A 209554-nucleotide genomic window follows, 5' to 3' on the forward strand; every position below is an offset into this window, starting at 1 on the left:
ATCGTATGATGATTCGGGAACGTCTTCACAAAACTCGACTGATAAGTACATCGAACGATTGAACGCTCCGATTTCCTTTAGATTTTTAGGGTTTTTCTTATCGATGCTAAAATCTATTATTTTTATTTACATACAATATAAATACCAACGCGCACCGTCAAGTCGCCCCCTCAAAAATTGAGCATCCCTTTCGCTATATATTTATATGTTTATGAAAAAGATTCAGAGTGATAACACATTTTTATGCAAATTCCACTGTTTTTTTTAAGAGGCAGAGTTAAATTAACGTCGATACACATCGTGTCGAGAATTTCTGTTTCATTTTCTTTTTTTTCGCGAACCAATGGAAATTTTTTTTTTCTTAGATTTATATTCAATCGGACAGTTCTTTTTAAAAATCGATTGTAATTAAGAGCAGGTGACACGTGATGTAAAATTTTCTAGACATTTTCAATTCTTCGAAGCAACGATTTTTAACAGTTTCCAATTTTTTTCAAAAGAAAAATTTTTTCTAAAATTTAAAAAAAAAGAAAAAATAACGTAAGAATTTAACAAAAGCTTTTGTGTGTTATATTTTGTCGTTGGTGAAGTTCATTATAAACGATCTGATAGAAAAAATATTTTTCTATTCGAATTTTTCGCGAATAAGCTTTTTTTCATATTTTTTTATCGAAGATTCAAAAAATAAAAATTTATTGGAACAAATTTAATTTTCGCGTAACAAATATTCTTTTCTTTCAATCCTTTCGCAAAACTGTTTTTTAACAATATTTTTTCATCGACGATTCAAGTAATTAAAATTCATTCTAAAAATTTGTTTACTGCGTAACAAATATTTTTTTTCAATTGTTTCGAAAAATTTTATTTTACAATATTTTTTCATCGACGATTCAAGAAGTAAAAATTTTTAACAAAGTATTCTGTGTAACAAATATTTTTTTTTCATTCGTTTCAAAAAGCTTTTGTTTAACAATATTTCTTCATCGACGATTCAAAAAATAAAAATTTATTAATTTAAATAATTTGTAGGCCAGTTTTTTTTGAAAAACTGGCCTACAAATTATTTAAATTAATATATTAAGAATCCACAAAAAAAATTTCATCTAATTATAAAAATTTATTGTAGCATTTTGATTTTTCCGTAATTGTTTTTCTTTTAATCGTTTCGAGAAACTTTTATTTGACAATATTTTTTCGTCGAGGATTAAAAAAATAAAAATTTGTTTACTGCGTAACAAATATTTTTTTCAATCGTTACAAAAAATTTTGTTTGATAATATATTTTCATCGACGATTCAAGAAGTAAAAATTTGTAACAGAGAATTCTGCGTAACGAATATTTTTTTGTTTAAATCGTTCGATTACAAACGTTATGAACTTCACCCACGTGACATTTGTTTTTACAAAAAATGTTTGACATTTTTTTCCTTTTTCAAAATTCTTATTTATTATTATTTAATTAGTTAGTTACTGTAAAATTTTACCATTTTGGTTAGTTTAAAAATTAGATCAAGAATTTTCGTCACAATTTTTTCGAAAAATTCTTTTTATTCAGATTTTACAGTTTGAAACAAATTTCTACAAACTTTGGTTGTTGCTCCGAATTCTTCGACTTTTCTAATATATTTTTCGCAACTGAAAATTCGTTTCGTCGTCGAATCAACGAAGTTTTACTTGCAGTATTAAAGATTAAAAATTTGAAAACGAGTTGAAATTTTCTTCCTAATGTAAAAAAAGTCGTAAATGATTTTTGATACATGAATCATTTTTTTACTTGTTCCACTGGCTCGGAATACGAAAAAATGATGATCGACAAGTTCTGAACGTTCAAGTAAATAAACATTTCTATAAATTAATTGTTATAAAAATTAGAAACGAATTTTATAATTGATTTCTTTTTTATACGTGTTTAATTAATTTCTTTTTGAATTATTGACAATAAAAAAATTAGAAGGAGAAATTTTCGTTCAATTGAACGTTCAGAACTTTAGGATCAAAAAAAAATTGTTCGTTACATATATGTACACATACAAAAATACTAATAAGAAACAGTGTATGGTCAAGGCTCCTTCAGACAATTAATTTTCTGCAGAAGTTTTTCCAATAGACAAAAGTTTGGCAGTATATTGTCTCTAACGAGTGCTTTCGTAATTCTCTTTCACACACCAATAATTAAGACACAAACATCGTCGCACCAAATTCGGTGTCTCTTTAAATGTTTTTCAGCAAAGTTTACAATATTCCATTTCTTTTTTTTTTTACATATACCATATTAAATTGGAAGAGATTCAGTATTCTCTATAGCCATCATATTTTAATTATTAATTTAATCTGTTTAACAAAAGAATTGTGCACATGGAGTATAGAATAAGTTTCACGATGGAATCCGTTTACTATCACTTTTATATTTTTACTTTACTTTTTTATTTTTTATTGTAGAAAAAGCATTCCAGTGGAAGGAAATGTTCATTTGTGTTTTGTCTTTACCGATGCACTTAATTTTATCAGAAATTCTAGTCATTATAATATGTTTTACAATACTAGGACTTAAAATTTATTAAACATTGTATTTCCCTACTAAAAATGAGTCTGGATAAAAAAATTGAGGCTGATTCCTCAAGATACGTGTTTATCCACTACAATCTTTGTTCAAAAATTAATGTCGAGAAAATTGAAAATGAAAAACACTAAAATATATGATTTAAAAAAAGAAAATAAAAATAAGAGAAAAATAAAGGTAAAATTAAGTAAAATAAAATAACAAGTAAAAAAATCTTAACAAATAATTACTTTAGGAATAATTTTCAATTTCAAATAAAAAATCGTGTTCGGTAAACTATCTCAAGTTCTCTTTGAAGCCTCATGAAAATACTCCTGACACGTGAGCCAATATTACAAAATTTTTTTCCAAAATATAAAATTGAATCTCGCAACTTTTTTATAAACGAAAACGTGTACTTTTTCTCTTCTCTCTAAATTTTTATTTGTAAAAATGTTTACTAATTCTTTTTGCTTTTGAATTTAGTTTACTAATAAATCATATTTTCTACTAATTTATTTATTAATAATAAATTTTACTAATAAATAGTATTTTCTACTATTTTTTTGTAAAATTAATTTACCAGTAAATTATATTAGTAAACAGTAATTAATAAATATTTTAATTTATTAGTTACATTTACCAATTAAAAAGCAAAAAGTCAGTCACTAATTAAAAATGAACATTTTGTACAAAAATCAAATTTAGAGCAAAGAATTAATTTTTCAAAAACTTAACAAAATTAGAGATTAGAAATTTTTTTCTAAAAGAATTTTTATTCATTTCTACTTTTTCGTCTATAAAAAGATTGCGAACTTCAGATTCATTCAACATACGCATTTAAAGTTTTAACAATAAAGAGCAATCATCACAAGATAAAAACCTATAAACTACTATAGTAGAAATCAATCGACTTTCGTAATTGAGACTTTTTGGGGGCTGAAACAAAGTGTATAAGAAGAGAAAGCATTTGGCAAAAAGGTGTGTGATTGATGAAACAAAAATAAAAAAAAGAGGTCATGTTCATGTGTGCAGAAAAAGGGAAAACAAACAGTCGCTTAGCGGTAATCTCTTTTCTTTGGCACTTTTAATTTTTAATCATCGTATAGAATGAATTATCGCAGCGAGAGACTTGCATGATAATTTTTTGACATATCATCAAAAAGGTCTCATTACCCGCGAGTCAATTGATTGTCTAATTTCATATACTAATACTCAACATATTTTTTTTTCTTTTTCGCAACAACGTTTCCGCAGCATTCAAAAATTCTACACTTAATCTTTACTTCGTACAAATATCAATAATAAATCTTATAAATGTGGTATGTTTAGTCTCAGTGGCACTACATCACCCGATAGCTCTCTCTCTATTTTTTACTCTCTTGTTATATTATTTAAACATGGAAGAAAATTTTCCGATCATCGATACTACCGGACTAACATTTAGTTTCTAAAGTGGCCTTTCGTGCCTTCTCCGAGAGACTGTTGTCTGATTTTCTTTTAATATCTAGGTAACTTGACGATTCTTCCGTGACGAAAATCTGAGGTATAACTTCTTCCAAGGACAGGATTTCAGTGACTGTTGGAGAATAGCTGAGAGTTGTGCCCTCGCTGGTTGGCGATGTGACACAACTGTCGCCGACACTTCTGCTGCGCGAATTGGAGCGGGTTTTTTCAAACTGATGAATATTCAGAGATAAGCTGGCTTGAATTGACATTTTATCCATGGGCAATGAGTTTGGTTGAACATTGACGTGAGAAGGACTTCTCGAGTGGGGCAAATGCAAAGGACTCTCCGAGTTTGATACACTCTCGTTGGAGAGTATCTTTGAGCTCGCTGCCAATCTACTGGCGCAGGGAGAGTATTTTGAGAGATTTATGGTTATCTTGTCGGATTCTATTGTCAGTGATGATCGGCTGAGTTTCTTATGGGGACTGCATGTCTTCTTGACTTTCAACGATTTCACAGACTTACTTTTCTCCTCTTCCTGACTTTTTAAAATATGATCTTTCGTATTTTTACTGAACCAGAGATATTTCCTTGATTTTGATAAATTGTTACAGTTGTTGGTTTGTAGATCAAATTCATTGGCGACGTAACGCATTATCCCTTCCTTACTAGCAGCCTCCTCAAGAACCTGGAATTGTAATGAATATGAGTTGTAAGAGATGTTTTAATGCGTTTATACCGTGAAACTTTCGAGTCAGAATCAATATTTACATCGTTTGAAGCTTCTGAACTTGATGAATTCGCAGACTTTTCTTTATTTCTTTCAGTTGAATTTTGAGCTGGAAATTTTGTATTCTCACGTTGTTGTTTCTTACGACGATTTAATTTACGATGGGAAATTGTCTTTAAAGGCGCTTTGTTGTCATTCTTTCGAATATCATCAGAATTCAATTTCTCCCATTTTGTATCCAAACAATCTGACTTGGCATTGAAAGTTGCTTTGAGATCTTTTAATTCCGATTCTTTTTGATGACGGAAGCGAAAATCCTTTTTAACTGCTTTAACAGTCTCTCGTTTCTCTCGTTTCGGTTTCTCTTGTTTATCAGGAAAAAATATTACCTCGTCATTTGAAATTGGTGAGGGGTCACCGCCATCACAGGGGAGAATTGCGATCTCCCCTGCGGAGGGTGATTGCTATACGAGCTTTTCCGTAGGCGAGCTGGTCGAGATAGAGCTGATGGTATTTGAGTTATTTGAAAGAGATTGTACCTGACTATTGACGTGCGTGAGACCAACTCCCTGCCCTCCCTGACTCTGGGAGAGGCTGAGTCGACGTCAGTTCACCAATTCCACACTCACAAATTGTTTCAAACGCTCCAAATACTGATTGTACAATTCAACGTCATTATGTCCAGCACCCTGCAAAATTCAATCAATTATTAATTATTTATTCACTAGTATTTTTTCCTATTTGGGAATTTAATAATTTAATTTTGCCTCTCTTTTTTCGAATTCTCGTAAACACTTCATCAAGAAATCAAAAATTAAAAATTTGTAAAATAGTTTTTTCCGCGCAACAAATATTTTTTCCTTCAATCGAATAAACATTGTGAACTGAATATTAGTATACTTATTTTGAAGTTCTGAATATTTAATTAATTTTTAAAGATACCAAAATACGTTCACGTATTTTGGTATCTTTAAAAATTAATTAAATATTCAAAACTTCAAAATAAGTATACTAATAAAAATTCTCCACCACAAATTACTATCAATTAATTTTCATAAAGAACGCCACGATACAGCAATCATGAAAAGTGATACCAGTTCATTATTAAAACACGCTTTGAATATTTTTTCTCCAAGAGACCACTGACCGGAAGAGAGAAGAAATAAAATTTAATTATCTTCTCTCTAAAACAAAAAGTAAACCAAATATTCTATTATTAAAATTAGCAAAAACATTGCAAAAAGAAAATAATTTCTGCGAAATGCTCAAAATCGAAGGTCTACTCTCTCTCTCTATACAAAAATAAAATCTTTTTTCAATTTAAAAAAGCATGAGGTTCCATTTGGTTACGCAAGAGAAAGCAACAAGTGTTGCATTGTTTTCATTGTATTCCCACTGAAATTATAATTGAGATTTTAATAAAAAGAATTTTCCTTATGAAAGCAAATTTACTGAATAAAAAAAAATTACGAAACTGCTGAAATATATTTTTAAACAACTTGTATAATTTTGACAACTTGTAATTTTTAATTCAATGGGAAATATTATAATTATGTGAAAAAATATTGTTGAATATTGTTGCAAATGTGGAACATATTGAATTGCATTTATTAGAAATCAATGTTTAAACAAAGCCCTTCTTGTATTCTTAGATTGAAACAGTTGTATGTTGGCCTAATAATACACTACCCTAGATATATTGTTTCAAGATAATAAAACAAACTATTTTTAATTAACTTTTCTCACCTATTCTTACACTTCATTTTATTATTAAATCTGTGTAATTAAATTTCTTTGTCAATATTAAACAAACAAATATTTAGAAAGAATTTAAGTCAAAGTTACTCCAATGGCTCCGATGTCAATTTCGTATTTTAAATAATTCATAATTTATAAAAAATTTCATGAATTTTAATTTAAGGAGTTTAAAAGAATTCTAAATTCATTTTTATCGAAGGGTAAAGAATTTTCAATTTAGTTTTTGATATTTTAAACAAAAGTTTCACTGGAATACAAATTACAAGGAAAGAAAAATAAAAAAGACAAAATGTTTCTTAAATTTTAGGTTTTTGTAAAATTACAAACCAAAACTGTGAATCTATAGAAAATTTTTTTTACAGTGTATTATTTGACAGAAAGTTGAACATTTTTATTCAATTGCAACTTTTAATTGTTCAAATTACAAGAAAAGAAAAATAAAAAAGAAAGAATTAATGTTTCTTAAATTTTAGGTTATTTTACCGAAATTGTTGTTATTGACAGAAAATTGAAAATTTTTATCATTTTTATTCAAATGCAACTTTTAATTGTTTAAAATTACAAAGATAAGAAAAATAAAAAAAGAAACAATAAATATTTCTTCAATTTTAGGTTACTTTACTGAAAGTGTTGTTATTTTGACAGAAAGTTGAAGATTTTTATTCAAATTCAACTTTTAATTGTTTAAAATTACAAGAAAAGAAAAATAAAACAAGAAATAATAAATGTTTCTTAAATTTCAGGTTATGTTGCTGAAAATTGACAGAAAGTTGTAAATTTTTATTCAAATGCAACTTTTAATTATTCAAAACGTTCAAAATTACAAGAAATTAAAAATAAAATAAAGAAACAATTAAATGTTTCCTAAATTTTAGGTTATGTTACCGAAAGTGACAGTGTTTCTCTAATTTGACAGAAAATTTGAATTCAAATACAATTTTTGTTTAAAACGTTTAAAATGTTGAAAATTCTTTACGCCTCCACTGAAAAGAAATTAAATTTTATCTTCTTCATAAAAAAAAATACGAAAATAAGACTTTTTTCCGTTTTTGGGCAGTTCCTCAAAAAATAAACAAACATTATTGCAATTACCTCAACCCACAGGGGTTCCACGGCTCTCGGACACCTTTCGTATATTTCCTGACCATGGCTGAAATTTATCACTTCATCTTGAGTTCCATGAATAACAAGAACAGGTGATGTCACCTTCGGCACTTTGTCTATACTGTAATTATAAAGCAGCACATCATTAGCATTATTTTCAATTGTTTTTATTCATAAGAGACAAATTTTTCAAGGTAAAGGTCAATGAAACAGAAAATTTAATCAAAAAGAAAATTTTATATTTAAGTTTATATAATAATAATAATAATATTGATGATGAAAAAGATATAAGCTTTCTGAAGAGTGACGTTTATCTTAAATTTGATTAAAAAAGCTTATTTCCTAAGGCAATTTAAAGGTTTCTTTAGCACCGAAACATAGGCGTAGAAACGAATAAGATCTTCGTTTTTTTTATTATTTTATTTTAAAAAATCAAATAGCTTCTTAATTTCTTATTAATAAGATTCACCCCTTATTGATTTTACTTTTACATTATTAATTAAACTTGAGTACTACAACCTTCTATTTTAATTTGACCTGTAATAATTGAAAATATTGCACGAGTATTGATTTATATAATGTCAGTGAGCTTGCATTTTAAAATGAAAATTGAATAGTCTATTTTAATTAAGAATTATATTTTAAAGTCCAAGACAATAGAATAAGTTAATTATGAACATTAATGTCTTTTGCTCTAACGGGTTTCTCTTAGGCAACTGACTCTTCTATATAGAAACTATAATTTTTTTTTTAACGGATGTTTAAATACTTAAAGAAAAAACTTTCTTGTCAACTATTAATTTGAGAAATTTTCATTTCATAAAATATGTGCTGTTTATATTGCACTTTTATAACTGTCCACATGAATTACAGTGTGGAGCAACTGTTGACATACTTTGCTTTTAAATTGTACATGTAGAACAGATAAGACATTCCGTACACTTGAAGAGAAAATTTTTAGAATACTTCCACAAACAATTTACCAAACAGTTTAAATTTTAAAACAATAGAAATCAAAAAAATTTCTTCATTCACAAATAAATTTTGGGATTTATTTTAGGAATTCTGGACATTTAAGAAAATTCTTTCGATGGATTAATAATTAAAATTTAGAACATTGAATAAAATCTGAATGCTTGAAACGCTTAAGAAACTTAATCTCAGTGAGACAATATTCGTGGAATTAAAAGCAAGATAAAAAAATTTAAGTAGCTTCTGTTGATGAGAAAATAACAAAAAGAAATGAGTCATCTGAAAAGAAATGTTTCTGATAAGGTGTAAAAAAATATTATCGACTGACCTAGGAAAGGCATCGAAAAACCAAGTCCTCTTTGTATTGGGAAACGCAACTCGCATACCCGACATCAGAGGTGAATGAAGAACAACAGCACCGACTTCGTACCTGGATGCAAGGTCAATTGTGGGCACTGTACCAATACTTTGTCCATAAAGAATAATATTCTCCGGACTGATTCCATATCGTGTTCGAAGTGCATGCCAAGCAGCATCAATATCGGCGTACAAATTTTTCTCCGAAGGTTTACCACCCGAGACACCGTACCCCGAGTAGTCGTAGCTAAATATATTGCAATTAATCCTGGAACCAAGACCAAGATAAAAGCTGGACATCTGACCCAAATCGATGGCATTACCATGAGAAAAAAGAATGGTAAATCTTGCTGTTGCTGAGCATCGAACAAAGAGACAAGCAATGCGGTTTCCACGGGACGTCCTCGCGTAGAAACCCTCCATGGATTCCTTTTCTCTTTCCGAGTATTGCCATTCTGCTCTATCGGATAGGGAAATTGTGTACTTTGAGCCCTCGTCCTCGATAAAACTATAGGTCGGTTCAGGTGGTAAAAATGCTAATTTGGCGGCAATTCTGGAAGGGCAGGGCGGACAGCAAAATAGGCAACATAGTTCACTCAAACTTAACCCGTTCATCGTTCCACGAATGAATTTTAAACACTCGCGATAAACACTATTTTATAACAAATTGTCGCAGACACACATTTAGAGTTCAACTCGATTCACTTGACCACATCCCCACAGGTGAATTCTCAAATTTACACAACTATTGACTCAGGTTTTTGTTATCGTACACTTGCTACAATGAGTCCCTCGAATGTGAGTCAGCCATGACAGCAAGGTGTTCCGTTGTTTCGTTAAAGCTTGATTCGCACAGAGAAAGTTGTTTACATGGCGGTGCGCAGGTGTAAAGTTGATGCGTTTTCATCGCTCTTTTATCATCCCTTCAAGCGCGACATTTAAATTATTATCCAAACTCTTCTTTTTATATATAAATTTTTTACACTTTTCGAGAAAATTAATTTTGCCTTCTTTTTGTACTTTAAATTTTGAGGTTATGGAAACTCCAAGACAAACTTATACACAAAACGCACAAAACATTAAGTTCTATTTTTCTAATTATACAATTACGTAATTAGAATCTATTTCCAAAAATTGTTTCTCTATAAATCACCTGTTACACTCAAATACTTTTATCAATTAATTTCAATCAACATTTAAATTTGACGCCAATTGAAAACACGTCTTAATGCGCAGAAAGATGCGCAATGAAATTTTGAGGTTAGGTATTTTTATTTTCAGCATTAAAATTCACTTTATTCGTTATATTTTAATTATTTATGCTCTAAAACAATTGCCATAAACCATAAAATGATTTTGAATAGACTAATAACTGGAAAATTATAAATTATCAAATTTAAACCAATTTTTCTACACTATTTTTACGATTTTCACTCTATGTTATTGAGCCTATAGAAGTGTCAAAGAGGAGTCAAACTGTCAACCCTGTCAACAAAAATTGTGACACGTATTTGTTTTCAGAAAAAATAATCACATTATTGTAAATACGGTGATTAATTTATGACTATGCGATTTAATTTCAATAAATGGATATCGAGGCAAGAGTAATAAAAAGATTTAATGAAAAATTAGGTTCGGATTTGAAAAATCTTGAAAATCTCCACAAATTTCATGAGGAATTAGAATCAGAGAAAAATGTTCTTGAAGAATCAGTAAGTGATTTTAAATTAAAATGTAAATTTATTTATAACATAGATTTAATTTGCAGTGTAAATAAATTTAATTTACAATATAAGTAAATTTTATTTAATGTTTAAATTCTATTTAATAATGTAAACAATAATTCTAATTAATATTTTAATTTTAATTAGTAAATCAAAATTAATAGTATTTATTAGTATTTTATTTAGTAAATAATTACAATTAATATTGGAATTTATTGCAGTTATCATTGGCATCGGCGAAAATCCCATTGTTGGTAGAAAAGTCAATAGCTGATGTAAATGATATGACAAACAGAATTTACGAATTAAAAAGTTCCTGTCGACTCTTACAAAAGGAAATTCAAGAATCTTTAAAGAAAGATGACAAAATGCTCGAGTACGAATCACTTCTCAACAAAATTAATGAACTCGAAAAATCTCTATTCTATTTAAATACCTTGCAAAGTGTTCAGGAAATTAGGTAAAAAATAGTTCTTTTTCCAGAATTTCAGATTACTTTAATTTTTAATAATTTAATATTTTCTTGTAATTTTATTTGAATTTAATTTTCATTTCTCAGTGGTCAAATAGAAGTATCATTGTTTTTTGGAGTCGATGAAGCAACTATTGAACCCTATGCTCTTCTGACACACAAATTTCTTGAATGGAAATCGTCTCCTTGTAAACAACTTTCAAATCACATTCGAGAGATTTTACATTATTGGCACAATAACATCAAAGAAAAATTGTCCAAGTGAGTAAACCAAAAATAGGATTAAAAATTTATTGTAAAGTAAATTAATTGTTAGAGTTATTGTTCTTATCTAATTTGTTAGAATTTATTTGAATTTATATAATTAATTTTATTTTTAATTAATTGTTAAAATTAAGTTAATTTTTAATTAATTGTTAAAATTAATGTTATTATCTAATTTGTTACAGAGAATACAGCGAGGTTTTGAAGGCAATAAAATGGCCTTTTTGTGGAACAAACTTAAGTGTTTCGAGCACTTCATCAGCTGAGGCAATGGCAAAATTTAAAACTCTTACTGAATATTTGTTTCATCTACAGTTACCGTATCCTTTTTTTGGTGTCAATTACCAATTCTCTAACTAATACTAACTATGTTAGAGAAACTGAGAAATTAGCACTTTTTTTAAACTAATTTTTTAATATTATGTAAATTGAATTATCCTTGACCAATGAGTTTAGAGATGATTCTGAAAAGCCGACAGTGACATCAGCATTGCTAACAGATTTCGCACCAATTTCTCTGCCAATAGTTTTCTTAGTGCGACCACTAAGGCAAAGATTTATATTTCACTTCACGGGGACGAAACAAACGAATCGAAGGGATAAACCCGAATGGTTTTTTACTCAAGTTCTCACTTGGATTAAAGGTCATTCCGATTGGGTGGCGAGAAACGTCCAACCGATCGCTCGATCCGCTGGTTATGATCACATTAATGTCAAAGTAGGAATTTTTAAATTTCTTACTAAAATTAAATTCGAAATTGAAAATTAATCTCAATTTTTTCAATTGGAATTGAAAAAATTAAAATCGAAACTATGATCGACAAATTTGTTAATAATTTCGAGAAAATTTAGAAACTTTCACGGAATTCACAAATTTGTGATTGGAGTTTTTTTAATCAAAATTTTTAAATTGTAATTTTTTTATTATAACTCTAACATTTACAGGATGAATTTATGAGAGCTCTTGTACAAATGGCCGTTGAAAAATTACACTCGGAACTTCCGGTTGTTCAATACGATGATTCTTCATTTGCTCACACTGTTGATGAAGCTCTTGGCTTTGAGAGAGAATTGAGGGAATCATTCTTCTATCCCGAATCACAGCCGGCTACTTTATCTGTTCTCACACAAGCGCAAATTTTCGTCAAATGGATCAACATGGAAAAGAAATGTACGTTTTGTCTACTATTTTCTTTTTTTAACGAGACAAGTCCGCAACAAAAAATAAAAACAATTTTTTTTTTATTTAAATTCGTCTCTAATTTTCAAGAAAGCAAATTTACTTCTGACAAGTTCGGAACATCATCGATTGATGGAAAAAAATATTTTTAACAAGTAGAATAATTAGTAAAAAAATCTTTTTCGCTGATTAACGTTATGGACTCGAAGTACACAACGTTAATCAACGAAAAGAAGAAAATCAAGAAAAAATTCACTTTAATTGAGATGAAATAATTTTACAGATGCAACTGAGAAAATGGATGCAATACTGAGTTCGCCTACAGCTTGGGAAAAATTACCAGGACCCGATGTTGATAATTTGAAAGTAACTGAATGTGCAGAAGCTTTCTTGAATCTTCTCACAACAATTTCAGATCGATACAATCATCTTCCACAGCCGGGTCATAGGTTTTTATGATTCTTTTTTTTTACATTCGTAATAATAGTTAGTTTAGAAACAAGTAAATTAATTTTACAAGTTGAAAATTTGTTCAATTCCAGAGCTCAATTTTTAGAATTACAATTGGAATTAATTGATGATTGGAGAGTGCGATTATTGCAATTGTTGCACGAGGATTATGAGGATCCACTGGCGTCACTCATGCCACGAATTTTAAATTCCTTGCACTACGTGCAAACTGTTCTTTCCGAATGGGGCGTTACTGTCGTAAGATAATCTTCTTGATTTCCTAAAACTATTAACTATTAACATTTACTAAAAAAATGAAAATTAATTAATCAACTAAATTAATTGAACTATTAGCGTAAAATAATTTGTGTTTTATTTTCAAAAATGAAATGTTTTGCAGCATTTCTTAAAGCTTCATTTCTACAAAAAGCAACTCGAGGCTGTGGAAATAGCCACAGACATTGGTGAAAATATTTTCGAAGATGTTACGGAAGAGCACGGAACTGTATTTGACGATGCTATTGCTCTTCTTCAGAGACTAGAAAAAAAATTGGTCACTGAGATTAGTGATTCTGTGGCTCTGGATGTTAAAGCAAAGAGCAGACCTTACAGAACTGATAAGTAAATAAATAATTTTACTGATAATAGAAAAAGTATTAAAATAAAAAGAAAATCCAATTTCAATTTTGAACTTTTTACAGATGGTTCGCAATGCAATCGGAAAAGGAAATTCTTTCCCTATCCGTCACTCCAAGTGGTTGTTCAATGTTTCAAGAATTAGCACTTCGTCTTCACGCTCTCAATGAAGCCTTAGCTTTGCCTTTGTTCAACCAGGCTTGGCGAAATCTTGCATCACAACTTGACTTGGTAATTAACTTTTTCCTTTTAGCTCTTTTAGCGTGAAAATAACAATTTCTCAAAGAAATTAAATTAACAAAATTTGTTAACAAAAATGTTTGTTTACAATTTCTTTTGAAATTTTGAATTTTTAAAAGATCTTATTTTCTTCTTTTTGTTTTATTTTCAGTACATTTTCGAAGAAGTGGTTTTAGTCAATAAATTTAATTCCGGAGGAGCTGTACAATTACAATACGATATTGTACGAAATTTGTTTCCTCTATTTGGTCTCTACACCAGCAAGCCAGAATCATATTTTCCACGGTAAGAGTTTTTTTTTACTATTAATTATAATTGGAAAATTTCTTTCGGAAAAAAAACATTTCAACTGATTTATAGAATGAGAGAAGGCTGCTCACTATTAAATATGCTTCTCGGGTCAGCATTATTGCTCATGGATGCTTTAAAAAATGGAACAGAAAACGAAACAAAAGAAATACTTGCTGACGTTGGAGTTTTTAAATTATCTTCAGATATTGTAATTTGTGTTTTAAAATCAAGAATGGATATAAATGTGCGATAAATTTTGGTTCTTTGAATTTTTGAACCAAAGGAGAAAAGGTTTTTGGTAAATTTTATACATTCTTTTTTTGTTTAATAAATAGTTTTTATTAAAAAATATTTCCTATTAAATATTATTAACAGACATGGTTCTTACTCTCGTAAACTGTACATGTAAAAAAATCTCCAAATTTGAAGATCTACACTAATTTCTTATTATCTACAATATTGAAAATTTAAGTCTTTTTCGTAAAATCCTGAGAAAAAAATTTACATTTCTTTCTGCTTTCACATGGTTCATTTTTCATATTTACAATTTTACCTACTACTTTCATATACTTGTTGTTTTATATATACAATTATTTTATAAACACTAAAAAAAACTTAATGTTTATAAACACTTATTCTATTAAAAACCTAATTCTGTAGGGACTAAAATTATGCAAGAAAAAAAAATTTCGTCTATTTTCACTAGTAGGAGTCGCGAAAAATGGTTTTAGCAAAGTAGAGTAATAATGCCGTTGTCGGCACCCAAAAGTAATAATCTATTGAGAGGTAGAACAGTCAAGGATGTCATGATACCTTTAAAGGCGTCTGATCTTAATTTAGAAGACGAGTATGCGGCATTTGTGTCTATAGATGAGTGAACGCCGATACGATTCGCTGTTGTTCCTGTGACCAGCTGCTGTTCATAGACGTCCAGACAGTGTACCGGTTCTGTGACGCCTCTGAAAAAACATACGAAGGTTAATAATAATATTAAAGTAGTTCAATTGTGAGTGTTGCCACAGGTCATGAAAATCAGGGAAAAGTCAGGAATTTTTATTTTATTAAAAGTACACGAAAAAATTTAATTTTTAGAATTTATAAGAAAATTCTGTATTTCAATTTTTAATGAATTTAATTAGAAATTTTAAAGAACTTAGATTTTTGAAAAAATAATAATTAAATTATATTAATGTTTATAATCAATGTATATAATAACTTCCTATAATAATAATTCACATTCTGCTGAAATTAGTTACATTTTTTAATATATATTTAATTAATTATTAAAAATAATAACGGATTTATTGAAAAATTTTAGTTAAAAACACTAAAAAGAATAGAATTTTTAAGAAGTTAGAAATAATTGCAAAAACCATAATAATTATTTTTAATACAATTTTGATCAAAATTCTCCGAAAAATATAATTATTCATTAAAAATTTTATTAAAATTCGTCGAAAGAATTCAATTATTAAAAAATTTTTTATTTATTTATTTTTATTTTTTGCTAATAAAATTCTTTTATGAGAATTTAATTTCAAGAAAAATACAATTATTTATTTTTGTATTGAAATAATTGAATTCTCGAAGAATTTTCTAATAGAAATTGTTTAAAAAATGAATTTCAGTTAAAATTAATTTAAAACATGAAGAAATTAATTACTCGACTCGGAGTGGTCGATTTCTTCATGTTTTAAATTAATATTTTAGTTTTATAATAATATTCTTATAAGTTGTTGGATGTCAAAAAGATTTGAATTTGAATCTTTTGAAGAATTTTAATTCCCATGGAAAAATAATAATTAATAGTAATTTTCAGGGGAAAAGTCAAAATTTTTGTCTGTAAATCAGGGAAAAAGAAAATTAAATTTTTGTGTCAACCCCCTGAATTTTAATAAATGTTTCTTTCTTACTTCATATGGAATTTGAGCTTTCCGTCAATTACACTCCATACAGCAATTGTTTGATCCAATGAAGAACTGATTAATGTTGTTTCATTCAGAACTTGAAGTTGCAAAACCTGTTGAATATTTTGAAGTCCAAAGTTAGCAGTAGCAGACAATACATTAAGAATTTTAGTTGCAAATAAAGTAATATTCGATTTGCACACGATCCAAAAAAAAATCTAAGAAGCAAAAAATTATGCTTGCAATTTTAGGAATTAAAATACACAAAAGGAATTAAGATTTTACTATATAAAACCAAACACTGGTTTGAATCGTCAGTAGATGCAAAATATCCGATAAAAACTGATTTCGGTTTTAAATTAAACACCAGAAGGTTTTAATTAGGAGAAAAATAAACATAATTAAAATAAACTGAATTAAAAGACTATAACATACTTCACAATCGTGACCCTTCCAGGAAGCAATTATGTGCCCTGTGCGAATGTCCAAAATGGTCAGGTAACCCGAAGCTTGGCCCAAAGCCACCCAGTGTCCACTTGGAGCAACAGCGATGCATCGAATCAAACCCGCTGGATTCATCGACACCTTTATTCGAAAAAGAAAAAAAATACATTTATTATCAATTATCAATTTATTTTTTAAACTTAGCATAATTTACTCTAATTTAGTTTCATTTCATTCTTTACGAAATTAAAATGGAACTAGAGAACGGAACTTCTTTCCAAAGTGTCAACTTACTTTCATTTCGTTAACATATTGAAACGATCGACAATCAATGACTCTTAAAGTAATTTCAGTCGTGGCTACGAGGACAGTTGTCGAAGGAGCAGGATTTGCCGCTAGAGTATTAACAGGTGCAGGACGCGGACTTTCCGGGCATCCTAATAACGAGCCCATAAAAGGATCCCAACAGTGAATATTCCCATCACAACTGATTGCGTATCGCAAAGACTCTAGAAATATTAAACCTAAAATTGATTTTTTGTGTCCTGTGTAAGTGTACTGGCAAGAGGATATTGTACTCCCATCTCCCTAAAAAAGAGAAAATAAAAACTGTCATTTGTGATTTTTGTTTTTACAAACTGTCATAATTTGAAAAAATAATACTAAAATTAATAATTAAGAAAATGTTGAAGAAAAAATAATTTACCTGACTTCTTAAACTCCAAAGTTTAACAGTCTTATCTCTAGATCCACTCATAAAACTGTTTTCATTGTCCAAAACGTAAACGGATCGAATACTACTCGTGTGTCCATTGAAACTCTGAAGTTTAATTTGCTTTATATTTAAAGTTGTGTCTTTATCGGGTCTTCCAATTTCGTGTTCCCAATAAGCAAGCCAATTTCCCCGAAGTTGTCGTCCAAGGTACAGGGAACTTGATTCTCTAATTAAATTTCCCCCTTCGGAAATTGATTGTGATGGAGGTGACAAATTATCTCTCTGAAAAGAATTTTTATTTCCAATTTAATAAAAGAGAAAAGAAATACAAGATATAAATTTTCATAAAATTTCCAATACCTGCACTTCGATACGATTTCCAATTACTGCCACATTTCCAAAACCAGTTTCTCTTTCGAAAAGTTCTTGATTGTCGGCTGCTTCATTCTCAATTAGAAACACGTCGTTTAAAGTATCTTCTTGAAAAGAAAATAAAAATATTCTTTTTTTAATTAATTAATAAATTCAATTTTCTTTTTTAACTTTTCCATCATCTTCCAAAAATGGAAAAATTTTTCTTTAATTATTCTTTAACTATTTCGATGTGTCACGTGGAAAGAATAGAAATATTTACCAGAAACCGGCGACGTCAATCTTGCAGTCTGTTCGTAATCTTGACAAAGAATTCGAATTAGTTGATTATTTTTGAGTATTTGTTCTAGAACTCCATCCCCAAAGAAACGATAAAATAGAACGTAAGCTTTGTGCGCCAAATCTGGAGTGAAGACATTTTTCAATTCTTCTAATGCCTAAAAATAAAATTCATTAACAAAGGAAAAATTCGGATTTATTTAATTCTATTTCCAGTCAACATACTTTATTTCTTAGTGGATCAAAACCCTCTTCTCCTTCCAAAATCGGCGGAGAGAAAGAATCCGCCAACGTAGATTGGGCATGATGCAAAATATCACTTCTGAAAATAATTCATAATTTTTTTAAATTTCTTCGGAGCGCGTAACATTTTTATTTACTTACATACAAGTAATTTTATTTACTTTCATACGAGTAATATTAAATTAAAAAGAAATTTACCTTCTATCATCATCATTAATTGACATTTGACTGATATACTTCGCCGTATTATTGACGACGTAAAAAACTTTATCAAAAGTTAAGAAAAATCTCTGAATTGAAACAGCCAAGTGAGTTTTTGTCATAGTCACACCCAAGCGTAACATCAAAATATAAAGTGTTTGCAAATATTTTTCAGCTAGCGTCGCACGAGCAACAGTTCCATTCGGAAAAGTGAATCTTGTCGTCGAAAGAATTCCTATACTAGGATGCAAAATAGATTTCACGATAGTTTCCTATAAAAATAAAATTAAAAAATGTAAATCAACTATAAAAATGTGTAATCACTAAAGATTACTTGAATAAATTTTTTCTTACATGGAGTGTATCCATCAGTGTTGAATCGCTAAGGCAAGACGTGATACTTATTACGAGAGAAAGACACGACACTAAACCACCTTCAAAATTCGGAGTCAGCTTTCGTTTGCAAAGGAGTAAAAGTTCAGCGGCATGAGCAAAATATTGCAGTATCACAATCTGTTCTCCATACAATCCTAAAAATTTCAGAGAATTTGGATTAAAATTTAAAGAATGAGAATAAAATGAATATTTAAAAGGTCTTTCAATTTAGTGTCAACGCTAAGCATCAAAAAAGAAGATTTGTTTTTACAAAATTAAAAAAATTGGACAATTTATTCAAAGATTTTTAATTTAAACTATTAAATGTTTAAATTAGTGTTATTTCCAGCACTAAAACACCGGAAAAATAATTTTCATCACCGAACGTAGACTCCAAATTCAAGGACCCTTTTTAAAAAAAAGTTGAATCTTAACAAACCGACGATTGCAGAAAGACACTCTAAAATTTTTGCAGCATTCACATCACCCGAAACAGTTGTCCAATCCCCATCATCAGCACTGACACTATCCTCCACAATTGTCGGCGAGAGATTCTCTCTCCCAGCATAGCAAAGAGTGAGCATTCTCAAAAGATTCCTCGATAAATATCTAGCTGTCAAAACAGGTCCCAAACGATGAGATAACCAAATAACAGATTCCGTGCTCATCTCCGAAACTGTACACTCAACAGGAAAAAGTCGACTGTGCTCCACTTGCTCCACATCCTCCTTGTCGTTTCGCAATTTTTCCCCAACTTCCTCTTGCGTTCTTGAATTTTGACAACTTTCAAACTCCACGGGAAGAGTGTTACTGGCGAAAGCTTCCTCTGGAATACTCGTTGTACACGAACTACCAAGTGGAACATCCTCACTGGAAGTTTTACTGCCAACATTACAGCTGATGCTGTTGAAATCTATCACAGATCTGCTTGCACTGTTATCCAATCGCTTTGGTATTGGAATAGTGGGCGATTGAACTGTACTCAATGGAGAACGTTTTATTGTGTCATCGCTGAAATCGTCATTGAGATTCAAATTGAGTTCTAGTGTAAAATCGGGATTGTAATTGGAAACATTGCTGACGGACGGTGAGAGAGGATCTTCGGCATCCATTGTAAATACTTCTGCGAAATTGTGAAGAAACGAAAATTAAGTGAAGCTTTTCAAAATAACTTATCGAAACCAAACCAAATAGAAAGAAAAAAAATATTAAAAGAAATAATAACAAAAAAATATAAATATTATTCTAAATAGTATAAAAACCTTCATCATTTGCAGAACTACTCATGTGACTTCCACTGGTACAACTGCCAATTATATTGGTTTCAGACTCCACTGATAAATCTTCATCTAAAGGAGACAAAATTGCGTCTCCATCTCCACAACTGCCGCTCAAATCACATGTTCTGCGAATAAACAAACAATGAATATTTTTAATGCAATAATTTGATAATTCTTTTCATTCGTCTTTATAATTAAAAATAAATAATACTATTTTTTACAAAAAATATTTGGAAATTATTCTATTTTACATAATTTACCGTTAATAAGTGAATTAATTTTTAATTTTAATACAAAACATTTTTGTTAAAAACAATGTTAAAATTTTTGAAGATTTTATAATTTCGAAACTGAAAAAATTAAATTCTTATAAAGAGTTTAATCAAAGTTTTTGAAAATAATTGAATTTTATAGAGAAACTTTATTAAAAATTTTTTAAAAATAATTAAATTCTATCGAGAAACTTTATTAAACTTGTTTTGGTAGTAATTAGATCCCTAAAAAAATGATTATAATTTATGAAAATAATTAAATACCTACTTGCGAAGAATTTTATTAAAAATTTTTGAAAGTAATTGAATTCTTTCGAGAAATTTAATTATAAATTTATTGAAAATGATTGAATTCTTATAAAAATTTCATCAAAACTTTTAAAAATAATTAAATTCTTTCGAGAAATTTAATTACAATTGTATGAGAAATAATTAAATTCTTATAAAGAATTTTATCAAAATTTTAGAAAATAATTGAATTTTTGAGAAGAAAGAATTTAATTAAAATTGTATAGAATACCTATTTTGAATTGAATTTTTATAAAGAATTTTATCAAAACTTTTGAAAATTATTGAATTTTTGCGAAGAATTTTATTAATTGAATTGTTGAAAATTACATAAAAAAATAATTGAATTGTTTTGAAGAATTTCAATAAAATATTTGAAAATAATTGAATTCTTTCGAGATTTTTGAATTAAAATTGTATAAAAATTAATTGAATTTCTTTGAGGAATTTAATTAAAATTGTATGAAAAATAATTGAATTCTTATTATAAAGAATTTTACTAAAATTTTAGAAAATAATTGAATTCTTATTAAGAATTTTATCAAAACTTTTGAAAATAATTAAATTCTTACGAAGAATTTTATTAATTGAATTGTTGAAAATTAAAAAAATAATTGAATTGTTCCGAAGAATTTTATTAAAATATTTGAAAATAATTGAATTTTTTTAAGGAATTCAATTAAAATGATATTAAAAATAATTGAATTCTCATAAAGAATGTATCAAAATCTTTGGAAATAATTGAATTTTTTCGAAGAATTTTATTAAAATTTTTCTTTTTTAAATAATTGTCCAAGAAACGTGAATTTTTTTTATCAATTCTTGAAATTTAATACTTTTTCCCTTATTTTGATAAATTCCCTGATTTTTCCCTGAATTTCCTGCTTCCCCTGAACTGTAATGACTCTGATTAAAAAATTTACTTACTTTAGATTTCCTGATCTGTGAATATTGGAGATAGAAGATCCCATTAAATGATCTCGATAGCCTCCCACAGCTTCTACTAAAGGTGTAATAAAATTATCTAAAAATCTACGAAGTCCCAGTCTGACCATCAATTTCAAAAGAAAACTTCGATGATAGAGGCGCATTGTTTTAAACTTCGCTAATAATCCCGTTGGAAGAATGTCAGTCGTACTTAAAGTATCCAAAACAGATCCATTTTCGTACAACCTGATTATTGGAATTAAAAATATTTCCGCTGTTTCCTTGGGACCCAAAGCTCTAAAATACGCAAATTTATTATCAATTTAGTACTGAATGATATTTTTTCCAAACGAAAAAATTAAATAAATGAATAAAATAAAATAAATTAATATAATTAAAAATTTAATTAATTACCTGGTAATGGGATCGAAAAGGTACCAAGCAGCAAGAACCGCACTGTACGGTTCCTCCATAATTTGCTTAATATGCGGGACAATCAATTGCAAATTCGCCTCCGCCGCAATTCCCGTATTTGTCAACAATCGTTCTAATTCCCTCGCCAATGCCTTTACTTTACATTCACTTATTTTACAAAGATATCTAATTCTCGTTTTGTTCATTGATTCACTGTCGTCACTTCTGTAAGTGACGAAATTCAATTTTCTCACTAGAAGATTGTATTCTTGAATCATTTCAACGACATTGAAGAGATGTTGGAAATATTTTGATGACGGAAAGAGACCACCGGAAAGAACGGGCTGGAGAAATTGATGAGCGGACGGTGGCGGAAGTCCCATGTGCGTTACAGTTGGATAGCGAAATGAATTCTCACTGAAATCAGGTCGAGCATTAAGTTCAATGCAATCAGTATTGTAAGTCTTTGGTATAACATCTACTTGTAGTAACAGAGCCACTGTATTTTTCACACATCTCGGCAATGATTCTGGCGATGATTTCACAGCATTCAAACACATTGTTAGACGATTTTCAAAGGAAATCTTCTCCATATTCCATGTTGCTCGGAATTTTCCCGACATAAATATTTCGACAATTAGACAACCGAGAATTTGTTGTTCTTTTATTCTTCTACACGCAACTACCTATTTTAAAAAAAAAATTTTATTATTTAATAATAATAATAATAATAACGATTTTATCACTCGGTTTTCAAATTAATTAAGTATTGAAGTCAACTATCAACTCGTTGACTTCAATACTTAATTAATTTTATTATTTGTTATTGATTTTTGTTTTAATATTCTTTATTGATTCTTGTTTTCTTATTCTTTATTAATTATTGTAATGAAGATAAAAACCTGTTTGTAATTTGTACTTCCATCCGAAGTCGTCATTTTTGGCGAATATATTTTTTGACTGACTTTGTTGAGAAAGGAATGTCTGGTCTCGACTTGAATGAGTGCAGAAATAGGATTATAATCTTTGGGCAAAAATATCGTTTGAGGAATATTTTTATCAAGTTTAGAGGCGTCTTCGGTTGAAAGTAAAGATCCACGAGATCTACTGAGTAAACGACTCAGTGCCAAAGGAGAAGATCTCGTGGTGTTTGAAGCCGTAACCTGGATTTCTTCCTCTTCGATTCCGGAACTGTGATCCTCATCTTCGCTCACTTTCTCGCCAGAAGATTCTACGGAAAAATTATTTATCTTTAATTAATATTCTCGATTTTTGATATTTGATACAATTATACTAAATATCACCTAAGTTTTTTTAAAGTCTAGTATTTTTATATTAAAAAAACTGTGTTGTATTTTTTCCCCAAATCGTAAAATACGTAGTATAAAATTTGTTATTTATTTTCTTTATGTATATAACAATTTAATTATATTAATTATTGAATTAATTTAATTACATTTTCTTATTAAAAACTTACTTGAACCAGTTTTTCCATTTGGATTTGTGACTTGCAGTCTGGGCGGAGTTTTACTCCAATATGGAGACGGAACAATTTTTTGAGGATGAGGCTGCGTGAATAATTGAACAACACCAGAATTCGTTAAACTTGTGTGATTATCTACTAATTGTAAACAAACATTTTTAGACTTTATTGCTGCTGAGCCGGAAAGTCTGCGAATTATAAAAAGATTCATTTAAATTTTGAAATAAAATTTAGTCTTTTCTTACTTTTTAGTATTTCAAGAACAGTTTTTAACAAAAAAAAAGTAAAAAAAAACGTAACTCACTTGTATCCAAAAGTCAAATCAATCCAGTGATGTAATCTTTCTGAAACGTATAAACTCTCCAGAGCTTCTCGATGTTTTTCCACAAAATCTTCGGGAGATGTTGCCCAAGCAGGAATACCTAAATCTGGTAAATCCTCATGAATTGACTGTAAAATAGAAAATACATTATAATAATCGTAAGTTTCCTTTCCGTTATCAAATTATCTGCATTCATTTGTTTGTTTTGAATATTAATTTTTGTGGGTTATTTTCATTTTTTTTAATGTCAAAAAAAAAAGAAAAAAAGCTCGTTTTATTCACTTCACAGAATTGACAAAAATTCCATATTTTTTATTTTCCTAACTTTTTCCTAATTTTCATCAAAAATATTTACTTTTTTCTTATCCTGCTTATAAATTGAATTTCTGCTACGAATTTTATTATTCATGAAAGAATTTAAAATAATTTAATTCTTGCGAAGAATTTTATAAAAATTTTTAAATAAGTCATTTCTTTCAAATAATTTTATGCAAATTCTAATTTAAATAATTGAATTGATGAAAATTTTTATTATTCATGAAAAGAATTGGATTTTTACAAACCATTTTTTAAATAATTGAATTCTATTTAGAAATTTTATGAAAATAGTAGATATTGAAAATCATTGAATTGCGAAAATTGTTTAAAGATAATTAAATTTTACAAAGAATTCTATTAAAAAATTTGTCAATAATTGAATGTCTGTAGGAAATTTTATTAAATTTTTTTAACTTAGAATGTTTTCAGGACCTTAAAAATTTTCAATGTTTTCAGGACAAATTTATATGATTAAATTTTGTTGAAAATAATTAAATTTCTAAAAAACATTTTATTATTTATGAAAATAATTGAATTCTTGCAAACGATTTACTAGAACTTTTTAAAATAATGGAATTTTCAAGAAGAAATTTATTATTTTTAAAAATAATTGAATTATTGTGATGAATAGTATTGTTCTTTATGAAAATAATTGAATTTTGAAAAAAATTTTATTAAAATACCTCAAAATAATTGAATTTTCGGGAGTAATTTTTTTATTTATCTTTAATAATTGAATTCTTTCGAAAAATTATTTGTGTAAATAATTGAATTATTAGAAAAAATGTTATTAAAATTTTTAAAAATTGAATTATTTCAAAAAAATTTAATTAAAATTGTATTTAAAACAATTAATTTCATTCGAACAATTTTATTAAATTTTTAAAAATAATTATTCAATTCTTCCATAGAATTTAAAAAAAACATTTTTTTAAATAATTTATTTTTTTCGAGGAATTGAAATTAAGTTTTTAAGAATAATTAAATTTTTGAGCAATTCAATTGTATTAAAAATAATTGAAATCCTGCTATAAATTTTATTATTTATAAAAATAATTGAATAGTTTTTAATTTGAATAGAATTTTATTATAATTCTCAAAAATAATTGAATTACAGAGAAGAAATTTATTATTTTTGAAAATAATTGAATTATTGTGGAAAAGCTTATTAAAATATTTAAAAAGTATTGGATTTCTGTAAAAAATTTTATTATTTTTGAAAGTAGGTGAATTCTTTAGTAGAATTTTATAAACATTGTTTTAAATAATTATTTTTTCGAAATATAATAAATATTATGAAAATTTTATTATTTAAAATAATTGAATTCTTGTGAAAAAAAATTAGTATCAAAATTTGTTAAAGTTTTTTTATGTACTTTAAAGTTTAGAAATATAATATAATTTAAAAATTTAATTCTAATTAGTTTTTCAGTTATGTGTCATAATAAGTATTTCTTTAAAAATTACTTAAATTAAAATGACTTGAAATTGTTTACAATAAACAGTGTAATACAACATTCCCGCGCGCTTGCGCGCGGATAATTTGGCTAGTACATTATAATAATCGTAAGTTTCCTTTCCGTTAGCAAATTATCTGCATTCATTTGTTTGTTTTGAAAATTAAATTTTGTGGGTTAAGTATTGGCATTTTTTATATATTTTTTAATGTCAAACTTTTTTAAGTGGAAAATTCTTACTTATTAAATTGTCTCAACTCTTTGGTAAAAACTCTAAAATTATCAAAAATTCGAAAAAATTCAAAAATCCGATTTTCTTAAAATTCAACATTTTTTCCTCTCTTTTATGGGATTCAGCTTAATTATTTTTGTGCTTTTGGAAAATACTTTATTATTAAATTGTCTCGACTCTTTGGTAAAAAATCTAAAATTACCAAAAATTCGAAAAAATTCAAAAATCCGATTTTCTTAAAATTTAAGATTTTTTCTTCTCTTTTATGGGAATAAGCTTCATTATTTTTGTGCTTTTGGAAAATACTTTACTTATTTAATAGTCTCGACTCTTTGGTAAAAAATCTAAAATTATCAAAAATTCGAAAAAATTCAAAAATCCAATTTTCTTAAAATTTAAGATTTTTTCTTCTCTTTTATAGGAATAAGCTTCATTATTTTTGTGCTTTTGGAAAATACTTTACTTATTTAATAGTCTCGACTCTTTGGTAAAAAACCTAAAATTATCAAAAATTCGATAAAATTCAAAAATCCGATTTTCTTAAAATTCAACATTTTTTCCTCTCTTTTATGGGATTTAGCTTAATTATTTTTGTGCTTTTGGAAAATAATTTACTCATTAAATTGTCTCGACTCTTTGGTAAAAAATCTAAAATTATCAAAAATTCGAAAAAATTCAAAAACCGATTTTCTTAAAATTCAACATTTTTTCTTCTCTTTTATGGGATTTAGCTACATTATTTTTGTGCTTTTGGAAAATACTTTACTTATTAAATTGTCTCGACTCTTTGGTAAAAAATCTTAAATTACCAAAAATTCGAAAAAATTCAAAAATCCGAATTTCTTAAAATTTAAGATTTTTTCTTCTCTTTTATGGGAATAAGCTTAATTATTTTTGTGCTCTTGGAAAATACTTTTCTTATTTAATTGTCTCGACTCTTTGGTAAAAAATCTAAAATTATCAAAAATTCGAAAAAATTCAAAAATCCGATTTTCTTAAAATTCAACATTTGTTCTTCTCTTTTATGGGATTTAGCTTCATTATTTTTGTGCTTTTAAAAAATGCTTTACTTATTAAATTGTCTCGACTCTTTGGTAAAAAATCTAAAATTATCAAAAATTCGAAAAAATTCAAAAATCCGATTTTCTTAAAATTCAACATTTTTTCCTCTCTTTTATGGGATTTAGCTTCATTATTTTTGTGCTCTTGGAAAATACTTTACTTATTAAATTGTCTCGACTCTTTGGTAAAAAATCTAAAATTACCAAAAATTCAAAAATCCGATTTTCTTAAAATTCAACATTTTTTCTTCTCTTTTATGGGATTTAGCTTCATTATTTTTGTGCTTTTGGAAAATACTTTACTTATTAAATTGTCTCGACTCTTTGGTAAAAAATCTAAAATTATCAAAAATTCGAAAAAATTCAAAAATCCGATTTTCTTAAAATTCAACATTTTTTCCTCTCTTTTATAAGATTTAGCTTCATTATTTTTGTGCTCTTGGAAAATACTTTACTTATTAAATTGTCTCGACTCTTTGGTAAAAAATCTAAAATTATCAGAAATTCGAAAAAATTCAAAAATCTGATTTTCTTAAAATTCAACATTTTTCCTCTCTTTTATGGGATTTAGCTTCATTATTTTTGTGCTTTTGGAAAATACTTTACTTAATTAATAGTCTTGACTCTTTGGTAAAAAATCTAAAATGATCAAAAATTCGAAAAAATTCAAAAATCCTATTTTCTTAAAATTCAACATTTTTTTTTTTCTTTTATGGTATTTAGCTTCATTATTTTTGTGCTTTTGGAAAATTTTTTACTTATTTAATAGTCTCGACTCTTTGGTAAAAAATCTAAAATTATCAAAAATTCGAAAAAATTCAAAAATCCAATTTTCTTAAAATTTAAGATTTTTTCTTCTCTTTTATAGGAATAAGCTTCATTATTTTTGTGCTTTTGGAAAATACTTTACTTATTTAATAGTCTCGACTCTTTGGTAAAAAACCTAAAATTATCAAAAATTCGATAAAATTCAAAAATCCGATTTTCTTAAAATTTAACATTTTTTCCTCTCTTTTATGGGATTTAGCTTAATTATTTTTGTGCTTTTGGAAAATAATTTACTCATTAAATTGTCTCGACTCTTTGGTAAAAAATCTAAAATTATCAAAAATTCGAAAAAATTCAAAAACCGATTTTCTTAAAATTCAACATTTTTTCTTCTCTTTTATGGGATTTAGCTACATTATTTTTGTGCTTTTGGAAAATACTTTACTTATTAAATTGTCTCGACTCTTTGGTAAAAAATCTTAAATTACCAAAAATTCGAAAAAATTCAAAAATCCGAATTTCTTAAAATTTAAGATTTTTTCTTCTCTTTTATGGGAATAAGCTTAATTATTTTTGTGCTCTTGGAAAATACTTTTCTTATTTAATTGTCTCGACTCTTTGGTAAAAAATCTAAAATTATCAAAAATTCGAAAAAATTCAAAAATCCGATTTTCTTAAAATTCAACATTTGTTCTTCTCTTTTATGGGATTTAGCTTCATTATTTTTGTGCTTTTAAAAAATGCTTTACTTATTAAATTGTCTCGACTCTTTGGTAAAAAATCTAAAATTATCAAAAATTCGAAAAAATTCAAAAATCCGATTTTCTTAAAATTCAACATTTTTTCCTCTCTTTTATGGGATTTAGCTTCATTATTTTTGTGCTCTTGGAAAATACTTTACTTATTAAATTGTCTCGACTCTTTGGTAAAAAATCTAAAATTACCAAAAATTCAAAAATCCGATTTTCTTAAAATTCAACATTTTTTCTTCTCTTTTATGGGATTTAGCTTCATTATTTTTGTGCTTTTGGAAAATACTTTACTTATTAAATTGTCTCGACTCTTTGGTAAAAAATCTAAAATTATCAGAAATTCGAAAAAATTCAAAAATCTGATTTTCTTAAAATTCAACATTTTTCCTCTCTTTTATGGGATTTAGCTTCATTATTTTTGTGCTTTTGGAAAATACTTTACTTAATTAATAGTCTTGACTCTTTGGTAAAAAATCTAAAATGATCAAAAATTTGGAAAAATTCAAAAATCCTATTTTCTTAAAATTCAACATTTTTTTTTTTCTTTTATGGTATTTAGCTTCATTATTTTTGTGCTTTTGGAAAATTTTTTACTTATTAAATTGTCTCGAATCTTTGGTAAAAAATCTAAAATTATCAAAAATTCGAAAAAATTCAAAAATCTGATTTTCTTAAAATTTAACATTTTTCCTCTCTTTTATGGGATTTAGCTTCATTATTTTTGTGCTTTTGGAAAATACTTTACTTATTAAATTGTCTCGACTCTTTGGTAAAAAATCTAAAATTATCAAAAATTCGAAAAAATTTAATAATCCGATTTTCTTAAAATTCAACATTTTTTCCTCTCTTTTATGGGATTTAGCTTCATTATTTTTGTGCTCTTGGAAAATACTTTACTTATTAAATTGTCTCGACTCTTTGGTAAAAAATCTAAAATGATCAAAAATTCGAAAAAATTTAAAAATCCGATTTTCTTAAAATTTAACATTTTTTCTTCTCTTTTATGGGATAAAGCTTCATTATTTTTTTGCTTTTGGAAAATACTTTACTTATTAAATTGTCTCGACTCTTTGGTAAAAAATCTAAAATTATCAGAAATTCGAAAAAATTCAAAAATCTGATTTTCTTAAAATTCAACATTTTTCCTCTCTTTTGTGGGATTTAGCTTCATTATTTTTTTGCTTTTGGAAAATACTTTACTTATTAAATTGTCTCGACTCGAATATTGTTATTTATGAAAATAATTGAATTTTGAAAAAAAATTTATTAAAATACCTCAAAATAATTGAATTTTCGGGGGTAATTTTTTTATTTATCTTTAATAATCTTTAATAATTTTTCTTTCGAAAAATTATTCGTGTAAATAATTTAATTCTTAGAAAAATCTTAATAAAATTGAAAAAATTGAATTATTTCAAAAAAATTTAATTAAAATCGTATTTAAAACAATTAATTTATTTCGAACAATTTTATTAAATTTTTTAAAATAATTATTCAATTCTTCTATAGAATTTAAAAAAAACATTTTATAAAATAATTTATTTTTTCGAGGAATTGAAATTAAGTTTTTAAGAATAATTAAAATTTTTGAGCAATTCCTGTAAAATTGTATTAAAAATAATTGAAATCCTGCTATGAATTTTATTACTTATGAAAATAATTGAATGGTTTTTAATTTGAATAGAATTTTATTATTATTCTCAAAAATAATTGAATTACAGAGAAGAATTTTATTATTTTTGAAAATAATTGAATTATTGCAGAAAAGTTTATTAAAATATTTAAAAAGAATTGAATTTTTGTAAAAATTTTATTATTTTTGAAAGTAAGTGAATTCTTCATTAGAATTTTATAAACATTGTTTTAAATAATTATTTTTTTCGAAATATAATAAATATCATGAAAATTTTATTATTTTAAATAATTCAATTCTTGTGTAAAAACTTTATTTGTGAAAATAACTGAATTTTTCGATTATTAATTTAAAATAGTAATGAAAATAATTAAATTCTTGCTTAGAATTTAATGAAAATTTTTTTTTAAAAATTGACTTTTCATGAAAAATTTTATTATTAGTGACAGTAATTAAATTATTGTGAAAAATAAATTGCATAAAATTTTGTTAAATAATTGATTTTTACGAAATTTTTTTGAAAATTAGCGAATTTAAGGTAGTAAAAATTCTCTAAAAAAAAATATTATTTATATTCTTTGTTCAGAAAGTTGAAGATTATTTTTAATTTAGGTATTAAATATCAATTTTTGAGAAATTCAATTTACCTCGTACAAGAAGTTTTCAATTTTGAAAATCTGATGTAAAATTTGAAATTAGTATCAAAATTTGTTAAATTTTTTTTTATGTACTTTAAAGTTTAAAAATATAATATACTTTGAAAATTTAATTCTAATTATTAGTTTTTTAGTTATGTGTTATAATAAGTATTTCTTTAAAAATTACATAAATTAAAATGACTTGAAATTGTTTACAATAAACATTGCAATAGAACATTCCCGCGCGCTTGCGCGCGGATAATTTGGCTAGTTTATATTAATAATCGTTGTATAATCTTGAATTCTTAAGAAGACTTTTATCAAAATTTAACAAAGACTTTTCTCAAAGAAATTTACAAATAATTGAATTCCTTAGAAGATTTTATTAAAATTTTTGAAAAAAATTGAATTCATTCGAAAAATTTTATTATTGGATTTTATTACAATTTTTTTTTAAGTAATTGAATTCTTTGCAGAATTTTATTATTCATAAAATATTTTATCAAAACTTTTGAGTTTTGTTATTTGAATTAATATTAAATGGAACATCGCGTTTAGATAAAATAAAATTAAAAGAGAAAAGAAATTAAAAATTTAGGCAATTGAAATAATTTCGAGATTTTGTAACTCACTTTAAAGACATTTGGATCTTTGAAAAATTGCGGAATACACTCATCTGGACTCCAATCATGCATTCTTTGTATAGAAACAGGATACTCTCCAGGAACCCAAAGAGGTCTTACATGTTTACACAAAACCGATCTCGAATATCTTCTCGAAAGATAAACGTAATAAGTAATCTCGGACAAAACATCGGATACATGATGTCCAACCTGTACGTCACAAACAAAAATATAATTTATAAATTAGTCAAATAATCTTTAACTATAATATTTAACTCTAATTTATAAATATGTAAATTATAAGTTAAATCCTAATTAGGTTTACTTAAATTTAAATTATTTTAGTTAAATTGCTCTTACTTCCGAAGACTCGGAATCAAAAGTCAGATCCAATTGTCTATCTCCCTTATTTAATCTAAATTTGGATTTTGTCAAATCCCTCCAATTTCCTCCGTATCTCGATGAAAAGTCCGTCACCCAGGGCATCACATGATGACAACTAGGATCGCCATACCTTCTTCCGGCTAAATTATTCAAAAAAGTGAGATAATCGAAATTACTGATAACACCGTGAATCCAAAGTTCGCAGAGCTTTTCAATACTTTCATTAGCACCAAAGTCGGAAGATCCTGCTTCTCCGAAATTTGTTTTACAATCTTTGGTCAATTCGTACTTTGAAAAACTTTTGCTCCTCGTCACTGTTGTATTCACCGGACTAGAATCGGGCCACAGGTAAATATTGTCGCTCAACTTTGGCAAAACCTGGAGAGAAAAAATTTTGTTAATAAGACAAAATTTAGAGTTGATTTTCGAATATTTTCTTCCGTACATTTGGTATTTTAAAGAAAATCATTTTATTCCTTTGATATTAGTTTACGATATTTTAGAAGCAATTGTCAAATGAAATCGTTTAGAGAAAATTAAATGTCAAGGAAAATAATTGGAATTTTTAAATTTAGTACCTGAATGGTTAGATTATCCATAAGCAATATGTCGCTAAGCGTGATTTCACCCAGGACTAGGCCCAGGTCGTGCAGATCTCTAGAAAAGCGAAGCAGCTGATAAACGAGAAAAAGAGGCTTTGCGTAGTACGTGGATAATGCTGCAGGACTGTAGGTAACACATCTAAAATGCGGTTTTCGAGATTTTTAGTTACATCGTCTTTTCTTTTATTTTTAAAAAAAAAAGAAAATTGCAGATAATTAGATAATTAAAAAAAAAATAAATAACATAGTAAATAAATTTTCAAAATAACGAATAAAAAGTAGAAGGCACTCACTCGCGAAGAGAATATTGTGCCGTTTGCTCATGTAACGTCAAAAAGGCGGAAGAAGTTTCAATTGCAAATAGCACAGGTAATAAATTACAGTGCGATTGAGTTTCCAAGCCGGGCTTTATCGACACAATTTTACCTTTGTCAATTTGAACTATCGTACAACCGTACATTCGAGTTAATATCTCTTGCATAACTTGTGCATCCGTTGTATTTGAATTTATGTTCAATTGCTCTCTTTGATCGAAATTCGTCCAAGGACCTGTATTTTTCCAAAGAAAGAAAACTTGTCTATTATCTTAATATAAAATTTTTCGCAAGAATTTCATTATTCTCATAAATAATAATATTTTTTAGAGCATTTCAATTATTTTCAATACAATTTTAATAAAATTTCTTGAAAGAATATAATTATTTTTATAAAAATAATAAAATGTTTCGGAGAAATTCAATTATTTTCAATACAATTTTAATTACATTTTTTTGAAAGAATTCAATTATTGAAAAAAATGTTGATAAAATTCTTGAAAAGAATTCAATTATTTTCAAATTTTTTGATAAATACTTTAAAAAGGAAAATTATTTCAAAAGTTAGGAAACAACAAATAACTTCGAACTGCGAATAGATTACCGGAATACAAGGATTATTAATATAGAATTTATATATATATATTGTTCGATAATATTAAAAATTTGTATAGTTACTGTAATATTTTTTGTACGCTTCTTTCCACAAATTTCGATAATTCGTATCCGATACATAGTGCAAAACTTGAGCGAAAGTAAGGTCAGTATGAACCTTAGAATTTCCGGATGGTCTACCTCTCGGTAGAGGAATAGCATTTTTATTTTGTTTTTCGTAAACCTGGAATACAAAATTACAAATTCTCTTTTCGAACTAAAAAAAAATTAACAAAACGTAGCTATGTATTTCATAGAACAAAACACAAACCTTTATATAAATTTGTAGCCAATTGGTCCCTAATAATTCTAGAGAAGGTATTTCCTCAGCGGAAAATCGTTCGTGTTTTATAAAATTGAGAGATCCCAAACTTGATAAACTGGTGAGCCAACTTCTGTGGACGGTTGCACAAATTCTTCCATCTGTTAACTTTAGATATTCACTTGGTATCTTTAATTCCTCTTTAACGATTTCCATTTCCATGTTTCGATAAAATTTCAAAAAAGAAAAACGAATTAAAAGTATCAAAACATGTTAAAAAAATATTATGCCTATAGGTTAGGTTTGCAAATTTATCCTTTACATTTGCATTTTGTATTTAAAATATATTATGCAAATATCAGAGATGACTAGAAAAACACTTAAATAAACTTATGATTAACATTTTTTAATAAAGATAACACAGAAGAATGAGATTCGGAAAAATGTATACAGCTAACTTCTTAATGTTATCATTGTTGTCAAAATCAGCTGACTGCAGTTAATGCACTTGATGCACTTTCTGCAGTTGCAAGTAGTGCCAACCTTGTAAATTCAAAACTTATTTCCCGCTTTTTTCAAAAATAAATTTTTGCTGCAAATTAAAATACTTATAAATAAATAAATAATATAATAATAATTATCTATTAATAAATAAAATACTTATAACTGGGTGTTTTTTCAAATAAATATAAAACCATTGATAAAATTTAAAAATATATTTTCATCATCAAAATTAAATCGAAGTCTTCTCACTACAAACACAAAATTGTAATCTTAAAATTATAATTAATTAATATTCGCTGATTAACTGAAATATTTCAAGCAAATGATACCTTTTTTCTTTAAGAAAGTGATGAATGCAATTTGAAAAAAATTAAACATTCTTCGACATTTCAAAAATTTCTAATAATTTTTTAAGACATTAACATAATTACATGATTAAAAATTTAGTTTTCGGATAACATTACAATCTTGATTGAATTATTCATAAAACAGAAAACGTTCTGTGTCGAATAAAATAATTATTTGTAAATTTAAATTTGCACAGCAAAAATTTATCGTATACAAAAATATAAATACTTTCGTTTATTGTTTCAATTTCAATACGTAAAAGAAAATAATTAGAGATGATAAAATTTAACACTTTTTCCACAATGAAAATGCGTTATTATCGAAGTCTTTTGGCAAAAATATTGAATAAATAACAACTAGTATTTGTAAATAAATAAATATATTATAATCGTAATTCTTATGGCAGTAACTGTGCGTTTCATTGACAAACATTAACATTAAAAATTATTAAAACATTCAACTAAACTATTCTGTGATGTATAACGTAAACTATCTTTCAAAAAGAAAAATCGACATTAATTTTTCTCTGTTAAAAAAAAACAATTATTTTGAAAAGATAAAAAATATCAATACTGCATCAAATGTTAGTACAAAAAGAGCAATGAACTCGGAATCATTTGAATTGATTATAAATTTTTCTTTCTCATTTCATCAAGAGATTCATTTTTATATAGTATAAAAAATACGCAATTTCGACGTCTAATTAAAAATACTTCTTTTCTTCTATTTTTTTCTTTTTTACAAATCTCTGAGGAGAATCAAAAGGGAGAATTCATTCCGAGTTTGGTGCCAAATTCCAAGCGAGCTCTTTTTTGATACCTCACGTTCACTCTGAAATAGAAACGAAAATTTTATTTGTAAATTAATTAAATAATGATTAAGATTAAAAATTTATGAAGTTATTGAATTACTTGATCTCTTGCCACTTGGCGAATTCATTAATGAGAAATACTAAAGGTACTGAAGATAAAAAAGCGAGCGGAACAATTGTTAATAAATTTCCTAATCTTTGGCTTTCTTCCTGGATCCAAAAATCGTAAAATATCATTCCAGAGAATCCTGCTTGAGCACATAAACTGAAAGAAAGAAAATTCTACAATGTAACAAAAAACTATATTTTTTTAAATTTTCTAATTAATTAAAATTAATTTTCTAATTAATTTCAAAAAAAATCTAATTTGGAAATTTACTTACCCAATAAAAACGGTTAAAAACCACATCCAATTGCTGAAGGGTTGCTTCCTCCAAATTGGATATTCTCGGTGAACAAAACTTATGGATATTGTTACTAAACGGAAATAAAAGTAATTGTTTATCAATAAAAATTATAAAAAGGTGTTAATTAATTAATTAATTAAAGTATTATAATTCATCTAAATTATGAGAAATATTAAAGAAAGTATTTACCGAAATGTAACACTGTAATCGTGAGAGCAAAATGTTGCACGATAAGAATCAAATTACTTGATTTTAGTTGACTCCATCCTTCCCAGGATTCACTGGCATTTAGTAATGGGTACATGTAAAAGCATTTAGATTGTTCCACTTCATTTGATAAACATACAGTCATTAGTGAAATGTATTGTGATAAAATGACAGTTATCACCGTTGGTAAAAATTTACTACCGTAGCACCAAAGAACGAACAATGTAACCTGTGAAGAAAAACATTTTAATTACAAAAAATAATAATTAGATTCAAAATTTTAAAAAATTCACTAATGCAATTTTTTTTAATTTCTGTAAATTATTCAATTATATGTCAAAAATTTTAATGAAATTCTTTTCAACACAATTTTAATAAAATTTCTTGATAAAAATCAGTTATTTTTCAAAATTTTAATAAAATTGTTCGCAAAAATTCAATTATTAGTCAAAAGTTTGGATAAAATTAATTGTAAAAATTCAATTATATTCATTATAACTTTAATTAAATTTTTCAAATCAATTAAATTATTTTTATAAATTTTAAAATTCTTACTATAAGAATTCAATTATTTATAAATAATAAAATTCTTGGCTGAAATTTAATTATTTTCAATACAATTTAAATAAAATTTCACGATAGAATTAAATTATTTTCATAAATTTACATAAAATTTTTCTCATCAATTCAAATATTTTGATAAATAATAAAATTCCTCGCAGAAATTAAATTACTTTTAATACGATTTTATATTTAAAATTTAAATTTTCGAAATTTTTATCAAAAATTCTGTGCACGAATTAAAATTAAAAAAAGAATTTTTTTAAAATAATGTAGTTTTTTAAAATAATTTTAATTGAGAATTTTGAAAGTAATTGAATTTTATGAAGAATTAATTAATAATTATAATTAATATCTTACTTTTATTTTATCATTAAATTTCATAAAAATTATTAAAAGAAAATTAAATAATTTTATTAGAGTTCTCGTAAGTATTCTTCCCAAAATTTTATTAAAATTTTTGAAAATATTTAAATCGTTTCGAGAAATTTTATTAAAATTGTAACTATATTAAAAATAATTGAATTTTTGAGAAGAATTTTATTAAAATTGTATTGAAAATAATTGAATCCCTACGAAAAATTTTATTATTTATAAAAATAATTGAGTTTTTCCGACAAATTTGATTATTTATGAAAATAATTGAATTCTAGCAAAGAATTTTACTAGAATTTTTGAAAAATTAAAATTGAAATTTGAAAAGAAAAAAATTTTGTAGATAATAATGATTTTACCTGTCCATTTATGATACATTGATTTTTTCCTGTAGCTCTTTGCATTATTGTTGGGTCTGTTGGAGTAGCGACCATAGAAATAGAAAGAAGTGGAATAATTAAACACGTTAACCATAAAACTTGACCGATTGAAAACAAAGGCGGCAGGAGCAAAAAGCCAGAGATTGCTTGAACTGCCGAAAGAGTTACAACACAGCCTAGCCAAAATTGCACACAGTTCCATAGACATTTCATATAATGTCGAGCCTAAAAGTAAAAACAAAAAAAGAAATTAATTTAAAATTAATAATAAGTACGTTTATTCTGTAAAAAATTAATTTACCTCCATTACGAGGTGAAATATTGCTATGGGATCTTCTCGTCTAACGCTGAGAGAACATGAGATTGAATTTAAACTCCGACTGAGATCAATAGGTGAAGGTCCTTGTTCTTCTTTTGGCGTTAGCAGAACAGGCACTCTTTGGCACACTTGAGGATACAATGGTTCCACAGCAACTCTAAAAAAATTAAACAACATTGTAAAAAATTTACTTATACAAAAATAAATATAAATTCAATATAAATCAAAAATAAAATTAAATAGAATATTAAAATATTTTCTGAAAAATATTTTCTTTACTACATTTTATTAGACTTTAATATTAATTTTCAAGAAATCGAAAAAAATACTGATTTAATGACAAAAGAGCTTTAAAAACAATATATTGTTAACCGATAAGCAACATATTCAAATCAGTAATTATTAACCTTCATTAACATGAATTATTCTAGACGTTAAAAAATGTTTTTTTAAATTACAATGTTTCTCAACGATTTAAACCAATAAATAATAAAGTAAAATTTTTTTTTCGTGCCTCAAGATGATTAGAGAAGAAAAAAATTGCTGCCTTTATGTACAACCTCCAAAAACACTGTCTGCTTATCGAAACAAAATTTACAAACATCCAACTATTCCCATCGAATCCGAAACCACTTACAAAAAATCCTACTTGGATAATAAGACTTTTGAAGTTAAATTAAACAAAAGCGAAAATAAAAACATAACTGGAATAATCGATTTCAATACAACTAGTCAACTGTCCTATACAGGAGAATTTCACAAACCAATTGGAATAATATTTCCCAGAAATCATTTAAAATGTGGAGGTTGTGGCGATTTTACAACTACTTATCTCAAATCATATTTCCATTCAGGTTTGGTAAATACATTATCAATGAAACCAAAGAGAGGTAAACTTCAATATCCAGTACGAATCGACTCCAAAACAATAATGACTGAATCTTTTCAAAATCCCGGAAAATTTCAAAAACCACGTGTAAAATCTAAATGCTCATATGTTTCAAGTGCAAAAATTGAAAATTTAACTGTAAATCGTCTTTCGTTTAAAGAAACTTATTGTCCGATGAGAGAAAGTTGTCGTCCCAAATATCGTCCAATATTAACATCGTCAAAATTCGAAGCAAATTCAATTTACAATCTAAGTTACAAACCACCTGGTTATTATTTGTAAAAGCCGAATAATTAAATTTTTATTCCCGAAAACTTTTTGGTAGATAAATTATAGAAAATAAATTTTAAAAAATTCAATCAAAATTGAATGTAAATTAAAAATTTATAGAAAAAATTTTTTGAAAAACATAAAAAAAAAACTTTAGAGAAAATTTTTCCTTCTTTTAAGATTTGTTTTCATTGAAAAAGAAAAAAAAAACTTACGCAGCATCAGCTTGCATAAAAATTGGCATATTTTCGGCGTTCGCTGCAGAACCCAGAACGCAAACTACTTCGCCGTAATCTTGCATAATATGTAACATTTCTCTAGTTACTGTTGTATTGCAGTCAGTGAACAAAGATACCAAAAGTGGAACGTTGTCTATCATTTCTATATGTGGCCTAATTTTATCTATACCTCGGGGTAATTTGGCCTGAAAAAAAGAACAAAATTAACACTCAAATAAAAAAAATTCTCCCTCTTCGGAAAAAGAATTTCAAAGCTTTGTTAGGAAATAATTACCCGATTCGATAAATCAAAATTGACTGGAGCACTTTGTTCCGTACTGTCTGTTAAACAACTCAATGATCTCCATGCTTCTTGACCAGATCCTAAATCTACACTCTGGACCAAAACACTGTCTTCACTCCTCACGGTATCTTGTTCCCTAGAGAAAATTTTTCCGTTAATTAATATATTATTAAAATAAGAATTAATTACTCCAATTTAATTAATAATTTAATCAACAAGATAATAATAATTACAGCAACAAATTATACTTAATTTAAAGGGTTGCCACAAAAATTTAATTACATTTTTTCCCGACTTTTTCCTGATTTACAAATAGAACTTTGACATTTTCCCTGAACCTAAAGTATATTTTAATTCATTCTAAAAAACAATTAGATACACAAAAATACAATAAAATACACGAAAAATGATTCTAATACATACATTTATTTTTAAATATCTTTAATTGTAAAATTTTGCGGAACATTAACAGTTTTCTTTTAAATAAATATTTAATCATTATTTTTATTTTTTCACAGGAATGATGATTTAAAAAAAATCTCAATTCAATTATTTTCTAGAATTTTTAATTAAAATTCTTCTCTAATTCAATTATTTTTAACAAAAGCTACTTAAGAATTCAATTATTTATTTAAAATTTATTAAAATTCAACTTTTTTGAAACTACAATTTGAAACTTCTAATTAGTTCAAATTTTTACTAATTCAAATTTAAAGAATAAGTTTTGTGATATTATTGGAAAAAAAATTGAGAAATTAATTTATTTTCCACAATTTTTAGGTGAAAATTTTTCTATTTTAAACGATAAGATTTTTGATAACTTTTTATATTAATTTTTATATAATTCTTGAAACTTTTCCTAATTTTGGATCTGAAATATGTAATTTAATTTTTGCATAGAATTTTATAGAAATTTTGTGAAAATAATTAAATTCCTTTGAGGCAATCAAAATTATATTGTGAATAATTGAATTCTTATAAAGAAATTTGTAAAAGTTTTTTAATATAATTGGAAATTTTATATAGAAAATAATTGAATTCCTGCCAAGAATTCTATTAGGTATATATTTGTATGAAAATAATTAAGTTCTTTTAAATTTTTTTTGACGAATTTATTAATTAAAATTGTATTGAAAATAATTCAATTTTGTTATAGAAATTTATTAAAATTTAAAAATAATTGAAATCTTTTGAGAAATTTTATTAAAATTTGATGGAAAATAATTGCATTGTTTTGAAGAATTTTATTAGTTTAATTTTTTTTAATTTTGAACCTGAAATTATCCCTCTGTTCTTTTGAATTCTAAAAATTTAATATTTTTCCATTACTTTTGTAAAATTTGATAAAATCTCTTACTTTTCCCTGACAAATTTTACTTTCTCTGATTTTCTTTCTCTGATTTTTCTGCCCAGTGGCAACCCAGATTCAATTATACTTTAATCAACTGATTTCTATAATTTACTTTCATTAAAAAAATACAACAAATCTTACGATTCTGTTGGTATTCAATAATAATAGTTTAAAAAATTAAAAACCAACACTCTGAATTTTACTTCAAATCGCAAGCAATACAAAGCTTTGAATCTACTATTTCAATAATAAAACTTTCAACAACAAAAAATCATTACGAAGTTTCTGATTTTTCTCCACTTTCCCGTTTATCGACGAAATCGAAACTGTTACACAAAAAGTTAGTCAAATTAAATTTGTGATTCAAATTAATTTGTAATTAATGAATTGTGGACAATAATTATTGTAAAAGAAATTTCTACCTGTGACTCATTGCACTTTTCGTTTGGGTTGATGCGATATTATTCCATTCCGTTGTATCGTCATCAAACCTAACAGTGGTGAATTCCGTATTTATTGCACTTGGAGCCGACATACTCATGACCCTACTGTTATCCAAATTCGAACTGTCGAAATAGAAAAATAAATTAGTACTAAATCATAATAAAATTATCATCTCATGCAAGTTATACTGTCGTAACACTGACACATTGAAAGAGCTCATATATGCAGCTGAATTGAATATTCATGCTTGAATTATGTATTTTTCTGTTTTCTAATTGATTTTTTCCAGTTGTAAATGAGAATTTCGATCAACAGATTCTTCAAAATTTGTAAATTAATTATTTCGGTAAAATATAAACATAATTTTTTATCCAAATTCTCAATTACTCGGAGAGAGAGAGAAATAAAATGGGAAACAACAATCAACTAACAATATGTAATCACTTACAGTATTATTCCTTTTTTTGGAATAAAATTATGCAGAATAATTCACATACTTAAATATTTTGTACTCGATGGTGAATTAATATTAGTAAGTTAGTGAATAGTTAGTCGTGAGAGATTCGCCAGTGCCACTGATACAGACATTATTTGCACCAGTAAATTTTTCAGGGGAAAAAGTAAATTCTTAAGACGTACCGAGGGGCGACACGATTAAGCAAGTTGCTGGCCTCATCCATGCAGTTGTGATTAAACTGATGAGATCTAGTTGAAGGAGTGGGTGAGGACATGGCTGCTGCCTGGCTCACCCACCATCCTACTGGACTCTCGGACCTAATTTGTTAGTTACACTCAACATTTAGTCGCACACATGATAAAAAATCGAAACAATATTTTTTACAAATTAATCAAAAATTAAATAATTAAATAGAATTCAAAATAATCAAAATTGGAATATTCATAAAAAACATTTGAGAATATTTCAGTATTTTTTGTGTGTTAAAATGTGACGAGAGAATTAGAACGTGTTAGTAATACGCACATTTATATGAGTAGTGAAATGTAAATGAAAAAATGAGAAGCACAATTTTCAGATGGAAACAGATGTAAACATTGAAAACTATTTATCAATTTCGATAAAAAAACAACACTATGATGACAGAAAACATTGCCTTCATTTTTGAGCAAAGAATGAGAGAAAAGAAGCTGAAGCAAGGAATTGAATTAAGATTTTAATTTGCTTCACAAGAAAAAAATTTACCTCGTTCTTTCGCTGAGAAGTGATATGTGACAATTCCAACCACTTTCCAGGCCCATTTTTTCCGAGAAAACGCGAGAACGTAATTCGTTTTCTTTACTAAAATGCACGAATCTTATGCAAGCTCTTTCTAATTGCTCGATTAATTGCACCTTGAAAAACACAGAATATAATTAATAATCAAATAGAAAATAGAAATAAATAAATAAATAAATAAAATAAAAATAATTAAAAACTGAAACTAAGTACAAAAAAAGAACAACTGTAAAAACTAAGTAGTAATTAATAATATGAAATAAAAGTTGTTAGTATATAATTTAAATATGTACCATATCTGTTTGAGCCTGATACTGCATGGTAACCATTCCTATAAAAACCTGATTACACTGAAGTTCGAAGCAGTTATCCACTTGGTTTACATCTTCATCTTTACTCTCGTTACAAAGTAAAGAATCTGTGGAAAAATATTTAAATTAACAACAGTTTTCACAAAACGACAATGTTAGAAATAAAAATTACGATTAAATTAAATTAGAAATAGAAATTAAAAAATTTTCGTCACTCACCAGTCGAGTGAAATTGACCTAAAACTCCTTTCCCTCTCGGATCGATGACATTTTTAAAATCCCACATTAAAGGTGTCGGACTTCGGTAAGGTGTATAAAGATGCTTACTGTCCGAAGGAAGCTCTAAATAAATATTTGAGATTTTTCCATTCAAGCATTTTGTCAAAGGTCTGTACGCAAAAGCACTGCAGTAAGAAGTTAAACTGGTTCGTTGATAAAAATCCTGAACTTTTTTCCTGTAAATCAAAACAAAACAAAAATTAGTCATAAGTGACAATTAGATGCTTTTCAATTTACTATCAAATTTTGCAAATCAAAATATTACTATCTTCGCACTCAATAATTAATTTTTAAAAAGCAGCAAAAAATTCTATTAAAATTGTATTAAAAGTAATTAAATTTCTGTGAGGAATTTTATTATTATTTATCAAAATATTCGAATTGATGCGAAAAATTTCATGAAAATTCATGAAAATATTTGAATTCTTTCGAAGAATTAAATTGAAATCGTATTCAAAATAATTGAATTTATCTGAAGAATTTTGTTATTTTCCTTAAGTAATTAAATTTCTGTGAAAAATTTTACTATTTGCAAAAATAATTGAATTCTTTCGGAGATTTTTTTAAGTTTCTAGTTTAATTGAATTTCTTTGAAAAAATTAAGTAGCAGGTTTAAATAGATGAGTGCGAAACCTAAGAATTAAAATATCAAAATAAGTCAAATTTCAAAAACCTGTCTGATGTCGATAAAGGACACAAATCTTGTCCATCCCAAAATTCTATACAAGAATCAAGAATAATATCCGCAGTGCCTTGAGTTAATAATTGCAGACCTCCTCCACTTTTTTCCCTTACAACAACAGCCACCATGTGTGGAAAAGGAAATTTCAATTTTGTAGCGATACTCAAAGATTTTGCAAATTTAATATCCCGACGCACCATTTCCGGTTGCTGAAAAAAATTGTCAAAATGTACAATACCAAAAACGAAAAGAAAAAATTTTAAATACAAGAAAATATATTAAAAATTATTAAAAATATTATTATTGCTTACAACGTGTCTGAAAGTTGATAATTGTTGCTGAAGTTGAAAAATTTCTTGTGCCTGATCTTGAAATCCAATTTGTTTCGCCAATTCACAAAGACACCTAAAAAATTAAAAAAACATTAGAACCAAAAATAAAGAAGAATTCTTTATTTCATATTTTCAAAAAAAAAAGCAAAGCAGCAGAATTCAGTCGTAAAGCTTTCAAAAGATTTAAAGCAACTCCTACGAAATCATACCTAACCACCAAAGCCACCAAATTATAAAAAATGTTCTAAGCCGATTTCCCATTTTCTATATATATTTAAATTAAAACAATATCCGGAAATAATAACGGTGCGCCAATTTTAAAAATTTCAATATTAATCAATATAATAATATAAGAACAATAATATAATCAAATTGAAATCTGTAAAATAAGTGACGAAGACAAAATTAAAGAAAAGAATAAAAAATCTTTTCATTCAGTGGGAAATCGGTAATAATTGTTTGAAGAAAAGAATAAGTTATCGTTGGACTGACCACATCTGTCTGGGGCTTCCTGAATCATCTGCTAAATAGACTTGCTTTTTTGCGTCACTTTTTGCGTCATACCCACTTTTTTCCTCAAAACTGTGTGCCTGGCAGCTGATAAATTTCGTTATTTTCACATCATATTGACACACGAATAATATTCATGCCAAAAATATTATATCAACTAAAGGATTATAACAGTTTTCTTAACTAAAAGCTAAGCAAAACTTAATCAAAAAGAGAACATCAGTCAAAATAAAGAAAACAAGCAGTAGCATTGTTAAGTGACAATAAAAATTTTCAAATATTCAATTCTTTAAAATAATCATACCGTCTATTTGTCACTGGAATAAGATTTTCACTATGCAGTGCCTCGCAGGAGACATGTGAACAAAATTTTGTATAATGCTCCTGTGTATCCATATTGCATGTATTTAGAAGAATCGCCAAGCCTAGGGGTTTTAGGGAATTTAAATATTGTCGCCAAGAGTGATCGTCGAATTGTAAACGAAAGGGCAAAGCATGATCATGCGTTAAATCTAAAACTTCTGCCACAGTGTGCGATGAATCTGCGAAAAAGTTTCACAAAATATTTATTAGTATTTCGATCGATCTTTCAAAATAATAAATAATAAATCTCTTATAATATTTAAATAAATAAATAAAAATAAAATATTCATAATATAATAAATATTTACAATATAACAATTAAAAAATATGAAAAATATAACAAATTTTCTTATGAAAATTATAAACTTGGTTAATAATAGACAATAAATACCTTACCTTCATTTACATAGCTAGTAAATTCCAAAATTAAATAAAAAAAAACTACATAGAAATTTACGTTAATAAAGAAGTTTTTGTGAAATTAATTTTGAAATTATCTACATTTAACTATTCCAGATATTTTTTCTTTCCGTTAACTTTGTATTTAATTTTCAAATGTTAAAGATTTTGAGAAACAAAATTTACCGTTTTGAGAAAAAGAACTCTTATTTGTGTCTTGTTTCACTGACGAATCTGCCTGACGAGAAGTTTCTGTTATTTTATCGATACTGATTGTACTAAAATAATAAATTTTATAGTTAATTTAAAATTGAATATTCAAAATATAATATAAGAGGAATAAATCCAAAAAACGAGAAATGAAAAATTACCTTGAAGTTCTCGAGACAGAGTTAGCATTCCTTAGGAAGAAAACTTTTTCCGCTGTTGGATTCGGCCAAGAAAGAATTCCCTTTTTATCAATGCAGCAAAGTGCCTTAAATACAATTTTAATAAATTAAATACATATTCAATAAATAAAGTAACAAAAAAAAAAAATGAAACAAAATAATTTCGATTTTTAAGTTTTTCAAAAAAGAAAAAAAAGATTTTGCGTTTACCGTCACCGAACCAAGAACATGAAGAATACTGGCCGATCTAGACATCATATGTTCTCTTCCAAAGAGAATGTCTAAAAAATATTCCTTCAATTCTGACCAATTATAAACAACATCAGGATGAGAAGGATCGGCCATATCTGCATCTTCAAACGGATCTAGAAACTAAATTTATCAACAATTAGAGAGATTCGACTCTTTCTCAAAAAAAAGCAAACAATGTTCTTTTTTGTTTTATTTTTTTTTTTTTTTAAAGAGATCTTATAAATTTAAAATTTTGTTCAAAAAAGAAAATAAATTCTCAAAACACACCTGAGTTCTTTTTGAAGATTGATAAAGTTTAAATAAAGCTTTAAACCTCGCCATTCCAAAACAATTGAGAAAAATCCACCAGACGGGAAAACTGATTGGCAGAAGTGGTAGAGTAACGGCAATCGGTTGAAATAAAAACATTTCATACCAAGGACCGATACCAAAAAACTCAGATAGATAGAGATATCGTAGTAAATTAACTAGAAGGACAATAATCAAAAGAATTGGATACAAGAGTTGTTCGATGCAACAAATCATGACAAGATGACGTTCACGATTGTGATAGGTGACAGGACGATCTAGAGCTTGTTCCAGAGCTAATCTAAGATTCGTCAAATATGGAGTTTCCTTGAGTTTGTAATTTTTGTTTTTCAAAGGAATTCTTGCCTGAGGAGTGGAGAAAACCTCATTTGAACCGTGAACCGGTGGACTGTAAATTTCTTTTGCGTGCAAAATAGGAGCTTCAGGATCCTGAAATAATATTTAAAACCTGTTAATCGCAAATCCATTAAATTTATATTAAAAATTTATTAAATTGATAAAAAATTAGTTAAATTGACCAAAAAAATTAAACAAATGGATAAAAAATTAGCTAAATCGATAAAAATTAGTTGAATTGACAAGAAAATTAAATAAATTGATAAAAAATTAATTAAATCGATAAAAAATTCGAAATTTAATTTAAGTACTTAAATGCTATTTAACTTGATTGCTAAAAACAATACTAACATCAATTGGCACGCAATATCCAGGAACTTGTTGTCCAGGTTTAATGACAATAATGTCACCAGCAACAAGTAGAGCCCATGGCAAATTAACTATTTGACCCTCACGATAGGTCCATTGCAAGGTAATACAAGGCGAAAGAGGACTGCATAAATGGGGATAATTTTCAGCATTCCAATGGCACAAATAACTAGCAGCTGAAATTGACGAAATTTAAATAATCGCAACAATAATCTTTGAATAGAAAATAACTACTTCAGGGTTGCCACAAAAAATTTTGTTTTTCCCTGACCATAAAGAATATTCTGATTCACTCTAAAAATAATTGGATACTCAAAAAGATGTTCCATTACATTTATTAATGAATTTTTTTAATTGTAAAATTATTCGAAAACATCAATAAATTCTTCATTAAATAAATATTTAATCATTAATATTCCATAGGAATTAAGATTTTCAAATTCTAACCTTTATGAAATTCAACAACTTAGAAGAATATTATTATTAAGAAAATAAATAAAAATAAATATAAATATTATTATAATAATTTAAATATTTATAAAATTCCTCGAAAAATGTAATTATTTTCAAAAAATTTTTTGCAATAATTCAATTAGATTTCACAGATAATGAAATTATTAGCTGAAATTCAAACATTTTCAAAATCTACTATTTTAATAAAATTTTTCAAAAGAATTCAATTATTTTTAAAAAATTTAATAAATATTCGTTGCAAAAATTCAAAATAAAATTTTTCAAAAGAATTCAATTATTTTTAAAAAATGTAATAAATATTCGTTGCAAAAATTCAATTATTCTCCTAAATAATAAAATTCTTCACAGGATTCCAGTTATTTAAAAAAAATTTTATAAAATTTGTTGCAAAAATTGAATTTTTCTTTTTTCTTCTAAATAATAAAATTCTTCACAGAATTTCAATTATTTTAAATACAATTTTAAGTAAATTCTTCAAAAATTGTAATTATTTTCAAAAATTTTATCAAAATTCTTCGAAAGAATTCAATGAGGATTTTGTTATTTATTAAGATAATTGAAATTTTGCTAAGGATTTTATTGAAATTTTTGAAAATAATTGGATTTCGGAGAAGAATTTTATTACTTTTTAAAATAATTGAATTTCTACAATCAATTTGTAACTTCTACAAAATTCAATTTATTCCAGTACTTTAATAAAAAATCCCTGACTTTTCCCTGATTTCCCTGACTTGTGGTAACTCGGTACTAAAAGAAGAAAACTTACCATCTAATTGTTCAATAAGAATTCGAACTCTATGTGGAATTTCCTTATGTCGTAACTTATTATCAGAGGCTACTAAAATAAAATTAAAAACGACTAGACAGAAGATAATCAGTCCCTCGTACAACAATGTTGAATATCTGCAAAAATTATTTTTCCATCAGATTTATAATATTTTTTTTGTGAAAAATATTTTTTAGAGAGAAAAAGAATTTTTTACGGAAATCTAATTAAGAAACGAATTAAAATTGATAAATACCTCGCAGTTTCCTGAACAGTAAAAAATACAGCTATGAGGGAAACAGCATTAATTAGAAGCGCTAAAGCTGAAGTCCAACAAAGGGTTGTGTATTGACTACGATGATGTAAGGCATCATTTAACCAAGCTCTACTTTTCCTATTATTAATTATTGATTATTAAAATTCTACAGTAAAAGTCGTGGAAGTTTTAAATATTCATATACATTTTAATTCATCAATTTCAAAAGATTACAATAAACTTACTTATTTTTTCTGCATTCCTCTTCAAATTCATCTAATACTCGTTTAATATCACCTTTCAAAATTTGGAGAGCTGCTGAAGTTGTTAAACCTAAATTTTCATTCGCATTCGCCTGTTGTTCCTCCATATTCTGCAATTTAACAAATACTTTCTATGTACTAAAATTATTTTCATTTTTACAAAAAGAGTCAACAATTGTGGCAAGTGTCAATGTCAAAATAGAATAAATTCCAATAGTGTCTACCTGTCAAAATTAATATTTCCACAAAGCTAATATTTTGGTTAAATTCAATTTTCTTTACATAATTTAGATAACATTATTAAGTCTTAATTGTTTTATCGAAACGACAGTTTTGTTTGTTAAATAAACTTCCTTAAAATCGCAATGGACTTAAATCAAAACAAATGAAAGTGAGGTTAGAATTGTTAATTTGCATCTTACGTAACAAATATTAAAGCTTTTCGAGTACATACCTGTCTTTTAATTATTGACAGCTGATGTTTCAATAAACCATATCACAGTGTTTTGTCAATTAAAACAACCCCCATTATATAGAATTTCTATAAGTATTTTTTGACATTTGCATCATTGGCATTGAAGACCATAACGACGAAAACAGACGCACGCATCCCAGCAAAACTGACAAAGCGCAAAACATTCATGGCGTGTAATTTGTATATATAATGCACTTCACCTCTTTTAATAATTAGGACAATCATTCATAAGTGTTTAGTAATAAAACAATTTCCTGGAAGATATAAAACGCAATTGCTACCTTGAAATTATTTTTTTTATTTCTTTCCATAATTTTTGAGGTTAGGTTTTCTCTATTGAATTAATTCAATTAATTTTAAGTAAAATTTTTTTAAATTTCTTCTCTTTTCAGATAAAAAAAAAATTAGTAAACAAAAAAAAGTTTTTTCCTATAAGAAAATATGTCAAATTAGATTTATTAATAAATGGAAGAGAAACGAAATGTTTTGATACTTTGAAAGATTGATATCATGGAAAAATATTCTATTGATTCTATTTCGTTTGTTTTGATTAATACTATTTAAGGGGATTTGAACCTTGATGACGTCACAGTTTGTGCAAAGCATTAGTTTTAAATCTGTGACGTCATCATGGTTCAAATGCCCTTAAGTGTAAGATAAGAAAAACGAAAAAAAATAGAAAAAAAATCCAACTTTTTTATATAGATATATATTTATATCAAGACAGAGAGGGAGAAAGAAAGAAATTAACAATTTAGAAAGTGTAGTAAAAGATTTTTTTCACTAACTCATTACCAGGTATAAATGGTATAAATTAATTTTAATATCATTAAATGACAGATTGTAAGATAATTGAAGAATCATATAACATGCTATTTAAATCTTTTCTTAGATTTTTGCTACTCAGTCGTACATCCGTCATTAACACGGAATGATAGTTATCGGTTTATTCTTCTCATCGCGGTTTTGTGCTACTGAAGGAAACTTGTGTAACGATATATGATAAGCTTTAATGCAAAAAAAAAAACAGAACTGATTTAAAACTCGTTTGTTCTGTTTGTTGATAATGACATCATTCAAGAATTTCGAAAAATTAGAAGAAGTACTGCAATTGTTTTTGTTACCCAATTATAATATTGTCTCAACAACTTATCTTGATTTATTATTGACACAAATTGCTGATGACAAAACAGAACGTAAGTATTTTGAATTTTTTTTTCGCTTTGTGAATCCTAACCTCAGAATATTTTCAAATGTATATACTCTTTTTGCGTTTTTTTATTATGCAAATGTGGAAATACTAATTTTTTGTTTGTGTAAATTGCATGAATTCAAATTGAAATACACTGAAAAAAATTATAGGCAGATTTTGTTTTTTACTTAGGCAATTTTTGCAATTTTTGCAAAGCAATGGTTTCTTTAAAAAAAAGCAATTTTTGCCTTAGAAGGTAACCAATTCATGACATTTATCAAGTAAATTGTTTGACATTTATGTTTAAAATTGATTTTCAAAATTAATATTTAAAATTTATTTTCAAAATTTATTTTCAAAACAGTAAGACAAAATCATCGACAATTGTTCTTGTCATGGATTCCAAAAGCCCTGGACACTTGGAGTTCGGATGAAAAGCCCTGCCAAGCTGTTGTTTCATTCACAATAAAACTCGTGGGTCTAATAGCTCAAGATGAAGAGGACTTTAAAATCTGGTATCGCGACGATGTTTACAACAAACTTTGCACTGCATTCCGTTTACGAGAAACTGATTTATCAGCGTCTATTAAAATGGCATATACATCGATGCTCTGCAATTTAATTCAACATCAAAGTGGTAGACAATGGGTGAATGAATCAGGTGTTTGGCGAGATATGATAAGCTTTGCGCATCTAAATCACACGCTTTATGTAACAAGAGAGAGTCAAAAATTTGTCTGGACACTATTACTTTATGAATCGAGGAATACAGAATTTTGCAAAGATATTATAATAGCTGCTGTCTCGCCAATGACTCAGAATACATGCAGTGTACAAACTCATATGGTTTTGGAGGAGAATTACATGAATGATAATGCTCTATTGTGCACGACTTTAGATCTTTTGACGAGCATTCTTGAAAATACACTTTTCCACAGTTTGGATAATACTATTCCTTCGTTGATTGAGGAATTTGCTAATTTAGAAACTAGATTGAGAGCTCTTTTTGAAGCTTGTATTAGTACTCGTTTTTTGCAGCATATACTCAAATTATTGCTTTTGTCGTTGTTTAAAAGATTGAAGGATGGAATCAAGAGTCCTGATGAGAAGGTCGATCCGGAAGCTAGTGAGAAATTTCGTCTTGGTCTTTGCTATATGAGCTCTTTGCTTCTGTCGAAAAAGTACGTTCTTGATATCGTCAGAATGAATAAATACTCTTTTATATATTGGAAGAAATTGCAGAGTATTTGTAACTTTTCTTTAGGATTGCCGCATAAATTTGAACATCAAGTTATCTGTCTAATGGTGAGTATTTCTTTTTATTTTTTACCTTTTGCAGGCTTCGCACTCAATAATTACTTTTAAAAAAGTAGCAAAAAGTGACTTTAAGACTGAAAAAAGTAGCTATCGAAAAATTAAATTTGATTCACCAGAATTGATTTAAAAAAAAATTATTTAACAAAAAATGATTTAAAATTTCCCTGACTTTCTCCTGATTTCCATAAAAAAAATATTTACGTTTTTAATAACTTCAATTCTAAATTTTTCTAAAATTCAATTATTTTCCAAATTTTTAGTTAGAATTTAGAAAAATAAATAATTTTTAAAATAATTTATTATTTCTTAAAATTGAATTCTTGCTCTAAAGAATTTTATCAATATTTAAAAAATAACTGAATTCCTGCTCTGAACAATTTTATCAATATTTAAAAAATAATTAAATATTATATAAAAATTTTATTACAATTTTAAAAAATAATAGAATCCGTTCGAGAAATTTTTTTAAAATTAGGATATTGAAAATAATCGAATTTCTAAGAATTTTATATTTTAGAAAAAACTTTCAATTGTTTCGAAGATTTTGAAACAAATTTGAAAAAAATAATTGAATTCTTTCAAATAATTTTATTAAAATTTTTTTAAATAATTGAATTTCCGAGGAGAATTTTATTATTCATGAGAATAATTAAATTCTTCCAAAGAATTGTTATTATTTATGAAAATAGTTGAATTGTTGTGAAGAATTTTGTTAAATTACTAGAAAAGTAATTGAACTTTTTCTACGAATTGAATAATTTTTGAAAATAATTGAATTTATGTGGAAAATTTTATTTTTCATGAAAATAATTAAATTCTTGCTGAGAATTTCAGCATATTTTTGAAAATAATTTCAATTTCTGTGGAGAGTTTTATTAAAACTTTTTTAAATTATTGAATTCTTCTGTAAAATTTTATTAAAATATTTGTTATTGAAAATAATTGAATTTCTGTGGAGAATTTCATTATTTATGAAAATAATTGAATTCTTGTGAAAAATTTTTTACTAAAATTTTTTAAAATAATTGAATTTCTGTGGAGAATTTTATTATTTATGAAAATAATTAAATTCTTCCAAAAAATTGTTATTATTTACGAAAATAATTTAATTTTTGTGAAGAATTTTGTTAAATTATTTAAAAATAATTAAACTTTTTCTAAGAATTGAATAATTTTTGAAAATAATTAAATTTATGTGGAAAATTTTATTTTTCATGAAATTAATTGAATTCTTGCTGTGAATTTCAGTATTATTTTTGAAAATAATTGAATTTCTGTGGAGAATTTTATTATTAATGAAATTAATTAAATTTTTTCAGAAGAATTTTATTAAAACTTTTTTTAAATTATTGAATTCTTCTGTAAAATTTTTTCTTTATTTTTATTTCTTTATTTTGATTAGAATTTTATTTTCAAATACAGGTAATGCCATTGACCTCGACTTACGGAACAAAACGTACAATGCACGACTTTTTCGAAATATTTATCAACAAAATGTTCGAAATCACGTGCACTGCTATTCAAAGAATATGTTACAATATCAGAGATGTGATATTAAAAACAGATCTTCCTCTGGAACTGATTTGCAAGTCGTCAATTGAAATGCTAATGGAGATTATCAACATTATGGACAGGGTACAAAATCTACTCCAATTTTTAGATTACTTTGAGAAAATGAATTTTAATACTTAATTTTATTTAATTTTAATACTTAATTTTATTTAATTCTAATACTTAATTTTATTTAATTCTAAAGCTTAATTTCATTTAATTCTAATACTTAATTTTATTTAATTTTAATACTTAATTTTTAAATTTGATTCAGATGTTTGTTAAAAATGTTTGTTATTAAAGATAATGTTCATTTTTCTAAAATTTGCAGGACGTGGCAATAATTATTTTTCAAACAATGTGTTACATGTTGAAAAATTATACTCCAGAAGTTGAACATTCGCTAGATGGATGTGGCAAGTCTCAAGCGGAGCGTCAGAAAAAATCTTCCATTAAAACATTGCTTGATGGAGAACCAATAATCGAGAGACCAGTTCTACTTGCGGCACTTCTCGATGGTCTCATAACTATGACGGAGAAATTTAAATTAAAGTGGCAAGAATGTGTTGAGACAATTTGTATCTTGTCACTCGCTCAGCAAATTCTCGATCATTCTGGAGTTTCACCAACGGTATTTTTTAATCGTTTTGTCAATATTTTTTAGCAAAATATTTTTTTCTTTATTTAATTCTTTAATTAATTTTTTATTTAATCATTTATTCAATTCTTTATATAATTCTTTATTTACTAATTCATAATTTAATTATGTTTATTTAATTTATTTGTTTATTGCTTCCTCACTGAGGAAGGTTTGTATTTAATCATGGAAGTCAATCTAATTTTTAAGTATACATAAAAAGTAAAAGTAATTTTAAATGAGATTGATAAGGAGAAATTTTATTTTGCAGATTTGCGTGAAAGCATTGAAACTTTGTAAATTAGCAATTCAAAATTTTATGCCACCACATTTGGCACTCCTCGTTGATTCTGACAGTCATATGAATTATGTTGGACCGACGTTATTCAAAAGGCTTCATAATCCGAATTGGGAAGTCGTCGACAGTGTATTTGAGGTTTTAAATACCATGGCCACAATTTCTGAAGATAGTACGTAATCACAAGATACTAAAAAAGTTTTATTTCAATTTCTCAAAATTTTGCAATAAAAAATTTTTTTTTTTAGAATATCCAGCATTTCAGGAATTTCTCCTGAATCATCAATTTCTGCAAGTTGCCAGTTCTGTTGCCATGAGCGATAGCGAAAGTTATGTAAGAGCTTCAGCGCTGATTTTTCTGGCGACAACGGTCAGAATAGAAAAACTCTGGACCACTACATTGTCTGAACTTGAGTTACCTGTAAGATTATTGATAATATTATTAATAATACAATAGTAATTTTATTAATTATTAATTTCTTATTAACTCATTAAAAATAAATATTTTTCCATTTTTAGGAGAAGGCAATTCTTTTAATTAATCAAGAGAGTGAGGCAATTGTACGAAGAGAGGCCGTGTCCCTTCTTACGGAATTATATATTCATCGTCAATGGCAGTGAGTATTAATTAGAGGAAGCATTCAAACCTAGGATATTATGACTTTTTCGCCTTTTTCAAAAAATGCTATTTTTTCGTCTTATTTTCAAAAATTGCGAATTTTCTTCCAAATATTGCAACAAAATACCTTATTTTTAGTATAAAATACAACTTTTCTCGAAAATAATTTGTTTAGAGATGAAGTTTATTGAAAAATTATAGAAAATAATGGAATTTCGTTTTAATTTAAATACATTAATTTTGTTTGTACATTAATTTTGTAAAATTGAATTGTAAATTATTTAAAAATAATTCCAGAATTATTATTAAGTGAATTTACTTTTTTTGTTTAAATAATAATTCAATTCTCGAAGAGTTTTTGAAAAAATTATTAAAAATAATTGATTTAGAGATGAATTTTAAGGATGAATTGTAGAAAATAATTGAATTTCGTTTTAATTTAAATACATTAATTTTTTTTTAGAAAAGCAAGTATAGACGTTATGGTACAAGCGATGGCAACAGCGGCTGTTTTAGATTTACACTGGGAAGTAAAAGTCAATGCACTTCAATTTTGGAGACACTTTATAAAATCGCATCTTACTGATCAGGGAATGCTTGACGGATCTTTTCCCAATGTGACTTTTTCAAAAGAGCACAGAAAAATCGTGCAACTTAATGAGACTGAAATAAAACGAAGAGTTAATAAAGCTCTCGATGATTTGTCAAAACAAAAATGCCTCGGGGTAAGTTATTAAAAAACTAAATTATTTCTAACGAAATTTTTTTCGTCAGAAAAAAAGGATTTAATTCTTTAAATCCTTAAAAATAATTTTCTTCCAAAAAATTTAAAAAATTTATCTTTGGTTATTTAGGTAATTTTGCAAACCCTGAAGGACGACAGCGATTTTGAAGTGTGTAAAGCATCGGCGAAAATAATAAGTAGACTCAAGGCTTTTTTGGTGAAATATAAAATTAACGAACCATTTCCAGTGGTCGTGTCTCCAAAGGACAGTGCAATTTTAGACACAACTTATGTGAGGCCAGTGAATCTTGATAATTGCAATACAGAAAAAACAAAAAATGATTCTTCCAATGTAATTGATGATATTGTCAGCAAAAACGATACCAGTTTATTGTCAGCAATTTACGAGAATTCGATGAAAATGGATGACGAACAAAACGATGAGGATGAGAAACAAACACTAAAAAGTATAGCTAATGTAACGAGACAAGATTTTTTGAAAGTTATTTTAGAAACTGATATCGATGCCTACATCGAGGAGAAGAGTTCTTGGCTTACAACTTATACAAATAGTTTTGATTCCGTTCTCGATGATATTTTAACACTCTACCAACACAATGATATAAATTCAATGGACTGTTACTAATACTTTTTTTAAGCAAACATACTCTTTATGTGCCTTTTACAATTTACCAATAATGCACTCATTTGTACCTAGAATTGTGTTTCTCTTTAAAAATGAATTATACCATTATTTTTTTAATGCATCCTTTATTACTGAATCAGATTTTTAAAATACTGTTTTCTGCCATATTGCAATAGAAAAATATTCTTAATTATCGTAACAAATAGATATTTTTAAATACCTTTAACATTCTTATAAATATACGTCGATTAACTCTATAATAATAACGATAATAATCTGTAACATTTGTAAATTCTAAATCACTTTTTTCGAATTTAATTTCATTCGAATGAGAACTATTCTTTACTAAATGTAGTTGTAGTTCATTAGAACTTTGATCGAACATTTTTAACATTTGGTTTTGAAAATCGTTGAGTGAAAAAATAAAATATCGAAAGTAAAAAAACATGATGGGTCGTAATATCAATTTAGATCTTGAAGATTGTCTTCTTGATAGACGGGAAGTAGTTCGGCGTAAGTCAGATTTTCGTTGGACCATAAATTTTCGTTTAAATCTACAGATGTCGGTAGATTTATGACAGTCGGTTGATTTACTTGAAGCACTTCTGATTCATTTTCATAAGTGAATCCAGTTAGGGAATTTCCTTCTACCTGATGATCGTCGAAAATTTCAATATCAATTCCCTGACAGGTGAAATCGTACTCCTGCAATAATTGAGACGTCAAGACCGGATCCATTTGAATTAGATTTTCATTCGTTAAATCTTCACAAATATTATCGTTCTGAATTTCATTGAAGTCGGGAATAATCCATGCATCTTGCATGGCTAATTTTGTAATGTCCGTAGGTGATTCGTTGCTAACTTGGAGTTTTTCTTTCACCGAATTGTCCCAACCGTCGTCGATAATTTCAATACTTTGTGATTTTTTAGTTGGAAGAAAAGGAGGTGGAGGAACTTCGGGCAATTTGGATACTTTTCTCTTTTTGTTATTGCTCTTTTTATTTGTCTTCGGATTTTTAGATTTTGATACCTTTGAATTCTTGCTCGATGATTCGGTGACAAATTCCGGATTTACTTTCGAACGAGAGAGAACTATTTTCAAATTATCCGATTTCGATCGTTTTCGCTTTAGATTGACGATTTCGAAATTATCAAACAATTGAAGTTCTCGATTTTCCATTTTCTTGATATTGACTCGATTTTTCTTGAAAGCACCATTGTTCGTTTCTTCTTTCACTTCCGGAATTTTATCAATTCTGCTAATTATCACCGTTGGTTGATTTTTTAAAATCACTTCAGGATTGTTGACAGCTTTCGCTTTTGAACTTTCTTCGGGTGGATTTGAACTTTGGTTGATTTGAGTCGGAATTACTTTTTGTTTCCTTGAATCTTGAATAACTTTGGCCTTTGCTTCCTTTGGTTCGGTTTCAATTAACCGAATTGTTGAAATCACTTTTGGTTTTATGAAAACTTCTTTGGGCTTTGGCTCTTCTTTGGGCTTTGGGCTTATTGCCTTCGCTTTCTGAATAGTTTCTTCGTATTTCACACACGGACTGTAGTTTACAACTATTTGTGAATCATTGAATGTTTCCTGTATTTTGTTCGCCATGGTTTGTGGTGTTTGAATAATTATCCTCGACTTGTGATTCAATTCTGTGTTTTTTTTAGAATACTTCGAGTTTTTAAGTACTGATTTCGGTTTTTTAAACTGATGCTCCTGTACTTTGGGATTGCATTTTATCTTTGGAATTTTTAAAAGCGTTTCAGTTTTGAATTTTTCGACTTTTTTAACATCACCAGAAACTTTGTTTTGATAAACTTTTTTATCAACTACAATATTATTTGCCATTTTTGAACTTGTCGGTTGACTTTGAGAAACGTTATTTCCAATAATTGGCACATTTTGATAAGTGAAAATCTGAGTGTCATTCCAAACTAACGGCTGGTTGGAAACAATTTGTGGCACACTGCATTTATTTAAATAATCATTTTGAATTATTTTTATTTCCTGCACAGAATTCGATTGAGGAACATTTTTCGCTACAGGTAAAATACTAACTTCTTGTCTTAATGGCACTATTTTTTTTAACACAGCCAAAGTTGGTTTCTTTACTTGCAATTTCGGTGCAATTTTTTGTTGAAACTTGAATTTCTTATCTTCTCGAGTATTCGTTGTTTCAGAAGTTCGATTGTGAATTTTAAGGCAAATTGGTTCTTCTTGTAATTTATAATTTGAATCTCCAACAGTCATATTTGAATTCCTTTGAAATTTGTCGCTATTATTATTATTCTTTGGCGATTGATTATTATTTAAAGCGTTTACAGTAGAAATTTCATTTTCAAAAGATTTGTTCATTTTGTAGAGAAGTTGAAGACTGAGTATTGATAATGACAGTTCCTCCACTGTATGAACAGTAATTTGATGTTGATGCATTTCCACAGGTGTTGACATCGAACAAGTGCAAACAATACACTGATAATTAGTGTCCACAGTTTGAGTTGATTTTTGACAACATGAAGGAACCGATTGATTTCTTGAATTAGAACCTGCAAAAAAGTAAAAAAACACCTTGAGGTTTTATTACATAAAGGTATACATATTTTTTATTCATTTATACACAATTTAAAGGTTATAAATGTTATTGTTTACTTTTTTTTCACTTTAAAACTTTCCGTCGATTTCGAGAAGCTGCAGTTAAAAAAATACTTATTGTTGTTGAAAATACAATAAAAACAGTAGCTCATCTAAATATTCTATAATGTATTTAAAGGTTAAATACCTGTTGAATCAAAAAAATTGCCGGCATTGTCTGTATTTTCCGACGTCATTTTCTCTTTGTTCATTTTTGCTCATATCACTCATATATCACTTCTAAGGAATGTGTAACTTAAAACGTGCTATCAAAAATGTGCTAATAGAAATTATTTTATTCGGCATTACAACTTTGAGAAGTTGTAGAAAGAAATCACATTGTTTACATCTACACCACGCATATCACTTGCTAATTTACTATTTACTATCACATACACAATACCAGCCGGTAAATTTTAAACAAACAAAAACTTGCTTCACTCTATTCGAAATGGGTGTGAAGTTAGTCGAAACTAGAATCGATTAATCAATTGAGCCAAATAATAATTCAAAAGTTCCCGCGTTGACTACAATGATTTTTTTTTTCCTATAAATGGTTTGCAAGCCTGCTTTTCGCCACGCAAGTAATAACCTCAAAATTCTAAAGTGTCATTTTACTGTCAAAATTTTTATAAATAAAATATTTTCTTTAGTAAATATTAATTTATTAAATTCGCACAAATGAGCGAAAATGAGCAATTCGAAAATAGTTACTGACAATTTAATAAAATGGGACGATTCGTCGATAAATGCCCTCGCGCCATTGACGATAAATCAAAAAGAATGGTTAGAAAATTTAGAGGAAGAAATTTTATTATCTGATTCTGTCAATTTTAATGAAACTCCCGATAAAAGGAATTTGGGAGAAAATAATCATTTTAGTGGAACTGTCGAAAGAATTGAGACTTGTCAAGAATTATTACAATGCTATACCGAATTGGAGAAAAAGTAAGTTTTAATTTTACCTTATTTTTGTATTTTTTTATATATTTTATTAAAATACTGGTAAAGAGGTAAACTAATTAAATTCTTTTTGCAAAAATTTACTTGAATTTTTTTTTAAATAATGGAGTTTCTTTAATAATTTTAATTGAAAATTTTGAAAGCAATTGAATTTTATGGGGAAGAATTTTATTAAAATTGTATGAAAATAATTGAATTCCTGAGCAGAATTGAATTATTGATGAACAATAATTTATAATTCTTGCGAAAAATTTAACCCTATTTATAAAAATAATTGAATTGTTCCGCAGAATTGATTCAAAATTTTAGAAAATAAATGAATTTTATGTAAATATTTGAAAATAATTAAATTCTTTCGAGGAATTCTATTAAAATTATTTTGAAAAGAATTGAATTTCTGCAAAGAATTTTAGTATTTATAAAAATAATTGAATTCTTTCGTGAAATTTTATTAAAATTGTATTGCAAATAATTCAATTCCTGCGAAGAATTTTACTATTTATAAAACTAATTGAATTCTTCCAAGGAATGTTATGAAAATAATTGAATTGTTCCGAAGAATTTATTAAAATTTTAGGAAATAAATGAATTTTATGTAAATATTTGAAAATAATTAAATTCTTTCGAGAAATTCTATTAAAATTGTTTTGAAAAGAATTGAATTGCTGCAAAGAATTTTACTATATTTATAAAAATAATTGAATTGTTTCGAAGGATTTATTAAAATTTAAAAAAAAAATTTAAATTCTTTCGAGAAATTCAATTAAAGTTGTTTTGAAATTAATTAAATTTTAAAGCAATTTATTAAAATTAATTACATTCAAAATAATTGAATTCTTTCGAATAATATTATTATTTATATAAAAATAATTGAACTCTTGCGAAGAATTTTATTAAAAGTTTTGAAATTAATAAACAAGATTAATTAATTAGTAAATTAGTTATTAATTGAATTTTTTAAATTTTGACTATGAAATTATTCAAAAATTTAAATTTGAAAATAAAAAATTTTGTAATTTGGATAATAATAATAAATTGAATATCTCGTTCCGTCATTTGCTAGTTTAAAATAAAATAATATTAAAAAAAAAATTTTTTTGAAAGAAAATATATACTTAATTAGTAAGTAATAATAATTATGGAAGTCTAATAATTATTAGATTTGGATGATTTGAATAAATTAATATTTTTTATCCAGATATATTTTGGCAGAAGATGCAAAGTACATGACGTATCTCAAGCAATTAACGTGTCGTCGGGAGGAATGTGACAATCTACACTCGGAAATTGGAAAATCTTTGGCTGACTTTTCGACACTTTCGAAGCAATACAGTTTAGTATCGGGAAAAACAACATCTTTGTACGATGCAAGTGAACAATTGATTGCCGATCAGGAGACATTGAACACTTTAACGAATAGTGTCGCGGAGTATATAAAATATTTCAAAGAAGTTGATATTATCATGGATAAATTAGACGCTCCAACACTTTCCGTTAACAGTGAAGTATTCTTCAATCTCATCAACAAAATCGACACGAACATGGACTTTATGCAAAATAATCCAACTTTTAAAGAGAGTGCAACCTATTCGATGAAATATCGTCATTGCCAATCCAAAGCAATTACGTTAATAACCAACTATATTTTCAAATCTTTAGCAAAAGCTACGGAGAGCATTTTAAATTCCAAAACTGGAGGTTTAGAGGAAAATTCCGACGCGACTTTGGCTTTGTTTTACGGTCGATTCCAAACGACTCTACCAAAAGTGAAATCAATTATCGAGAGGATCGAAGCGATGTCGTATAAGCGACAAGAGTACGATACACTTTTGACAGAATGTCATCAGTACTACTTAAGCCAAAGAGGATTGGTTCTTGGACCGAGTGTTCAAAAGGCGTTGCAATCAGTCAAGGATAAATGTAATGGCGATCATTGTAGTCTTGTGCGACATTCTTGTGCATTACTCCTTCATGCTTCCATCGACGAACATAGATTATTTTATCAATTTTTTACAAAATTCTCGCCAAGTTTGACTGCTTATTTAGAAGGTCTTTGCACATCTCTCTACGATACTTTACGACCATTTATCATTCACATCAATCATTTAGAAACTCTAGCCGAGATTTGCTGTATTCTCAGGATAGAAATGCTCGACGAGCATGTACAAAATAATTTCGAACCTCTACAGGGCTTTGGAAATATTTGCCTCCAATTGTTACACGACGTTCAGGAAAGATTAGTCTTCCGTGCACATTTATATTTACAAACGGATGTCGCTGGTTATAAACCGTCGCCTGGCGATTTGTCATATCCGGAGAAATTGAAAATGATGGAAGAAATTGCCCAATCGATACGCGAAGAAACGAGGCAAATTAAATTAAAGAGAATATCGGTTTCGTCAATGGATAGTAATATTTCGGAGCCAATTTCAAGAACACACTTGACAATGGATCCGTATTATCAGAGAAGTAATATGGGCAATTCACCGGCTGATCTTCATGGAATGTGGTATCCGACAGTGAGAAGAACACTCGTTTGTTTATCGAGACTTTATCGATGTGTTGACAGGCCTGTTTTTCAATCTCTCAGTCAGGAGGCGATTACTCTTTGCGTTCAGAGTATCGAGGAGGCAAAACAACAAATTCAATCGCGAGCCACTCAATTGGACGCTGAACTCTTTCAAATCAAACATCTTTTGATTTTACGAGAACAAATCGCACCCTTTCAGGTAAAAATTGAAAATTGTCTTTATCCTTTTATTTTTTCTTTTAAAAAAATCCATTTAAGAAACTAATTATCATTTCAGGTGGATTTTACGGTCAAGGAATACAGTCTGGATTTCTCGAAAGTGAAAACAGCAGCTTTTGGATTACTCGAGAAACGTTCGCGTCTGTTTACACTATCTAACAATGCCCTTTTGGAATTTCTTTTAGAAGGCGCTCCTCAAATGAAGGAGCATTTGATCGATTCACGTAAACACGTGGACGCTAAACTTAAATCCACTTGTCAAAGACTGATTCAGTATTCGACGAATTTATTAATCGAACCAGTACTGAAATTATTGGAAAAAGCAAAGATTACTGGTGAGAATAAAAATCCGGAATTAGGAACTGCACAAGATGTCGCCGCTTCTGTTAGCGAAGCAATACGATTGATAAAATTTAAATTACCCGGTCTTCAACAATCAATGCAATTATATTTAGCAAACAAAGAAACGGAATGCATTTTATTTAGACCAATTAAGAATAATATTGTCGCTGCTTTTACGCAATTATTGCAAATTTTAAATACCTGTTATAATTCGGAAGATCTTATGTTAATTGCCTGTCCAATTCCAGAACAAATTTCCGTAATGTTAAGTTCATCGAGTCTTATTACACAGGGAAAAATGATTGATCAAGAAAAACCGAAATCTAGTGTCTCAATGGAAAAAGAAGAAACGTGAATTTGTGTGAGAGCTTTCATTTTTTTAATTATAGGCGTTTGTAAATATTGTTTTTAAATTGTTCGCAATATAGAGTATTTTTTACTGTAAAAAAAAGATGATGTAAATATAAAAACTGCAGTGTACAGTTTCATGGTGTAAATGATAATTTATACAGGAGAGAAAATTATTAAAGCTGAATATTAAAAATAACGGTTTACTTATATTTTTAATCATAAACTATAGATACAAGTTTTTTTTACTTGTATACGAACTTTTTTTTTTAAAAAAAGAAACTTTTTTTAGTATTTTAGTCATCTCACAGCCAGAAATGATTTGGAGCTAAATTAATAAAATAATTTTTCGTAAATGTATTTTAAATCACATCTTACTCTAAAACTCGCTTTGTATATAGCTGGTAAATAATTTTGCTAGCTACGGGTCCGAGTTGGCGATTTGTGTTTCCATATTGTAATGGACTGAGTAATTCCTGTCCATTAATGTCCGAATCAATCATCGCAGTGTAAAGTAATTTTGGTGTTGGAAATACTTCCACAATAGCTGTAGCTTTCTCTTGAGAAACTCCTTTTATTTGTGCGAGTTGACGTTTAAACATGTCTTTCACTTTTATGTGCTGAAAAAAAATATTATTGAAATATTTTCAAGAATAATTCAAGCTTGTTGAAGTAAACAGGGCTTGAACCAGTGAAAGTATTAAAAAATACGGACTTTAAGGACCAAAAATGAAAAAATACGGACTGTACGGACCAATTACTGACAAAAATATAAGTCCGAGTCAAATAAGAGAACATTTTACTTAAAACTATAAATTAAAGTTTTTATTAACTATAAAACATGTGATAAAATCATTATTATTATTATAAAAATACTGTAGTTCTTCAAAATTATTTTTATCATTTCAATTCAATTATTATTTTCAAGAATTTTTAACTAAAATTCTTCTTTAAATCAATTATTTTTAATAATTTTCGAAAAAGTTCTTTGACAATTTTCAAATTCATTTGTTTAGAATATTCAATTTTACGAAATTTCAATTATTCGTAAATTCTTCAATTAAATATATTTTAGAAAATAAAAACTTCAAATAATATAAAAAAAATTCAATTAAACTTTTTCAAAAAATTTAATTTCAAAATTCAATTATTTCTAAAAATCCACGCTACAATTCTTTTAATATTCAATTATATCTAAAATGCCAACTAAAATTAATTTTCAATTCAATTTTTTATGAGAAATTTCTACTAGAATTCAACTATTTAAATACAAAAATAAATAATTTATTATATAATTGAATTTTTCTTAAAATTGAATTATCAAAAAGAATTTTTTCAACAAATTTTTAAGTAATTGAATTCTTTAGACGAATTTTAATAAAATTTTTAAGAATAATTACAATTTTCGAGAAATTTGATTAAAATTGTATTAAAAATAATTGAAATTCTGCGATGAGTTTTATTATTTATGAAAATAATTGAATTCCTAAAAAGAATTTTATTATTTTTGAACATAATTAAGTTTTTGCGAAGAACTTCATTACTTTTAAAAATAATTGAATTTCTACAATAATTTGTAATTTCTCAAAAATTAAATTTTTTAAAAGTGTTTTAAAATAAAATTCGTCTATAAATGCATTATTTTTTTAATAATTTTTGAAAAAGTTTTTTGAGAATTTTCAAATTTATTTGTTTACAATTCAATTCAATAAATATTTTATTATTATTATTTTATTATTCTAAAAATAGAATTTTCATAAAAAATTTTATCAACAAATTTTTAAATAATTGAATTCTCTTGACAAATTTTAATAAAGCTTTTAAGAATAATTTCATTTTTCCAGAAGATGAAAATTTTATTAAAAATAATTAAAATTCTGCTAAGAATTTTATTAAAATTTTTGAAAATAATTTAATTCTTTGAAGAAATTTAATTAAAAATGTATTGAAAATAATACTTAAATTGAAATATAATTAATTTGTAGCAAAGGTTTTTAAAATAATTGAATTTCTTTAATAAATTTTAATAAAAGTTTTAAGAATAATTGCACTTTTCAAAGAATTCCGTAAAAATTGTATTCAAAATAATTGAAATTTGTGAGTTTATTTATTTATGGAAATAATTGAATTCCTAAAAAGAATTTTATTTACGAAAATAATTGATTCACTGTAAAAATTTTATTATTTATGAAAATAATTGAATTATTTAGAAGAAATTTATTTTAAAAATTAGGAAGTAATTGAATTCCTGTGAAATTTTTATTATTTATGGAAATAATTGAATTATTTAGAAGAAATTTATTTAAAAAATTAGTAAATAATTGAATTCCTGTGAAATTTTTATTATTTAGGGAAATAATTGAATTCTTGTGAACGATTTTAATAAAATTTTTGTAAATATTTGAATTTTTTTAAAGAATTTTATGAAAATTTAAAGGAATAATTCAATTATTTTTACTAATGTTATTAAAATGGTACTAAAAATAATTGAAATTTTTCAATTAGGTATTTATAAATATAAATTAATGAATTCTTAAAAAGAATTTTATTTTTTATGAAAACAATCAAATGTTTGCGTAGAATTTTATTAAAATTTTTGAAAATAATTGAATTACGGAGAATTTTACTATTTATAAAAATAATTGAAATTTTGACGAGAATTTAATTATTTCTAAAAATAATTGAAATTTTGACGGAAATTTTATTATTTCTAAAAATAATTGAAATTTTGACGAAAATTTTATTATTTCTAAAAATAATTGAATTACTGCGAAGAATTTTATTACTTTTGCAAATAATTGAATTTCTGCAATCATTTGTAACATTTGTAATTTTTCTAAAATTTTACAAATTATATCGTATAATTTACGAACTTTTCGCCCTTTTTCTATCAATTTACGGACTTTACGGACCTCTTTTAAAAAAACTGACTATTACGGACTTGAATAAAATTTACAGAGCTAGTTCGAGCCCTGAGTAAAAAACCCAAAAGAAAAATAGAGAAAGAAATTACAAAAAAATACCTTTGATTTTGCGTTGTCCTTATTAAATTTCTGAAATTCCATCACTCGTTCAGATTTTTTAGTAACATCGATAAAATCTAAGTCTTCCTTCTCGACACAAATTAATTGCTTGCCCTGAAAATAAAAACAAAATAGAATATGGAACAAAATTAAAAAGCATATATACAATTTTCTTTCATACCGAATACTTATTTCTCAAACTTTTTGTTAATATTGACAAATAGGACATTGAGTCTTGATGACTGTCAGTGTATTGAACAATGAAACCATCACGAATCATGGTGCTAACTGAGGCTTGAAAAAGAGCCTTTTTATCCAAAACAGTATGTTCATTGTTAGCATAAGTTTCTATCAAGTAAATACGATTTTTAATTCCTGAGTTCTTCATTCTCCACTGTAAATAAAATTTAGTTTTAGAAAGAAAAGAAAATGATTCAATCGAGATTTTTTTTACCTTTTGTTCACGATATCTTTCATCTTTTATACTTTGTGCCAAATCATCAATTCTCTTTCTCTCAACAATATGCGGAAGTACAACTTCTTGTTTTGTATTTCGACACCTGGCTATCCACAAGAAATCTCCAAGTTTCAAGTGTCGTACTTCGAAATTTACCTCCAAGGCTCTTAATTCTTTACAAGTCTCATCAACCTTTTGTTTTGCTTTTCTAAAATCAATATTAATTAAAAATTTTCCATAAAAAATATTGTAATTGTAATTTATTAAAGGTGGAAGAAGTTAATTGTAATTTATATTTGTAATCTTACCCGCTAGTTTCTTGAACGTCGACCAATAACAAAATATCGAACGTATAAGGTTCAAAAACGAATTTTTGAAAATTTTCTCTACTTTTCAAAGTTGGCGGAATATTTTCCACATTAGATAAAAAATTTTCTTCAGTAAAATTAGAGGGAAATCTTTGTTGAAATTCTGGTTGTTTCGTGGACGTTGACGGGATATTTTTTATCTGGTCATAATAATTGTCATTGTCAAAATTATAGAGTCTTTCCTGACTTTTTGATTGTTTTGTTGACGTTGACGGAATATTTTTTATCTGATCATAATAATTGTCATTGTCAAAATTATAGAGTCTTTCCTGTCTTTCCGTTTGTGCTTTTGAAGTAGACGGAATGCTTCGAAAATTATCGTCAATATTAGCAAGTGCAAAATTTGACAATGAATGAGGTTTCGGTCGAACTTGAACCGCTTCATCTTCGTCTGAACTATCGAGAAGGGTGACATCAGCTCTAGTTGTGAAACTCGTATTGTTGACATTTCCATTATTTTTCTTTGAATTTTGCATGGCTTCGACAAGTTTTTCTCCTTTAGCACTGATACGGAACCTTTAAAAAATTATCATTTTATAAATATTAACAATTTTGACGCTCAGGGTGTCTAACACAGATTGAGGAAAGAATTCTCTGATATTTTTGTACTTTTTACTTAAATGTAAATGTTAACTTACCTGGAAGGTTTGCTCCAGGATACAACGAGTTCTTCTTTTACAAGCTTTGTCATTGAATTCCAAGCAGTATAAAATGTACCAGCTTGAGCTTTTGATAATGACGTGTCGCATATGGGCTGTGCCTCTTGTTGCAATTCTGCCTTTGTCATGTAACCTAATATTAAACAAAATACGAATTTACTTTCTGGAAAAATCCTCTAAATTTTAATGAATTAATTCTGACTGCCTTTGTCTCAATTTTTTAAATTTACCTTTATAACCTGGAAGTTTTGACTGTAAATACAAAGTTGTGAGTAAAGCTTCACCACCTGTTCCTGGTTTGGGTACGTAAGTCCTTGGTGACTGAAAAGAGCACCATTCTTGAATTATTTGTTAAATTATACTTTTCTGATTGTTTTTTTTTCAAATGCCTTCTTTTTTGTTACTATTTTCTTTTTACTTAAAATTGTTTTCCATTAAAATTGTATATTTTTACTATAAATTACCTTCATTTTCCTAGGAGTTCCATTTCCCTCCATATGCTGATCCAACCTCTTAGTTATCATGGCACAAACGCCCGAACCGAAGTATTTTAATTTCCGACAGTCTTCTCCAGTATAAAGTACTTCTTTATGCTCCTTGAGAGACTTGGCAGCTTTTCCTAAACACTGTTTAAGTGGTTCTTTCTTTTGTTTCGCTGCCTCCTCTTTCCATTCCAAAAGCCATTGTAAAAAGAGCGGATTGGCACATTCTTCCTCCTTACGCCGTTTCATCTTTACGCTAGAAATACATTCTTTTATTACATTCGATATTTAAAAATATATATTACGTGCATAATTTATAAGGTTTCAGTCTTTATCAAACAATTTTAAATAATGAATAAATAATAATTTAATTTTGGTTATAAGGAAGTCTATCTACACAAAAAGACATGTCTCGTCAAAAATTGACTATGAAATAAATAAACAAAAAATATTAATTAACTTAATAATTTCAGATTCAAACTTTAAAAAAATTCAATTATTAACTAATTTACTAATTAATTATATTCTTGTTTATTAATTTCAAAAATTTTTTTTTAATTCTTCACAAGAATTCAATTATTATCATAAATAATAACATTCTTCAAAGGAATTCAATTATTTTCATTAATAATAAAATTCTTCGGAGAAATTCAATTATTTTTAAATAAAATTTTAATAAAATCCTTCGAAACAATTAAATTATTTTTTTAAATGGTAAAATTTTTTGCAAAAATTCAATTATTTTCAACAAAATTTCACGAAAGAATTCAATTTTTTTCTTAATTCGTTATAAAATTTTTCAAAAGAATTCGATTATTTTCTAAAAAAAATTTCACGAAAGAATTCAATTATTTTCCTGAATAAAAGAATTCTTCGAAGGAATTCTATTTTTATCAAATTTTTTAATAAAATTCTTTGCAACAATTTGATTATTTTCAATACATTAATTTTAAAATTGAAAATATTTAAAAAGAAAAATTACTATTAAAAAAGTTTACGAAACAGAAAAGAAAACGACAACTTCAAACTGCGAACAGATTACCGGAATACAATGATTATTAATTTAGATTTTTATTTATAAACATTGAATATTTATAATCCGACTAGATAGCTATAGAAAATATTAAACCCTACCCCAAAAATCTTCCAACCAATGTAATTACAATGAATTATTAATTTGAAATTGAAATTTCAATATTTTGACGTAAACAAAATTTCACCGGTGTTTCGTTTATCTACAACAAAAACAGAAATTGTCGAAATCCACACAAGTTTCTCAAAAGTATTTTTTATACTCACGTCTGATAAAAATCACAAATAAAAATCTATAGAATAATTCAAATTGTTTAAATTTAAATGATTTAAATCATAAATAATAAGATACAAAAGCAAATAGTTCTACAAATGTCAACAAACAATGGCGAACACTGTGAATATTGCATATAAGGGATACCAACCTACTTCGGATTTTTAACTTCCCAAGGTTGGTAATCTTTTCATTTCTAAAAAGTGTCTAGAAAAAAATCTCGTAATTATCAATTTTCTGCAATAAAAAAGAATATGTTTTTCAATTTTGATTAAAAAATACAATAAATAATATTCTCTGGTAATAGAATTCTTAATAAATGTCTTTAATAAGTTTTCGCTGTTGATAATTAACTGCGTTTTTTATCGTTTTTGTCAAGTGCGCGTTAGACACGTGGTTTTCTAACCTCACTTTTTTCTCTTCGAAAAAACTAAAAAAATACGATTTTTAAAGTTATAAATCAAGGAAATCAAGTATGACAATCTATCACGACGAGGTAGAAATTGAGGATTTTGAATACGATCCCGAAGAAGAGCAATATACGTATCCATGTCCTTGTGGCGATCGTTTTACAATAACCAAAGCCGACTTGCTTGCAGGAGAAACTGAAGCACTTTGTAACTCGTGTTCACTTGTTGTTAAAGTGATTTATGATTTGAATAAACTTCTCAAGGAGGAAGAAGAGGCAAATTCAGCGAAGAAATCACATCAACAGACACAAAAAGCATAGGTAATTTATTATTCTTTTTCTTGTATAAATTCCCCAAGTTTCATTAATTCAAATCTCACCATTTGTTTTAAGAAGTAAACGAAGTAAAGATTTTAATAATAAATAAAAATAATAATAAATCTTCCTCTAATATAGAATTTAAGTATTTTTGCTTCTTTCCAGATAGTTTTTTTTATATAGAATAAAAGAAAGAAGCTACAATGGCGGGCCGTGGTCGAGGACGAGGTAAACCGACAATGTCGATTTCCAATGAACAATTGGGACTTAGTAAAGAACAACAACCACCGCAAGTTGCACAGCCACCGCCAAAATTTCCACCTCTAGTTTACAAACCAGTGACATTTAACATTACTGACGAATTCAGTTATTTATTCGAATTGAAACGTGATTTTGCCGAATTCATGAAGGAATCCGCATATAATGTCGAACCAGTTATTATTAAAAAGGATATTGATCGTTATTCCGATCACTATTTAAGTAAGGTCACGAGTTTCGAATCCAGATACGACTGGACGAGAATGCCCGTCGAATTAAAACCATTGACGAAGAAACGTAAATCAGTGAATAGTGGTGTTGTTATTCCAAATAAGCGAAAAGAGATAAACATTGAGGAGAAATTGAAGGAACTCGAGAAGAAGGAAATTAGTCATAATTCTGATGTTGAGGAAGATACTAAGGAAGAAGAGGACAAGGAGGAGAAGGATCCAGATGAAATAATAGAAGATGAGGAGGAGGATATTGATGAGGAAATGGATGATGGAACCGATTATGTTAATAATTATTTTGATAATGGAGAAGGTTACGATGAAGAAGAAGATAATATTGACGATGGCCCTGTGTATTAAAGGTATTTTGTTTACTAATTTTAGTAAACAAAAACAATTTTCCTCAAATTTATTGTATATTGCTCTTTTTAATTTAAGCATTAAGCGGAATTTGTTTTTTCAATAATAACAGGGCTCGAACTAGGTCCGTAAAAGTCAGTTTTTTTGAAAAAAGGTCTGTAAAGTTCGTAATTTGTTAGAAAAAGGACGAAAAGTTCGTAAATTGTACGATATAATTTGGAGAATTTTAGAGAAATTACAAACGATTGCAGAAATTCAATAATTTTCAAAAGTAATAAAATTCTTCTCAGAAATTCAATTACCTATGTTAAAAAATTTTTAAAAATTCTCTCCAAAATTCAATTATTTTCAAAAATTTTAATTAAATTCTTGACAAAATTTCAATTATTTCCAAAAATTTTCCTCAATTCATAATGCTTTTCAATATCTAGTATATTAATAAAATTTTCCAAAAAAATTCAATTATTTAAAAAAAATGTAATAAAATTCTACGCAAAACATTTAATTATTTTAATAAAATAATAAAAATTATATTCAAAAATTTACCAAAATTCTCTTCTAAATTTTAATTATCCATAATAAAATTTTTCTCCGAAATTTAATTATTTTCAAAAATTTTAATAAAATTCTTTGTTTGCATTTTAATTATTTTTAATACAATTTTCATCAAATTTCTCGAAAAACGAAATTATTTTTTAAAAATTTATTAAAATTTGTCAAGAGAATTCAATTATTTAAAAAATTTGTTAATAAAATTCTTTATAAAAATTCAATTTTAAGAAACATTCAATTATTTAATAAAATATTTATTTTTCTATTTAAATAATTGAATTCTCGTAGAATTTTCTAATAAATATTGATTTAAAAATGAATTTCACTTAAAATTAAATTGCAAACAAATGAATTGAAAAATTCTCCAAGAACTTTTTCAAAAATTATTAAAAAATAATAGATTTATAGAAGAATTTTAGTAAAAAACACTAAAAAAAATTGAATTTTGGAGAAATTACAAATTATTGCAGAAATTCAATTATTTTCAAGAGTAATAAAATTCTTCGCAGAAATTTAATTACGTTTAAAAATATGAAAATTCTTTTTAAAGAATTTTCAATTTTTCAATTATTTTCCATACAATTTTAATCTAATTTCTCCAAAAAAGGAATTATTCTTAAAAATTTTATTAAAATTCGTCAAAAGGATTTAATTATTTAAAAATTTGCTGATAAAATTCTTTATGAGAATTAAATTTTAAGAAACATTCAATTAATTTAATAAATTATTTATTTTGTATTTAAATAATTGAATTCTAGTAGAAGTTTCTAATAAAAATGATTTAAAAATGAATTTCATTTGGAATTTTAGAAAATTGAATATTAAAAGCATTGTTGCGTGAATTTTTAAAATTAATTGAATTTTGAAATTAATTTTTTTGAAAAAGTTTAATTTAATTTTTTTTTATATTATTTGAAGTTTTTAATTTCTAAAATATATTTAATTGAAGAATTTACGAATAATTAAAATTTCGTAAATTGGAATAATCTAAACAAATGAATTTGAAAATTCTCAAAGAACTTTTTCGAAAATTATTCAAAATAATTGATTTAAAGAAGAATTTTAGTTAAAAATTCTTAAAAATAATTATTGAATTGAAATGATGAAAATAATTTTGATTGTATATTTTTTCGTCAGTAATAGATCCGTAATTTTTCATTTTTGGTCCGTAAAGTCCGTATTTTTAAATAATATCACTGGTTCGAACCCTGATAATAGAAAATTGCTCAATTGGTAAATTTTCAGCTTTCCGGCATTTGAAACTTTCAGAGCGGAAGTAAAGTAGATTTCTATTCTCGCCTCTACCTTTCTACGATAATTGTAAATTTATTTTACTCACAAATAGTAAAATCACTTTTTCGAGAATCGAGAATCATAAGTTGATCATTTCTTGAGAATTCTTGAAAACCTAAATCAATTAAATATTTATCTTAATACTTAGAAAATTTATATTTGATTGAATTCTATTGATTTTTGTATTGTTGAAAATGCATGTTTATAAATGTCAATCGATAAAAATGCAGTTGTTGAAATTATTAACAATCATGGGACAAATTTTGAAAGAAAAGTTTTAATCGAAATCGTTAAATTTAAAATACAATTGACTTTTAGTTTTTTTTGTCTTATAACGAATTTTTTAAATACTGAACATTATTTTTAAATGCAGAGTGCAAACTGCTGACATTGAATTTCGAATTCCGGGCACGTTTGCTACACTCACGTAACACATTACAGAAGCAGAATCTGCATTGGTTACAAGCGGTTGCTGTATCACTGTCCTAAACATAAGCCTCCTATCAACCTTCATTTAAATAGCGGAATACAAATTATTAATCATAAATTTTCAATTTTATTTTATTCTTTTTTTATTAATTCAATTAATTATTGAGTTTATTCCTAATTTTTTCTATTATTAACATAAGTTTATTTGAATTTACGATTAATTAATTTAGCAATTATTAACTAATTAATTTCTATTCAATTTCAACGATTGCCTCAAAATATGTATATTTCGAGAATATAATTTGTCGAGACACAAATTGAAAATAAAATACAATTTATTTGAAAATTACAAAAGAATCATATATCTGTGTTTATGACCCATTGAATGAAAGAAACGAATCGCATTTAACAAAATCACAGTTTTACAAAGGATTGAGATTTAATTAACGTTCTCAAAAAGTTTCACAACAAAAATAAAATTGTGTTGAATGAAATGAAATCGTTTCATACTCGTTTCGTATGCAAGAGAGTAATCAAAAGGAGTTTATATAAAAGGGGACAAGTCATTCTCCAAAGTTCAGTGAAAATTTGACTGTCGAGTGAAATCATATAATATGCAGGTAAAACAAAATGATTAGCGAATATCTCCTCACTTTTCCACGTGTTTGTGAAACAAATTTAAAATTTCACGTATAGAAGAAAATTAGAAAAAATATTAAAAAGATTAAAATTAAAAAAAAGAGTTAATTAAACAAAGCTTTCACAAGACGAAGGAAAATTAAGTAAAATAGTTTTAATTTGATATAAATTAATTTTGATATAAATTTTAATTTTGTTTTTAATTTGATTTAAAAAGAGAATTTTCTTTTTTTTTGAAGTAAAAGAAGTGGAAGAAGTGAAAGAAAAGTAAAAAGTAATAAAATCTTGAGGCGATCTTTTAACGTTTTAATCTTGTTTTCAGAAATTGCTTTTGACCATTTTCCTTGGAGTGGCAGTGGGAAATTTGGCTCCGTATGCACCTCGGGGATGGCGACCGCATGGTCAATCGTTTAATCCGAGCAAAAATCAATTACAATCATACGGTCCACCTGCTGCATCCCTAACTTACGGATCATCGGAGTCAACCACACGCTATCCACCATTTGCAACAACAAAACAACCGCAGACCACTACAACAACAACCACAACGACGTTTAGAAGCAGTAGCAGAGAACCAACAACTACTCCGCCTCCAATACCTGAGGAAGACATCGCAAATAATCCCGCTTTCGCCATTGCGAATTCTTTCGCATTCAACAGACCAGTTTATATCTATAATACGTATCCTTTTTCCGGCTTCACTGTAATATGACCAAATAGAACTTTCACGAAGCTTACTAACTTCGCGTTTTCAATTTGAGACTGATATTCACGAGTGAAAAGATAGAGTTGCGTTTCTTTTTTTTTCTTCTTTTTTATTAGAGGAGAAAACTTCTTTTTTTGTTGGAAAAGAAAACAGCGAATTTTGCAAAAAATTGTTGATTTTTCGATTATTAAATTTATCATTTACTGAATATTTAGTAATATTATTGATATTAAATATCGAATGAAATATAATATTCTGGTGATTATTTCAATATACATACAATTTGAATTTTGATAATAAATATTGAATACACTCTCGATGTTCTAATTAACGTTCACTTAAGCTGTTTCTATCCAGTTTTTTTATTAACAATTATTTGATCCGCAAGTTTAAATTACAAACGAAATTAAATCCACTAATGAACGAAATATTTTTCATTAGGAATATTTTCATTTTTTACTGGTTGTAATAAAAATTAAAAACTCAAAGTTTAGAAATTTAGAAAATTTAGTAATTTAGAAATTTTGAAATTAATTTTTTTGACAGTGACGCAAAATTATTGCTGTAAAAATTTAATTTGAAGAATAAATAAATAAATTTTGTTCAATTAAACAAATTTAAAACATACAAATCATACAATTATAAAAGAATTATTCTCATTCAATATTATTATTCCAAAAGTAAATATTACTACTTCTAAAGCAAATTTTTCTAATTTTTAATTTCTTCGGAAATAGTAAAGTTATTCGTGAAATAAAAATTTGAACAGTCAATTTTAATATTTTTAGAGGAAATTTTACAAAGTCCGAAGTAAATTTTACTATTTTTATTGAAATTTACTCCGGTTGTAATAAAATTCATGGAATTTTAAAAGAAAAGTAGAGTTCTAACCAAAATTTTGATTCAAAATTTAGAAAAATTGAAGATTACGGAAAAATATCAAGATAAATAATAAACATAATTATAATAAATATTAAATAAATAAATATTCAAATGAAAAATAAGGTCAAATATTATTATAAAGTAAATAAAATATAAAAAAGAAATTTTAAACAAATAACAATGAATAAATAAATAATAAAGCTCAATAAATTAACGAAAAAAATTGAACAGAAATTTTTGACTTAAAAAAACCTGCAATTAAGAGAGAAAGGAAAAAATCTTAAAAATTAAATTGACGCTATTGTACAATTATTATTTACTTAATTTGAAAAATCATCTTTTTTTAAATTAAATAAATTATAAATTAAATCTGTTTTTTAAATTAAAAAAATTCACCCTTTTACCTAATATCAAATTACCCAAAAATCACTCTGATTCCCGCGGTTTAAAATATTCAATTTACATTTTTTTATAAGAAGTCTCATAAAATGAACGGAAATTAAAACATCGATGGTAATTACAAATCGTAAATATTGAATAAAAATTTCATTCCATATTTTTTCATATATAAAATACCATGTAATTTAGCAGTTGATTTAAAAGTAAATTATCGAATGTAGAGAATATTGTACAAAAAAAAACCATCAGTGAAATAAAAGTTATTTTTAACTAAAAATATTGTTCAATTTTGTTCATCTGACAATATTTTTAAATTATCAAAATTTTTAAATTATCTTGATAATTTAAAAAGTTTAGAAAAAAATTTGTTTTTTTATAAAAAAATGTTTTAATTTGCTTTCAAATTATCTAGTCATTAAAAAAATTTTGTTTAATTTTAGATGATCGCAAGGCTTTTTTGGTTTACGTTTGACCATTTCGAAATTCAATTTTCGAATTAAGTGTTGAAAATCTTTCTCAGCACTTGATACATTAATCCATGTCAAGTATCGTTAGACGATTGATTTTTTACTCTCAAGTCTCAACGAAAATAGAGAAATACATCAAACTTAGATTTCAAGTCTATTACTGATCTTTGTGTCGGAAGGATAGTTCCAATAAACTTTTATGAAAAGGGTTTGAAGATGGCTTTCGACATTCGACAAATATAATTGCAACAACAGATTCTTTTCTGATGGTTGAATTTCTCTCGCTCAAGTGGAATAACGTGACAATATAACGTTAAAATTGAACATCTCAAGAAACACCCGAGTAAGTGCTTTCAATATTTAATATTAATTAAACAAGATGAATTTTATTACTATAAATTTATTATTACTATAAATAAATACCAATAATTATTATTCAATAATTAATTATTTATTTATTTAGAAATGGGCAAAGTTTTAACAGAGCTAAAAATAATAAATTATTCTTTATTAAATACATTTATTTACTAAATAACAATTCTTATATTTTCAAAACTTTTGTTTTATTATATTCGAATTTTCAACTGCAAACGTAAAACAAATGTTTGTCAATAATTTTGACTCGACGGTTTATTTTTCTCACTGGGAATTTTAATGAAACAATAATATGGAAAAGTCAACATGATATTTATTGAAACAATTCCAAAACCAAATATTCGTTGAAATCAATATTCTATACTTTTGTAAATTCATATTTTTTTCATTAATGAAAAACAGTGCAGAACTTACAAAAAAAAGGTTAAAATTTTTCTTTCAAATTTTTTTCCGCGGTAAAAAATTTGTTTTTACTCTATTGATGTGTTTTATTGGAAAAAAAATTTTTTATTGTTTTTTTTATCACTTCTCACTGACACATTTTTCATTTTTATTTCATCAGTTTCCTTCAAACCACTGCCTATAATCGTGCCACTCGAAATGTGCAAACAATGAAAATAGAAAAATGAAAAAAATATAAAAAAATATACTCCACGTGGTTCAATAATAATAAAAAAAAATTTGAAAAAACAAAATTCCTTGATAACTTTTTCTTTTGTTGTATAGAAAAAAAAGAAATTATAAAAAAATATACATATATACTTGATAGATTGCGAACTCCTTTCAAAGGCAGATGGAAAATTTATTTTGAAATGCTCACTTATTTTTCCAGTTCATTCGAGTCAGAAAACTGGAAGTTCCCTCTGAAGTAAAAGTTGAATATTTTTTCCACTCTTTGGTAAAATGTATTTAACTTTTATATTTTTATTTTCGATTTACAATCTTCTTTTTGGAGTTTATACAAAAGTAATTAGTAGAAAAGGGAAAAAAATTTGTTGCTTTATTTACTTTTAATACTAAAAGTAAATAAATAAAAATAAATAAATATTGAGAAAGGTTTTTTCAGTAACGGAGAAATAGTGATTAGATCGTGAATTTTTTTCGGAACCATATTTTTTAAGACACTTTATTTATTATTTTATATTGAGAATCAAAAATAATGTATGACGGCAAAGAAGCAGTGAACTTTTTTATATGGAAAAGAAGTTTAAAATTTGCTGAAAAAAATGCGGAAACTTTTTTCAAGTAACAGTACGTGAGAGAAATGAAATTTATTTTTCATTATGAAAGGTGACGAGAAAAGTTAGTACTTTTTTTTATTCTAGAATTAAAAAAATATATTTTCTGCATAATTTATTTATTCTTTAAATTTTTCTTTCTTTCCTTTACTCTTTTTAGTCAAATTTATAAATTTCGGTAATTTTTTTCTTAATTATTTATTATTTATAAAAATTTTTTTTTATTTGTTTGATTATTTTTTAGTTCTTTATTTCTTTATACTTTTTTTTATTTATGTTTAATGAAATTATGAAATTAGGAAAATTAAATAAATTATGAAATTAAAAAAATATTAAAATGAATTGCTGTTGGTTCATATTTTTTTTTTTCGAGAAAAATCCATAAATCTAAGTTAGTATCGTGGTGAGTTGAAAGCAAGGAGAGAGTTAATATGTGAGGCATTTTTAAAGTAACAAACTTTATTTTTCTTTTTTATCCTCTCAGTGACATTTTACTTTGTCGTCATTTACTTTTTCATCTTTCTTGCACTCAAGTTTTCTCATAATATTCCTCTCGTCACAATATAATATATACAGAGACAGAGAGAGCCAAGCTTGGATTTGTTTTCAGAGTAAATAATTATTAGCATACACAGCATCGCAAATTCATAAAAGCAGTTTTCCCATATGACAATGTCTTTTACTCATAACAAAAATTAAACACACATGCACAAATTGCATTGTATATTTTATTTTCCGTAAATTAAAAATTATTTAATATTAAAATTTCGAAGAAGATAAATTGAAAATAAAAATTTTAAACTCTCCATCTGACTAAGACGAATTTTTTCTACACTGAAACTTGAATTTTTTTCATTTTGTTCAGTGGGAGATTTTTTACATTTTTTACATTTTCTACATTTTTATAAAATTAATTAGAAATTAAACTGACTGTAATTTATTCTGAAATCTTGAATTTTAATTTCAAGAATTTCTATTAAATTAACCACAAATTTAATTTCCAATTTTTTTTATGCAAAAAATTCTGAATATTCAAATGAAGAAAGATTTTTTCTACGTAAAATATTTTTCAAAATTATGAACTGAAAGGAAAATTAAAAACTTAAGTTAAACATTTTGAAACTAGGAATTATTTTTTAAAACGTGATTTGAATTATTTGGATCAAATAATTTTTTATTCGACGTAAAAAGTTAATATTTTAAGTAACAATATTAATAAAAACATATTATATAAAAAAATTAATTTCGAATTATATTTTCTTTTTCAGAATCGTGATTGTATCAAAATGGAACTGCGAAAGCAGAATTTCAAGATCGTTAGTAATTCTGTTTACGCAGGACTCACTCAAGCGACATCAGGATCTCACCACTGTGCGAATATAACTGAAATGGTAAAGGAATAATGTTAGCGGAAAGTAAACACGAGTATAAACAGTAAACGTAAACTCTAAAAGCGAATACAACTCGATTTCATACACCGAGTATTATACCCCAGCAGCACGTTGTGTGAAAATAACCATTGTCCGCAAAAGTGATCGTGAGTAAAATTGCACGTCGCTACAAAAAACAAAATATAATTTGTTTTATTTTTTTTTCTTTTTCGAAAATGTACAACATGATTATCGTAAATAGTTTTATTTCGTAAATTTTTGAATTTTACTGACACTAATGTTATTTCTTAATATTTGGTATAGAATTTAAAAAAATATTTTCTATATAATTTATTTAAAAAAATGAATGAAATGAAAATTTAATTAAAAAAGGAAATAAATTTAAAAAATGAAAAGTTTATCATATATTTAGGAAAAATATAGCGTCGATAAAATAATTGTATATTATTTACGAGATTATATATAGAATTTTCGATACATAATATTCGTTAATGTGAAAACCAACGAAGCTCGTGCATTCATCGACGTCACTTCACGGATAAAATTGCACCTTTAAAAGTGTCCCGGGGAAAATACAATTCGTCTTATTTGACAATGATAAAACGCTTCTTTCGTCGCGTCAAGACATGTGCGCAAATGATTCCTTTCAGTTTTTCTGATGAAAAGCAGTTAATGGAGAGTTAGTACCCGTTACAAAAGAAAAAGAATGAAAAAAAAAATTTATTTGCAGTTACAAAACATTTTGCATAAAATTCAGATAAAATTATTTTCATAGAATTAAAATTTAATAAACAAATAGATAATTTAAATACTTAAATAAATAATCAAATAATGATTCCAAATTTAAAAACGTTCAAATGAACGAAATTTATTTATTTCATCTTCAAGTTAAATTTATTTTGATAATTTTGCGTCAATGTCAAAAAAAATTAATTACAAAGTTTGTAAAGGTAAAATTTATGATTTTAATTTTTATTCCAATCAGTAATTTGTGAAAATATTAAGTAAAAAATATTTCGTTCAGTTAAACGTTCAAATGAACGAAACTTATTTATTTCTGCTTCAAATTAAATTTTCATTACAATAATTCTGCGACAATATGAAAAAAAACTAATTATAAAGTTTCAAAATGTAAAATTTATGTTTTTAATTTTCATTGCAATCAGTAATTTATGAAAATATTTTTAGTCAAAAATATTTGACTTGCAATCAATAATTTATAAAAATGGTTTTAATGAAAAATATTTCGTTCAGTTGAACGTATCAAAACTTGTGGATTAATTGAATAAATAATTGACTAAATAATTGAATAAATAATTAAGTGAATAGTTAAACAAATAATTAAATAAATAATTTAATATATTGCGTATAGAAATAAATTGAATTCGTATTAATAGGAGCAAATATTGAATTATTACAAAAACAAAATTTCACTTGAATGAATTAATTTTATTGTCTCGATGTTTGCTGTAATATTTTTTCATGTGCCATATGGACTTTCATAAATGGAATCATATTCATAATGCGATTGCCTTTCTCTATACTTCCCGTGAATTGCAGAAGAATTTTCCTCCTGTGTTTCTTTACATTTCTCCTCATCCTCAATTTCTCTTCTCTTATAGAATGCAACTTTTCTTATTGCATAGCCAATCAAAAATCCTCCCAAGAAAACCTATTTGCAAGAAAAAAATTTTTTTTCCAGTTTAATGTCATGTATTTTTTTCAATGTTTAATAAAATCTTTTTTGTCTATTTTAGTTATGAAAATTAATTAATAAAAAATATTCAGAAAATTCCGGATAAAATATTCACTAAAAGAATACCAAATACCAAATTTATATACTGGTTGTAAAAAAAATTGTTTCGTTTGAATAATTTAATATCTAATTATTTTTTTTATTAATTATAAAGTAATTATTATATTGATTAATAATTGTAATAATAATTGTAGTAATTATAATTGGACTGATAATAGCAATCGGGATTCTAGAAAATGAAAGGATAAATTTTGAATGAAAATATAGAAAGTGTACTTTGAGTTTTAGTTATGTGATTGCAGGAAATCTCGAAATTCATGCAATATTCGCAACCGTTTGGCAATATTACAAGAGGTGCTAATATCCGATGATTATCAGAATTCAAGAGAAGGACTGAATAGTTTGATAGATAGTGCAGTATATACATATCAGTATGTGCACGTGGCAAATGCTTAATGCTCATAACACTGTAATTTCTCGTATTCCATTATATATGAGAGGTGACGTTGCCCTGAACATCATAGCAATTTACATGACATATCAAAGTGAACATGAAATTTACATTTTAATTTTATAAACACTCGTCCGTATAACTTTCTCATCGATATAATTTAAATTATTAAAAGAAATTTTTTTTCACTCACATCGATTAATTCACTATTGTCAAATTATTTTTATTATTATTCAATTATTTGACAGTAATTATTTTTTATAATTTAAATATTAATCTTCAATATAGGAATAAAAATTTTAAATAATTTTAAATAAAATATAATTAAAGTCTTACCTTGGCTGCATGTGAGATCCAAATAGTCGACTCCTTGCAATCTGAGTTCATATTTTTCTTTTTTTTTCAATTTTGACTTTAAATTAAAAATTCGTCTTCAATATTCAATCATTTTTTTTTTATTTCTTATTTGCATTTAATTAAATTTTTCTCTTTTTCAGCATTTCCTTAATGTTGATGAAGAATCAATAAATATTGATAAAACTAAAAAAATACTGGAATTTAGAAAAAATTGTTTTAATTACAATCTAATTAGCCAAAATATTTTTGTGAATAACTGTAAATTTTTTTATTTTTTCTGACAAGGCCATATTTAAAAAAAATCGTTTTCTATAATTTTCATTTGTTTTTTGTTTTTTTAATTCAAATACAATAAAGATAAAATTCATTTAAATAAAATATTTTAAATTTCAATGAAAATGATAAGTTTATTATAAATAATAAATTAAAAAGAAAATTTTTTTTTTACAAAAATAAATTTGTTAAAAATTAATAATATGTGAAAAATAACTTTTATATTTTATACTTTAAATAAATTTGAAAACTCAATTGATATTTCACACTTGTTTGTTGTTTCTTTATTAAAAAACATACATATTATTGTGAAACTCTAATATAGTTGAAAAATTTACAATTACGTACATTGATATTGTTTTCTTTTTCATGTGTATACACTTATTCGATGAAATTACATTTTTTTCCATTTTAATATAAGAATATGAGGTCCTCATTTATTCACACTCTTGTATAATATAATTTTTAATTCCCCAACACAATAAATGCATAATCAATAATAATAATAATAATTTGACCCAAAAAATACGCTTTTAAAAATTTACAAAATTTTGTCAATATAACTTAAAAATCCCGATAATTCATTATTAATAAAAAGAAATAATTTTTTCCCCAATTTTGTCAATTGTAAATAATTCAAAACTAAAATAGAAAATAAATTAATGAGAAATTGTAAAAAATTACGAATTGATATAATAAAATCTGTCGAGAAATATATTAATAACAGTAAATAAAAAAAATAAAATGAAGGAAAATATTTAGCAAAAAATGCTCATTTTAATTTCTATTTTTTTTTGTAACATTAAGAAAACTCGTCTTGAATAAAAAAACATTTTGTTAATAATTTGAACAAAAATTCAATGGAACTTTATGCTCTTTGGAATTATTTTCTTTGCTAATATTTACAAGTAATTATCGTCAAAATAGTCAAAATGTTGTAAAAATATGGTTAAAATATTATCGTCAAAAATGAAAGGTTACTAATAAAAATGTTTAAGGAATTTTAATTTCCTGAGTTCTAATTTTTCTGTTTTCTCATTTTTTTTCTTAATTATCCTGGGTTTTTAAAAATGAATCTCGAAAAAAAGGCATTTTGTATCTAAATAGACTTTAAAAGTCTAATCCTGATTTTCTTTGATCAAAGATATGATGTAATTTTTAGTAGATACGATAATCAGTAATTTTTTTTGCTCGAAAAAGTATTTTTTATTTTGTACAATATTAATATTCTTCCTTAGTTGAATTACCATAGAGTTCTTGATATTTCACCGGAAATGCCAGTTGAGTCCCTTTGTCCCAAGTATATAATTCCTGTTAATTATCAAACAAAATTGAATTAAAAATTTATTTTCCTATGACAAAAATATTTTTTTTTCCTTTGTAAAAATATTATTTTCTACAAATAAACTATTTAAAACTAATTAATTCTTATTATTAATTTCTTATTATTCTTTAATTAATCTAATTATAAATAGTTCGTCTTTATAATTTTTGTTATATCGAATTTTTATTACATTATTATTTTTGTTATTTAATTAAAAATATTAAAGGGAGAAAAAAGTCCCTGCAATAATTTCACGGCAACGGGAATTATAAAGATATTCCAAAGGTGGTGCAAGAAAATTTCATTTCTTAATTCATAACTTCCTACGATGAAAGTGAAACAAGTTCTGCCTTTTTTTGTAATTATAACGAAGCCATTCGTGCTACCAAGAAAAAAAATTTTTTTTTCAACTTAATTTCTGAAATCACATCTAAATGCAAATCCTCCCCAAGTTAAGAGTTTAATCAAAGCGATAATATGAGCTTCGGACAAAGTATTCCTGTGAATTTGAAATGAAGACTTCCGCTAATTCTCTTGGTCCTGCATTTTTTTCTCACTTTCTATTTTTGTCATTTAAAAAAGAGAAAATTATTACCTGACAATGAAATTAATTACTTTTGAATATGTTATTATGAGAAAAATGAATTTTTTTCCCCCATCTGACACTGAATGCCATTCAGCAATTTATCTCGATAATTCGAGTAGTGACCCACTTGAACTGATAGAAAAAAAGAGAAAAGCTATATATATATTTCATGACAGAAATTGATTTAATTGATATGTGTACTGCCGTTTCAAAACCCATTCAAACGATCATAATCATTTAAATCAACATTGCTGAATTCATACTAAAAATGATAAAGGTCGAGGACTCGTTAACAAAATATTTTAAAAAATAAAAACAAAAATAAATAAAAACAAATCTCCATAAATAACTGAGCATTCAATGATATTAATTGTAATACTTTATTGACGTAAAAATATCGAGCTTCATTTTATTTCAGTCTATTAAATTTTATACATTTCAGAATTTAAAAAAGGCATTTTAAAAAAATTACTTTAAAATCCGACTCATGAATCAAAAAATTAAAATGTTTTTTTGAAAGTATTTAAAGTACCTATTTATTTATATTAAACTTTTTTATTCAATTCAGGTTTGTAAATAAAAAAGGAAGATTAAAAAATTTACCTTCGTTCGGGAATTGTATCCAATCATTGTTGTCTTGTGGTAGGGATTGGTGAACGACAAACTGACGTCGAGTGGCAATTTTTTGTATAAATCCAAAGCCAATCTGAGAAATAGAAAAAAATTTGACCTATTAATTATAATTTCCACATTAATTAAAATATGAACATAATAAATGAAAAAAAAGTGAATAAGATTCAAATGAGAAATTCAAATATTAATTAAAAATAATTTTATATAGAAATTGTAAATTAATTTTTTGTAAATTAATTAATTTTTGTAAATAATATCAAAAAATTCTAATTCTAATAAAATAAGATCGTAATTCTATTTCTCCGTGTTTTTTTTTTCTTCTTCAAAAAGACATATTAATTTTCTTTTGATTATCAACTTCACTAATTAGCTGAAATTAACTCTTCAGCACGTCAAGAACTTTATTTTAACGAAGTACCAGTGCAACTTCCTCTTATTTAAAAGTTTTCAACGCCACAACAAAGCAATTTAATCACTTTAGTAAATTAAGACCTTAAACGGAAAATCACGAAAGAAATTTCTTTAAATACTATAAAACATATTTTATTATCTTTCGTCTTAAATTAAAAAATTCTTTGAGAAAAATAATAATTGATGGAATTAATTTATTAAATTTATTATATTATGAGAAAATTGTTCATTTTATTTTGTTATTCTTTTGAAATTTTCATTTTTTTATAATTAAATATTAAATATGAAATTAAGATGAAATAAGGAAAAGAGAGAAAGGTACCGAATTTTCATGATTTCGTCAGTAACACTGTGAACTCCATAAAGAACACCGCGAGCAATAAACATTTCTCCGAATTTATGATGATCAACGGTGACATTCCAAATTTGTTGAAGCTTCATGGCAATGGGATCGACTTTCACAACAATTGTCGTATTTGTAAGTGAACCATAAATGGCCCATAAACCTGGAAACAATATATTTACTCCAATAAATAAATTAAATAAAGTTGTTCGAAATAATTCAATTGTTTTTGAACATAATGAAAATTCTACCAGGAATTCAAATATTTTTAATATAATTTTAATTAAATTCCTTGAAAGAATTCAATTACTTTCTATAATTTTATATTAATAAAATTCTTCACAAGAATTCAATTTTTTTCTAAACAAAAAAATTTATCGCAAGATTTCAATTATTTTCTAATGATTTTAAAAAATGTTTAGCGAAAATTCAATTATATTCATACATAATAGAATTATTCTCAGAAATTCAATTATTTTTAAATTCTAAGACAAATTTAATAAAATTGTTCGAAATAATTCAATTATTCTCAAAAATTATAAATTTTTTGCCAGAAATTCTTTTATTTTGAATACAATTTGAAGAAAATTCCTAGGAAAATTCAATTATTTTTATAAATAATATAATTTTTTCCCAAAATTCAATTATTTTTACAAAAAGCAAAATTTTTCGCAAGAATTCAATTATTTTCGAAACGATTTTAAAAAAATTTCTAAAAAGTATTTTTTTATTATTTTCATAAGGAATATAATTTTTCACAGGAATTCAATTATTTTTAATATATTTTCAATAAAGTTTCTCCAAAGAATCGAATTATTTTCTAAAATTTTAATAAAATTCTAATCATTAATTCAATTTTTATAAATAATAAAATTCATCTCAGGAATTCAATTATTTTTAATACAATTTTTATTATAAAATTTCTTGAAGGAATTTCATTTTTCTGATAAATAATAAAAATCTTCGCAAGAATTCAATTATTTTCTATAAATTTAAATAAATTCTACGCAAGAATTGAATTATTTTCATAAACAAAATAATTTATCATAAAAATTGAATTATTTTTTACAATTTCAACAAAATTCTTGGCAAGAATTTCTATTATTTTTATTAATAATAAAATTCTTCGCAGCAATTGAATTCTTTCAATTCAATTTTAACAAAATTTGTCGGAAGAATTCAATTATTTTACAAAATTTTAATTTTAATAATATTCTTTTATCAAAATTCAATTATTTTACAAAATTTTGATAAAATTCTTTATAGGAATTCAATAATTTTTAATTCAAATTTAAATAAATTTCTCGAAGAAATTGAATGATTTTCAAAAATTTTAATGAAATTCTTGGCAAGAATTAAATTATTTCAGACTCAAAATTATAATAGTTACAAAGTTCAAAACATTTTTTAGACGAAAATGCTTTTTTTTATTTATAAAAAAATTACTCATGAACATAAAATTATGTAAAATAAAATAATTTATAAATTTTCTTAAAAATAAATAACACTTTTACATTTGCAGTATTTTGCAGGTAATTAAAATTAGTTTTTCTACAATTATTTATAAGTACAACTATTTTTATGTTTTAGAATGTTAATTGAAATTTGACAAAAAATTAAATAAGTTTTAATTGAATTAAAATTTTTAATTACTTTTAAAAGTGAAAAAAAAGTAAAAAAAAAATAATTAGAAAAAAATGTGGAGCAAACAAAAACAACTAACTTCAAACTGCGAACAAATATCAGAAATACTATTAAAGAAGATAGATTATTATTTTTTGTTTAAATAATCAATAAATCATTTCGTACCATTCTCGTCAACGTCAAAGTCCACATAATTGTGATTGTGATCCGGAGTGTAAAGATAATTCTTAGTGTTGACAACCAAACCAGGTAGAAACACTTCATTGTCTCTCATCATTGGTCCAGTGTGAGATAGATGAGGGATAATGTCAAATCTTACGATTGACGCTCGATCGACAGGATTGAAGTAAAACGAGCCATTGTAGACCACGTGACCATTGCCCTTAAAAAAAGCAAAATAAGTCGAAATTAATTAAAATAATTAGAATTAATTAACACAATAAATATTATTTCATTGGATCCTGTTTTGAACCAAATAAAAAAAAATCGGGCAGACAAAACTTTAGTAAATCAATAATTGTATCTTAAAATTAGTAGTAAACAATATTTACAGTCAGAATAAATATTAATAATAAAAAAAATAATAAATAAAAATAATTTAAATTTAAAAAATAATAATTTAAAAATTAATAAATAATAATAATTTAAATTTAAAAATAATAAATAAATAATAATAAAAAAAAAATATAAAATTCCCTTCATGGTAAATACATTAGTTAAAAAAAAATATTATCAGTTATGTAAATTTCCACTTTTGTCAGCGCAGAAATTGCAGACAATTTCAGTCAGACAAAATACTAATTTAAAAGTATTTACTTTAAAAAATTCAAATCCAGTAATTTAATTCAAAACACGATCGCAAAAATACGATTATATATAATGAAATTCGACAAATGAAGTATTTTCAGAATATGAATTTTTCACCTAGAATTATTGATCCCATATTCAATTCGTGCTTGATGAAAAGTAAACTAAAGAATGAAAGAGAAATTGAGGCTCGAGTTGATAAAGTAAACTTGAAACGTATTTTTCACAGAAATAATACAAAGTGTAATAAAATTGTCATTATTTTCCTATTTATTCATAATATTCTCCATACATTATATTAAAAAATAAAAATATTAATTTTTTTTGTTTGCAAAAAAAAATGAACCTACAATATAATCGCATGTGAGAAGAAAAGGTGTTAAGCACAAAAAAATATACAAAAGCATATTATACGCGACAGGACTGGCTATTTTTTTTTCGTTTATTTTTCACTCGATAATAATCAACGAGCAGAAAATATTCTACGGTACGATGCGGTTGTTGAAAAACGTTAAAGAAAATAAAAAAAGTCGAAAGAGAGAGAGAGAAAGGGGGAGAGAATAAAATACGGTGAAAATAATACGAAAAAAAGAAGAAAATACCAACAAGTGCACAACGAGTAATCTTGAACGTTCACGCAAACAAACAGATAAGTAATATATAAACATTCATGAGCATGCTTTTATACCGCACTCTCGTGCCCTCTCTTATAATCTTCATTCTTTCCTTCGTTCTCTTAAATATTAAACAAAAATTAATTAAAAACCTTTATCTCGAATTATTTCTCCTCTCTTAAATATTTAAATAATTAATTATTAGTTTACCCGAGTTTACCTTATTACAAAAACGTGAAAAGCGCTGTTTATGCGGGAAAATAAAATTCTAACGCAATTATAATTTCATTATAATAAATTTAATTTTACTAGAATTAATTAAATTTCATTATCAATTTAATATATCAATTTAATTTTTATTATAATACATTTAATTTCTTTAAATTCAATTTAATTTCATTATAACTAATTTAATCTAATTATAGTAAATTTAATGTGACAATAATTAATGAAATCGTAATTATTATTCCAAATAATGTTAATTAATTTTACACAATGAAAGACACATTTGTAATTAAAATTATAGTTAGAAATACAATATTAGTATTAAATATTTAAAGACAATTTCCATAAAGTTAAATTGATTAATTCGATTAAGTAATACTGACAATTCGAATTTTTTTTACTCTAAATGTGAATTATCGAAATTGTACTGATTCGTATCTTTAATTAAGCCATTATTTCCAATTAACGAATATGCGTCAAAATGATATTAGTGAATTTACCACGGAATTTATGCTGAGCATGTAGTGAAATTTATTTATTTTTCTTTTTAATAAAAACGTCATTTCAAGAAAAGAGTGAATAATTAATGAATTGTAGGATTATTAATTAATAAATTTTAATAATAATTTAAATTAAATTAAAATAATCAGGACGGTGAAGTTCACAACGTTTATTATCGTCAATTGATGGAAAAAAATATTTTTTATTATGCGAACAATAAAATTTGTTTGCTTACAACTTTTTTTTTTTTGAATTACAGATCAAAAAAATTATGTAAATAATTCTGATACCAAAATTTATGAAAATTTAAATAGAAAAATATTTTTTCCTCAAAATTATTCATTATAAACGTTTAAGTAATATTTAAATAATTTAAAAGAGTATTATTAAAAGTTCATTTGAGAAATTATTGAATAAATAGAAATTTTGTGAAATTAAATTAAAAACAATTAAATTCTTTAAGGACTTTCATTAGAGATTTTAAAAAAATCAAATTTTCAAAGTATTTCAATTTAATAATTGCCAAAAAATTGAATTTTAGAAATTAAAAATTTTGTTATTTATTACTACAAATTTAAATTCTTTAAAAATTTAATTTTTTTAAAATCTTGCATGAAATTCTATAACAAATTTAATTATTTACAATTAAATTCCACAAAATTTAAATATTTTTAAAGAATTGAATCAAAATTATAAAAGAAGCTTTACATTAATTTGTTACTTAATTTGAAAAATTTCCTTTTTTAATCTGAATCTTCTTTTAAAAAATAAAAATCCCTCTTTTTATCTAATTTTTCAAGAAAAAAATCACTGTAATTCCTGAGACTATGAACTTGAGGAACATAAATAATTACTTGAAAATTGTTAGCTTAATTAAAAATGATACAAATTTTCTTAAATCAAGAGAATTTCTTTTATAAAATCCTTTTTTTCGTAAAAAATAAAATAATTAAAATTTTTGATTAGAATACAAATTAACTGATTAAATTAATACAAGTTAGGGAAAATTAAATCATTCTCAAATTTTGCATGCAAAAGATAACGCAAAACTGCCTGAATTTAAATAGTGCATTTTGGGAAAAAATTCCGACAATTTTAGTCTTTTATTATATTCTTCTATTTGTTTACTTTACTATTGTTATGCATTTCAATAAGAAAATTTAATAATAATGAACTTAAATCCAATTGAACCCATTTTAAATTAAATTAAATTTTAAATTAAATTGATCCAAGTAATAATTATTTTTCATAAAAAAAGAAATTCAAAAAGTTTCTATAATTTACAGATCATGATTATCAAGCGATTGTTCATATAATTAATAAAATATTTTTTACATTAATTTATATTATTAATATTATTAATAAAAAAAATATTAAATTAATATTAATAAAATTAAAAATAACAAAAAAATAATGAAATATAATAAAATAAATTTTTCCGAAGGTAAAAAAATAATTTTCCTTTGAAAAAATTTAAAAATATTTCTAAAGTAACAATTTAATTTAAAATTTCCATGAACAACAGTAATAAAAATAAAACTAACAAACAATACCACCGTAATTTTCCTAATAATATCCATAACATTCTTTTCTCCATTTTCCAGCTAAAAGCATTGATATTTATTTTCTTTAAAAAACAATATTTAAAAAAAAAAGAAATCTATAATTTCTCTTCGATTTTTGTTCCCGAGAAAAATATACGAGCTTGTGTGGAGGATCGTAAAAAATAAATAAATATTCCTAAGGGTAAAAATTGTGCGATGTACAATGTCACATACAGATTAATATCTTTTCGCAAAAAATCGATAATATATCGAAACAACAAAGGAAAGCAATTTCAATATACAATTTCTAATATCGTTTTTTTTCCCATACATAAAGTGTGGAATAGTTTAAAAAAAAAAAATACCGATAACATGTATTATCTTACATATATATGAACAATAGCTTGATAATCACAATCTGTAAACTATATAAACTTTTAAAAAATTTCCCTCTGTTTTATTTTTATTTCATATAAATACAAAAAGAAAAAAAATTGTCAATGCAATTTTTGCTGATATTGAAAAAAAGGATGAATACAGAAAATTTATACGAGATAGAAATGTGAAATAAAGTGGAACATTAAAATGTAAAATAAAGTATAAGCGCGATAAGAATGGGAAAATAAAAATAAAATTTAAAAATAAATTTGGTAATGTAAAATAAAATTTGCGAAATTGTAAAATTTGGCAAATACAGATATTTAAGGGAAATAAAAATACTATACACATGGAAATTATTTTGAAATAGGGATAAAAAAAAAAAATAAATTAGCTCACTTGAAAAGGTCGTGAAAGTCTTATTTCTTTGGCTCTTTTCATTGAACTCGAGAAGTCATCTCGGCTGTTATATTCGTAGAGAATCGAACGAAATTTGCTCCTCGTCACCCATAATTTATCTGCAATTGCTTCAGATCTGGGAAGTGTGTCATACATCCAGGCTCCGTAAATGTCGTCCATTTCGCCCTTAAATACCGGCTTTCCAACTGCATCCAGAACTCCCTCTATTAAAAAACAATTATTTATTAGTTCACTATTCATTTATTCATTATTCATTAATTTCTTATTTTATTTAAATAAGTTTAAATTTCTTACTATATTTAATTAAAATTTCAATATTTTAAGTTAAAATATTATTATTCTTTTTCACTACTATTTTTTTTCAATTTTTCAAATCTGACACCCAGAAAAAAGTGACTCAAAATCCAACCAGACTCTAATAAAATTATTAATTTTTTATTTAATATTTTAATTTTATATTTTCTTAATATTTAATATTTAAATTTGTTTCGGTTTAAATAAAAATTTATTTAATTGAAATAAAAGTGTTATTTATGTCAAACGAAAATTTTTATTTAAAACAAATAAACAACCTATTTGGCTCTGAGACAAATATAATTTTATTCAACTCAAATAAATTATATTTGGTTTAAATAAAATTTTTCTCTGGATGCAAATAATAATAGATTCTATTAATTTCAAACGATCGACAAGTTTTGAACGTTCAAATGAAAGAAATATTTTGTCTTTTTTATTTTCAAAAATTACTGCCCACAATAAAAAGCAAAAATCGAAATTAAACATTTAAAAAGTTTATAATTTATTCTCTTTACACGTGATTTAATATTATTGTAATAAAATTTTAATTTCAAGAAGAAATAAATAAATTTCATTCATTTGAACAGGACTATTTTCACAGTAAACAACAAGGTATTAAAAATCATCGCAGATTAAATTCGAATGAAAATCATTGCATTAGAAAAAGAATAAAATAATTAATTTTTAGACTAATTTTTCCCTTGACAAAAAAGTTGCTCTAAATTAAAACCAAAGAATTTGTAACAATTTTGAAAAATTAATCCTTCGATAAATTATTTTAATTCTTTGTGAATTATTTTAATCTTTAGTAGATTTTGAATTTTCAAGAATATTAGTAAACTAGAATGTAGAGTAAATTAAAAAATTGTTAAAAGTAATGTGAGAGAAAAAAATTCAATTGTCATACCGGCTAATCTCGGTGGAAAAGCAATCAATTGCACTTTAAATGTTATATTATTAAAAGGTTGAACAATGTCTTTGAAAGAGCATTTTACATTGGGACACGAATCACAATTGATTTGCGGTGAACAATGAGTATCGAGATCAATTCTCGGTGGAGGAGGCTTGCCAAAGAAAGCCTGCTGTTGCTGAGTATTTCTCAAATCATCCATATTCTGCGTGACACCTAGAAAAAAAAAATTCATTCATCATTCAAATTTAATTAATCAACGTTTATTCAGGAGTGTCAATATTTAAATTAATCGAGTGGAATTTCCTCCCCCCAAAAAGAAGAAAGAAAAAAAGTATAATTAACAATTGATAATTATCTATCACTAATTATTAATTATTAACTATTAATAATAATTAATTGTAACTGAAAATTTCTAAATTATTCCTTTTGCGGTCAATTATGTAGTTCTGAATATAATATAATTTAATTAATTGCGAATTACGAAAATAATAGAAATAAATTTAAACCAATAGATACTGATCTCTGTAAATTTGGAATAGTTAATTCATTAATTATAATAAGTAACTATATTAGTTAATTCGATTATTTAGTTTCATAAAAAATTTTTTTCTTGACTAAAAACTTCTTTTTACACTATTTTTTACTAAAAACTTTTTTTATACTCTTTTTGCACTTTTTTTACACTTTTTTTTATTCATTGACATGAAACAAATTTTAAACAAAAATTCCACTAATTAGGGCTGCCACAAAAATTGGATTTTGTTTTTTTCTTTTCTCCAGACAGAATTTTGACTTTTTCTTTGACTCAAGATTCACTCAAAAAATTATTAATATACATAGAAAAATGTTTATAATATAATTATTTGTGAATATCTTAAATTAGAAAATTATTCGAAACATTAATAGTTTTTTTTAAAGATTTCGATTCAATTATTCTCTCGAATTTTTAACTAAAATTCTTCTCTAAATCAATTATTTTTAATAAATTTTTAAGAAAATTCTTTGCGAAATCAATTATTAAAAAAAAACACAAAAAATAATTCTTAAATCCACTTGTTTACAATTTTATTTGAATTTGAATTATAGAAATTGTTATTAGAGAATTTTTCAATTCAATATTCCAAATTTCAACTACTTTCAAAAGATTTTGACATTAAATATCCAAAAAAAAAAATATATTCAGAATTTTGAATTAAAAATAAAGTTGAATTTTTAGAAAATTCAATTTGAAACCTTTTTTAAATTACTTCCAGAAATTTCTGTTATAAATTTTTCTTTCATTTTATTATTTTGTAGAATTTTTAACTAAAATTCATCCCTAAATCAATTATTTTAATAAATTTTGAGAAAATTCTTTACGAATTCAATTATTAAAAAAAAAACAAAAATTATTTCTTAAATCCACTTGTTTACAATTTAATTTTCCAAAATTAAAATTATTAAAAAAAATTTCAATAAAATATTCAATAATTCAACTATTTTCAAAAGATTTTAACATAAAATTTACCAAAAAAATAAAATATTCAAAATTTTGAGTTAAAAATAAAGTTCGATTTTCAAAAAATTTAATTTGAAACGTTTTTAGTTTAGCTTAATTTAATTTTTAATTTTAATTTTTATTTATTTTAATTTGAAACGTTTTTGAATTATTTCTAGAAAATTCTATTATAAACTCTTCTGTCATTTAATTATTTTCTAGGATTTTTAACTAAAATTCTTCTCTAAATCAATTATTTTTAATAATTTTTGAGTATTCAATTATTCATAGAAATAATGGAAAGTTCACAAAAAATAATTTTGAAAAACACATATTTATAATTAAATTTTACGAAATTTCGATTATTCAGAAATTTTCAAATTAAATATATAATAATAAAAAGTTTTACTAATTTACAAAAAAAAAAAAAATATTAATAAAAATGTTTCAAAAACTAACTTTTTTAGAATTTTTAACTAAAGTTATTTAAAATTCAAATATTTCTTTTTGAAACCTTTTGAAATTTAATTATTTATAAAAATTGTAAATGATACTTTTAGCAAATTAATATAATTTTTGGAATTATTTTTAAATACATTATCAATTTGATATTCTGTAAAGTTTAATTATTTAAAATTGAAAAAAAAATTTATAACGTTTCGTATTAAAATTCGTGACGATTTCAAAGTTAATATTAATTAATTTCGAATAACCAGAAGATCAATTGAATTTCTAAATTCAAGTAGAATTAAATCTTTTCAATATTTTCAATGAAGCTTGCTGGCCACAAAAATATCCAGAATTTTTCTATGAATTCTAAAAATTTAATATTTTCCATTACTTTTGATAAAATTCCCCGACTTTTTTTTTATTTCGCTGACCAATTTTACTTTTCCTGAATTTTTTTCCGAATTCCCTGATTTCTCTGAAATGTGGCAACCCTGTAATAGTAATTTTTAATAGTAATTAAAAATATAATAGTAATTTTTATTTTAAATAAAATGAATAAATAAAAAAATGCAGATTTAACTAAATTGCTAATTTTATATATTATTCTAATAAAAATTTTGTTATAAATTCAAAAAATATAAACAAATCTAGTAAATTCGAGAAATTTAATGAGTTACATTGTAAAAGAAAAGGAGAAAAATGAATAACGAACCTGTGACCATAAGTGTTCCTTTTGTCGTGTCTATGACGTTCTTTGCAACACAATGATAAATACCATGATCCATGGATACGACTTTTATGATTTGCAGCTTCATTATAAACTGAAAAGGAATTTAACATAAACCTCTGTAATATTATATGTTCACATACAGATGAACCGCATTAATTCCAGCGTTTTAAATAGCACAGGAAATTGTGAGAATGCAAAATGATTAGTGTATATGATCGTTTAGTAATTAAATTGTAAAGTGCCTCTGTGACATCTGATAATGGGATTAAATAACAATTTCAGCTCATTAATTCGATCATTCGATTTTATCTCTCACAGTATTATCAAATTAGCTTTACAAAATATTTACGAAGGCTAATTATCGCAACTCTGCGTATATAATTGTAATAATAATAGAAAAAAGAATCTATTTCATTTCTCAAAATTCTACCTATTGTATGCAATTATCTATAAATTTATTATAAATTTATTATAAATATAAATGTAATTATTTCTTGATTCATTGATTGATAGGAAAAAATAAAATTCTAATAAATATTAGGTGTTTCTTTTTTTTATTTAATTATTAATTTATTAGGTATTTATTTATTTACAGTACAAAAGGATTTGTACACAACTAAATAAATAATATAAAATTCATTACTGAATTAAATATATAAAAATTGATGAATTAAAAAATAAACAGAAAATTTCCTCACGAGGAGGCAGAATTAAAGAAAGAAAAACTCTTTTTTCTGATGGTGTTTTCTGCAAAAACTTTTTTTTTAGAAATTTGTCTGAAATACCTTGTAACCGTTTCGTCTGCTATTGACCTCGGAACGATACTTTTCCAATAAATCGAGCCGTCGACCATCATCTCGTATCCAATATGTTTCTGGTTCCGGAAATGCTTCCACTTCACACTCGAGCATAGCGGTATTTTGATTTCGAACTCGAATTGTCTGGGAATGAACTCGAATGTAAGGAGCGACTAAAAACATAATCAAACATTTTCTTATTATTTAAAAAAGTCATTAAAATAAAACAATTTTTTCTATATACACATTAAAATATTTTCCTAAAAATGTAAACATGTATATTTAAAAACTAGAAAACAAATTTATTTGATTCAAATAAAATTATTTAAGTGAAGTAAATATTTATTTGATAATAGACAAGAAATCAGTTATTTGGATCAAATCAATTTTTTTCAGTGTACACAATTAAATTTTACGATATTTCGATTATTCGTAAATTCATTAATTAAATATACGTATTAGAAAACAAATTGTATTTTAAATAACTTAATTTAGTGTTAGGGACGTTTTTCGTCATAGTTGTTGTAATAAAAAAACATGAAATCAGTAGTAAAAGTGTTTTTAGTCAGACATCGTATTTAAAAAACCTTAAATCAGTGGTATAAACGTTTTTAGTCAGACATAGTATATAAAACTTTTAGAATTAGTAGTAAAAACATTTTTAGATAGACTTTTTGTTTAAATTCTTCAAAAAAAAGTAGTAGAAGTGGTTTTAAGTCAGACATTGTGTCTACTACTGAGTAAAAGTTTTTTTTAACACAATGTCTGACTAAAAACAGTTCTACTACTTTTTTTTTTGAAGAATTTAAACAAAAAGTCTATCTAAAAATGTTTTTTTTTACTTATGTCTGACTAAAAACGTTTGTACTACTGATTTAAGGTTTTTTAAAGGCGCCGTCTGACTAGAATAATTTCTACTACTGATTTTACCTTTTTTAAACACGATGTCTGACTAAAATCATTTCTACTACTGATTTTACCAAGCTGAAGTCCACAACGTTGATCAACGAAAAAAAATTGTTTATTTAGTAAATTAATTAAAAATAACGTAGCAATATTGACACAAAAATATTTAGAAAAAAAATATTGATGTTTATATTTTGATAATAATTACTTTACAATTAAATATTAAATTAAAAATAATACTTGAATGCATTAAACAAATTTTTTTCGTTGATAAACGTTGTGGACTTCAACTTCGTCTGATTTTACGTTTTTCAAACACGATGTCTGACTAGAATAATTTCTACTACTGATTTTACGTTTTTTTAAATTATGGCTGACTATAATCGCTCTTATCACTAGATTTCAGTTTTTTAAACACGACATCTGACTTATTTTCTCGAAAATTATAAAATTCGCTTTTTAAATTCGATGTCTGACTAAAAACAGTATCACTACTGATTTCTCGTTTATTTACCACAATGTCCGACTAAAATCGCTTCTACTACTATTTTTTTCAATTTACACAAGATGTGTGTCCAAAAATATTTTTACTACTCTTTCCAAGTGTTTTGTAACTATGTCTGACTAAAAACGTTTCTTCTACTGATTCACAGTTTTTCAAACTAATTTTAAGTTTACTAAACAATATCTATGCGACTGATAACATTTCTACTGTTGATTTTATGTTTTTAACACAATGTCTGACTAAAAACGTTTATACTACTGATTTCCCGTTTTCTTAAAACGATGGCTGACTAAAATCGCTCTTACCACTAAATTTAGGTTTTTTAAATACGAAGAAATTTATAAAAAAATTTGTAAGTAATTGAATTCCTGTGAAATTTTTATTATTAATGAAAATAATTAAATGTTTTTGTACAAATTCTATTTTTCCTGAATTCCCTGACTTCTCTGACCTGTGGCAACCCTGTAGTTAAAATTTCAGAAAAAGGAATATAATAAATACAAGTAACAAATACAAATAATAATAGAAATACAAATAAATAAAAAATAGAAAAGGAATAAAAATTATTTCTAATAAAATTGATTTTTGATACAATAAGTAAATAATAAATACAAATAAAAATATAATAGAAAAGAAATTAAAATTTGAAATCACTATCAAGAATAGCGATTTTTTAATCAAAAATTTGTTTTTGTAAAAAATAAATTTTAGCATTTAATATCAAAGCGTATATTATTCGATTCTATTGAATATATAAAATTGAATTAAATTTAAACAAAAAAAATCCCTTTTTTTCTGGTATATATAAAGAAAGTGTATTATTGTTTTTCAACTTTATTTGAAACCAAGGGAAATTTAAATTATGTTAATTTTATTTAAACGTCTGGTTGGATGAAATTAACTAGGAATTAACTAATTGAAAATGAGTTTCCGAGCAAACAATCGCGTCTGTCTGCGTGTGATTCACATTGGGGTTTGAATTACAATGAATAAATTAACGTACTTGTTGAAAAGCAGCCAACAATGAATTTTCATGTATTACACTTCAAAATTCTATCCTACAGATGTAACTAGAATGTAAATGATATATGTATATATTGGGATATTCCTCAATATAAATATCTATTATTATATTTTTAATTCACGTTCTCTTTGTGTAAAAAAAAGTTTTTAAATTTGTACAAAAAATAAAAAATTTATTTTTATTTGATTTTTATCTTTTATTACTTTTTTTTATTTTATTTCTATCCTTTATTATTTTTTATTTTATTTCTATGTATTTTTTATTATTTTTTTTATTTTATTTTTATTTTTTACTTTTTATTATTTTTCTAGTACTAGTGTTTGATTTTACAAACTAATACAATTTATTCTTTTTTGCCTTTTTCTAAAATCGTTTTTTAAATATTTTCTAGCTCATGTGACACGATTCTATTCGGGAGCCAATAATTTTAAGTGTTTGAAGTAAATTTATTTGAGTAAAATTATCATTTAATTGATTTACATAAAAATTATATGATTCAAGTAAATATTTATTCGATACAGTTTAAATTTACTCTTTAATCTAAAATCAGTTTCTCTACAGATTTCTCGTTTTTTTATCACGATGGCCGACTAAAATCATTTCTACTACTACTTTTTTTTTGAATTTAAACAAAATGTGGATCGAAAAATATTTTTACTACTGATTTTACGTTTCTTAAACACTATGTCTGACTAAAAACATTTCTACTACTGATTTTCCGTTTTTTTGAAACAGTGGCTGACTAAAATCGCTCTTACCACTAAATATCGGTTTTTTAAACACAATGTCTGACAAAAAACGTTTATACTACTTGTTTTCTCAAAAAATAATACATTTGAATTAGTGACTTACTTTTTGCTTTTGAAATTTGAATTAGTAAATTTTACTAATGAATAGTAATTTCAACTGTAAAATTTATTAGTGAAAACTAATTCGAAAGCAAAAAGTAAGTCACTAATCCAGAAAATAATTGTACTACTTCAAATTTAGAGAGTAATAGACAAGTAATCGCTTATTTGAATAAAATAAATTTACTTCAGTACATTCAGACGAATATTTAAATGTCCAATAAACGAAGAGCGAATGTAAAAGGAAACGAAAACATACTGACGCTCTTTGACTTTTATAAGAGTATATACTCAAGAAGAAGATTTCCCCTAATAGACAATTTTCATTCAAATAGCTTCATATATAGTTATTGAAGGAAAATTTGTTTTTTTCCCATATTCATAGATATTGAAGTACATACAATATAATATATATGTATCCATAAAAGATGAAAAATTCAATTTTGTTGATGTAAGACAGAAATATCTTATATTACGTATTATCCTCGATTTTCTACACAAGATTCGTCTAACATAATGTGAACCTTATTCTTCGCCTGCGGAAAAGATCGATCGATCGTTCGTTCCTTCGTTCGATTGAAGCAAGTAGATGGGTAGCGTTTTTAAATTAGTCGAAGCTCTTTTTTTATGGTGCTTCTATAACAAGGGCTTATCTGATAAGCACTCTGAAAGAGACTCGCATCTCTGGTGCAGAAACTCGTTCTCGTTGAGGGCTTCAAAAGGATTTATAACTGGTACACAATATAAATATATACATATATATATATATATATATATATATATATATTTGTACTCTCCCCGATGTATCAATTTTAAGTAACAAGAAATATTTCTTATTATTAATAATTAATATTTTTTAATTATTTTAATTTTTTATTCAGTTTTCCTGCAGATATCAAATTGAGACAAAAAAATAAATTAAAAGTACTGCCTCGCAACACTTTTGATTTATTTTTTGTCTCAATTTATTGATATTCTTAAAAAAAATGTGTCATAATTAATATAAGTCTTTAATGGCTTTATATGTTTAAATGACTTCAAATCATTACATGATTTCAAATCATAACATGACTGTATAAAAAATATAAAATTAGTGATGTCTGACTAAACAAAGTTTTTACTACTGTTTAAAACTTCTTTTTTAACACAATGTCTGACTAAAAACAGTTCTACTACTTTTTTTAAAAGAATTTAAACAAAAAGTCTATAGTTAAAAATGTTTATGCTACTTATGTCTGACTAAAAACGTTTATACTACTGAATAAAGGTTTTTTAACGTCGACGTCTGAATAAAATAATTTCTACTACTAATTTTACGTTTCTTAAACACGATGTCTGACTAAAAACAATTCTACTACTGATTTACTACTTTTTTTTAAATTGTTGGCTGACTAAAAATATTTGTACTACTGATTTACTGTTTTTTTAAACGATGGCTGACTAAAAATATTTCTACCACTGATTCACTGTTTTTTTAAAACAATGTCTGACTAAAAACACTTCTACTACTTTTTTTTTTGAAGAATTTAAAGTTTCAAACAAAAAGTCTATCTAAAAATGTTTTCCCTACTTATGTCTGACTAAAAACGTTTATACTACTGAATAAAGGTTTTTTAAAGGCGACGTCTGAATAGAATAATTTCTACTACTAATTTTACGTTTTTTAAACACGATGTCTGACTAAAAAGATTACTTCTACTGATTTTCCGTTTTTTTAAAAGATGGCTGACTAAAATTGCTGTTACCACTAAATTTCGGATTTTTAAACACGATGTCTGACTAAAAACGTTTATACTACTTATTTTCTTTTTTTAAATACAATGTTTGACGAAAAAAGGTTCATACTACTTATTTTCTAGAAAAGTATAAATTATACAAGCTTTTTAAACTCGATGCCTGACTAAAAACAGTTTCACTACTGATTTCTCGTTTATTTATCACGATGGCTGACTAAAATCTTTTCTACTACTATTTTTTTTCAATTTAAAGAAGATGTGTATTCAAAAATATTTTTACTACTTTTTCGAAGTATTTTATATACTACGTCTGACTAAAAATATTTTTTCTACTGATTCAATTTTTAACACAATGACTGACTAAAAACGTTTATACTACTGATTTTCCGTTTCTTTTAAAACGTTGGCTGACTAAAATCGTTCTTACCACTAAATTTCGGGTTTTTAAATACAATGTCTGACAAAAAACGTTTATACTACTTATTTTCTCAAAAAATTAATAATTAGAAAAGCTTTTTAAACTCGATGACAGACTAAAAATAGTTTCACTACAGATTTCTCGTTTATTTATCACGATGTCTGACTAAAAACATTTCTTCTACTGATTCGCAGTTTTTCAAACTGATTCAAAGTTTACTATTAAACACTATCGATGACTGATAACAGTTCCACTGTTAATTTTATGTTTTTAACACAATGTCTGACTTATCACGTTTATACTACTGATTTTATGTTTTTAAACCTGATTTGAGACTAAAACAAAAGTATAGCTCTACTACTTATTTCAGGTTTTTTGAACACGATATCTGCTACTAAAATCGCTTCTATCACCAATTTTAAGATTGTTTAACTGAATCTCTGGCCTAAAACGTTTTTACTGTGTACTATTTTCTTGAAAAACTTAATCATGATGTTCATTTAAAAATGTTTTTTCTAATAATTCCAAGTGTTTTAGGCACATGTCTGACGCAAATCCCTTCTACTACTTAATCCGAGAGTATGAAAAGTTAAGTCTGACTATAAGTGTTTCTACTACTTATTTTCTCGTGAAAATTTAAGTTTCGTCTGACTAAAATCACTTCTACTACTAATTTTGCTATTTTTCGCTAAAAAAATTTCTTTTGCTTATTCTCACAAGAGAAAATATTTTTCATACTGAAAAAATTTTATTAGGCACTAAAAAATTTATTTTTCTTTCTCACAAGAGAAAATACTTTTCAAACAAAATTTGTATATTACTAAAAATAAATTTTAATTATAAAAAAAAAATACGAAATAATATGCACATAAATTTGAATTTTCCCTTTGGCGGTATGACAATGTAAATTTGTAGATTGTTATTATTTTTCAATTGCGCTACAGAGAGAAAGAGAGAGAGAGTATGAGCTCGATAAATATGCGCGTAAAACGAATGAAAACAAGAAGTTGATAATGCAAGCTCATATCGTGGGAAATGTAAATGTGAAAATGTAGAGTGTCTGTCGCCGCCGATAACAGTGGCTATTGTGGTGACAGCCAACGAATCATTGCTCGCGAAATATACACGTGACAGGCTTAGAGCCTGTGGAGAACAATGACGCATCGTTTTCACCAATGAAGGTTTCTAAACTCGCTGGAAAAACTCCACCAACTTGTTGGCAACTGGAATTCACCCTACATACATTTGCCGCTGTCGTCGTAGTCGTTAATTTTGTTTCAAACTTTTCTCTCTCTCTCTCTCTCTCTCTTCTCGATGGTCGTCGAAACACATAGTTGTGTTGCAATCAGTTGAATATATATTCCTAACGCTATTTCAACAAAAGGATTCTTGCTCAAAGGGATGATAGAACGGAGGAATAATAATACATATTGTTTGATACGGATTTCATCAATTTTTCTAAGACTTCATTTTCAAAAAGTTCTGTAATTTTACCGCTGCAAGAAATACTTTTTGATTTTTTTCTCTTATTAAAAATTCCAAAGTCATACGACTAATATTTAATAATTTCCTACTTTTCTCTGTATTTTCCCAAATTTCCAAAAAAAATTTTGACTTTTTCCTTAAACCAAAATACTAACTTTTCCAAAATTATTTTCAAAATTTTAATTCTCCAATTTTTAACAATTTTTTGAAAAGTTCTTTGAGAATTTTTAAATCTATTTGTTTCAAATTCAATTTTATTATTAAATTTCCATTATTCGGAAATTCTTCAATTAAATATATTTTGGAAAATAAAAATATCAAACAATTTGAAAAGAATTGGAATTAAAATTTTTCAAAAAAAAAAATAGTTTTACAGAATTGTTAGTTTTATTAGTTAAAAGTATGAAAAATTTATGTTTCCAAACATTTTAATTTGAAACCTAAAAATTTTATTTTATTTTTCCCAGACTTTTCCCTGATTTCCAGACAAAATTCTACAATTTTTAAATAAATTATTTTTCAAAATTTTTAAAAAGTTCTTTGAGAATTTTCAAAACCATTTGTTTAAAAGAAATAATTATTAAATAATTGAATATTTCTCAAAATTGAATTCTCATAAAGAAATTTATAAACAAATTTTTAAATAATTGAATTCTTTCTAGACGAATTTTAATAAAATATTTAAAAATAATTTTAATTTTCGAGGAATTAAATTAAAAATAATTGAAATTCTGCGATGAGTTTTATTATTTATGAGAATAATTGAATCGCTGTAAAATTATTACTGGATCATTATTATTGGATTGAGGGACAATTTTTGAAATTAATAGAAATTTTTCCAAGAATTTTATAAAAAGTTTTGAAAATAATATGAATTTTGGAGAAGAATTTTATTATTTATAAATAAAAATAAATAAAATAAAATTGAAATTTTGACGAGAACATTTTTAAATATAATTGAATGTTTACAAAATATTTTGTTGCTTTTGAAAATAAAAATTCGACCGCGCGGTCGAAAGGGATCATGCCAGACAGGTAGAAGTACCTGACTGGTATTATCCCTTGCAACCGCGCGGCGGTCGAGTTCTTCGATCCGAGGCCTCAATTATGAAATTATAATTTTTTCTATTTTTATTTTTCAAAAATTACTATATTCGAAAAAAGTATAATTTCATTAATGAATATTTTAAATTCAAAAAAATCAAAGCTAATTTTTTATTAGATAAAATATTATGTAAAATATTAAATTTATTCAATTTAATTATAATATTTTATTTAAAATGTTCTTTTTCTTAAATTTAAATTATAGAAAATTTTTTATTTTCGTCAAAAGAAAAAATAGAAAGGAAAATAGAGAGGAAGAGAAAAAAAATTTCAATTTTTGAAAATTTTTAATTTCTCCATAAGAGTGAGAGAGAAAGAGAATCCCCTTCCAATTCCCGGAAGTCGCCGTCCCTGTGACGTCATTTACGACCCGGCTGTACTCAGTGGAGAGAGGGGAGAAAATTTCGAAAATTGTAGACTCGCCCCTCCTCACCGCGCCTGGCACGTACCAGTCCCTACTCCGTCTACACTATTTTCCCGACTGAACTCAGCAAAGTATAGAGAGAGGGGGACAATTTTTAAAATTTTTTTCAATTTTCAGTACTGCGTGAGCCGGGCAAGTGTAGCGTCCTTTCAATTTTTTTCGGGAGTGTTAGCTAGTTTTAGGGAAATTTTTTTTTCGAATTTGATTTAAAATAATTTTATCCTTTTAATAACAGGAGTGAGTGTAATTTTTTTTTGTGCCGAAAGATGACATCGTATGAGTGAGTCTAGTAAATGTTGATAATTTAATGTTTATTTAAATTTATTGATTTATTACTTCAAAATTTTTAAATTTTTCTTTTAATTAGTTTAAATTTATTTTTCATTTTATTTAAATACAATTATTTTTTTTTTATTTTTCTTTGAAATTAAAATTTTGCTTTTGTTCTTTATTTAATTAATTGCAATTTTTGAATTTTCTCATAATTTTTTTTAGGAAAAAATTGTCAATTCAACATTTTGAATTAATTTTTTACTTTATTTGAATTAAAATTTTTTTTTTACTTTAAAAATTTTTTCTCAATTTTTTTTGGTCTTTATTTAATGAAATTGAATCTATTTTACATTTTATTTTAATTTTATTATTTCTTTATTTATATTTTTTTTGAAATTAATTTTTTATTTTATTTAAATTTAATTTTTTAATTTGAAAATTTTTTAATTTTTTTTGTTCTTTATTTAATGAAGTTGAATCTATCTTTCATTTTATTTTAATGTAATTATTTTTTTTCTTTGAAAATTAAATTTTTTTTGTTCATCTATTGAATTAATTTGAATTTTCCTAGAATTTTTTAACGAAAAAATTGTCAATTTAACAATTTGAATTAATTTTTTATTTGAATTTAATTTTTTTAATTTTAAATTTTTTCTATTTTTTTGTTCTTTATTTAATGAAAGTTGAATCTATTTTTCATTTTATTTTAAACTAATTTTTTTTTATTTATTTTTTCTTTAAAAATTAAAATTTTTTTTGTTTATTTATTTAATTAATTTTAATTTTCCCAGAATTTTTTAACGCCAAAATTTGTCATTTCAACAATTTGAATTTATTTATTTTATTTAAATTTTTTATTTTTTACTTTGAAATTTTTTCAATTTTTTTTGTTCTTTATTTAATCAAGTTGAATTCATTTTATTTTAATGTAATTATTTTTTTTCTTTTTTTTTATTTGAAAATTAAAATTTTTTTTGTTTATTTATTTAATTAATTTGAATTTTCCCAGAATTTCTTAACGAAAAAATGGCCAATTCAACAATTTGGATTTATTTATTTAATTTGAATTTTTTATTTTTTTCTTTGAAATTTTTAGTTTTTTTTTTTATTTTTAATTAATTAAAGTTGAATTTATTTTTCATTTTATTTTAATAATTTTTGCTGTATATTTTTTTGAAATCTACACGTGAAAATATAAATGTATAACGCCAGTCCGCCAGATTAAGAATTGTGAGAACCAGCAAGGGTTAAAGTTTTTAGGTCTTTACGTAAAAAACTGTGGTTACCAGGGGGGGAGGGGACATGCATTATTTTCTAAAATTTTCGAGTTTTTCGATGAAAACACTTATTAAGATCAATTCCAAATTTGTCCGATATATTTTTTCTGTAATCTATTTTTGAAAATACATATGTATACCAATTTTCATTTTTCTATATAAAAACTGTGAGCGCTAGGGAGGGGGATGTCATGCCTTTTTTTCAAAAATCGGTAAAAATTAAATGTTTTTCGCGGAAAAATCTAGGATGATAAAAACAACCGTAGTTTTCGTGGAACAGATTTTCGAACGTCGTAAAATATAAAAAAAACTTTAACTTTCGGGAAATATTAAATATGAACAGAATAAATTAGAAAAAAGGGGGTAACAAAAGAGAGACAGAAATCTCACTATAATGACCTATTTTCATTTACTTACCAATATTTCCACCAATAAGAAAAGAAATATAAAGTAAATACTCTGGGGCCTTTCGAAAACGGCAAGGTATGAACGAAGGAAATCTGACCCTTCTATGGTAGGTGCGCCTCTGAGTGGCTGTGCTACACCGTAAGTTAATCCCATTATATGTTCCCAACCGTGGTAAATTCTCCTTGTTTATTGACGGGGAGAAGGTCATGATAGATCCTGACGGTACTGGCACCGTTGTCAAAATGCTCTGAGAGTATTTTGCTTTCTTTTTATAGTAAAAGCTGGCAATGACAGTGTTCTGACACAACACTTCCGTAAGCCATGTGATCACAAATGTGATATCGGTTTTCAGAAATAAAAAATGGCGAATACAAAAATGCGAACGAAAAAACTGACTTAATTCTCTTTAAAACTATTACTTGGGGGTTTTTAAGAACGCTGATTAAGAATTTGATGACATATTTAAAAAATACAAAATTGCGGATCAAATATGCGGACAAAAAAATTCAAATCAACTATAAAACGCTTGAAAATTGTTACTCGGGAGTTTCTAAAGTTACTGATTACGAATGTAATGTTTTTTTAATAACAAAAAAATTTTAAACTAACTGACAAGCTTAAAAATTGTTTACTCAAAGGTTTTTGAAGTCGCTAAGAACGAATATGACGCTGGTTTTCACAAATACAAAATGGCGGACCAAACCTACGTGGATTAAAAATTGTTACTTGATGGTTTTTGCGGTCGGTTTTTACAAAAGTAATGTTGACAAAAGAATTTTAATTTTTCTGATGTAAACTTGTAATCCGGTGTCGAATATAATTTTTATTGCAAATTATTAATAACATTTTTCCGCATAGTAAAAATTTTTTTTCAGAAAGTTTGCAGCAACTTTGCAAAGCAAACTTTCTAAAAAACGATTGGGCTATGTGATTTTTTTCTGTTTCAGCTCAGTCTTTGAAGATATAATAACATTTTGTTCAGTTTCAGATTTCTACTTTTTTTTAGGTACAATAAGTTTATTCTATTATTATGTTATAATATTTTTTCTAACATGTTTTATGTTATGTTTTTTATGTAATGTTGTAAGTTATAATGTATAAATTTTTTAAATGTTTTAATGTTTTGCTTGCTTATGAGGAAGTATTTTTTATGTCCTGTTATGTTTTAATGCCTTTGAATATTATGTTTTTTATGTTTCAGAATATTTACTTCTTGAGGTACATGAAATGATATTTTTTAAGTAATGTTACAATCTTTATTTTATTTCATCTCTCAATGTTTTTATCTTTTCAATTTATATATCATGTTTGTATTGGTTTCTTGTAATGTTACAATGTTTATTCCATTTCATCTTACTATCTTTATTCTATTTAATTTTTTTGTGTTTTTTATGTAATGTTACAATGTTTATTTCATTTCACTTTACTATTTATTTTATTTCATTTTTCTATGTTTTTTTATGTAATGTTACAATGTTTATTCGATTTCATGTTACCATCTTTATTCTATTTCATGTTACTATCTTTATTCTATTTCATGTTTGCAATGTTTTTTTTTAAATGTTACAATGTTTATTCCGTTTCATGTTACTATTTTTATTCTATTTCATGTTTGCCATGTTTTTTTTGAAATGTTACAATGTTTATTCCATTTCATGTTATTATCTTTATTCTATTTCATGTTTGCAATGTTTTTTTGTAATAATATTATAATGTTTATTCATTTTCATTTTTTAATCATTACATCTTTATTCTACTTCATGTTTCAATGTTTTTTATGTAATATTATAATCTTTATTCCATTTCATTTTTTATGTTTTGTTATGTAATGTTACAATGATTATTCCATTTCATGTTACTATCTTTATTCTATTTCATTTTTCTATGTTTTTTTATGTAATGTTACAATGTTTATTCCATTTCATGTCACTATCTTTATTCTGCTTCATGTTTTAATGTTTCTATATATTATGTTATTTTTTTCTGTTTCAGGTTTTTTTTTGTTTTTTATTTCAGATGTTTTCTGTTTCAGGTTTTTTTTTGTTTTTTATTTCAGATGTTTTCTGTTTCAGGTTTTTTTTGTTTTTTATTTCAGATATTTTCTGTTTCAGGTTTTTTTGTTTTAACTTTTTTATTTCAGATGTTATGTTTCAGAATTTTTGTTTCAGGTTGTGTTATTAAACACAAGAAAGAGTTAAAACATGTATCTCAAACTTTACTTGTCAACTAAGTAAATGTTTTTAATTCTCACTTAATATCTCTATGATAAAGTTATTTTCTCTATAGCAAATATTTGGATTATTTAATTACACTAACTTTTCTCTTTATAAATTATTTAAAAGAAGTCAAATAATTATTTTCTTTCTCAAATTATATATTTGTGAAAAATTTCTCGAAAAATATGATTAAGAAATTCAATATATATTTATTTTAATGAAAACTCTTTCTTGGGTGTAATATCACTGGTCCCTCGAAGCATAAAATATTTATGCTTCATATTAAAAACAAGGTTTTATGGTTAAAATTTTTTATTCAGTCAATGCATAGTCTATTCAAAGTATAATTAAAAAAAAAATTTTATTTAATAATTACTACATTGGTAATTAATTAATTATTAATTTTTATAAATTATTATTATTAATTAGTAATTAATTATTATCAATAATTAATTAATAGGAATTATTAATTGTTAATAAAAAACCTTAATTTTATTTCACTATTTTTATTCAAAACGAAAAGAATCTATTAAAAACAATATTAAGTAGATTGACTCTCTTTAACATCATAGACTCGGACTCAAAAGTTGACTAATTAACAAAGACCTTGCTTTTAATGTGTTTATCCAGAGAAAAAATATATTTACTTTCAGAGCTTAAGATCTGAGATAAATATATAATTTTATTTTAATTGCCATAAATATTATTCGATTCAGTAGAACATTTTCTCTGGATGAAGGGGGGAGTGGAGTTAGGCCTATTCTACATTTTAATCTAGTCACCACTTCAAAATGCGTTAAAATTCAAAAATCAGAAATCAATTTTCAGTATTTTGTTAGAAAATTGGGATTAGAAAAAATGTGCAGTGGGGAACCACACAAAAACGCGTCTCATGTTCAACCTCCTGGGTGACGCGGAATAGAACATACAACTTATTAATTTTAATTATTATAAATTATATTTGCAAATTTTTATAATATATTATTAAGGCTTTTACCTTTTCTTTATAAATTTTATATTACACAATCTTCTTTGGACTCGCTTTTTTGAATTGCATCTCTCATTTTAATAAAATTGTTAATTATTAATTTTACTTTATCGTTAAACATTAATATCAGGGAAATTAAGAAATAACAAAAGAAGGCAAAGAGAAAGAAATAATTACCTTCTACTTTGAATTGACGAAAAATCTTTCTACTAATTCAAATAAATATTCTGTCAGACAAAAAAAAATTTTCAATCTTTCAGTTATGAATAATAATGACACTTTTGAGTCAGACTGAAACTGACTAAATTTATATTGTTTTTTTAATGTATATAAACGTACTTGGCAACCGTGGGCCAGTATTGGCAAGAAGTATTGCACCAATATTCATCCAATCATCAATTTTATCAACTCTCCAATTTTACAATGGTTTGTAGGTAATATTGGACTTAAAAAAAAAAAGAATTTCCCAACTGTTGTAAATATTAAAAAATAACCATTTCACATCCAATAATAAAAAACAATTGAACAGGTAAATAAAAATTCAAAAAATGAAAAATAAATGAATGAAAAAAATGTATCTATTGATATTTGGTATTTTATCCCCATATTTCCAAAGAGGCTTAGTATATTTGAAAAGCTTTAAAAGGTTTTTATTATTATAGGTATAGTGTAGCATTTACAATATACCATACTAAAATGAAAAAGAGCTTTCTTCTGAAAGTAGCTCATCGAGTGGTAGAGAGAGAGAGAGAGAGAAAAAAATACGTATACACAATTTCATGGAAAAAGGATTAAAACGACCCTGATGCTGAAGTGTGTAAATAGAATGCAAACGGAAATATGATGAGAATTCATTGTCTTCTCCAAATAATAATAATGTACTTACATTGGACTTGGAGTTTGATCGTTTGGTTCGCACTCGGTGGTATACCATTGCTTGCAGTACAAATATAATCCCCTGTATGTTCTCGGCTGACTGTTGTTATGGTAAAAGGATTTCCAACCACCATTGTGTCTATAAAAACGTTATGCAAGCAAAAAAATTAAATCAATTTACCGCCTTATCAATGTATATGTTTATACGTATAAAAGTTCTTTTTCGCAAATAGTTTTTTTTATCCATAAATGTTTCCCAAAGTTTCCAACGTTCAAATGAACGAAATTTATTTATTTCTTTTTCAGAATTTATTTCAAGTAATTTCAAGTAACATTTAATCGTTTACAGACTTCGCACTCGATATTTAATTTTAAAATGTAGTGAAAAAAGTGGTTTTGAAAATAATTGAATCGTTTTAAAGAATTTGATTGAAATTTTTGAGAATAGTAGGTTTCAGTAGATGAGTGCGAAGCCTGCGGTTTATTAAAAAATAATTTACAAATTTTCAACATTTTTTATTTATTATTTGTTTTCATTGAATTTTTTTGAATAAGTTGAATAAGAAAAAAAAGAATATACAAATTTTCTCAAAAATAAAATTTTCCTCAAATTTTATAATTACATTAAAACATCAGGAATTTCGTTCGTTGAGAATTATTATGCATTTTTGAAAATTTAATTAATTCTCCTTAATTAAACTCAGACTAATAATGAAAATGAGTTATTAATTAGTTTTTGGAGAATTTTCGAGGAAAAAGAAAAATAGAGAATTTTTGGCTTTTTCCTAAAACCAAAATAAATTTACAAGAGAATCGTATATATCGAACAATCTAAATTGAAGAGAATTGTAAGCTCTCGAATTCTCGCGAACAATTAGCAGTAGTGAGTCAGGTGAAGAGGCTCATGGACTGTTAGACAGAACAAGGATCAGTATTAGCTTATTCAACGCGCCCCGTTTAACTCTACACTTTGGTTAACATCATTTGCGGTTTATAATTAGTCTCATGGAAAATAATGTGAACATTCAAATTTCGGCTTCAACTTAAACACTGTGTATATATATGTGAAACCCACAAAGGCAACGTCTGGAAATTCCACTAAAATTCCATGTCAATTTTTTAATGGAATATTCGAAGGAAATTTTTTAAAAAACAAAAAAAAAGTAAAAATTATACCAAAAACAATTAATATGTTGGTACAAAAAAAATTACAATTTAAATTTCTAGAAATTTCATTTAATTTACTTTTCTGACCGAAAATTGACTTTTCTACTTAATATTCTTTTTCCTATAGATAGAATATCAATGATTGTTGATTAAATAATTGAAAAATATTTGGAAACTATTTAATAAAATAGAAACTATTTGGAAACTATTTAATAAAATAGAAACTAATTAGAAACTATGTAATAAAAAAATAAAAAAATAGGTAATTACAAATTATTTAATAATTATTAAATATGAATAAATAAGTAGAAACATTAAATAAATAAAATACAATCCTACCTCTATGAGGCAGTAATAATGAGTAAACAAAATAATTAATTAAAAAAAATGAAACAAAAATATCCAATTCTTTAATAATTTGTCAATGATAAATATAAATTGTATACAAATGAAAATTATTATTTATTATAATTATAATTTTCCAAAATTTTTCATTGTATTATTGCGCTAATTTTTTTTATTTATTATCGTTTTGAAAAGAAGAAACAACTTACATTTGTAGATTCCTTTCAGAATTAGTCCATTTGACATGTGCCATGTAATGTTCGGTATTGGAAATCCAATGGCCCCGCACTCTAAACGAACATTTTCTCCTTCGTTAACTGTGTAGTAAGTTTTCTGTCCAAATACTGAAAAAAAATTGCAATGAATATTTTTCTGTTACTAAACAAAGAAAAAGATTATTTCTATTTACAAAAAAAGACAAAAGAAAAAAAATTAACAAAGAAATTTTCAACAAAATAATAATACACTGAAATAAAAATAAAAAAATTTATTTTGTTCAAATAAACTTGACTAATTATCAAAAATAAATATTTACTTCACTCAAATAATTTTTATTCAAATCAAATAAATTACATTTGAACCAATAAATTCAACATTTCAAGTAAATACGATTTAATTGACTTTATCGAAACTTTAATAAAATTCCTCCTAAGTTTTTTTATAAACTTGGGAGATTATTTTCATAAACAATAAAATTATTTATAAGACTTCAATTATTTTTATAAAAAATAATAAAATTCTGAGCGAAAATTCAATTATTTTCATGAACAATAATAATCTCCTTTAAAGTTTTAATTATTTTTAGAAATGAAAAAATTTTTCCAAAGAATTCAATTATTTTTTATGAAATTTTTTAATAAAATTTCCCAAAAATTCAATTATTTTACTAAATAACAAAAAGTTCTTAGAAGTTCAATTATTTTTATAAACAATAACATTCTTCGCAAAAGTTCAATTATTTTTAGAAAGAATACAATTTTTCCGAGGAATTCAATTATTTTCATAAATAACAAAATTTTTTCAACGAATTCAATTATTTTTAATAAAGTTTTAAGAAAATTTCTCTAAAAGTATTTTTTAAATTATTTTTACAACCGATAAATTTTTTCTCAAGACTTCAATAACTTTTAATATGATTTCAATAAAATTTGTCGATAAAATTCCATTATTTTTAAATGTTTTAATAAATTTCTTAGCAATCATTAATTATATCTTCAAAATTTTAATAAAATTATTTTAAAGTATTACATTATTTTTCAAAGTTTTGTTAAAATTATTTACAAGAATTTAATATTATTTATTTATTTTCAATGGAATTGAAATTCATCGAAATAATTTGTATTAAAAAATTTTATTAAAATTCTACTCAAGAATTTATTTGAGGTTCAATATTATAAATGTTGCAAAAATTTTAACATGTTTTTAACAAAAATATCATCTTTTTAAAAAAAAAAAAAAATTCATCTGTTAGCGTAAAATTTTGGAAAAATTATATTGTGATGTTTTTTTGTTTGGATTGGATTTTTGTTTTGGAAAGATTGTTATTAAAAATATTATTGTTATTATTATTATTATTATTATTATTATTATTATTATATTATTTTTATTTTTATAATAATAATTATAATTAATATTATTATAGGTTAGTAATTATAATAAAAGCAACATTAATTTTAAATTACGCAAAATACGGCGAAATTGATATTTATTCCAGTAATTGGAACATAAATGGCAAAGTATAATTAAGGCATTTAATTACAAACATCTGACTATAATTAAGGAACATTTAATATAGAAGGCAATGAAACGTAATTTACTTTTATTTTTACCAAAAAAAACAACTTTTCACAAAGAATTTTATGAAATAAAAAAAAGAAATAATAATAAATAAAGAAAAAAAAGAAAGATTGTTGCAAAAATAAAAGCGTGTGAAATTAAGGTAGTAAAATGTAAAACTTCTGATAACAATTCTTTGTCAAAGAGGAAAATCTTGTTTTTGTATTTCAACTCGAGAATTGACTCTATTTAGTTACGAACAATTTACTTTCCACCTGACTATAAAACTAGCATTACACTCGTTATTTGTAACAAACTCAAGAGGAAGTTTAAAATACACAGAAATTTCATTTAACTTCACTGCGCAAACAAGTTACATTAAAGTTAAAAACTTGTTTAGAGTTCTTTTTTTTATCCCCCCTTTAATTATATGTAATCTAATTATTAAGGATAATAATTACATACTTGAAATATTTTGCATGGAAACTATAAAAAGAATATTAGCACGAAAGTGGAAAAAGACAATTTAATAATAAGGATAATAAATAATAACAATAAAAAAATAAAATAAAAATAGTAATAACTATGATAACAATAAAAAAAATTAAAATAGTAATAACTATGATAATAACAATAAAAAAATATAAATAGTAATAATAATAGTAATAGTAATAAATAATAATAACAGTAATAATTTAATAAAATATAAAAAGTTTTTTTTTATTAAAATAATAATAGTGATAATAGTAATTATAATGAAGATAACAACCAGTAATAAATAATTTATTTAACTTTGGAAAAATATTTTGTTCGCGAATTTTAATCAAAACATTGAAAATCATTTGTCTCCCGAGACTGTCATGGGAATAAAAAATATAATGGAATGGACTTGATTAATGGGACACTCAGATTAAAAGGGAGGTAGTAACTTTTTTAAAAAAGTGAATGAAGACTGCCGCTCCAATAATCTGAGGACTCAAGTAACAAATATATAACGACCCAATAACTATAATAATTTCAAAAAAAAAAAAAAAAGAGTAAAATAAAAATAATTTATATACCCTAACGTTTAAAAAAAAATTTAATTTCCTTTTTTAATAACCTCGAAATTTTAATGGTATTTTTTTTATTACATCGACTTCTTTTCGCTAAAAGCTCGTTATAACAGGCGGATATTTTTAATTAGAATGTCTGCCAATCATTTTTTCTATCACTTATTAAAATAGGGATGATGAAATTCAGAAAAATTTTTTTCCATCCTTTATTGCAATATAAAATTTCATAGACATATAAAAATTTATTTATAGTTGTAAATTAATATAGAAGTGTAAAATGTACTTTTTCCTCATGCACAATTATTGCACTCAGAAAAAAATGTTATAAATTAAATGAAAATTATTTGAAACAAATAAAAATGTCTAGTTGTCTCTGAGTCAAATATATCTCTTTCTGGATGTGAAATTAATTAATGGCGACTAATTAAAAAACGAAAATATAAAAAAAATATAATTATAAATTATAAAAATATAAAAAATATAATTATAACGATAAAACGTGTAATATAGTAAAAAAAATTTTTTGAAATATTTATAGTATGTGAAAATTATTTTTAATGAAATAACTTACTGGGAATGGAAGGCGCAATAAGACGCTCATTAACTCGGGTGCCATTACTCAATTGACGATCGTAGACAACAACTCCAGGCTCTCCTGCCTTCCCATCATGCCCTGGTGGTCCTTGTAAGCCTTTTGGTCCAGGTGGTCCTGAAATAATGAGCAATTTTTTTTCTCATTAGACTTTTATTTCGCCAAATTATAAACAATAATAAAAATATATACGTAAAAATTTATTAAATAAAATAGTCAAACATAGATATTTAAAATTAAATTTTTTATATAATTCTTTGATGGAATTCAATTATTAAAAAAAATTTTTAATAAAATTCTTTATTTAAAAATTGAAATATTTTCAAAGACAAAATTTTAATAACATTTCTCGACAGAATTCAATTATTTTGAAAATTTTAATAAAATTATTTATTAGAATTTAATTATTTCCAAGACAAATTTTTAATAACATTTCTCGACAGAAATAAATTATTTTCAAAAATTTTCATACATTTTTAACGTAATTCTTTACTAGAATTCAATTATTTTTACAAATTCTAATAAAATTTGTCATTAGAATTCAATTATTTTCAATAAAAAGTTTAATAACATTTCCCAAAAGAATTCAATTATTTTTAGAAATTCTAATAAAATCTTTCATTAGAATTCAATTATATTCAATACAATTTTAATAACATTTCCCGACAGAATTCAATTATTTGCAAAAATTTTGATAAAATCTTTCATTACAATTCAATTATTATTTTCAATGCAATTTTCATTAAATTACTCGAAAAAATATAATTATTTTCAGAAAGTTTAAAAAAAATCTTGTCAGGAATTGAAAATTATAATAGATATTTACTCAATTTTAATAAAATTTCATAAAATAATTAAATTATTTTCATAAATAATAAAATTCGTCGGGGAAAAATTTAGTTATTTTCTAAAATTTAAAAAAATTTCTTGATAACAATACAATTATATTTTTAAAAGTTATAATAAAATTCTTTGAAACAATTCAATTATTTTTAAAATACAAGAATTTAATTTTAATAATATTCCTCGAAGCAATTGAATTAATTTCAAACATTTTTTTTTAATTTTAAATTCTTCAAAATAATTCAATTGTTTTCGAGAAAATTTTAATTATTTTCTTGACAAAATTTAGTTATTTTTAGAAATTGTAATAAAATTCTTGTCAGGAATTTAATTATTTTCATAAACAATAACATTCTTCGCAAAAAGTTTAATAAATTTTAGAAATAATAAACTTTTTCCCAGGATTTCAATTATTTTCAATACAATTTTTTAATAAAATTTCAGGAAGAAATTCAATGATTTTAATAAATAACAAAAATTTATTAAAAATTCAATAATTTTTAAAAACAATAACATTTTTTCCAGGAATTCAATTATTTTAATAAATAACAAAATATTCTTAGAAATTCAATTATTTTAAAAACAATAACATTCTTCGCAAAAGTTCAATTATTTTTAGAAACAACAAAATTTTTCCTAGGATTGCAACAATTTTTAATATAATTTTTTAATAAAATTCAATTATTTTCGATACAATTTTAATTAATTTCTTTTAAAAAATTTAGTTATTTTTAGAAATTGTAATAAAATTCTTGTCAGGAATTCAATTATTTCCATAAACAATGAAATTCTTCGTAGGAATTCAATTATTATTATAATACAATTTCAATAAAATTTTTTGAAAGAACTCAATTATTTTTCTAAAAAATAAATATCGTTGCAAAAATTCAAATTATTATTTTTTCTAAAATTTTCACAAAATTAACAATTAAATTATATTTTCGAAAATTGGGGTAAAATTCTTCATTACGGTTCAAATATTTTCAATACAATTTTAATGGAATCTCTCAAAAAATTTCAATTATTTGTAAATTTTTCAAAATTTTTAAAGATTTAAAATTGTACAAATTACAAAAATTATATAAAATTTTTTTAATGAGAATGACGTTGTTTTTTATAATTAAAAAAAAAATAAATATAGATTTTAAGACTGATTTTGTTTTTATTTTATTTATTTTTCTTATTTTTCTTATTTTATTTATTTATTTTTGAAAATTTTTTATTAATTCGACTGCATAACGAACACAAAATGAAAAATAAAACACATTTAACGAAGAATAAATTTTCCAATTAAGAGACAATAATCAATTAATAATGCATTGAAACGAAATGGTAATGACAATTAACAATTGCGAATAATTCTAAAAATATTCATTAATAGTTTTTATCAAAAAAGACAGAAAAAAAAATTTGTCAATGTTTAAAATGGCACACAGAAGTTTCTTAGGTATATAAATATGCCTTTGCGCATTTCAAGAAAAATCGATGAAAATAAACAAGAAAAGATGAGAATTTTTCAAGAGTTCTTATCGGACTGAGATGGAAATTGTGACAGTTGAAAAGTTTGAATTTCCAAAGGCTGTACAGTTATATATACATTTCTGACTTTTCGATTGCAATTTAGAGTCGCCAATTCCTTTATTTTTGTTGCCTATATATATGAAAGAAATAAATTTAAAATAGAACCTAAAATACAAGGAAAAAGAAAATTTTATTTTTTTTAAATAGTTTTTCCTTTTATTATAATATTTATAAAGAAATTAAAATTTCTTTTATCACGATTAAAGGTAAAAAATTTATTTAATTTAAAAAATTGTTACTATCCGTAAATGTATTTGCAGTTGCGACATAAAAATAATTTTCCGCAAAGTAGTCTCGAATCGATACTTTACATCTATTATGTAAAATTTAAAATTGATCAGAATTAAAAATATTGTGAAAATAAAACGATTTAGGTTAATGAAACGACGTCAGCTCTTAAAAGTTGTGGATTTTTTTCTTTTTTTAGAAAAAAGCGAGGCTAACCAGCTTTAAATTTTAAATGAGGTCAAGCAAAGGACTGTCTTGAAAACTCCCTCGGGTAAAATATGATTTTACGTGGATTTCTTTTCCTAATTTACAAAAAAAAAAAAAAAAAAAAAAAAATTCGGTAAATACACTTTCCATTGTGCCATATAATAATGAAATTTTATTATTTATTCGATCGAACGTATTTTGTGGAATAATTTTAATATTCAATTCATAGCTTTCTAAATACATTAAATATTAAATATTATAGAATTTTGATAATAATTAAAATAATAATTACTATTAATATCTAAATAATAAATTATTATTTAAATTAATTCGATAAATGGAATTTTCAATAAAATAAAATTTAATATACGAGCGGTATAATATTCTCTATATATAGTTAATTCGTGTAATTACATTATTATTTTCCATTGACAATTAGCAAATTGCATAATTAAATAATAATTGACATTCATTATTCAGCATATATCGGGAGATTAAAATGTAGTGTCTGTTAAAAAATAATATTATTTCTGTCAAAATTCACTCTCTCTCTCTCTGATAAATTTTGAAATTTATACACAAATTCCTTTGAAATATTTAACATTTCAACTGAATTGTTTCATAAATTTCTTACCAACTATTCGTATTGATTTTATTTTCAATATAAGAAAACTTCAAAAGAAGAGAAAAAAAGTAAAAAAAAACATTCGATTTATTTCTTCCTCAAAAAGGATATTTACGAACAAAATTTAAAAACTGAATTATAAAAATTTCAATTTTCAATAAGTTTTTTGAAAAACGGATTTTTCAAATTATTGTAACGCTAAAATTCAATTATATTAATCAATTTTAATACATTATTCGCAGGGGTTCAATTATATACATTAAATTTTAATAAATTTATGTAAAAAAATTTTTTTAAAATAAAATAAAATCCTTGTTAGAATTTTATTTTAAAAAAATTGTATTAAAAATAATTAATTTCAAAAACAATTTATTTAAATAAAATTCTTCGTAAAAATTCAATTATTTTCAAAAATGTCCATTAAATTCTTCGCTGGAATTCAATTATTATCAGTACAATATTTTAACCTTCGCGCTACCAAAGATTTTTGTATACGCGGGCTACCGGATGGCCACCCGGGGTGGCCAAACGCTTTTTTACTTTTATATTCCAAAAACGATTAAAATTCATCAAACTTTTTGTAAATAACTATGTGTTAATACAATTGCTGTATTTTAATAAAGGTTTTATGCATATTGCAATTGTTTAAAAAATTTGTTATTGCAAAAACCTTTAATTTTCAAATAAACAAAGAGATTAGAAAATTTTTGAAAACTTTTCTTTTTTTAACGTTACTTAGTATTAAATCAAAAATTAAAGAAAATATTTATTGAAACGAATCATAAATATTAGTAAAAAATTATTTAAACAAATTATTGTTGTTATTTACCAACTTTTTACAGAATACACTATGACGAAGTAGTTTCGTCATGATATGTTCATTATTTACTTTCTTTTTATTATTATAAATTCAATTAATAATTATTTGATTTTGGGTTTAGCGCGTTAGTCCTTTTGACTTTAATGTGTAGGGAGAAATGTAAATTCCCCTTTTTGACAAGTGTATATCGGCGTATCGCGAAAAATGTAGCAGACGACAAAAGCACATTTTTGAGTTAGTTGGATTTGGATGTTGATGAGATAAGACGTACTTATGAGATTTATAAAAAGTATAAGAGTATATTGTACGAAGGAATATTGACGTTGTATGTAGTTGACTTGTGTTATGTGGAGAATTTAATAGTTTGTTAATAAAGGTTTGTTAGAAAAGAAATTGTGTTTTGGTTGTCAAAAGAATAACAAGGAATTATAGTCTAGTAATTATTTAGACTTGAGATTTAGTAAGTATAATTTTCTGTTTGACAAGAGTCGTGTCTCAAATGACCAAGTGTCCCTTTTTGGTTATTTTCCTGACGGAATCTCCTTTGAGATATTATGGTGAGATTTGTTATTTTTGTTGGTAATTGTTGATTGAGAATAAATTTTAATTTTTGTTAATTTTTAATAATAAAATTAACTGGCGTCTGACTATCACGTTGGCAATAGAAAATGATTTGTGACGAATAAGGGAAAAATGATTTATTAAATTTTGCATAACTTTTAATTTATTATTAAAAGAAACGTCATAACACCTAGAAAGTTGCAGTTTTTTCCTAATTTTGCAATTTACTAAATCTTATATGATCACAAATAAAGAGTAAAAATTGAATTAATATTTAAACAATTTTAAAACAAATTATTGTTGCTATTTACCAACTTTTTACAGAATACACCTAGAAAGTTGCAGTTTTTTACTAATTTTGCAATTTACTAAACCTTATATTATTACATATTACAATTTATAAACGAATTATTAATTTGTTTAAAAATGGTTTAAATAACAATTCAATTTTGATTTTTTTATTTATAATCATATAAGGTTTAGTAAATTGCAAAATTAGGAAAAAACTGCAACTTTCTAGGTGTATTCTGTAAAAAGTTGGTAAATAGCAACAATAATTTGTTTAAAAATTGTTTAAATAATAATTTAATTTTTACTCTTTACATATTTGTGATCATATAAGATTAATAAATTGCAAAATTAGAAAAAAACTGCAACTTTCTAAGTGCATTCTGTAAAAAGTTGGTAAATAACAACAATAATTTGTTTAAACAAATAAAAAATTCATTGTAACATCAAAATATGTTGTATTTATTGACATAAAACAATTTTATTGTGAAACTTTCATGATTTCATTTTTATTTTTTTGCAATATACAAAATAACATCCGAACGTTTTTCAGTAGTGTTGAACATAGTTTTTTAATTGTTATAAATAAACAAGAAGAAATGTAAAAAAAAATTTATTTTTTTTATTTTTCGAAAGTAGATAAAATTTTTTTCAGTGACTTAAAATCGCGATTCGATTGATGCAAAAATCGAGCAGATTTACAACATTATTTATTGCTTGGCCACCCTGGGTGGCCATCCGGTAGCGCGAAGGTTAAATGGAATTTTTCGAAAGAATTCAATTATTTTTATTAACAACAAAATTCTTTACTGGTATTTATTTTTAAAAATATTAATAAAATTCATTGCAAAAATTCAATTATTTTTCAAAATTACAAACTTTTTCCCAGGAATTCAATTATTTTAATAAATAACAAAATCTTCTAAGAAATTCAATTATTTTCAAAAATGTACAATTTTAAGTGGAATTTTTTGGAAGAATTCAATTATTTTTATTAACAACAAAATTCTTTACTGGTATTTATTTTTAAAAATGTTAATAAAATTCATTGAAAAAATTCAATTATTTTTAAAAATTACAAACTTTTTCCCTGGAATTCAATTATTTTAATAAATAACAAAATCTTCTCAGAAATTCAATTAATTTCATATAAACAATAAAAATCTTCCAAGAAATTCCATTATTAGTAGAAATAATAAAATTTTCCCCAGGAATTCAATTATTTTTAATACAATTTCTCGAAAAAATTCAATTATTTTTAATAAATAACAAAATCTTTTTAGAAATTCAATTATTTTGATGAACAATAAAATATTTCGCAAAAATTCAATTATTTTTATAAATTACAAACTTTTTCCCATAAATTCGATTATTTTAATAAATAACAAAATCTTCTATAAAGTTTAATTATTTTCAAAAATGTCGATAAAATTTTTCGCTGGAATTCAATTATTATCAGTACAATTTTAAATGGAATTTTTCCAAACAATTCAATTATTTTTATAAACAACAAAATTTTTTACTGGTATTTTTTTTAAATGTTAATAAAATTAATTGCAAAAATTCAATTATTTTCAAAAATTTTAATAAAATTTTTTGTAAAATTTTATTACTTTCATAAACAATCAAATTCTTCGTAGGAATTCAATTATTATTAATACAATTTTAATAAAATTTCTTTAAAGAATTCAATTATTTTTCTAAAAATTGAAATTCGTTGGAAAAATTCAATTATTTTCTTTTGAATGAATTTGAATGAATTTGAATTAATTTTCATAAAATTCATTATAACAATTCAATTATATTTTCAAAAATTGAGATATAATTCTGTATTAGGGTTAAAATGTTTTCAATACAATTGTAATTATGTAAATATTTAAATTATTTTTAGAAATTTTAATAAAATAAGAATAAGAATAAATTTATTTCGATAATGAAGTGCAAGAAGTTTATAACAAACTCGTAAATTAATTACAAAAATGAAACTTAATAATTAATAATTAATAAATTAATTAATTCACCAACGAAATAATTATATTTCCTAAAATTGAGTAGCTGCAATTAAGGAAAATAATATAATTTCAAGTGAATTCCATTTAAATTTAAATAACATCGCACTAGAAAATAATGATTTCATTTAATTATAATTTAATTAAAAACTTTTCCCTATAAAATATTATTATAGAATTTTCTAACAATAGTAGTAGAAAATATTTAATTTTCTAATTTAATTAAATTAATTTAATTTTTCGAAATTGTGTCGAATATATTTTTGCGTATTCTTTCCGATATATATATATTTCAATGCCCAACTACCTATATATAATATAGTTTCTCTCTTGGTTCTATTTTTTTTCTGTGTAATTTTTTTTTCTTGCACTTTTTCCACTACGTGTAATAGAGTCACGCGTGCGTGTATAAGTTTTCTCAGTGAAATCGTGAACTGTACACATACGTGATTCAGGAAGCAGAAACTGCGATGTTCCACTCGCAACAGTGCCGAGATAATTAAACTTCATAATATAATAACGACGACCGGCAACAAGGCACATATACGCGCTCTAGACTTGTCTAAATTCTCGAGCTGTAAGTTTAGGATATATTTTGCTTCTACAATTATTACACACATCAGAAGTGTGTACCTATATATGTATATATACACTAAACTGCGAGGTTTCGCATAAACGCTTGTAATCTGACAAGAATATTCAAGTTTTTAATCATAAAGGCAAGTCTCGTTTTTCGGATTAATTATAGTTTTCTAAACAGGGGAAAACTTCATTTTTTTTTAAGTTTTCATTTTCATTTTGTCGAAAAAAAGCGGTTTTTTAATTCAAAGTTTTTTAAAAATAAAAAAAAAATGTTTATAAATTCTATTTGTCAATTACAAAGATTTTAATCGAAAATGAAAACTTTTGAATTTTTAGGAAAATAAAGGAAAACATTTTACTCAAAAAAAAATGTTCTGTTACATTTATTCGCGAATTTCTTTGATTGCAAAATTATTCAAAAACATCAATAACTTCTTTTTAAAATAAATATTTAATTATTATTTTTCAGTAAGAATTAAAATTCTTCAAAACATTCAAATTTAAACCTTTTTGAAATTAAACAACTTTAAAAATATTGTTAAAAAACATGAAGAAATCGATCACTCCGAGTCTTCGGAGTCTTCGACTCGAAGTGATCGATTTCTTCATGTTTTATAATAATTAAATATCGCCCAGTGATAAAATCATTTTATATTTTAAGAATACTGTTATTCTAACTTCTTCAAAAATTATTTTCATATTCAATTATTATTTAAAATTTAAACTAAAATTCATTTTCAAAGCAATTTTTATTAATAAATTTACTCAATTTTTTTTCTACGAGAATTCAATTATTTAAATACAAAAGTAAATTACTTACTGAATAATTGAAAGTTTCTTGAAATATAATTCTTATAAAGCGAATTTTATTACCAAATTTTTAAATAATTGAATTCTTTTGACGAATTTTAATAAAAAATTTTAAGAATAGTTACATTTTTCAAGGAATTCGATTAAAATTGTATAAAAAATAGCTAATTAAAATTCTGCGATGAGTTTTATTATTTATGAAAATAAATTAAATGTTTGCGCACAATTTTATTAAAACTTTTTTTTTAAATAATATTGATTTCTTTTGGGTAGTTTTATTAAAATATAAAAGAGATATTAAAAAATTATTGAAATGAGGAAAATTTTTGAAAATAATTGAATTTTGAAGAAGAACTTTATTATTTAGGAAAATAATTGAATACTCGTGAAGAATTTTGTTCAAATTTTTGAAAATTATAGTTAAATTCTTTTTGAAGAATTTCTTTGAATTTTTTTTAAATAATGGAGTTTCTTTAATAATTTTAATAAAAGATTTTGAAGATAATTGAATTTCATGAAGAATTTCTTTCAAGTTTTTAAAATAATGGTGTTTGTAAATAATTGAAATTAAACATTTAATTATTTGAATTTTATTAAAATTTTAGAAAATAATTGAATTCTTTTGAAAAATTTTTAAATGAAATAAGAAAAAAATTCAATTTTCTCCTGGAATTTTTTTTTGAATACAAATGAAGTTTTGCAAAGAATTTTACTATTTATAAATATTACTGAATTGTTTCAAAGGATTTATTAAAATTTTAGAAAGTAATTGAATTTATTCAAAAATTTTGTTATTTAAAAAAATAATTGAATTTTTTCCAAGGATTTATTAAAATTTTAGATAAATAATTTTATTTGTGGATTCTCAACAAAAACAACCTTTTACATCTTTACAATAATTTTATTTGTTCGTGAAATTTTATTGAAATTTTGTTTAAAAATAATTTAATTCTTGCAAAAAATTTTACTATTTATGAACATAATTGAATTTTTTCGAAGAATTTATTAAAATTTTTAGAAAATAATTGAATTCTATTGAAATTTTTTTAACGAATTAAGAAAAAAATTAAATTCTTTTGTGAAATTTTTGTTTTTGAAAATAATTGAATTTTTGCAAAGGTTTTATTATTTAAAAAAATAGTTGAATTTTTTCGAAGGATTTATTAAAATTTTAGATAATAATTTTATTAGTTCGTGAAATTTTATTGAAATTTTACTTAAAAATAATTAAATTTTTGCAAAAAATTTATTTATAAAAATAAATGATTTCTTACGAAGAATGTTATTATTTATGAAAATAATTGAATTGTTGCGAAGAATTTTATTAAAATTTTTGAAACTAATTGAATTCTTGCAAAGAATTTAGTAAATTATAGTTAATAATTAATTTTTTTATAGTTCGAATCTGAAATTAATCAAAAATTCATATTTGAAAATAATTTTCTAATATTTTTCTTTCAAAAACGAAGAAATTTTTAAAAATTGGAATATATTTCCTTAAATTATAAATTTTATTATATAAAATTAAAAATTTGACAAAATTAATCCAGATTTAAAATTTTCCAATTAATTATTTTTAGAAACTAGATTATTTTTGAAGAAATTTTAATTCAAATTTTTTAGAATGCTAATTTTCTACATTAAATTATTTGCTTCAGTAATTTTGTTAAATTATTTTAAATACATTACTTATTTTTTCGACAAGAATTAAAATTTTTTAAAATTACAATTTCAGATCTTCTGAAATTTAGTTCTTTCGAAAAATTACAAAAGTAATTCTTCCTGAATTCAATTATCTTTCAAAATTTCTAACAAAAATTCTTTTCTAAATCAATTATTTTTAGTAAATTTTGAAAATTTTTTTTTGAGAAATTAATTATTTAAAGAAAAGAAACGAAAATTCATTTAAAAATTGAAATAAACGTTTTTTTAAAACTCTATGTCTGACTAAACATGGTTCTACTACTTTTCTTGAAGAATTTAAACAAAATGTCTATTTGAAAATGGTTTTACTACTGATTCCTAGTATTTGATGTACTATGTCTGACTAAAAATATTTTTACTACTGATTTTCCCTTTTTTTAACACAATGGCTGACTAAAATCACTTTTATCACTAAATTCCGTTTTTTTAAACACGATGTCTGACGAAAAACGTTCGTACTACTTATTTTCTGGAAAATTATAAATTATAAAAATTTTTTAAACTCGATGCCTGACTAAAAACATTTTCTCCACTGATTCACAGTTTTTCAAACTGATTCCAAATTTACTAAACACTATCGATGACTGACGACAGTTCTACTGTTGATTTTATGCTTGTAACACAATGTCTGACTTATCACGTTTATACTACTGATTTAAGGTTTTTTAAACACGACGTCTGACTAAAAACGTTTTTTACTACTGATTTTACGTTTCTTAAACACTATGTCTGATTAAAAACGTTTATACTACTGATTTCCCGTTTTTTTAAAACGTTGGCTGACCAAAATCGTTCTTACCACTAAATTTCGGGTTTTTAAACACAATGTCTGACAAAAAACGTTTATACTACTTATTTTCTCAAAAAATAATAAATTCTAAAAGCTTTTTAAAGTTATTTAATTAAAGGAAATTACTAATTATTTATTAATCATTAATTAATTAATATAATAGTGTTAATGTATATCAAATAAATAATTCTCGAAATATTTCAACAATTACATTGCATTTACATTACACATTTTGATTATGAGAGAAAGAACAGAATAAACCATAAACTTTTATGATCCCTGATTCACGATATATTTATGTAAACTTTAATAGGAATAATCCTCTCTGGTATTGTTCTCGATTAAATACATAACAATCATTTTCGAATGACTCAATAATCGTAAATGCATTTCCACATTTTTTTTTACCAAAAAAAAAAATATTCTTTTATATTTTAAATTTTAAATAATATTTTTTTTTTAAATTAAAACTACGAAAAAATGGAGATGGAAAATTTAAATATTCTTTTATGAAATAAATTTCTTTTTTCAAAATTTTAGTCCTGAAAGTACAAAAAAGTTTCTATTCATTTATAAAAAGAAAAATGTTTCATCTATAGATAATTCTACATTTTTATAAAAATTTGAGATTTACTTCAAGGGTATTTGGCTACAAATTAAATATTTCTTTTAAAATTGTCAAAGAATGAAAAAAAAAATTATTCCATTATCCATTTAAAGAATGAATGGATTTAGAGAGTTAAAAACTCGCTTTGAAAATTAACAGCGCAGTTTAAGGGAAAAATAAATAATTTTAACGATCATGAATAATTTTCTTTTAAAGCAAGAACATATTATAAATTATTTCTATAGTTGTTACAGGATTTAAAGGATTATTACATATACATATATATGTATATAACGTGTATTGAAGCACACGCGGTTAATAATTTCCCTTTATCTTCTGTCCTTGATATTACTTAATCCTATTGCATTCTGAAACTGCCACAGCAATACGAGAGCTACGGAATTTCACAGGAATCTCATTTCGAACCTCAATTATAGCCCACCATTCGCTGAATTCTCAATACACGAACGAAACGACGTACTTGTTCAATTAAGGATCAAAACGAGAAAGTTCTGATCTACATGTCCTCAAAACTATTATACAACCGTGTAACTACATTTATAATGCATATATTACATAACTAAATATCAACTCAAGAGTAAATTAAGTCTATTATTACAGAAAATATAGTAATAATTAATTTCCCTCTATATTCAAATCAAACACAATTTTTCTAAGAATATCAAATTGAGACAGAAAAACGTATCAAAATTGTTGCGACAATTTTGATACGTTTTTTTGTCTCAATTTGATATTCTTAGAAAAATTGTGAAACGAATAATTTTCATTATTATTCAGAAAAAGAATTTTTACGGTGATAAAAATACTATTATTTGGTTCAATTTCACGGTAAAATGTTTCTCTTTTCCAATCCCAATGGGATTTTTTTCGGAAAAGGAAAATTATATTTCTCATTTACTATCGAACTTTTGTGAATACTTTTTTTTTTGATAATATCAGGCTCGTCCTCGTTAATTAATTTGAAAAAAAAAACTAGAAAAAAGTAGTAAAACCGTAATCATCGAAAAATTAAATTTGACGACAAAAGAAAAAACTCGTTTTAGAAACTAAACACAACTGAAAAAATTCCATTTTATATTTTATTTTCCTGACTTTTTCCTAATATTCATCAAAAATATTTACTTCTTTCTCATCCTGCTAATAAATTGAATTCCTGCAACGAATTTTATTATTCATGAAAGAATTTAAATATTTATAAAAATAATTTAATTCTTGCGAACGATTTCTTTGAAATTTTTTAAAATAATTATGAATTTTCAAGAAAAAATTTATTACTTTTAAAAATAATTGAATTCTTGTGATGAATATTGTTATTTGTGAAAATAATTGAATTATTCCGAAAAATTTTATTCAAATGTTTAAAAAGAATTGAATTTCTGTGAAAATTTTGTTATTTTTTAAATTTAAATATTTTTAAAAATTAGAACTGCAATTTTCTCCATAAATTTATTAAAATTGTATTAGAAATATAAATGAATTTTTTCAATATTCTTTTTTGTTTATGAAAATAATTGAATTTTTAAAAAGAATTCTGTTATTTACATATGCAAAAAGAAATTGAATCTCTGTAAAAAAATGATTATTTATGAAAAAATAAGGGAATTATTGCGAAGAAATTTATAACAAAATTTGTAAATATTTAAATTCTCGCGACAAATTTTATTGTTTATAAAAAAATTTGAATTCTTTCGAGAAATTTTATAAGAATTATACTAAAAATTGTTGAATTTTTGCGAAGTGTTTTGTTAATTAAGAAAACAATTCAATTTTTTTGAAGAATTTTATTAAAATATTTAAAAATAATTATAAATTATTTAAAATAATTTAATTCTTGAGGAAAACTTTATTTACGAAACTAATTGAATTTTTCGATTAATTAATTTAAAATAATATTAAAAATAATTGATTTAAGGAAAAATTATTTTATTTGAACAATTGGAAATTTTTTAAAATTATTTTTCGAAATGCAGTTATCGGAAATCAAATAATTTTTCCCTAAATCAAAAAAATTGTATCAAAATAAATTTTTATTTGAATTAACAATAATAACTTTTGAATTAGAAGAAAATACGATTTAATTGATAATATAATCTGTCATTTGAATAAAATAAACTTTTGTTTTCAGTAAAGTTTAAAATTGTGGGAAATACAAATATTTTTAATAACTTTGGAAATAAAAAGAATTAATTAGCAAACTATTTATCTTCTTAATTAGGAAAATATTCATCTTCTTAATTAACAAAATATTCATTTTATTAATCAATCAAAAAGCACTGAATTTGTATCAAAATTCGTTGAACAAATATCGTCAATAGCTTAATGACGAGCTTTTTATTAATATTTCAGGTATAACATAAAATTGATGAGTTTTGATTAGCCATTGGTGAACTTTAAACATAATTTTGTATAAGTTGTTATACTGATTTTATGTGTATTACTAGAATTCTGTAAATTATTTTACGATTTTCATAAATTCATAATTTATGTAGATTTCTATTTTATATGCTTTACGTTGAAAAGAAACTTTCATCCCATAAATTTGAAATATATATTTTATCAACTAAACTAACACTAAACATACAAAAAACTATCAATAAAATGCAAAACAAAGAAAACTATTTTCCAAGTTTTTTTTACTTCAAGGAACGTTTATCTCTATTTCTCGCTGTCAAATTTACTGCATCAAATTTTTTTTGTAAAGCGGAAAATTCGATCTATTTTATTGCGGAAAATAGATGCTATTTTTATATATAGCGGGTTGTTTTAACAAAACTTTTGGTGTTAGAATAATACTTCCTCTCTGTGTAATGGCAGAAAAAATTATATTTTAAAGAATTATTTAAAAAATATTTCCAAAAGTAATTCACAAAATTTCCAGCTTAATTTGAATTTACAAAAATATCAAATAATTCAAAATCTTAAATAGTCCACGAATCACAGTAAAAAGAAAATCTTATTTTAAGGCACGAAAGCTGCCTTAAATTAAGATGCAACATTTTTAAGACAGTCAATGTTGAATTTACGCACGTTTTTCGTATCCTTTAACATTATAGCAGACAGTGTTGAATTTAAGGCAGCTCTTAAATTAAGATTTACTTTTTACTGTGATTTTCTATCTCAAATTGAAAAAAAATTCAGTTACATTTACAATTTTTAGAAATACTTAATCAATTATTTTATTAATTATTTTTAAAATTCAATTCTCGTATGAACAACTTTTTGATTAGAATTTATTTGAAAAAGAATTTCAGTTCAAATTATAGAAAATATTTGAAGAATTGGAATAGTTTCAGTTCTAATTTTTAGAAATCATTAAATTGAAAAAATAAACAATGTTTATAAAATCCTTATGAAGAATTCAATTACTTTCAAAAATAACCAAATTTTTCACAGAATTTTAATTCTTTTTAAACAATTTAATAAAATTTTTAGCAATAATTCAATTATTTTCATAAATAATAAAATTCTTCTCAGGAATTCAATTATTTTTGAAAATTTTATTCAAAATAAAAGCAACTATTGAATTATTTTCATAAATAATAAAATCCAATGCAGGATTTCAACTATTTTTAATACAATTTTACAAGAATTGTTAAAAAGTGTAATTTTTCTTAAAAATTTAATTTTAATTACTCGATAAAATCAATTATTTCAAAAAATGTCCTTTTAAAATTCTTAGGAAGAATTCAATTATTTGAAAAAATTTTAATAAAAATAAAAGCAACTATTTAATTATTTTCATAAATAACAAAATTCATCGCAAGATTTTAATTATTTTTAATACGATTTTAGTATAATTCTAATAAAATTTCTTGAAAGAATTCAAATTTTTTAATAAACCATTAAATTTGTCGCGAGAAATTAAATATTTACAAATTTTGTTATAATTTTCTTCAGAATAATGCCCTTATTTTTTCATAAATAATAATATTTTTTACAGTCATTCAATTATTTTTGCATAAATAATAAGAATCTTTTTAAAAATTCAATTATTTTCATAAACAAAAAAACATCGAAAAAATGCATTTATTTCTAATACAATTTTAATAAATTCATCGAGAAAATTGCAGTTCTAATTTTTGAAAATATTTAAATTTCAAAAATAACAAAATTTTCACAGAAATTCAATTCTTTCTAAATATTTTAATAAAATTTTTTCAAAATAATTCAATTAATTTCATAAATAATAAGATTCTTCTCAAGAATTCAATTATTTTCATAAATAATAAAATTCTTCTCAAGAATTCAATTATTTTCATAAGCAATACAATTCCTCTCAAGAATTCAATTATTTTCATAAATAATAAAATTCTTCTCAAGAATTCAATTATTTTCATAAATAATACAATTCTTCTCAAGAATTCAATTATTTTCATAAATAATAAAATTCTTCTCAAGAATTTAATTATTTTTGAAAATTTTAATAAAATTCTACACGAACATTCAATTATTTTCATAAATAATAAAATTCATCGCAGAATTTCAATTATTTTTAATACAATATTTTACAGGAATTGTTCAAAAAATGTAATTATTCACAAAAAATTCAATTTCAGTTCCTCGAAAAAATCAATTATTTAAAAAACTGTTTTTTAAATTCTTTGGAAGAATACTATTATTTACAAAAATATTAGAATTTTTCCCAGGAATTCAATTATTTTCAAATATTTTCATAAAATTGTTCTAAAGAAATCAAATATTTTAAATACAATTTTAGATAAATTTTTTTGAAATAATTCAATTATTCTTTTAGATTTTAATAAAATTCTTCCCAAGAATTCAATTATTTACATAAATAATTTTGAGAAAGAATTCAATTATTTTAATAAATAACAAAATTATTCCCGAAAATTCAATTATTTTGAGGCATTTTAATAAAATTCTTTGCAAAATTCAATTATTTTCATAAATAACAATATTCATCACAAGAATTCAATTATTTTTCAAAGTAATAAATTTCTTAAATTCAATTATTTTAAAAAATTTCTAATAAAATCGTTTGCAAGAATTCAATTATTTTAATAAATAATAAAATCCTTTTTAAGAATTCAATTATTTTCAAAAAAAATTTAATAAAATACCGCAGACGTTCAATTATTGGCAAAAATTTTAATAGAATTCTTTGTAAAATATTGTTATTTTTTAAAAGTTTTCGCAATTGAATCATTTTCAATATCTACTATTTTCATAAAATTTCCAAACAAAATTCAATTATTTAAACAAATTTTTGTGAAAATCTTAGTAAGAATTTAATTCTTTTCATGATAGCTACTTTTTCCTACTTTTTTAAAATTAATTATCGAGTGCGCAAAGTCTGGATTAGTTTCTTCTGAATGCAGGTAAATAAATTAAGAAGAAATAACAAAAAAAAGTAGATAACATTCTATTTAACATTTACACGATTTTGATCTACAAATAGGATGTTAATTTGTGTGAAACGATTTAGAGACACAGTATAACGACCGTGCTACCGAAAATGAGTCAATCCCCCATTGTGAGACAATTACCAGGCTCGTGTGAAGATAGGGTTTGGTAGTTGATTAAACGCGAGATGATTGGAAGGTAACGACCGCTTAATAACTTCATTATGTCATTTCTTCGTTGCATAAAGGAAAAGTGGAAGGAGAGAGAGAGAGAGAGAGAGAGAGAGGAAGGAAACGTTGAGTAGAAAAGGGGGTTAAAGGTACCAAGGGATTCTGCTTTCAATGTATATAAAGCGTATCACGGTTTCCGCAATAACGCCCAGATTAATTTGGATATGTGCTTTTCCAAGTCAGAAATTACACTCTAAGGCTCCCCTAATCCATTTGTTAATAAAAGATTTCATTTCAATCCCACGAGAATTTACAAAGTTAAATTATAAACACACTGATGAGAAGCCTTTCAAAATTTATTATAATAATTTAATATATAAAATAAAAAAAAATTTATATTTAATATTTATATTCGTTCAGAAATTAAAAAAAAAAAAATTACTAACTATAATAATCTGATAATTATATCTTTCTTTCATTTATTCTGTCCGCAATTTGAAAGTAGTTTTTGTGTACGCTTTTTTTTCTTTAAAAAATTCTTTAAAAAAAATATTGTTTAATAAATCGAAAATATAGAGGTATTCTTTCAAATAATATTTTTCCAATTGCCCATTATAAATCAGATTTAACAAACAAGGTATGTCGTTAAAATTTCATTCGTCAACAATTTGGTCTTTATTCCAATTATTTATTTTCCTTTTTTTGTCTTTTCTTTCAATTTGCAGATGTGCCACAAAAATTTTATTTTATATTCCCCTGATTTCCAGACCAAAGTTTTCACTTTTTCCCTGACCCTGAAGAATATTCTGATGCACTCAAAAAATTATTATATACTCAAAAAAGTATTTTTAATCAATTTATTTACAAATTTCTTTAATTGTAAAATCATTCAAAAGCACCAATAACTTCATTTTTAAACAAATATTTAATCATATAGTAATTAAAGATGACTGGAATGAAAAAATTATTATAAGCATTTTGTTACTTTTTGTTACAACTTCTTTAAGATTATTTTTAACATTTCAATTCAATTATAATATTTTCTACAAATTTAAAAAAAAAAAATCTTCTTTAAATCAATTATTTTGAATAATTTTTTTGAAAAAGTTCTTTTAGAATTTTCAAAACCATTTGTTTAAAATTCATTTTACGAAATTTCATGATTAATCGGAAATTCTTAATTAAATATACTATTAGAATTCAATTATTTAAATACAAAAATAAATAATTTATTGAATAATTAAATGTTTTTCAAAATTGAATTCTTTCGAGGAATTTTAATACAATTTTTAAGAATAATCACATTTTCGAGACAATCAATAAAAATTACATGAAAAATAATTGAAATTCTGCGATGATTTTTATTATTTATGAAAATAATTGAATTATTGCGAAGAAAATTTTAAAATAATTGAAATTTTTACAAGAATTTTATTAAACATTTTTAAAATAATTGAATTTCGGAGAAGAATTTTATTATTTATAAAGATAATTAAAATATTGACGAGATTGTTAAAAAAAACTTTTGAACATAATATTCAATTATAAATTTATAATCTACAATTTTAACTGAAATTAATTTTTAAATCAACTTTTATTAGAAAATTCACCGAAAATTCAATTTTTTAAAGACAAAAATAAATAATTTATTGAATAATTGAATGTTTCACAAAATTGAATTCTTCTAAAGAATTTTATCAAGGAATTTTTAAATAATTGAATTCTTTTGACGAATTTCAATAAAATTTTTAAAAATAATTGCAATTTTCGAGAAATTCAATTAAAATTGAATTAAAAATAATTGAAATTCTGCGATGAGTTTTAATATTCATGAAAATAATTAAATGTTCGTGTAGAATTTTATTAAATTTCTTTTTTAAATATTTGAATTCAATGTTCATGTAGAATTTTATTAAAAATTTTGTTAAATAATTGAATTCTTTTGGGGAATTTTATTAAAATAGTAGAATATTGAAAATCATTTAATTAAAAAAAATTTTTGAAAATAATTGAATTTTTGACATGAATTTTATTAAAACTTTTGAAAAGAATTGAATTTTATTAGGACTTTTAAAAATAATTGAAATCTTGTGATGAATATTTTATATTTAATATTTGTTTTTGAAAGTAATTGAATTTTAAAATTAAATTTATTAAAATTCTTGAAAATAATTGAATTTTGTCGAAGAATTTTGCTATTCATTTATAAAAATAATTGAAATGTTGACAATTTCTTTTTGGATTTTTTGAAAATAATTGAATTTCTGCGAAGAATGTTATTAATTTTAAAAATAATGGAATTCTTGTGATAAATATTGGTATTTATTAAAATAATTGAATTTTGCAATGAATTTTATTAAAATTTTTGAAAATAATTGAATTTTCATTACTTTTGGAAATAATTGAATTCTTGTGATGAATACTATTTGTTTATGAAAGTAATTGAATTTTATTAAAATTTTTGAAAATAATTGAATTTTTTTGAAGAATTTTGCTATTGATTTATAAAAATAATTGAAATGTTGACATTTTTTTCAGATTCTTTGAAAATAATTGAATTTCTTCGAAGAATGTTATTTACTTTGAAAATAATTGAATTCTTGCGATGAATATTATTTTTGAAAATAATTTAATTTTGCAGTGAATTTTATTAAAATTCCTGAATATAATTGAATTTCGGGGAAGAATTTTGCTATTTATAAAGATAATTGAAATGTTGACGAGAATTATTTTTAATTTTTGAAAATAATTGAATTTCTGAAAAGAAATTTGATATTTATCGTGATAGTTAATATTTTCAAAGAATTGCGTTAAAATTTTTAAAATTGCAACTAATTTCAACAGAATTGAAATTAAACATTTCCAAAATAATACTTCAATTAATAATTTATATGCAATAACTTTATGGCTGTTCTTCAATGAAGAGAATTAAATTATTTAAACAAAATTAGTTTTTTCTTCTCCTTTTTGTGTTTGAGAATAAATATGTCAATATTAAAACGTTTTTAAATTCCAACAGCAAATTAAAGGACAAGAAAAAATTCCTCACTCATAATCTATTATCAATTTAAAAATTAATAACTCACCTCGTGTTCCTCTCGTTCCTGGTGAGCCAGCATCTCCCTTCTGTCCTGGAATTCCTGAAAAATTACACAATTTCATTATTCATTTCGTAAAACAAATTAATTTCAAATTATCAATTAAATAATAATTATATCAACGAAATAGACACAGCAACACGAAAAAACAGAAAAACAGAATAAAAGGAACTAAAAAATCCTTTACATAAAAAATATTAAATTTTTTTTCATTTTAAAACTTTTTTTTTTCTGTAAAAACTGTAAATGCTCATTTATTGAATGTGTCAATAAGTATCGATGAAAAATAAAAAGTTACTTCAATTCTTTTTCAAATCGTAAAAGAATATTTTATTGTTTCCAATAAAGTTTGCCAATTTCAACAATAAATGGACATAAAACGAAATCAGTGAACAGAATGATTTGTTGAATTATTACTTCGTCTCCGAATGCATTATTCAAAAACTGACGGTAAATCAATAACTCTTTTGAGAGAGTTTTGATGTGACAAACTTGTGCGAGCTATGGATGAGTCTTATTTTATCTTAAGCTCGTTTTTGCGGAAAATCATTTTCCCATAATCCTAAGATATAAGAAATGAAAAATTCTCCTTCTTTATATTCAATTGAAAGTTGTTCAATATTTCAGTCTTACGCGAAACTTTCTTTTTTTTAACTATTAACTTCATTTCATTAATAATTACGACGTATCTTTTGATTCACATTAAATAAATATTTATTTAAATTAATTAAATTAGGTTTTTGTAAAAAAAAAATTATTCAGGAATAATTTTGTCATTTATCTTTAATAATTGAATTCTTTAGAAAAAATTATTTACGTAAATAATTGAATTCTAGGGAAATATTTAATTAAAATCTAAAAGAATAATTTAAAAGTTTAAAAGAATAATTGAAAGAATCAAAAAAATTTAATTAAAATTGTATTTGAGTAAAATTAAAAAAATATTTAAAATAATTGAAAATATTTTATGAAAATAATTGAATTCCTGTGAAAAATTCTAATATTTTTGTAAATAATTGAATTCTTACAAATAATTTTAAAAAAACATTTTTTTAAATAATTGATTTTAAATTGAAATTAATTTCAATTATTAATTGAAATGAATTGAAATTAAATTTTTAAGAATTTCATTTTTTGAGCAATTCCAGTAAAATTGTATTTAAAATAATTGATTTCTATCAAACAATTTTATTAAAATATCTGAAAATAACTGAATTCCTGAAAAAATTTCTAATATTTTTGTAAATAATTGAATTTTTACAAAGAATTTTTAAAAAAAATTTAAATAATTGATTTTTTGAAGAAATTGAAATTAAATTTTTAAGAATAATCACATTTTTTGAGCAATTCTTGTAAAAAATTGTATTAAAATTTCAGTTATAACGCTTCTAATATTCAATTATTTTTCCAAATTTTATTATTTTTTAAATCAATTCTTATAAAAATTCAACGATAATTGAATTATTTAATTATAAAAATTGTAAAATTTAATTATTTTTCAAATTTCTAGTTACAATTCTTCGAAAAATGCAAAAATATTTAAAAATAATTTTCTAAAGTGAGAAAATAAAATTCCATAAAATATAAAATTTATTTCAATCAAATTTGAGAAAATTTCCTATTTTTTCAATTTTTTAAGAATATTTTCCAGAATTCAACTATTTCGGGAAAATTTAATTACGATTTTATCAATTCTTGAAATATTTTCTAAAACTTGAACTGAAATTCTTTTGAGAAATTTTATTAAAATCGTATCTAAAACTTTTTAAAATAATTGAACTTTCTCCATCATGAATTTATTAAAATGAATTCTTGCGACGTTTTTTTTTTTTTTTTTGCTTTTAAAAATAATTAAATTTATAAAAAGAATTTTATTATTTATGCGAAAATAATTGAATTTGTGTAGAAAATGTATTATTTATGAAAGTAAAGAAATTTATAAAAAAATTTGTAAATAATTGAATTCTCACGACGAATTTTCTTATGTATAAAAAAATTGAATTTTTTTTGAGAAATTTTATTAAAATCGTATCAAAATTTTTTTAAATAATTGAACTTTCTCTACGAATTTATTAAAATGAATTCTTGTGACGTTTTTTTTTTTTGCTTTTGAAAATAATTGAATTTATAAAAAGAATTTTATTATTTATGCGAAAATAATTGAATCTCTGTAAAAAAATGTATTATTTATGAAAATAATGGAATTATTGCGAAGAAAGTTATTAAAAAAACATGTAAATAATTGAACTCTCGCGAAGAACGGACGAATTTTATTATTTATAAAAAAATTGAATTCTTTCGAGAAATTTTATTACAGAATTATAATAAAAATTCTTGTCTTCTTACGAAGAGTTTTGTCAATTATGAAAACAATTGAATTTTTTCGAAGAATTTTATTTAAATTTTTGAAAGTAATTGAATTTTTTCGAGAATATTAATGAAAATTGAATTGAAAATAATTGAATCCTCAGTAATAATTTTATTGTAAAAAAATTAATTTTTTGCATAGAATTGACTTTGGAAATTTGACATTTGGTGTTTATTTATTAAATAGATGTTTATTTATTAAATAAATAAACACAAAATGGCAAATTTCCAAAGTGAATTTTAAAATTTTATTTAAATTTTTCTTTCTTTGTTTCCTTTTCTCTTTCTCTTTCTAAATAAAATAAAACAATAAATCTGAAAATCAACAAGCTCTGATGCAGACATTTCGCGTTTGTAACAATTATCTAATTATGTAAAGTAGGTAAATTAATCCTGAAAATTTATTTACTTTCAGTGCCAAGCTATTTAGGAGTTTGCTTTTATATATATGTGATTTCAAAGGTTCTCGAAACTTGTTTTGTACATTTAAAATGAGAGGATTATATTATCATTTCTGTATGAAAGTAGCTGCAAATTCAAAGTAATTAATTATACTTTTTTTATATATAATTCGTTTAGTTTTGTTTCTCATTATTCTTTGTAATAATTTTTATATTATTTATATTTCCTTTCTTTTCTTTTTGCTTCTTCTTTGCTTCTCTTTCTTTCTTTTTTTCTCCTTTTTTCTCCTTTTTTCTTTTTCGCTTTCTATAATTAATCTCTGATATTTTTTCAACAATATAATTTTACTTTAATTTAAAAAATTCTAAAGGGGTTTATTTCTTTTTTTTCGTTGAGAAAAAAACCATATGTAGTGATTTTTATGTTTGGGAAAGGATAAAAAAAAAGAAAAAAAAAAAGAGTTTTGAAAAATGCATGGATACGAAGGATTTACATATACCAGAGTAGAGGAAACTTTCTTCTTAGTGCACGTGTTGCCCGAAGCTTTTACCCAGTAGTGAACACTTCCATTATGAAATAGGAGTTGTGTCTGCAGATGATAGACTTTACTTTCCACCGTTTGTTCACTCTTAACGAAAAATTTATGTTGCCGACACACAAAAGACAATGAAAGTGTATATCAATTATTTGCAGATGTTTCCAAACCAAACAACACTGTTTACAGGCACTTAAAAAATTTACCCAAAACAAAAAGAGAGAAGGAGAAAAAATATTATTATTTATCACTTTTTCTCGCACGGAAAGAGGATTTTACCGTTTTTTCTTTTATTGCAGAACTTTTGCTAAATTGTTTCTAAAATATAAATTTAAAAGAAAATACATAAATTAATGTTAAAAAAGATTTTGATTTAAGATTAAATTAAATTTTAATTTTTAACATTAGAATTTCAAATTTATATTGTTTAAAATTTAGATGAATTGTAATTTAAATCCTGATTCTGATTCAGCTGAAGCTTAATTTGGTCTTGATTAAAAATAAGATGAATTGGAATTCCAAAGATTAAAAGTTTTGACAAATTAAATTCAGAGTCAATTAGAAATTTAATCAAAGACAGTTTTAACAAATTAAAATGAAGATTTGTGAAAGTAAATTTAAAATAAATGGAATAAATTAAACATTTTTAGAAACTAACTTGTGATTAAAAATTATGTTTGAATTTAGACTTCGCACTCGATAATTAATTTTAAAAAAGTAGCTTTCAAACTAAAAAAAATTAGTAAAATATAGTATCTATCGAAAAATTAAATTAGACGAAAAAAAACTCGTTTCAGAAACTTCACAAAACTGACAAAAATTCTATTTTATATTTTATTTTCCTGACTTTTTCCTAATTTTCATCAAAAATATTTACTCCTTTCTTATCCTGCTAATAAATTGATTTCCTGCAACGAATTTTATTTTTCATGACAGAATTTAAATATTTATAAAAATAATTTAATTCTTATGCGCAGAATTTTATAAAAAATTTTTAATAATTGATTTCTTTTGATTGATTTTATGCAAATTCTAATTTAAATAATTGAATTCCTAAAAAATTTTTATTATTGATGAATAGAATTGAATTCTTATGAAGATTTTTACAAAAATTTTTTAAAAAATTGAATTCTGTTTGAAAATTTTTTAAAATTTAAAAAAAAAAATTTTTTTAAATAATTAAATTTTACAAAGAATTTTATTAAAATTTTTGACAATAATTGAACGTCTGTGGTATTTTATTAAATTTCTTTAAAAATAATTGAATTCCTATAAAGCATTTTATTATTTATGAAAATACTTGCATTCTTGCGAACGATTTTATTAGAACTTTTTAAAATAATTGAATTCTTGTGATGAATATTGTTATTTATGAAAATAATTGAATTTTGCAAAGAATTTTATTAAAATCCCTCAAAATAATTGAATTTTCAAAAATAATTTTGTTATTTATCTTTAATAATTAAATTCTTTCGAAGAATTATTTATGTAAATAAATGAATTCTTTCGAACAATTATTTTTGTAAATAATTTAATTCTTCGGAAGAATTTCATTAAAATCTAAAAGAATAATTGAATATTTCAAAAAAATTTAATTAAAATTTAAAAATAATTAATTTCTTTAGAACAATTTTATTAAAATATTTAAAAATAATTAAATTATTGTAAAAAATTTTATTATTTTTGTTAATAATTAAATTCTTTCAAAAAATATAAAAAATTTTTTTTTTTAAATAATTGATTTTCTCAAGGAATTGAAATTAAACTTTTTTGAGCAATTCCTGTAAATGTATTAAAAATAATAATTGAAATCCTACAATGAATTTTATTATTTATGAAAATAATTGAATAGTTGTTAAGAATTTTATTAAAATTTTCAAAAATAATTAAATTCCTGTGAAGAATTTTTTATTATTTAAGAAAGTTATAGAATTATTACGAATAATTTTATTAAAATCTCTAAATAGAATTGAAATTCTGTAAAAAATTTTGTTATTTTTAAAAATAATTGAATTTTTGCAAAGATTTTTAAAAAAACATTTTTTTAAATACCTATAATTGATTTTTTCGAGAAATTGAAATTAAATTTTTAAGAATAATTACATTTTTTTAACAATTCCTGTAAAAAATTGTATTAAAAATAATTGGAATCCTGAGATGAATTTTATTATTTATGAAACTAATTGAATAGTTGCAAAGAATTTTAATAAAATTTTCAAAAATAATTGAATTCCTGAGAAGAATTTTATTATTTATGAAAATAATTGAATTCTTGCAAACGATTTTATTAGAAATTTTTTAAAATAATTGAATTGCAGTGAGAAATTTTGTTATTTTCGAAAATAATTGAATACTTCATATAAGTATTTTATAAACATTGTTTTAAATAATTAATTATTTCGAAATATAATCAATATTATTAAAAATTTTATTTTAAATAATTGAATTCTTGTGGAAAACTTTATTTATGAAAATAATTGAAATTCTTTGATAAATTTTATTATTTATGAAAATAACTGAATTCTTGCTGACAAATCTAAAAAAAGTACCCAAATAGTAGCATAACGTACACGGAGTATAAAGTACACGGAGAAAAATATAAAGTAACTTTTACTACTTTTATAGTAAAAAATTTCCGGTAAAGCATTTCTGGTAATTTTTACTACTTTTGGAGTAAATTTTGCTACGTTCGAAGTACATTTTTGTAAAAATTATTAAAAGTAACTTCGAACGTGGCAAAATTCATTCCAAAAGTAGTAAAAATTACCAGAAATGGTTTACCGGAAATTTTTTACTATAAAAGTAGTAAAAGTTACTTTATATTTTTCTCCGTGATAGTAATAAATAGTAGTTATTAGTAGATGAGTGCGAATGATTTTTTACGAAACAAATGACAAAAATGTAGAACATTATATAAACAGAAGAACGTTGAATAATAAACGAAAAAAAAGAATTTCCAAAGAAATGAAATAAATTGTGAACCGTAAAAATATAAACGATTTCTACCCTCGGGTGATGAAATAGACTTTCGCATTTGAAAACCGTATTTTTCACTCTAAAAGAACAGGAATGTCAACGTCTTTCTTTGCGATACACAATAAACGTGATTCAGTTTACAACACAGAGATTTCGCGTGCATAAAAGCCGCTTACGCAGCACACACGTCAAATTCATTTCAGCGAGTCTAAGCAAAATTCTTGCTTGTACCGGTCCATCGTCAACCACTTGGATACTGAAGGGTAAATCATATTTTTAGAGCAAAAGAGAGATCATGTGGTGTATATTGGAATCTCTCTTTTTCTCTTTCTCTCTTTCTCTCGTTTAAAGAAGAAATATTTTATGCACCAAATCGACAGAAAAGAGAGAGACTAAATTCGCTATACGAATATGAAGAAAAGAGTGCGGAAATTTCTCATCCTCGATGTCATATGAATTTCGTATGACATAAATCTACAGAAAATCGATTCGTTTCTTGAAATGTATGCAGAGCAGAGCATTTTTAAATCAATGATATACCGTGAATTCCTTTTCCCGTGGAGAATTTCGCATAAAGTACACATACTTCTCACTCACAGACAAGAATTAATGTGGCCTCTATGAATAACGATCTCCCCTCAATTCGGCGATCGATGGAAATGCTTTTCGCTTTTGTGCCCCACGCGCGACTATTTATAAGTTGCAAAATTATTATAACTTCCAAATTACTCATTATTATTCTTTCCAAAAAGTGATTTGAGAAAAAAAAATTAATTTTTTCAAGGATGCCACAAAAATTTAATTTTGTCTTTCCCTGACTTTTCCCTGCGATTTCCAGACAAAATTTTCACTTTTTTCCTGACCCTAAAGAATATTCTGATTCACTCTAAAAATTATTATTAGATACTCACAAAAAGTTTCTATTACATTTATTTACAAATTTCTTCAAAAGTAAAAATAATTATTCAAAAACTTTAAATTATTAGAAAAAAATTATTTGAAAAACTTCCTTTTTTAAATAAATATTTGATCATCATTATTATTATTCCACAGGAATTAGGATTTTCAAAAAATTTCAAATTCAAACCTTCATGAAATTCAACAACTTTTAAAATCCTCATTATAAAACATGAAGATATTGATCACTCCGAGTCTTTGACTCGAAGTGATTAATATCTTCATGTTTTAAAATAATTTAAATTACTATAAAATTTTTCGAAAAAAAAATTAAATTATTTTCACAAGTAATAAAATTTTTCATATGAATTCAATTATTTAAAAAAAATGGAATAAAATTCGTTGTAAGAATTTAATTATTTTTATAAATAATATAATTCTTCACAGGATTTCAATTATTTTTAATACCATTTAAAAAAAAAAAATTCCTCGAAAAATGCAATTTTTTTTGAAAAATTTTGTGCAACAATTCGATTACATTTCACAAATAATGAAATTCTTTGCTGAAATTCAAATATTTTCAAAATCTAGTATTTTAATAAAATTTATTAAAAGAATTTCATTTTTTTTTTTATAAAAATGTAATAAAATTCCTTGCAAGAATTCAATTATTTTCATAAATAATAAAATTCAATAAAATTCGTTGCAAGAATTCAATTGTTTTCGTAAATAATAAAATTCTTCACAGGGTTTAAATCAATTATTTTAAATATTTTTTGAAAAATTTCTTTTAGAATTTTCAAAACTATTTGTTTAAAATTCAATTTTACGAAATTTCATGATTAATCGGAAATTCTTAATTAAAAATACTATTACAAATCAATTATTTAAATACAAAAATAAATAATTTGTTGAATAATTGAATGTTTCTCAAAATTGATTTTTTTCGAGGAATACAATTTTTTCGAGGAATCACATTTTTCGAGACAATCAATTAAAATTGCATGAAAAATAATTGAAATTCTGCGATGAGTTTTATTATTTATGAAAATAATTGAATTATTGCCAAGAAATTTTGAAAATAATTGAAAATTTTCCAAGAATTTTATTAAACATTTTTAAAATAATTGAATTTCGGAGAAGAATTTTATTATTTATAAAGATAATTGAAATATTGACGAGATTGTTAGAAAAAAAATTTTGAACATAAATGTTTGCGTAGAATTTTATTAAAATTTTTTTTATATAATTAAATTGTTTTGGAAAATTTTATTAAAATAGTAGATATTGAAAATCATTGAATTGAGGAAAATTTTCGAAAATAATTGAATTTCTAAGAAGAATTTTATTACTTTTAGAAATAATTGAAAATTAAAAATTGAAATTGAATTGAAATTAAGAATAATTGAAAATTAAAAATTGAAATTGAAAATAATTGGAAATAATTGAAATTTTGAAGAGAATTTTCTTTTGTTTTAGAACATAATTGAATTTTGGTGAAGAATTTTAATACTTTTGAAAATAATGGAATTATCGTTGAAAAATTTATAAAAAATTTGTAAGTAATTAAATTCCTGTAAAATTTGTATTATTTAAATAAAAATCATTAAATTTTTGCGTACAATTTTATTAAATTTTTTTAAAATAGTAGATATTGAAAATCATTGAACTGAGGAAAATTTTTGAAAATAATCAAAATTATATTGCCAAGAATTTTATTCAAATTCATGAAAATAATTGAATTTTGGAGAAGAATTATTTAATTAATAAAGATGATTGCATTTTTGACGAGAATTGTTAAAAATTTTTTAACATTATTGAATTTTTGGGAAGAATTTTATTACTTTTGAAAATAATTGAATTTCTCCAATTATTTGTAACTTCTCAAAAAGACAATCAATTTTAAATTCCAACTAATTTTTAGTGAAATTTTACTAATTTAGTTGTATGAAATTTGCAAAAATAGTAAAACTTTAGTCAAATATTCAAAAACATAATCAACTCTCGATATATTGCTTTTACAATTTGCAGTCTTGGGCCAATATTGGACTGAACTTGATAAACTTTCTTTCAATATTGGTCCAATTTTGAGCCAATAGTATTATTCCCATACTGCACAAGGCAGTTTAAACTTTCTAGAAAAATCAAATTAAAATGTCACTCAAAATATAATCAATACGTTTACAAAAGATCATGTACACGTGGTCTCTATAACAGTTACGCATGCATTTATAAAAAAAAATAAAAAAAAGAACCTAGAAATAAACTAAGTCACTAAAAATAAAATAATCAATTAAATTTTTAAAAATGTATGCAATATAAAGAATGAATTTAATTAGAAATTTTAAAAAACTTGGATTTTTCAAAAATGTTAATACTTCAAATAGGTATTCAAATTTAATAATTCAAATAATAATTAATTGATTTTTTAATACCAATTTAATTAATTATTAAAAATGAAGGATTTATAGGTGAATTTTAGTAAAAAAAACACTAAAAAAATTGATTTTTGGAAAAATTAAAAATGATGGCAAAAATTCAATTATTTTCAGAAAGAATAACATTTTTCAAAAAATTCAATTATGTTCAAACATTTTTAAAAATTCTCGTCAAAATGTCCATAATTTTTAAAAGAAATTGTTTAACTAAATTTAATAAAACTAAATTTTAATTTCTATTTAACCAAGAAAAAGTCAAATTATTCATTAAAATAAATTTTTCAATTTAGTTTTTAATATTTTTCGAAATTTAATTAAACTTTTTCTTTTAAATTTTTATAGCTATTCAAAATTGAAAAGCGTCTGACTACTGTCTGGTTTACCCGTATAATTAATTAAAATTAAAATTAATAATTTAAGATAATGTAATGAATTTCAAATTTAGAAGATTTAAAAAAAATTTAACAAGAAACTGAATTAAATAATTTTCAGTTCATCTTCATAACGACAGGGAGTTAATCAAGTGAGAGAGAAAGAGAGAGAGAGGGAGAAGGGGATTTGAATGAAGGAGTTTCGAAGACGATTCCCGCTGTAAATGCTACACTAATTGCTCCTGACTTACACGACAGTTACGAATATAAGTGTAAATTTAACGAAGCAGACAAATTTATTCCACCTATATATATAAGACGTAAAATTTATAAAACAATTTAGAAACATTTTCTAGAAATAAGAAATTAAACTCACTAACATAGGTATGTACATATATATAAATCGGACTGAAATAATCTTTCATTTCGTTGGAGAAGTTAACAGAAAATGAATTATGAGTATAATAAAAAGTTGTTATATCTGAAAATCAACCTTAATTTTCAGCAAGAAAATTTATAATGGACTGAAGAACGTGTGCAGAGAAGCGAATGTAAGTTTATAACTTTCGAGGAAAGCTTCTCGCCTTACATTTTCAAAGTTTGACGTTCTTGAAATGCGTTTTACTATGCAGTTATATACTCGAAAGTATGGTTTATAGTTACAAAATATTCAAACAGAAATTATAATTCATTTATACGTTGGACGAAATTATTATTCTTTCGTTTATGTTTCTAAATAAAAAAGTCTGTATTGTCAATCACTCTTGACAATTTTTTATTTATTATTACACAAAACAAAAATTTTAATAAAATTCTTCGCAAGAATTCAATTATTTTCATCGATAATAAATATTCTTCGTAAGAATTCAATTACTTTTTTATAAATAGTAAAATTATTTGCAAAAATTCCAGTATTTTTAAACAAAATTTTAATAAATCCTTCGAAACAATTCAATTATTTTTTTAAATAATAAAATCTTTGCAAAAATTCAATTATTTTCAAAAAAAAATTTTTTTTTAAGAATTCAATCTTTTTCTTAATTCATCGTTATACAATAATTCAAAAGAATTCAATTATTTTCTAAAATTTTAATAAATCCATCGAAACAATTCAATTTTATTCTTAATTCGTTCTGAACAATTTCAATAGAATTCAATTATTTTCTAAAATTTTAATGAATCCTTCGAAACAATTCAATTTTATTTATAAATAGTAAAATTCTTTGAAAAAATTCAATAATATTCAAAACAATTTCACGAAAAAATTACATTTTCTCTTAATTTAAAAAAAAATTCAAAGAAATTCTTCAAAAAGAATTTAATTAGAATTATTAAAAATTTTAATACAATTCTTCATGAGGATTCAATTATTTTTCTAAATAATAAAATTCTTCAAAAAAAAATCAATTTTATTTATAAATAGTACAACTCTTTGCAAAAATTCAATTACATTCAAAACAATTTCACGAAAGAATTCCATTTTTTCTTAATTTAAAAAAAAATTCAAAGAAATTCTTCAAAAAGAATTTAATTAGAATTGTCAAAAATTTTAACATAATTCTTAACGAGAATTCAATTATTTTCCTAAATAATAAAATTCTTCGAAAAAATTCAATTATATTTGTAAATAGTAAATTCTGTGCAAAAAATTTAAGTATTTTTAATAGAATTTTAATAGCATTTCATGAAAGAAGTCAATTTTTCTTTTAATTTTTAATAATATTTTTCAAAAAAATTCAATTATTTACTAAAATTTTAATAAATCCTTCAAAAACATTCATTTATATTTATTATTATATATTTTTGCAAAAATCAAATTGTTTTTCATACAATTTTAATAAAATTTCATAAAAAATGGAAATTTTTAAAAGAATTTTATTAAAATTTTTAAAAATAATTGAATTTTGGACAAAAATTTTATTATTTATAAAAATAATTAACATTTTGACGAGAATTTTTTTAAACTTTTGACCATAATTGAATTTCTGCGAAGAATGTTATTACTCTTGAAAATAATTGATAGGTTTACGAAGAATTTTATTAATATTTTCAAAAATAATTAAATTCATAAGAAGAATTTTATTTAAGAAAATAATTGAATTCCTGTGAAAAATTATAATATTTTTGTAAATAATTCAATTCTTTCAAAGAATTAAAAAAAAACATTTTTTTAATTAATTAATTTTTGCGAGGAATTGAATTTTTGGAAAGGGATTTTTGAGTAATTCGTATAAAATTGTATTACAAATGAAATCCTGCCATGAATTTTATTATTTGTGAAAATAATTCAATAATTGCAAAGAATTGTATTAAAATTTTCAAAAATCATTAAATTCCTGAGAAGAATTTTATTATTAAGAAAATAATTGAATTGTTGCGAAAAATTTTATTAAAAAAATGTTAAAGAAGAATTAAATTTCTGTGAAAGATTTTGTTATTTTTTTAAATAGTTGATTTTTTTCTAAAAATTCTATGAAAATTATGTTTGCAAATAATTTAATTCCTGCGAAAATTTTAATATTTATGAAAATAATTGAATTCATAAAAAGAATTTTATTATTTACAAAAATAATGGAATATCTGTCAAAATTTTATATTATTTATCAAAATAATTGAATTATTGCGAAAAAATTTATAAAAAATTTGCAAATCATTGAATTCTTATTTCTTGCAAAGAATTTTATGAAAAAATTTGATAATAATTGAATTTCTTTGAAGAATTTTATTATTTATGACAATAATTGAATTTGTAGAGAATTTCCAATTAAATTCTTCAAAAAAATTCATTTATATTTATTATTATTTATCTTTGCAAAAATCAAATTATTTTTCAAACAATTTTGATAACATTTCATGAAAGAAATCAATTTTTAAATAAATCTTTCAAAAGAATTCTATTATTTTCTAAAATTTTAATAAAACTTAATAATTAAATGTTTAATTTCAATTATTAAAAAACACGATTATTTTGAAAAATTGAAAGAAATTGTTCATAAAATTCAATTATTTTTAAGATTTTTAATTAAAATTATTTTTTAAAAAAAACTCCATTATTTAAAAAAAAATTTAAAGAAATTCTTCAAAAACAATTTAATTGGAATTTTCAAAAATTTGAATAAAATTCTTTACTAGAGTTTAATTATTTTTCTAAATAATAAAATTCTTCGAAGGAATTTATTATTTTCCTAAATAATAAAATTCTTCAAAGGAATTCTATCATTATCAAATTTTTTGATAACATTCTTTGCAGCAATTTTATGATTTTCAATATATTTTAATTTTAAAATTGAAAATAAAAAATAAAAATTATTAAAAAAGTTAAGAAACAAAAAAGCAAACAACAACTAACTTCAAACTGCGAACAGATTACCGGAACACAACGATTATAATTAATATAGATTTTTCCATAGAAATTAAAATTTTCAAAAAATCCAAACTTGGAGTGATAAAATAATTGAGCTTACACTTTGCGTGTATGAGTACAAAGCTGGAAATTTTCGAGGGAAATTTTGGTGACAATGGAAAGTGTTCATATTGTGATTATTATTTCGATGCTATGAAGGTGGTAAGCCAAGTTTGCAGTAACTATTATCTAGTTGTTGTCATCTAGAAGCGAAAGAGGCAATGCCTTTGAGCTTAACGCAATTTATTAGATGCCTAACCAACTATAAGCGAATCAGGTCCCACTAACTCAAGATAAATGCAACACAGACATACCACTTTCATTAAGTGATTCCTGGCTTCCTTTAATATTATCAAGTGCATCGTGTAGAACACTCTCTTCCCATATTTTCTCAAAGTTACACTATATATAAATATTCCATTCTAATTCTCCACAATCTCAAAAATAAAAATTAGTAAAAAATTCTAAGCAGACTTGTGGAAAATTTGTTATTTTAACTTGATTAATAACAAGCCGATTGATTGATTCGATTGAGAAGAATTTTATTATTTATGAAAAATAATTTGCGATAAATTTAACTATTTATAAAAACAATTGCATTGTTTCGAAGGATTTATTAAAATTTTGGAAAATAATTCGATTTTTTCGAAAAATGTCATTAAGAATAAGAATTTAAAAAAAAATTGAATTCTTTCATGAAATGTTATTGTTCGAGCCCTGTTAATATTGATAAATTCATGATAAATACTATTCGATTAATTAATAACCGCAAATGACAACTTACTGGACTAATGAAAAAATTTGCTAATTTATTAAATCGATCACTATTGTTAAATAAACATATAAAGACACAAATATGAAAAGTTTAGAGTAAATGGTACTAGTTTATTTTTATGGCGTGTTTATTTATCGCATTGCTTTTGAGATTTGCTAGGCAAATTTAGTTGAAATGCATGAGCTAGTAAAGCGCGCGCCATTTGAGAAGCACGTATGGAAAGTGCGAGATATGAAGTTACTGCATAATGCATTTCTATATGCCGATATATTCTGCATTGACGATTGACAGGAAAAATCGTCTATTCATGCACTTATCCAACGACTTTTAGCGGGCTTTTCAACTTTAAATAAATATTAAATTGCACAATGAAGCACTGAAAGAAGCGATCAATTGTACTTGTGCGAGTAAAATAAGCGTGACACCATTATATAAAATCAACATTATATATATATATATCCAAATGTCTTGCGAATTTTTCGAGTCTTCGAGAAAAAATTATATTCATGAGTTTTCAGTTACAATTTTGCAAATGGGAATGCAATTAATTTTATTAATAAATTTATTTACTTATTTTTATTACATGTCCCAGTGGCGGGACATATCAAAATTTAATTGATTCTTATAACCTCTTGTCTGTTATCAAATAAATATTTACTTTAATCAAATAATTTTTAATAGAATGATTTTTGCTTCAAGTACTGAAATTATAGGATCCAATACAATAAATTTTTGTACAATAAATTTTTTAAATAAAAATTATTAGATTCAAGGAAATATTTATTTGACAATAGGACAAATAATCGGTTATTTGAATTAAATCAATTTTTTATTCAGTGTATATAATAACTTAATTTATAATCAGCATAATTTATGTTTATTTAATCTTAAATAACAAATTTAAAAAAAATATTTATATAATTTAAATTAAAACATAAATTTCAAATGATGTGAATAAAATTATGCAACATTATTTAGGGTTTTGTCATTATCATTAAAGCCTCGTACTGATTGGGATAATTAAAAATTATGCCACACATAAAAATCGAGGAAATTGATAATAAAAATAATAAATTGACAAATTAATTAACAGGGTTGCCACGCAACCTGGAAATCTGGAAAATCTGCAAATGTCAGGAAATTTTCTAAACCTTGAAAAAACCTGGAAAAGTCAGGGAATTTTGATCGAAATCCTGGAAAATTGTTGTTTTCTAAAGTTATTGTGTTTATTCTTGAAATCTAATTACACTTAAATATTTTTGAAAATTAATTTAATTTTAAAAGAATTGCGTTCACAATTTCTATAAATAAATGTACTTTAAAAGATTTTGATTTCAATTTTGTAAAATTTCAATTATAACTGAATTTAATTGCTCTCTAAATTTGAATTAGTAAAAATGTTTACTAATTTGAATTAGTCAGTCACTAATTCAAATTAGTAAACATTTTTACTAATTCAAATTTAGAGAGTGGAAATATGAAAAAACTTGGAATTAAAAAAAAATGTTTAAACTAAAATTCTTCTAAAATTAGTTAAATTTTTTAATATATATATATATTTAATTGATTATTAAAAATAATGGATTTATAGAAGAATTTTAGTTAAAAAAAAACTAAAACAAATTGAATTTTGAAGCAATTATAAATGATTGCAGAAATTCAATTATTTTCAAAAACTTTTAATAAAATTCTACGCAAACATTTCATTATTTTCATAAATAATAAAAATTTCACAGGAATTCAATTTTTTACAAATATTATTTCCATAAATTATTAGTATTCAATTATTTTCATAAATAATAAAACTCAATGTTGAATTTTAATTATTTTAAATAAATTATTTAAAAATAAACAATTTTAATGGAATTCCTCGAAAAATGTAATTATTCTTAAACATTTTATTAAAATTTATCAAAGAAATTCAATTATTTTTTAAAAACCTTTACTACAATTTTTTATTACAATTTAAGTATTATTTTCAATTCATTTTTAATTAAATTTCTTCAAAGAATTAAATTACTTTCAAAAATTTTAATGAACTTCATTGTAACAATTCAATTTTTTTTTAAAAATAATTTTAATAAAATTCATCGTAGAAATTTAATTAATTTAAAAAATTTATCAAAATTCAATTATTTTCAATATTTACTATTTCAATAAAATTTCACAAAACTTATTAAATTATTTAAAAAGAAATTTTAATAAAATTCGTCGTAAGTATTCAATTACTTTCAAAAGTATAATTTAATTCTTCGCAGAAATCCAATTATGTTTAAAAATTTACAAAAATTCTCGTCAAAATTTCAATTATCTTTATAAATAATAAAATTTTTCTTCGAAATTCAATTATTTTCAAAAATTTTAATAAAATTCTTTGCAGAATTTTCAATTATTTTTAATACAATTTTCATCAAATTTCTCGAAAAATTTGTCAACAGAATTCAATTGTTTATAAAATTTTGTTGATAAATTTCGTAAAATTAAATTGTAAACAGTATAATTTGAAAATTCACAAAGAACTTTTTCAAAAATTATTTTTTAAAAAATTGATTTAAAAAAGAATTTTAGTTGAAAATTGTAGAAATGAATAATCGTAATGATAAAAAATAATTTTTGAAGAACCAATTTTTATTACTAAAAAATTGTCAGTCCTTTGAATAAATTTTAAACTTTTTAATCTTCAATTGTAGGGAGAAAAATTTGTTGTTTCTTATAGTGATAGTAATTTCTACTAATTTAAAAGCAAAAAAGTAAGTCATTAATACAAATTAGGAAACATTTTTACTAATTCAAATTTAAATTTGTAAATAGTCTTTCTATAATACTAATTAGTGGCTCAATTTTCATTTATTCAGATTTTATTCATTTTTTCATTTACTCGAAAATTTTATTTTTAATTAAATTAATTAAAAAATTTGAATGTAAAATAACAAAAGGTATATTTTTTCACATCTATTGTTCTTATACATTTGAAAACTGAAATAAATATTGAAATTAATGTTAAATCCGTGCTCAGTATACAAAACGTATATTTTATATATAGAATAATATTATGTGAGATACAGATATATATATCTATATATATTGTAATAATCAATATTTACTGAAACCCGCGGAATGATGATAAAAATCTTGCTGACACGTATAGAATTAATGGGAATGTAAAATTTACAGCTTCATCAAACTCAATTTTTAAGCGCAAAGTCTTTTTATTTATGTGCATCTATATATTGTTTTGTATACCAACATAAATTTATTCTAAACGATAAAAGTATACAAAAAAATTTTGTCACCTATTTTTTATGTAATTAAAAAAGAAACTTCTCTTTTAATCTCTTTTTTTTTAATTCTCAAATTTCATACTATGATTAACGAAAAAAATTCATCTCGCACACAATTAAATATTAAAAATTCAAAATAGTTGATTCACAAAAAAAGAATAAATATTCGATACAAAATTTTTTTTTTAAATTAAATAATTTTTTTAAAATAAAATTTAAATTTAAAAAAGTTTGGTAAACATTTTTTTTTCTTAAACATTAAACTAATTTGGTTTATAAATAATAATTAAAATATTGTATAGTGTTTAAATTAAAACATTTTCTATAATCTAAATTAAAAAGGAAGAAATTGATTCTAAAATAGAAAAATGTGAATGAATTTGAAATTTATGGAAATTTTATTTGAAGAAAAAAAAGTGAAAAGTTTATTTATTTTATTTATTTCTTTCTTTTTTATGCATATAATTTTATGTGTGGTTGATGTAATAACGTGTATCGTAGAAAATGTTCTCAACTTTGCACAACGTAAACTTTAGATGACGATAATAATAGTAATCATTTATGATAATATTACCGGGATAAAGTGTATAGGTTATGCTCAAAGATATTTTCTCAGAGTATAGCTACAAACTTTTGATACAACATGATAAAAAATATAATTTCTACACACATTTTCATGATTAAATGTAAACAGAGGCATTTTTATGTAAGCATCTATATAAATATAATAATTAAATAAACAAAGAGGTAAATAATTCAAGAAGAGCAAATAATTTAGAATAACTAACTGGAATTAAATAAATAATAAGTAAAGTAGATAACTTAATAATAAATTACATTGTATATTTTTAATATTAATAATAATCAAAATTAGAAATTTATTTAATCAGGGTTGTCACGCCTTTGCTCTTTTCAAATTAATTTTTAAATCAATATTTACGAGAAAATTCTACTAGAATTCAAATATTTAAATACGAAAATAAATAATTTATTGAAGAATTGAATGTTTTTTAAAATTGAACTCTCATTTAAAGAATTTTATCAACAAATTTTTAAATAGGTAATTAAAATTCTTTTCAACGAATTTCAATAAAATTTTTAAGAATAATTTCATTTTTCGAGAAATTAGATTAAAATTGTATTAAAAATAATTGAATCTCTGTAAAAAAAATTTGATCGAATTGAGAAAAGTTTTTGAAAATAATTGAAATTTTGCTAAGAATTTTATTAAAATTTTTGAAAATAATTGAATTTCTGCGAAGAATTTTATTATTTTTGATAATAATTAAATAGTTGCTTTCTTCGTTTTACTTTTATTATTTAAGAAAATAATTAAATTATTGCAAAAAATTTTATTAAAATGTTTAAACAGAATTGAATTTTTATGAAAAATTTTGTTACTTTTGAAAGTTATTGAATTTTAGGTTAAAAATTTTATTAAAATCTAAAAGAATAATTGAATTATTTCAAATTAATTTAATTAAAATTGTATTTCAAATAATTGATTTCTAACAAACAATTTTATTAAAATATTTAAAAATAATTGAATCACAGTGAAAAATTCTAATATTTTTGTAAATAATTGAATTCTTCCAAAGAATTTAAAAAAAAACATTTTTTTAATTAATTAATTTTTTCGAGGAATGGAATTTTTGGAATGGGATTTTTCGAGCAATTCCTGTAAAATTTTATTACAAACAATTGAAATTCTACGATGAATTTTATTATTTATGAAAATATTTAAATAGTTGCTAAGAAGTTTATTAAAATTATCAAAAATAATTTAATTCATGAGAAGAATATTGAATTCTTCTGTGAGATTTTATTGAAATACGAAATATTGAAAATAATTTAATTTTGACAAATTTTTGAAATTAATTCAATTTCTACGAAGAATTTTATTAAAATTATTTTGAAAGAAATTGAATTGTTACAAAGAATTTCATTAAAATTTCATTAATTTTTGAAAATAATTTAATTTTTTTGAAGAAATTTAATTAAAAATGTATTGAAATTATAGGCAAGGGTTTTTAAAATAATTGAATTTCATTGATAAATTTTTAAAAAAAATTTTAAGAATAATTACATTTTTCGAGGAATTTTAGTTTAAAAAATTTTTTAAATCTAAATTTTTTACTATTTTTAAAAATTCATTTAAAACAATTCATTTGAAATTGAAATTTTACAAAATTTTAAATCAAAATCTTCTAGTTTATCTACTTATGGAAATTATTGTAAACGCAATTCTTTTAAAATTGAATTAATTTTCAAAAATATAAATTAGATTTCAAGAATAAACACAATAACTTTAGAAAACAACAATATTTCAGGATTTCGATCAAAATTTTCCAGACTTTTCAAGGTTTGTAAAATTTCATGATATTTCTAGGTTTTTCAGGTTTCCTGGGCTCTTTTTGTAAACGAAAAAAAATCATTTTCAGACTTTTCGGTAGCAAAAAAAAATTTTTTTTAAATTCTGACCCAGAATTATGGGCTAATTTTAGTGTTTAAATATTGCAACAATATTTTCCTCCGCAACGTTATTTTATTTTCATAGTAGAAAATTAACAGTTTTTTACATGTTCGAATCTTGTGTAAATTTTGGTCCAATATTTAATTTCCAAGGTTGTACGCACGTAAACCTGTGGCCAATATTGGCATTGGAAATTGCTCCAATATTCAGCCAGGCATGAGCAAATAAAATGATTTAAAGAAAACGAAATTTTTTTCAACTATACGATTTTATCAAAAAAGAATCTTCAAAGATCACATATGTAATTAAATTAATTTTTCCCCCTTTTAATAATAATAGAATAGAAAATGTTAAATAAGATTATAGAACAACCTATAGTTCTACTTTTAGATCAAGTTTTTACAGACTATTGCACTTTTTCTTTTTTTTTTCTTTTTTTCCTCTCTCTCTTTTTTTCACTAAAGCTGACAAGATTGAGTCGTTCTGCTGCCAACCCTCTTTATATATACGTGCGAAAAATGATATAAGACCAGGTTGGTATTCGTTGATACTCAAACCCAATAGAAGTCTGTCTGTGAAGTATAAAAAAGATACTTTCTATCGTACAAACATATTCACACAAACATGAAGCGAGAGAGAAAAAAAAACAAGAAACTCTGTTTTACTGTATGTTACAAGGGGACCTGCAAGCGAAGGTTCATGATTAAAATTTGCGAACTAGAGAGAAACTGGGATGAGTGAAGGAAAACAAGCTCTGAAAAAGCAATTCAATGTGGTATCCATCTCATTTCGCTTTTAGCACTGCACTGTACCCTTGGTCATAGAAAGAGACGTATCCGAGCAAAGAAATCTATTGTGTCTATATATAAATTTTAACCCCCTTTTTCTAAATTTAAATCCCACTCATTTTTTATCCAATTTTGACCCAATTCTTTAAAAATTTCCTTTTTGGGAAATTTTAATTTTTGACCCAATTTTTAAATGTGTTTTTAAGTATTAAAAAATAATATCTCTGCTATCTAGCTAACCAAAGGTATATATACTTCTTCTTGGAATTACCAGTACAAACATGTATATAGAAACTGGTATCAAGGACCATCTTTCAGGAGAAGATTAAATATTTTCTTTACAGTTTTGCTTTTTCCTTTTTTCTTTTCTCTTTTTTTTCACTTGAAGCGGTTCTTACGTTACAGTCTCTTTTCGTCAGCTTTAAAAAGTTTTAAAAGATCGAGTCAAGCACCCTCTCTTATCTTTAATTTTGCGTTTCATTACTGTTCGTCGAACTTTCCTCGATGCTTAAGAGGTGCGCCGTTCAAAACTTTCACGGAGGGGGAGATAATGTATACCCAGTTTCAAGAGTATAAACAAACAGAAATGCAATACTTGGCAAATAGTAGCATTTATACATCATTTTCAATGGCCTTTCAACTAACTTTACACTTTAAATTTATAATTCAAGACATTCAAAACTTTTAAACTCTATGAAATATAAAGCTAAAATTTCTTCAAATCAAATGGAAAAATATTTTTTAAGAAAAATTTACTATTTTCAAAATAAGAAGAAACTAAGAGTCATGAAAAGAAAAAAGTAGTTCTTTCTAACTTTTCCAGTCTTCGCAGTCATCTACTAAAACCTACTATTTACTATTTTTTTACGTTTTGCTACTATTTTCGTACTTTTTTTAGATTTCAGCCACTAAAAACTACTATTTCTGTTTTTTGTGACAATTTTCACTAAATTAAATTCAATAATACTAGAAATCAAAAAACTATTCTCAAAAATTATAATCAAATTTTTTGAAACGATTCAATTATTTTCGAAAAATATTCGAAATTCAATTTCGAATATATTTTCATAAACTTTCGCAAAAGAATTCAATTATTCAAAAAAAATTGATAAAATACATCAAAAATTCAATTATTTTCATAAAATAATAAAAATTTTCACCGGAATTCATTAATTTTGAATAGCATTTTCAAAAAAATTTCGAAAAAATCAATTATTTAACAAAATTTTTAAAAAAAATTTTGCAATAATTCAATTATTTTCTTAAATAATAAAATTCTTCTCAGGAATTTCATTATTTTTGGAAATTTTAATAAAATTCGTAGCAACTATTCAATTGTTTTCATAAATAATAAAATTCGTTGCAAGAGAAATCAATTATTTTTATAAACAATAAAACTCATTGCAAGAATTCAATTACTTTTAATATAATTTTAATAAAATTCTTATCAATAATTCAATTATTTAAAAAAAATTTAATAAAATACTTCGCAAGAATTCAATTATTTTTACTAATAATAAAATTCTTCTCAGCAATTTAATTATTTTTATAATTTTTGTATAAAATTCCTAGAAACCATTCAATTATTTTCATAAATAATAAAATTCATCGCAGGATTTCAATTATTTTAAATGCAATTTTAATTAAATTTCTTTAAATAATTCAATTATTTTTTTTGATTTTAATAAAATTCTTCCCAGGAATACAATTATTTACATAAATAATTCTTCGAAAGAATTCAATTATTAAAGATAAATAACAAAATTACTCTCGACAATTCAATTATTTTGAGGCATTTTTATCAAATTCTTTGAAAAATTTCAATTATTTTCACAAATAAATTTTTCCACAAGAATTCAATTATTTAAAATAAAATTTTCATAATATTTATTATATTTCGAAAAAATTAATTATTTAAAACAATGTTTATAAAATTTTTATGTACAATTCAATCATTTTCAAAAATAACAAATTTTTTCAAAGAAATTCAATTCTTTTTAAACATTTTAATAACATTTTTCGCAAAAATTAAATTATTTTCTTAACTCATAAAATTCTTCTCAGGAATTTAATAATTTTTGAAATTTTTTAAAAAAATTTTAACAACTCTTCAATTATATTTTTAAATAATAAAATTCATAGCAAGATTTCAATTATTTGTAACAAAATTTTACAGGAATTGCTCAAAAATTCCTTTTCAAAAATTAAATTCCTCGAAAAAATCAGTTATTTAACGGAAATGTTTTTTAAACTTTTTTGGAAAAATTCAATTATTTACAAAAATATTAGAATTTTTCGCAGGAATTCAATTGTTTACAAAAATGTTAGAATTTTTCGCAGGAATTCAATTATTTTCAAATATTTTAATAAAATTGTTCAAAAGAAATCAATTATTGTAAATACAATTTTAGATAAATTTTTTTGAAATAATTCAATTATTCTTTCAGATTTTAACAAAATTCTCCTGATGAATTCAATTATTTACATAAATAATTCTTCGAAAAAATTCAATTATGTCGATAGATAACAAAATTTTTCCTGAAAATTCAATTACTTTGTGGAATTTTAATAAAATTCTTTGCAAAATTCAATTATTTTCATAAATAACAATATCCATCACAAGAATTCAATTATTTTTATAAAAGTAATAAATTTCTTCTTGGACATTCAATTATTTTAAAAAATTCTAATAAAATCGTTCGCAAGAATTCAATTACTGTAAAAAATTTTAATAGAATTCTTTGTAAAATTTAATTATTTTTAAAAACTTTTCGCAATTCAATGATTGTCAATATCTACTATTTTCATAAAATTTTCAAACAGAATTCAATTATTTAAAAAATTGTTTGTAAAAATCTTCGTAAGAATTTAATTCTTTTTATGAATAATAAAAATTTCTCAGGAAATCAATTATTTAAATTAGAATTTGCATAAAAACAAGTCAAAAGAAATCAATTATTTAAAAAATTTTATAAAATTTTTCCCAAGAATTAAATTATTTTTATAAATATTTAAATTCTTTTGCATGAATAATAAAATTCGTTGCAGGAATTCAATTTATTAACAGTAGGATAAAAAAGAAGAAAATATTTTTGATGAAAATTAGGAAAAAGTCAGGTTAATAAAATATAGAATGGAATTTTCGTCAGTTTTGTAAAGTGTCTAAAACGAGTTTTTTTGGTCGTCAAGTTTAATTTTTCGATAGTCACTTTTTTACTACTTTTTTTTAGTTTAAATAGCTACTTTTTGCTACTTTTTAAAAATTAATTATCGAGTCAGCGAAGTCTGCTTTTCAAAAACCTAAATTCTTTTAAACAAATTGACAAGAATTCCTTATTCATTTGAATTTAAAAGACAATGTTCGAATTTAAAAGTAAAACAAAACAATTTTCCAATTAAACTCAAGTATTGTGGTTCTTGTTTCGCGTGGTTCTACGCACTCTGACCCCTAAAGGTGTACATATATGCCAGGTCTTTATAGTGCACGTATATATATATAGTGTCGTGGGTAAATTCTCTCTGTAAGCCAATTCCAATTGCAATGTTTGCGAAACGTTGACATCAAACCACCCCTTTGGTTCTGCTAACATATGCAAACCAAGAATCTATCTGTTTTTCCTCAAATTAATTGAAAGCAAATTTTAATTTCCTACACTTTTTCAATTGTCAACTCGTCGAATTTGATTTCAGTATTTTTTCTTTATTTAATCTAAAGATTTTAATTTTAATTTTAATTTTAATTCCAGAGGCAAGAAAATAATAATTCTTAAACCAAAAGTCGAAAAATCTTCAAGTTTACCAAAAAAAAAATAAAAAATACTAAAATACTAAAAAGTTTCGATAAAATACGAATGAGGTAAAATATTAATTCACCGTTTTTCTGCGGATGTCAAATTGAGACAAAAAACGAATCAAAAGTGTTGCCTTGCAAATTCGTTTTTTGTCTCAATTTGATATCAGCCAAAAACTATGTTAAAAACTCGTAAATTTAATTTCCGATTTAATATTATGGAAACAATAAAAAGAAAAAATAAATAATTCCTCTTAATATCATTATAATAGAGAAAAATTGGCACAGGGTAAATAAATTACAAACCTTTTAATTGAATAATTAAAAAAATTAAAAGTTTCGCATAAAAATGCAAAGTAATGATTAATTGAAACTCATTAGTCGATTTTAATATACCTCGGTAAAAATCCATTTAAATTTGATTCTAAGCGCATTCGTTAATCGATAATCAGACGTATAAAGAATGAGCTCTCTCTTCATTCGCAATAAAGTTTTTTTTTTTCGTCTGACTCAAACCATTCCTGTTCCACTTAAATCTGTCAAGTTGCTTGATCAACGTGCACTTTGTTTGAAATTATATCGAACACGATTTTCTCATTACATTACTTATTATATATATTTCAACACACAAAAGAACATTATTTTCATTTTGATTTACGCTGACAACTTTTAGCGAAATTTATATTTTCCCTCTATTTTCAATTTAATTTTAATTACAAAATATTTGTCCTACATAATTTAATTTCAAATTTAAATATTCGTAATATAATTTAATTTTAATGTAAAATAATTATATAACGTAATTTAATTTTTAATTAAAAAAATTCCTAACATAATTTAATTTTAATTTAAAAACTCTTTGCACTTAACATTAAATTTCTTATTTAGAATTGTCATCAATATACTTTTTTTTAGATTTGTGACACTAAAAGATACTTTTCTTTTTTTTTAGAATTTCCACTACTTTAAATTCTCTAATAGATGAAAAAAAATTATTTTCAAACATTTTAATAAAATTTTTAGAAACAATTCAACAACTGTAATAAAATTCTTTCAAACGATAATTCAATTTTTTGAAAAAAGTCGAAATTCAACTACTTTAAATATCTACTATTTTAATAAAAAATTCCCCATAGAATTGAATTATTTTAAACAATTTTTTTTAAAATTCTTTGAAAACATTCAATTATTTCCATAAATATCACAATTTACAAAGGAATTCAATTGTTTAAAACACAATTTTCATAACATTTTTCGAAATTCATCCAAAATCAATTTTTCGGAAAACAATTTTACAGGAATTGATGAAAAATTCAATTTCTCGAAAAAATCAATTATTTAAAAAAATGTTTCTTAAAACTTCTTCGGAAAAATTCAATTATTTACAAAAATATTAGAATTTTTTACTGTAATTCAATTATTTTCTTAAATAATAAAATTTAACGATTTTTGAAAATTTTAATGAAATTCTTTGGCAACAAATCAATTATTTTCATAAATAATAAAATTCATTACAGGATTTCAATTATTTGTAATACAATTTTACAGAAATTGCTCAAAAATTCAATTCCTCGAAAAAATCAATTATTTAAAAAAATGTTTCTTAAAACTTCTTTGGAAAAATTCAATTATTTACAAAAATATTAGAATTTTTTACTGTAATTCAATTATTTTCTTAAATTCTAAAGAAATCAATTATTTTCTTTCAATACATTTTCAATTAAATTTTTTTTTGAAATAATTTAAATTCTTTTTTTAGATTTTAATAAAATTTTTCCCAAGAATTCAATTATTTTCAAAAATAACAAAATTTTTCACAGAAATTCAATTCTTTTTTAACATTTTAATAAAATTTTTCACAACAATTCAATTATTTTTTTAAATAATAAAATTCTTCTCAGGAATTTAATGATTTTTGAAAATTTTAATAAAATTCTTAGTAAACTATTCAATTATTTTCATAAATAATAAAATTCATCGCAGGATTTCAAATATTTTTAATACAATTTTACAGGAATTGCTAAAAAATTCCTTTTCAAAAATTCAATTCCTCGAAAAAATCAATTATTTACAAAAATATTAGAATTTTCCACAGGCATTCAATTATTTCCAAATATTTTAATAAAATTGTTCGAAAGAAATTAATTATTTTAAATTCATTTTTAATTTAAATTTTTTTCAAATAATTTAATTAATAATTTTTAAAAATAATAAAATTCTTCACAGGAATTCAATTATTTTTTTCTATATAATAAAATTCTTCGCAGATTTTCAATTATTGTTTGTAAATAACAAACTTCATCACAGAAATTTAATTATTTTGAACACAATTTTAATAAAATTCTTTGAAAAAATCAATTATTTTAATAGATTTTTAAAAAATTCTTAGCAAGAATTCATTTATTTAAAATACAATTTTCATAAAATTTTACGAAAAATATCAATTATTTAAAAAGATTTTTATAAAATTCTACGCAAGAATTCAATTATTTTTAAAAATAATAAAATTCTTCTCAGGAATTCAATTATTTTTTTCTATATAATAAAATTCTTCGCAGATTTTCAATTATTTCTTATAAATAATAAACTTCTTCACTGGAATTTAATTATTTTTAATACTTGTAATTTTTTTTAATTTAACTAATGTTTAATACTTCTTAGCAAGAATTTAATTATTTAGAAAAAAAATTTAATAAGTTACTTGCAAGAATTCAATTATTTTCATTTAAATAAGAAAATTCTTCGCAGGAATTTAATTACCTATTATAATAAATAATAAACTTCTTCACAGGAATTTAATTATTTTGAACACAATTTTAATAAAATTTTAATAAATGAATAATTTTAATAAAAAATACAATTTTAAATGAAATTCTTCATAACAATTCAATTAGGATTTTAAAAAAAGTTTGGTAAGCCTTTTATAAAAATTCAATTTTAAGATTGATAAAAAATTATTGATAAAAATATTAAAAAATTGATAAAAAATATTAGTAAAATTAGTAAATTTTACTAATAAATATGTAATTGAGTAATTTTTACACAATAAAATTTAAAGAGTAAATATAATTATTTTTTCAACTTTCATGTACCTTTATTTTATCTTTTTTACTTGATTTTCTTTTCAGTATCCAATTTCTTACTTTACTCTTCACATTCTCTTTTTTTTAATGTATTTAAAGTAAAATCTTTCATAGACTTCTGTTTCTGAAATATTTTGAGCATTTATGTGAAAAGCATAATGTTTTATACATGTGAGTATACATTGAAATTTTAAATCATAAATATAGTGATGTTTAGTGTTTGCTTTTGGTCAGCAAGAAAATGCCATTCCATCTGTTTAAAGCAAAAAAAAAAAAAAAAAAATAGAGAGAAAAAAACTGTCTGCAAGAACGTTAAAGGTTTATATAAGAAAACGACGACGACCAAGTTACAATTTTCTACTTTTACAACTCGAGTATATATTCTATAAGAAAAAAAATTCAATGTAAATTTCTTTTCCATCAATTTAACGTTGATTATGTTTTGTATAATCAAACTTTTTAAGACTTTTCCCATTTTCCTCAATTTCAAGTTGAAATTAATAATCGGCGACTCAAAGTTTTTTTTATTAAGTTTCCTATTATACGCAGAAAAATGATCAATTTTTCAAGAAAATGCACTGGGAAAAAATTTCTTTTAATTAAAAAATATTCAACCAAAAAAATAGATTTGAATTAAATTTATAATTGAATTAAAAACGTAATTTTTATTGAATCAAACTTATTTTGTATTGAATCAAAATATAGTAGAAAAAATATAGTATATCAATTTTTCAAAAAAAAGTACTGAGAAAAAAGTTTTTTAATTAAAAAATAAATATTCAACGTAAAATCTTTTATTGTTTTTTCTGTGTGGATAAAGAAATAGTTTACATCTATGGATTAAAATAATTATAAATGAATGGCAACTAATATAGAAAAATGTTAAAAAGTTAATTAAAAAAAAAATAGTTTTTTAAATTGTTTAAAAATTCTTTAAAGAAATTTTATTTTCGAAAAATCAAATTGAAATACTTTTTTTCTTTTACTAATTATAGTTTTAGTAAATTTTTAATTTTTTAATAAACAGTAAAATGTTCTTAAACCACTTGTTCAATAAATTACACGCAAAATGGATAATTTTTCACGTTGCTTTAAAGTAATTATTCATATACACGCCGACTTCTTAAAGCCATCTAAGTTTCTCTCGTAATAATTGCAGTTAAAACACTGCTCGTTACTCAATTACTTCTTATCTCCCTTATCCCAAAGGTAAACCCCTTAAAGCCCTACACGCGCTTCTCGCGTGTAAAACCAGCGTGCGTATATAGCTATATACTTATATATGTTTAGAGGTGACGGATAACATGAAACTATACATTGTTGATTGTTAATAAAAGTTAACGTTCCGAGAGGAATATGTAAAATGCGCAAAAAAAAATATCGTTAGTCTTTTACGAGATGACTATTTCATTTTCTCATTTCTTCTTTTTTTTCGCTTTTTCGTTTTTTCTTAATGAGTCATATATTCGTTATCGAATCCAGTGATCTGAATCACTTTAATTATTATTGCCTTCAATTTCTCATTTAAAAAAAAAATATTTAATAAAATATGAAAAATAGTAATAAAATAAAATAAGTCATAAAATTGGAAAAAATGTGATTTTTACTGAAAAATAATTAATTTTGAAAAAACTAAAGAATGCTACTTTGGTACTTTATTTATCTATGCTTAAAATAATATTTCTTTTTTCAATCTATCAACTTTTTTTAAAACCATTGCTACTATATTTTTTCTACTATATTTTTATTCAATACAAAATAAGTTTGATTCAATAAAAATTACATCAAAAAGAATTTAATTAGAATTATCAAAAATTTTAACATAATTCTTCACAAAAATTCAATTATTTTCCTAAATAATAAAATTCTTCGAAAAAATTCAATAATATTTGTAAATAGTTAATTCTTTGCAAAAATTCAATTATTTTCTAAAATCTTAATAAATCTTTCGAAACAATTCAATCATTTTTTTAAATAGTAAAATCTTTTCAAAAATTCAATTATTTTCAAAAATATTTCATTAAAAAATTCAATTTTTTCTTAATTCGATATGAAATCTTTGCAAAAATTCAATTATTTTCAAAAAAAATTTCACGAAAGAATTCAATTTTTTTCTCTATTCGATATCAAATATTTCAAAAAAAAATAAATTATTTTTAATACGATTTGAATAACATTTCACGAAAGAATTCCTTTTTTTTCTTAATTTGTTATAACAAATTTCAAAGGATTCAATTATTTTCCAAAATTTTGATAAATTCTTCGAAAAAAATTTATTTTTATTTGTAAATATAGTAAAATTCTATGCAAAAATTAAATTATTTTTTAAACTTTTAATAAATCCTTTGAAACAATTTAATTATATTTATAAATAGTAAAATTCTTTGCAAAAATTCAATTACATTCAAAACAATGTCACGAAAGAATTCAATTTTTCTCTCTATTCGATATCAAATATTTCAAAAAAAATAAATTATTTTTAATACGATTTGAATAACATTTCACGAAAGAATTCCTTTTTTTTCTTAATTTGTTATAAAAAATTTCAAAGGATTCAATTATTATTTTCTAAAATTTTGATAAATTCTTCGAAAAAAATTTAGTTTTATTTGTAAATATAGTAAAATTCTATGCAAAAATTAAATTATTTTTTAAACTTTTAATAAATCCTTTGAAACAATTTAATTATATTTATAAATAGTAAAATTCTTTGCAAAAATTCAATTACATTCAAAACAATGTCACGAAAGAATTCAAATTTTTTTTTTTCCTAATTTGTTATAAAAAATTCCAAAAAATTCAATTATTTTCTAAAATTTTAATAAATTCTTCGAAAAAATTCAATTATATTTTGTAAATTATAGTAAAATTCTTTGCAAAAACTCAAATTATTTTTTAAACTTTTAATAAATCCTTCGAAACAATTCAATTATATTTATAAATAATAAAATTCTTTGCAAAAAAATTCAATTATTTTAAAAAAAATTTCACGATAGAATTAAATTTTTTTCTTAATTCGTTATAAAATTTTTCAAAAGAATTTTCAAAAATTTTAATAAAATTTAATAATTAAATGGTTAAATTTAAATTATTAATAAATACGATTATTTTATAAACTTGAAAGAAATGATTCATAAAATTCAATTATTTTTAAGATTTTTTAATTAAAATTTTTAAAGATGAAACTCTATAATTTAAAAAAAAAAATCCAAAGAAATTCTTCAAAAAGAGTTTAATTAGAACTATCAAAAATTTTAACATATTTCTTTTCGAGAATTGAATTATTTTCCAAAATAATAAAATTCTTCGAAGGAATTCTATTATTATTACATTTTTTGATAAAATTTTTTGCAACAAAATTCGATGATTTTCAATAAATTAATTTTAAAAATGGAAATTATTTAAAATGAAAAATACAATGATTTTATTAATATAGATTATAAATTTAATTCAAACATATTTTTTACGTTGAATACATATTTTTTTAATTAAAATAACTTTTTTCTCTGTGCTCTTTCTTGAAAAATTGTTATACTATATTTTTTCTACTATATTTTGATTCAATGCAAAATAAGTTTGATTCAATAAAAATTACGTTTATAATTCAATTATAAATTTAGTTCAAACATTAACTAATTATAAGAAGTGCCTACTTAAATAGGAGCCAAGAATATTTCCCATTTAATTCAAGTGGGGTCACTTAATTTAAAAAGGGAATATTCTTGGTCCTATTTAAGTAGGAGCTTCTTAAAATTACATTATCGTTTTTTCTGTGCATTTTTATAGACGAAAAAATAGTTTAAAAAATTAAACAGCAGTACTTGGAACTGCATTTTTTAAAAATATTAAAGAAGAAGAAGAAGAAGAAAATGGAGAAGAAAATTAAGAGATTAAAGTGTATAAGCTTACCGTCAATTCCATTCTTTCCAGAACTGCCAGGAATTCCAGGAATGCCATCTTTTCCGTCTTTACCCGGAATACCATCGTGGCCTATTCGTCCTGGGATTCCGTCCAATCCTGGTTCTCCAGGAATGCCATCCCTTCCGTCGAGTCCAGGTGAGCCAGGATCGCCTTTCAGTCCTCTCTCACCTGGATAGCCAGGCAGTCCCGGTGGCCCCTCGGGTCCTGATGCCCCCGCGTGTCCAGGAAGTCCCCTGTCCCCAGGTGCTCCCGGAGCACCCTGTGCCCCGGGCGCTGCTGCTGGACAACTGTCTCTGAATTTTCGACAGTACGCATGTATCGTATCCACCTGAAAATGACAAAAAAAAAAAATTAAATTTAAATAAATAAAATATTAAATTTTTTTATTAGATTACAAATATTAAATACTTTAGTATTTAATTAAATTTGAATTTTTGTGGCAATCCTGTATATATTCGACTTTGTGGATTGCTCGCCATAGTAGCAAAGGAAAGTTTTAGTCAGACAAACTTCCTTGTCCTCAAATTTTTTATTAGATTACATACAAATATTAAATACAGTACCGTCCGCAATTGTCAGTCCACCCATTTTTAAAGGAATGACAAAAATTTTTTATCATAAAATTCATGAAAACTAAAATTTTTTTTGGTTTATATTTTAAAAGACGATAAAATTTTGAAAAGAATAAGACCTTACAGAAGTCATTTGGCCAAAATTTGTAGAAGATATTCCTAAAAATCGTCATTTTCCATGTTTTACAAAAATTTAAATAACTTCTAAAATAATGAACGCTTTTTAATAATCTTAGGCTTATTTTAAAGGTCTTTTTCTACGGAATAAGAATTACTTATAGGCATTAACCTGTCATTTTTAACTTGGAATAAGCATGACGTCAAAATTAGACAAAAAAGTTGGAAAAATTTGAAATCAATTTTTTGTACTAAAAACTATTCTAGAACATATATAAAACATGATATGGTGTAGATTTTTCAAGAAAATTCAATAAAAATATATGTTTGAGTTTCAAAAATTATTTTTCTTTTAATAATATTATTTCAAATTTTTTGAATTTTTTTGTCCAACTTTGACGTCATGCTTATTCCAAGTTAAAAATTACAGGTTAATGCCTATAAGTAATTCTTATTCTGTAGAAAATGGTCTTTAAAATAAGCCTAAGATTATTAAAAAGCGTCCATTATTTTAGAAGTTATTCAAATTTTTGTAAAACATTGAAAATGACGATTTTTAAGAATATCTTCTACAAATTTTGGCCAAATGACTTCTGTAAGGTCTTATTCTTTTCAAAATTTTATTGTCTTTCAAAATATAAACCAAAAAAAATTTTACTTTTTATGAATTTTATGTTAAAAAATTTTTGTCATTCCTTTGAAAATGGGTGGACTGACAATTTCGGACGGTACTGTACTAAGTACAGATTTCGCACTCGATAAATAATTTCATAAAAGTAGCAAAAAGTAGCTTTCAAACTAAAAAAATGTAGTAAAAAAGTGACTATCGAAAAATTAAACTTGACGACAAAAAAAACTCATTTTAGACACTTCACAAAACTGACAAAAATTTCATTCTATATTTTATTTTCCTGACTTTTTCCTAATTTTCATCAAAAATATTTACTTCTTTCTTATCCTACTGTTAATAAATTGAATTCCTGCAACGAATTTTATTATTCATGAAAGAATTTCAATATTTATAAAAATAATTGAATTCTTACGAAGAAATTTATTAAAAAATTTTAAATAATTCATTTCTTTCGACTTAATTTTATGCAAATTCTAATTTAAATAATTGAATTCCTCAGAAATTTTTATTATTTATATAAAAATAATTTAATTCTTACGAAGATTTTTACAAAATATTTTGAAATAATTGAATTCTGTTTGGAAATTTTATGAAAATAGTAAATATTGAAAATCATTGAACTGCAAAAAGTTTTTAAAAATAATTAAATTTTACAAAGAATTCTACTAAAATTGTTGACAATAATTGAATGTCTGTGTGGTATTTTATTAAATTTTCTTAGAAATAATTCAATTCCTAAAAAGCATTTTATTAATTTATGAAAATAATTGAATTTCTGAGAAAGATTTTATTGGAATTTTTTTAAATAATTGAATTTCCAAGAAAAAAATTGTTACTTTTAAAAATAAATAAATTCCTGTGATAAATATTGTTATTTATATGAAAATAATTGAATTTTGTAAAGAAGTTTATTAAAATTCCTCAAAATAATTGAATTTTTAGAAATAAATTTGTTATTTATCTACATAATTGAATTCATTCAAAGAATTATTTATGTATATAATTGAATTCTTGGAAAGAATTTTATTTAAATCTAAAAGAATAATTGAATTATTTAAAAAAAAATTAATTAAAATTGTATTTAAAATTATTTATTTATTTCGAACAATTTTATTAAAATATTTGAAAATAATTGAGTTCCTGTGTTATAGATTCTAATATTTTTGTAAATATCATTGAATTCTTCCAAAGAATAATAAAAAAATTTTTTAAATAATTGATTTCTTCGAGGAATTAAAATGAAATTTTTAAGAATAATTACATTTTTTTTAGCAATTCCTGTAAAAATGTATTAAAATTTAAAAATAATTGAAATTCTATACGATGAATTTTATTATTTATGAAAATAATTGAAAAATTGCAAAGAATTTTATACAAAATTTATAAAAATAATTAAATTGCTGAGCAGAATTTTAATCTTTATAAAAGTAATTGAATTCTTGCGAAGTATTTTATTAATTTTTTTTAAATAATTGAATTCTTGTTAAGAATTTTATTAAAATTCTATACTAAACATAATTGAATTCCTGCGATGAATTTTATTGTTTATGAAAATAATTGATTTCTTGCAACGAATTTTATTACTTATAAAAATAATTGAATAGTTGCTATAAGAATTTTATTATAATTTTCAAAAATAATTAAATTCCTGAGAAGAATTTTATTATTTAAGAAAGTAATAGAATTATTTTGAATAATTTTATTAAAATCTTTAAATAGAATTGAATTTCTGTAAAAAATTTTGTTATTTTTAAAAATAATTGAATTCTACCAAAGATTTTTAAAAAAAACATTTTTTTAAATAATTGATTTTTTCGAGGAATTGAAATTAAATTTTTAAGAATTATTAAATTTTTTGAGCAATTCATGTAAAATTGTATTAAAAATAATTGAAATCCTGCGATGAATTTTATTATTTATGAAAATACTTGAATAGTTAGCGAAAAATTTTAATAAAATGTTGAAAAGAATTGGATTTTCGTGAAAAATTTTGTTATTGTTGAAAATAATTGAATTCTTCATAAGAATTTTATAAACATTGTTGCAAATAATTAATTTTCTCGAAATATAATGAATATCATGGAAATTTTATTTTTAATAATTAAATTCTTATATAGCATATTTTATATTTGTGAAATTAATTGAATTTTTCGATTAACTAATTTTAAATAGTATTGAAAATAATTGAAATTCTTCGATGAGTTTTATTATTTATGAAAAAATTTTTTTAAAAATTGAATTTCCATAAAAAATGTCATTATTAGTGAAAGTACTTGAATTATTGTGAAGAATTGTATAAAAATTTTGTTAAATAATTGATTTTTTCGAAATTGTTTTGAAAATGCTATTCTAAATTAATTGAATTCCTGTGGAAATTTTATTATTTATGAAAATAATTAAATTTTGAATGTATTTTATCAATTTCTTTCTAAATACTTGAATTCTTTTTCGAAATTTTATGAAAATACTGTAAATATTGAAAATAATTGAATTTCGAATATTTTTTGAAAATACTTGAATCGTTTTAAAGAATTTGATTATAATTTTTGAGAATAGTTTTTTGATTTCTAGTATTAACGAATTTAAAGTAGTGCGGAAATTCTCAAAAAAAAACAGAAATAGTAGCTTTTAGTGACTGAAATAAAAAAAAGTATCAAAATAGTAAAATAAAATAGTTAAAAAAAAGTAGTAAATAGTAGGTTTTAGTAGATGAGTGCAAAGCCTTTAAATATGAGGACAAGGAAGTTTGTCTGACTAAAACTGTCCTTTACTACGATAACGATGCAGTCAACAAAGTCGAATATATAATATAATCTCTTTGAAGAATAAATAGATGTAGAAAAGAGAAAAAAAAGAATTTCTCATTAGATAAAGTGGGGTAAGTTACGCTATAATTTCCAGAAAAGGAGAAAAAGAGAGCACGGAAATACATGAATGGGGCGATAATTCGATCAATCACAATTTGACGCGATACGGATCATTGAACTTGATCCCTTTCTGAAAAAAAAGTAGACAGATCTTAGAAAAGGCAGGCAACGAGAAAAAAAATACGCACCATGCTTTTATAAAACAAACAATATAGAAATTCCACCTCTTAAATTTTCTTCATTCTCAAGAAAATTCTATTTATTTCAATTTTTGTATTTGTATATTTATATTTATAATTTATATTAAGATTTCTATTTATATTTCTTTATTTGCGTTTGTATTTCTGTAATTTTATACACGAACATGATAAGATATTCTTATTGTCCACTATTTCTATTTATAATTGTGAGGACAAAGATGATTTGGAAACTTTTGGATACTGTGGCAAATCTAACAGGGTTGTCCTTATCTGATTTAATTAGAACTAGCGTTAGGAGACCTGCGGTAACTTAATTTGCTGCAGAATTATCTAATAAGGTTAAAGAGATTAAGCATCGATAAACGGAAAGCTCTAGAGTGGATTCGAAAAGGATAATCTAACCCGTCTTCATTTGAATTGAAATCAGATTATCGTTAGCCTTAAACTTCTTGTACATTACAATTTAGAATTTACAAGTTCCATGTTATTTAACTCACCTTTATTCTTTACAAATAAATATATATATATATATTCACCGCTCTTTTTATTTATAGAAAAACTTTATTTCCTCCCACTAAATATTTCTACACTCTACTAAATTTCCCATCAAGTTCAAACTTTACCCCTGGAGAAAATAAAGTAACTTTAAACTTAACCCCCTGAGAAATGAATTTAAAAATTGTAAATAAAAATTTAAAAATTGTAAATATTTAAAATATGCAAATTTTCTTTTTCGAACCTACAACTTATTTTCACAATTTCCTTATTTCACGCAACAACTACATCCCGAGTTTCCAATTTAATTAATGCTCTTACCAATTGATATTTGACATGCAAATAACATAGATGTTTGCTTATTCAAGCAAACATTTATAATTCAAATATGCGCAATGTACGTGACAGACCTTTTGCGTTTGAAAAAATGTAGGACAAATTCAAAAAGAAGAGAAGACGATGAGAGAAGAAAGAGAAAAATTCATGAATATTATTTCTCTCTCTCTCTCTCTCTCTCTCTCTCTCTTTATTTTAATAAGATATAAAAAATTCAATTACTGAAATTATGAGACGCTTAAATTTAAAAAATCCACTTTCTGCAGAAAAGTCATAAAAAACTTTCAGGAGGATAACTTTTCAAATAAAGGAATACGAAGAAACCCAAAAAAAAAAAAAAAGAATGCCAACTTCAATGATGAAACAATTTTAAAAAAAGAAATGTAAATATATTTACCGGAATCCTCGTGTCGGCCGTCATCTCAACCCATTCTTGCCTGTTAAGGGATGCAGGAACCACTGGTTCACTAGGGTTAGCTGTAGATTTCTTCGAATCCTTTGGCACCTGAAACAAAAAATTTTTTCTTTAAAACTTTGAAACTTTTAGAAAAGTTTAGAAAAATTTTTATAGTTCCTTCACCAAAAAATCCCTTTCTTTTTTTAAATGAAAACAAAAAAAAAAATGTTACTCAAAGCAAGTATATCCGGATTACGTGGCTGCAGAGGGATTGTCATAAAATATTTATTGACTGTTGTAGAGAGAGTTGAAATTTATGCCATAAAAAGAAGTCAAACTCTAATACATTATTGAAGACAGACGTTGAGAGACTCTCGAGATTTCGATTTACTTGGTATATAAACGCCCCTCAAAAATCCAAATGTACCTTTGAAATTTAAGTTGACGAGAAATCATAAAATCTTATGAGAGGAATCATAAAATTTTTTCCCTTCTCACGAAATATATATAGTATCTCCAAAAGAAATGATAATATCACCTTAATTTTCAAAATTCATCTTTTTTCTTCCTCTATTAGAAATTTTTTAAATTTAAAAACTTGAACTAGGTCCGTAAATCCCATTAAAGTCCGTAAATTTGCTTCAAGTCCGTAAAAGTCAGTTTTCGATATAATTTGGAGAATTTTAAAGAAATTACAAATGAATGCAGAAATTCGATAATTTTCAAAAGTAATAAAATTCTTAGCAGAAATTCAGTTATGTTCAAAAATTTTTTAAAAATTCTAGTCAAAATTTCAATTATTTTTAGAAATACCAAAATTATTCCCGAAATTCAATTATATTCAGGAATTTGAATAAAATTCATTGCAAAATCCAATTATTTTCATAACTAACAATATTCATCACAAGAATTCAATTATCTTAAAAATTAATAACATTCTTCGCAGAAATTCAATTATATTCAAAAAATCTAAAAAAAAAATTGTCGGCAACGTTTCAATTATCTTTTATAAATGAATAGAAAAATTCTTCGACAAAATTCAATTACTTTCATAAACAATAGTATTAATCACAAGAATTCAATTATTTTCAAAAGTTATTAAATCCAATTATTTTGAAAAATGTTTCTTATAATTTAATGATTTTAAATATTCTACCTACTATTTTAATAAAATTTTCCAAAAGAATGCAATTATTAAACAAAAATTTTTATAAAATTCTATACGAACATGCAATTTAATTATTTAAAAAAAATTTAATACAATTCTACGCAAACATTTAATTATTTTCATAAAATAATTAAAAATTTTACAGGAATTCAATTATACACAAATTTTTTATAAAATAATAAAACTGAAGTCAGTAACATTTTCGTTGACGCAAAATGAGAAAAGAATTTTTTTAAAGATCAAGATGCAAATAATTTCTGCGATAAAAAGAACTTAATTGTTCTTTTCATTACATCCTACACAGATTTTTAATCCAATCGAGGAGGGAAAGTCAATTATTATTTAAAAATTGAAGTTTTTATCTCATTTCGTTGACGTAAACGTTGGAAACTTCAGTTTCATTCAACGAAATATGATTTTAACAGAAGTTAACAAATCCGTGAACAGTTTTAAAAATTTAACTTGAAAAATATATTGTAACGAAAATTTTAATTGAGTTAATTAACTGAAGCTTAAATCAAAGCTCATGAAACTTTAAATAAATCTTTAATGTCAGCAGTTTTTCAATGTTGGGCGCAAAAGTTAACTAAACATTGCATGAAGTAAAAATTTTTTTTAATTTAAATGAATTTTTTCTCTAAAGAAGGATGTTTAAAGAAAATTTAAAAAGGTTTTGAAAAACTTAAAAAACATTGAAAAACTGCAGACATTTAAAGATTTATTTCAACTTTCATGAGCTTCGGAACTAAGGATATTCTGTAAATATGCTGATGGTAGCCAAGGAAAAACCAACATAACCTTTAAATTCCACTGGTAAATTAGTAAATTTGACTATGTCATATTTTTATACAACAGATTGAATCAGTAACTTATATTTTACTAATCGAATCAGTAACTTTCTACTAATTATCAGTAACTTAATTCTGTTAATAGCAATTAGTAGAATTCTATACTGATAATCTGTCAAATTTTACAAATGCAAAGTTAAAAGTAAACATTTCAGTTCAATATTGTCTCAATTGTGCTATGTGATGTTTAAATGTTACTTCAAATTACACATAAACAATTACTGATACATATTTTGAAATAAATTGTTAAATATATTTTATAACTTATAATCTAACAAGAAGTTCTAGCTATTACCAAGCTAGGGCCAGGTTAAGGTGCATTCCAAGCTAGGACCATTATAGACCCAATAATCAATATTGGCAAACCTTGGCAATTTCCACACGGGTAGCGTGAATTTTTAGAAATATTTGAATTTTGAAATTAATTTTTTTGAAAAAGTTTCATTGAATTTTTTTTTTTTATATTAATCCAAGTTTTTATTTTTCAAAATATATTTAATTGAAGAATTTACGAATGTTTACGAATAATTGAAATTTCGTAAAATTAAATATTCTAAAGTCTAAACTAATTAATTTACAAATTGTCAAAAAACTTTTTCGAAAATTATTGAAAATAATCTTTTATTATTATAAAAACATGGAGAAATCGATTATTCCGAGTCGAAGACTCGGAGTAATCGATATCTTCATGTTTTATAGTTATAAAAAAATTTAATTTATAGTTTCAATTAAATTATGTTTCTTAAAAAAATAAAATAAAATATTTCAGTAAAATGTTTTCTTATTTGACTCGAACTTACATTTTTATCAGTAATTGGTCCGTAAAATCCGTATTTTTTCATTTTTGGTCCGTAAAAGTTCGTATTTTTAAATACTTCCACTGCCACGAGCCCTGTTTAAATTTATCATTTACAATTCTCATTTCATTTTTATTCACCAATTTTTTATTCCTTCCTCAAACCATTTTAAAAGGTATATCGGAAAAATAAAATTTCAATTTATTTTTATGACAACTGAAATAGAAACATTATTTCGATTTATATTTCGAAATAAAAAAAAAGGCTAACTAAAGTTACACATTTCGTTACCCCCCTCTTACCCATACAAAAGAGGAAGGATTACACTTTCGGAAAATATTTATTATTTTTCAATGTCTTATTTTGTCACTTCTTTTTTTATAGACATGGACATATATCACTAGGGAAAACTTTAAAGTGTAAACTTTAAATTGGATCAAGTTCGAAATGAGAGAATCAAGTTTCAGTGAATTTTCAAACCCTATTCGAAGAGAGCAGAGCGTCGAAAGCTTTTGAAATCTCAAAGTCAAAAGCCAGAAGTTTCATGGCAATTCGAAAACGTTTAAGTTCCTTGGGGTACTTTTGGCTTCGCGTACTTATGTGCATTCGAATCAACAGCAGCAGTGGGACAGTCGTCGCCTCCCCCCCCCCTTCCCCCACAAACACGCTTTCCAAGAGAGTAATTCACTTCCTCTGCCTCCCCCCCTCTTTACCCCCCACGAACCACACATTTCCATTTGCAAGTTCTCACGGCCAGTATACTTCGTCGTGCTCTTTAAAGTTTAGCAGTTTATGTCGCAATTACAAGGAACTGAATAGTTAGTAGTTTAACTGCCGTTTAATGTAGATGATCGTCTGAAATCCCATTATGAAGACCGGAAAGAAACGAAATTACTTACTTAGCAAATCTGGGAAAAGGAAAAGTAAAAAAAAAAAATCTTCTCATTTCTTTTGCAGATTTTTTCTCAGCAGGATGAAGTCTCTGGAAAATTGACGAGATCTTGAAGCTAAAGGATTTTAGATCATATGGCTAAAAAGATTTGTTCTTGTCGTTTCATTATTGTGACTTTTTGGTATCAATCCAGAGATGAATGGGCTTTAGTTATACAAGAAGACAAATTGACAAAAAAAAAAGTGTATCGCGATTCCAGGTACACTATAAAAAAAAGGTTCTAAATTAGAGCTGATTTCGGTATTAAAATAGAACTAAATTACGATTTAGTAACCAAAATTGGTACTAAATTAGTACCTTTCTTTTTACAGTGTACACAACATTGGTCTTTATGGAGAATCCTATTAAAATCGTCGTTTTCCAAATTACTTGCGACCTTAGTACAAAAGTTTTCACTTTTGTTCCTTTGGTTTAAAGTTATCACTTTTGTTGTTCTTTCTTAGAAGACTTTCGTTTTCCAAATCATCTTTTTTCTTTTGTGAATTTTTTCAAAGTGAAATCCAAAAGTAATGTTTTACAAATTTATTAGTAAAATTAGTAAATTCTCTAAATTTTAATTAGTAAAAATATTTACTAATTTGAATTAGTGACTGACTTTTTGCTTTTAAATTAGTAAAGTTTACTACCAAATAATAATTTATTAGTAAAATTAGTAAATTCTCTAAATTTGTAAAAATATTTACTAATTTGAATTAGACTCACTTTTTGCTTTTGAATTAGTAAATTTTACTAATAAATTAGTAAAAAAAAATTACAATTTGGTAGTAAAATTTACTGATTCAAAAGCAAAAAGTCAGTCACTAATTCAAATTAGTAAATATTTTTACTAATTCAAATTTCGAGAGTATTGTTTCCTTGCCATCAATCAAGATGATTGAGCAGGGTAGCCAAAAAAATTTAATTTTGTTTTTCCTTGACTTTTCCCTGATTTCCAGACAAAATTTTCACTTTTTCCCTGACCGTAAAGAATATTCTGATTCATTAAAAAATAATTAATTTATAATTCACAATTCATAAAAAGTAAGTCGATAATCAGCAGAAAATGAAAAATAATTTTTGAGCAAACTTTATCTTCTGTTTACTAACAATTTTTAGTCATAAAATTTTTTTCTGGTCCCAAACTATTGCTAGAATAATTTCAATTAATATCTAGGCCATAAAAATTAATGTAATTCACAATTTATAAAAAGTAACCACAGCCGATAATCAGCAGAATATGCAAAATTATTTTTGTGCGAACTTTATCTTTTGTTTACTAACAATTTTTAGTCATAAGATTTTCTACTGGTCCTAACTTGGCACTAGAACAATTCCAATTAATATCTGGGTCATAAAAATTAATTTAATTCACAATTCATAAAAAGTAACCACGCAGCCGATAATCAGCAGAAGATGAAAAATTATTTTTGAGTGAACTTTATCTTCTGTTTACTAACAATTGTTAGAACAAAAATTGTTTGCTGGTCCCAAACTATTGCTAGAACAAAATTTTCTCAAAATCTTTAAAAACAGGTAATATTCCAGAAAAATTTTAAAATTCCATACTATTTCCAGGTTTTCCATACCTTTTTATAAATTTCATACCTTTTCCAGGTTTTCCAGGCTTTGTGGTAACCATGGGAATTCTATTAAAATTGAATTAAAATTAATTGAAATTCAGCGATACGTTTTATTATTTATGAAAATAATTGAATTATGGCGAAGAAATTTTTGAAAATAGTTGACATTTTTCCAAGCATTTTATTAACCATTTTTAAAGTAATTAAAGTTCGGTGAAGAATTCTATTATTTATAAAGATAATTGAAATATTGACGAGATTTAAAAAAAAATATTAAACAGAATATTCAATTATAATTTAAAATTTTAACTGAAATTCATTTTTAAATCAATTTTTATTAGAAAATTTAATGAGAATTCAATTTTTAAATACAAAAATAAATAATTTATTAAATAATTGACTGTTTCTCAAAATTGAATTCTCATCAAGAAATTTATAAACAAATTTTAAAATTTTAAAGAATTAAATTCTTTCGACGAATTTCAATAAAATTTTTTAAAATAATTGCAATTTTCCAAGAATTTAATTAAAATTAAATTAATAATTAAAATTCTGCGATGAGTTGTATTATTTATGAAAATAATTAAATCCTTGTAAAAAATTTCATTATCTAATATCTAATAATTCAATTATTGCGAAAAAATTTATATAAAATTTGTAAATAATTAAATTCCTGTGAAATATGTATTAGTTATGAAAATCATTAAATGATTGCCTAGAATTTTATTAAATTTTTATTTAAATAATTGAATTGAATGTTCGTGTGTAGAATTTTATTAAAATTTTTATTTAATAATTGAATTCTTTTGAGAAATTTTATTAAAATAGTAGAATATTAAAAAACATTGAATTAAGGAAAAATTTTCAAAGCAATTAAATTTTTGACATGAATTTTATTAAAATTTTCGAAAATAATTGAATTTTATTACTTTTGAAAATAATTGAATTCTTGTGATTAGTACTATTGTTTATGAAAATAATTGAATTTTACAATGAATTTTATTAAAATTCCTGAAAATAATTGAATTTTGTCGAAGAATTTTGCTATTCACTTATAAAGATAATTGAAATGTTGACATTTTTTTTTTTTGGTTCTATTAAAATAATTGAATTTCTGCGAAGAATAGGGTAAATGCACTAGTAGTCGGACACTTAAGGATACAATCTTAAATTATGCTTTTTTTCTTGAAATAGCAAATATCTACTGTGTTTATAAGCACATTATTAATTAAAGGAGTTCTTCAGGATTAAAAATCATATAAATTTGTTACAAATAGTTGAGTATTTAATAAAATATAAACATTTTAATAAAAAATTACGAATGCTTTAGTAGTCGGACACTTTTTCCCCTTGTTTCTATAGTCGGACATCTGTCAGATATTTTGGATTTATAAAGTAAAACAGATAATTTTTTAATTGCTATCTGCTGGAAAATGGAATTAAAGCAAATTAGAAGTTATTAATATAATATTTAAACCCTATAAGTTTTAATATTTATGATTAATTATCAACAAAACTTTGTGCCACTCATCGCGCTACTCGAAAATGGTTGTATCTATAGTCGGACACCATGATTTTTAAAACATTAAATAAAATATTTCTTGTTTAATTATTTTCGAAAATAACACTATTCTAATAAAATATAAACTTCACACATTCGTCTAGTATACTTTTTAAAGTAATTATCACAATGCATTATTATTTATTTGACAAAAAACACGAAAGTGTCCGACTACTAGTACTGTCCGACTATACCCGCACTTACCCTATGTTATTAATTTTGAAAATAATTGAATTCTTATGATGAATATTGTTATTTATGAAAATAATTGAATTTTGCAATGAATTTTATTAAAATTCCTGAATATAATTGAATTTTGGAGAAGAATTTTACTATTTATAAAGATAATTGAAATGGTGACGAGAATTTTTTTTTAATTTTTGAAAATAATTCAATTTCTAAATAGAATTTTGATATTTATTAAGATTGTTGAATTCTTTCAAAGAATTGCATTAAAATTTATAAAATTGTAACTAATTTTAACAGAATTGAAATTAAAATTTTCTAAAAAATACTCCGCATTAAATGATTTAGAAGTAATAACTTTATGGCAGTTCTTCAATAGAATTAAGTTATTTAAAATAAATTATTGTCAAAAACAGAAAAAATTTAAGGTTTTTTTTAGAATATATAGAAATTTCATAGTTTTTCTTGTGACTCACAGTTGTCACTATTGTCGTTCGCAGTAAAGTTCTGTTACTCTCAAATTTAAAATTGTCCAAAAGATTTTATCTCAAGAATGTCGACTTATTCTTTCATACAAAGTTTCTCTTACAGTACATTCTTTCTTTGTAAAGAGAACCCTTTTGACATAAAACAATCTCTTATCTTATTTATCTGAAAACTTGTTACTAGCCTCGTTATCACTTGTTTTTCAAGCAGTAGTTGTCATTTGTCTCTTTAACACAAACTTATCACTTGTTTTCTACCTTTATTTGGAAAACCCTTCCCATTTCTTCGCAGTTCAAAGTTATCACTACATTTTTCGAATATTTTTCGAATTTTTCCTCAAAAAATACCAGAACCAAACTTTGGTAACTTCATAAAGAATAAACTTTAAAAAAAAACCGAAAAGTTCCCAAGCATATTATATGAAAGAAACATTGCAACTCCTTTGCATAAAGTAATTATAAACAAAGGCACAAACTTTATTTTTTTTTATTCATTTCAAAGAGTTACTCCACCATAAAATTGTATGCGGTTAAATCTGGTGGCTAGCAATCAGTTTTTCCTCATCACTTTTAAATGTAATTCAAAATTTAGTTTAAGGTCCCATGTAATCGGCTCTAAACACATTTAGTTTTGCGTTTGAATAAAAAGTACCTTGATTCGCGCAAACATGCATGAAAAACAAACTTTTTTAAAGTTCAACTTACAAATGCGCAAAAGTTTCTGAGTTGAACATTTTCTGATTACGTTTCACAAACAAACATAAAAAAAAAGAAGGAAGCGGAAAAAAAATTTCAATTTAAATTCCCATCATCGCATCTCTATATACCCTACAATACCCCCCGTTTAAAATAAATGCTTTAAATTAAGAGAATTAAGTATTTTTTTTATATTTAAAAGAGAGAGAATAAAAAATTTGAAAATTATATTTAATTGAAGAGTATAAACAAGCACTATATATAAATTGTGTGCAAAAAAAAAAATTTACACTTTAGAAAGGAATTTTTCATTATATATAATTAATAGGTGGACAAGAAAATTATTTGAAAATTGCCAGCGAAAGTGATCCGCCTTTTCCCAATTTTCCTTCACGTTCGTATGTCCTTCTCTATAATTATTCTCTCCCCCTCAATTATTGTCAACCGTATGTGCCAAACCATTATCAACATCTGGCACCATTTATCGAAAAAATGGAGTTATTTTGCTTCCTTTATTGCGGTGATTCCCCTCCCCTCTTCAAATCATTTTCAATTTTTATATAAATATAAATATAAATATAAAAAATTCATAAAAATATATTTAAATATTTATTTTATTTATTTATTTTTCATTTTAATTTATTAATAACAAATAGCTGCCGTTTTTTTTAATTTTTTGTGTAAGAATCCCGTTTTTTTAAATATTAATATAAATAGTAATATGAAAAATGAAAAATTGTTATTTAAATTAATCGCAGTGTTTCGATTGCCATTTCGATGTGGAATACATTATAAAGTTAATTTTGCAAAGTTAAAATTTACGATCAAAGTTTATAGCTAGCTATTGTGTGGTTTGAGCTGCTTTCTTTAAGCTGCTTCTTCTTTTCTTCGACTATGAATCTCTGTCATCGTACACTTTAATTTCCTCTATATCACACAACGCGGTCTAAACTTGAAACCAACGAGATAGTTCCAATAAATGAAATTTCCTTTCATCTCCCTCAGATTTTATCTCGTTTCAACATTTTTAAACCGCAAATGAAACCTTTCTTTAAAAATTAAAATTGACCAATAATAACACAGCAATAAATAAAAATAATAAAAATATAAAATAATAATAATATATCAATACGAAATAAGAATAATAACAAACATAATATTATGAAAAAGAATTAAGATTACCAAGTGATTAGAAAAAATTGCAATGATAATAATAATAGCTATCGAAATATTAAACTTGACTTGACTTGACAAAAAAACTCGTTATAGACAGTTTACAAAACTGACAAAAATTCTATTCTGTATTTTATTATTCCTGACTTTTTCCTAATTTTCATCAAAAATATTTACTTCTTTCTTAACCTACTGCTAATAACTTGCATTCCTGCAACGAATTTTATTATTCATGAAAGAATTTCAATATTTATAAAAATAATTTAATTCTTTAATAATTTAATTTATTTCTTAAAAGAATTTTTATAAAAACTTTTAAACAATTGATTTCTTTCGACTAATTTTATGCAAATTCTAAATTAAATAATTCAATTCCTGATAAATTTTTATTATTCATGAAAAGAATTGAATTCTTACGAAGATTTTTACAGAAAATTTTTTAAATAATTAAATTATGTTTGAAAACTTTATAAAAATAGTAAATATTGAAAATCACTGAATTGCGAACAGTTTTTAAAAATAATTAAATTTTACAAAAAATTCTATTAAAATTTTTGAGAGTAATTGAATGTCTGTGTGGTATTTTAATAAAATTTTTTGACAATAATTGAATTCCTAAAAAGAATTTTATTATTTATAAAAATAATTGAATTCTTGCGAAAAATTTTATTAGAGTTTTTAAAAATAATTAAATTTCCAAGAAGAAATTTATTATTATCTTTAAAAATAATTGAATTCTTGTGGTGAATATTGTTCTTTATGAAAATAATTGAATTTTGCAAAGAATTTAATTAAAATGCCTTAAAATAATTAAATTCTTTAGAAGAATTATTAAATAATTGAAATATTGGGAAGAATTTTATCAAAATCCTGCGATGAATTTTATTATTTATGAAAATAATTGAATCCTTGTTAAAAATTTTCATTATCTATGAAAATAATTCAATTATTGCGAAAAAATTTGTAAATAATTAAATTCCTGTGAAATTTATATTAGTTATGAAATAAATAATTAGGTAAATATTTTCGTAGAATATTATTAAAATTTTTTTTAAATAATTGAATTGAATGTTCGTGTAGAATTTTATCAAAATTTTTGTTTAATAATTGAATTCTTTTGGGAAATTTTATTAAAATAGTGGCATATTGAAAATCATTGAATTAAGAAAAATGTTTCAAAATAATTGAATTTTTGACATGAATTTTATTAAAATTTTAATTTAAAATAATTGAATTTTGCAATGAATTTTATTAAAATTCCTAAAAATAATTGAATTTTTCAAAGATTTTTGCTATCCATTTTTTTTATTTATTTATCAAAATACATCCCCGCAGTCCTAAAAAACTGATTTATAAAGATAAATGTTGACAATTTTTTTCTAGATTTTTTGAAACTAATTGAATTTCTGCGAAGAATGTAAAAAGTTCTAAAATTTTTATAAATAATTGAATTCTTCCAAAGAATTTAAAAAAAAACATTTATTAATTAATTGATTTTTTCGAGAAATTGAAATTAAATTTTTAAGAATATTTAGGTACATTTTTTGAGCAATTCCTGTAAAATTGTATTAAAAATAATTGAAATCCTGCGATAAATTTTATTATTTATGACAATAATTGAATAGTTGCAAAGAATTTTATTATTTATAGAAAAAATTGAATTTTGCAAAGAATATTATTAAAATGTTTAAAAAGAATTGAATTTCTATGAAAAATTTTGTTATTTTTGAAAATAATTGAATTCTTCATAAGAATTTTATAAACATTGTTTTAAATAATTAATTTTTTCATAATATAAAAAATAATATGAAAATTTTATTTTAAATAATTGAATTCTTGTGGAAAAATTTATTTATAAAAATAATTGAAATTTTTGATTAGTTAATTTAAAATAATAATTGGAATTCTTCGGTGAGTTTTATTATTTATGAAAATAATTGAATTCTTGTTTAGAATTTGGGAAAAATATTTTTTAAAAATTTAATTTCCATGAAAAATGTTATTATTAGTGAAAGTAATTGAATTATTGTGAAGAATTGTATAAAAATTTTGTAAAATAATTGATTAATAATTGCTTAAAAATAATTGAATTTTGGATGAATTTTATCAATTTTTTTTTAAATAATTGAATTCTTTTGCGATATTTAATGAAAATACTAGATATTGAAAATAGAATTTCGAATATTTTATGAAAATAATTGAATCGTTTTAACGAATTGGTTATAATTTTTGAGGATAATTTTTTGATTTCTAGTATATTACCGAATTTAAGATAGTGGAAATTTTGATGCGAAAATTTTATCTTACTTTAAATTCTGCGTAAAGTATTATTTTTTCTTCAAAAGAGAAAAGAATTATATATATATATATATATATATATATGGGGCATTCCACGCCAAGTCGGACACCTTTTGACTTTTGCATCTCCGATTTTTTTCAAATATTTTTTTTCTTTTAGTGCTGGTTGAAAGGAACTTCCATGATTTTTTTCAAATTTTTTCATGAAGTAATTTAAGAGATCTGGGTTTTTGAAAAATCACGTTTTTTACATAAATTTTTTTTTAAAATGCTTATAACTCGGACAAAAATTGATCAAATTGGACGTTCGATATATGAAAATTTTTGTTTTTACACGTAGTTTTTGATAAAAATATTAAAAAAAAATTTTTTTTTAATTTACCAAAAAAATTTTAAATTTTAAAAATAAAATTTAATTTTTAAGAATGTATGTATCGATCGATTTTTTTCAAAATTTTTTGTAAGAAACTGGTACTAAATTAAGAATTTTTAATCCTTGTCTGATTGTGGGCAAACGATGGGATCTATTTATTTTGAAATTTTTAATTTTAGTAAAACGGTAGGTAGCCAAATGCCTAACTTGCAATTTGATCAAATCACTTTTTTAAACAGTAAGAAGGTTAAGTTCGGAGAGACTCAGTCTGAAAACAGTTTTGGTTTGAAAAATTTGCGTGATTTGGTCAAATGTCAAGTTACGCATTTGGCTACCTACCGTTTTCACTGCGTATACAAAAATTAAAAATTACAAAATAAATAGATCCCATCGTTTGCCCACAATCAGACAAGGATTAAAAATTCTTAATTTAGTACCAGTTTCTTACAAAAAATTTTGAAAAAAATCGATCGATACATACATTCTTAAAAATTAAATTTTATTTTTAAAATTTAAAATTTTTTTGGTAAATTAAAAAAAAATTTTTTTTTAATATTTTTATCAAAAACTACGTGTAAAAACAAAAATTTTCATATATCGAACGTCCAATTTGATCAATTTTTGTCCGAGTTATAAGCATTTTAAAAAAAAAATTTATGTAAAAAACGTGATTTTTCAAAAACCCAGATCTCTTAAATTACTTCATGAAAAAATTTGAAAAAAATCATGGAAGTTCCTTTCAACCAGCACTAAAAGAAAAAAAATATTTGAAAAAAATCGGAGATGCAAAAGTCAAAAGGTGTCCGACTTGGCGTGGAATGCCCCATATATATATATATATATATATATATTTGTTTTTAGAAAAAATATTTTTTAGTTAAAGAGGGACAATATAAAGACAGCACTCCGAGACATGTGCCTTGTTAAGGGAATCGTTTTTTCAGCCATAAATAACAGAAGATAACCTTTGCCTGCTAAAACCTACACGTACAGGGAACACTTTTTTTTCCTCCTCGTTTTTTCAATATATATATATATTGGATGTGTGGATTTACCGCACGACACAAATACAACACTTGCACTTCATTTTAAAGGAACTGCACGTAAACCTCTAATAAATTGCGTCTTATACATATATATATTCTCCTAGACGAAAAATTTTTCCCATTCTTCAAAAATGTTTCATTTTGATGAAAAAAAATTTTTTTTTACAGAAAAATATATCGCTTCCATTTTATTTCGCAAGGAAAAACTGATTGGAGTCAATTTTTTATGTTGAAATTCTTTTGTCTTTTTAAAAAAATTCCTTTACAAATATTTTAAAATTAATTTCATTTTTAAATTTACGCTTGAAGATTTTTTATTAAAATTGTTGAGAATTCAATTATTTTCACAAAACTTGCAATAAAAATTCTTCAAAAGTTAATTTTCAAAAATTTTAATAAAATACTTGAAAAAAAAAACAAAAAAAATAATGTGGCGTAGTCTGGTGGTTAGGGGAGTCGATTGTCGTACAGGAGGGCTAGGGTTCGATTCCTAGTACCGGAATATAAGTAATAAGAAGAAATAAATAATTTTTAAAAATTATAATATAATATTTAAAATAATAGTTTATGAAAAATAATATAAAATTGAATAAAAAATAAAAATTTAAAAATAAATTTTAAATTTGAGTATAAACTAAATATAAAATTGAAAATGAAAAGAGAATAAAACTAAAATTTCGGAGAGAATAAATATATATATGTGGGAGAAATTTTAAATTGTAATTGAAGGAGACCAATAAAATTAATGAAATAAATTCTCTCTCACCCTGAAGACTTCTAATACTGCATTGTCCTCAGCTGCGGGAAGTGCACTACTTCTCTTCCGGCGCATTAAACTTTCGTTTTCGACGACGACGGGATGCTGGCATCCCAATTTATTTAGAATTTTCAATTCAGAATCAACTTTCGCCACGTAGAGATAAAGATAAATGAAGGCAATAATTTGCAATAATGATTGCAGAATAATAAGATAATAAATAATTCTGTTTGAATGTTGCACACACTTTGCTTGCATTACCGTCATTTTTCATTTTCTTCTCTTCTTCTTTTTTCTTTGGTCACGACATTTTTATAAAAAAAAATTGTCAATTTAACATTTACTCCTTTATCATAACTTTTATATTAAAGTCAATCGTAATTCAAAATAAATAATTAAATTTATAGTCTCTGCATCTTATTTTCTTTAGTTTAGAAATACTTTCACGTAACATTTTTCCTTTCATCATTTTTTTCTCTTCTCTTTTATTGACATTTTGTTTGGTTTTTCCAATGGAACAAATAATTTAATTAAAACTATTTTTGGAGAAAGAAAAAAATCTAAAAATTTAATATAAAAAATTTTTTAAAAAGTTTTTAAAAAAAAAATACTTGACACGTGTGCAAAATAGTGAAAAAAAAAGTTGATCCCAATTTACATGAATTTAAAAAAAAGTGCTATATTTGATATATAGAAATCGAGAAAAACAAGTTGCGAACTTCCGGATAGAATTTAAACGTCAGCTGGTATCGAAGGATTTATATAAGTTTATAGAAGTCTTGATACGAAATCAATGGTATATTTACGAGTAATTTGCGATTAGGTGATATCGATATCCAGCAAAAATTTTCTATTTTAAGGTTCCGTATTATAAATGTTTTATCGAACTTTTCCCATTCTTCTAAATTTCTTTTTTTCAAATTGAATTCATTTTTATCGTTTTTAAATTTTATTCGAATAAATAATTTCTGTATTTAAATTAAATATTTTTCTGTATATTTAATTATTTAATTTTCAATTTCAATTTAATCGACTCAAATAATAATTGTTTGATAAAAATAAATAATAATAATAATATGATATTTTAATAACAACACACTTTTTTTTTAAGGATATGAAATTGAGACAAAAAACTTATCAAAATTGTTACCAATTTTGATACGTTTTTTGTCTCAATTTCATATCCTTAAAAAACTGTGAATCAAAATAACGTGACAACAATAATAATAATTGTAAATCGACTATTTGAATAAAATAAAAATATTTTCAAATGATTTGTTTAAAATAATGATTTTAATTTTACCTGAAGCATAAAATGACAAATTTTGCTAAAAAAAAAATAGAAAATAAGTCTTTATATTCACTTTGAGAGGATTAATAATAATATTGTGTTCATGAACCTGAATTTATAGAAGTGAATATATATGTACATGTCTCATAAGCTACATAATTATTCATTAGCCTAGGACATGATTAATACCGAGTTCGAACTACCTCATCATTATAATGCCAAAAATGGTGAATGGAGAGGAATCTAGTTAGGTACACGAGAGACAATGTCAGAATTAAGTGAAAGCAATATTCCGATAAATATTACAAAACCAAATTTTCATGTAGATGAATTATTATTACTATGTAAATTCTATATAAATAGAAATTTTACTATACTGCCCTTTAAACTGTACTTTTCGATAATGCAGAAATTAATTTCTATAATTTATTTTTCATTTCAAATTTTCAATTTCAATAATTCAATAAAAAATAATCAAATTTATAAAATAAAATAATAAAATTTCAATCAATCTTCTATATAAAAAACGGTTCTAAAATAATTCTTAGAAATCCACTTGTTTAGCATTTAATTTTAGAAAATTTCAAATAAAATCAATTTCAAAAAAATTGAAATTAATATTTTTCCAAAAAAGTAACTTCTGAGAAATTTTTAATTAAAAAGAATTTTAAATTAAATTTTTCTATAGTTTCGATTTAAAAACGATATTCAATTATTTATATTAACTCTGTAAATAATGAAATTCTTATAAAATCAATTATTATTGAAATTTTTTACTAAAACTATTTTCTAAATCAATTATTTTTAATCGATTTTGAGGAATTTCTTTGAAAATTAAATTATTTAAATAAAACAAGGAAGTCGATAAAAAATGATTGTGAAATTAAGTTTACAACTCAATTTTACGAAATTTCAATTATTTGTAAATTATTCAATTAAAATTATACTCAAAAATGTAACTAATTAGTAAATAATTAAATAAATAATTACATAACAACAAATTAATAAAAAATTTACAAAATACTGACTTCAAAATTTTTAATTCAAATAATTTAAAATACAATTTTAAGAAATTTCCTTGAAAGTTCAATTATTCAAATAAAAAAAGAGAGTTGATCTAAAATAATTGTGAAATCCACTTTTTTACAACTTATAATTTAATGAAATTTCAATTATTTGTAACTTTTTCAATTAAAAGTATATTCAAAAATTTAACTGATTTAAAAAAAATAAAATGCAAATTTTTCAAAATACTTATTTCAAATTTTTAATTTAAATTATTCAAAATTCAAATATACGAAAATTTTGATTTGAAACTTTTTGCAATTTAATTATTTACAAAAATTTTGAACGCAACTCTTATAAAATTCAATTAATTTTGAAATTTCTAACTAAAACTCTTCTCTAATTCAACGATTTTTAATCAATTTAGAGAAATTCTTTTGAAAATTCTATTATTCAATTAAGAAAGTTGATTTTTTTTTAAAGTTAATTTTAAATAATTGTGAAATCCACTTGTTTACAACTCAATTTTATGAAATTTCAATTATTTGTAAATTTTTAAATTAAAAATATATTGGAAAATTAAAAAATAAAAATTTTAATAAAAAATTTTCTATATAATGACTTTAGAACTTTTAATTATAAAATTATTTAAAATTTTTTTTGCAATTTAATTATTTACAAAATTTGGAACTCAACTTTTAATCAAATTCAATTATTTTTGGAATTTTTTTGAGTAAATTAAATGGTCTATTTGCTTCAAATACTGAAATTATTGATTCAAGTATGTATAATTTATTTTATTTAAATAAAAATTATTTGATTCAAGTATAATTTATTTGATTTAAATAAAAATTATTTGATTCGAGTAAATATTTTTTTGATGATAGACAAGTAATCGGTTATTTAAATCAAATTAATTTTTCTTGTTTATCTAAAACAACTAAAAATTTCTCTATTATAGTGAAACTTTTAGCTGATCCAGGTAAAATTTTTTTTTCGTGTATAAAAAATTATATTTTTTATTGAAAAATTTTTTTTATAATTTTGTTAATCAAGAAACATTGAAAAAATAACTAAAACTTTTGGTTTTTTCACTAACTGCTGAAGCAAAAACTCAGACCACATTTTACTAACAATAGCTTTTTAACAAATTTAGTTTTAGAGAATTTAGTACGGGTTTTGTTGTCAAAAAAAATAAATTTTTGACAGTAAAAAAAATGAGAAAAAAAGACAAAAATTATATATAGAAAAAAATTATTAGCGAAATTTTTAGTTGTTTCTAATTAAGAGTTTCGCTATCCTAAAGAATCTTATCGCTATTCCAGTCAAAACTTTCTTTCGTCTGAATAATTTCCTAAACATATACTTGAATAGAAAATAAAAAATTCCCTTATCGTACAGAAAATCCTTTTCGATTCGATTGCACAGTAAATTTTCCATTCACACAGAAAATTTCTTCCCCTCACTATATATATATTGGCAAAATTTTTCATCTTTCCAAACATGTATCGTAATGTACCATTTCCATACCTATACTGTACAAGAAAATAAATTCTCATGTTTTCTGAATAAACTAAATTTTTCGATAGTTACAATAGAAAATCGATTTTTTCGCCTGTATATCGGAAAACTCGAATTCAATTACGAAAAGAAGAAGAAAAAAAAGAGAATTCTCCAGGAATAAAGTTCTTTTACATTATAACTTTCATAGGGAAAAACTTATTTATATATAGCATATACACTGAAATTGTGTATGAAAGAAAAGTTTCCGAAACTCGAAAAAGTTATGCGTGCAAAAAGTTTTGATGTATATAATACAAAAAAAAAAAGAAAAGGAAATGAAAGGAAAATTTTCGAATTTCTTTTGTTATTATTCTTTTTTTTAATAATAATGAATAATAATGAATAATAATGAATAATATATATAATCCTTCTTTGTGAATTAAAGGAGGTGTGAAATGAAATACCCGTTCTACATTTTATGCCGTCTGTATAGTTTCGCGATGTTGTAAACGGATTTACGCTACGTGCCATGAATGAAGATGTTCATTTATGAACAGTAAAAAGAGTTCTCGTCACTGTCCATGAATGGAAGAAACTGTCTTTTTTCCCCCCTAAGTAGCTACTTATACATACAAGAAAATTCAATAATACAAAGTTTTTCTTTATTTTCTTGTTCCATCAACAAAAAACCAAACTTTTATTTTTAATAAAATTCCTTTTCTCATTGACACATTGACATTTTTTTTTCTTTCAATATTCTATTCAATTCAATATTTTAATTCTATTCAAGACAAAAAAAAACGAGTGGAAAAAAATTATTCGTCTCGTAAATAAAAAAACCTTGTAAATTAAATAAATAATCGAACAAAAATAAATAACAAATCCATAAAAAATCGAATTTTTTTATTTTAAAAAAATTATTATTATTTCATAGAATATAATTAAATTACTAGCAACAACTAACTTTTTACTTTATTTTTTACATAAAATTATTAATTTCAAAAATAAAAGAATTTACAAATTTTTAATTCTATTCAATTCAATCTTTCAATTCTATTCAAGACAAAAAAAAACGAGTGGAACAAAAATATTCGTCTCGAAAATAAACGAACCAAGTAAATTAAATAAATAATCGAACAAAAATGAATAAAAAATCAAATTTAAAAAAAAAATATATTATTATTTCATAGAATATAATTAAATTACTAGCAACAACAAAATTTTTTTCTTCATTTTTTAAATAAAATTATCAATTTTAAAAATAGAATTTAAAAATTTTTAATTCAAATTTTTGTTGAAAACACTCAAAAATTCAATTTTGGAGAAATTACAAATAAATTCGATAATTTTCAAAAGTAATAAAATTTTTCGCAGAAAAGTTTTTTAAAAAATTCTCGTCAAAATTCCAATTATTTTTAAAAATGACAATAAAATTCTTGTTCTAATTTCAATTATTTTCAATTTCTACAATTTAAATAAAATTTCCGAAAAGAATTCAATTACTTAAAAAAAATTGAATAAAATTGTACGCAAACATTTAATTATTTTCAAAAATAATAAAAATTCCACAGGAATTCAATTATTTATAATTTTTTTTTTATAAATCTCTTCTCCAATAATTCAATTATTTTCATAAATTTTTAATTATTATAAATTATTATAAAACATGAAGAAATCGATGACTCCGGAGTAATCTTTAAATAAAATTATCAATTTTAAAAATAGAATTTAAAAATTTTTAATTCAAATTTCTGTTAAAAGCACTAAAAAAATTAAATTTTGGGGAAATTAGAAATAATTGCAGAAATTCAATTATTTTCAAAAGTAATAAAATTCTTCTCATAAAATTCAATTATGTTCAAGATTTAAAAAATAAATTATCGTCAAAATCCCAATTATCTTTGTAAATAACAAAATTCTTTCGTAAAGTTCAATTATTTTTAAAAATGAAAATAAAATTCTTGTCCTAATTTCAATTATTTTCAAAAATTTTTTCTCATTTCAATTATTTTCAATATCTACTATTTGAATAAAATTTACCGAAAAGAATTCAATTATTTAAAAAAAATTTTTTTTTAATTGCAGACAAGCATTTAATTATTTCTAAAAATAATAAAAATTCCACAGGAATTTAATTATTTATAATTTTCTTTTGAAAAACTTAATTCCTATGGAAAAATAATAATAATTGAATATTTAAAATATTTAAAAAAGAAATTATTGTTTTCGAATAATTTTACAATTTAAAAGATATTTGTAAATAAATTTAACAGAACATTTTTCTCAATAAAATTTTTTCCTTTTTTTCTAAAAATTCAAAAATTTTCATTTTCATTTTCAATTAAATTTTCAAATTGACAAATATAATTTATAAACATTTTTTTCCTTTATTTTTAATGTAATAATTTTATAATAAATAATAATTTTCTTTTAATATAATTTTTCCAAAATCGAAACTGAAGACAAAGTTTAAACATTTTTAAATAAGAAACTGAGGTATAAAAATTTTTAAATTGCAAATAATAATAAAAAAAACATTGTACTTTCCAACACTAATTTGAAAAAAAATTTATAATTTGAAAAAATGCATAAAAATTTAGCATTAGGTGATTTTAAAAAATTAAACAATTTTATTTAAATGAATTTATGCTTAATGCATAAGACTCATTTAAATAAAATTGTTTAATTTTTTTTAATAAGTAAATTTTTACTATGAAAATGATTAATAATTACTAGAGAGTAGATTTTATGAAATTAATCAAAACATCAAAAATTTCACTTTCAGAAAAATCACCCAAATATTTATTCTGATCCTAAAGTTCCAAACGAAATTTGTTTATTTCTTCTTCATGTAAAATTTATTGCAATAACTGCCTCAGTATAAAAAAAAATTATTAAGTTTCTAAATGTAAAATTTAAAACTGAATTTTTTTACTGCAATCTGTAATTTATTTAAAATGAAAAAAATCGTTCATTTAAAAGTTCAAACGTTGTGGATCATGATACATTAGTTTTGAACGTTCAAAAGAACGAAATATTTTTTATTAAAAATATTTTCATAAATTACTGATTAGAAAGTAAAAAAATTCAAATTCCACTTAGAAACATAAAAAAAATTGAATTTTATTTCAAGTGTCGCAAAATTATTGTAATAAAAATTTAATTTCAGCTAAAAATTTAATTTCAAAAAATTCAAATTCCACTTAGAAACTTAAAAAATTGAATTTTATTTCTAGTAATGCAAAATTATTGTAATAAAAATTTAATTTTACCTAAAAATAAATAGATTTCATTCGCATTTGATCGTTCAAAACTTTAGGACCATGTGGATCATTCTTTATTTGTCTCCAAACAAAATTTTTTTCTACGTAATAAGAAACAATTTAAAATTATTAAAGTTGATAAAATAAACAAAATAAATAATATAACTATAAACAGCAAGTAATAATATACTACTGAAATTAATTGCATAAGTAAAATTAAAATAAAACAGAAACAAATTTTCCACAAAAAAAAATGATTTTTTTTTGTTTTAAAAATCCAGCAGCATACGTAAAATTAAAATGAGAGAGAAAAGAAAAATTTTCCACAAAAAAGAGATTTGTTTTTTTTTTTTTTTTCAAAAATTTAGCTCCAAAAGTAAAATTAAAAAAAATATTTTCCACAAAGAGAAAAATTTGTTTAAAAAAAAAAAGTTTAAAAGTTTGTTTGAAAGTTCCCACTGTTTGAAAAATGAAACGTTATAACGTGTATTTAGGCGGGAAAATGAAAAGTTCACGATGGAAGTTGTCCGATCAACGTTCGCGGAGCGACTATCGAAACGATCGAAACAACGAACGAAATGGTCTAAAGTCGTCGCGACGCCAGTGTTCAAGAGGAGAAAATGACGCCTGCGCCTCTAAAACACCATATCGGGCAAGTAAAATTTCAAGTTGCTTGTACACTTGTCGATGTACACTATTTGGCAAAATTCGTCAAAATTCGTCAAAATTCATGTGCGTTTATGTACATACAAAAGATGTTATATATATAGTACGTAGTTGATCAAAACATAAGCGATTGGCAATTAACGACATCATTTTACAGCGCGACCCTACACCATCTATCGATGAGAGTGAGTTGAAAGGCGATCCGATCTAAATGATCGTTAAAGCAGATTGTTTCATCGTGCCCGCGGCAAACCGTGCGGTAATTACGTTTTGCAATGGTTAACCCTCTCCAGATTTCAGACACGATCCAAATAGACTTTGACATTTTCAATAATTTTTATATATTTTATTTTTTTATCCCAGTATTTTGTCGCAGAAACGATTTAACAAAAAAAACAATTAAATTTCAATTCATGGTTGATATTGTATTTCATTAATTTTCCATCAGTGTATGCGAAAAAAAGAATTATTTTTATTTTATTTCTTTTGTCATCGCAGTTATCAAAAAGCGATTCAGATAAATAATAATTTTTTTTCTTACACTGTAAAAAAGGGGGTTAAAATTTAACACCAAAAAGATTTCCATACAAAACGAAAAGAAAAAATGTTCAATTTTAAAAATTTCGGTTTTTCGTATTTTTGATAAGGGTAGTTTTTTTTACCAAAGGGTTGAGACAATAAAATGGGTAAAATGTTTTTAAAAAGCCCAAAAATAATCGAGCTAAAAAAGAGAAAAAAATGTTAAATTTTAAAAATTTAGATTTTTCGTAAATTTTGTAATTTTTTTTAACCAAAAGGTTCAGGCAAAAAAATGGGTAAAGTGTTTTTTAAGAGCCCAAAAATAATTAAGCTAACTGCCATGAAGAAGAAAAAAAATATTGAATTTTAAAAATATCGATTTTTTGTAAATTTTGTAGGGGTAGTTTTTTACCAAAGGGTTGAGACAAAAAAATTGGTAAAGTATTTTTTTGAAGAGCCCAAAAAAATAATGAAGCTAAATGCCATAAAAAAGAAGAAAAATGTTGAATTTTGAGAATTTCCATTTTTCTTAAATTTTGTAAGGGTAGTTTTTTACCAAAGAGTTCAGGCAAAAAAATGGGTAAATTGTTTTTGAAGAGCCCAAAAATAATGAAGCTAAATGCCATAAAAAAGAAGAAAAAATATTGAATTTTAAAAATTTCGATTTTTTCGTAAATTTTGTAATTTTTTTTTTAACCAAAGAATTCAGGCAAAAAAAAATGGGTAAAGTGTTTTTGAAGAGCCCAAAAATAATGAAGCTAAATGCCACAAAAGAAATGCCACTCTAAAAATGATTAGATATTAAAAAAAAAAAATCGTATTAAAATAATAAATAAAAATAAATAATAAATATTTTATTAAATATATTATTTTATTTATTTAATATAATAAATAAATAAAATTGTATTAAAATAGTAAAAATTACAAATCATTGAATGGAGTTAAATTTTGGAAAATAATTATATTTGGAGAAGAATTTTGTTATTTATAAAGATAATTGAAATATTGACAAGTATTTATTTTTTAATTTTTGAAAATAATAAAATTTTGGAGAAGAATTTTGTTATTTATATAAAAATAATTGCAATTTTGAAATGAATTTTTTTTAATTTTTGAAAATAATTGAATTTTGGAGAAGAATTTTATTATTTATAAAATTAATTGAAATTTTGAAATGAATTTTTTTTTAATTTTTGAAAATAATTGAATTTTGGAGAAGAATTTTTTTATTTATGAAAATAATTGAATTATTGCGAAGAATTTTATTATTTATAAAGATAATAGAAATTTCGACGAGAATTTAATTCAAAATTTTTGAAAATTATTGAATTTCGGAGAATAATTTTAATATTTATAAAATTAATTGAAATTTTGAAATGAATTTTTTTTTTTAATTTTTGAAAATAATTGAATTTTGGAGAAGAATTTTTTTATTTATAAAAATAATTGAATTATTGCGAAGAATTTTATTATTTATAAAGATAATTGAAATAGCGACGAGAATTTAATTCAAATTTGAAAAATAATTGAATTTCGGAGTAAAATTTTTTTTATTTTTTTCTAAAATAATTGAATTATTGCGAAGAAATTTATAAAAAAAAAGTTGAAAATAATTGAATTCCTGTGAAATTTTTATCATTTACAAAAATAATTAAATGTTTGCATAGAATTTTATTGTTTATAATAAGATAATTGAAGTTTTGACATGATTTTTTTTTTATTTGTGAAAATAATTGAATTATTGCAAAGAATTTTATTCAATTTTTTTTTAAATAATTCAATTTCGGAAAAGAATTTTATTATTTATCTTTACAAATAATTGAAATTTTAACATGAATTTTTTTTTAATTTTTAATATAATATTCGGAGTTAAGTTTTAACTTTTTCGACATTGTAAGAGTGAAAAAAATCTTATACGATAAATTATAAAGATAATTTAAAGTTAATTAAATATTAATTTCTTTTTTTATAATGAAGATATAAATTTTTTAATAATAACAGTGAAGAAAATACGATTGATGTAGGATGAGTGGAATCAGTCCAATATTTGGAGCAATGAACCTGTGTGTCTGACTTAAAACTGTCTCTTACTACTGATTTTTAAGATTGGGAAATTAAACCGTTTTGCTTAATTAATTTTTATTATAAAAAACTACATTCCTTTGGTTAGAAAGACATTCTTTCAAATTTTTAATAAATAGACTTCGACAACGGAATTATAATACTTTTTTTCAAATAATAAATTTTTAAACACGAAATTAATCCAAATGGATATTTATTCGTTTAGTGAACGAATTGAAACTGTAGAATTAGTGAACAGTGAATAAATTCAGATCTAGAGAGGAGTTGATTATTTTCAAATACAGCAGGCATTTATTTCCATCATATATAAAATTTTTATATCCAAACCAATTAAATGGTATATTTGATATACTCTTTAAAGAATTCTTATTATGTTGTTACTTCAAAAAAAAATTGTCTAACTTTCTAAATTTGAATTTGTAATTAAATGTTTACTAATTTGAATTAGTGACTGACTTTTTTCTTTTGAGTAATAAATTTTACTAATAAATATAGTAATTTCTACTAATTTATTACTAATTTACTATTTTATTACTAATTTGTTATTTTACTAATAAATAGTAATTTCTACTAATTTATTAGTAAAATTTAGTAATTCAATGACAAAAATAATTTTAGTAGAAATTACTATAAAGAAATATCCAGCAAATAATTTAGTAAAAATTTTATTAGTCAAATTTTACGAATTGTTACTAGAATTCTACAAATTATTTATTTACACAGAGTGATTTGATTTAGAGCTTAAGCCACAAGGAATGTGTACAAGAATTATTATAGTCTCAAGTGCACGACTAGAATTAAAATTCAGAGAGAAGCATATTTCGAAAATTATTATTTACCACCCGAAGTAGAAAATATATTTACCCATCTCGTACAATAATAATATACTCACAGAACACATATTTAAATATCATTTATATTTCACAGAGCTTATAACGTTCTCCTGATAAAAAGAAGTATTTTCTCTACACAAAGTTTTGCAAAATAAAAAATAATCCCATAAACTATTCAGTAAAAAACTAAAATATATTCTTTTCATGTTTCAAAAAAAAAAAAAAAAAAACTATACACAAATATTAAGCTTCATATTTCATAGCTTCAAAAATAAAAAGCAAAAACATTACATATTTATGATAATTATATTTAAAAACCTCTTTCACTTTATATACACAGGTATGTTTCTATATTTATACTTTTAAGTATATCGTATCTAATTTCTGTCATGCTATGTTAGCGGCAGGTGTTCTGTGACTTTGAACATCAAAGGTAAACGTTCGCGTGTCATTCTTATAGGATGGATAGACGTGCACAGAGGAGAGAAGAGACCTTGTGTGTATATCTAACTCCGCGATCCTCAATATTCGTTGATTCGATTATTGGGTACACATTCAACCATATAGAGAGAAGGAGAAAGAGAGAGAAAATAGAATATCCATATATAAACTAAATTCATTTTACTGACAGCAAAGAGAATCGCGTATGTTCAATTCATCAAAAAATTAATCTCCTTCGACTATAAAAATACATGTGTGCATTTTTATCTTTTCATAATCAATCGTTTAGAAATCAGTTTATGTATCAGAGGCAAAAGTATAAATAAAACGTGTTTTTTTTATACTCATAGCCCATTTGTTAAAAAAATTAATTGTTTATCTACTTTGCTTTATTTTTCTCGATAAAAAACGATTAAAATTTCTTACACGTTCATAGTTTTTCTAAGGATATCAAATTAAGGCTAAAAACGTATCAAAATTGTTGCAATTTGAAAAAATTGCAACAATTTTGATATATTTTTTTTTTGAGACAAAGAAAAAATTGAGACAAAAAACGTATTAATTTGATATCCTTGGAAAAGTGTCGCAGTGAATTTAACAAGAAATTACGTTTTCTTCTACATTGTTAATTATAAACATTTACGAAATTAAACCTAATTTCTTCTTCTATATTTTCAGGAAAAAATTTATTTATTTACAAAGATTACAGTAACTTTTTTCTAAATAAGTAAAACAGTAAATTATTTTCTAAAAATAGGTGGTAAAAAAATAAAAAAAATAAAGTTATATGCAAAATAATAAGTAACTTAATTCAGAAAAAATACGTTTGAATCTTTCTTATACTGTCAATAAAAAATTATTTTTGAACTAATAGCAAAACTAAAGTTAAAAAATTCACTTAGTAAGTACGTAATTAATTATTATCAGGGACCGATGCTGAAACGAAACTAAACTTTCGAGACGGTCCCTGATTATTATTATTATTATTATTATTTATATATTCAAAAATTTTAATATAATACTTAGCAAGAATTCAATTATTTTCATAAATAATTAATAACTATTATTAATAAATATAGTATAACATTCTTCGGAAGAGTTCAATTATTTTTATAAATACTAAAAATTTTTGCCAAAATTCAATTATTTTCAAGAATTAAAAAAAAATTCATGTCAAATTTTCAATTATCTTTATAAATAATAAAACTCTTCTCCAAAATTCAATTATTTTTAAAAATTTAAAAAAAATTCATGTGAAAATTTCAATTATCTTTATAAATAATAAAATTCTTCTCCAGAATTCAAATTATTCTCAAAAAAATTGAATAAAATTCTTCGCAACAATTCAATTATTTTTATAAATAACAAAATTCTTCTCCAAAATTCAATTATTTTCAAAAATTAAAAAAAAATCTCGTCAAAATTTCAATTATCTTTATAAATAATAAAATTCTTCTCCAGAATTCAATTTTAAAAAAAATTTGAATAAAATTGTTCGTAAGAATTCAATTATTTTTATAAATAACAAAATTCTTTTCCAAAATTCAATTACTTTCAAAAATTAAAAAAAAATCTTGTCAAACTTTCAATTATCTAAAAAAAAATAAAAAAATAAAATTCAATTATTAATTAATTATTATTATTATTATTATTATTATTATTAATTATTGATTCAATTATTTTCAAAAATTAAAAAAAAAATTCTCGTCAAAATTTCAATTATCTTTATAAATAATAAAATTTTTTTCCGAAATTCAATTATTTAAAAAAAAATTTAATTAAAATTGTTCGTAAGAATTCAATTATTTTTATAAATATAACAAAATTCTACTCCAAAATTCAATTATTTTCAAAAATTAAAGAAAATTCCTCACAAAATGTCAATTATCTTTATAAATAATAAAATTCTTCTCCGAAATTCAATTATTTAAAAAAATTGAATAAAATTCTTCGCAACAATTCAATTATTTTTCTAAATAAAAAAATGCTTCTCCAAAATTCAATTATTTTCAAAAATTAAAGAAAATTCCTTACAAAATGTCAATTATTTTTATAAAAAATAAAATTCTTCTCCGAAATTTAATTATGTTTTAAAATTTTAATAAATCCTTCGAAACAATTCAATTTTTTTTAAATAGTAAAATCTTTGCAAAAATTCAATTATATATTTATCAATAAAATTTTAAAAAAAAATTAATTTTTTTCTTATTTTCTTAATTCGTTATAAATTTTTTCAAAAGTATTCAATTATTTTTAATATAATTTTAATAAAATTTCTTGGAAAAATTCAATTATTTTCTAACATTGTAATAAATCCTTTGAAACAATTAAATTATTTTTATAAGTAGTAAAATATTCATCGCAAGAATTAAATTATTTTTTATAAATAATATTAAATTCTTCTCAAAGAATTCAATTATTTTCAATTGACAATTTTAATAAAATTCAATAATCAAATATATTTCATTATTAACAAACATGATTATTTTCATAAGTTTCAAAACATTCTTTGTTTAATTCAATTATTTTTAAAATTTTTAATTAAAAATTATTCAATAAATTACATTATTTGAAAAAAAACACTTAAAGAAATTCTTCAAAAAAAAATTTAATTATTTTCAAAAACTCTAATAAAATTTTAATACTAAAGCTATTAATTACAATCATTAACAAAATCGATTATATTCAATAAATTAAAGAAATTTTTTGAAAGAATTTAATTATTTTCTGAAAATTTTAATAAAATTCAATAATTAAATGTTTAATTTCAGTCACTAAGAAACACGATTATTTAAAAAAAAAACTTGAAAGAAATTGCTCAAAAAATGCAATTACTTTTAAAATTTTCAATTAAAATTATCGAAAAAAACTCCATTATTTGAATAAAAATTCAAAGAACTTCTGCAAAAGAATTCAATTCCGATTTTCAAAAATTTGAATAAAATTCTTCGCGAGAATTCAATTATTATCAAAAATAATAAAATTATTCTAAACTTTTTCGGTATAAAATTCTTTGTAAGAGTTCAACGATTTTCAATATATGAAAATTTTAAAGTTGAAAATATAATTTTTTTTCAATACGACAATATAATATACAGAGAAAGACAAAAGATTTTTGCTATATGTATATAAAATAATTGCATTTTTCATTAACTGAAAACAATGAAAATCGTTTAATAAATCAATAGATCGGAGAAAAGCTCTTTAACAATGAAACATACGCAGATAGCGAGCATTTAAGCGAAATGCATGTTTTCCACGTTCATTTTAGTCTGGATTTTTTTGTCATTTTAAATAATGCTGCCTTAAATTCCATTCTACGCCTCTAGTTTACGCTCTCGTTGAATTTTCATTCTTTTTTTCTTTTTTTTCTTTTTTTGTTTTTTTTAACTTAACCCCCGAGTATGTGCATAATCCACCTTTCTCACCGTTACACCGCAATTTTCGAAAAGACGAAAAAAGTATAGTCGCAAAGTCAATAATGAACTTCATATTAATAATAATAAACTGTAAACAATTAATTTTCTTATATATTAATAATTAAAATAAGAAAAAAAATAATAAAAAATTATAATAAAAAAACTGAAAAAGGTTTTATTTACTTTTTCCTTTTTTCAATTTGCGAACAATAATCCTTTAAAATAAAACCAATTATAATCAAATTTATTTATAAATTTGAAAAAGCACTGAGGAGATTTAACATTTCAGGCAAAGCGCGAATATAGCGTTAAATTAAAGTTGGAATTTCATTTCACCGATTTGTACAGCGGAATAAAAAGTTTTGCAACTTTTTATTGTCATCAATTTTCAAACTGTTGGAACAATAAACGAGGATGGGTGTTTTTAATTTTGATAAAAAGAAATGAAAAGCCATTTTTACGAATAAGGACACTTTTTTAAATGTTGTGATTTAATGAGACAAATTTGCCTGCTTTTTATTATTATTTATTATCATTGTTACCATTATTAAATAATATTCTTAAATAATTATAAACGATAATACTCTCTAATTTTGAATTCAGTAAAAATGTTTACTACAATTTTAATCAGTGACTGACTTTTTGCTTTTATTTTACTATTTTACTAATAAATTTTATTTTACTAATAAATAGGTAGTGATTTCTACTAATTTTTTAGTAAAATTTACCAATTAGCAGAAAATTACTATTTATTTGTATTACTAAATAAATAATTTAGTAAATTAGTAGAAATTACTATTTCTTAGTAAACTTTCCTAATTCAAAAGCAAAAAATCAGTGATTAATTAAAAGTAATAAACATTTTTAATTTTTTACTGAATTCAAATTTAGAGAGTAATTTTCATTGTATAATAAATAAAGAGAAACATTACAATGCTTTGAGGAGAAAGCATTTATTATAATAAATATTGTAAAAGTGTTGCATTTCAAATAAAGCGAATACGTAACGTATGTTCTAGGTGCAAAGGAGTAAGAAAAAATCTTGGCAGATATGAAGAACATACTTTTACTCTAAAGCGTTGGTGAGCTGGAAGACAATTTAGGTTGTATAAATTTTCGAAGAGCTTCGATCGCGAAAAATGAAGCTAAAGACACGGAACTGTTTACACTCATCCCTCTTCTCTTCAATATAAAATGTATTTCCGTTGTAGGTGTCAAAAAATTTTTAATACAAGAAAAATCCACAAGACGATTTTTACTTTACTTTTTTTAAAATATTTTAAATCCTCATCAATTCTCGTCATACAAAAGAAATAAATATTATAAATTTTCTATTTGCAATATTTATTTACAATAGAAATTTAATAAAAAAAAAAAGAAGAAATACCTATTTATTAATAATAAAAATTTTATAAAAAAAGAAGAAATATTGTTAATTAATATCAAAATTAACAACAAAAAAATTAAGAAGTAAAAAATAAAAATATTTTTTACAAAAATTTCACAAAATCCAAATTAAATCTATTTTTCAATATTTTATTCAATGAAGAGAGAAACAAAGGAGTGAAAATGTATTTTAGAAATTAAATTCGTCAAAATATATTATATGCGCTTTTTCAGCGAGAGCTATTATAATTTTTATAATGTGTACACATATTTTTACTTGAATAAATTGCGCATGTGAAAGAATGGCAAAATTTATTGTGGGAATATAAAAGGGGTAGTGAAAATTTTACGGAATATATAATATTATATATATATATATATATATGTATAAACGTGTGTAAAGTGGTAAGTCATCGTGCAAAATTACATTAACATTTATATTGCAAAACAGTTGAAAATTTCATAGGGAAAAATTTTTCCTCTTATTACTCTCATTTCTTTTGTTGAAAATATACATATTTTCGGTTCTACATGTTTTTTTTTTATAAATAAAAAAGGGAGAAAAAAAAATAATACTTTGTATTCATTGCTCCACACATTTATAAGCGAATTTTTTTTCGTCTCTTTTCGCAACTTCTTTTTCTTTACACGAAGAAAAAATTTATCTTTTTGTTAATTTAATTTAATAATAAGTTTTGAATTTTTAAATTAATATGTTTTGAAAATCATTGAATTCTTGCGGTAAAGAATTTTATAAAAAAAATTTGATAATAAATAATTTAATTTCATCGAAGAATTTTATTATTTATGAAAATAATTGAATTCCGTCGAAGAATTTTATTATTTATGAAAATAATTGAATTTTCGCGAAGAATTTTATTAAAATTTTCGAAAATCCTAATTAAATTCTTTTAAAGAATCTCTTAAATTTTTTTTTAAATAATAGAATTTCTTTATCAATTATTTTAATTGTTTTAAAGTAATTGAATTTTATGAAGAATTAATTTCTAGTTTTTTTAAATAAGAATCGTATTTTTTTTTAATTGAAATTAAATATTTAATTGTTGAATGTTATTAAAAAATTTTAGTAAATAATTAAATTCTTCTTAGAATTTATTAAAATATTGCAAATAATTGAATTCTTCTTAGAATTTTATTAAAATATTGCAAATAATTGAATTCTTCGAAAGAATAGATAAAATATTATTAAAGGTTATGAAAATAATTAAATCCCTTCAAAAAATTTCTTCAATTTTTGTAATATAATCGATATTGTTAATAAATATTATCAATAATTTTACTAAATTAATAAATAATTTAATAAATTTTATTAAAATATTGATAGAATAAATTAAATTCTTTTAAACAGTTTTATTATAGAGTCTTTGTGAATAATTACATTTTTTTGAAAAATTTTTTTTAGTTTTTTGAAAATAAAGTATTTTTTTAATAATTTTAATTGAAAATTTTACAAATTGAATTAAACAAAGAATTTTTTTAAACCTTTTGAAATAATCGTGTCTGTTAATAATTATAATTAAAAATTTAATTATTGAATTTTATTAAAATTTTAGAAAATAATTGAATTCTTACAAAGAATTTTAATAATTTTTTGAAAATAATTATAAATAATGAACTTTTTCGAAATTTGCAGTTTTACAGAAAATTGAAATTTAATGTTGGAATAAAAATGAAAACGATGAGGGGGAGACTATATAATGTATATATAAAACTAGGTGCTGAAGTGAAAAGAAATATTCTGAAACGATTGTCATAGAGAATTCTCTTTTCTTGACCTACGACTTGAGAAGAATAGAGCTTTTCGCTTTTAGATATAAAGCTCCTTTTCAACTCTGACTCTGTCAAGCAACGAACTTTTATATATATATATATATATATACATAAGTACCATTTTTAATTATAATGGCATCTTTTTGCTTGAAAAAACATAAAATTACATCTAATAATATATTAAAAACTTCTCATTTGCAAAATAAATTTTTACATTATTTTTTTATTATATCCTTTCATTCATTAAATATTTTTTTCAGAAACTATTATTATTATTATTATTATTATTTAAATTCATTAGATTGACTAAAAAATTTCGCAAAAAGAAACTTTCAAATAATTCATTTATCTATTAATATTCCCCGCAATCTGTAACAATAAAAAATATAAATTTTTTATTTTCCCTTCTATTTCAAAAGGCGAAAATGTAATAAATACACTGCTGTACTTTTTATTCCTATATCCGAAAAAATATTGTTAAAAAATAAATTTTATTCACAAATTTTCGAATACCTACGAGCATTTTAAAATACATTTATTTTTCCCTCTAAATTCCTTTTTGAAACCGAATAAAACTGTAGCCTAGTTTTCTATTTTACTCTCTCACTCTCTCCCTCTCTCTCTCTTTGTCAGAAAAAAAATTGAGTTGAGTTACTGAGTGTTTTTCAATAGTCAAATAAAAAAAAAAAAAAGTTTTGACATATAAACTGTCGACAAACTCGTTCATGAGAATTTGAAACGAGTGCAAAATTCAATTCTCATTAAGATTAATTTATAAGGTGTGCTTCCTGTATATTCTCGTTTAACTATATATAACAATATTCACGCCTAACTTAAGTAGTTTCAACAATTAACAAGTCAAGGTATATAATTCACAGTAAAGTGTGTACTTTTCTCTTAAAAACTTTTCCTCGATATTTCACTTAAAGTTTTGTGTCACCTCTCTTAAAATCGAATTTATTATTCCCACCAGTTTGCCAAGAATTTTCAATTATATTTTTAATTACATCCGATTGTTTAATCATATATTTTTGTTCAACTTTAATAATTCATTTAATAAATAATAAAATTTTCCGTCATAATATTTTAATTATTCTTTTTTTTAATCTTATTTGTATTTTTATTAATTTTATTAATTTTTGTTTATATTTTTGTTTCCATAGTTTTTAATTCAAAAAAAGACTCCAAAAATAACAAATTGTTAATAATTCGAATTAAAGAAAAAGAGGGCAAAAAATTTATATTTTCAGTAAAATCAAAGGGATAACAGAGCTTTTAGATATTCATTGAATTAGTGGATTATATGAATAATGAGATGGAGAGGTAGTTAGAAAATCAATAAGAGACAATAGTTGACCTGGTGGTTCGGTTCTATTTCAAAGACTTTATAAAGCGGATGAAGCTACTGAGTAAGAGATGCTGAATTCAACTCAAGATGACTGCTCGATTTTAATCAAAGGGACTTTTAAATTATTTTTAATTATGTACATCAATTCCCTGTATTCTGCATTTTTAATTTGTCCCGAAGGTAAAAAATTCTCAATTTACAAATGCAATTTAGAAAATAAATTGAAATTACTTTTATCAGTAAATTTTATTAAATTTGGTAAATCAAAACTTAATCTATCAATTTAATACCACGAGAAAATTTTATCAATTTAAATTAATTATTTTTGATTACTTATAATTGTAATATTAATTTAAATTCGATATTAATTATTAAGCGCATGAGATTTGATCGTTTTAAAATTTAATATTTTCTTATAAAATTTAATTATATACTGAAATTGATGTTGAAACTTTAGATTATAAATTACAAACTGATAAGTTTGATGAAGAAATTGCAAAGATTATAAATAGTTTTGAAGATGTATCAAAATATATGCTTTTCTAAAGGAATAAAGTATTTCTTGGCAATTAATTATCTTAGGGGGAAATTAATATCTTCATCATCAAAGTACCTGCTGTTTACCATGAACCATTAACTCCTGCTCTATAATCGACTTTCACAAAGTAACAATGACGAGCTAAGACAATTTCGTGTAATTCATCAACATGTCTCGGGAAAATGTTGACAAGTTTTTGTTACAAACTTTAATTACATAAATCAACAAGAAATAAGCTTACAATCACTATTATATACTCAAAATATATACGAATTTTGAGCATATAAATAATTTGTCTTTTAGTATTTAGGTATTTAAATATATAATTTAATAAAGAAATGTTTGAAAACTTAATGTTTGGAAAGAATTTGCAAAAATTTGAAAAACTCACTTTTTTTGAAGTATAAATTCATCATTTAAAGAAATCCTTTTAACTCCTTATCCTTAGCATTTGCTACGAAAACCATTCCTTTTCCATTTTATTTTATTCGACGAGGTTGAATAAAATTCCCATAACTTTTTATCCTTTTGATTGCAAAAATGAACGTGTTTGATGTAAATAGGGAAATTTTGAGGTTATGTATGTAAAAATTCGTATAATCAATATTCGCTTCCAATTTTCCAATGACTGTATCAAAAAAATGTTTCACAAGCTGTTAAGATATTCCTACAAACTATTAACGTATTCCAATATATCAGAATTTTCTTTTAAATAAAGAGAAATTCGTAATAATTATACGTATTTGCGCGGTAACAGCAGAACTAGCCGGGAGAAAATATTTTCATTCCCTGCGCGCATGATAACTCAAAATATTCACCCATATGACAAAACTTTTTGATTCTTCATATCTTATAGAAAAACTCGATCATTTTTTACTATTTTATTCGTTTTCTTCAAAGAAAAATGAAAAACATCGAATAACTGAACTTGATGTTATCCCTCTAAAACTCTAAAATCATGGCGTCCAACTGAGTGAAGTTAGGCAAGTGTCAATCTGTTAGATACATATCGCCTTGAATCGACTCTCCTAATTCTGATTGGCTATTGCAAGAAATTTTGTCCACATTGTTTTCCACTTCCTATGTCAACAAATATGTCCGTTGACGACAAGTGATACAGTGTTGAAGAAATAAATAAACAACGTGCATTCTATTTTCTGTTACAATGGAGGAAGAACGAAAAAGAATTAAAATCGATTAAATAATATTTAATTAGTTGGAATTGAAGCAGAACATGAGAGAAATATAAAACAAATTGTATAAGTGACCGGAAAAGAAATTTTGAGGTTAGTAAAATTTTCAAAAGTATTTCTCGTATTTCTTATTCTTAAAAATTTAATTTGCAATTTCTCGGAAAAATTAATTATTTGAAAAAAATATTTTTTCAAAATTCTTTGGAAGAATTCAATTAATTACAAATATATTAGAATTTTTCACAGGAATTCAATTATTTGCATAAATAATTCTTTAAAAGAATTCAATTATGTCGATAAATAATAAAATTATTCCCGAAAATTAAATTATTTTGATGCAATTTTAATAAAATTCTTTGCAAAATTCAATTTTTTCATAAATATTAAAATTCTTCTCTAATTTTATTTATTTTTGAAAATTTTAATAAAACTCTTAGCAGCTATTCAATTATTTTCATAAATAATAGAATTCATCGCAGAATTTCAATTATTTTTAATCCAAATTTACAGGAAATGCTCAGAAAATGTTAATTATTCTTAAAAATTTAATTTCATTCTTCGAAAATATCAATTATTTAAAAAAATGTTTTTTTTTTAATTCTTTGTAAGAATTCAATTACATATTTCGATAAATAATAAAATTATTCCCGAAAATTCAATTATTTTGAGGCATTTTAATAAAATTCTTTGCAAAATTCAATTATTTTCATAAATAATAAAATGCTTTTTAGGAATTGAATTGTATTCAAGCAAGAAAATTTTACAATCGTAAAATTCGACTTTGAGACCATTTAATGTACAGAGAGGTATTTTTTACAGAAAAATCAATGTAGGCACGAGTCTTGTTTATATTTCACAGATGAAATGAAAAAATACAGTTATTTGAGAATTATTTTAAAATTATTTTCAGTTTGAGTTACATTCAATTATTGTCAAATATTTTAATAGAATTCTTTGTTTATTTTTAAAAACTTTTCGCAATTCAATGATTTTCAATATCTACTATTTTCATCAAATTTCCAAACAGAATTCAATTATTTAAAATTTTTTTTGTAAAAATCTTTGTAAGAATTCAATTCTTTTTATGAATAATAAAAGTTTCTCAGGAATTCAATTATTTAAATTAGAATGTGCATAAAATTATTCTAAAGAAATGAATTATTTAAAATCTTTTTTAAAATGCTTCACAAGAATTAAATTATTTTTATAAATATTTAAATTCTTTCTTGAATTATAAAATTCGTAGCAGGAATTCAATTTATTAGCAGGAAGTAAATATTTTTCATGAAAATTAGGAAAAAGTGAGGAAAATAAAATATAGAATGGAATTTTTGTCAGTTTTGTGAAGTTTCTAAAACAAGTTTTTTTGATCGTCAAGTTTAATTTTTCGATAGCTACTCTTTAGATTAGATTAGATTTCTTTATTTGCTAATTTTTAAAAATTAATTATTTGATTGCAGAGTCTGTAATTTCGAAATTAAATTGTAATTAATAAAATAATAGTTTCAATTATTTATTTCAATAAATAAAATAAAATAGTTTCCAATATATATCAAATATGAAAA

The 209554-nt window shown here is 23.5% G+C and overlaps 12 protein-coding genes and 1 long non-coding RNA gene across 24 annotated transcripts; 6 read left to right on the forward strand and 7 right to left on the reverse strand.

Annotated features, from left to right (window-relative positions):
- Positions 1–3266: 3266 nt before the first annotated feature.
- On the reverse strand, positions 3267–5183 carry LOC122508939 (the record flags this gene model as incomplete). Its single annotated transcript, XM_043622620.1, has 2 exons — positions 3267–4677; positions 4761–5183. Coding segments are annotated over 2 exons (1125 nt in total), but the record flags the coding sequence as incomplete, so codon positions are not given.
- On the reverse strand, positions 5181–10020 carry LOC122508955 (alpha/beta hydrolase domain-containing protein 17B). Its single transcript, XM_043622648.1, has 3 exons — positions 8882–10020; positions 7570–7702; positions 5181–5408 (listed from the first exon to the last, which is right to left on the reverse strand). Exons 1-3 carry the CDS (start codon positions 9523–9525, stop codon positions 5325–5327), a joined length of 861 nt encoding a protein of 286 aa, XP_043478583.1. The 5' UTR covers positions 9526–10020; the 3' UTR covers positions 5181–5324.
- Positions 10021–10194: 174 nt separating this feature from the next.
- On the forward strand, positions 10195–14518 carry LOC122508954 (RAD50-interacting protein 1). Its single transcript, XM_043622647.1, has 12 exons — positions 10195–10622; positions 10856–11094; positions 11194–11367; positions 11556–11690; positions 11827–12088; positions 12316–12541; positions 12834–12999; positions 13093–13258; positions 13401–13621; positions 13702–13867; positions 14028–14161; positions 14237–14518. The coding sequence occupies exons 1-12, from the start codon at positions 10497–10499 to the stop codon at positions 14418–14420; spliced, it is 2199 nt and encodes a 732-aa protein (XP_043478582.1). The 5' UTR covers positions 10195–10496; the 3' UTR covers positions 14421–14518.
- Positions 14519–14550: 32 nt separating this feature from the next.
- Positions 14551–33897, reverse strand: LOC122508953 (WD repeat-containing protein 81). Of its 2 annotated transcripts, none has more exons than XM_043622646.1 (23): positions 33397–33897; positions 33150–33309; positions 32451–32706; positions 32134–32296; positions 31532–31933; positions 31181–31381; positions 23672–23817; positions 23362–23555; positions 22787–23115; positions 21885–22570; positions 21471–21767; positions 19966–20108; positions 19143–19826; positions 18683–18858; positions 18326–18600; positions 18110–18206; positions 17868–18042; positions 17594–17709; positions 17225–17515; positions 16813–17106; positions 16510–16659; positions 16081–16187; positions 14551–15126 (listed from the first exon to the last, which is right to left on the reverse strand). In XM_043622646.1, exons 1-23 carry the CDS (start codon positions 33607–33609, stop codon positions 14895–14897), a joined length of 5787 nt encoding a protein of 1928 aa, XP_043478581.1. In that variant the 5' UTR covers positions 33610–33897; the 3' UTR covers positions 14551–14894. The 2 variants fall into 2 exon arrangements, with proteins under 2 accessions (XP_043478581.1, XP_043478579.1); XM_043622644.1 differs by having other exon boundaries at positions 14552–15126; positions 17594–17712.
- Positions 33898–34088: 191 nt separating this feature from the next.
- LOC122509020 (transmembrane protein 94) lies at positions 34089–49684 on the reverse strand. Of its 4 annotated transcripts, XM_043622755.1 has the most exons (27): positions 49570–49684; positions 48754–49028; positions 48282–48409; positions 48037–48174; positions 47781–47917; positions 46523–46716; positions 45794–46264; positions 45485–45646; positions 45257–45360; positions 45072–45163; positions 44428–44665; positions 44106–44210; positions 43593–43686; positions 43273–43490; positions 42540–42775; positions 42303–42427; positions 41977–42125; positions 41415–41549; positions 40754–40897; positions 38972–39116; positions 38674–38882; positions 37282–37456; positions 36960–37205; positions 35647–35893; positions 35434–35527; positions 35151–35315; positions 34089–35070 (listed from the first exon to the last, which is right to left on the reverse strand). In XM_043622755.1, the coding sequence occupies exons 3-27, from the start codon at positions 48404–48406 to the stop codon at positions 34998–35000; spliced, it is 4221 nt and encodes a 1406-aa protein (XP_043478690.1). In that variant the 5' UTR covers positions 48407–48409; positions 48754–49028; positions 49570–49684; the 3' UTR covers positions 34089–34997. The 4 variants fall into 4 exon arrangements, with proteins under 4 accessions (XP_043478690.1, XP_043478689.1, XP_043478691.1 ...); XM_043622754.1 differs by lacking the exon at positions 49570–49684 and having other exon boundaries at positions 48754–49099; XM_043622756.1 differs by lacking the exons at positions 44106–44210; positions 49570–49684 and having other exon boundaries at positions 48754–49098.
- Positions 49685–49835: 151 nt separating this feature from the next.
- On the forward strand, positions 49836–55875 carry LOC122509021. The gene is made up of 9 exons (XM_043622758.1): positions 49836–49970; positions 50331–51271; positions 52706–52918; positions 53166–53465; positions 53743–53941; positions 54018–54190; positions 54289–54386; positions 54852–55113; positions 55243–55875. The coding sequence occupies exons 1-9, from the start codon at positions 49841–49843 to the stop codon at positions 55756–55758; spliced, it is 2832 nt and encodes a 943-aa protein (XP_043478693.1). The 5' UTR covers positions 49836–49840; the 3' UTR covers positions 55759–55875.
- A 45-nt stretch (positions 55876–55920) lies between these two features.
- On the reverse strand, positions 55921–58831 carry LOC122509023 (inner centromere protein A-like). Its single transcript, XM_043622760.1, has 2 exons — positions 58541–58831; positions 55921–58307 (listed from the first exon to the last, which is right to left on the reverse strand). Exons 1-2 carry the CDS (start codon positions 58602–58604, stop codon positions 56221–56223), a joined length of 2151 nt encoding a protein of 716 aa, XP_043478695.1. The 5' UTR covers positions 58605–58831; the 3' UTR covers positions 55921–56220.
- Positions 58832–58956: 125 nt separating this feature from the next.
- Positions 58957–62990, forward strand: LOC122509022 (conserved oligomeric Golgi complex subunit 3). Its single transcript, XM_043622759.1, has 3 exons — positions 58957–59340; positions 60554–62084; positions 62163–62990. The coding sequence occupies exons 1-3, from the start codon at positions 59084–59086 to the stop codon at positions 62799–62801; spliced, it is 2427 nt and encodes an 808-aa protein (XP_043478694.1). The 5' UTR covers positions 58957–59083; the 3' UTR covers positions 62802–62990.
- On the reverse strand, positions 62982–69566 carry LOC122509024 (crossover junction endonuclease MUS81). 3 transcript variants are annotated; one of them, XM_043622762.1, is made up of 9 exons: positions 69241–69566; positions 67766–68039; positions 67532–67622; positions 67281–67434; positions 66583–67158; positions 66272–66482; positions 65999–66211; positions 65818–65931; positions 62982–63414 (listed from the first exon to the last, which is right to left on the reverse strand). In XM_043622762.1, exons 2-9 carry the CDS (start codon positions 68030–68032, stop codon positions 63169–63171), a joined length of 1872 nt encoding a protein of 623 aa, XP_043478697.1. In that variant the 5' UTR covers positions 68033–68039; positions 69241–69566; the 3' UTR covers positions 62982–63168. The 3 variants fall into 3 exon arrangements, with proteins under 3 accessions (XP_043478697.1, XP_043478696.1, XP_043478698.1); XM_043622761.1 differs by lacking the exon at positions 69241–69566 and adding an exon at positions 69083–69229; XM_043622763.1 differs by lacking the exon at positions 69241–69566 and adding an exon at positions 68766–68807.
- Positions 69567–69682: 116 nt separating this feature from the next.
- LOC122509025 (DNA-directed RNA polymerase III subunit RPC7-like) lies at positions 69683–74036 on the forward strand. Of its 2 annotated transcripts, XM_043622764.1 has the most exons (3): positions 69683–69819; positions 69982–70666; positions 73900–74036. In XM_043622764.1, exon 2 carries the CDS (start codon positions 70020–70022, stop codon positions 70662–70664), a length of 645 nt encoding a protein of 214 aa, XP_043478699.1. In that variant the 5' UTR covers positions 69683–69819; positions 69982–70019; the 3' UTR covers positions 70665–70666; positions 73900–74036. The 2 variants fall into 2 exon arrangements, with proteins under 2 accessions (XP_043478699.1, XP_043478700.1); XM_043622765.1 differs by lacking the exon at positions 73900–74036 and having other exon boundaries at positions 69685–69819; positions 69986–70793.
- Positions 73553–74433, forward strand: LOC122508940. The gene is made up of 2 exons (XM_043622621.1): positions 73553–73558; positions 73900–74433. Exons 1-2 carry the CDS (start codon positions 73553–73555, stop codon positions 74287–74289), a joined length of 396 nt encoding a protein of 131 aa, XP_043478556.1. The 3' UTR covers positions 74290–74433.
- A 1564-nt stretch (positions 74434–75997) lies between these two features.
- On the forward strand, positions 75998–79733 carry LOC122509027. Its single transcript, XR_006302280.1, has 2 exons — positions 75998–76374; positions 78913–79733. It is a non-coding gene; the product is annotated as an uncharacterized LOC122509027 (long non-coding RNA).
- A 2942-nt stretch (positions 79734–82675) lies between these two features.
- Positions 82676–207748, reverse strand: LOC122509028. Of its 5 annotated transcripts, XM_043622766.1 has the most exons (17): positions 194233–194331; positions 190975–191129; positions 186721–187193; positions 172813–172920; positions 167186–167525; positions 135686–135739; positions 115369–115506; positions 112176–112310; positions 110465–110593; positions 95955–96139; positions 95152–95260; positions 92507–92725; positions 91282–91505; positions 86979–87195; positions 85149–85332; positions 84386–84488; positions 82676–83183 (listed from the first exon to the last, which is right to left on the reverse strand). In XM_043622766.1, exons 3-17 carry the CDS (start codon positions 186976–186978, stop codon positions 83094–83096), a joined length of 2493 nt encoding a protein of 830 aa, XP_043478701.1. In that variant the 5' UTR covers positions 186979–187193; positions 190975–191129; positions 194233–194331; the 3' UTR covers positions 82676–83093. The 5 variants fall into 5 exon arrangements, with proteins under 5 accessions (XP_043478701.1, XP_043478702.1, XP_043478703.1 ...); XM_043622767.1 differs by lacking the exon at positions 190975–191129 and having other exon boundaries at positions 194233–194332; XM_043622768.1 differs by lacking the exon at positions 190975–191129 and having other exon boundaries at positions 186721–187135; positions 194233–194303.
- Between the last annotated feature and the right edge of the window lie 1806 nt (positions 207749–209554).

Source organism: Leptopilina heterotoma, unplaced genomic scaffold, assembly GCF_015476425.1.
Source record: "Leptopilina heterotoma isolate Lh14 unplaced genomic scaffold, ASM1547642v1 Lhet_59, whole genome shotgun sequence".
NCBI classification, from domain to species: Eukaryota; Metazoa; Arthropoda; class Insecta; order Hymenoptera; family Figitidae; genus Leptopilina; species Leptopilina heterotoma.

Bases quoted from the DNA above. Each gene is read 5' to 3' on its own strand.
- LOC122509022 (XM_043622759.1), top strand. From the start codon at position 59,084: ATGAGCAATTCGAAAATAGTTACTGACAATTTAATAAAATGGGACGAT. The intron at 59,341-60,553 runs GTAAGTTTTAAT...TTTTTTATCCAG, and splicing joins TATACCGAATTGGAGAAAAA to ATATATTTTGGCAGAAGATG. The intron at 62,085-62,162 runs GTAAAAATTGAA...TTATCATTTCAG, and splicing joins AACAAATCGCACCCTTTCAG to GTGGATTTTACGGTCAAGGA.
- LOC122509024 (XM_043622762.1), bottom strand. From the start codon at position 68,032: ATGAAACGGCGTAAGGAGGAAGAATGTGCCAATCCGCTCTTTTTACAA. The intron at 67,435-67,531 runs GTAAATTTAAAA...GTTTAATATTAG, and splicing joins AAAACTTCCAGGTTATAAAG to GTTACATGACAAAGGCAGAA. The intron at 65,932-65,998 runs GTATGAAAGAAA...TTTTATTTTCAG, and splicing joins GTTTGAGAAATAAGTATTCG to GGCAAGCAATTAATTTGTGT.
- LOC122509023 (XM_043622760.1), bottom strand. From the start codon at position 58,604: ATGAACAAAGAGAAAATGACGTCGGAAAATACAGACAATGCCGGCAAT. The intron at 58,308-58,540 runs GTATTTAACCTT...ACTTTTTTGCAG, and splicing joins CAATTTTTTTGATTCAACAG to GTTCTAATTCAAGAAATCAA.
- LOC122508954 (XM_043622647.1), top strand. From the start codon at position 10,497: ATGGATATCGAGGCAAGAGTAATAAAAAGATTTAATGAAAAATTAGGT. The intron at 11,368-11,555 runs GTGAGTAAACCA...AATTTGTTACAG, and splicing joins ATCAAAGAAAAATTGTCCAA to AGAATACAGCGAGGTTTTGA. The intron at 11,691-11,826 runs GTATCCTTTTTT...CAATGAGTTTAG, and splicing joins TTGTTTCATCTACAGTTACC to AGATGATTCTGAAAAGCCGA.
- LOC122509028 (XM_043622767.1), bottom strand. From the start codon at position 186,978: ATGACGGTAATGCAAGCAAAGTGTGTGCAACATTCAAACAGAATTATT. The intron at 115,507-135,685 runs GTGAGTTATTAA...TCATTATTTCAG, and splicing joins AGGAACGAGAGGAACACGAG to GACCACCTGGACCAAAAGGC. The intron at 85,333-86,978 runs GTACGAAATGAT...TATTGTTTCCAG, and splicing joins CTTTGACGTTGACGAGAATG to GTTTATGGGCCATTTATGGT.
- LOC122509020 (XM_043622755.1), bottom strand. From the start codon at position 48,406: ATGGAGGAACAACAGGCGAATGCGAATGAAAATTTAGGTTTAACAACT. The intron at 48,175-48,281 runs GTAAGTTTATTG...AATTAATAATAG, and splicing joins GAGGAATGCAGAAAAAATAA to GAAAAGTAGAGCTTGGTTAA. The intron at 40,898-41,414 runs GTACGTCTTAAG...CTATTTCGACAG, and splicing joins CTTAATCGTGTCGCCCCTCG to TTCGAATTTGGATAACAGTA.
- LOC122509025 (XM_043622764.1), top strand. From the start codon at position 70,020: ATGGCGGGCCGTGGTCGAGGACGAGGTAAACCGACAATGTCGATTTCC.
- LOC122508955 (XM_043622648.1), bottom strand. From the start codon at position 9,525: ATGAACGGGTTAAGTTTGAGTGAACTATGTTGCCTATTTTGCTGTCCG. The intron at 7,703-8,881 runs GTCAGTCGATAA...TTATAATTACAG, and splicing joins TTTTTCGATGCCTTTCCTAG to TATAGACAAAGTGCCGAAGG. The intron at 5,409-7,569 runs GTAATTGCAATA...TGAATTTTGCAG, and splicing joins TGGAACCCCTGTGGGTTGAG to GGTGCTGGACATAATGACGT.
- LOC122508953 (XM_043622644.1), bottom strand. From the start codon at position 33,609: ATGGAAATGGAAATCGTTAAAGAGGAATTAAAGATACCAAGTGAATAT. The intron at 32,297-32,450 runs GTGAGTGCCTTC...ACCGCATTTTAG, and splicing joins GCACAATATTCTCTTCGCGA to ATGTGTTACCTACAGTCCTG. The intron at 31,382-31,531 runs GTAAGAGCAATT...TGTGACGTACAG, and splicing joins TTGATTCCGAGTCTTCGGAA to GTTGGACATCATGTATCCGA.
- LOC122509021 (XM_043622758.1), top strand. From the start codon at position 49,841: ATGACATCATTCAAGAATTTCGAAAAATTAGAAGAAGTACTGCAATTG. The intron at 53,466-53,742 runs GTATTTTTTAAT...TTTATTTTGCAG, and splicing joins ATTCTGGAGTTTCACCAACG to ATTTGCGTGAAAGCATTGAA. The intron at 53,942-54,017 runs GTACGTAATCAC...TTTTTTTTTTAG, and splicing joins GGCCACAATTTCTGAAGATA to AATATCCAGCATTTCAGGAA.